This window comes from Haemorhous mexicanus, chromosome 6 (genome assembly GCF_027477595.1).
Source record: "Haemorhous mexicanus isolate bHaeMex1 chromosome 6, bHaeMex1.pri, whole genome shotgun sequence".
Classification (NCBI taxonomy): Eukaryota; Metazoa; Chordata; class Aves; order Passeriformes; family Fringillidae; genus Haemorhous; species Haemorhous mexicanus.
Genome location: NC_082346.1, coordinates 59152746 through 59431788, shown reverse-complemented (window position 1 = coordinate 59431788; position 279043 = coordinate 59152746). Strand labels below are relative to the sequence as shown.

General features: G+C 42.0%; 3 protein-coding genes across 5 annotated transcripts; 1 reads left to right on the top strand and 2 right to left on the bottom strand.

Moving 5' to 3' along the window:
- Positions 1 to 1642: 1642 nt before the first annotated feature.
- SGPP1 (sphingosine-1-phosphate phosphatase 1) lies at positions 1643 to 21120 on the bottom strand. Its single transcript, XM_059850507.1, has 3 exons — positions 20295 to 21120; positions 10007 to 10096; positions 1643 to 7757 (listed from the first exon to the last, which is right to left on the bottom strand). The coding sequence occupies exons 1-3, from the start codon at positions 20886 to 20888 to the stop codon at positions 7206 to 7208; spliced, it is 1236 nt and encodes a 411-aa protein (XP_059706490.1). The 5' UTR covers positions 20889 to 21120; the 3' UTR covers positions 1643 to 7205.
- Positions 21121 to 56640: 35520 nt separating this feature from the next.
- Positions 56641 to 234015, top strand: SYNE2 (spectrin repeat containing nuclear envelope protein 2). 3 transcript variants are annotated; one of them, XM_059850505.1, is made up of 118 exons: positions 56641 to 56735; positions 74211 to 74326; positions 84088 to 84149; positions 85084 to 85179; positions 85450 to 85527; positions 85620 to 85712; positions 86851 to 87032; positions 88653 to 88849; positions 89293 to 89393; positions 90115 to 90216; positions 90954 to 91091; positions 91929 to 92093; positions 93973 to 94085; positions 94783 to 94939; positions 96472 to 96562; positions 96722 to 96909; positions 97075 to 97239; positions 98492 to 98665; positions 100882 to 101040; positions 101292 to 101465; positions 102383 to 102508; positions 102667 to 102822; positions 103460 to 103671; positions 103916 to 103991; positions 104589 to 104707; positions 105300 to 105423; positions 106263 to 106423; positions 106869 to 107019; positions 108169 to 108767; positions 109426 to 109605; positions 110531 to 110681; positions 112464 to 112622; positions 113327 to 113488; positions 115853 to 115954; positions 117191 to 117391; positions 118342 to 118507; positions 119220 to 119332; positions 120082 to 120284; positions 120699 to 120818; positions 120925 to 121213; positions 121569 to 121738; positions 123065 to 123374; positions 124060 to 124224; positions 125034 to 125393; positions 125894 to 126028; positions 126972 to 127133; positions 128155 to 128301; positions 131051 to 131206; positions 131573 to 131829; positions 132895 to 135004; positions 135682 to 136004; positions 136700 to 136844; positions 137248 to 137463; positions 137809 to 138074; positions 138815 to 138971; positions 140833 to 140988; positions 143697 to 143837; positions 144171 to 144353; positions 144867 to 145004; positions 146053 to 146238; positions 147236 to 147358; positions 148916 to 149098; positions 152771 to 152896; positions 155229 to 155423; positions 155966 to 156040; positions 157122 to 157241; positions 158011 to 158118; positions 159704 to 159916; positions 161649 to 161816; positions 162777 to 162896; positions 164219 to 164331; positions 164957 to 165098; positions 166320 to 166451; positions 167017 to 167169; positions 167422 to 167631; positions 169468 to 169569; positions 170591 to 170710; positions 170868 to 171068; positions 171425 to 171598; positions 172183 to 172314; positions 174016 to 174212; positions 174427 to 174559; positions 175201 to 175383; positions 175813 to 175959; positions 177559 to 177735; positions 178944 to 179099; positions 180469 to 180618; positions 183018 to 183194; positions 184355 to 184488; positions 184946 to 185150; positions 187082 to 187261; positions 188650 to 188775; positions 189263 to 189417; positions 189830 to 189977; positions 190691 to 190785; positions 192059 to 192293; positions 193688 to 193882; positions 194604 to 194729; positions 196659 to 196814; positions 200344 to 200502; positions 201433 to 201599; positions 213855 to 214017; positions 217486 to 217673; positions 217825 to 217975; positions 218427 to 218609; positions 220411 to 220548; positions 221437 to 221631; positions 222444 to 222726; positions 223073 to 223141; positions 223952 to 224088; positions 224934 to 225060; positions 226692 to 226903; positions 229432 to 229632; positions 229943 to 230071; positions 230552 to 230740; positions 231973 to 232062; positions 232276 to 232322; positions 232918 to 234015. In XM_059850505.1, the coding sequence occupies exons 2-118, from the start codon at positions 74248 to 74250 to the stop codon at positions 233141 to 233143; spliced, it is 21006 nt and encodes a 7001-aa protein (XP_059706488.1). In that variant the 5' UTR covers positions 56641 to 56735; positions 74211 to 74247; the 3' UTR covers positions 233144 to 234015. The 3 variants fall into 3 exon arrangements, with proteins under 3 accessions (XP_059706488.1, XP_059706486.1, XP_059706487.1); XM_059850503.1 differs by lacking the exons at positions 56641 to 56735; positions 74211 to 74326; positions 84088 to 84149; ... (21 more) ...; positions 104589 to 104707; positions 105300 to 105423 and having other exon boundaries at positions 106251 to 106423; positions 162708 to 162896; XM_059850504.1 differs by lacking the exons at positions 56641 to 56735; positions 74211 to 74326; positions 84088 to 84149; ... (22 more) ...; positions 105300 to 105423; positions 223073 to 223141 and having other exon boundaries at positions 106251 to 106423; positions 162708 to 162896.
- Positions 234016 to 238649: 4634 nt separating this feature from the next.
- ESR2 (estrogen receptor 2) lies at positions 238650 to 273019 on the bottom strand. The gene is made up of 9 exons (XM_059850506.1): positions 272886 to 273019; positions 269087 to 269559; positions 264781 to 264956; positions 261850 to 261966; positions 253207 to 253506; positions 247905 to 248043; positions 245195 to 245328; positions 242765 to 242939; positions 238650 to 240769 (listed from the first exon to the last, which is right to left on the bottom strand). Exons 1-9 carry the CDS (start codon positions 272886 to 272888, stop codon positions 240580 to 240582), a joined length of 1707 nt encoding a protein of 568 aa, XP_059706489.1. The 5' UTR covers positions 272889 to 273019; the 3' UTR covers positions 238650 to 240579.
- Positions 273020 to 279043: the final 6024 nt, after the last annotated feature.

Sequence of the window (279043 nt, the reverse complement as noted above, 5' to 3'; positions counted from 1 at the left end):
AAGTTCAAGCTGGGCACCAAAGCAGGAGCCTTCCTTCCACCTGAGAGGTAGCAGAGGGAACACCCAAAAGTACACAGTTCACCCAGTGCATGCTCAGTTTTTTCTGTACTTGTACAGAGGCAAAACAGTGGAGCCAAGCTTGAGCCATTGCCTTCCTGCTGGCTTTTCCCAAGAACCTCAGTCAATCCTCCAACGTGTGAGATTCCTGAATGCAAAAGGCATGCATTATAAAGCAGCTCAGAGCTGCTGCTTACTGCCTTTTGGGAGGGGCAATTTATTGAGAAGGAAGATCTATCAGATTCCTCAGGCTGTACAGGTTTTTGGTGGGAGGGTACCATCTTTATTTTTGATTCAGCATCTGATCTCCTTACCCCAGCTGAGACAGGTTGGGGTGACACCAAGATCCCTTACAGAAGGCTGGTCCCCAAAAGCCCAAGCTCAGCACTAGGCCACTGTATCAGATGTGCATTCCAGAACTCTTGATCCTAGAACAGGGTGCTTGCATAACTGCTGAAGTGCCTTGTATATAAATTATAAAATAGTCTTTTTTTTTTCATTGACAAGAAAGAAAACCTGGCAACCAGAGGTTTAACAAAGGTGCCTAAACAGGCCACTAAGTGTAAAGAGCCAACCTGGCACGAAGCATTTATTATTTTTCTCTCAACTGTACATTAGTGAGGTTAGTCAGCCTGAAGTCTAGACACAATACCAACACTGACACACGGCCAGTGCATCAGGAAAGAACTGAATCTGCTGCTGCAAGGCAAGCACAGTGCAGTGCTAATTACCATGCTGGGAAATCACTCTGAGTGCCAGAGCTGTTGACTCTGTGCTTTTACCACTGTCTTAAAGAGATTAGCAACTTTTCCACCTCCAAACCATATTAAAAATGATCAGAGAAAGCATTATGTCTCATAAACATCATGTCAGATAAAATATTCTCACTCTTAAAGCTGGAAGTATCAATTTGAGTAAAAGCTTTATTTAATTTAGAGTTTCAGCATCTACAGCTGATGTACTGCAGTCCACAGCAATAACCACTAAGCAATCAGGAGTCATTACAGCATGAATAATGCTGCAAACAGTAAATCACCAAAACCAAATTAATGAAGTACCTGCTGCACACAGTGAAGCATGGGAAACAGCATTCCTGAATTTCCAGTTCAAAAATTTTTACAAGTTAGTAGAAATCTGGGTCATCATGTTCTGAAATTTAATCATTCTATACGAGGCAAACATGATTACATCCCTTTGCCTAACAGCATGAGGTAAGCAATTGCAAAGGAATTCTTCATTACAGGCATTATTTTGGCAATCTTCCCAAGGCAGCTGCAGATTTGATTAGCCACCAGGACTGAACTCTCTACAGCAGGAATTCCCACCCACATATGGCTACTGGCATACCAGGAGAGATGAAAAAACATGCTGGGTTAAATATTCCAAGGTAATTTTTCAACTGACACGGAAGCAGAATGTATTTTCTGCTTATGTTTGCTAAGCTACTGCATCAAATCAGCCTTAACACATATAAGGGGAAAAGAACTTTCAGAAACAAACTTTGGGGTTGTTTTGGGGTTTGAATCCGTCCACAAACTCAGACCTTGTCCCTGAGCACTGGAAGGAATAAAGACAGTAACACAACTGAATCCAACAGGAGTTTATTACCCACACATTGCAGGTAAAGTTAGACACTTCAGTTACCAGTCAATATAAGCTAAATTGACAACTCAGAAAGTGTGCAATGAGTACCAAATCATTAACAAAACAAAGTGCTGATGTATTAATTTTTAAAACATCAGTTGTACAGTATTATACAGCAAACATTTTTGATCCTCAACTTATTCAGGGCTTGCATCTCCATTGTTTGGGTTTTTTTTTTAAATCAAGTTCTCCAAGAGGTTGAGAGACTTTTACAACTGCATTATTTCCCAAAAGGCTAACTTACAGCCTTACCTTAGAGACAACACAGGTTTGTATTTTATCAGCTTCCTTTTATCAGGGAATGCAGTAAACAAAACAAAAAAATCTATACATAAAAACAATTAAGCTCCAATGCACAATATTTTTATATATATATATCTATATATTGTACTACAGATTTCATATAAATCAAGTGTAGGCCAAATTTTGGCATATTTTTAAGTGCATTAAGTTTAATACAAAATCCCCTTCAAGACTCTACTCTTACTGTTCCCATTACTTGCTCCTGAATTAATCTTTTTCAGTTTTGATACTTTAGTCATCTAGAATTGTCTTAAGAGCTAATTTCCATTTCAGTAAGATCACTCTTATCTTTCATTACACTTTCTAACGAAAATAAACTTGTGGAAAAACTTAGTGACTGATTTAGTCAAAGTTAAGTGACTAATAAAATTCTCCAACTTGACGGGATTTACATTTACTATTCAGTATATCTTTAAGGTACTGTTATCCCATGTACCCTCTCTTCTCCTCTGATCCTACAGGAACAAGTTACTGATCATGCACTGCAAGCACACCCTGCTTTCCTTTCTTTTCTTACAAGGCCTCTTACCAACATGCAAATAATTTCTGGTACAGAATGGAGTGCAAAGAAATTTTTCTAATGCGTGGCTAAATTTGCTTTAAAACCAGCATGTGATAATATGTGCTTTTTAGAGAACACCTAAATTGCTTTATCCTCTCTGCCACACAATATCACATTTTGTTTCCAAATTCAGCTTTCATTGCCTTTGTTCAGTATTGCAAGAAAAAGAATGTTAGTGACCCAATTAATCTATCAATTTGACAAATATATCATTTGCAGTAAATTTTAAAACAGGCTCATATATTTTTTTCTGAAACAAAAGGCCACTTAAGCTTTCCTGCAGAATGAAGTCTGGCAAGAAGTCATTCAACTTCCTCCCACAAAAAAGTTAAGTTTCCTCAAAGTTCTTTGTACAATACAGAAATAAATTCTATAACCAACAGACATTCTACTTCAGACCAAAGTACCATTCAAGAACCAATTACAATAAGTTGAGTCACAATACCCCAAGAAATCAATTCTCCTCTCATTTTATCTACTGACTTTATTCTGGGATCACTTCATTCACAGAATTATGGTACAGAGTGAGAATGTTAGAAATGTGCAGCCAGTTCCACCTATAGAGAATGGACTTCCAAGTTGAGCCCTTAAGCAATCTCATAAAAACAGGGCTAAGTGTGGTTTTAGCAAGGAAAATCACCCAAAAGCAAGGCTATCACTTTTAGAGCTGAGTCACTTCACACTCACTGAGCCTGCTCACAGGTCAGCACAGACTTGCCCTTCAGGCTTCATTCCCAGGGTTGTGTGGAAGGAACCAAGTGCAGAACTCCCAGTAAAGTTAGCAGGAGTTTGACAGCAATACCATTGGATTATTAAATATCTTCTGTACTGTGTGTGAAAACTGGATTTTTTTATTGAGAAAGCAAATACTGAAACAGAAACAACTTTTAGCACAACAGATGTATTTACTTACAGCATGCAAGGATTTGTTTTTATATATTTTTGAAGCTAACAACCCTTAATTATTTACAAGTTCAAAATTACAGTCTTCACATAAGTAGCAATTGCTTACAGACGTTCTGGACACTCTCTCAGAAATAAGCAAAAATGGAGTAAAAAATACTGAGAGCAGTAATTAAAAAAAAAAAAAAAAAAAAAAAAAAAAACAAAGGAAAACATAGTAGCTTCTAATATCCAGACAATTTAACACTGTTCTGGTAAAAAAAAAAAAAAACACAAAAGCCACATATCACATTTGGAGATGCCATTTTAAAAGAAATGCATCTTTCTGCTTGGTTTTTCGTTCCAGGAGAAATGCTGTACATAACCTTAAAAAAACTCCAAATAAATACACAAAACCCAACTCCCTTTGGTTTGCCAATTTACCTGCAAGTCGCTCCTCCACCTCCTGCTCAGAGACCCAACAGCTTCACAGGTGATCACACAGGAGAAAGCAAAAGCAATGCTTTTTTATAAACATGAAACTTTTTTCCAAAATAACAGATTCTGAAACTCACCCAAGATGCACATGTCAGTTCTGAGTGAGGGCCAGGCCAGAAAAAATCCTGCTCCTATGTTTAAGGCAGTCTCAGACTAATTTGCATCTCTTCAGCCTCTTGGAAAACAGCAATTTGTGTCAAATTGCTCTCTACCTACCTGTTGGTTTAAAGGTTTATTTCATACAATAATTAAAAAAGGCAAATTTAGCCTGCAACTTTTTGTAATAAATGTGCATTTATACCTGGTTCTATGAAGTATATTTCTCTCTGGGACTGAGGGAGTTCACTAGCAGGACGATTTTGCACCATGTCATAAAGGTTTTCAAGCATTTTTCCTTGTGGAAAGACATTTGACTACCTCTTAAAGCTACATTAACTTTATTTATAAAGAATTTGGTACCAGCTGGTGCTCACACTAGAAACATTTTTCATATTCAACTCTTAAGAATAGATTAGGGCAAAGAAAGTGCTCCAGTTTTACCTGCTGCTTTGTTATGCCCAATTCCAAGGAATCTTAGCTTATCAGTAAACAAAATTATACGACAATACAAATACTTTACTTGGATTTTTAAGCATTTGCATGTCTGTAATTCTTTATCCTCTAAAGGTATTCATATTGCATGACATTTTGTGCTAACTGCCCTCTCGAGCCTAACCCCTTATAAAACATGAAAATAGAACAGTAGAACTTTTTCTCATGTAAACATCAGTAAAGTAGTTACTGAAGGTGCTGTATAGACATTCTGATGGACATTTCCTGGATAGTGGAACATGACATTTTGAACTTACTCAATGTACTGTATAAAAATAAAAATTTATGACAGTAGAATAAGGTACAGTGCGATTTTCCTTAGCCTGTTGAAAGCTCTGTGTGATCTTTTTCACCCCTTCCAGATCCTCCACAGTACATCTCATGTTCCATTAATACTACAGGAGAGCAAGCACAGCTAGAAAATACAGCTTTAATTACGCTCTTTATGATGTAAACTTGAAGTTTCTATAAGTCCAATATGTACCTTAAAAAACTAGTTTTGCTCACTTACCTTTTCTGTGCTAGAATTTAAACATTTTTTGCTATAAACTGTAAAGCTAGGATATTTAAGGAGAATATGCTCTAAATTTCAGAGAAAGTTATCCTATTATTTTTAACAGTCCTCAGACTAATTAAATATAATTGAAACTACACCACTTGCTTAGGGCTTTAAGCATAAGGCATTTTGTGTACATTCCCCCAGCTATGTATTTAATGGCTATCTTGGTGTGTGAAGCCAGATCAGTGGAAATCCCACTCTCAAAACCCCAGAAACCAATCTACCTTTTACTGCACATTTTGCATTGAACTGCAAAATAGGAACAGACACAAAAATCAAATCCAGAAATACACACTGAAACAAGCTAACCATTTTTTACTGGGTGAGGTCTTTTCAGCTGTGGAAGTTGTTTAACACACTCAGTTTTGGATACCTCAGTTTGAATACATTCATAGCAGTGCATTCAGAATGCACAGCAGAAATGCACCAGAAAAGTGGAGTTTTTCACATCATCCAGTGCCAGTGTGCCATAAACCTCGTCTGCTTCAAAGAAAGTGAAGTTAATTTTGTCAATCTCCATATTAACAGCTTGGAGATATCATCTCCAACACAAAAAACCTTCTAAAACCAAATACTGCTTAGAATACAAAGTCTACATTTTTTGTATCTAATCACCATATTTGCCAACCAAATGATGCTTTTCCTGAAAAACAAGTACAATACAAAATTAAATCATTTGTGTCTGCTCAGACACTAAGACAGCGCTTCCTGCAGTGTTCCTGACATGGAAAGAACAGATCAGGCAACACATGAACAAGACAAAATGAAACAGAAAAAAGGCACATGAAATTACACCTGAAGGGAAAAGGATCATGAAAAGCTCAAAAGCACATAATAAAATCCTGCCAAATTTAGACATCACAAACCGTTCATGCATTGACCATGCTGTCTTGACTCCTCACAATCTGTCAATCAGAATGATTACAAATTTACTTTAATTGTTACAATGTCTTATAACTATCTAAATTGGGAAAAAGTGATTATAACATTTAAATATAGTAGGTTAATGCATAAAAATACAGATTTTTCTAGAATAATATTTTCTAACCAAATACCTAAAAGCAGTGGTCCTTCTAGTTTAGTTTGGAATAATAAATGAAGCCCATTTCTTTGCAGAATGGGGTGCTTTTATTGTTTATATGTTTAAATAATTAATTTTGAATATCCATCCACTGTATAAACAATCTCCAGAAAAATATATCCTCTTGCAGTAACTTACAATACACGTTAAAAATACTTACAAAAGGGACTATTGTTCATTTACAATATCTTGAGCTCAAGGACACAATTCCTGGGTCATTTCATTTATGCAATTTTGATCAGTAAAAACTGGACATTCTGGTTAACCTGGACCATGTCAGCAACATGGACAACTAACATTTTTTAATATGTGCCTAATTATGTAGGATTTTCCATAAAATTAGGCATTTTTACATCACAGTATATATGGCATTTCTTAATTTAGCAACAGAAAGGCACAGTTATTAAACCATATAATACAGTACCTGAATTATATATACTTTAGTGATATCTACCAATGCTAATCCAGACATTTTTCTCTGCAAAGGGGGCTAAAGAAAAAGCCTTTTGCTTGTTTATTTAGAAAAATTCAACCTCATTACAAGTTTGGTCCGTTAAAAATACCTATTAATTGAAGCAGGACTTCAGGAAAAGAATAGAAGAAAGCACATGAACAGTTTATGGTCCAACAACTTGAATTAATTACCGTGAAATGGCAAACAGATCATGAATGGAGTCTTCTGACCAGCTGTCAGACACACCTGCTGAAGTGTCAGTGTACACAGGTACAGCCTGCCAGCCATCCCAGATACGTTCACTGCATCACACACACACAGACTTGGTTACAGCAACAAGTCCAAAAAACAGCATTTACAGAGGTCAGCACTTCTCCTGGACTGATGCTTGACTTCTGGCCCTAAACCATCCCCAGAGATGTGCAAAGCCCTTTAAATGCTTTGTTTGCTCTGTATTGCTGTTAATAGGAAGGCCCTGCTAAAGCCAAGCTGGCTGGCCTTCCCTTAGCAAACTAGTGCACCTCTTTAAAAAGCAACTAGCTCAGTTCTCCCTACCCAAAGTGATCAAACTGCATCAGGAAAGACCGATGAAATGGAAGAGGCAAGGAACAATGAACATGAGGGAGAAGCCCACCATGCCGTAGGTGATGTAGCGATAGGGCAGCTCCACCTCCATGCGCTGCCGGGCTCTCCGCACGTCGCCCTGCGGGATGCGGAATATTTTACACGCCAGAGGAATCGTGGCTTTCTTCATGGCCACTTTTGTTAACAGCAGAACGATGACCCCGATCAACAAGCGCAGTATGGCCTTTCCAAACACAGTCACGGTGAGGGAGGACAGGGACAAGGGCAGGGTGTGGGGAGGAGGGTCCAGCTGCAGACCCAGGATGTAGTTGACGTGAGAGCCACAGGCCACGCCGGCACCGCAGCCCAGGATCTGAGCTGTGTCTCCTCGCGACGTGCTCCACGTGTCCAGGGTGAAAGAGAAGATGCCCAGGGCCAAGTGGAGACTGATGATAATTAAGGGTGCATATTTGTAAGTTAAGTTGAAATTGTCAATCAGGTCCACAACTGGATGGAAGAGAACCAGGATAAGAATAGCATACAGAAATCCAGCAATAACGTCCTGTTGAAGAGAAAGATATGGTTTCAGAGTAGTCACTATTTTTTAAAAAAGCTCTCAAGTTACATTAACAAGAATTCAATCCTAGCTGCTGTGGTGTTAAAAGCAACTTGTGGATTCCCATCTTTTACCTTTTACAGAATGAAATCTTTCTTATGTTAAACATAAGGTAAGGAATTGCATTTGCTCACCTATTAACAAATCACCTGCATCCTGACCAGATCATGAATGAAGTTATGATCAAAGGATCCTTCACTGTAGTGGCAGGTCTGGACTTTCTAGTAAGGCCTGCTGCAACAGGGCAAGGGGTGATGGTTTTAAAATAAATAAGGGGAGATTCAGACTGGATATAAGGAAGATATCTGTTTTCCAATGAGCATGATGATGCACTGGTACAGGTTGTTCAGAGAGGTGGTGGCTGCCTTGTCTCTGGAAACATACAAGGTCAGGTTGGACAAGGCTCTGAGCAGCCTGTTCTGGTTGAAGACGTCCCTGCTTATTGCAGGGGGCTAGGACTAGATAATCTTTACAGGTCTCTTCCAACCCAAAACTATTCTGTGATTCTTCTGTGATTTTTCTACTGGCAACACTGGTCCCTGTCCAGGGCCAGGGCATTCTAACCTACAGTCAGCACAAATCCAGCTCAGCTAAATATGTTTTGCCAACTTAAGTTTGCTGAAACAGCTCAACAGTGGCTCTGAGGGCCTGGGTGCCAACACACCCAACACTGGCGGCAGCAGCAGCTGGTGCAGCAGTCAAGGAGCACTGCAGTCAGGCACTAGAGCAGCTTCAACTTTCCACTCCAGCTTCAGAATTAATAATGCTGGAAGGATGGGAACTGTTTCCAAATATTAAAGAGAGGAAGAGATAACCTCTGTGGCTTCCTAACTGATTTTCAGTTTTTAAAGTTCTTTTCTTAATGAAAAGGTTACCCAATGATTTTTTATTTCAGCATTAAATTTCAGTTAACTGTTGACTGATCACTCAGTTGCATGGAACTCTCTGCTACTTTTGTCATCTTTGATTGTTAAAGAATTTGTGCAATCCAAGCACTACAAAGTGGCTTGCCTTCATTTTCATGCTTATCAGCTCTTCCACATGAGCCAGGAGGTGGGACTTCAATTAGCAGAGTTTGTATTGCTCCAGCTTCAATGAATCATTCTTATTTGCTTCCACTAATTGAAAGCCTGATAAAAGCTCTACTAAAATTGACTGATATAAACATCAGACTTGCTCATTTCAGAAGCAACAAAAAAAACTTTCTGCTCTGTTTGCCACCTACTCCCCCCAAACTCAGGCACAGTGGTTGATGTACATGGCAGGCACCACATGATGAACTGTATTCCCTCAAACTCTGCAGAGGATTCAGATGTGAAACTGCAAAATAGCTCTGTCTGCTTGCTCACTATTTGTGGCATGACTTTGTTCTATGACATTTTGTGTCAACTGAACTATCAGTCCATCACATCATCCTTGACAGAGTGGTTTTAGATTGGAAACTCCTAACTACTGATGCAAAAATGTCATTTAGTTTTTCTGAGCTGCATTATTTTCCCATGCTCCTTTTCCACTGTGTTCATCTACCAGCTTTTCTACTCCCTAGCAGGTGTTAGCTTTTCTTCCAGCACGTGATGCTCAAAAACATCCTTAACCACCCTCATAAGTGATCTTGCACTGCAATTACCACTTTGTAGTGTTCTTGTTTTCTCATTTCTACATTGCATACATTTGTGTTTCAGTTTGGGGAGTTTTAATCTGTTCAATAAATGAGTTTGTTTTCCAAGATGACAACTTTGTCACCTGGTTTTAGAAACTCTGGTAAATGAAACTCTAGCATGTAGAGTGGCACTCCAAAATGCACATGCTTTGAACAGCTGATGTGGAATGAACTTTAACAGCCACTTCCTCATTCTGCAAAATATTTCTACTCTGTAGAGGAAAATTTACTCTACACTTTAGAGCAGTCATCAATTTCTGCACTAAAAAATGACATTAAACACCTGTTAAGTTTCAACCATGGACTGAGTTTAATAAAAGACAAGTATAAGTTTAGCATAAGAGCCACTTGTAGCTATTTTATCAATTTCTATGCTGAAGAAATGTAAGTCCTCTGTTTCTGTATGGTAGGACATTACAAAAAAATACATCTGTATATAATTATTGCACTGTAAAACCTTCAATGTGATGGAAGTTTAATAAATCAGAACAAGATTAAAGCAGAAGTTCAATAGTAGATTAGATTATTTTCTTACCAAAATTGAATGCATTCCCATATAAATTCGACTACAGCAAACCAAAGAACACCAGCAGAATGCCAGGATCAGTCCAAACATAAGGGGATACTGGTAGAGGAGAAAAATGCAGGAACCACATTAGTATTTGAAAACAAAAACAAATTACTCTATGAATATTCTACAATTAATTCCAATTAATGCCACTGATGTTTACCCTTTTCCTTGCCCTAGATCCCACAGACCTAGCAGAGCATCTTTTCATAAATTGTTAAGTCAAACTTTCAATCTTGCCCATTTTCTTTGCATTCAGATATATGAATTTCTGTGCTTTGATCAGACTTTTTCAAAGCAGTAAGAAATGTATCAATCTCTGTAGCAGTTGTCTTGCCATGCTCTGATATCCCAAACTGACCACATGGGCAGAAACAAGTGTGTTAAACTGTGCAACAGTTTTACACTGGGTGCAGCAGCTCCATCACACTCATTTGTATTGTCGGCAATTGAGGCTTCACTTTTTTTCCTGAAAAGAAGGAACTCATAACATTATAAAGAAATTCAATTCCTTCCTCAATTCTTTGTTTTAGGGCTTCTGCAGTTGTTGACTCAATATTTGTGCATCAGCATGAAACTCATAAACCAGTAATCTTTTTTGTTATTTCCAAACCCCCATAAATCTCCTCCTACAAGCCACATTTGTTAAACACAAATCATAATAATTACTTCCAATTATTTTTGCCTTTTCACATTTTTTAATTAATAAGGACTGTTTACCAGGAAGAAATTAAAAACTTTGCTTTAATAAGCACATATCATGTAGAAAAACATAGTTTTCTTAACTTTCTCAGGTTTTGGATAAAACTATGCTAATTTACATATTACAGCACAGTAAGAAATACTTTCCCCACTATTGCAAAATGTCATACAAGACAGGATACTGCTTCCTTTTTTGCCACTGTTCTATAAAAGACGCAGTCACAAGATAAAATGGCAAGTTTCCAAAATTGCTTCTCTTCCTACGATAAACATGTTCAATATAAACAGGCAGCCTAGATGTACTCAAACCTAGGAACAACATCTACAGGCAGTTTTCTTGCCCTTTCCCTTGTTCCTTTCATAGGTAACCTGAAGGTGGAATATCCAACAAATTTGAGAAATATTTTTAAAATTACTGGAGGAAGTTCTGTCCTCTGTGAAGGCCACTTTACAGATTGTAAAGTTCCAAAAATCAGTCTTTCTGTAAAAGGTTTGAGATAGATAGGATATCACTCTTCTGCATTTTTCCAACCTTCACTGAATTCTCAACTCCACGTCAGCATGACAAAACTAAAATAACATTCTCAAACTAAGAGAAAATCAGGAAGCTTATGTTTCATAAGAAGCAGATTTCACATTAAAATAAATACTAAACACCCAGCTCATAGTTGTATTCCATCTAGACTAAACTCTATTTCCTGTAGCAACATTTGTCTTTGCTTCTATCACATTTATCTCGAAACTGGATCTAAACAGAACTGTGTATTTGTGACTCATTTCTGACTGCAATGATGAAGGAACAAACTCAGTTTCCTGCCTTTCAGAACTCTGTTACTCCCGGGCAATGCACCAGTAACCTGTCACACTCACACATGATGGCAGCTATCAGACACCAACATTGCTACAGCAGCCACAAAAGCAACCCTTTTAGTACAAGTGCAGCCACATCCCTCTGCCCTGCTGTGCTTCTCCCTTTGCCACTGCTCTCAGGGTAGGAGGAATGCTGCCTGCGGCTGCCACACACCCACCCTGCACGGCGCTGCTCCACTCGCCCTCCCTCACACAGAAGTGCTGCATGTGCAGGGACAGCTGTACCCTGGGGCCTCTGAAGCAAGAGCAGCTTCGAGTTTCAAACTCCTTGGCCATCACTTGACACCCTATGTCCATCCTTGTCTCCTGACACACATCTTTTGTGCTTTCAGAGCCCAATCAGGGGTAAGGCTTTTCTTTATTAAAGACTTGTCCTGTTTCTGCAGTACCTGACAGAAAGAGAGGCTGGAGCTTTAGCAGGAAGATGAATGAAGTGCCAGGTTCAGCAGGGCTCAGCAGCTGCTCATGACACTGTGGTAAGAGACTAGGATTGGGGCAGGGAAGAGGTTAAGCTAAACAGCAAAATCCTGAGAACAAGGAGTATGAAGGAAATAGTTAGGTGAGAAGTCTGGTTTCAAGAGTCCTGAGCAGGTGATTGTAAACAGTAGGCAGACTACAATAATTCTAAAAATGAAAGAAGAAATGCTTGCTGTCAGGGAATTCACGGGGGAGGGGTGTTTGAGTAAGAAAGAAAGAAAGAGAAACTCCAGCTCTGAAGAATGTTTTGGAAAGATTACTTGGCTCTGTCATATCTCACTCTAATTCTGAATAAAGAGCCCTTAAACCATCTGAAAACACAGGCTAGTTTAGTTTCTCTGTAGCAAAACATAGTAGAATAGCTTGAACACCCTCAACTAGTACAGGTTGCTCAGAGCCCCACCCAACCAGTCCCTGAATGTTTCCAAGGATGGGGCATCCACCTCCTCTCTGGGCAATCTGTGCCAGTGTTTCACCAGCAGAAGTACAAAACTTCTTCCCTGCATCTGATCAAAATTAAACCCTCATTCAGTTTAGAACCAACACGTCCTTCTCCTATCACAAGAGGCCCACAGGAGCTGGCTCCCATCTTTCTTACAGGCACCTTTTAAGTCCTGATCACAAATGAAGCACAACACCCTGGGTCCTCCTCAGCCTGTTTTAACTCCTACCTTTTCAAGCAGCTACTGGGTTTGAGAATTCCCAGAACACCAAACTGGTAGCACCTGCTTCAAATCTGCCCTGAGGTGGTGAGACAAGCGTGTATTTGGTCCTCACACACTGGGCTAAGTGCACAAGGTGACTAAAGGAGAATATCAGCACTCCCACACACCTCTGAACTCAGCAGTATGCCGAGTCACACCACCAACAGGGACATCACCTGGATCCTTGTAAAAAAAGCTGATGCCATAAACTTACTTCCAAATTGTTGCCTGCAAGGCTGAGGTACCAGCAAGTCTTGAATTAATACTGTTTTATGATAAGGGATTTCAAAAACCTCTTCTCCAAATCATAAATGAATATTCAAAGAAAAAAAAAAACAACTTTTATTAGGTTTTCTACTTAAAAACAGGCATACTGTATGAAAGACTAATGTGAAAATTTGAATATAAACTTATATCAAGTGCTCAGGGAAGAAAGTCATAAGCACTTTTTATTGTGTTGACTTGGGTCTCTACTTAAATGTGAAATATTAAGCAAGACAGCTGAATTCCAGCAGTTTTAGTCCTATGGTTCCTGGCATGCCAGATCAGACCTGCAGAGGCACAAAGGACAAAAGATTACAAGTTTACTGCTACCCTCTTCCCCGATTCACAGCTGGTTTTGCTCATTTGGGCATCAGAAGGCAGACTGGCATCACATGTCCTTCTAGATGAGTGTGGAAGCTTGTCAAAGATCACAGCTGGGAGAGGCAGACATAGAACCAGGTTTCATTCTCTCAGCTTGCTATTTCTGACAAAAGAATTGATGTATCATCGATCTGGACCACACCTGGGATCACTTTCAGTCAGACACTCAGGAGCAGCCCATTTTGGACACAACCATCACAAACCCTGTCTCCATGCCCTCATTTAAGACCATCTCATGTATATCCTCAAAAACTCCTTATGCCTCCCCAGAGCAAACATGCCACCTCAACGATTCTGATAGTTTTTTTTGTTTTTTTAATGCATACTGCTTTCTTTTTTACAAGTTAAAAAAACCTCAAACCAATAAGCATGTTATTAAAAAAAATTTTAAAGTGTATTGATTTCTTAACTTCACCTATTAAGGTAAAGCTAGGGATAAAGCTGACTGAATAAACTACCCATTGTGTTTCAGACCCCAATTTTGTTCCCATACCCAGAATCTTGTTTTGATCAAAGAAATGGAATTAAATTCATATTTGTAAAACAGCAGTGAAAATACTCTCAGTAAGTATTTGAGAACTTTATATCCTATGTTTTTAAAAGAAAACTCCCATCCTATACAAAATTCCACTACATCCTCCAAAACAAGATTGCAAACTTCTGACTGGACTGCACACAAAACCCTCCCCTATCCTCCTCCTGCTCCTTGATCTTTTTGCCAAGAGTCTTAATAACATAACCATTGTTTAAAAATGCTTATAAGGAAACAATCTGTCCTAAAAGCTTTGACCTAGGTCAAAAAATTCCTTCTTTCATTAAGGGAACACTATTAAAAGACACTAAATGCTCACTTCTTTACCTTTCTAAAGCACAGTCTGCACAGGAGAAGTTGCCAGCACCCACAAATGATTCCAAAGTAACTTTCTAATATTTTCCACGTTCTACAGTATTCAGTGATCTTTATTTAATCATATCAAAACTCAGAAGTTCAACTTGAGTTTGAGACAATTATTTTGGGCTAAAGTTCACAGAAAGAATCCAAGCAGCACTTGCAGCACCAGGCTTTTCATGAGGTACCTGGGCCATGTACTGGCAACAGTCATACGAAAAGCCATAATCGATGCTTATGGGAATGACTCCAGCACCCTGGCTGGACAGATGATTTCAAAAAGCACATCATAAAAATTATTTGGTGAAGGGAGCAGAAGAAAAGGGAGAAGAGGATTGTTAGAAAAGAGAGACCACCAATCAGTCATTTTAGGTAATATAAACAAACTTTTTTTTTCAAAATGGGCCAGGTGGTAAATACCACTGGTTAAGCTACATTTATCAATGATTTTCTCCTTTCTTGCACTGACCAACATTAACACAAAGAGACATAAAAACCTCAGTGTTACATGTCACTACAAGAACCTCTTTTTAAAATTCCAAGATAAACTTTTCAATGCCAGTCCTGAAGGAAGTTAAAACAATTAATTTTCTGCTACACCTAACCTGAAAAGAAACTGAAGAGTAACAATAGGAATTAGCTTGTTATTTCTTTTCATTGCAGTCATTAAAAAAATAATCCCTCTCTGAACACAGCTAGCAAGAATCACTTTTGGTTTGCTCTGTTTATGCCCCAGTACCTAAAACTACATTTTTTCTGCAAAACAATGTTTTCTCAGTTTAAGCAGCACACCCTATTTAAAGAACAAGGAGTGCTTTTACATGTGTACAATGCACCAAGAAAAACAAATTGCTTGAGAAGCATTTCCTTTGAATACCTTTTCATCAAAAACTCTGTATCCAACCTTAGAGCATTTGTTTTTACATGTTTTCCCCCAAGACCCTTTACATTAATTAAAGATTTGCTTAGGCAAAACTGAAAAATACATTTAATGACAATCAACACAGTCTAATGAGACAGGCTGTTGTATTCCTCTGGCAGAGATTCCCAGTGACATTTGTCAGAACTGGCTGTGCTCTTTTTAAACTTTTAACACCTGCAAAAAACAACTTTTTTCAGTTTCGTTTACAAACAAACTACAGGCATTAATATGGCCCATGGAAGACCTTACATCTCACACACACAAGACAAGGCCAGGGCTGACCCTCCAAATTCCCATCTCCCTCTCAAATCACTGTGTGGGTAATTCTGTGTTTTCAGATCATCCCTTCAGCTGTGCTTCCCATGTCAGAAGAGTTTTTGTTTGACTGTTTAGGAAACATGTACAAGAAGACCAATTAGACAAGCATGGACACATCTCTTTGCCAACATTTCTTCTCAACATTTTAGTATTTTAGCCAAAGGGCCATTTGGGCTTCTCTGAGGGGTGATGTGTCTCTTTCTGAAGGGACTGCACTTGCTTCTGCACACAGACTTTGTATGTAAGAGATGGCTGTGTGTAGCTTCCAGTTTATCACTACATCAATCTTACTGAAAATGCAAGCCTTTCACCAAAGACAGACTTTTAAAACAAGGGTGTGCCCCTTTCTGCAAAATTCTCACTACAGCACTGTTGTGATTAGACCAATTATTCCCTATTTCCAGTGGGGATCAGAGAGTTTAGCCTTTTGAAATGAAAGAGCAGGCAGACAATTCTAGAGGTAATCTTCAATAGGGGTCAGTCAGAACCACAGAGCAATGCAGATCTCCCTGAAATCCCAACACAGATCCTGTCAAACCCATCTCATTTAATTACATTCACCAGCCTTGGCTGATAAAAGTCACAGTGCAGATGAAAGATTTCTGGAAGGGAGTTTCACGTGGTACCACAGAAGAGTCTTACACAACCAGTACCACAAAGAGTCAAAAGAGCACTGAATAAATGAAACCTGTAAATGAAAACTGCATCAGAGAGGCCACTGGAGAACAGATGCACCTACTGCAGGTTCAGCAGTGGTGTTTATCCAGGTCACCATTAGCAGCAGCAGGGTGGAAAGGCAGTAACTGATGACAGGCTTTGCATATCAAACACTGCCAGACAGGTACCCAGGGAGGACAAGGCTGTCATATTCAGCACCACAAGCTGCTTCAGAAGGTAAATCAGCACTGGTTAATATAGTTAAAGGCCTGCTACTCATCAACCCAGGCTCTGGGCTCCTGCTGAATACCAACTGAAGTTTGCTCGGTGGCTACAGTGAGAGTCAGCAGTTCCTCACTGAGCTCACTAACGCAGAGCTCAGGAAGGAGTGCAAACCCATCATTTCCTAATGCACACAGCCACTGCTACAGCCAGGCTGCAGACTGGAGGAACTCTGGGAGAGAAGCAAATTTTCTGTATCCATCCCCTGGCTGATATTTATTTATTTCTCCTCAAAATAAGCCATCAGAGTTCTGACACATTCAGGTACCATCCCAACTCAAGGACCATTTCTAATAAAATACATCTTGCTGTCTATTTGAAATCAGCAGTTCAACACAATCAAACAAAATATAAAAAATACTTGTTCCAGCAGTCTCAGCCTGAGCCTTTGAAGATTTTGTGGATAATAAGCAGTTCACACTATCTCTTCCTCACCCCATCTGGGACATGATATAAGCCAGCCTGGGTCAAACTATCATGACTTCCAAGAAAGCAAGTTTTCCCCAATTAGATAAAGGCTGCTTTTTCCTACATCATATCAAGATCTATAACCTCACTGTCTTTTAAAAGCTTGCCCTCAGGGTATCAGCACTTCAAAGATTGGGAGGTGGGAAAATCAACATTTATAACACTCCCAAATTCTCATGAGTCTTTGACGTGAGCTTTATATTTCATGGTTACTGAAGTGTCGTTGAAAGAAATGGTTTTCCCTGCAGAAATGTAACATATTAAATAAATAAATGAAATAAATGAACATGGATTATGCAAGTAGAATGGAAAGTTTCAGGCAAGCTCTCATAATACAAGAAGAAACTGAAAAATTGGATACAATGGACAGAACAGTTAGCTACTATGAAAGTTATCCTAATATGTAACTTGCTCCTGTCTGAAAGACAGTTTCATTGAATATTCCCTATGCCCAAAGTCTCTAATTGTGATAATTTCCCAAAACCATCTTTAAAATACATTATCTCTGACAATATTTTACGTGATCAGTAGAACTATTGCATTTTTAGAAAGTATTTTCGTTTTACAGTCAAAAATCCTTTTTAATACTATTTTAAAATAATTGTAACAGAATTGCTTAAAGGGATTGAAAAACTGAAAAGCACAAAGTCAACAGGCTGAAAAAAAACCTTACTGCAATCCAAACATTTTTAAATGGACAATCTGAGCCACACCTAGAAAAATAGGAGAACATTTTCTCTGTTCTCTATTTTCTTCAAGAAAAAGACTCAAATAGATTGTCTTTGATAGAAAAGAACTATCACACAATAGGAGGAAGTCATAGATCACTGAAAGCAAACTGCAAATAAGCCACACAAGAAAGAGATTCCCTCCTGACTGGTGCAACATCTTTTAGAGCAAGAAGAGCTTTCTTTGGTTTAGTATAAACTTCAAAGTGACAAACTCAAAGCTGCCTGTATTCCAGAATAAAATCCCTGCAGAGAGTTACACCTGTATCTGCCTCAATTCATCCTCAGCCTCATTCCACTATGATCTGCTGAACCAACAGTCCCAAGATACTGTCACATCACAATCAGGCTCTGATTTATTAAAATAAATTCTAAATGCCCAGCTCATAGTTGTGTCCTTTATACTAAATATAAGTATATATAAGTATTTGTTATACTAAATATATACAGAAAGAGGTTAAACCAACAGGTTTAACTCCAGCAACCTGCACCTAACAGTAAATTTGTAGAATTTAATAAAAATAATACTAAAAACCTCTTTATCTTTAAAAGCTTTCCAAGAAGTTCTGAGGTTAGTCTTTATTAACACAATTTCCAGAAAACCACCATTTTCCATGACAAAAAGATGCCACATAGGTTCTACTCCCTTTCAACAGAAGTAAAACAGGGAGAACAGAAGAAGTGTCAGATGAAAGGTTAATGAAAAGACTCTTGACATGCCACTGGTTAATTATTGATTAATTTATGGAAACAAATTAAAAATCAGAAGTGATTTTTTTACATGAGTATTTTGAAATGACAGAAGTTGGTTTCAGTGAGGTCTTTTATTCATACTTGTTTTCTAAGAAAAAGGAACTGAAATCAAGATTCAAACACTTTGCTTCTGCATTTCTTAAGCACAGTCCTACATGAATAACAAGGATGAATGTTTATGATTTCTTACCATGCATTCATGGTAAATATGTTTAGTCAATCAGCAGTGTTTCACTGACTGCAGCGGCAGGGTTGGCAAACCACAGATCGAACTCTGTTCATTGGCAAAAACACCATTTCACACCCTGTTTGCTGCTCCTATAAAGGCCATCGAGACGGGCTCTCCTCTGCACGCATGACATCAGTCTGAGCAAAGCTGATCGACTGGTACTGCTAAATGAGCTTTCCCACACGCAAAGTAGTACAAATCCAGTTTGTGCTTCCAACTGACACCAGCCCTACACATCTAACAACCAGTAATCAAACATACAGATTTTAGCCATTTAATAAAAACAACTTTGAGATGAAACATCTCAGGGGCAAAACTTCAAATATTTATTTCAAACACTCAAAAAACATTATATATATATATATATGTAATTATTATGCCTGCATAACTCCAGCAGATAATACTTCACCTTTTCCTAGCAAATATGAATGCCTAAGAGCTTCCTTCTGGGCACATGCATTCACCTCGCAGAAACAGATAAATAATCTTTGGTTAGAGAGGCCAAATAAAATCTCTAACCCTTAATCATCTCACTCCTTTCAGTCATCCATTCTAGATGCTGAGATAGAGGCACAAAGTGTCAGGCAGCGCCAGCAGACAACTGGTGATTGCTACCAGTAACTGGGAAGACAAGAGTTAAGCCCGTGCACGAAGCTTAGGATCAGAGTTAGTTTCATCTTAAGACATGACTTATATCCAACTTAAACCAGGCAGGTATTACAGTAAGGATTAGTAAACATTAACAACTTAAGAGTCTAATTACTGCCTGACTTCTTAAAACGCTGCACTGGACATTTACCTGGGAAAGCCTTCCCTCAGCTACTGCTTAAAGTGGATTTAGAGAGCTGGATGTGCTTTCTCTGGAGCTGCTGCTGTTGCCGTACTTCCAGCAGCCAGCGCACATGCCACTGCTTGCGTAAACCAGACGATTAACAGTGTTATTTTAACTTATCTATTGACCCCAAGTGCAACAGCCAGATTTTAGAGATTCTGCTGAATGAAGGTGATGAAAATATCACAGATTATCAGTTCCTGCTAATTATGAACGCACTGATAGACTGTAGAACCTCCTGAAAGTACAAATACCAGAACCATTTCCAGGTTGTGGTTAATGAAAATAAAATCGTTAAACAAAAGGCTAAAGCTACAACTCAGTGACGCTACAAAGCGACTCGAAGCAAAGAAGGATCATCAACAAGAAGCTCTTTAGTTACTGGCTCTCCACTAAATTCTCACTCTGTAAAACCAAATGCCTGTAAAAACACTGGATATTTATCCAAACTGCGCAAATGGACAAGCTGGGAAAAAACCCTCATCGGAACAAAACGCAGATTGTTACCGCGAACTTTTCATGCGTGCTGAGCTAATCCCCAAAACCAGCACAACTTCCATTCACAAGACAGAATTACTAGAACACTTCTCGTTACCGGAGCACTCGCTTAAATCACAGGAAAAAATAAAAAAATGAGGCAAGGAAAAAAGGTACGAATCTCACGTTTTCCCAACCAAACTCAGCCACCTTCCCGCCTGAGGAGAAATCAGGTCTGCCACATGGTTACACCTCGGGGCTGGAAAGCGCCACGGATGAGGACGCGGAGGTGTGAGCATTACCTGCCAGCGGCCGTAGCTGAGCAGCAGGAGCGCCAGGGGGATGGCGGTGCCCGACATGGCGTGGGTGGAGGGCATGCTGTACTCGGAGTTGTAGAAGACCTCCAGCTTCACCACGGGCGGCGAGGCAGGACGCGGCCAGCGGATCACATCCTTGGTGCACTGCCCCAGGTACATCACCCACACCCAGATGATGATGAGCCTCCGGCCCAGCCAGGCGTCCACATTCCAGATGCAGAAAGGGAAAAAGAGGATGTAGAAGAGCTCGTTGCCCAGCTCCGTGCCCAGGCTGAAGAGATAGTAGAGGAATCGGCTGCGAGTGGCGAACTCCTGACTGCCGTCCTCCTCCTCCGTCAGCGAGTTTCGGCGCGGCCTCCTCCTCCAGCGCCGCGGGGTTCCCGCCGCGCCGGGCACGGCCCCGTTCCCAGTGGGATGCTCCTGCCCGCCCGCGGGGCCACCGTTCGCCACCGGCCCCCGCTGCTCCGCGCCGGCCCAGCCCGAAGGCCCCTCCACCCCGCAGAGCCGCTGGAACGCGGCCACTTTCCGCGGGTCCTGCAAGTGAGCGGCCAGCCGGGCCAGGCGCTGGCCGAGAGACATAGCGGCGGGACCGGGGGCGGGCTGAGGGCGGCGGGGGACTTCGTCTGAGGGGCAGAGGGGGGACGGGGGCTCCGCGGAAAAGGAAAGCCGCTGCCCGAAGAGAAACCCGCTGGAAGGCGAGGCTCCGCGGATACCGCGGGAATACCCTCGCCTCACCCGCTCCCTCCCGCCGCTCGCTCCTCACGCCCTCCCCGCTCGCTCCCTCCCTCACGCCCGCGCCGACCCCGCCCCGCCGCGCCTGCGTGCAGCCCCCACCCCTCGGGAAACGTCCTTCGCGGCGCGGATTGGCAGCGACTCTCTCTCGGTCCCGCCCCCACGGGCGGCGCAGCCAATCGGAGCTCGGCACTGGGCGAGCGTTAGGCGGCCTCGAGCGTGAGGGGCAGAGGCGTCTCAGGGCGGCCCGTGGGGTGGGTAGGGGTGCTGCGGCGGAGCCTCCTTCTCCTCCTTCTCCTCCTCCTTCTCCTCCTTCGTTGTAGAAACACCGAATCAATTGCGGTGGAAGAGACCTCTGAGATCATGGAATCCAGCTTGTCACTGATCACCACCTTGTCCACTAAACCATGGCACTGATTGCCCCATCCAGTCTTTCCTTAAATACCTCCAGGGACAGTGACTCCACCAGCTCCCTGGGCAGCTCATTCCCAGTCACCCTTTCCGTGAAGAAATTCTTCCTAATGTCCAACCTAAACCTCCCGTGGTGCTGCTTAAGGTTTCTCGGAGCCTAAATCGGGAGGTGTAAACACGAGAGGGAAAGCGGAGTGGTCGCAGCCCCGGCGGCCAGGCCGGTTCAGCCGCGGCGGCAGGCCCTGACCACAGGGCTGCGGAGCCGCCCGGGGAGGTTCTGCAGTGCCTGAGGCAAGCAGTCGTGTCTTATCCCGTCTCCGTAGTCGGGAGGAGACTCCACATCTCCTGAGAGTGTGTGTGTGTGTGTGTGTGCAGGGCAGGGAGTTCAGCAGGACCAGGAGATTTGTGAGCAGGTACTTTGCAAGTCCGCAGTTCCTGCGGTTTCCACGCTGGAAATGCTGCGTCTTCTCTGCTTTCTGTAGCTTCTGCCTGTACTACAGATACTGCTCCTGAGTATCTGTATCTTGCCTTAAAATAAGGAGGTTTAAAGAAGTGATAAACTGTTGCTTTCTGCCGTTTTTAAAAGGATGAGCAATATGACCCAAGCAATTGGTTAGCTTAATAATTATCCTAAGCAAAATAGAAAACATGATGTGGAATTCAAATAATAAAAGTTGAAACCAAGGAATATGATGCAGATCTAGAGTGTTTTAGTTGAAATAACTATCAATACTGTTTTGAGGAGGTACTTGATTTGGTGCTGTGGGATATTCTCATTATACACTGCCAACAAACCAGACAAATGGAATTTGCTGCCATATCTCAAGAAGAAATCTGTATGGCGACTTAGTTGAAAGAGATGGCATCTAAAAAGCTCCTCGTAGCAGGTTCCATGTCCTGCTACATTTTTAGCAATGATCTGGAAGCAGATCCAAACCTGCTGCTGCAAAAAATTCAGCTCCAGGATTAATGGAATTGTAAATAATGACAAGGATGGGGCACTGATCAGTACAGTTCGTACAAGCAGCTTGTTCAAACCTAGCGAATTTTCATTCATCAAACCATATAGCTGTATATCTTAAAATCCAAGTGTGGAGACCATAACTGGAAAATGGAAGACTGTGAAGGTAATGACTTTGAGAAGGATTTTAGGGTCAGATAAGTAAGCAGTCAGATAAGGGCTTTCCTGTATGCTGCTATGGCAGAAAAGGATTAATCAATGTATAAACAAAGGTATTAAATAGTGTTTGTTTTACCTCTCATGTTTGACCTCAATAATATCATCACAGGGTAGTGCATACAGTGCTGCTTTTCAGATTTTAAGAAGCATATTGGAAAATAAGAGAGAGGAAAAGAATGAAGCAAAATGTTCTGGTGGTTGGAGAAAATGCCTTATCCTGGGATGTTTTAAGAGCTCAGGCTGTTAAAGTTATCTGGAAGAGAATTGGGAGGTGACTTGATTGTAGTGTACAGGAACATTCCTAAGGGGAAATACAGGATATTAAAGGGTTCTTTAATCTATTGAAGAAAGGCATAATAAGAAGTAATGCCCAGAAGCAAAAGCCAGACAAATTCAAATAGGAAATAGGACACACATTTTTCCATGGTTAACCACCAGAACATATTCCAAAGAGAAGCTGAGGATTTGCCATCATTTCATGTCTTCTGTTGAAGATCAGATGTATTTCTGAAAATTAGTTTTCAGCCGAGCAGAAGTTATGTTTTATTTTATTGGATGAATGCAGGTTGAAATCTGATGGGCCATGATAAGCACAGCATCAAGTTGATCTACTGGGACCATTGTGTTTCAAATTCTAAGTGCCAGAAGCAGACATTTCATTTATTATCATGAACATTAGAATCAATTCTTTTTTTGGCCTTGAAATACCTACACATCATAAAAAAGCTGATCTGAATTAAGCCTTTGGCTGCAGAATATATTTACTAAGAAAATATCTAAAGGTTTTGGCCTTTTCCCTCCTAAATTTACACTCCTGGGATTACTTGGGAAAATTCTTTGCATTTTAATTTAAATCTCTGAAGGAGTAGATCCTTACAAGAAAATTCATTTAGTGCATTCTGGTTCTCTTGGCCTTGAGGCAATTTTACCTATTTGATGTTCACATTGTGAAATATTTCTTGTGGGATTATTATGCAGAGTGCTCAGGTAACTGCACCAAATGAATCCTGATAGATTTGCTATATTGTACATTATGTATATTTGTACGTGACATATGTTTTCATCATACAGCCTTAACCTCACTTGAGGCATCATAATATGAACAATTATATACCAACAGAGGAGCTGCTGTTACTGAAAGAAGGATGAATGAAATAAAAATAAGATTTCAGATCAGTAGCTTGGCAGAGAAACATGAAAAATCCACCCCCAAAATGGTAGATGATCAATTTTTCTGTCTTGAGACTGGAAGGTGTGCTGTCATTTCTCTGTCTTCTGAGAAATGCTAATCCTGCAAGATACATGTGCCTCCTAATTTACATGCTTCCCTGGCTCTTGGGCAGAAAATGCAAAGACAGGAGCTGAAAAACAAGCTGCTGCCTCGTTTGTGCATTTTCCCAGAGTCAGGCCACAAACAATCTCCCTTAAACACTGAACAAACTGAAATCTGTTAATTAACCAGATGACGAGTTCTGGAATGAGATCTGAATAACTGTACAGGGGGGAAAAGTCAGCGATTACAAAGCAAGACTTGTCTTTATGGTATGTGCTTGGTAACTTAAAAAAGCAGAAAGTGTTTGTGTGTGTGGCTGGAACTTGTTTACTTTGACTTTGAGCTGTTAGTGTGAAAATGGCATGACATTAATACTGAGGGAGCTTTTAAATTACCTCTGAGCATTTTAAGGCAAGTAAGGATTGCAGTGGGCACACAGGAGGAGGGTGGGGTGTGCCCTAACACTGAACTTGGACAGAAATTGTGTTTCTTTGTAGTATCTGCTGAAGATGGCCCCAAGGCTGTTCTGGATCCATTTCAGCTCAGCACACAAGGGCTGCCTGAGCTGACACCCATAGCATACATTTCCAAGGATGCCTGGCAAAGCCATGCACTCGCAGCATGCTCTGCAGGCTGGCAGGATTTGACAAGACAGCTGTGGAACTCGATGGCATATGAGGTGCAGATCACATCCCACTTACAGCTGCTGCTGTCACTGCCCTGCCCTGGTGATAGGAACAGCACCAGGAGTTCCTTTTTGAAGCAGAACATCTCGCTTGGCACCCACTTAGATGAGCACTGGTATTTAACACACCAGTTCTGCCTTGTAAAGCTTTGAACAATTGCAGACCTGTTTATCCCAGACAGCAGAACCACTTGTTTATCTGTCCTAATAAAACTGAAGGAGCAGGTGTCAGGATGTTCTCCAGGATTGGGGGATTCTTTTCTGTCATCACCAGAAATAGCTTGAATCCAGTCATCTTTTTGTGCCAAAGGCATGTAGGATGGCATTTTGTCAGGAGAATTAAGATTATTTCCCAGCATGAGGAAGGATTGAAAGGAGTATCCATAGAGGTCTTGAAGGACTGCCTTCCCATTGAAACAATTACTCTAATGCTGCTAGGGCTGTGTTATATTATTAATGATGTTAAAGTGCCTAGAGTCAGAGGAAAGCTTCATTTTAGATGATTTTTGAATGTCAATGAATAAAATGTGCTAACCATATCGGGTTCATTATTAATTTTTAAAGAAATTGGTCAGTTGAGTGCCCAGATTTGAGAAGGCAAGAATATATTTATTATAAGGTTTATAATAAGTCTTGAAAAATACATGAGAATATAAGGGAAAATGGATTTTATTCCTAATTAATGCTTATTGCTCTAAGCAAAAAAAAGCCTCAGAGGGTTTTGATTTGTTCTTGAGTATGAGCTATTGCAATAGCTCAGTGAAGGAGCTGGACAAGTGCTAATGTACCATTACAGGAGTGGGAGAAAGAACAGACTGAAGGGTTTTCAGCTCACTTAGGCTGTGGTGCTTGGTTGTTGCTGAGTCCTGCACAGTTCTTTTCTTCGTAAGCAATTTAAGGTATCAAAATATTGCTTATCTCTGTAAAAGTTACTGCTCATGAATCTCAGTGATGGCTTTTTCAATGGAACTTCAAGGAATTTAGCTGTCTTTAGTAAAAATATATGTAATGAGCCAATGTAGCACTTCACTTAGATAAGGTCTAACAACTCTGTCATTCTACATGGGGAAAAAAACCCCAAAATCCTCAGTTTGGAAAGAATAAGGTTTAGTTCTTATGGGTTTTTGTTTTGTTTTGGTTAGGTTATTTGGTGGTGTTCTAATTGCTGTGTTAAAAATTTTACCATTGCAATAAAAAAAAAAATTCAATGACTAGCTGCAATCTTCTGCTTTCAATTTTGCCTGGTTCTGCATTTATTTCTGCAGGATAATGTTTTAAGTTCTGTATGCAAGAGAACCTTTTTTGTTGATGGTGGTGATTTATAATATACTTTGCCTGTATTATTTACTTTGTTAATCTGTTAAATTGTGCACACACAGGGCTTTGGCATTTGGGTATGACAGGGAAAGGTCACTGGGTACCTCAGAAATCTGATCCTTTGGCAGCCTGGATAAATTGCAAGATGAAGGCCCAAATTACATTACCTTGGCAATAGGACCATGAGCACCAAAAGCAGAAAGCACAGGCTTTGTTTGAATGGTGAATGTTTTGCTTCAGAGTTACAAGCTTGGATTTTGCAGGGAGTGGAATCAGCTGGCTTTGGTGTGTTGCTATTTTAGCCCAGGGTGGCACAGCAGCACATGTCCTCGTGTCACAAGATGCATTTCTCATTATGCTGCTGCCTCATTTAGGTGAGAGCCAAGTGTGCCCATCATTCCAGGGTCTGCCCAGCTGCTTGGGTTGGTTTATCTTTTTTTAATCTGCATGTCTGTGTGGGCACATCATCTGGGAAAGGCACAGAATTTTAGTGACAGTGAGGCTGTATGCAGATGCCAGGTGTGCACTGCTGTGATTCATTACACCAAATAAGAATAAAAAAAGTGAAAATAAGTAATAAAAGGGACTGCAGTGATGGAGTCTCCTCTCTAAAGTTGTTCTAGGAATGCAGTTGTTATTGTCCTTCCTTTCTTCTGTGAACTTAAATCCATGGATTTAACCCTGTAACATGCCATCTCAAACACAATTCAGATAAGGTGTCATTCTTTAAGCAGCATTTCTGTTGTGTTAAAAATGAGATTATTCCATTTTCAACATTATCTTAAAATACATTTATCTCAGTGTCTTACATAGTTCCTAATTGGCAATACATCCAAACAACTCTGTGAGGGAGTGGAACATGTGATTACCACCCCCTTAATTTTACTACTGGGAAAAAGATACTGATTTGGTAACAGTTTCATTCTTCCATTTTCCCATGTTCCTGTAATTTAAAATTTTTAATTCAGTGATGTGCTGACTGTGTGGTGAGAAAATGGAGATTGTTTTATTTTCCCCTGTGGTTTCTCAAAGAGACTAACAAATCCTAAAGCAACAATAAGCCCTTGGTCTTTTTGCCTCCTCATCCCAGGATTTGGAATTGAAAATAATTAAATCTGGGGAGGCAGGGGAGACATTGGTTGCTTTGTAGGTGGGCAGAGTGGGTTTGCTCTTTTTCAGAAACACAAAATGATAAAAAAAAATTAGAAAAAGAGGAGGAGGTTTAGGTTCCTGCTTTTTCTGAAGTTTGAACTAATAATACCTAGTTGTGGGTGTAAACTCTCTTTTCTGCAAGTTGTTTCTGTACTCTGGCTAGCAGGGATTAAATTGTAGAATTGCTTGTTTTCACTTAGAATAACTGACTATGCTCTCATTCCCATGCTTTCCTTTATTATCCACAACATTTTTCCATGGAAGAGGCAAGTTGCTAACTTGTGCCTGCACGTGTTTGGGTGCCATCACTGTGCTATTTTATAGCTATGTTTTATTACTAGCAAGACAGCAGAGGAAGGGTAGAATTAAAAAACCCCAAGCAACCAAAACTTGTGCACAGCCCTTCATCAACCTGGAGCCCAGAATTAGAGGGTTCCCTCTTCCACAACTCATCTGGTGGTTATACCATACTTTCAGCCTTTTTATCCCGGGAACTTCTGCAGATCCCTCAGATACTTGTCCTTTAAGAAAGGAGTAAGTACTTTCATGCTGACTCACATCAATTGCAATTCCTGCACATTGGGCTGAATTTTGTGTGCAGGTGTGGCAGCCACATCCGTGTCTGAAAGCCAACTGTGCTGCAGGGGCAAACAGCTGCTGGGAGTTCCTGGGAGCAGGAGGATTCTGGTTGGAGCATGGTGAGAGCAGCAGGAATCCTTCTCCTGGTTCCCCAGGAGCAGAACCTGCTCATTGATGGGACAGTTCAATTGTCCCCAGGCCAAGGATGAAAACAACCCTCTTCTCAGGGCATCACAGAGTTGGAAGGGCACCTAGGAAGGTGATCACATCCTAGGAATTACAGCTTTGTGGGAAAAAAAACAACAAAAAACTCCTTTTCAAGAAACTAGAGCCTTTCTGATTCTTCAGATTCATCAAAGGGATGTGCACCACACCACAAGAATGGGAAGGAATTCATGGGAATCAGCCTGAAGAGCAGGAGCAGAAAGTTCACCACGTGGCATCCCATGACATGAAAGGGAGGAGCATGTTCAAGTCTTCCCATCAGTCTCAAAAGTTCATGTGTGGGTAACTAGGCAAGGCTTAGATGTGCCAAATAAATCCCTAGGGAAGAGGGATTTGATATGCTGAGAGAATCAGGATGCAAAGTATAAGATGTACAGCTGAGGGGAATTTGCCTTTGCATTCAGAGATGTGTGTTTTAGTCAGTTCTGGACTCTTTTTCTTGGAAGATTGCAAATTGCCAAGATTATGAAATGGAGCAGATTAAAGTTCAAGGGTGTGTCAACTTACTCATCCTTGAGTAGGAGGAGTGAAAGCTTCCCTGGGGTCCTTTCTGACAACATTTATTCATTTTCTATTCAGAGGGGGAAAGGAAGCCACAGTTTGGGAAATGTGTTCGTCATTCTTGGAATCATTCACTGGAAAAGGCAGATACCTTGACAGACAGACAGACAGACCAGGAGATCTACAGGCGGATGAGAGAGTTGTTTGGAGTTGGCTGATAACAAGCCAAGTGTGGGGATGGCTCTGAAACTCCATCCCACACCTCAGGCAGGACTAAAAGAGAGATACCTTGAGTTGAGTGCAATACAGGATCCACTGATGGTAGTCAGTTGTGATTACTTTTATAAATAATTAGGTAGATGCCACTTTTTACACAGTAGGATTCCCACTTTTTATATCAATGCCAAGTGGTCAGAGCTCTTGCCAGGGAAGGACATTTCTAAGCCCTTTTAACAATGTGATAGCCAATATTAATTCCCTCTCATTGTGGTCCTGTTTGTTGCAGGTGAATTGAGAATATCCAGCATTGCCAAGAGCCATTTTTTTTCAATCTGCTGAAAATGCCAGCAATCCATCTCCATCAGTCTTGGAGTGTTACGTACTCCCAGTCCTGAGGAGGTTCTCAGGAAAAGGCCAGGTGTGCTGAACACACATGGTGATACTCAGAACAACTTGCCTGCCTTACTGCTGCACCCTTTTTCAGGTAATGCAACCTGTGCATCCCAGGGCGATTCAGAACCTGTAGGACAAGTATTTGGGATGGAGCCCGTGGTTCTGCCAGCTCTCGTTCTCAGGGTAACATTTGCTGCTCTTTTTAATTACACAGAAAGTGCTCAGAATTATGTGTGTGTCTGTGATATTTCACAGAGTATCCTGAGTTGGAAGGGACCCACAAGGATCATCAAAGTCCAGCTCCTGGCCCTGCACAGGACACCCCACACAAGGTACCCTTGAGCATTGTTCAAATACTTCTTGAACTCCAGCAGGTTTGGTGCTGTAGCCATTTCCCTGGGGACCCTTAGCCATTTCCTCAAATGTAAATTAATCCTTAAAATATCATGATGAAGTAAGTAATTAGATGTTTGGGGTGGTGAGTTAAAATACATAGGGTTATGTGACTTGCCCTCAAACATCCAAGTCATTAAATAAATGCATTGTCATGATGGAGAGGTTCTACAAAGTCTGCATTGGGCACCAGAGATGGGACTCAGGTGGATTCTTCTGACCAGGTTCAAGAACACTTCCTATCTTCTCAATACCTATCAGGGAAACTATTTTCTGCTGTAGCAGCTGAGCCCAGAGGTGTGTCAAAATTCCTACCACCAACTGTCCTGGCAGTTCCCTAGGTGACTGAACTGGGCTGCACAGGTGTCAGTGACCAGTAGGGCCAGGCCCTCAGCCTGATTCAGGGACACAGCAAAGGCATGACTGTTCCACCTGGATCCCTGGAGAAGCCCACTCTGCTGTGCACACTCAGAGCCTTGTGGCACTGAGCCAGTGCCATTCACAGAAAAACCACAGGCTTCTGTGAAAAAGGTAAGGGAAGAGAAGCAGCAGAACTTTCTTCCATGTATCTTAATAAATGTAGTCAGCTAGGGAGTGGGAAATCTCAGTTCAGTTTCATCTTGGCCTGATGGGATGCAGCCCACTCATGACTCAGAAGGCTGCTGTAGCCACCAGGTTATGGCATAATCCAGGGCATTGTGTCTTCCATCCCTCCTCCTGATTTTAAGACCTCTGCCAGAGGAATGGAAAGAGATTTGGCATTGCAAGTAGTGCTGTGATTGGGAAGTTGGAGAGCCACATTTGGTGGAGCTTCACTGCTTTGGCTGAGGAGGGAGCAGAGACTCCTGATTAGGTGTTATCTCCCACAGGTACTGGGAGCTGCAGTTGGAGGCCCCCGAAGTCCTGCCCTTGGAGTTCAGTGAAATTAGTCATGCAAACAAGTCATGCAGCTGTAGGTTTGGAGTCAGGATATGTAAATGGTAGAATTTGGCCAGAAACACAAGACTGCTGATTCACAGAGTTGTGGAGCAACCATGCTTGAAGCATAACTTGAGGATGCAGCAGCTCTGTGTTTGTTTGCCTGGATGTCTTCTGATACTGCCCCTGTGGTCTGCTGTGGCCCCTGAAAAGAAACCAAGAAAAAATGATGTATAGTAGGAAAAGCATTTTTAAAAGTTCCTAATTTTGGAGGCAGCAGGAGACTCTATAACTTTTTTGATCACTCTATTTTAGAAAAAAAAAAGGTGTTTGTAACATGGCTGGAGGAACTTGCAATGTAGGTTCATCAGTTAAGGACCTAAGCATTCTCAGGATTGTGTAGTTTTGCACCTCTGTTGTGCTAGAAATGACATCCTGCTGATGAAGGGGCTTTTCAAACCAGCTTAGCTAGACAACAAAGGAAGATAAAACACTATTCATGAAGAGGCTGAAGTTGTCACGCTCACTTTGTCATAAAATTTGCAGGTTCCCTGGCTAATCTGATGGTTTTATGCTATCTCTTCTAGGCTGGAAGTGCTCATTTTTTTTAATCTGATTTTGCCTTATGGCTGTGGTGCTGTCCCCTTCTGTATGATGTATATGTGTGCCCATACACCTTTTTTATTATGCCTTGTTCTCACTAGCTCTGTCTGCCCTCTCCCCTGCATTTGTTTGGTTGATACTTCACCCACATGTGCAGTCAGGACAACTCTTCAAAGTCGCTTTGGCTTTTTGAACATAGGGTGTCTGGCAAGGCTTCTGCAGCCACAAGCTCTACAACCACTTCTGTCCTACTCTTTAATCCTACCAGCACCAGTGGAGTGCTCACACTTCTGGTCATATGGCAGTACCAGGGTCATGTTACTATAGTTCATATTTTTTTCACCCTTTAAGTGCCAGCTGCAGAAAAGCACAGACAGACTCCTCCTGCAATGCCAATAACAAGAGCATAACTGGATTTGTTATGGAAGAAAATAAACACCAGACAGAATCACTCTCTTAGTAGAGTAATTTCTTTCTTGGATATGGCTTGTAAGTCCTACATAGGACAGGACTTCCTCATTTTTCCTTAAGAACTTGGACTTCATTAACAAACTGGAGACACAGGGTGACACAGTTGCTGGAGAACACATCATATGTCCTTGGATGAGTAGACAATAATAATCCCATATCATTTACAAAACCAAATCATAAACAAAGCATAAGTAAAGTCAAAGCTTCCTAGATACAATCACAGGCTTCTGCATATTATCCAGTGTGTAAATAGAGCTTACCCTTCTGTCCTAGAGAAATTTCCAGCCTCTGAGTCTGCAAGATTTGGCATTCATGCCAATAGCAGCATATCCAAAGAATAATGTGGAGAACAAGGCAAACATGGTGTAGCAATGACTAACAGACATATTTCAGGTGTAATAAGGACACCTTCTTTGCCTAACAAAATCACCACTCTCCAACAAAGCCCTCACTAAAATGGCATCAGGACTTCCGTGTCCAGAAGGAAATCACATCTAAATGATGCAAGAGATTGGTCATCATCATCATGCTGCTGTTGCATGCCATGTCCAGTGAAATCCTGGCAAACAGGACTTCACTCAAGTGTCAGACCATATTGTTTAACTGGAAGACAACTGCCTGCAAGAGTTTTAATGAGGACATGGCAAGATTTTTCTCTGTAATTTAACAAGCTGGTTTCATTTTTGAAACAAGTGCTTGGAAAAGCCCCATGTGAGACTCTCAGTGTCTGTTGGGTCACAGTCTTGCAGCAGCCCAGCAAGGGGAGCAGAGCAGCCCTGGTGACAGCAGCTGGAATCAGCTGCAGCCCAGCGAAGGCTGTGCAAAGCCACAGCAGGGAGGAAGGGCAATGCCCAAGCCAGGAAGGCAAGTCAGGGAGGTCAGGGCAGATCAGACACAAGGCCATGCAAATTCCAGCCTGGAGGAGACTTCTCACAGCTCTTTTCCCTTCAGTCTCATCCCAGGTTACAGCTCTGGCCCCAAACATGGGCACTAAACCCCTTGGAGCAGGGTTGAAGGGTGTGTTGGTGCTCAAACACCCCTGACACTGTAAAAACTAAAATGCAGTTGTATTTGTTAGGGCATGCAAAATACTTGCAAGAAAACCTCAAACCAGCATAAATTACAAATCTGAAACTCAGATCAGGTTCTGTGTAAGCCTGTCTAAATTTTATGATCTGTCTCACTGAACCTGAGCCATGCCTTCAGCAAGTCTGGCTTGAGTTATAGATTTTGGCTTAAATGGTTTAAAAACTGAAGTTTAAAAGGTTTGTGTAAATAGTCATTTATAGCCTTCTGGTTTCAGAAGCTTTTTTGGCCACATACATTTACTAATATAACTGCTCTTTTCACACAGAGGTGGAGGAGCCCTGCATGCAAGAACCTGGGAGGCACTTAAACAAAGACCTTAGAAAATGGCACCTTTTACTGTAAGAGGTATTTCTTACAAAGCGGTCTGTGCAGGTTTGCAGCATGAAGTGATCTCCAAATTAAAGGCAGTCACGCTATTCTCCCAAGTGTGCCATTACAAAATAATACCTCTTTGTAATATCCCCCCATGAAAGGTTTAATTTACAGTAAAGATACTGACCAGTGCTGTGATTCTGCAAGGGATTATCTTTATGCTCACACATTCCTTTGAAGTCACAGGGAAGGCACTCAGTGCTGGAAGTTGAACATGTTTGAATCTTGACAAGGTCATAAAATGTTTGGAATTAATTTTGAGAAGCCTGTGGGCTTACTGCTAATAGAATTAAGATGCAGCTTCCTTTCTCAGTGTTGAAATACTCCCTGTAAAGATAATAAGTAGATTGAAATATAAAGAAATTATTTAGGTGAACATTGATAGTTTTTTAATAGGCCCCTAAGGCTCTCTTAACTCCAAATAAAGTTGAGAGGAGCCAGAAGTGTTTAAGACCTCTGCAAGCAATCTTGTTGTTAGGAAGAATAAACCTTATCAACTCCTTTTTCTCCCTGTGCTTCTGTACCAGTAACAGTGAAATAAGGACACTGATTTCCTTTGTAAATCAACCAGTGAAAAGTACAAAAAAAATTGTTATCAATGCAATGAAAACCTGCTTTTGTGAAAAATTTCCAAGTACCTTTTCAGATGCATGATCTTTGGCACTCATGTAGAAAAATATTATTACATTGAATCCACTGAAGTTTCCTTACCACAAGCAATAAAAATATAAGGTATAAACTGCCCATACAGTCCTTGAAAAAATAAAATTGATACTTTGAAAGAGCTGTTTTCCCATTCTTTCCTGTGTGGTCTAACTACAGTCATAATAACTGAGAATATTGGATTATAGCAATATTTCTTTGTTGTGCTGGAAAATGGATGTCAAAGTATAGCAAAACAGTAAAATCAGTGACAGCACAGCACACATTTGTCCCATGATTAGCACAGAACTAACAAAGGCCTAAAAACAAAGATGATGATCCTGACAATGGTCAGAGAAAAGCTTTGAAGAAGAAGACCTGACAGAAATACCAGCCCTGTGGAAGGCATATCACATCCTCCCGTGACCTGTGGGTTTGCAGTGGGTATTTCCAAGGACTGGAAGAAAGGCAGGACCCTTGTGGGAAGGAGGTGGCCCTGCATGCTGGGCACAACTGGGAGAGGTGTCCAGCTGCCTCCCAGAGCAGCCCTGGGCTGTCACTTTGATATCCCCACCTGGCTGCTGCCTCCTCTGCCAGTGCTTGTGCTCACTGGGAGCCACCCTGCTGAAATCCCTTTGTGCATCCACACCTGCAGCACACCAGGAAACAGCTCTGGCACAGAGACCTCACCTCTTGCTGCTCATCCCCACAGCTGTCTGCTCCAGCTTGTGGGCACAGGGAGATAAGAAGAGGTGACAGAAATTCATGGAGAGGAGAGTTTGAAAGCAGTGCAGAGCTGGGATCAGAGCTTGCTTCCACAAGGACTCTTCAGCCACATGAATAATCCCCATGAGGTGGAGAGGAGGAAAGAGAGCATTTCACCTGTAAAATGTTCTGTATAAAGAGCAGAGTTGACAGAGGAGTGAAGAGTTTGATTAGGAAAAATAAAGTCACAGGACAAAATTTACAGACTGTTGGCACAAAGAGGAGAGGCTGCAAAATGCTTAGCTGGACAAAGCTAAGGAAAAGACATGGAACTGTGGTTTAATTACTCTGTCTGGGAGAAGATTATATAGAGATTGAGGGAAGTGCAGAGATAATACAGCTTGAGGGACAGCCAAGAGATCAGAGGTTGTTCAGAGGTTTACCACTTGTCCAGTGCCTTTCAGCAAGTGAAGCCACAAATTGAGGCACTCGCTGGCCAGGAAGCACTGCCAGCACTCACAGGTTCAAACTGTGCCAGGCCAAAGCAAAAGCACAGATTGCAATGCATCTGTCTGAGCATGAAAAATCAAACTTTCATTTTGATTAGGATAATTCTAACCTAAAGATCAGCTTAGACATGCACCTACACTGAGATAACACAGATGGCTTTTGCCTATGCTCTGTGCTCATCAAAAGCTGTGTTCCTGCATCCATGAGGTGCCAAGCTCCAGCAAAAAAGCCCCTGGGAGCACAGTATATTGCCTTTGAATCAGCACCAGGCTACTGTGATAACACAGCTTTTAGATGGAATATGCCATGGACACTTATGCTGTATAAACATGGCTTCAAAGGTGTTTGTATAATGAAAAAGAACATCCCATATTCCTATTTGCTTTATTTATTCAGGTATATTACTGCAGAATCACAGATTCATTTAGGGTATAAAAGACCTCTAAGATCATTGAGCCCAATCTTTGGCCAAACTCCACTTTGTCAACCAAACCATGGCTCTAAGTGCCACGTCCAGTTGTTTCTTGAACACCTCCAGGGATGGAAACTCCACCGTTTCCTCAGGCAGCCCATTCCAATGCTTAACAACCCTTGCTGTGAAGAAATTCCTCCTGATATCCACCTCACACCTCCCCTGGTGCAGCTTTTACCGAGCATCAGTTTTCTCCAATAAATTTAACTTCAATCTTCCTCTTCCCTCAGCAATCCCAGACCTCTGGGAAAGCTTTGTATTGAAAACCAGCTGCTGTAAAAAGCTGCAGTCAGTGCAGAGACTTGGATCCAAGCAGCACAAATCAGGACATGGTAACCAAGAGCACACCCTGCTGCAGCAGTGCAGAGCAGCTCCACGTGTGTTTTTCTCAACCTCTTGCCCAGCTGTGTCCATCTTTGCTGAACATCTGGAGATAGGAACCAGCTTTACACAGGTATTCCAAATTAGACTCTCTGCTGTTTTCTAAAGCAGGAGCCTTCTCCAGCCTTTTCATCAATAGCTGACTTTCCTCTTTCAGATCTTACCTCCCGTGTGTTAAATTAGTTGCAGGATTAGCCCCCCCACTAAATTTTACATGTAAATTCCGTGCATTCTACCTGAAAGAGCTGTTGATGCAATTTTCACAGCACTGAAGGGCACTTGTCAGGAGACATCTCCATGATCTCTCTCCAGCGAATATATGACCATTTTTGTAACAGGAGTTCAGGAAAGTCTGAAATGAATGAAAAATGCAAATTTTGAGTTCATCTACCAAATTTCTAGCATCTCTTAGGTCTGTCTCTGCCCAACTCAGCTCTTTTGTGCTTCAAATAAAACACATTCTACTCAACATGGCCAAACTTAAACAAAAATTCAGGGGAGAGGGCTGAGAATTTATATTTTTTTTATCACTGCTGTGGATTTGCAACCCTCATTCTTCTGCCCCTACTGTTGTGTACAGTCAACGAGCCCCTCGGGGCTTTTCTTTTTGGAGGAAACTTCAGACACTGAGTGCTACTTGAAAACGATACTATCCATAGCCAGATATTTGCAGTGTTTAGGTGTGAGCAAAGATCTGTAATTAAAATGGGTAAGTGAAAAAAAGGAGTAAAACATCCGAGAAGACAAAGCTGGATTTACTCTTCCTGAGAACACGGTGAGGCAATGCTTTCCATTAACAAATACACATCCTGATTCTGTGTCACTGGTTGGTTTCTGCTAATGAATTACAAAAAGGACTGTTATAAAATTCGATACATGCACTATTTTGCAAAGTTCCACAGCTACACAGAAATGTATCTGAGCAGATACCTTCTGATACCCAGAATCTGGGAATAAGGCAGCTGTAACAAAGTCAAAACAAAGCATTAGCAGGACAGATAAAGGATTGATAAAGATTTCACTGTAAAACTATGGGAATTTAAGAGCTCATTTGCTAAAGGATGCCTTAGCTTTGTTCTCTATTTTCCACCGGTTTGATGGCTGCACTGGGACCAGATTTCCCATACTTGTAATGACTTCGGAGAACGAGGTACAAGCTATGGGGTGGAAAAGCCACCTAGTGGTACAGGGACACGGTGCCAGGCAGGAGCAGGTACCTCTGAATTCCAAGCTTTGTTCTCATGCTGGGACATCATGCCCTGGCATGTTATAAAGAGTATTTGCTATTATTCATGGAAGTCTGGAATGTGTATTGTGGGTGCATGAAACCCACATGCAAATTAGAAAAATATTCCAAAGGACAGGACCATGAAACTTTGTGTTGGATCATTGCCTGTTTTATATGTGCTGTGTAGACAATAACATCTCATTAAGAGCTATTTCAGAGAATTAAGAGGATAAATGAGTTTGCCTCATTTTCTTTCCACCTCTCCAAATAAATGTAGGAGTTGCTATAAGTCCAGCTGCCCAGAGCACAAAAAGAGAAGAAAGGTTATAGAGACAACACCCATCTGTACTTTTAATTTAATTTTCATTGTGTCATAGCTTTGAGGCAAGACAAGTCAGTGCATTTGCAGAGCTAAGGACTGGTTATCCATATCTCTGCTCTGGATCCACTGGTGATTTTTCTGAGAATAATTTCTACATGTGCTGAGAAAAGATGGGAAAGCCATCCAATCTGGGGAAACAAAAATTCACCCTCTGGCAAAAGGCTGCTGGGTAGGGTTGATCAGGACACTGCATGATCAACATGTGAAAGTCTGTCTCCTCTGGAAGGCTGAGAGTGCTGGGGGATGGTTACAACAGCTCCATTCCTTCAGGACCCTTCAGCTCAGCACAAGCAGCACAGAGTTATTGCAAGAATGAAGGCATGTCTCCCTTTGGCACACCAGTGATTAAACCTGAGCCCGTGTAAAGAGTAACAGAAAGGCAGCATGTTCTTATCTAAATAGTCAAAATGCAAAGTCAAACCCGTGTGCTGAGGTTTGGGGTTTATAATGCTAAGGTGATTGCAGCTTTGTGCTCAAAGCAGAGTGTTCTCTCATTTGCAGATTCATCTGGGAGCACACAGAGCAGGGAGCTCTGCAGGCACAAGGGATTACACACCTTGCCCAGCCAGGCCTCACAGGGTTTTTCAGCCTGGGCTGGCTGTTGAGTGGAAGGAGAGAGAGGGGGATGACCCTGCAGGGCTACAGCTGGGTTAAATACCTGCTGGAAATTGTGGGGCTGTATGAGCAAACACACCAGAACACTCCTGACTGCAGCCCCTCTGTAACATCCAGCTGTGAGGATCAAGCAGCCCTTGGTCACTGCCCACCTGCAACACCAGGGAAAGGGAATATGGCAAAGCCCTCAGGTGAATAAGGGACAGAGAGGTATGAAGGGGACTGTGAAAATGAAGCCTGTTGAGGTAAATGAATTTCATCTTCAGAATCAGAGGCTTAACAAGTCAAGCTAGGAAATTAGAGTAATTACCCCTAAATGTTTAATTACATAAATGCATCTGCAAATACATGGCAGACCTGAGCTTTCCAGCCTGTAGTAAATGCAGGAATGTGCCAATATGTGCATCAAATAAATCACAGCACTTAGGAATATAAACTGACAGAACTGCATCTGTTGAGCTAGAAGAGGAGGGAAGACATGTAGGAAAATGCCTGCAAGCACCAGCATTGCCACAGTGGACATGGACCTTGGCAGCCAGGGAGGTCAGTGGGAGTAGAAGGGACATGGACCAAAGCTTGCTCAGTTCATCCAAACTGAAATCACAAGATTTCGATTCCCTGCCTGAAAGGAAATGAAATTTCCATTCAGGCAGGGAAACAAAATCTTGTGAAACATAAGACAAAGACTTACAAACACTCTGGAAAGGAGATATGATCCAATGAAATGCAGTTGAAAAATCCCAAAAAAACCAGAAAATTGGGACATTTAGTGACTAAAAGAAAATGGTCTGGGAGGAAATGAGGTTCAGCAACTGCAGGGACACAGACCAAAGCTTACATACTGATCCCCATTGAAATAGCAAGATTTGGTTTCCCTTCCTGAAAGGAAATTTCCTTGTCCCTGCACTTGATGGCATCCCATGCCTTTTAATTGTTTTCAATTTGGTAAAGTTTGGGGTTTTTTGTTTTTTGGGGTTTTTTTTAAGTATCCATGCCATCTCCCTCATATCTTCCTCTCAAAGTTGTGTCTTCCTCCTTGATTTTTTCCCCTACTTTTGCAACATCTGCCTGGATAGTTTTGTCATGTTTAGGTCCTTTGCACTGCACCTGATTTCCTCCTAGAGCATTTTCTTGTAGTCACTAAATCTCCCAATTTTCTGATTTTTTGGGGTTTTTTCAATTTGATTTCATTTGATCATATCTCCTTTCCAGAGTGTTTCTAAGTTCTTCTTTTCTCTTTCTGGGATTCTGATGGATCAGTTTTGGCAAGCTTTGGTCCATGTCCCTGCCATGCCTTTTGATGGCTTCCACTTTGGCCCAGATTTTTTCTTTTTTCTTTTTTTTTTTATTTTTTTCAGTATCCATACAATGTCCCTGATATCTTGCCCTCAAAGTTGTCTTCCTCCTTGATTTTTTTCCTGGCTTTTGCAACCTTGGAGAGGTTAGTTTTGGCATGTTTTGGCATGTTTTGGTCCCTTGCACTGCACCTGATTTCCTCCCAGAGCATTTTCTTGTAGTCACTAAATCTGCCAATTTTTTTAATTTTTGGGTTTTTTTCAATTTGATTTCATTTGATCATATCTCCTTTCCAGAGTGTTTGTAAGTCTTTGTTTTCTGTTTCGCAAGATTTTGTTTCCTTTCCTGAAATGGAATGAAATATTGAAAAAAAAAAACTTTGCTAAATGAAAGCCATCTGAAGGCATGGCATGCCATCAAATGCAGGGACATGGACCAAAGCTTGCCCAATTCATCCCTATTCAAATCACAAGATTTCGTTTCCCTTGTGAAACAGATAAAAGGTCTTTAGAACATTCTGGAAAGGCATTATAATCCAATGATACGCACTTGAAAAATCCCCAAAAACCCAGAGAACTGGGACATTTAGTGACTGCAAGAAATTATCAAGTACAACCAACCTAATATCTACCATGTGAGGTTTGGTTTAAGCTCTGGGGTCTTGTTTCTGAAGACTCCAATTTTTTATTTTTGCATTACTTGGCCACCATAAACCTTTTAGGCATCCTTGATGCAGGCACAGTGTGGGTGAAGAGAAAACCTAAACCAGGGGTATAGAAACCTGGAGCAAAAGGTAAAAAGGATCTGGGAAGGGAATTTTGGAAATGTTCCCCATGTGTAGGGTTGTGAGGAGCAGCATTCCCAGACTGCACAAAGATTACACATAGCTTGGAGTAAAGTCAGCTTTCCAGATGAAGGTAAAGAGAAACCCATGTGTGGGAAGGCACATGCAGGCCTCCCAGGACTCTCATATTGGGCTCTCCATGCTCATTAAAGCCAACAGGGGCTAATTAGAGTGGTTGGGTGTGGGGATTATGCCAGAATGCCTGAAAGTGCTGGAATTTATAGGTGGACTCAAGGCTGCCACATATGCCCTGGTTTTCTGTGGTTAAATCCTTTCTGTTTGATAAAGGTTTCCAGAGGTGCAGCAGCTGAAATATGGATGGACTCTCTCCATGAGCACTTCCCACAGGTCAGGACAGCCTGCACAACTGTACAACCTGCATGCTGCGCTGCACACAGGTGCAGCAGGTCCTCTGCTCCCCTGAAAGCCTCAGCCACTGCGGGCACATTCAGTCCCACTGCTTGAGACCCTTCCCAAAATTGTGGGATTCATAAGTCTCGCCCACATGAACACCCCAGTCACAAAGGAAGACTCACCCAATGCTGATAGCCTCAAGTAGGACTGTTTCCAGGCAGGGCAGTCTCACCTGTCCCTCATTTCCAAGGTTTAGTGAAGACTTTTGAAAGACTTTGGGAAGTCTCTCTGGTTTGCACTGCATTCTCTTCGGTGACAGTAAAGAGAAATGTGTAAATCTCATGAGCAAATGTTCTCTGATGAAATTGCTGCAGTAGCTTTTCCTGGTATGCCCAGATTCCTGAATCTCCCGTAGCTCAGATAATTCCTTTAAATGCATTGTCTTCATCTATCACCAAAAATGTAATCAGTAGAAATCTGACAGCCTTCTATATAATTCAAGATGTGGGAGAAATGACCCAAAACTTCTTATGCCAAGCTGTTACAGTCCCACTGTCTGTTTTTTTCAGGGAAGTTTCTTTGCTGCCCTTCCACAGTCCAAGTGTTCTGACTGTTATTTAATGCATCAGGTAATTTCAATTTTATTGAAAGTGTAAGTTCTGCCTATCTGCAAATTTCCCATGCTATTTCTGCATTGCATCCCTCAACTTTTAAAAGGTCACATAGGAGCCTGTTCAAATCAATGGTATCACCAGTTGTAGTCAACATCCCTGGAAGTGTTCAAAAAGTGTGTGGATATGGCACTTGAGGACATGGTGGTGTGCTGGGCTTACAGTTGGACTTGATAATCTTAAAGGTCCTTTCCAACCTTAGATTCTATGATTCTAATTTTGTTGTAAAGTGCTGCTTACTAAGGATACCAAGAACACAGGCATGTCTTCTCTTTCCCTACTTGGGCAGAGGACCAGCTGACTCAGTATGGTCCCTTCCAACCTTAACCATTCCATGATTCTGTGAACCTAGAAGCTACAAATCCATAATAAACTACTGCAAGCCTTGAGAAAGGGTAGATTAAAGGGGGATGAACCTTGGGAGCTGCACATCAGCCCTTCTCTCTACAGCCCTGACTACACAGCTGGGAAATGAACCCTTCTGCTTCCATTGCCTTCTGCTTCTTCTGCACAGACTTGTGATTTATGGGTGCATGGCGGGCACCCATAACTAAACCAAATAAATTAAATAAACCACCATTGGTAAATAAGTAAATAAGGAGCACTGCTGCTTCATCACCTTGATTGGTGACTGGAGGAGGTTTCCTGAGTCTCAGTAGCGAGTTCAGACATCTCTGTGGGTGTTAACAGCAAAGAGTTGTGGCACAGGGAGGCAGTGGCTCAGTAACATTCAAGGTTCCCAGGAAGCTGTGACATGAGCTGGCACATGTAAGGTGACAGCAGCTTTGCCACCTCCATGTCCACATTAGCCAGAGCACAGCGTTGCTGTCCAAGCCCTCGGGTTGGGGCTGGTGTGTCTTGTCTGGGTGTTTCAAAAGAGAAAGGAAATACACAAGCATGTATGGTGGGTCTGTAATACTGATACTGTCTGGCCAAAGAGGCACTGCTGGGAATTGATTTTCAGTCTCCAGATCTGGCTTTGGAGGCTGGAAGAGAATCCTGCCAGGCAGCCAAGTGCAGCCGTGATTGCCTGCTCAATAGAGATCGCTGTTTCCATGCAGGCCACTCCACTGAGCAAACACAGCTCCGTGCTGGCAGGGATTTCTGTTTGCTCTCTCCAGCTGCAGCTTTGCTTTGTCTCTGAGTAGCTTTGCTGAGATTCAATTTGGGGTCCCAAAAAAGCTTTAACAAAGCTCCAAACTGCAAAGGCAAACAAAAGAGAGAAAAAGAAAAGGTAATGAAATGTAATGAGTAAAATACTGCTGTATGACCACAATAACTTGGGATACTGGGAATTTTGCTTTAACAGAAGCTGCCACAGTGGAAATCACTTCAGAAAAGCACTCCTGCTCTCCAGTGTTTCATCTGTGCTGTGTGGATGAGAGATTCAGCATCCCTCTGCATCCAAGGCCTGCTATTCCAGCCTTGCAGGGTCTGTGAGATTTCTGCAGCAGCTGAAAGGGATGCTGTGTGACACAAGACCCTTTACTTGGGGAGCAGCTCTATTGCCTCTTTAATACACTCCCAGAGGAGAAAACACGAGTCAAGTATTTACCCTGAGATTTAGGCTGAGCCCTGCAGTGATCCTGAGCAATAGAGTTCCCTTTTAGTTCTAGGTTTTAGTGAACAAGCCTAAACTAAGGAATGCTTTAGCTCTCTGTGTAACCAACCTCATGGTTTAAGGTCCTGATTACATTTTTACCTTAACAAAACAGGTCATGTTTTGTAAATTTTCTTTGCAGCCATAAGAATCCCTTCTTTTTATGGAATTTCTTCAAATCAATGAAGATGAGACATTCTCTTCTACCTATTGCCTGAGAATGTGCCCTGTTTGATTACAGGTCTTATAATTCAAAACTGTGAAAGCAAAGTTTTCATATGTTTCTCGTTCATGTTCAAAACTCTGGTTTGTGGGAGTGTGCAACCCTGCCAATACTGCCTTGCTCCCCCTCTCCTGGGGAAGCTCCTGGAAGCTGCTTCTATCTCCATGTTTCCTGTAGGAAAGTTAGCTCTTTACAAATTTAACCTTTACAGTCTAAAGGATTTGTCCTGACATGCAGTAGCATTTTCCAAACAGAGTGCATATGGGTAGACCTCGTCCACTTTGAGTTTAAAAAGCAAAGTAAACCTTAAAATCACAGCTCCCCTGCTGGTTCAGCCTCTCCTTGCTGGCTCTTGCAGTAGCAGCTTTTTCAGGCAGTCCATCATGGTCTCTCCCACCTTCATCTCACAATCTTTTAGTTGTTTCTAAAACATGGGAGGCTTATCATTCCCTTCAATATCCTTGTTCTTATCAATCAGGGCTATGAAACTGCCTATTGCCTGTTCAGGTTTCTAGGGAAACCCCTCCCCCTTTAACGTCTCTTCTAATCCACCTTGTTGGCAAAATTGTCCTTTAGAAGCAGAGGGAGAGGCACGGACTACAGACATAAAAATTTTGATTTCTCTTGTTTCCATAGGCATTGTCAGATATGATTGTGGAGCAGCAACATCCAGCACATGCCCCTGTTCAGTGCTTATGTAAGCAGGCACAGCATTGATCTCTGTACTGCAAAACAAGTTGTAACACAAAACAAAGTTAAGCTGCACAGCAAGATCCCTTCCTTCTGCTGCTTTAACCCTTCAGTGTTAAGGTTGGTTTGAGAAGGTTTGACTTAAAACAGACTGGAAAACAAAGCTGATACCCACTGCTGGGTATCAGCTCTGCCCCAGCAACTGGGGAGACACGTAAGTCACTGATGTTGACTTTCAGCCCGGTCATTACCGGCGCCTTTCCAGCCGTGGTGGTGATTCCTGCCGGCACAAATCCCTCCCAAAGGCTCTGCCGGCTGCCCGAGGAACGCGGACTCCCCGCTAGATGTCAGCGTCCCTCCTGCAAATCACTGCGGCTTAATTAAAGGCCTCTAATGAGGCTCCCTCATTTAGCCAGGCTTCCAGCGGGCCGGTGGGGACCCCCTGCATCACACACTCTCCGGAGGAGATTTGCACCGAAACGCTTTTGGCATCATTGGGAGGATCTGTCCGCCCGTGGGAGCCCACGCCTGCGCCTGGCACTGCCCTCCAAACAGCCACTCTGGTCATGGAGGTGTTTAATTGCATTTATTCTGCCAGAAATATTTACATTTATAATTAAATGTATTTATATTTATGTAAATATATTTTATCTTTATATATTTATCTTGATATATAAAATATAAAATTATATCTTTATAATCAATTGATAATAAATTTCTTGTTTATATGAAAATATATATTGTCTAAGTATATATTTATACATATATATTTTATATTGAATTTTATATTTATAATTAAATACATTTATAAATTAATAATTATTTATAATTAAATATGACCTGCAGTTACTCTGCCAGGTCCAAGGATCCAGCAGCCAGTTCTGAGTTCTGGATCTGATGAGAGCCTGGTCTGCTGGGGCAGAGAGAGTATTCCTATTTCCAGTTTATTTGGTTGCCTGCCTAAGGACAGCTCAAGAAGCTCACTGACTACTGAAAACTTGTTCTCTTCCTCTTGCCTAGGAAGGGAAGATGGCTGAGGATGAGAGCTAGCACTTCTTGAAATCCAGAAAAAACTTCAAATCTCATTACAGGAAAAGGTCCTCTATTTAATGAATCAGTTGGCTTTATTTTTTTTAAAAAGAGTAAGTTATGTGTCGTTTCCTGTATATATTCAGTTACTTTGTTGAGTAAAATCAAATTTTAAAGCACTTGTAAACTAATTTTTAACTGCAACCCAACATGACCTAAGAGAAAAATAATCATGTTTTAAAAAAAAAAGCATTATACACCATTTCTAACAGTTTTATTGAAATATAATTAGGAATCTGAATAAATGCATATAAGATACAGACTCACTGGAATAAGTAAAAGCCACAGGTGCCTTCGTGGTTAGTCACATCTAATTAATTCCCACGGCCTCTAAACTTAATCTTCCTTTAAAAATTGAAATGACTGCAAAGAACCATTGCAAAGAGAAACTTAAAATAGCAGAGAGAGATTTTAAATTAAGATTTCCCGATTGTTGAACTTTGTCAAATTCATCACTTCAATCCATCCCTGAAATGTACAGTTAATCACTTCCTCTAAATACAAAGCACAGGAGGAGATTTCCTTTCTGCAGCTACATCTCTGGATTCAGCTTTTTCATTACGTTGTAATTACAATGGATCTTCAAGGTTGTCATGAAAATAAAGGATTAGTAGAACTGAAAATGAAAGTTTAATGGCACAGACTAAACATCAGCTATGAGCAACTTCAGCTCTGGCCTCTTACCCTGATCCCATTTCATTTTTGGACTTGTCTGAGGTGAATAAAGAGCACAGAGCAAAAATTATGCAGTGAACTTTGTTATTGAAATAGCATGGAGTAACACTTTGAGCTTGAGAGGGATTGACATTTTGGTTTAGTCCATGGTGGTAGTGGAATAACAGCACTTTTGTGTCACACAGAGCTTTCTTGGGGGCTCATCAGGCACTTGGAGATGAATTGTTTCATTGCTTCAGCAAGCACACACTCTCTCACACCCAGCTTACCTCCCCTTGCCCTAGCAAGAGCTGAGTTTTGTCCCACAAGTCATGGCTTTTTATGGAAATGCAGTCTGCTCATGCACATCTGCCTGCAGCTTGGTTTGAATCTCCTGGAGACCTTGACCTGGCTTTTTCTTGGGGTTGGTGAAACATCTGGAGGCCTGTGCTGGACCTTGCTGTGTAAGGCCATACTGGGACAGTTCACTGCACATCTGGTGGAGAGCAGCAGCTCCTGCTGCAAGGTCACACTGGAGGGTGGCTTGGGGGAGCAGCTCTGTGCATCAAACACCAGCACATCCAGTTCCCCCATCCCTTGCTCTGGTGCTCCCAGCACAGCCTGCCAGGGCAATCAACCAGCCCAGCCTGAAGCTATTTTTATGTCTTGAAATGAGCTGTTGGTTGGTTCAGGTCCCTGAAGGACAAGCTGGCTGCATGGTCAGTGGGTACCAGGGGCAGCACCACAGTCCTGCCCAGCCAGAGTGTGGTGGGGAGGGGACCAGGGACAGAGCACACACCTCAGGGGCTGGGCACAGGTGAATGGGCTCAGCCACATCACAAAATGCTTAAGATTGCTCCCTTTGCATTGTATCTAGTGCTGACATGTCCACGGGATGCATTTGCTCAGTAAGCTGATCTGATTGATCAGAAAGTGCCTCCATGGAAGAGGAGAAAGGAACAGAATGTCTCACTTGGGACAGATCTACAATGAACATTTCATCCAACTGCCTGACCAAAAGTTACAGCTTGTTATTAAGGGCATTGTCCAAATGCCTCTGAGACACTGTCAGACTGGGGGCATCGACAGCCTCTCTAGGAAGCCTGTTCCAGTCTTTGACCACACTCACTGTAAAGAAGCAGCTTTCTGTTGGATCTGCTGGCTGAGCTGACTCACTCTGGTGACCTCTCATCACCAAACCTGGAAGGAGAGAGTGCAGCTGAGGCAGCTCAGGATGGGACCACCCTACTGTGACAGCCCCTCTTAGATCAGCTCAAACAAAACACTGGCTGATGCTCACCCATGTGGGCAGAGTTTCCAGAAGCTGCAGCCTGTGCCCTGCCAGCTCTCCCCTTCCCTGATCCATCAGCCGTGGCTCTCCGTGCTGGCTCCAGGCAGCCCACTGACAACCAGTTACACACCTTTTTCCAGACTGCTCTGCAGTTCCCTCAGCTCACTGAAACTGGGATTTATGTTTCCCACAAGTGCCAGTCTGATGCAGAGATGTGAAGGCCACCTGGCTAGAGGTGGTAGGGAAAAGACAGAAATGCATCTTGGAGCAGCAGCTTGGCCCTGCATCAGCCCCTCCACCTGAACCATGGCACTGCCAGGACTTCATTGCTCTTCACACTCACATTTCCCCCCTCTTTGTCCTTGTCCCCCTCTGCATGAGCATCAGCTCTGCCAGGTTCTCCTCAGCTCCAGCCTCCCTCCAGATGCTCACCCAAACCCCGAGGAGCAAGCACCACTTTGGACCAGCTTAGGTTTGAACAGGTCCAGCCTCTGCCTTCTCCACCAGGAATGAGGTCCTGCACAGCAACTGCATTACCTCTGATACCTCCAGGGCTGTGCACAGGCTCTTCTTACCCTTTTTCTGCTGGTGGCACTGATATGTCACTTTGCCACGGGAGACTCCTGGATTTTAGGCACTGCAAACCCTAAAAATAATTCCTGGAAGAATTGCCATCATCACAAAATTTCTGCCATGTCTTGTTCTCCTTTGACCTCGTTTCTTCAAATGCAAGCAGTACATGATACACGCTAATGCATTACATTAGGCTACGTATCACTAGATATTCTCTAGAAGTTTAAATTTGGAAAAAGCTTTTAGCTTATTTCTGCAGAATAAAAGCCAGGGATTCACTGTATGGCACAGGGGAGATACCCAGCATCTTTGGATGCTGCATGTTCAGCACCTTCCTCTGGTGTCCAAAACTGGCAGGAGCAGCTCAGCTTCCTGCTCACCCAAAGCCCCTGTCTCTAGTGTGTATCTGAGCAAGATCTGGGACTTGCCCAGAACAAGCCCATATCAGGAGTAATTTAGGAGTGATAATGAAAGGAGAAGTTCTGATTGGCAGAGGGAACAAGGGGCTATTTCTGCCCTCTGAGGCTGAGCCCAAATCCAGCTGTAAGAGGTGTGACCAGCTGTCTCTGAGCCAGGCTTGTCTCCAGCCCTAATGCTCGGTGAGTTCACCCCAACAAGGGGTGCAACATCCCCATGATGGGGATGGAGGATTGCAAGGGTGTGGGGAGGTGTGGGGAGACCAGGGGGTCATGGGGTCCCACCTGTAGGGCCCTGCAGAGTCTGGGGGATGAAATCACAGCAATGCTGCACCAATCCTGGTGATTTAAACCCAGCTTTCTGCTGGCATGGACTCTTCCTGTGGTCATTTCCTTCCCTTTCCTTAAGGGAATGGGAGGGTGACTGCTGATATTTGGGCTACATACAAAATAATATGAGGGGTTTTTTTCTCCTGCAAATTCAGTCAAGGTGTTGCTCTGTGGTTAGAGGATGAACAAGCCAACCTGTGGCGGGGACTAACACTAGTGGCTGCCTGCATGGAACGGGATTGATGGAACACGTGCTTCTGTGGAGCAGAAGATTCCCCTGACAGCGCCTGACACCAGGGCCTTGGTGGCCAAAAATAGCTGGGTCTGTCACAGGAGGATGATACCCCTGGGAGGCTGAGGCCACACCTCAAGGGACAGCATGTCACACAGTCAGAAACTCGAGTGGCTCATTTAGCATGCATTTCCCTGGGTTTCAGGAAAACTGCTTGTAAATAAATATCAGATTGTTTGCTTAGGAGAAGAGGACTTGGCTAAAAACCTGCTGTGTTGTGCATGAGCATTTGGGAGTTCAGGGTCCTCACGGTGGGATAAGGGAGAGGATGTGTCCACTAACACTCTTTTAAAATAGACCAGTGTGCAAATGACAGAGCAATTTATGGACTCCAGGCAATGCAGGACAGTGAACGTCTCTCAAAATATGGGATCTGTCCCCACACGAGTTATAACAGATGACAGTTTACTAAATATATCTGCAATGCCAAAACAAACAGCACTGCATTCCAAAGCAAGAGGTCACTGCAGTCTGTCTTCACAGGCCACTTCTCCTTCTGATCTGCAAGAGACTTTGACCAGGAGGACTGAAAGATGAAGCAGAGAGTTTGAGTGTGTGAATGTGAGGGTTTGCCAGGGAGATGGATTCCCATTTTGGCAAATGCCATCAGTTGTGCTTTCAAGGGTCAGAGTGGTATCTCATTATAGTCCCTACCTATCCCCTGTGACCAAAATAGTCTCAGTCACCCAGAAAATCTTACACAACAGCAACTTGACACAGATAAGGACTGAATGAATGAGACCTTCCAGCTAGAGATAAATTGGATAAATGTTGAAGGTAATGAAAAATTAATTGTATCTCCTGCCCTGAATAACATCTTAAATATCATCTGCTTTTCAGGCTTGTGCATAAATACGCATAATTCTGCATCTTTAATTGAAATAGGTATTCAGCTCAGCTGTTTTTCAGCTGACAGCTCAATGGAGTTACTCTGCTAGTGATCATTACAATTATTTAGTGGTACTGAGATCTTGCTAAGAGGTCTGAGCCATCCTCTGAGACTATAGAAACCTGGAACCAAAATATATGCCCAGCCCAAGAGCTGAAATGCAATAATAAATTGTGTAGTAAAGAAAACCTTTTGTATGAAATTATCAGCCCAAGTGAGTGAGGAACCCACAACAAACTAAAATTTTTTAGAAACCGTAAATATGATTCTCTCAGTCCTCCATGCAAATCTCAGCCAACTGAGTAATAAGTAAAGAAATAAACATTTTAGTGGAATTCCTGCAGTCCGACATGGCCCCCTACACATCTCATCCCAAGAGGGAGCAGTACAGGGCAGTGTTCAGGCAGGCTGTTGTTTGCCTGAGCTTTAATCCCCTAGCAGACAAAATCCTGAACTTGAATGCATGAAAAATTGCTGTTGATAATCTTATTTTGAGGAAAAAAATGATGTACTTCAACCAGCATCTGGCAAGGTACAGGCCTTTAGCTTCTGCCTTAGAAAAACCCTTGTCTGCATTTGCTCTTCCCTGGCTGGTAAAGTTTCTGGAATTACATTTTTTTCCTTTAAAATTCTGAAGACACAGTAGCAGCTTGAATTCTCCTTTTCTGTGTTATGTATCTCTGCACAGTGGCAGAAGGGCAAGAGACATTTCATAGGCCATAAAACCAGAATGGGCTTAATCCTCTTCTCACAGTAGATTTACATTTGTGTGACTGTTAGTAAAGTTGGCAGTAAAGATGTTGACAGAGCTGGGGGCTGGCTGGGGCCCAAGGGCACTGATTTTTAAAGGTGGCAACTGGGATTACTAAATCCTACTTCCAAAGAAGCCTTAGCCCCACTTCCTACCCTTGAGAGCTTTTTTGTTCTCCACTGAATCATGGTTGAAAATGGGCTGTAGCCACCCAAGATATGTCTGTGCTGCAGGGGAAGCAGAAGCAAAGCAAACTGCTGCTGCCTGAGAGCTGCTCCAGGGAGCTTTGCTCTGACCATGCAGGGGTGAGAGGGGTGCCTCATTCAGTATTTCCATGTCCTGATGTGGTTTGTGCAGTCCTCAGGCCAGCTGTATCCTAGAACTATCAATACCTGCAACAACCAAGGAAGGTTTTTTTCCTCATTTCCTTTCCAATCTTGGAGGTGGCAAGGAAAGGAAAAGCTGTCAGGGGATTAAAACACTGCTCAAAGAGAAACTACTGCAGGTCATGTCTGAGCCTCAGTGAAAGTGCTTCAGGGGTGAGAGGAGGCCAGCAAGAGGAAAATGCCCAAGCCCTTGCTTGCCTTCTGCTGCTCAGTTTTGTTTTACAAGCACCTGAGCCGGCAGCTGCTGTTGGAGCTCTTTCACAAAGCTGCTTGTCCAGCTGCTGTTATTTCCTTATCCATGCTGTGGGGTCCAGAATCCAGACCTGGAATTTGACCACTACACTGTGTTTCTCAAACTTCTGCTTTGGCCAGCTGAGCAGTGTTTCTTGGCAGGTTTCTCTCACACAACTTCTAAGAAATACAGCCAGAAGTGAGATGCCAAGCTGCTGGTGAGATACAGAGTGTGTGGGAGGCACCAGCCAGCCTTGGAGCACAGGGCAAAGCTGACAAGACTGGTGTGGTTTTGACTGCAGGCTCATTACAGTGCTCTTATAAATACAAGGCCTGCAGCTGTGACAGTCCAAGGATAGAAGGGGTATTATTTTTGTTAGACTGACTAATGTAAGTTAAAAAATTGATAAATGTTTGGGTTTAAGATAAGGGGATTCTGAATCCAAAACCTTGCCTGAATTTACTGATGAGATTGGGTCAGGGTGTCATGGGCTCCTAAAAGTCTGCAAAAGCTTCACCCGATCTTACTAGGAGTCCAACAGACTCCTAAAACACAGTCTGCTACGCTCACTAAGTCAATCAGGAATGCAAGGGTTCAAGTAGGACCCAAAAAGGCACTTCAGTACCTGAAGCAGGACTTAGGTCAGAGGCAAATACCCTCAGTAAGTACCTGAGGGTACTTGGTTTGAAAAGACTGGTAGCTGCTAAGGAAGGCAGGAGCCTCCATTGAAATTACTATAATTTTGAAATTAAGGGGCTGTCAGGCAAAGATATGGGAAAAGGAATAATAGTTCTTAACTGGGAAAATTAAAATAAAAATGCAATAATACAAAAAAAAAATACTGAGTCAGAATACAACCTGACAACCTGTTGGTCAGGGGGGTGGTGGCAGTCCCATTCAGTGGTGGCCTCCTGCAGTGACAAGTGTGGTTCTGTTGGAGCAGGATCCTGTAGAAAAGTGGAGTTTTCCTCTGGAGGTGCAGTGGTGGTGCTGATGGGCCTGGTCCTCCTCTGGGAATACAATGGAAACCAACTCTCCTAGTGTTCCAAATCTCAAATTTTTATCCTGATAGGAATACTTGGCTCCTCCCCCTGGGCGGAGCATCTCCCAGTGGGATGATGTAATTTTATCAGTGACTCTTAATGGCCTATTAAGAGAAGATATCTCCTGGAGGGAGGATGGGTCCTGGAAGAGAGCAAACTGCCCCACCTGCTTTTAACAGCTGGCCCATTAACAGAGGATATCCCCCCCTGGAGTTTTGAGGGATGGGTCATGGAAGAGATAAAGAACACTGCTCCACCTGGTTTCAACAGATGGTGACAGAATACATAGTCCTGGTTACATCTTGCATTGCAACCTAAGACAACCTGTGCAATCCAAAAAACCCCACTAAGATGGAATTGAGGGTTAGGGATGATCACCTTTGAATTTTAATTTTCGGTTTTGTGTAACAAACCCTCCTCACCTGTAACTGAGGAACTGGTGCACTTTGGGAGGTGGGAAAACAGAGTGGAAACCTTTATTCATGCATGATACCTGTGTTACAAATGGAACAAAATGAGCCCTGCACAGTTCAGATTGCAGGTGTCCTCAGGAGACTAACCTGGGATGTGCCTCTGTATGAGCAGAATCCAGTGCTTTAGTTCTGAAAAATTTGAGTTCACAACAGCACTGTTCACTTTAAGACAGTAAACACCTCCCTAATGCAATCCTGTATAGGAAGATGTAAGTGCATGGTTCTAGCTCCTGGATGCTGCCATAAGGTTCAGGTACTAATCTCTAAGTGTAGAAATCTTCAATTCATCCTGTTTTAGCCACAGGAACTACAATCCATAGGCAAAATCAAGGGGAAAAGGGAACTGAAGGAAAGATGAGGATTTCTTCTTTGAGAAATGTAGATTTGCTAATTACAGACCTATTCCAGGAGATTTCCTACAGATTTGCAGCAACTTAAGTGTTATTAACCTGTTTTTCTCTTTTGGAACAGTGCTCCTCCATCCTAAAATTAGCTGGTGACCTAACAGAGCATCTAGGCATGGGCACCTTTAACCATCAAAGTGTTTCCACTGACTTCAGCAGAAACAGCCGGGTGTTGGAGGCAGCGTTGGCGCCCCGGCAATCGGCTGGAGCCGTCTTACATGCCAGGGACGGTGTCATACACAGAGCTTAGATCAAATGGGAGGGGAACAGGGAGCATTTCTAACATGATTACTGTCAGATTTCCTTTTATGTTTTCCAGAGGAAAATAGTATGCAAATGTCACACGTGCCTGCATGGATTCAACCTTCCTTTCTTCTTTTTTGATCTCTCTAATTCTGACAAACAAGCTGGCTGTGACTGCTGAAGGGAAACTCTCCCCAAGGTGTTGGGCCACGGGCATTTTTTGAGGGGCACAGTGGGTTTAGGCAGAGCCCTGTTTTACTGCTTCTGGCTACACTTTCCCACTCCAGCACTCTTCCTCCAGTTGCACCTCAGTGGAGACAAGGTGAATTGTGTCTGGGAACTGAGCCAGGGTAAAAATAACTGAGGAGGGGAGGGTGCTGCTTTTTTAAAGCAGTTTCCTGGTCTGTTTGACAACACAACAGCACAAAGAGCTGCACCAGCACAACAGAGGGAGCATAACCTGACTGGTCCATCAAATTGCTGCCACCAAAAATGGTGCCTGCAAAACTGCAGCTGTATTTCCTTGGTGTTGTTCCACCAGCACAGTGGAAGGTCTTTTGGAAAATCCAAAGGTGAGTTTGTACTCTCACCCCTTCTTCCCCTTTCCCAGTTGTCTCTCCTGCAAGGGATGGGGTGAGCAGAGAGCACCTGGGCACAGAGGCTGGTGTTTCTGGCACAGTGCTGATCCCTTGTTTTCTTGCCTAGAGTCCTGTTCCCAGCTCCAGCTTCTGCTGTGCATTCCTGTCCCTGTGCTAGATCCTGCTGCCCCCTCTGTTGTGCTGACATACCTCTTTGTGTGTCCACACCACAACCAAACCCTGGGAGCAATCCAGATCAAAACAAAGTATTCTTCTTCAGGGCTAACTTTCATCTGGTTTCCAGCTCCAGCATGCACACTGTGCCAGCACAGCACAGGGGGTTGCACACAGGGGAAAGAGGAGGGTCACTAAGCCAAAGGTTTCTCCTGGCAGACTGCAGAGCAAACATAACTTGGAGTATCCAAACAAAATTTGTTTACACAGCCATCACAATCATTCAGAGTTAACACTTTATCCAGACTGGGGCTGGGATTTGGGGACATTTGATCTCCCTCCAATGCTGGAATCTAGACATGCAAATTCTCCATTATGGAAGGAATATCCTACCATGAAGCTCATGCTGTTGATCCCTGTGGGATCTATGGACCAACCTTCCAATTATGATTGGAAAAGACTTCTGAGATCATTGAGTCCAACTGCTAACACAGCACCATGTCATTCACCACTAAACCAAGTCCCCAGGTGCCACATCCACACCTCTTTTGAACTCTTCAGGGATGGAGATTCCACCACTTCCCTGGGCATCCTGTTCCAATGCTTCACAGCCCTTTCAGTACAGAAATAATTCCTAATATCCAATGTAAACTTCCCCTGGTACAACGCCGGGCGGTTTTCTCTCGTCCTACTGCTTGTTCCCTGGGAGCAGAGCCTGATCCCCAGCTGGCTACAGCCTCCTGTCAGGGACCTGTAGAGAGTGGTAAGGCCTCCTGAGTCTCCTTTTCTCCAGGCTAAACACCCCCAGATCCCTCAGCTGCTCCTCATCAGACTTGTGCTCCAGCCCCTCAATGTCTTTCATGTAGTGAGGGGCCCAAAACTGAACCCAGGATCTGAGGTGTGGCCTCACCAGTGCCCAGCACAGGGGGACAATCACTGCCTGGATGCCTTGTACAGGAAACATTCAGCTCTGTGGCTCTGCCATTCTGGGTGGTGTGGGAAGGTGGTGAGGCAAGCATCACTGCTGAAATGATCAAACCCTCTTCCAGGAAGGAATTTCATGGGAATTGTGAGGGCTCCTTATCCCCACTGCAGTTATATTCATCACTGCCTGACAGTGCTGCTCTGTAGGGCTCTTCCCCAGTGCTCTGTGCATCCATCCAGACAGGTCATTTTGGACAGCCGTAGACAGCAGGCAAGAGCCCTGCTCTCACAGCTTCCAGACCTTCACCTTCCACAGAGCCTGATCCGTGTCAGCCACTTGCTATCCTTGCTGGCAGCACCCATGTACCTGTCAAAGCAGTTATAGTCTGAGCACAGGGCCTTAGCAGTTCCTAGCTGGAAGGCTGTGTGGAAAAAAGAGATGAAAGCTTATTTTCAGTGTCAGTCCAAGTAATCAACAGCCTGAAGATTTGGATACAAAGTAGGCATATATGACTTAATTCTACCTTTGTGTCTCGCACCTATTTTATGGAATTACTGTTTAATTGCTCATGTTAAACCTGTCCAACAATACCTTTTTGTGTTAGCAACACTTAGTGTCATATCTTCAAAGTGCTTTACAAGCAAGTTATGAAATGTGTAATTTGAGTGAAAACAAGCACCTTGGGCTGGGACCTGTGCTGTGTTTGACACAGCCTGGCATGCCTGCAGTGCTGTGTATGCTGGGATGAGGAGCCCTGTGATTCATAGCAAGAAGTCAGTGAGAAGAACATGGAGAGATATTGTGGGATGGTGTTCTCCAAGGCATAAAAGATCAAGGATCCATGAGACTTCTTCTGGTGAATTTCATAGCATGTGCAAAAGCCTCAAGTGATCAACAGGGGACTTGAAATAACTCAAGTATTGCAATAACTGAGTACTGCATCTTCTTCTCTCTTTTCTCTAGCACAAGAAAACTGGCAGTCAAGAGTCATAAATCAGTCTGAAATGTTTCACTTTGAGGATATGCATTACAGTAGCCATAACACAGGAATTAGGAAACCACAGCATAGCCCAAAGGCCCTTGCCTTCAGCTGTGTCCATGGACTACCAGATAGCTGTGTCACTATACAAACACTAATTAATCCTCAATAAAACAAGTAAAAAAAGTACACAAAGAACCATCACGGGTTGGTTTGTTGCCAGGATGGCAACAAAGCATGAATTGGACCAGGTGTTTGCAGAGGCAGGGCAGTCAAGTAGTAGCCAGCTTTGACTGTTGCTTCTGCAAGTCAATGCATTCTCAGGCTCCAGCTGAAATGACACTGAAAGGTGCAGGATTCACTTTTGCCTGGAAAACTTTCCTTGCAGAAAATCAGAGCTCCAAATCTTGCAAATTTCTTTAGGCAGATCTGTGGATATAAAGAGAAGCTGTAGAGTAAGAGAAGCTTGAGTAAGCAGGTACATTTGGTTTTGTAGCCTTCAAATACAGGACCTCACTTGCTTCCCTCTTTTAAGGTGGTTGATGTTTTACCAGCACAGACTGAGGAGAAGCCCAATTTATTGACACTGGCAGGAAGTGGCTTTTGTAAAGTTACATTTCCTTTGAATAGCTGGCTGACCTCTGGGTGTGTAAAGCACAGCTTAATCCCAATATTTCTATCTTCTCACTTTGTGAAGCCTACAGCCGAAAGATATTCAGTGTCAGATGGGACAAATCTAAGGAATTCCTTCCTTTTCCTCCTCCACAAACCCTTCTCTGAGTTCTAAAAGAAGACCCCCAACTTATGTTCACATAACTGAACCCCATCTGCCTTCCAGAGTTCTGGCTGGGCATGGCCAGATGATGCTGTCCCTAAACTGGAGGAAAGTCTGAATCTGGAAGAGACGGGTAGATGGCTCATGCCTGGGGTCTGTGCCTGAGGTGAGGAGAGCTCAGCTTGGGGAAGGCTGTGGAGGCTGTGCAGAAACTGGAGAGGTCTCCAGTGATCTTCTAAATTTGATTTGGGGGTGCTGCACATCTGTGACGAAGTATTTTATTTTTGCCTATCACCTGTAACCCCAAATGTTCCCAGACCAGAAAACAGTTCCTACAGCACACAGGTTTTCTTACTTCCAGCACACGTCCTTACTCTGAAGCACATGGACACAGAGCGCCTGTGGCCCTGCCCGGCTGCTCACGAGGGGCGGGATGAACAGCGCCGTCCCGGTAAGCGCCGAGAGGGAAAACACCGGGAAACCCCGCACGCCGAAGCCAAGGCTGGTGAGGACGGGCGGGCACGGGGACCGGGGCTGTCCCCTCCTCTGGCCACGACCCGCGGCCGTGCCAAGGGTGTCCCGCGGGCGGGGGGCGCTCCCGGCGGGGGAGGCGGGGCCGGCCGGACCGGGCTGGGCTGCGGGGGCCGCGGCCGCGCCGCCCTCCGGCCCGCGGGCGGGGAGCGCGCTCGTTCGCTGGCAGCGGCCGGGGCGGGGAGCGGCCGGTCCGTCCTTCCTCCTCCTCCTCCCTCCCGCCCTTGGCGCCGCCACCCGCGCCCGTCGCCGATGCCGGGACTGCGCCCGCGGTGAGTCTGCCCCGCCGGGACCCGCCCGCGGGAAGTTGCGGCGCGGCCCCGGCTGCGCCTTTGTGCGGGAGCGGCGGCGCTGCCCGCCCGGTCCGGCCCCTGCCCCGGCTCGCCGGTGCAGCCGCCCCGCTCCGCTGCCCGCGCCCTCCGCCGCGCCGGTACCTGCCGCTCTTTGTTCCCCGCCGCCGCCGCCTTTGTTCCCTCGGTGCCGGCTGCACCTTCGGCACCGCCCGCGCCCCCCGCGGGACATCGCTGCGCGGGGGGGCGCGGATGGAGAGACCGCGCTCCCGGAGCGCGTCCCCCCCTTTCCCAGCGCTGCGAAAGCCGGGGAAAAGGAGAAAGCAATGCGGCGGGGCAGCGGCGGGAGTTCGCCGGGCTGCGCGGGGGGAGCGAGGCGGGCTCGGCCGGCGGCGGGAGCGAGCTTGGAGCAGGCTTGGAGCGAGCTCCCGCCCCCGCGGTCCTGCCCTTCCCTCCCCGAGCGGGGGCCGCGCTGCCGGAGGAGCTCCGGCCGGAGCCGGCTTGTCCCGGGGCCGGCTTGTCCCGCGGCGGGGGAGCGCGGGCAGGTGACCGGCGCTTCCTCGGGGAACCGGGGGTACCGGTGGGAACGTCGCTATCTCTAGGGTTGTGTGTTTGGGAACTGATCGTGCAAAGTTAGGCAAAGTTATCGGGAAAAGGGAGGGACTGCTCTTCTGGGAGGGCCGCAGGAGGCAGGGGCATCTTCTCTGCGCTGTGTTTTATTGCCGGTGCTGCTGCCTCGGGTGAAGCGCTGCCCGCTGAGGAATCGAGCACTCTGTGCTTTCCGCTGCACATGGGCTCCTTTCTCTTTCCCGCCTCGCTGCCAGCCTCCCTCCTGCTTTCCCTCCCCTCCTCCCGTCTTTCCAGGGCTCCTGGCAGCCGCCTGCTCCCTCTCGGAGCAGTTTTTAGGCATGTGTGTTATTCTAGCCCATGGGATGCCGCACGTGGGGCTTCCTGTCTGTAACTTGGTGCTGATTTAGTGTCAGGTGCTCTGTGTCTATTTGTGGATTTAAGGGAAGGCTCCTTGTCTTCCTTTCACCTCCAGAAGTAAACCTGGGCTCAAGTCGGAATCGTTCTGAATCAAACTGAATCGGTCTTTTCTGTTTCTCCTGAGAGCTGCTGCAGGCATTAGGAAGTAGAGCAGGTGCACCCTCCTCAAGTTACTGGGAATCTACCAGAGGGAATACTTTGAGCAAGTTTTAGAGTTTCTCGCAGCCTTTGTCATGTCTGGGACTGTGTCCTCCCCATGCCTCTGCTTTTCTCTTTCCCTGTGTCCCGCCTGTCCTCTCCCCCTCGTTCTGTCGTTCCTGAGTTCTCCACCCTCTCAGCTCACAGGGTGATCTGCACTTGCAGGACAGATAGACAGACAAAGACGTAAGTGCCACGTGCAGCCTCCTGGCTCGTTATTGTGACTCTTGGCCAAGTGAGCAGAGCCGTAGCTTGGCGGGCACTTCTGTTTACATCTCTGTGTGAAATGCAATTCCTGCAGAAGCAACACGCGGCTGCTGGCGCCTGGTTAGCTGTGTCATGGTCTTCAGCCGCTTCTGGGGTGGCTCCATCGCTCTGAGAAGGAGCGGGGTGGCAGCTGCTAACTCTGCTCACAATAACAGTGTCTGCACACACAGCCACCTCTCACTGAAATCAGGGCAGCCTAAATAATTGATTTCCAAGGCAGAAGGCAGCGTGTCACAGCAAGAGAGGATGGGGTGGTGTGAAGTGAGCAGGAGGTGACAAGGGAGAGGAAGCCCTGGCATCTGCAGGTGGTGACAGTGGGGATGAATTGAAGAGAGGGATGGGTGGTGGCGCTGGAATTTGGAGGTGAAACACCATCAGTGACCACAATAACGTTGTCACCATGTACTGATGTGTGCAGTGGCAATGTTTGGGCCCCCCTCATGTGAAATGCTGTACAAACCTATTCAGAAGTGTATAAATTAATGTTCATTCTTCCCTTTCTTCCTAATGAATTGTAATGAGTGATAATTACCTTTTTACCTGAGTTTTCTATAAAAACATGTATTAAAGTTCCTTTATTTAAACAATTCCTTACAAATACCCTCAGGAAACTCTATGTTAAGTGCTGCTGATATCATACAGGGCTAAGATTTAAGCATGGTGGTTTAAGAGGGGCAAAGGACCTGTACTGTAATGCTCCTTGGGGGTTCCTTCCAACTCAGGATGTTACATGATTCTGGATATTCTAAGAAAGGAACTAATCTTTCTCCTATTAAATCTGGCTAAAAGTTCAGTAAAGTAACTCAGAATTTTGTTGGTGTCAGTAGCACTTGACCAGTCCTGTAGTGTGCCAGCTATTTTTTATTTAATTGTCAGGCAAAGATTTTAAGCAGAGACACAATGAAGTAATTCAAGGAGCAGCGTGCATTGCTGGCTAATGAGCTAATAGCTTGAAAATGTTTTATCTCCCTAGCTGCTAATTTTAAGTTTTATGTTGAAAGAGAAAGTAAGAAAAAAACCCCCAACCAGTTACTGTTTGTTTCTTCGCAGTTTTTATCTGTATGTTTTGTGTTACTCCTTGTGATATGTTTTGGGAAAGATTGCATGCATGCTTCGGGAGAAAGTTACATTGTTTTAGGGGAGAAATGGACCACAATTTAGCCCATTTATTGAGTTAATCATGCATGTTGTAAAACCCCTTTACTAGTAATTATTCCACAAACAGTGAGTTCAGCTCTGCTCCATTTCCTCAACATCTGAATATAGAAAGGAGCTAAAGAAAAAGTCCCAAAGCTGGTATGAAGATGGCCAGCTTGGGAGATCAGGTATAAAGAGTCTCATTCATTTTGGTTTATCTGTAGTACAGGGATATGCCCTTGCTCCATGAATCATCTCCTGACATCTGTTTGCAGCGCTGTTTTCTTAGCAACTGCAGTTCTGTTTTAGATCCGGGCTCTCAATGGCTGGGTTTGTGCTGAAAGATGCAAAGAGACAATCCAAGCTCTTCCTAGTGAAGCTGTGCCTTTCAGCCCATTTAGCCAATTTATTTTCTTCCCTGAGGCACAATAAATACCGGTTTTAAAAGTCTACCAGCTGAGATGCTTTTTCTGTGTTGATGCAGAGATGCTTATCTGTTGCTTACCACAACTGAAGTGTTTCCCCAACACGATCTGGCAGCATGGGAGAGGATGGCCATGGGCTGTGTCCTGTTAAAGGGATGAGCTGTGTGTGCACCACACTTGGTCTACCTTTCCTGCAGGTTTTTTTGAGCTGTCGTGGTACTTCTAGATGTGGGAGAGGATGTGGTCTTGAAGGAATGCTCCCAGTGATGGCAAGGACCCACTCCTAGCAACGTGCCTGTTTGAACAAGTAGTTGGATTAGGCAGTGGGATTATACACAATGTGGAGTGTGGAGCACTGCATGAGTAATGCTTTGGATGGATCCATAAGCTGTGATTAAAGGGAAGGTGACATTTCATACACCTCTCACCTAATCTTTCCTTGCTTTAATTTCATCCCTGGACGGTTTGGGTGGGGGACTCCTGTAACTGAGGCAGAGGTGGCCACATAGACACTGGCAGAGCAGGTTGAGCTGATTTTGCTATTTTTGGTCTCTAGAGGAGGAATCAAGACCTGACTTGGGTCAGAGGGAGTTTTTTACTTCAGCTGATGTGGATGAATTGGTCAGGAATGTAAATGTAAGGGAGTACAACTGGTATATTCATGTTAAGGGACAGGCAATGTTCACCCCACTGTCTTTGTGCCAGCATGCAGTTCCTGCAGGAGGAGCAGGAGTTTATACCTGTGGTAGAACATATAGTTGCTAGACTATGAATCATAAAATACAGCTTATGTTATCCCATAGGACATGAATTTGACTGCCTTACACTTCCTGGCCTGACTTGCATCCTGCAGAGCATGAAGGGTGCCAGTAGCAAGCAGTCACTGTGAAGGATGAATGTATTTTGGCTAGAGATAATGCTGAGAAGGGAGAGACCCCTCTTGTTTGGAGCATTTTCTTTGCAGAAGGATTGTAGACTAAATACTGTTGCTGAATACTGGCCAGCTTCCTGCCACCTTCATGGATCACACGCAGCTCCTGGTGTTGGTGAGGGTACCAAGAAGACAACCTCTGTAGATCACCTAAGTGACAGTACTCACAGCGGGAGATGGAACAATCTGCTCCTGTGGAGATGCAGAGGGATCAGGACAGGGACAGAAGAGGGAGTGGGGCTGAAACTGCTGGTTAGCCCAGCTTGTGTGCCCAGGAGAAAGCTATGTGAGGGACAGAACTGGTGTAGATCAGTCTGTTATCTCCCCACAGGAGGGGAAATGGGACGGGGCATTGACTCCAGGCATAACTTTGGTCTCGTAGGGAGGCATGTTTGCTTTCTAACCTTCCTGCAGCCTGCTGATAACTCCCTGCACAATGCAACTGCGCAGATTGGCTGGAGAAGTTTTTAAGGAGCTGCTGATGCTGGTACAAACAATACTGTTTGTGACCAGGGATGAGGAAGAAGAGAAAAGAATGGCATTAGTTATCTGAGCTTTAAGACTTAGGCTGCAAGGTCTATCAAAGGAAATGGCAATTAAGATGGAAAACAAAGCCCTTGTAATTACTTTTGTGGAAGTGCAGGGAGGAGGCAGAAATGTGGGGTTTGCAGGAAAAAGTTATGTTTTCTGAATCTTTTGGGTTGTTGGTTGCCAGGAGAAAGACCAGGAGTTGGTGAATGGTGAAACAAAACGTTTAAGCAGAGAGGGGAAGGAATACACTGGGTACCCCTTGGTCTGTGACTCACAGCTTGTACATGCATCCATGAAGTGGTTGTAGAGACACCTGAGAAACTCTGTTCAATTTCCATTAGAGAACTCTGTGTTGCATGGGCTTATGTTGTTAATAACCAGCTAAATGATGCAGGGAAAGGAGCAAAAGCTGACTCGCAAGAAGCTTGTCCAGCTTCTTGGAGGCTCTTGAATCGTGAGCAATGTGCAGCTCTGCTTGCAGGAATTTTTGGTGAAATATGCAAGTTCAGTAACTCAATGAAATTCTTCCAGCAAAGCCAGGCCCAAGGGTGAAGGTGGTTGTGTATCATCTAGTTACAAGGTGTTTCTGGGGGAGGGAGGCACAGAGCACTTGGAGGGTAACCTGAGGGGGTGCTGCTTTGTTTCCTTCCTTTCCCCCATCTTTAAAAGTCCACAGTTCATCATGCCAAACTCTATAACATAACTATCTGCACGAAAGACAGTTCTCCAGACTCCTTTCATAGTCACTGGAAAGGAGCACACGCTTTTGAGCCATGATTCATCCACGCTGGGTTGGACATCTAAAAATACATTGGACAAACTGCCCTAAAAGTGCCTGTTCCTCTCCATTGTTTCTGCTGAGCTCAAACAAAGAGCACTTACAGAGGTACTGCTCCTGTGGCTGTTTAGCGTCAGGAGAGCTGAATCTCGGCCAAAGTGTCTCATGTCCCAGCAGAGCATCTAGGAGGACTCTGAGTGTCCTCATTTCCACCAGACTCAGTGTTGGTTGTGCAGTGTAAGGCATTTGGCTGTACCTGAGAATGGGGAGCAGGCAGCAACTTCCAGTTTAAATCCACCCTTCACCTCTGGTCAGTCCCTGGACTCAGACAAGCTTCAGGCTGGACCTGACAATCTGCTATAAGTAAGAGGCCGAAGGGGATTTGCAGAGTGGCGTTTTCAAGGTCACACATCAGGTTAGTGGCAGAGGTGGAAGCAGTGAGGACACTGTGGGCTCCCAGGGGTGTGCTCCTTCCCCTGCCCGAGCTCCTTGCAGCTGCCTTGCAATCTGCTGCACTCCTGGGGGGGGAGGCTGGCACTGGCTCTCAGTGGTGGACAGCACCTGGTAGGTACTCACTTCATTTGGCTGGAAACCTTTTGCAAAATTACATAGGCTCATCCTCCTTTCCCTGCCCTTTCACTTGCAAAAATCTGTAGTTGAGGCACAATGCTGAAGTATTGTGCACCCATGAGACTGCTGAGGGTGACTGTATGTGTGCTCTCAGTCACAAGCACTTGAACCTTGGAGTAAGTGTGCAACAGTTCAGTCTTGTCGTGGCCCAGTTCAGCAGGTGTGGCTGTTCCCTGGTGGTTGGGTGATGTGTGGAACCTCTTTAAACAGACACATCCACAGCATGCAATAGATAGATCTAAATGTAAAACTCGGGGAGCCAGACCCTGGTCACCTCGGAGGTGTTGCCATCATTGTGTTACTTAGCAGTCTGGAAAAGAAATCACCAGCTCTTGTAGCAAAAGCCTATCTGTGCTGGTAAACCAGGTAGGCTAAGGGTAAAATTCCTCCTGTGTGGAGAACTAGTTCACAATAGAAAGACTTCTTTTGCTAAATGAGCTAAATGTCGAGGGAGAGACTTTGCTGAAGAAATTTGCTTGTGTAGCAGAGATATGAAGCACAGGCAGGCACTGAGTGTTAAATGGATCCTGTGCATGTCTGATTCTAGACAAATACCAGACTATTATATCTTTCCTGATACCTGAGAAAGAATATGATAGCCATGAAATAGAAAGAATGTGTTGTCTGAGCCAGAATTTGATTCCTAAAGTTCTTTTTAGGGGGTCTGTGGGTGAACTCCAGGAGGTGAAACAGATTGCAATTTGACCCCGGAGAGAACAACTGGGGAGAGGAGGGAAAGAGCAAATTATTAAATAAGAGCTGGGAGAAAAGCCAGTCTCCAAAAATAAACTTTGAAGATCAATTCCAGGTATTTCCTGGCATTGTCATCCTGTTTCTTCAACTGCTCAGCCTGTAACAAGTGGTTTCACAGTTAAGGCTGACAGGTTTAGGGTTGTTTGGTAGGCTTTTTTTTTTTTTTTTTTTTTAAAGAAAGTGTATGATAAACAGTTTGCAGTGTTGTTTCTTATGCAAAACTGGGTGGAATGTTGATGACGAAATACCCCTGGGATGGAGAAAGCAGAGCTTGTTGTTGTAAGAGGGAATCAAGAGCAGGACTGGCTTTGTTTTGGGGAAGTGAAAAGTCTGGATTTTCTTCCCAATTACATGTCCAGGTCACCTCAGGGGGTGGAAGTGGGTATCTGTGCAATTTAGTGTGAGCAAACAGTGCTCCTGCAGAGCAGATGTGTCATCCTGGTGCTGTAGGTAGCCTTGGAATGCCTTACAGATAATGTAGGTGAGTGAAGGCATCACCTTTGCAAAGCTCAGAGGTGACTCTGAACGTGTTTCTTCTTGCAAAAATTCTGCGAGAAGCCAGTCCAGGAGTTCCCTGTACTGAAAGCCAGTGTGTGAATTGTGGGGAAATTGAAGCGTATCCTGTTCCAAGGGCTTGTGTTGGTGATCACACACCATCTCCCTGCTGGGGTTTCATTCTGGATGGTGACTGCCTGAGGTGTGTCCCTAAAAACTGTCCAGGGACACAGACACACCTCGGTGGGCTGGAGCTGGCTCGGGCTGGGGCTGGCTCATGTCTTACCTCACCTGCTTGGCCCGGGACAGGATGGAGCAGCAGCTCTGCTTACGCAACACGGCCTCTGGTGCTTGACTGGGCTTGTCTGTGAGTAACTTTGGTGTCAGTAATGCTGGTGCCTTTCAGCCAGGGAGATGCATGCGGTTCATGGGCATCTCTCCTGGTTTGTCTGCGTTGTAAGAAATAAGAAATCCTGATTCTCAAAGAAAGCAGCCGGGACACCCTGTGATTCAGACTTGGATGGGAAGACTGTTGTCACCCTGAGTGTGCAGAAGTGGAATGCATAAGTAAGGCATTATTTGATCTGGGCTGCTTCTAATTTGGAGTACTTGGCTTTGCAATTGCACCTGTATTTTATTTTTTTATTTTGTATAGCAAGAAGAGTTTATTCTAGCAGTTTACTGTGCAACACCAGGTTCTTTCTCTTGGGTTGTCTATGAGCCCTTTGGCTGTTTGGTCTTCTCTGGTATCAGCACTGTCAGGAGTAACAGTGTTTGGCCAGGTTTTCACTGCACACCAAAAGTTACTCCACAAGCTTGAAGCAATGCTATAAGTGAGAGATGTATGTTTGTGGGTTTCTTTTCTTTCCCCTAAAGAGCAATGCCTTAAAAGCAAAGGCAACGATATTTTATTTGTCATAAAAATGGACAAGAAAAGTGCTCTTCTTAGTGGAGGAAGTCCTGCACAGGCAGTGTGGGAGATGCCACTGTTGAGAGGCCCCTTTTGTATGTGCAGAACCAGCACAGGCATGCGAGCGTGCAGGCTGTGCTTGTAGAAAGGCTGCTCTGCCCACAGACCTTGAAGTATGTGGGACAGAAGGCATAAAACAAACAAACAAGACCCTGAACTAGCACTTTGAAGGGAATTTTCAGCTGGAAGAATTATAGGGACATGAAAAACTCATTCTTTGGAGAGGCAGCCCCTCCAAGTCAGAGGAGAGGTGTGCTGGGGAAGCATACTAGCTTGCATTGCTGTAGCCTTGATTGGACATGCTTGAGAGAGAAGCTGATGAATGCACAGCTGCCAGGCTAGGACCTATCATTTAAATTGTAATTTGCCCTTCAAATTTGGCAAGCTTCATTTTCCTTTTGCTTGACAAATCTCTTTTGTGTTTTTCTTCTGCCTGCGTAAAATAGTGAGCACTGCTGGAGAGAGCTACTTGCAGTAGATTCCTTTTCTCTGCTATATTTAGCAGTCACAACAAGTTTGTGATCCTTGCAAGAATACTGCCAAAAAGTAGATGGGTTTAGCTTGAGACATGCCCTTTCTCTTTAGGCTCCCAAATCCACTCTGCAGTTCACTTTCCTCGCCTTTCCCAGCTCTGTTGTGTAAAAAAATTGCTCTCCTGCTTCCAGGGATTCTGCTCAGTCAGAACAAGTCCCTGCTTTAGTGGAAATTCCTGTGCTCAGATTGCCACTATCCCTTGTGGCTTTCTCTTTTCCTAACTTCCTAAAAGAGATTACTGCTCTTCAGGAAGGTCTTTCTGATCAATGTTATGATTTAATTTAGATACTCCAGGCCTTTTATTGCTTAGGAGAGCTTCACTCAACAGAATAATGTGTTTGTTAACCATCTGACTGTTTCCTTTATTTGGGGAAAAAGGGAACTGGGAAGGCAGTGGGAAGGAAACATTTGTATTCCTTCAAAGGCAGAATATTACTATGAGCTTGTTTCTCATGACTATAATGCCATTAATGCCAAGCAGGTGTAGTTGTTATATATTGCTATTTTAAATATATTTACCATGTAAAGTGGTTCCAGTGTTCCTGCGAGTCTGTATTAAAACACTTTCAGTTGCCATCCAAGGGAGGGAAACACTTGTAAATAAGAATAACAACTTACTGCGATGCTTCTTGCTTGGTTAGCATGGGCAGTACAGTCCAGTTTGTCCCGATCAGGCGTGAGAGCTGTAACTCTCTGTGATTGCCGACCATTCCCGCCCCCTTCCCGTCCCTTCCCTACTGTACAGCCGGACCGGGGCCAGGAGGCCGAGGAGGGGCTGTGGGAGCGGAGCTGTGCGCTGGGAGCTGCCCAGCCCAAGGTCAGAGGCCTGTCTGAGGCCTGTCTGAGGCCTGTCTGGGCCCTGCGGCGCTGCCCGGCCGCGCTGCGCCCTTTCCCCTTCCCTCCGGAGGCCGGGCACGGTGCGGCTACTCCGTGGCGACAGCCTGAGCCCAGCTAGCCGGGGCAAGTGGCCAGTAGGGCTGTCTGTCGTGGGAAAAGGGGGAGAGGCTTGGAGGAGTGAAATGACAGCGATTGTTCTCTTGCTGCCTGTGGGAAATGACAGCGATTGTCCTCTTGCTGCCTGCGTTCCCAGTTAGCCCAGCCCGTGGGAGGAGGTGGTGCTGGTGCGCTGGGTGCAGTTCCCAGGTACAGCACGGACCTGGAGCCAGCCGTGGTTTTGTGTTGTTTTTGTGATAATCCTCCCCCACAGCCCTGTTTTCTGCAGGAAGTGGCCTTGGCGCTGCTCTGCCTGGCTGGGGAGTGCAAGACCAACCCCTGGTCTGGAAAACCTTTTCCATTCTGGCCTCACAGCAACAGATGAATGGCTTTTTGGATATAATTGGAGGCTTCTGGGCATTGCACAGGTAGTTTTGGGCTGGGGTGTGCTCATGGCTTTGTGTTTTGGAGCCCTTGATGGTGATGGAGGCATGAAGTCACCATGGTGTGTTTGGCTTCCTGCATAGCGGTGGACACTGGGGTGATGGAGGTGTATGGCATCAGCCTCCTGAGCTCCAGGCATTCAGCACTCCTTTTTTACCTTAACAGCTGTGATTTAAAGTCCTGAGCAGTTCTCGTGTTTATTAATAATATGGAAAATCTTGGAAACCAGTTGAAAACGGAATTGTTTCTGCAGTTCTAGTCGGTGTGCTTTGGCACTGCCTTCCCGCTTGGGAACAGATAAATGTGAGATAGGCTCTTATTCTGAGGGCAAGTAATTGCATCGTGCTCCTCTGTGGGTCAACCTTTGTGACTGTGTGAACAAGGCTTAGCTCTGTTAATAAAAGCGTTTCTCTGTGTGTGTTAACATCAGCATGGAGTTAGTGCAGTTTTCAAACTGTGTAATTGTACCAGGATGACTGATATATTACCACCCCCCCAAAAAGAGAAAAGGTCAAGAAAGACACTTAGCTAACAGTGTTTTAAAATTGATTAACACAATGAGGACATCCATTGTGCTTCTGTAACAAGAAGTGTTACTGATGTGTAAATCAAAGACAAACTAGCAACATTTGCTGGCCTTAAAAATGGTGTGGCTTTTGTATACTCATATGCTTCTCCTGGATGGTTTTCAAAAACTATAAATAGATCACTGGGAAGTCCCTGTATAACAAAAATGTACTGCTGCTGCTTGTCATAAACAAACTTATAAGAGCTGCCTTGGTCTTGCAACTCTTCTTCTTTGGAGGAGTCCTTACTTGTCTACTTGGTTCCAGAGCATCAGGTCACATGAGACAAGATCATTTCTTTGGCAGTGGGGTGCAACTTCATGTCCAGCTCTGAATCCCCTCAAGATCTTATGTTCTCCAGGCTTGGTGTCTTGCAGATCTATCTAATGCTCTCTTGGTTCTACCTGAGCAGAGTTGTTCAGTCTTTTCCAAGCTTTTCTCTTTTGGATTCCTTCATCTCCAGCTACTGATAGTGTAGGAGTACCCAAGGTCAGGCTTGTTTCACATTCATCCCAGGCAATGCAGAGTCTCTCTTGTGCCACATGCACTAATACCACTTATTAAAAGACTGGCTGATACCCATCTGATGCTCTTGGGTGTTTTGTAGTATCAGGAGGCTATAGCCTCTTTTCTGTATCACCCTCAAAGGGATGGAAACCTAATGGGTGCACTTTTCTTCCTCTAGGGAAGCACAGAGAAAATGTCATTATTGCATATTGGATGATGACAAATAATTATTTTTTTGCCAGACATAGAGAAGTTGTCAGTTCCTCAAGAGAGGACGTCAAGGCAGGTGTGTCAGTGATGCTGTCCTGATTTTTGCCATCCTGAGGTGTCTGGCTTTGAAGGGAGGGAAATCAGCATGTTTTTTGTGTGATCACATTCCAGTTGGGAGTGTGATACAATCTGAGATGGCCCAGAAGAATGATGTTGGCACACGCTTTAAAAGTGGATGGGATGAACTTCAGTTTGGAGTAGGATCTTAAAAAAAAAAAAAAAAAAAAAGTGTTTAAACACAAAGGTGATAGGTCTGTTTAAAGGATGCATTTTCTTTCTCCTCACCACTGAGTGAAAACGTGGTGAAACCTTTGTAAGTGAAGTCTTGAGGAGAAAGCAGAACCTTCAAACTGAAGTGCTGTATGAGCTTCTCAGGCTTAACAGAGCTGTGAGTACATGCGAAGTGATGGGAAAAGAAAATATTATGAAAAAGTGAAAACCAAACCAACTTCATGTGGGTTTCCTGTGATAATTACTTAGGTCATGGGGTCATGATTTGAATGCCAACAATTTGTCTTTAGGGAGGCTCTGTCAAAGTTACAGAAAGATAATTTACAAAAAAAATCTGGCTTTGACACTTTCAAAGTGTCTTGAGCACTTTGCAAGGTTCAAGACTCACACCTCCGAATTGCTTCTTCTTTCTGAATCTAAAATAAACAGAGATCTTTGTTAATTGCCAAAAAGGAAAGAGTCCTCAGTTGGTCAGCATTGTGGAGCTCTACTTCCTTTGGATTGGTTCACCAAAGATAAAAATCTGCCGTTTCTGTTCATGATGTTGGCTTGGCTCAGTGCATGAGTAATAATAATCTGTTGCTAGGAACAGACTTCAGTTTACATGGAGAGGCCTCTGTGGAGGGCAGGTCTTTGAGTCCCTGAGTGGGTCATAAATAATCAGTGGCACTTCAAAGGAGGAAAAGTAAAAACAAGCAGTTGGAGATGCCATGAAAAGATGTCTGCAATTCCTGTTGCAACACCAGTGGAAAGCATGTAACCAACATAATTGGGAAAGTATGGGGCATGGATCTCCGAAGGCAAAACCAAATGAAGCAGGGATTTACTCACAGTGGGTTATAATATTCACATCCCTCTAGCTGGGCTTGTTTGCAAGGTATCTGCTGCTTTCAGCTTTAAGGAGTGCAAAATTGAGCTAATTTCATGGCATATGATTTTTCAAGACTGGCTCCTGGGGAGGGCCTTGAGGGTGCATCTGTGCAGGGATGTGCACAGGTTAGCTGTGAACTCGGGGGCTAAAAAGGTTCTTACCTTGGACAGTGTGGAAAATCCTAATTTGCCTTGCTTTCCAAGTACTGTGCACAGCTGCTTTGTACAGGTGGCTTTAAATTAATTGATGAAATACCCGTTTCCTGTTTTAGCTGTAGTTACAGGCATTGTTTTTGAAGAGGGCAGTGGTTTAACTGCTGGGTTTTCCATGCCATGGAATCTTACCATCTTCAGTACTTGGAACAGCTGAAAGCCAAGGATTGCAAACCACCCTGGTCTGAACTAATGTTAAGGCTGTGAAATCCTTTCTAATGAATCCTCTAAATCCATCTGAAACTTTTTTCACCCTTTCTTCTGAGACAAGAATGTCCTTATAAAGACCCTGCTTAAGAAGAGCATCTCTTAGGTCTCATTAAGACTTAAGCCTCAGTGGAGACAAGGTATTTAAATCACTGTTGTCTATTCTTATGATAATGGAATGCAAAGCCTGGGTATGATTATTTTCAGGTTAGTTCCCTGAGATTTGCAGTCTGCTACTTGCTCTTGGGTTTCTCTCTCTTATTCAGTGTGCCTATGTGTGTATGTTAATGCCCAGGATTTTCTGCAATCTGCTGGCTAATATTAGCTGAATTTGGTAGAGGAAAGGAAATTACACTAGAATGGATGTGGTACAGCTGTGCTGATATAATTCCCACCAATATTTTTAGGAGCCTGTTGTGGAAATAGCTGGAGAGGTAGGGGAAGAAGGGTTTGAGTCTGAGGAGTGTCATCATCACAGGGAAACCTTTTGTTGATGGTTTAACCATTTGAGCTGCAGATTGAGCCCAGGTGGCCAGGAATTTGCCCCATGGTGAACACCATGGAAAACTTTCTTCTCCAGGAGGACATTGCTAATGGCACTTTTCTTGTGTGACTTACCTGCGTTGGAGAAAAGATGAGCTTGCACAAGAGCTCTGGTGCAATTCACATAAATGAACCCATTGGAAATAGGATCCCAGTGTGCCTGGAACTGCCTCTGACTCTGTGATCCTTCACAGGCTATCCCAAGGTGAAAGCAGTTAATGCTTTCCTACATTAATGCTAGGTTCTCCAGACAGAGGGAAGGACAAGGTCATTCTCCTCACCTTTGTTTTTATTCCCCAGTGAAAAAGTGTAGTTTGAAAGCATTTGATTTATTTTTCAACACTGTGGGTATATATTTCCTAGTTGTCCAGCATTTCTTGGAGGGGAAGGGATTAGTTTAGCTCTGCAGTTCATTGAGTTGATATGAAACAAAATAACTGACTTAAATATGAAGTAGAAAAGATGATCCTTCCTGCTGCCAATGACAACCATTGCTGGTTGGTTGTTTTAGACTCTTCAGAACTTGATTGTTTTAGACTCTTAAGAGGCTGTAATGATACAGTTACAGTTGACAGTGCTGTATATGAATGAAATTTGGGGCAGAGAGAAGGACAGAGCAGGCATATTGTCCCTGCATAATCCCTTCTCAGACAATCTGTACCTTGTACCTTTTAAAGAAGACTAATCCTTGCAGGTGTGTCCTCCAAGACTGTGTTTGTGTCTCCCCTTCAAAGCAGCTGTGGAGTCTTCTCTTGGGGCAGGGCAAAATGCATCTGCTGTGTTGGGTGGTGAATTGAGAGTTTGAGGGACATGAAAGCTTTAGCATAAATTTACCTGGTATTAGCTGTGTGTCTTCATAACCTGCACTGTGGATTCATTGAGTGGATGTCTCTAAAAGAAAACAGTTTAAAATTTCCCATCCTTTTGGGAAGGAGGCCATAAATTGATTTTAAAAGAATATAAGAGCATATGTTTTTCTTTACTTATGATCATGTGCTGTAATTTAAGTTAAATAATTAGTAAATTAAGTAACAATTTCTGCTTTAGACCTTAATATACTTTCTGCTTTGAAATCCTGGAAGTTTTATGAGCTTTAACTACTTTAGTGGTTAGAGATCTGAACTGAGATTGGGGTCCCATCACATGAAGTGCAGTGAAGCACATAAAAAGAGACACTATGTGCTGTGTTGTTGCTGTAGCTGGCAAGGGTTGGGCACAGAGGAGGAACAGTCACAGAAAGGTTAAAAATACACGTTGTGTTGTTTATGAAATGTCCATCAGTTATTCAGGCTCTTGCATACTTTCCTGTTATTATAATGGAATTTTAATGCCAAATCCTGCTCCTTTTCTCTGGACTGTAGTCCCAGTGCCTCTAGCATCATGCAAGTTAATTGAACATAAATTGGCTCTGCCCATCTCACCATCTCAAATGTGGGTGCTTTGAAATTGAACAGATATGTAAGTTTCCACTGTTGGGGAGTTTGCTTACATACTTCCCACCTGGGCCATTTGTCATCATCTTCAAGGTGGTGATCAAAAAACCAAATTAAAGACTTAGTCATAACCAAAAAATATTAAGGCCACCTGACATTTTTTGTTTTCAGACTTTGGGTTTTTATTGCTTAATCTTGAGAGAAAAAAGAAGGGAGTTTCCCAGGAAATATTGCCTTGGGCATAGCTGTGAGCACTGGATTCTTGCTCAGCCATTGCCCATCCTCAGTTTCTGTAAGAGCCCAGTATTTATTATAGAATTCCAGGTTGGAAGGGGCCTCAAGGACCATCTTGTCCAATAAAAGCCTGGTCCAGACAAGATGGCACAGCATTCTGCCCTGTCAAATCATAACAATGCCAATGTTGTGGAATCCACCACTTTCCTGGGGAGATTAATCCAATGAGTGGTTGTTCTATGAAAATTTTTCCTCTTGTGTTTAATCAAAATCTCCCCAGCAGTAACTTGTACCCACTACCCCTTGTGTTTTCCATGTGAGTCCTTGCAAAAAGGGAGTTTCAATCCTCTCTGTGGGCACCCTTCAAATACTGGAACATGGTAATAAGGTCTCTCCTTAGCCTTCTTTTCTGAAAGCTCACCAAACCCAGTTTTCTCAGCCATTTCCCCACACGGGCCTCCCAGTCATCTTTGTGCTCTTCTCTCACCAGCCTGTCCACATAATATTCTGTACAGCATGATCCCAGACTGCACCCAGTATTCCAGGTGTCCTGACAAGTGCTGAGCAGAGTGGGACAGTGATTTTTCCATCTCTGCTGGTGATGCCCTTGTTCATGCTGCCCAGCATTTTGTTGTCCTTCTTGGCTAATTTAGATACTTTATGATTTCCAGCATAACCTCAAGACTTGGCTTGTTTATATCACCGTGTTCTTGTGCCAGCCAAAGATCAAATCAGTTGTTCTCCTATTTTTGCTTGCTAAGCAAGCCAAACTCTTGTAAAATATGGGGTTTTTGATTATCCAGAGAGGTCTGACCTTTACCTGCCTCAGCTAGAACTCCCCTTGCTCAGATCTGGTGCCTTGAGTTGCAGTTGTAAATTGTTGGTGACTTGCAGAAGTGCTGCATGGTCACTGCAGCAGCTGGAATCAGTGCTTCAGCCATATCAGCTAATATCTGTTTCTCTAGGAATCCAGACACTTTTTTTGTTGCCATTTTTCTCTCTCTGTCTGGCCTTTGCTTGTCATCAGTAAAATGATGTCCCATAGCAGGGGGGTTGGACTGATGGTCACTTCTAGCCCAAAGCATGCTGTGATTCCAAATGTGGGCAATAACCCCTGGTCTTACCTAGGTGCTGTAAATGTGAATTGATTGATGTTTGTGAAGTGTTCAGATGCCAGGGTGGTGAGTGCCATAGAAAATCTTGTGGGTGACTCAATAATCCTGTCATCAGAGCAGCTCTTGGATAAAGCACAAGGACACACATTGTTCAGGGCGAGGAAAGTAAAATATTGAAGAGTTCCTCATGGAATGCATGTTCCCCTTTCTGCTCTGAAAGAGACAGTGAGGAAAAATAGTATAGAGTGGAGTAAACAAAGGCTGCCTCATGATTCATATGCACAAGGGAATGGATGTAAGAATTTCTCTGGCATTCCTTAATGTTGTAGTTCCTGACTCATCTATTCACACCCTTTATTTTGACATATACTTGGTGGATGAGTTATTAATATATGGTGTGGAAATCCTAGTGCTTCTGGTGAAAAGGTTACAGTTGTGTAGGTAACAAAGCTTGTTTAAGAGTAAGCCCTTAATTAAATTTCAGCTTAATTACTTTTAAATTTGTTTAACTTCTGGCCTTTTGGTAAAAATGAGTCTCTGTCTTAAGCATCCAGTTCTTCCTACAGTGGCAAATTGAACAGTACTGCAGAATGAGGATCTCTTGTAGTTTTTTTAAGGAAGATAGAGCATGTTGTTTTCTAAAGTTGCATAGGTATGAGGGAGATATCCAGGGAGAGGAAAATGGAGGAGTTGGAAAAAGAAACTCCTTCATGGGAGTTGAGGAGTAACGAAGGTACCAGACAGAGACAGCAGTTTTGTTGATTCTATACGATAACTGCTGCTTTTTCATTTCATCTTCATCTTTGTAGATTCTGCCTGAGTTGTTTCCATTCTGTAACAATTATCCAGGCAGGAAGGGAGGACTGAAAGGTACAAGGATTAAAACACTGATGTTGGGCAGCTACCAATCCGCAGAAGGCACTGTGAGCTTTTGTCAACTTGGCTTTCTCAAAGAAAGCAACGGGGTTTGAATTTTCCTAATCCTGGTGGTTTTGTTTTCATGGCAAGACCCACTGGGATCCTAGTTTGTACTCTGGAGTGCTGCTGTTAGAAAAGAGTCGACTGACCAAGACTTCTGTTCCTGCAATGGGAACAGTCACTTTATTCTGTATAAACTGAGGGAACAGCTGACCAAGGGAAGAAATCCCAAAACAAAATGTGTATCTCGGTGCCACATCATCATTGAACATCACCAATTTTTATGTAAAACTGTACTGATTTTCTTCTTCTCTTTTTTTTTGTAATATAATTTCAGTTTGGAAATTGATTGAAGAATTACCATAGAATTCAATATGGCATCACAGCAGTCATCTGCATCAACAGAGGAGCAGGCTTCCTCTGAAATAGATGATCTCCATCTAACGCTGCAAGGTAAGTCACTGAAGTTTTCTGTGCCTTTTTAATTTAGATCTTTGTCAAAAATCTGTGGCTGTGTGTACAAGTTGAAGGGAATTCTGAGAAACTTGTTTAAACTGGGGTTATGGTGAGTGTAGTTAGTTCATGTGTGTGCTTCTTTGCAGATTTTTCTGTGTTTTAGGAAAGACGCTTCAGCAGGGAAATGACAGATAAGCTCTTCTAGTACTTTATTGTGATATTTTCAGATCACTTGCCTTTTTTGGTACTGATGTGCTCACTGGTTCTTATGCTTTGTTACTCAGAATACATGTTGCTGTAAACTGTTTGGAAAGGAACCACCAGCCTGAAAACAAGCCAGTTCATTAGTTTCCTTTTTTCAGCTTGCTGACAATTAGGTGGTTGCATTGAGCTGTCTTCATGAAGCTATGGACTACACTACTATTTTATTTATTTGCTTTTCTGTTTTTAAGTACTACATCCCTGTGGGGATATAGTGGGAATAATTTTTGTGGCTTCCAAACAGATTTCTTATAGGTCAAGTCTTAGGTTCTTACTGGTCATGTGTTATAACTTGTTAAGGAAGCACTCAGTGCTGATTTTTAATTATTTCAGTTTAATGGCATCTACCTGGACAGTTAAATGATGATGACTGCATCCGACCTGGCCTGTCAGAACTTTTGGCTTTTCCTTACTCACATGCTGAATTTCCTTCTATAAGAATTTTCTGTGAAGGTTGACTGCTGTGAACATATTCATGGAGGCTATCAAGCAGGCCTGTCCAGGCAGCAGGACTAGCCCTGCTGAGAAGCTTGGCTTTGATGTGTTTCGAGCCTGGTCCATCCTAGAACGGATGGACTAACTCCTGTTTCCACAGAGCTATTTCCTTTTAACTCTCTTGCAATGAAATTTCCATGGTGCTTGGTAGAGAGCAAATATGTTGAAAACAGATGGTGCAAAAAAATATTCTGCCAAGTCCCTTGTGTGATCCATATTTGCACTAGTGCTGTTGTTCAAGCCATGTGTTTTGAGGAGTGAGTGTTAATAGCGGTCCAAAGCCAAGTGTCTTTAATATGAATTTTCTTCCGGTTTGCTTCAGTGTTGCATTTCCAGGAGAACAAGCAAAAACTTGTAACAGAAAGGAGCTAGTCTGACTTTTGCACCAAGCACAGCTTGTCAGACACACATTTGTTGTGCCAGTCAAACTCAGCCTTGGGTAGAAAGGCTGAGATGGCTGTTGTTGTGAAACAGATTTGGAAAACACTCTTCAGCTTGAAGGCAGATTTGAAGTTACATGCCATTTTTAGGGCAGGGATTTACTTTCAATTTTTTTTTTTTTTTTCTGAGAAGCTAGGTTGATGTTTGTGCTGAAAAACAATTGGTCAATGTCTCATTGAAGGAACCCTGCTTAGTAGAATTGAAATGACTGTATTTCTTTGCTGTAATAAATGGAGCTCTTAGATTGTGCTGAAATGAACACACTGCAAATCTTGTGCTGTTGTAAAACATCCAGAGATATCCCTTAGAAGTGACATGAGCAATTTTTTGTAATGATTGAAGACACAACAAATGGTACTGACACATTTTGTGTGTGGAGCTGTGGCGCTGCAGCGTCTGCTCAGGGTCAAACAAGCAAATGGCAATACAGCTGTGAGGAAGCACCAAAGACATGCTCCCTGACATGACATATAGGGACCATTAGCAGCTCTGCTCACAGATCTGTGGTAGCAAAGGTCAAATAAGAAGAATAGGGTCACTCAAGGAAACAGGCTTTTCCATTAATAGGAATCTTGAGATTTATGAAGCAGCCGGTGATATTGACTGCTTTAAATCAATGAGAGAAATTTCAGATTCAAGGAATAGTTGCTTATAACTATCAGAAAAGCAGCTTACATTTTGTGTGACTGCAGATGGATGTTAAACTTGCTATGATCTCCTTTCTCAAATTGCTGGGATATGGCTTCAAAGAGTATGTACAGCATTGTAATACACAGCATAACTGGAGATGTGCATAAGGAAGAAGCAGGAGTGAGAACTAGTCTGGATATAGTCTAGATATATTTTAATCTACTTTTTAATTCTTTGTGATCCAACCTTCCATTATTCCTGAAAGGCATCCCATGGGGATAGAGCATTTGTCTAGTCTGGTTAATTAGGGCAAGATCAACTTAATGTGTCAGTTGGTTTGGTCATATAACTTTGTGAAATTTATGCCTAAAAAAATGTAACAAAATCATTAGCTTTATTTTTTTTTCCTTCCCTCCCATGTGTAGGTACGTTATTTTAGGTATGTTTGACTGTTATTTAAGTTACAGTCTTCTGTGAGGACAGCACTTTTGGGAAGAAAAAGAAGCAAAAGAGAGGGCAAGAACAATCTTATTTAACTAATTAGTGGAGGGTTTAGTACTTATTAGTTCTAATCATTATATAATTCCTATTAATTTATGGCTAACTGGTTAATAATGTAAAAGCTTGTTTTAGTGGGTTTTTAGGCAAAGAGTGTTCAAGGGTGAACATTCACTTTCCTTAATAGTGTTTGGCCTAGAAGATGCCATGAAGAAATTCACTGGAAAATAGGTAATAATGTAACTTAGTTCTCAGTGCATCTTTCTTGTCAGTTAATTACTTTCAGGAGACTTAATGAAGCTTGAAAAACATGAAGAAAATAGGTGAAGAAATGAAAGCAGTATGTTTTCTACTGCCCCCATCTCCAGACAGTAAAGATAGTCATAAAATCGTGAGGCTGAAGTAAAAAGCTGCAAGAATATAAACCCTTATATATAGATCTTTTCAGATTTATTTATTGCTCTTTAACCTTTACCAGTTTTCAAGCTGATGTCCAGATGAGAGTAATAGTTCCCCCTTCCCTCCCTGCCAAGAAAATGGAAATTGCTATGAAAATGCATGATGTCAGGAATTGGCAGGCTTTTATTTTCTTTTTTCCCCCTTCCCCCCTTCCCTCTGTCCCAGATGTTATAATAAAATTTAATCAGATTAAGGTCAGCATTATCTGGACCTTCTCCTTCAGCACCTCTCTGCTTCTTCACAGTTTTCTGATGCAGCACATCTTGCAGCAGCTGCAGAATTGCTTTGTTGCAATCCTTGCATAGCCATGTAAAAGTACAGGTGCAGAACCTGGAGCTGGACCTATTAGTGCTATATCCAGTGGGGGAATACTTAAGGGAAGGGTTTCTCCTGCCAGGCAGTCTGCAAACATTTTGGTGAGCAGGGGATACTTGACAGGGGGATGCTTCATTGCACCACAGGCCATGTTTGAAACCTGAAGTCACTTTTGGTGTAGGATAGGGCAGGCAGGAGCTCAGGGCTTGGCTGGCAATGAGCATGGGAGGAATAAAGCAGGGTCCCTGTCCTGTGTCGTCTCCTCCTGTTTCCCTCCCCTCCCTGCATCATGGGCTGGCCCCAGAGAGGGGTCCAGCCTGCTGCTTATCCTTCTGTGAGTTGAAGAGACATAGTCAACATCCAAAATTGCCTTTGGCTGTTTGAGATGAGGAGGCATGTCAGCTGCTTGGTAAGAGAAGGGTTTCTGGCAGAGCTTTTGGAGCTGTTGGAGATGGAGCCAAGCTCTGCTGCTGAGCAGGAGTGTGGGATTGCAGCGAGGGGAATGCTGCAAACAAGGCTGCTCGGGGATGGGTGGCTGCAGCAGGAGCTCTGCAGGGTTTGTGCACCCTGGATCCAGGTTATTTCTTGCTTCTGGAATGTAAATCTCTACCTGTGGGAGGATTCAACTTCAGGTTTTTGTCCCATGCACAAATCCTTCCCCTATCTTCCCTGGGATAGCAAACAGACCCTTGTGTGTGGAGCTTCCCACCAAGCCTGTACAAAACTCTGTTTTCCCTTTTCTTTTTATGCTTGCTGAGCTAATTCAATCACAAGAGTGTGTTTTAGCTTTTGGAGTTTGGGACATGTACTTACTCTTTCACTGCTTAGTTAACTGCAGGGTTCCTAATTTTTGTCTCTGCTTATTAATATGTGTTACTGTTTATTACTGTAACCCAAAGCATGATAATGTAGGAATGTGGTTGCTACAGCTGAAGAGAATTTGAAGAGAATTGTTTTTGAGGAGAGGTTAGTGATAAGAAATGAGTGATACTATTTTCATGTAGTTATGTCTAATCCTTCATGAATGATTTCTCTTCAAGTGAAATTGAAAATATAGAGATGTGTATGGATAGGTTTTGTTGTGCAGCTTGTAGTAGATTGTACTCATCTCTGAGTAAAGGGGTATTTCTTTTTGAGACTCTCTTAATTCATCCAGAGGTAAGGTAAATTAATCATTCTTACCCAGCTTTTTTTTTGTTTTAACTGTGTATCTCATCTGATGGAGCTACTTGCTTATTGAAGATACACTTTTGTTTTCTTTACCAGAATGATTTTTAAAAGTCTGTTAAATGTTTATTACAATTTTACAAGAGTGACTTACAAAAAGCTCCCATAGGAGCTGCACAGAAATTTATTCCCAGTTTATGCTGTCTGGGTAAGGAGCTGCTCTGCAGTTCCTGTAACTGCACAGCTTCGTGGCATGTGACAGGGCTGATGGCACTGGAGAGGCAACTGACACATGACACTGCCTTGAAAAAATTCAGTCATGGGTATTTTTGTCTGCTTCACACGCCTAACATAAAAAATAGATTGTATAGTTGTGTCAAAGTGTTCCCTGCTAGGTAAATTGCAGTTTGTTAAATGCATTGACTGGTATGTAACTGGTTAAAAACTGGAATTAAAATGCCAAAGGAGTTGATGGCTCCTGAGTCACCTGTGAGGTCACTGCAGTCAGATCTCTGTTTCACTGTTCACTTTCTTTACAATGTTAGAAAAACCACTTGAACGTTTATCTTTAAAAGTATGTTGATATGTAGATGATGTGACTTGGTACCTTTTGAGAATTTAATCTCCATCTGCCTGTGCCCCTGAGTACTAGACATCACTTTGTGGTGGCAGTGAAGACTGGTGATTCAGAGCATCCTGACAGTGAGAACAGCTGAAGGGTTTAAGACAGCCAGGAGGGCAAAGCTTGGTGTGGACACACTTCCTGAGTTAGCAGCACTTGTGGTAAACTGGACAATTGGCTTGCAAAAGGAAAAGGAGGTTGAAAGGACTAGTGCAGAAAGTTTCCACTTGCTTCACTGATGTGGTACTAGTGATTTAGTTAATATTTATGTAATATTTGGATTTGAAAAGACCCATTCCTCCTGTAGAGGTATTTTCCTCATCTTCATTGGGTTTTGGGTAAACTTCTCAATCTTGACAAAGAATTCTGTGTTTGTTTTTAATTGCTTAACACCATGTTGCTGAACATAAATGCTGGAAATAACCCTTTTCCCTGCTTTCCTGTCTGCAGAACGTGAAACTGTTGCTTCAGGGAAGGGAAGGGACTTCACAAAGGGCTTGGGGTTAATTGCTCACTCTCTCCCTGGATTTGGGAGTACTTAATTGTTCTTCTCATGGTTCCAATCATTTAAAGAATGTACTTGCTTGGTGTATTAGTTCATCCCTGCAGTGCTGTCTTGAAGGTGCTCTCCTGCTTCCCATCCTTTGGTTCATTCTACTGCTCTGTCAGGGAGTGTGGAAATGGTTATTTTGAATGAAACTGAAATAAGGAAGGTGCTGTGGCTGTGTGGCATTGGGGCTGGAGTTAGCCCAGCACAGCCTTTGTCCCTGCACATTTGGTGGATACACTGTGTTGTGAACAGCAGCTCCCCTGATCTGTTCCTGATGAGCCCCCTGCACACTGCTGCAGACATAGCCTCAGCTGACCTCAGTGCTGAAAGGAAGATATAAAAATATCATACACAAGAGGTAGTTCCTCTTGGTGAAACAGAGATGAGAAGATGACAGGCTTGTGCTCATTAAAGTGATCGCTTATATATTTTTTTTTTTTTTTAAAGAAGACATACAGTTGTAAATTGTTCACTGCCAGTGATACACAAGTTGTTGTGATAGAAAAAAATCCTCTTTGCTGTTTGGTGAGAGTGTTTGATGAGTGTGGATGGACAGCCTACATCTGTTCTGCCATGATTTGCTTCCCCCAGCTCCCTGCTGAAGGAGGAGATGGTGCTTTCCTCAAAGCTGCCATTCCCCCACCTCAGGAAGGGAGGCATGAAAGGCAGAAAAGGAGAGTAGACTAATTTTAAGTCTTGTTATTTCTGCATCACAGTTTAAGGAAGGCTGAGAGTAAAACAATGGCTGGCAGTGCTGCTGCTCTCCTTTTCCCTCCTGGGAGAGTTCAGCACTCACATGGTCCCTGCCTGTCCTTGTGCTCCTAATGATCAGCCTGGCTTGTAGCACTTGTTGGTAGCTCATTACTGAATAAAACAGTCATTGTCCAACAGTGTGTATTGATTTTTGGCTATCCTACGTGACACATTGCTTGTATGTGTTATTCCTCCCTAAAGAGTTGTTAACACAGGGTGAAATGTGATAGATTTTGAGTATTTTCAGATTACCAGGTTCTTATTCTGTTCTCTCAGATACACTTTTTAACTTAGTGAGTTTTGACCTGAAGTAAAGAGGATGATCAGTGTTTGGGGGTTTTTATAGCTTTTTTATTCTAGGTCAGTGTCATTTTGAAAACTGGGGCAAGAGAAAACCAAGGTCAGAGTCCTACAAAAAGGCCTAACAAAGAATCCATTCACTCTCGTAAAAATAAAAATCTGTATTAATTAACCACATGGTAGAGATAAGAACTGGAGAGCTTGATTAAATCATTAGCGCCTCTGAGCAGCAGCACTGGGGGGGAACTGGGAGGGAAAACAGACTCAGCCTGAAAATTGTAATACAACTGCCTGCCACGGTGCCAGGAGCACATCTGTACTGAGTGTGTGTGGCGTGGAAACCCTGACTGTTGCACTACAAGCTGGGGGAATCATGGAGTTCTGTTATTAATTCAGGAGGAGATTCTATTATTATTATTATTTGTTTGGGTAGGGAAAAAAGGCACAATGCAGCAGAGGCAGCAGCTGCTTGGAAGGCAGCCCAGTGGGTTGTGTTTGGTAGCTTGTGGAGGGTTTAAGGTGCTCTTACATGTGGAGTAACCACCTTGTACTTTCACCAGGTGAAACATTTGCCTGAGAGCTGCCCATGTGAATCAACACTTGCAGTGTCTGGCCCCTATTGCATAATGAAGGATTTTGATAGGCATGTCAACCAAAACAAGGCCAAGTGTCTCATCCTAACCATCTGTAGCCAACCCCAAATTCAAGTTCTTCAAACCAGCAGTGATGTGTATTTGGCAAGAGCTGCAGCTGCAGGAGCCACTGGCGTCAGGCAGAGCAGTCAATATTTGCTCTCTGTCCCTTTTCAGATGCTAGCAATGCCAGCCTTGCCTGCCTGATAAAATTGAGCGCAGAGACTCAATAATTGCTGCTTGGGTAATTGGAATGGCTCCCACGTGGTGTTCAGCTGAAGGGTGTGGTTGGCTCCTGTGCTAACATGAAGCCAGTATCTCCCTGCTATTTTTGTCCTCCCTGTGAGCGTTGCAGCGTTGTTTGGTCTGTGTGCCATGTGCACACTTAATTTTCTGTTTTCCGAACAAAACCCAATTTTGTTGTGTTGTTTTGGTCTGTTAAGATTGCCCTTATGTAACCTTTTGAGGGCAATCTTGGTGATGCTTAGAAAGAATCCTAAAACAATCCAGCCAGCAGGGGAAACCGCCTGCTTCATGCTCCGACAGGATGGTGGTGTTGCAGATTAGTGGAGGGCTGATGAAAGATGCCTTCACTACAGCATGCAAACCAGTGCTCCACACCGGTAATGTGAATGGTTTTGTTGCTGCTCACCCGCCCAGTGAGGCAGAAGGCAGCCTGTGAGATGAGGAGCAGGAGTCTGGGTTATTCTCGAGTGAAATCCTGTGTTTCATGAGCCGATGAAACTTCACAGAAGCTCCTTTGGTCTGTCTCGGATCATGAAAAGACTGGGGTTTGTGGTTGCAGATTTCCAGAGTGTGGTAAAGTGTGGACATTTTCCTGTGAGTGGCATTTTCACTTTCATGGGCAGGACAGTCAACTTTTTTTTTTCCCCAAGGGCATGGTATTTTTGGTATGCTTCATCCTGCCCAGCCTACCAAAACATACATATCTATTGCTGAGAAGTCTTGCACATTCCTTACAATGTCAAGCTTGCCTTCAATTAATCTTAATCTTTGAGCAAGAAAATGCTTTCAGAGGCAGAAGAGATGGTCTGTTCCCACCCTGTCTCCCAGATTTCTTTCTCCATACATGCCTTTTCTGGGAAGCCAGCCCCAGTGCTTGCAGTGAAGGCTGCTATGGAAAAGGAGATAAAAAGGAGTCTGTGTTCAGGCTGGCTCTCAAAAGCCTTTGGGATGGCTGCTGGTGGCAGATGTCAGTCCATAATCTCAGGGGCCAGCACCTCTGTTTGTCACCTGAGACTTGTGTTCAGACTTCCAGGCCCTAGGGCTGTGTGGGTTTTGTGGTGTATCTTGGAAATGGAGTGGTATTTTGGGAGGGAGCATGAGCTGGCAAGTCAGGTAATACACTGCCCCTGGTGGGGCTGGGGATCTGCTCTGGTCCAACTCTGCTGCTCACCCTCTGCTTCACCTTCTGGGGCAACTGGATTTTCCTCCATCTCTGCTGCCCTCAGGCAAGTCTGAGAAGCTGTTCAAATACTCTGGTTTTTGAAACATTGGCTTAGCCAGCTCCCTGTCTCCCTGCAGAACTGCTGGTTGGTGGCTACTCGCTGTGTGGCACCACGAGGGCCCTGGATGCCTTGTGAAGAGGCTGGACAGAGTTAAAGAATAAAGTAGAGATTTATTAAAAGGGCTCAATGGATCCACCTTGGGCAGCACAAGAGCCCAGCCAGGGCTACACCCAGGATGAACCCGAAATGGTCACAAAATGAACAACTGGTCACTGGGTCTCACACTTTTATAAGTTCTGCTCCATTTGCATATTGGAGTTAATTGTTCACGTATAGCTTTAGCTTATGCAGTCCCATCCTTCTTGCTTTTCTCTCTTCAGTCCATGTTGTTTAAGCTCTTGGGCCTGAGATCTGGATGGGTTGTCCTTGGTCCCCAGCAAGAGAAGGAATTGTTTTGTCTCCCTACTCTGTGAAGAGAGCTCACCATCCCTTAATATACAGCTTAGAACTGCACACTAAAGCAACACAGAATCTGAAAAATACAAAAGCTAAAACCTAAAGCATCAGCTGGATTAATAATTTGTACATCCTAGGGAGGGCCCAGCAGTGGAAAGAATGCAGGTAGAGGCTGCATTTCCCCATGACAGCCTCCTAACTCTCTCCAACCCTTCAGTTAGCAAAGATATCTCATAGTGTAGCTTCACCCATAGATGTGCATTTATCACCTAACTCCAGCCTGCATCCAACTTAATGTGTGGCTTTTCCCAAATTCCAGGATCTATTTTATATTGATGATGGCCCTGAGTCCTTGAAGGAACATCTAGGAATGGACAGAGCTATTGCAGACATATTTCTCTGTAGAATTATGCTTTCACATCACTATTTGTATTTGCTGATCTTCTGAGAAAAACTTCATTAGTTGTTCTCTGCATCCTGTGGGTTATGCTTGATGGTTGTAGAGGTCTTTGCAGTACCAACTCAGCAACCAAGAAAATATCAGCTATGAAACAAGAGTTGAGAAAAACTGATATTAAATAGTAACTTAATATCTGGAAGAACAGACCTTGGGTTTGAGATGGATACCTTGTGTCTTTTTGGGAAAGAGGAATAAAACCTGATCATTTTTTCCCCTTAACTTTAGTTTCTCTTTTGTTTTTATTTTCTAGTCCAGCGAGAGTTTACACAGAAGAAAACCTTCACTAGTTGGATAAATTCAATATTGGCAAAGGTAAATGGGGTTTCTTTAACAATCACATGCCTTTTGACTTTTTCATTCAGATATGCTGGTTAGAGATTAAATTTTTTAGTTAAAATTACTACAAGTGTTTTTAGGCACTGGATGGGAAAAGTAGCCCCGAGAAACATTTGTTTAGTAAGTGCAGCAGCACTGTATTGGGGCACGTCCAAGGACATTTGTATGAGGTGGTTTGTGTGTAGATGTCACTCTCCTTACATGTGGTAAAACTTGTGGTGGATTGAGGTGCATGTCTCAGGGTTTTATGAGTTTCTGAGTTTACACTTGGTTTTACTGGGATTAGGTAAGTGTTATTCTATTATGCAATCCAAGAACATGAGTTTAATGAGATGACCTGAGTGACTGGTAAGTATTAAGACAAACCACATAGTGGTGGAAGTGCTCTTTAAGCTCTCAGAAAACAGCTCCTGCAGCATGTGCTGGGGCTCTGACTTGCTCAGGTAAAAACAAAATATGATTTTGTTTTGGTCCCTCCTTGAGCAGAAGCTGCTGAGCTCTTGATAAGTTTGTGTTGTGTGGGTGAAAAGAGGTTTAGTTATGCAGCTCTATACTCAATTTTATACTTAATATTGAGTAAGATCTCAATAAGAATTAACTGCCTAGTTTAGCTTTCCCTTTCTCAAATTTTTTTTTTTTTTGCCCCAGACCTCCTTGAAAAATGTGAGTGCTTGAAATGAGGCCTAAAATTACCCCTGTAAAACACAGGCAGGACAAGGAGGAGGCAATAAGACACAAATATAGTAAAGGGTTAGAAGAAGCAGGATGTGGCTGTTTAGATGCAGGATTTTTATTGCAGCTTAATGAAAAAAAATAAAGGATGCTAAAGATTATTTAACAGCAGAGTAATCTGTGGTGTTCTGTAGTGTGTTGAATTCAAAATGACAAAAGATTGAAATTTATCTTGCAGCATACCCCTCCTTATGTTGTCTCAGACCTGTATACAGACATACAGCAGGGACATTTGCTTCTAGATCTGTTGGAAGTGCTTTCAGGTCAACATCTGGTAAGACAGAGTAATAAAAATATTACCTCAGTCCTTTGTCAAGTCCAGCAAAGATTTCTGGATATGCTTAAGTGCAACCATATGAATCATCCCTCTGGGGTCATAGAGTTGGTTTCAAGTAACTTATTTTTATACCATTGACTCTGAAACATGCTGAAGTAAGTTGATCCAAAGTAATTTATGAATTTTTGCTGGACTTCCCTTTTCAAAATATAGAATAAAATTAATTTTTGCAGTTGAAGATATAACCTGTTTTTTTTTGCTTTGCAGCCACGGGAAAAAGGATTTAATACATTCCAGTGTAGAAGTAATATAGAAAATGCTTTGACATTTTTAAAGAGCAGATCAGTGAGTATTAACTTCAAAATTCACAACTAAAGCCAGTTTAGCTAGTGGAACATTTTCTTTGTTAACAATGATCCCTTTTTTCCCCTCCTTAGCTGAAGCTCATAAATATTCATGTAGCTGACATTATTGAAGGAAAACCTTCCATTGTGCTTGGCCTAATCTGGACCATTATATTTCATTTTCATGTAAGTATTTTAGCGATGTGAGAGACTTTTAGTAGAGGGGAAAAGCACAAAAATGTGTTGATTTATGTGATTGCTAAATAAGATGAATTAGTACTGAACAAAAGATTATTTTCTGACATGTGGAAGTGACATCTCAAGGAGGAGATGCAGCAGTGCAGGGCTGGCAGTGATAAACAGTATCTAGCTGCAAATGGTAGGAAAGAAAGATACTGAGATTTTTAATTTTTTAAAGTAACCAGTTAAAAAATGGGCTAAACTTAATTTGTCTAAGGTCTGTAATAATTAAGCTCCAAAAAGAGCAGATAGTGTGAAGTGGCTCATCCATTTCTCAGAGACAGCCTCACTCCTCAGTGCTGACTTTGCTCACAATCTGCAATTCTTGTATTATTTTTTCTCAGTAGTAGTGCATGAAATAACACAAAGGCTCTCAAAGTCAGGTTTCTTATACAATAAGAGTGTGCACCTTGCATGCCATGAGGTTATTAGGAGGTGTGAAAGCCCAGCAGGGCTGCAGAGGGTGCTGGGGGCAAGCTGGCTTCTAGGGAGAACCCAGCAGTGAAATAATGTAGGTGCCCTAGTGACTGGGGCTCAGGAGAGCAGTAAGAAACAAAGTTTTCTAGCAGTATTTAACCCATATTTTTTGTGGTAGAGGTACTTTGATGCCAAAGAGTCTTGTGCTGCTCGTGGCCTGTGCAATTACCTTTTAACCTAAACCAGCTTCTCTAACCAAATAGAGATCTCTGAGGTCTGTCAGGTAGGTTTTCCTGCACTTTGAATGAGCAGGCAAACTCTTACTGTGGCTGGTATTTGTCATTCCTGACAGTAAAAAACACAATCCTGTCACTGGTTAGAGTAGAAATTGAGTGAGAAAGTCCCTTGATGTCATTACTGGTACCCACAGCATAACACACAAGTCTTTGGGTGAATATATCCTGCCAAAAAAATTGCCTAAAGATGAGAATTCAGCATGAAATGGTTCAGATTGTGCAGATTAAAAAGCTTGGTTTGATTTTTGGGGCCAGGGAAGCTACTGTTACAGCTGTGATTGAGTCTTGTCTGGTTCTCTATGGTGTTCTGCCATTGATGCCTTGGGAATCTCTCACTGAAGCCTCATTGAGTCTCCCATCTTCTCTGATAGATTGAAGAACTGGCCAGGACACTTGCCTGTACCTACAATCAGCCTTCACCTGATTGTGCAGGTGCTGTTGACTCCTCTCCAAAGGCAAACAGATCAGCCAAAAAAAGTGCTAAAATTAAGGAACGGTGGAAGATGTCTGCTACAAAGGCTCTTTTGTTGTGGGCAAAAGAGCAGTGTTCACTGTAAGTTCCATCCAAGACTTATAATTAACATGCTTAGCTTTGTATGACTCCTTTCCTCTAAATGTGGTGATATTTCCCCCTGGTTTTTAAGATTACTTAGTGACACCTTAGCAGAAAATCCTTTAACTTTCAGTTGTGGTTACCAGTACTTTCGGCATCAGTCAGGCCCCAAATGTTTTGACATGAGCCCTTTAAATATAATAAAGTGAAACTCATCTTACTAATTAAACACAACAGTGTAATCTGAGTTGTTTAGCTTTTCCTTTTTAGGGGCTCCTGTGTGATAAGTCCAGTGAAATGTTTCCATGATTTACTTGTTTTAATCTTCATGGTTGGCACTGATTCACACAGTCTCAAGGATTTTGTAATGTTTTTTAATGGCAAAAGTAGGATTTCTGTAATCCTACAACTCATGCTTTTCTGTCAAAACACTGCATGATCCCAAAGGAGGATGCTAATCCTGGTGGTCCTAGTCCCTAATTCTAACAAGATTGTGCTTGATGTACAGATAGCATTGCTGCTTTCAGGGGAGGGGCTGTTCACAGCATACACTCTAGAGCAGATACAGATATTTACATTTTCTTCAAGGGCTGCTGCTTCACTCCAGGATCTCCCAAATATGCTTTACAGTAATGTCAGCTCTTTCTCCTCAGCTCTTTGGGTTGTTTTATTTTCTAACAAAACCCTACTAATATTCCATGTTATTAGTGGGAGATAAAGCACATCAGTGGAGAGATGAAGCACACTTCATCAACACATCAGACACTTTCTGCCAGTAGAATGGCACTGAGGTTTGCCTTCTAGCTGTCTTTTATCAGAAGATTAATTGGCACATCAAAACCAGCTCTTTATCCATGTAATCTTCCTCTTCCTTTTGCCTCTTTTTCAGCAATATTGCTGTCTGGTTTGGAGTCTCATTTCTGAACTGGCATTACGTTGAAATATTTTGTTACCAGTGAATCCTGTAGTTTTTGGTAAAGAAACAAATCTCGTAAGACTTGGGCATTTTTTTGTGACTGAATTTGATTGCCTGAAACCCCACATCTTTTCCATGCTGTAACACACTCATAACATACAGGCTGTTTTTGGAAAGTTGTCCCAGAATTCATTGTGGCCTGCATGGCTGGGCACCTCACAGCACTGTTCAGACTGATAACATTAAAAAAAGATGATTTAAGGACACTAAGCCAATGAAGAGAAAAAGAAGACTTTTTCCTGCACTAATACATTTGTTTTAAGCTTTGGGTTTTCTAAAATGCCCATTCTTGGTGTCCTTACAGACAAATACATGTTCTGCAGTGCTTTTCTTGTTGCTTTTCCACCCCATAGAATGCATAGATGTTGAGCACAAAGGTGATATTTAGAGAGGATTTGGATCAGCAAGGCTTTATCTTCAGAATGATGTAGAAGACAAAAAAAAAAACTCATCTTGTAAAATAAGTGAATTGTGTTTGGTAGTACTGGCTGTGTTGTTGTCTGACTTGCGAAGTTCATTGGTGAGGTGCTTTTGAATTTGGTTCATACTCCATTTTACTGAATTTTTATTATATTTCTAAATTGGTACTTAAATCCTGTTTCTTCAGATATCCTGACATTTTGTTTCCACTCATTTCGGGACAGGCATGGCTCTGTCAGTGTCACTGATTTCAAGTCCAGCTGGCGAAGTGGACTGGCCTTTTTAGCCATCATCCAAACCTTGAGGCCAGGTCTGGTTGATTTGGAGAAGGCAAAAGCCAGAAGCAATAAAGAAAACCTGAAAGAGGCTTTCAGAATTGCAGAACTGGAGCTGAATATCCCACGGCTTCTGGAGCCTGAAGGTAAATGATCAGCTTTTTAAAAACCTTTGTTATTAGTGAGATTAATGTGATCAATAAGACTGTGCTTAAGTTTGAAATGGAACATTGATGTTTGCTCTAATGCTCAAACCTGAGGTCCTTTATTTTATAACATCAGCTGTACTTAAGGACTGTAGGATTTTTGAATTGGCAACAATTGCAGGAGCAATATGCAGAAGAAAGGATATGAAACTTTACTGTTCATGGGAGAAACTTTTTCATTACTTAATCATGTTCTATTAAAATATTCCCAAGGAAAAAAATGTTCATGACATATTAATTTCTGTCAATGGTATGTTAAGTGAGCTGTTGCAAAATAAACATGTTTATGGTAATGTGTTTTAATAACTGCAGCATAGTGTGTAATTATGTGATCAGGCCTCGGAGGCTGCATAATTATGTAAATGCTGTATTGGCTCTCATAGATGTTGACACTGTGAATCCAGATGAAAAATCAATCATGACTTACGTGGCTCAGTTTCTACAATACTCCAAGAATTTGCCTGAGTCTGAAGAAGACATGCAGGTATGTTGTGTGGGTTATCACTGAGGCATTTTCAAATGAATGTGCTTTCTTTGCCCAGTTTATATCTGAGTCAGTGGCACATAGCAGATCCTCTGATTCTGCTACTGACAGGACTGAATTGGTTTGAGCCTTCTGATGCTCCTATGTGGTAGAAAAAACTCCATGTTTCAGATTTTTGGTTGGTCCTAGAAGTGGAATTGCTGTGCAGGTTGTTTTGTTTTCATTTAACTATTGCAGAGGACATTTTCAAGCTTGGTTGTCTTCATGTGTGCTCTGAAGTCTGTGTGAACATTGGAGGAAAGGCAGATTTGCAGATGTACAGAACAACCGGTTTTAAATTTAGTGGTTGACATGTAAAGTGGACAGAAGTTGTCTCTGACAGATAACACTGACCAGAAACCCACATTTTGTATTCTCTATAGTTTTTTATGAGAGTTTAATTCCTTATTCACATGCTGATAATCTCCTTTCAGTAGAACTGCAGTCAGGTCTTTTTTTGATGTCTTCATATATCCAGATGCCAAAGGTTTAAAACTTTGTCCCTGCAATGTAATAGTGCCTGACTCAAAACTCATCAGGGTCCCCAGGAATTATTATTTGTTTTTCAATAGCTTTGAATGGACTTCATCATATGCTCAATGAGTGTTGTTTTATGGCACAATGTAAATTAAAAACAATGCTTGCAAAATGGAAAAATGAAATTTTCTGCTCTAATTACCAGGAGAAAGTAAGAGAGGCTGTGGGCTGGTTGGCTGCACAGGAGGAGAAGTTAGCAAAACTACTGGTGGAAACAGAGAATGAAACATACTACCAGAAGTACAAAGTGAGTTGCATTTCATGTTCTGTGAAAAGAATCTGTTTCTGTGAATGTTTTTAATATTTTTCGTCTTCATTGCCTGAACTGAAGTGTTAAATAAGCTTTTAAAGAAAACTTGGAAATCTGACTATGTAATTTTTAAATCCCTCATATGATTGAAGGGAAAGGTAGGCTAAAATTCTGTCTGTTATGAGAAAGAGAGATGTTATTTCATTTTTGAGCAAAGGTTTTGGAAAGAGTAAAGTAGTGTCTTAATTAATTGACGTAGTTGAAGACTTGGACAAGATTCAAGCACGTAGGCCCTTCACAGAGTTACTTCTGCTATTTCTGTGCTAATTACAACAGTAGGTTTTACCCAGCTCATGTTGTAGAGGAGTGGCTGAATTGCTGGCTCTAGGTTGTGCTGCAGTAAAATTTATTTGGCTTTTATTGTAGCCGGAGTTTGTAATAAAGTGGCCCATGGGGAACTGTGAGAGGAGGAATTTTCCCTTTCTCTTGCTGGGAGGGGAGAACTGTGTTCTCACTGCACTGACATTATGTTAAATACAGACTTATGGAACAGCACCTATAATTTCAGACCCAAATATTGCCTGGAGACAAGAATGCCTCTTGCTGTCTTGCCTTTGCATGCATCACACCCTTTGAAGTTAATGGAACTCATACCAGTGTGTTCAAAGGCAGGACTTGGCTCCTTGAGCTTCCATCTGACATCTTCTGTGAATTACTCTCTGTTTTATCTCTAGGAAATGATGTCATTTATGGAAACATTTAACCAAGAGAAAATCCCCTTTCTGCCCGTGTTGTCATCAAAAAGGGGTGAAGCTGAGCTGAGTGAAGGCCAGCAACAGATGAGGGAAGAGTGGGATAAAGTCATCTCTCAGGTCAGAGGCATTTCTCTTTCACTCACCCCCACACCAGCATGAGCATGTCGGATGGATGAAGAAGCCTAAGTCTACCCCAGGAACTCACACTGGGAAAAGTGGGGACATGATGCTTTATTTGGGATGATAAAAGAAGTTTGACCCTGAACCTGAAGTCCAGTCAGTCTGAGTGGCATTCAGTGCCCAAGAGGTGGCAGAAGGTGACTTTTGTGTGTTACCCTTCTGCCTCCTGAGCCTCAAGACTCAAAAATCCCTGGAAAATGTATCTGGTTATCTCAAAACACTCTTCTGATCAAAGTTTTTGGCCTTTTATGCTTAAAAGGTTATTTTGGGACACAGTTATGGCTCAGAGCACAGATACTGATCTAGTGGGGCCTGGTTGGTCAGTGCTTTGCAGTGAGGTTGGCTGTGTTGGCTCAAATTGGGATATTTAGGGCCATGCTGGGAATTGTTGTTTGTGGAAGAGATGTTCCCCTGTCAGCCCCATGACAGACAGTAAGCTGTTCATCTCTATTTCCCCCCCCTACTTTTGCAACTAGTTCACTATAAATTTTCCTGTTTCTGGGCCTTGGGATGGTCACCAGCAAAGGATAGTCATGCCTCATTCTCTGTGGTGTTGCAGAGGTTATGGGCTGGGAGCAAACCTGGGTTTGAGGTAAATGGGGCTGATTTTAGCTGACTTCACTGGAAACTTTATTTTTTTTGAACAGTGGGAGGCATGAGGGAGTGGGTTCCTGGGATGTCTTGAGCACCAGCTTATGCAGCTTGTATCAGCATCTTGGAGATGGGGAAGAAAATAATAGTGAGAGATTTAATCCACTTGTTTTCCTTTTAAAGATTAACGAGTGGAAAGCAAAGCTGGACCAGATGTTGCCCTCCCCTCTGGATAGCATTGAGGCTTGGCTCCAGGAGGTGGAACGTCTGCAGGCAGAAGATTTGCCTGATTTACAGGACCCATTCAAAGCAATGTCTGTCTTCAGAGAAATAATTGTAATATTTAAGGTATGCTGATCACAAAGGAAATTGTGCTTCACTTTGACCTGGCAAAGCACTTGTTATGGAATTGCTGTTTGACATTTTGGGAAGTGGTGTGCATATGTTTGTCTTCTGAAGATGAAAAGCTCTTCTGAACATACCTTTGAAGAATTATGAGTTTAATTAAATAACTGCATGGGTCTATAAGGCAGGTTTCAGACTTCACTGGGGAGAGATTAAATTTGAGCACTGCCTGAATGAGTAAATTATGCTGTTCTTTTTAATGTGGTTCCTGCAACTTGTTTGTTTGTTAAGTAATAACACAGGATAATTGCATCTTTATCTTAAAATCTATACTTAATGCATACCTATTCAGAAAAGCACTTGAGCTTAAGGTTACATTCCAGGGTGTTCAAGAAGTTTGTGTGTTTAAAAGTTAAATAGTTCAAGAAGTTTGTGTGTTTAAAGTTAAATATTTGCTGAATCACTCTGTAGTTCCATTCAAGGCAAGGATATTTTGATACCTTTGTACCATGCAAGTTATTTATTCTGATCTTCAAATATTTGCAGAGATAATAGTTTAAACATCCTTTTGAATTTGAAAGTTCTGAAGGAGTATATGTGTTGATGCCTGGCTGGTGATCATAATGCCATACTTGGGTTTTTTATAAACAAATTTGCTCATTTTGTGCCATTGTCCTTAAAGAGGCTTTGAAAGAATGGGCTGGGGAGGTTCTTGCAAGTGGCTTAATAACACCACTCTGTTGTACTGTTTCTAGTCAGTTCCTGATAGGAGGGATGGCTTTTTAACTGGTAACAGCTTTGTCAGTTTTAGCCATTTGATAAATATTTTTGTTGTGCAACCTAAGTACTTAAAGCATTTTTAAGAATAAGATAGAGACTGAAATGATTTCTTAAGGCATTTTTTTCCCCATTAAATATATAGATAAAATGATGTCATTCTTTCAGAAGAAGAAACACATTAATGCTTAATTTCTGCCACATCCTCTTTTCTTGATGGGAAGACATCCTGCTAAAATTTTTTTCCCCTTTCAGTATGTTGTGTGTAGGGATCATATTGGCAAGGTGGTACCTTATAATGCAAATTTTACTTAAGGTCTAGGACATTATCCACCAATGCTCATAACTGTCTGACTGATACAGTGTTAAGATTACAAAATCCAGTGTTAAAAATCTGTGCACTATTTTTATGGTTGAGGGCTGTCCCAGGATTAGGCATTTCCATTAACATGCTTTGTGGCAGATTTTATAACATAGAAATGAACTTACAGCTTTTTTTTTATATGCCACTGAGAAATAGGCTTCTCTTCTGTGCAATGCATTTTATGTTTTATTTTCAGGTAGGGAATTTGGTGCTGAGACACATGCCTGTGAAATATTCCCTCAGTCATGGGACACTGGCCATTGAATGGTTAATTTGATACCCTGTCAGCCTGGTGTTAGACACACCTATAGAGCAGTCAAATGAACTATGGAGAAGGTGACATAATAGATTTATTCAACAGGTTTTGCTGTCAGTCTTTGCTAAGGGATAGCAAAGAACAGCTCAATACCCTGAAGTTGTTACAATGATGCTTTTTTCTCATAGGGATGATAGTGAAATTGTGAAAAAAACTGATAGCTGGAGTAGTGTAAGGTCTGTGGTCCTTATATTTAAGTAGATGCACAGTGATAAGAGAAATCAGGTCATATTGCACTTAATATGCACTTCAGAAGGTGATTAGGTAAATCCTTTTATTGCACTTTAATGAGTAAAGACACTGGGAGATTGTCTTGTGCTGACTAGTTCTTAATAGTTCTTTCCCTAACAGCAGGTGAGTTGGAGATTCCCAGATGAAATACTCTAGATCAAAATGAATGGCTTACTGTGTCTTGTTCTCCCCAGGGCTTGATGGATTGTTTTGATTCTCACTTGGACACCCTTCAGTCATTTAAGAATGAAGATGAGAAGAATATGCCACTAGTCTTGCCTGAAAAATTAGAGGAAATGAAAAGAAGGTTGTGATGCTCAAATTACCTCTACTTCATGTTGTATTCTAGCTCTGCTATTGACTGGCTCTGGTGTTCTGAACAAAGCACATAATTTATCCATGCCTTGCAAAAAAAAAGAGCATTTTTAACCTAAACACAGGCTGACTGTCAAGTGGAGCAGGCAGGGATCTCTCATTGGTCCAATGAATGTTTAATTGTGTGTACAGAGTAGAGCTCATTAACAGGACCTTTTCAGATGCCCTTTGCTAGTGGGGATATGAAACAACCACTAGGGATAGGAAACTCGAATATTTTCAATGTAAAAATTTCCCTGGTGGCAGGGATTCTCTAAATTTTTATTTCCACCATTAAAAATCACTGTAATCTATAGCTTGTACTACCCCAAATATCTGTTGGAGGATATTTAAAAAAATGACCAGTGAATCTGTATCCATAACCTGAGATGCTTTGACATACAGGTGGCAGATGTCCCTTTTTTTGGGCATTTAAGGTTTTTCATATATTGAGCAGATAACATTGACTGCTCAATTGTTGCTGCTTAAAAAATGAACTGTTGCTATCTTATCTATTAATTCCTGTCATAAGAAAAAAAAAGTTTACATAGATGTAATTTTGATTATTTTCAGGATAAAATCCTGATACATTAATGCCTTTTGTATCCAATGGTTTTGAATAAACTTTTGGAACTATTTTCTGTTTGCAGATTTAGCAATATTCGTTCTACAAACCCCAGCACTTTTCTTGAATACCACTATGGGCTGTGCTCAGCCATTGCCAATGAGGTGAAGTTAAAGCTCAATATCTGGGATGTGAAATATGGGGCAAAAGAGTCTGTGGAGTCACTGCTGGAAAATTGGAATGTAAGTTTCAAATATATGTATCACACCCTGATGGTAATTCTTTCCCAGCTCTCTTTGATTCAGTCTTATGTCATCTGAAGATATTATAGTTGGTAGAAGCATGGTGGACTGGTGAAATCTCAGATTTATTCAAAGAAGGGCAGGTAGACTTCCCTAGAAGTTTTCCTTGCCCCCAAAATCTTCCATTTTGCTTTGAATGAGATTTCTTTCTTCAGTTTGGAGAAGTAAGGCGAGCCATGACTGTGATTTTCTCTCTGCCCTCTTTTATTCTTTATTGTGAAGATTTCTTTCTTTCTAGATTATTTATAGAGCCAGCTGTAGTAGCCCTTCCCTAGCTCCAATCCACAGAACCCTCTCTGGGGTAGTTCAATAGTTGCTTCCTTCAAAACCAGCCATTATTCACACTGCTGCCTGTTCCTTTTCCCAGCCTCTTTACTTCCTTATGCTTTGTGGTGAATATGACTTGTCTTGTACTATTACACTTTATGCTTAGCTCAGTTTCTGGACACAAGTTATGAAACTGATGCCACATGTAGGCTTTTAGGAGGGCATGGATTGCCCAGCCCCAAATACTGACCAAGGCAGAGGTGAAGATGCTGATGCCTCCAGTTTTTCCCCATCTCTGGTTAATGGGATTCCTTGTGAATTCCATCTTAGTGGACTTTGTCAGAGGATTTTCAGACTGGCAAATGCACAGTTAAATTAGTGGGAATTTCACCAGCCTCAGTACTGTAGAAGGAGGCAACAATAGGTTGTATAAAATAGCAATTTCCTGAGCAGTGTCAGCCTCACCCTGTGGTGAGATGGTTGTGCAGAGTTAATCTGTGCTGAGTTTGTTGGTTCAGTTGGTTTCATAAATACTTATTATCATGTTGTTTCTACAGTTGTGGCTCATGGTCTTGCTCAGGCTGATAGAATGCAGAGCTTTGCCAGGGAGTTTAGGGCTTGTTTAAGGTTTAGGGCCCAGGCTTGTCACAGTCACAAGAGAGGTTGTTTTGTACCCTGCTGGGTAAGACATTTGTATAAGTGGGGAGTGTTGGAGTGAGATCAGCTCAGAGAGGGGCTGAGGATCAACCCTCACTCCCTGTGCACACACATCTCCTCCTCTGCTCCCATTTCCTCCTCTTTCACCCTCTCCATCCCCAGTTCATTTTGATCTGTCGGAAATGAGGCACCTCAATGTTTCTGTGCATGCAGGGAAGCCCACCTTCTGCTTTCATCACATATTGGTTTATGTGACTAAATTCTGCCTGACTTGTTCTAGATGCCATTTCTCAGTATTGCCCTGGGGCTGTAACTTTTTGAAGTAAGCAGTCCTGACTCATGCAGGGCTGTGGCTCAGGCAGTGGCATTCAGGTATTCATAGTTCTATTTACTTTACTCTCTGCACAAGCAGAGTAAAAGAACAAGTTTGTTTCAGACTAAAGGGTGCAGCTCAGTTGCTGGGTGGGCTTTGCTCAGTTTACATTTCACCTGTAGGTTGTAGGTTTATATTGCAAATACCCATATCAATTACTTTTCACTTTGGGCAGAATTTCATTGAAGAAAAGAAACTTGAAACACAACTAGACACTGCTACCCACATCTGTGAAGACTTGAAGAACATAAGTGGTCCTGACCTGGGTAAGCTCATGCACATAAGTTGATATGAAGATCTCTATTTTGAAGTAAAGTGCTGCCACCAGTTTTAATTCCATCTGCTGTTCCATATAAGCAGTGTTTCTGTTTAATTAACCTCTCTGTTCCCAAATATATAACAATAATCCCTATTCCACGTCCTAGCTGGAGATCCTCATGAAATCAGCAAACTTTTGAAGACAGTGGAGTCAAAGATTTCTACATGTAAAGAGTATATTTCCAATGTAAACACCACCCTACAGAAAGTCCTGTCCTCCTGGAGTAATTACACAGAAAACATCCACTTACTAAAGACATGGCTGGAAGAAAACAGAAATGAGGATCCAAAAGAGGTACATGGTTGGATTTCTCTTTGTTTGACAGAGATACTTCAAAGCCTTCTGGAAGAAAAACATTAAATCTCAACAGTGGCTGCTGTTGTTGCTTTTCTGCTTTTCATTTTGGAAATAAATGTTTGACAGGGTTCTGCTTAAAATTATTTCAATGCCTCTGTCTAGATCCCTGCTGAGGTCCTGGCAAAGAGGAATTCGATTCATGGTTCCTTAAATGAAGCTGGAAACCATCTCATTGAAGTCAGCAAAGAGCAAGTTGGATCAAATATTGCCAAAGAGCTGAAGAAACTGAACAGGAGATGGGCAAAGTTCATCAAGAGGACACACTTTGTGAGTTACAGGTTACTGTTACTCTTTGCCATGCAGCCTTCAAAGTAATCTTTTCTAGATTTACCAGTTTGCTAATCAGAGATTGATCAATCTTCCAGTCATCTCAAGGTTGCCAGTTTTAAAGCTTGAGGAACAGAGTACACAGCAGCATCCCATTCTTAATCTTTGTGGCTCAGTAAAATTCTCATTATAACAGGATGGAAAATGTTCAATTTTTAAATTGAAATCTCTAAGCCACTTACAAAAGGAAATCTTATTGCAGGCTGAAGCTCTTAATTCAGTGCTCGGGGTGGAAGTAATCAATTTACCTGTGTTAAATTTTACAGACTCTGTCTTAGCTGGTAGAAAGTAATTATTTCTGCATAGATATTTGTAAGGTTGTGTAACTTTTCACCACTCACTTGACAGGTTTTTAGGCTGCTGTAAATCCCTATACAACCTGCCTAATGTTATACATATTACAGTCCCTGGAGTGCTTTCACAAGAATGACATTTTCACTCTGCCTGGGAATATTAGAACTCTTAATTTTCTGAGTTGAGCCTTTCATTGACATTTATTAAAGCTACTGCTGTGACAGTAAATGGTGGCAAAAAATTACTGCTATGTTTTTGTAGGAGATGAGCTTAGTGAGAATGCAGTAAAATCAAAGGAAGCAATCAAAGGGTGAGGGAAATCCAGAGTTTGCTAGAAAAACCCTTAATAAGAGATGCTTCAAGGAAATATATTGAGGAATCAGATAAGTGAGGTGCAAGAAGCCTGTTTAAGGTCTTAAGGACTTCCCTAGTTATTTTTGTGGCATTGTTTGGACATTATGGCTATCATATATATAATATTTATTTTTTAATATAAAATGCAAGACCAAATACTTGAGCTCTGGCCTGTGACTGCCAGTTCCATTAATGTCAGCACACTTCCTGATCTTGATTTGACCAACACCAGCTGCTGTTCTTGAACAATTCCCTGCTGTGGGCTGGGGAATGCTGCAGCCCAGGAGTTTTCTCCATAGTAGGGTTGCTGCTAATAGGGGAGGGGACAAGGGGACAAGCCATGTGGACACAGGTTGTGCTGTCCCACCTGCCCTCAGGGCTGAGGAACTGAGCCTCACTTGGTTTATTTATCAATATGTTTAGCATTTATTTCCCCTTTGATCCCTGCTGAGTGCTAATGCTGGGAAATGACCCAAGTGGTGGCTGTGTTGGAGGAGTGGGAAGATGATGGGAGTGAACATCTTACCTTGCTCTTTGTTGATAGCTTGGAGAAGAGAGCACAAATGCTGCTGAAGAGACCCCAGAGCTTCTAGAGAGCCTGGAGAAAATTGAAGAGCTCCTTGGAGGCGTGGACAGCTGGGCAGCAGAGATGGGACATCTCTTTAGCAAGATCAGTCACGAGGAGCCTGTGGAACCTGAGCTGGAGGAACATTTGCAGGTGAAAATGTTGCTTAAAATACTTGATCCTCAGATTCTCATCTTGCAGCATGGATTTGTGGCTGGGGTAAAATGAGGCATCATCAGTGATGCAGAACTTAATGTGGATTTTGTGCTGTAATACTTGTAAAAAGTCAAGACAGTGCTTGTGCCTTGTTGTTATTTCTCAGGATCACTCCCAGATGAGCTGTGAGTGAATCTTCCACCATCAGTGTGTCCACATGACCAGCAGGTGCCAATGAAATTCTGTTGGTGCCACTGATCAGCAGCTTGTTCTTGAGTGCTATTAATTACTCCTGTCCAGCAGAGCACTTGGAGCAGACCAGAGCTCTGCAAGTTGCCAATTTGAGTAGTTCCCCTGGTCACACAGGACTTGTATCATCTACTCTCCAATGCAGGGAGGAGGTTTGGGACACCTTGGCTGTATTCAAGGCTTACCCATCAAAAATTGGGATACTTGAAGTATTTTCAGCAGCACATGGGGTAATTTGGGAATCTCATAGGTAGTTGTTAGAAATATCCTCAGAGAGCACAAATTAATTTCTAAGAATAAATTCCACTTGTCACTGTGTTTTCCCACGTCTCTCTGCCTGGGATTACCCCCAGCTCCCAGCAGATGGCAGGTGAAAATCTGTGTATATAACTCAGCTTCAATACAAAGTCTGATTTATTTTCTTCACTTGCTAATGAAGGTGAGACAGAATAAAGGTGCCAAGATTTACACTGAAAAAGCTGAAACACTTCTTATGTTGCCTTTACTACTGTCTTATGTTGCCTTTACTACTTCTACAACAGGGCCTGTGTAACCTAATGGTGTGGAGGTGACCACCAGGAGGTTTCATTGAAACTCCTTTGTGTAACTGCTATAAATAAACAGAAATACTCTTTATTTCATATAACTTATATGCAGTAACTGTGCACTAGAATCTGTGTTAGTTTTCTCGTGCTTTGTGCCTTCTTGCAGAGTGTTTAGCTGTTGCATATAGGTAATGCCTTACAAAAGAAAAGCCTTGTTAAAAAAAATAGTTTAAGCCCTACTACTCTAGCTAAGCTAGCAGCTAGCTTGTAAGTTCCCATGTGAAAAAATCATGAAAACGAGAATCAGTTGACACAAAAATCTATTCTGGTAAGAGAACTTTTCACACCTACAAAAACAAAGAGTCTGTCCCATGAGAATCCGTGAAGAAAATATGTAAACTAACCAAAAATAGAGAAGTTTGATAAACATACCCCCTAGCCATTTACCAACCAGTAAACTGAGTATCGGTTGACCAGTTAGATTGAACACAGTGACTTCTGATATTCTTATGAAAATATGAACTATACAATAAAAATTCAGCTTTTCTGCAGAAAGAATCAAAAGTCCTGTCTCTTTTTGCTGCAACATTTACCTGACAGATTTGGGAGTGTGAGAGATGAAAAGGATCAGTTGATCTTTTTGTAGTCACAGGTATATGTTTATGAAACAAGTCTCATTTTACCATGTGACTCTAGTTTGTAAAAAAACCCCATGAAATAACAAAGGACACCCTAAAATACAGCCTCCAAACACGTGGCTGGCATTGTCCCTCCATGTCTGGGGGCAGGAGAGATCAGGTCACTCGCTACCTGCAGTGCAATAGGTCAAGATCCAGAATAAAGCTCTGATTTTGATTAGGAGAATGGTAATTGACAACTTCAGACAGGAGAAACATGATGAATATTCATAGATAGAAACAGCTCTAATAAGGACTTTTCATGATATGTATTCAGACATGGCACACTACTCCTGCATGCAGGGCATCCAGCTGCTTTCCTGCCTTGCAGTGCTGAATACTACAAGGAGATCTGAGCCTTGGTGTGTGCTCACTGTGGATGACTTCATGATCAGATAGATGCTGCATATCCAAATGTGTGGTTTCATTTGGGAAACTGCTTGGATGGGAGAGCACGTTTTAAAAACACATCTGATTGGCTCTGTGGCAAAGACAGAGGAGGTGTTGCACTGACAGAAAGAAATTGCTTCAGCAAACAGAATCCCCTGTGGATGGCAGCAAATTTCTTTCTCTCCACACAGAGATTTTACAGTGCAGTACACTGACCATAACTGGAATGTAAGGCTTTCCTTTACCAAAGATCAGCCCTCCATGATCAAGGCTGGCTTTTTCACTCAGTTTGTTTAAACAAAAAGACAAATAAACACTTGTAAAGGCTTCTAATGCTTTTTGTTCAAACCAGAGTTTGGCTGCAAGAGGATCCTCGTGCCAAGACCAAGTTGTGGCAGCAGAAGAGATACTGCAATCCCTGAGGCAGAATGTTTCAAGTCAGGTGTTTCAGCAGCATTCTCACACCACTGGGCTGGAGGCACGAATTAAAGAAGCCAGAGACAAAGTAGAGGTACTTGTTTATAAACACACAGATGTCTCTAATTTTACCAATACAGAATATGGAAAACTCTTCGTCAGTCATGTGAAATAGAAAAGGTTCTGTACTATTGGAATCAGTCTCCCAGACTCTTGTCAGGGCAAAATCTAGAACATTTCCAAGATCAGTATCTCAACTTGAAAAACTTGAGTGATGTTATGGAGCAATAACTCTGTGTAATTACTGACACTCAGGTGTGTTCTGAAAAGTCTCTTTCTTCCAAGGCTGTCATGGGTGACCTGAACAACATCTTGTCCAAATCTGAGAAGAAACCCTCAGAGAAGGAGGCTTTGCTCAATTTTGAAGAATCCCAGAAAGAACTTGAGGCTTCCATTTCAAAGGCTGTGCAACTTGTCAGTCAAAAATTAAGTCCTGAAGAGTGTGTTTCAAGATATGAGGTGGGTTTGTGTTCTGAACCAGCTGAATTTGAGTACTTCTGAGGGCTCTATGGTCTCTAAAAGTCTGAAGTAAGAAAAATACTGACCTTTATTTTTTTTTGGTAGCTGTTAATACTTTGCTCAGTTCTCTGATTTAGCACTTACATTAACTTAGCAGAAAACTTGAATGAATAAACATAAATCTATATGGCAGTTTATTCAGTGCCCTGTCCTAAATTACTCCATCATTCCATCAGAACTCATAATTTTCAGAACTACAGCCTTTTTTTTTTTTTTTTTTCCTGGCCTGATCAATAATTAAGCTTCCCATCAAGAAGGACATGCCTGAATTCTTGGGCAGGCTATTATAAATACTGAACTCCTCTTTTCCCAGAGAGTAGTTGGTAAATCAAATATCCTGTTTCAAAATGTGGATCTCTTAAAGGGGTGCTGGAGATGGAAGTGCCCAAAATCTCTGTTCCCTGGTCTGGCAGAGAGAGCTGGGTGACCATGTACCAGCGGGGGCACAGAGCTCATTCCAGGCCATCCTGGGGGTGCCATGGTGCTGATGGAGACCTTTCACCCTTTCACTGCTCACAGCCATGGAACACAGCCTTGTGTGTTCCCTAGGGAAGAGGCACAGTTCCATCTTTTGTCTTTGGTACCAGATTTTCCCCTGACAGTTGTTACAAGAACAGTACCTGCTTTTCCCCTTAAATCATCCACTGATTCTGCAAGCTTTTGCAGGTAAACAGGGATGGAGAATGCCCTTGTACCCACCCCCAGCAGAACCACACACCCCATGTATGTGATGTATGCATTGATTTATTCACAGGTTTTACATGCTACCAATGCCATTTTATTAGTTAAGTAAGTTACATTCACTTCTGTTTGGTTTTCATTATGATGTCTGGGTTTTGTTTTGGTTTTTTTTTTAGGAAGCTTTTAATGCTCTGGACAATAAAGTTCTTGACAAATTTTTGAAAGCAGCTGAACTGCTGAAAAATATTTCATCTGACCATGAGAAGCTGGTGGTGGAAGATGATTTTCGTAGGAGATGGGAGGTGAGATAATGCAGGAATGAGAATTCACTGTCTGGTCTCATTAGGCCTGGCATCTTTGAAAGCAAATTTTTTCTTGTCACAGTGTGTTCTGGTGTTTTTACTTGCTGTGTAACACTGTCTCACCATCTCATGGGAACAACGTGCTTTGTATTTTGCAGGCAGTTCGTCAGGAAATTGTATCCTATGTCCAGCTCATCATAGAAAGGGAAAAAAAGAAATTTAATGCAACTTTAAAAAAAATCAATAAGCAGTTAGGCAAAGAGAAGAAACTGCTAAGTATGGATAAAACCAAAGGACTCATCAAGGAGCATGAGGTACCTGACACGCTCCTTTTCTGCCTCTCTTTGTGGATGCTTTGCTGTCCTTCTTCCTCCTTTTTTGGTTCATTTTCTGTGGAGCAGGGCCCTTGTTATGTAAACACAGAGCAAAGAGGCCACCAAAATTATTATTTCCCTTCTTTGACTGCAGATGTTAGTGTGCCTGCAGACTTTTAGAATTAACCCCTTGTTAAGTAGATGGTATCCTTTTTCCATTTTTCCCCCCAGATTTTTAGTGTATCTTGAATTCACCCTAAGAAGTATAATAATTGACAAGAAATATTTTAAATTGACTTCTTTTTCTGTAGTCAGTAGGACACTTCTGTCTGATGTCAAATTGAAGAAGACTTGGGACCAAAATTAAAAATTGTAGAACATAATGAATTCCAAATCAAGCAAGAGTCAGTGTAGTCTTGTGAATATAGTTGGGAACATGATGCCAGAAATCCTAATTTAATTTCTAGCTCTACTTTAGAAAGAACCAAGAGAAAATAAGTGTGTGTTCCTTGGTTTGACAGCTTAGACTTTTAAGAGCACTCAACCAAGATATTGGAAGTATTGAAAAATATATGAGAATAATTTCCTATCCTTGTGTTTTAACATGAGCTTATTATATTGTTTTTTCTTTGTTTAGGCCTTTTTTTCACATGAAGGCAGCATGAAGGAGCTTAATAAGTCTTTGGAAGGCCTTAAAACATTGGCAAGACTCTCAGGAGAAACTGTCCCAGGGATGCAGACACTCACTGCAGACTGTGAAAAAAGGCTAGAAAAGGTTCAGCAAATGGTGGCAGACACTTACACAGCACTGCTGGCTCGTGTTGGAAAAGAACAGCCCCCTCAGAAAGGGTGGGTGGCTGTGTCATGGGGTGTTGTAGCTTTATAGAAATCAGTTCTACACATAAATTTTGGGATACTCTAATGTGTTTTGGTAGTACATTACTGTGGCCAGCTGTGCATTTAAACACTTAAAGTATTAAGTTTCATAAACTGGCAAGTACAATGTTTGATTATCCTTCATCACAGCTGCACTGTTTTAAACCTTGAGCTAGGAGTTATTTTTCCCTTTGTATTTAATATTTTGTTCTTGTAGGAACTCCATTATGGCTTCTGAGAATGGAGAAGAGTCTGGTTCTTCTCAAGCAATTGACAGCCTTATGGTACAGGAGGTAAGATGTCCAGACTTACTGATGGAAAACAGTGCTCTGTCCAAGGCAGGTCATTGCCAGGAGGAAAAAGGGTTTCTTTTCTTACTGTTTTTATTGTGGTAAGACCTTGGGCCTCTGATCAGAAATCCAAACCCCATTGTGCTTGTGAATGTAGACTAAGTAAATAATAAAAATTACCATGCAAGCAGCAGTGCTGGGCATCCTGAGAAGATGTGAACCTCCAGCCTGGAATTATATTTTGCAAAAATGTCATTTTCAGGTGGGAAGGTTATGTGGGAAGCTGTGTTCAAGTGAAAATCCCCTGTAGTGTCCCAGTAATATGAACAATTTTCAGAGGACAGAGAGAGTCCTAGTGAAGAGTTGGAGGCATTTGTCTGTATATCTGTGAAAAGAATGAATGAGCTGGCTACAAGTATTCCAAAATTTGCTCGTGATTGAGTTCAAACACATCTTGAATTCATGAATGGCCTCTCTCATCTCCTCTGGGATACATCAAGCAATCCCTCCCTTCAGGAGCTCACAGATGATTGTTAGGCTTTGCTGTGTGTTACCCAGGATATTGTGGAGGTCACTGTCACCCTTTTTATTTTTACTCAGACCTCAAGACCTGCTGCAGATACAGTTTTGGAACCAGATGTGAAGCACCACAATGGGGAAAGCTGTGCAGACAAGTTTGAGGAAGATGGTGATTTGGCCATACCAGCTTTGTTAGAGAGGTAATTTTTAAAGGAGAAAATGCATGGTTGTTAAGGTATGATGCTGTGTTAGACAAATTAGCTCACAAATTCATTGAATGTACCAAACATAAGGTGCACTTTTGCTATGCAGAGCCCTGTTCTTTTTTCTACTACAGTTTACTGAATATTGATCTGTAATTCATAGGGAAGCTACAGTAACTAAATGCTTTGAGCATTAGGATTTTGTAGCAAGAACATTTTTAGCTATGAATGTTTTACTCATTTTCTTGGGCTAGGAAAGTCTGCATCTGCCTTACTAATAACTTCAAACATTGCAAAATAAAGAAATATGTCGAGTTTTTTGGAGAACTGACATTTTTACTTTTGTAAAACTGAATTTAGAGAATGCAGGCTGGCATTTAGATTTGAAGATAAGCCATATGAGCAATCTGTTTAATATGTTGCTCATTTATGCATTATTCATTCATTTTGGACTTAAATAAAATATGTATTTGCAATAGACTGTGCTTATTTTTTATGGTACTCTGTTGATCAGTGAGTCCCATACCCTGAGATGTTCCATTTAATTAAAAGTAATATTCTCTCTGAAAGTGTTTGCATCTTTCCTTAGCTTTAACACACAGAGAAGTAACCTGGAGGAGCTTCTACGACACAGCAGAGATAAAGTAGCATCTGACTTTACTGATGAAATAAAAGACACTTCATCCCTTAAGTTTAAGTTGTTTGAACTAGAGGCAAGTATTCATCTTTTAAAAATATACCTGGTGCCTAAATTGTTACTTTCTCATGTAGAGCACTCACTTCCCTGTTACATATATCCAAGGGAAAAGCAGCATCCTTGCAACCATATGTGTTAGAAGAAGGGAAATCAAGGATTTAGGATTTTCCAGAACTGCATTGCTGCCTAGCACTGGAGTTTTGCAGGTGTTGCTGAAAGAAGAAACTGGTGGCTCTGGGTTTGTTTTCTGCAGGCTGAAATCGGTGTAATGGGAAAAAACTGCAGAAAGGAGCTTTTTGTTTGTCAGCAGAGATGGCCAGGGCTGCAGGAGTCATCAGAGTTGAACCACCAAGTGGTGTTTGTGCAGAATGGAGCTGTTCCAGGAGACATAAAACTTGGTTAGCTTTGTGAGATCCTTAAGGCGACAGCAAAAGGCACAGAGTTAATGTTGAAAAGTTTATTACTGCAGTTTTTCATGGCATTTCTTGAAAGGACTACAAAGCCTTATCAAAAATCTCAGAACTTGGTTCAGTTCTACATTTGTTTTTCTTCTGAACATAGCTAGGTGGAGATATTTTCATTCTTGTGGTAAGAATGCCTGGCCCGTTATTTAGTGACCCTTTTATAAAATGTAGCCAAGGCATAGATCTGACATGGAAATTGTCACTGTAAAATGTTACTGGAAATTTGCAGGCAGCTAAAAGCTGGGTCTTGAAGGGGAAAAAAAGCAGTAGATACTCTTAGTTTCAGATGATGTTTTCCCTGTTTTTGTAGAGACTCTTGTGACTAGTTTTATGAAATGTCCAATGGGAAGTACAGGATCATATTAATGCATTAGAACTGCTTGTCTTCTAGACAATGATAGACATGGAATTCAGGTCTGGTTGGAAAGAATTGGAAAAGATCTCATCTACCTTAGAAAATCTTGTGTCTGAAGTGCAGCAGGCTGCTCTCTCTGAGGCAAGAAACAAGCTACAAAGCGAGTGGGAAGAACTTCAGGATATTATAAGTATCAGGTATAAAATAACACTTTATGGTATTAACTAAGGAATTGTAACTAATTGTGTACGTTGTGAAGAGAATAATGTGTGTTCCAGATAATAGTTGCACATTTTTAACCTTTTCTTCATTGCAAAAAATTAAGCTGTTCTTAATTTTTCTTTATTCATATACACATGGATGATAGTGTGAGTCTCCCCAAGAAGATCAGAGACAGATCTTTGTGACATAACTGTGCAATATTCCCATTTATTGCTGTTATTTTCTTTCATCTTTTGGTTAAATTCACAGTGATTCACATTGCTTTTCTCATTAATCAGAGAAAAACTCTTCTGACCTTGGAAGGGGGGGGAATAGATCTATTAGAAAGTTGCATTATTTTTGTGGCTTTTTGTTCTTAAAAATATTTAGTGTCTTTTCTAGCTTGCTTTCCCAGTTCATGTTTTGTTACCTTTCTTTCAGAGCAAATTCTTTAAGGGCTGCTGTGGAAATTGTTTTGGAAACAGAATATCAATCCATCTTTGTCTGTCGATTAGTAGATGAATGGCTGAAGAAAAAGTACACCCACCTGTTTACTCTGATGGACAGGGACCTTCCTGTTAGTGAACTGGAGGTAAGGGAAGATGCAGAGACCACACCCTAGCAGGGATAGGTTTTAATATCTAGGAAGCAGAGAACTTCATGGGGTTTTCACTCAGGAGGTTGGGGCTGCTGATAAGACTTCCCAAACCTTCTAAAATCTGTAATAGCAATTATTGGTCCTGTAGAGCAAGCCAGGGACCCTCAGTAGGTTCTGCTGTGAAAGCCATTGTTGTGAACATTTCATTGTAGGTTAGGATTTTTTTTTTTGATGCAGATTTGTGGTGTTCCCACCTGGCTTTATATCATTTTGTGGAGTCATGCACGTAATGCACTGTTTATTTATGAGCTCAGCCAAGCTACCTTGTGTCACATCTGCTGCAGGGTCTGAGCACGGCTCAGGATGGGTTTGGAAGCTCAGTGTGGGTGCAGTAATTGTTCACCTGCTATCAATATCTGATGCCCAGGCCCTGGTCCACTGGGCAGAGTGAATTCTCTTTTATTCTTGGCTTGTCCTCTGGGCTGAGCACTCTGACAGCCACCCAGAACTGAAAGTTTGCATTTGTCTGCCCTTGGCTCTCCAATGAAGTAGGGTTTAGGTCTCTCAAGCTGTAGGGCAGACAGCATGTGTGCTCTGTCTGACCAGTTTTGGCTGCAAGGGCCCAGAATTTTTGCCCAGCTCTCTGCACATCTGGGTTTTCACAGCCCTGACACGCTGCTCTTTGAGGGCTGCAGCCAGAGAGCCCTGCAGGCTGTACCAGGAGATTTTTAAATGCATGGAAGTCTGCTCCAAAAGTATAGCATGAAGAACTGAAAGATGGCAGAGTAATAAATATCTCTGTGGCTGCCTGTGCTCTGGCTGATGTCCTGCTGTGGGAGCCTGCTGCTTTCAGTCCCAGGACTATCATCATCTTCTTGTCTGATTGCAGGAAGGAGTCTTGAGCTTTCTGTAGTGTTGAACAAATTCCCTGTGTGTGGAATACTATTTTATTTGATTATTTTGATTATGTTCTTTTTTCTTTCCTCCACTAAAATCCAGAATAGGTTTTCTATCTTACCCATCCTGTTTAGCATACTTTTTTACTGCTATTATAATTTGTTTTTCAGCCATAGGTTCAGCTTGAATGCAGGATATATGTTTTCTTTCACTTGTTAACACTTTTGGTCATTTTCTAAATTTCAGATGCTGCAGAGATCCATATTAAGTCAGATTGAAGAGTGCAAACAATTGGAACACCTGGGCAGTTCAACAGGGGATGAAGTTAATCCATTAGACCTGCAAGCTGCAAGAAAAGTTGTAATTAACTGTCAAAAGCAGCTTGAAGAAATGCGCCATAAAATGCAGATCCGTGAGGCTGTCCTTAAAGATCTGGAAGCTTTTTTGGCCTCCCTGAGGAAGATCCAGACTTGCATCACATCTCTCCCAGATCCCCCTGATCAACCTGAAATGCAGGGAAAAGCTTTGAGGGAGGCTGCACAGGAAGTTTCTCATCTGGCAGAAGAGGCCAAATGTTTGGATGAGCGCCTGAAGAGTGTTCATATCTGTCTGGAAGATGATGATCATGGGAGAAAGACTTGGTGTGAAAAACTTGTTCGGGCTTTATCTAAAAAGCTAAATGCCATTTATGATCCCTCAAGTGAGCAGGTGCCTACAGAAGAAAAGGACTTATACAAGACTTTTTCCAGAAAAAACAGTGAGCTCCTTAAAACCATTCAGGATCTACAGGACAGAATCAACAAAATAGGCTTGAAGGATCCAACAATTCCAGCTATTCAGAAAAGGTGAATTATTTTTTAAAGCTCTTTAAATTTCATAATATCAGTGGAGTCAGCCTGGGTCCCCTCTGCAGGAGAGCACTGAAAATTGAAGTATTTGTAGAGCATTGACAGTAACTGTGAGTTTGTTTTATTTGTTCCATCACAGCCTAAAAAAGGAAGCCTTCTCCATTTTTTTTCTTTCAAACTCATGTATATGTACATATATATTTCTATGTATTTATGTATGTGTGTGTGTTTGAAGCAGCATTGAGGAAGAAAAAATAGTAGATGGGTTATTGTGATCTTAGTTTTCAGTAAGAAAACTGTCAGACAGGGAGATGGGTCCCCTAGCTGGGCACTGATGCACCTGATCTGAAGCTCTGCAGTGTAAGATAGGCTGCACTTGCCTTTTAATACAAATTAATTTCACTGTGTTCATACAGACCCAACTGCCCTTCAGAATTTGGATTATTTTCTCACAGTGTTGAGGTCAGCATAACTCATCTGAGGGCCTGTGTCAGATTACATGAATTGAAGACCAAATTAGACTTTTTATGATGTCATTTAATACAGTATGTGGAGCTCAGGATGAATTTCTAGGGAACTTAATAATTACATTGTGAACCAAATCAAAGGCTTACTTTAATATAAGACTGTATTTCATTTTTTTTTTCTAATAAAGGATAAAATCATTAACAGAATTGGAAAAGGAATTGGATCGTGCTGCTGCTGAAATGAAATCTATGCAAGAAATTGCTAATAAGCTCCCACAGATCAATGAGGAGAAAGCAGTGGAAGCAAATGAGCAGTGCAGAGTTACAGAGAGGTTATGGGAGGATACAAAGCTCTTGCTTGCTGAATGGTAAGGAGGGAAATTGCATTTTAAAGTAATACTGTTCAAGAAGTTTGCTTGTGAATTCAAACAGAAAAAAAGCCCTAGACTATACCTTAAAGGTACAGTGGAGACATAAGCTACCATTAAACCAAGAATTGCATGTGGAAGTTTGCAGCCAAAGCTCATGAATCTTGCATATTTTTAAAGCATCACAGTCCCATCATTTAGCAGGTATGCAGTGATGTGTTGGACTTAATTGGCATCCAGGAGAAAACCTGGCTGCTGCAGGGAATGCTGTGTCTTCTGTATTTGCTGTGAATTTCCTGCCAGCACACTGAAAAAGAAAAGACAAATTGAAACAAATGGAAAAGGACAGCTGGGAAAACAGTCTCTTATGCAGCAAAATAAAGGGAGCTTGGTTTGATAATTCTGTGAGAAAGGGGACTGGGAGAGGCTGTGGTTGATTGCCCAGGGTATCTGTGCTTCAAATGTGGTTTTTGAAGATGCCCAGAGGTTTTGCATGGAGTGGCACAGCTCTGGTTAATTCTCATGGCTTGCACAGGTGGGACTAACCTGTTTTCATACCCCACTGAAGGATGGGCTGATGTCCACCATCCAAGCTGCTGTGAGCTCTGCACATGATGCTTCAGTTACTGGTGACTGAGCTCACCTCTCAGGTGGAGAGGATCATATGAACACAGCTGCTCATCACAGCTAAATGTGGATCAGAGGCATATGATGGTGAAGGGTGTTTCTGGTTCCAGAAACTGTCTGGATAGCACACAGGTCTCACACATTATTGCAGGATTTAAGACTGGTACAGTTCATCACTCCTTTTCTCTCATCCAAACCTGGTTGTCAAACTTCCCACGTGTGTGAATACAGAAGGGAGCAGACAGGACGTTCAGGCTGCAGGTTTATGCTTACCCCCTAAATAATCTTTTTTTAATAGCCAGGAACAGTGTGCAAGGGTTCTGGAGCTCCTGAAGCAGTATCAAAGCTGCAAAACGAGTCTGACCAGCATCATCCAGAAACAGGAGATTGTGCTTTCCCAGCAAACTTCTTACATGGGGAAGGAGAATTTGAACAGACTAATAGCAAAGGTGAGTAACAAGAACTTAGTGGAAAGGAAAGAAAAGCCTTTCCTGGGAGCATTCAGATGCAGGGTTGCCCTTGTACCCTCAGCCTTCAGGGCAGATGTTAAGGCCGTGTTTTCACTTTGGCTTCCAAAATACCTTTAGGGACTCCATATTTTTGTTTTAAGTAGATTTAAGGCTGTTTTTTGTAGTGAATCAAAGTCTTGGTAATGGAGAGGGATTACAAAAACTAAACCAAACCCCATGGAAGAACTAGGATCTAGTATGAAGAAGAGATTAAGTCCTGTCTTTTTGCTCCAAGCTGTGACAGCAGTTAAACATTTGCAGTAGCTTTTACATTACTTGATGAGCTACTCATACTGAATGAGCAGGTACTGCTGGACACCTCTTCATTTAGCTTAAAGTTTTCTACCTTTTCTGTCAGAAATGTGACAGCCAGCTTCTTGGCTAAGTGAATACAGCTACTGGAATAGTTGTCCATGGTTAACAGATTAGTGAGCAGCAGCACGGCCATCATGACCATTTTACTGCACAGGTTTCATATATCCTGGATTATGTAACTGGTTCAGATCCTCTCTTTAGGCTTTCTGGTGAGACATCACCCATAGCACCCATAGGAGTGTTTGCTCTCAGGCAGTGCCTGGGCTGGTTAGATTTAAGAAGGAATGTAAGTGGTGTTTTCCTGAGGCAGTGGGATGGTGTCTGCTTGTGCCAGGCCCCTTTAGCTAAGGCAGGGTCTCTTCTTGGTCCCTCCAGTGAGACTTGGGCCACCTTGTATCACCTGGGCTCCTGCTGCAAGGGAGGGCATTGCCTGCACATCCCAGCCCCTGCTTTATGGAGACCCCTCTCTGGGAACAACCCTCCCTTCTCACCCTGAGCTCTGCAATTCCCACTCCCAGAGCTCTGGTCTGAAATTGCTGTGGCACAGTCCAGGCATGTCCTTGAGTGCTGATGATTTCTTATATAGAATAATACAAAATAATAGCAGGGAAAGTCCTCTTCTTTCTTCTGGTTTGTGAGAGCAGCTCTGCCATCCCACCCCTGAGCTCAGTGCCCAGTGGGGTTGGTATGAGAACAAGTAATTTCCCAGGATGTCTGTGGGAAATAAGGAGAGAGCTGTTAATATCAAGGTGCCTAGCACTAGAGGTCAGTGTTTCTTTTCCAGGAAGCTTCCATGTTGTTTGTAAACACTGACATTCCAATGAAACACAAAGAAGCAGCTTGGTGTTTAAATAGAAAGTAGGAGAAAGAGACATTTCACTTTCTGGCTGTGACAAATTTGACAGTGTCTGTGTTTAAATTGGATTTAAGCTTTTTTCTGTTAATAGTTCAAAACCTGGGGTTCAGAGTGCAGCTGTAATAGTAGCTCAGATTATTATCACACTCTACATTGTTTATCTCTGTAATCAAGGTTCTGTGTGTGGATGTACAGTCCCCTTGGATCTGGCACTTAGGACTTTAAAAGCAAACCGTGGTTTTGGCTCTCTTAGAAATAAATTGTCCATATTCCTACTCACTCAGCTGTTCTGCAGCCAATAACAGAATGATATTGATTTCTAACAGGGAAATATTCCTGTCAGCATGGCAGGGATAAAACAACACAGAATGCATTCCCAGTCTCATCATATTGTATAAAATAGATTATTTTGTGTAGTGCTGTTGTTTCTCTAAGCAAAAAAAAAAAAAAAAAAAACCAAAAAACCCAGCAAATCAGTTTAAAAATATTTTGCTGAATAAACAATCATAAGCAAATATGCTCACAAATATACATGTGGGTTTTTTTCACAGATTGAAGAGGCAAAAGAGGAATTTAACGATCACTCTGAAGATGTAGACAAAATAAATCAGATCTGCAAAAACCTGCAATTCCAGCTGAATAAAATGAGAAGCTTTGAGGAGCCTCTGTTTGAGAATGAGGCTAACATTATTGTGGACAGATGGCTGGATGTATGTAAAAAGTAAATTATCAGGGTGGTCTTATCTGTTATGCATTATAGTAATTGATTCTGATGTGGGTGTAATATTTCAAATAAATTAAGTGCAATATGGCAGGGATTCTTAAGACATAAATCCAAGTGTTTACCAGAGCAAAGCTTGCAGAGTATCTATGGATATAATGTTTCTGATCTCTCAAGTGATTTATATTGTCTGTACTCCTTGGCAGTAAATAATTCTAGAAAATGCAGAAAAGGAAATATTTGTGTTTTCTACATGAATCTCTAAGCTTCCATAACAACTTCTATGGATTTAGACTTTGGAGACAAATCTGGAAAATTATAGTGCTGATGCTTTTGGTGGGAAATGTTTGCCACTGTCGATCTAAGCAGTGCATCAATACTGAGATTAAATGGTATTTACTGGGAGTAGATAAACATTAATGAGCAAGGCTCCTTCCTAAACCTGCCTTAAAACTAGCAAGCTGCTGTTGTGATTGGTGTGTTTGGTGACATGTGTGGCAGGGATTTAAGTATCTTCTCCATGACCAGTTCACTGTGAAGACATGAGATTTTTTTTTTCCCCCCATTTTCCGCTCTTGTTTTTGTGGGTGGTTTCATCTCACTCTGATTTTCTTGTGTTGCTTTTGCTTTTGGAATATAACTCAACATTTTTTGAAATCTGTGTGTGTTTTCTGCCTATCAATCTCGTGGTAGATCAATGAAAAGACTGAAAATTACTGTGATAATCTGGGGAGAGCTCAGGCTTTGTGGGACAAACTCCTGAATTTATCTGACACAATTGAAGCTTGGGCAAATGAAGAACTCAAGAATGCAGAAGACCATTGCCTGACTGAGGAGGACCTCACCCAGTTGAAGGTAATTTAAATGGCAATTTTTTACCTTTCCTTTATACTATACTGATACAGGCTTTGGGCTATGAACATGCATGCTGCACAGACCAGCGTAGGAAGTTGTAACATTTGCAGTTGTATCTGCATGGGTGGTTGCACTAAGGATATTACTTTTATTTGGGGATACAGGTCTTGGAAAACTCAGGCACAGATAGTGTATGTGTGTAGTAAATGGTTGTCAATCAATGCAACACTGCGAGTGCTGTACAAAGATGGAGCAAAGAGAAGGCCTGGAAGGCTGTAGCCTGGAGTGCAGCAGTGCACAGAGAAGAAAGAAAAGAGTGTGTATAGGCTAATGATTAGTTTTCCACGTAGAAGTGGCCTGTCATTGAAGATACTGGAGCCTCTGGGACAGCTGGGCAAAGCACAGCTCAAGGAGAGGTTTCAGAGGTGGTTTATTTTCCCCCTGTCCCGCTGTGTTCCTCACTGTAACTTTTTGCAGCCTCAACAGAGAGTGGCTGCAGAGCATCTCCAGGGGCTGCACATGGGTAGGCAGCAGCAGAGCCTGGGCTGCCCATGCCCCTTTGGCACAGATTATATTAATTCACCAAGAATTAACTGTATATATTATACAGTTAATTCTTGGTGTCAGGGTGCAGCTGGGTGTAAAAACACATGCACTAGGTCTGTGCCATTGAAAGCTTCATATATGGGGGTGAATATTTTAATTTCTAACTTTAGGGCCAAAATGGACCAGCTGTGCTGCTTCATTGTGGTCATAACCAATGTCTCCTAAGCCAAAAATTATTTCCTGCTTTTGAAACGGAGTGATTGAGACATAAATACATCTCATATCCTCTTGTTTGAAAATTTGCAGGCAGTTTTTCCTCAGTGTTTACAAGCTACAAATGGCCTGGTTTTTATTATGGTTGTTTGCAGCTTTCCTCCTACTGTTAGCACTGCTCATTTGCTTTAGTTTGCAGAGAAGTGAAAGGCCAAGGTGCTCTTTGTGTATGGATCTTCACCAGGAAACAGTGGCATATCCACTGTGCAGCAGTGGATATTTTGCACATCATTGTTGTCTCTGCCGTTGTGTTGTCAGAATTTTCCTGGAGTAGTTTAGGTCCCTGGAGGCTCCAGTAAAAATGCACCAGCTGGAAAATGCATCTTTAGGGCAATTTTGTTACCTGGAAACTGCTCAAGTCCAGTGTGATGTGACTGTGCCCCCAGCGTGACTCTTCTCCCCCTTAGGAAGGGCTGTGCTGAAGGTGGCTACACTAAGGTTATTCTGCTGCGTTCTTGTGAGAGATAAGTCTCAAAAGAGGAGGGAGAAGAGGGCAAGAGATACAGAAACCAAGTTCCCCTGAGCAATTATTACAAAGCAGAACAGAAAGAGAGAAAACTGAAACCAATGCATTTGAATTTTTGTGAAACGATTCCAAGTGCAGAGGGCATCAGGTTCATTTATCACTTTATTATTGCTCTTTTTTTGTTGATGCTGAACCTTCTCTGCATTGATATTAACTCCAAAAAGATCCCCAGCTGTTGCAATGTGTATCACATTGCACAGGGTTGGAACCCAGGGTCCTTTGTGAGCACTGGTGCATGTGTTTTTAGGGAGCTTGTCACAAAAGAGCAGAGCAGTGGATTATTGGGCTGTGTATTTAAGGATAATTTCAGTATATATAAAAAATGTGAGAGAAGTTCTGCTTTCCTCTGTAGCCTGTATGCAAATGCAAACTCTTTTAAGGGCTGCAGTGCGTGAATGGGTTTTGATGATTGCTTTTACAGAGACTACAAAAGGAAGGCTTTGTCCTCAGAGAGCTTGGAATATCAATTTGGGAATATGAGACAATGTCATTATCCTGTTCATAAGCTGAATCTGGCTTTTTACCTTCACATCACTGACTTGTTCTAAAATACATTGAAATGAGTGGAGGTCTTTTCATATGCAAAGGATTTACATTTAAAAAGTGCTTATTGCCTGTGTTGTATTTTATCACTTCCATACCAAAGCACGTGCCATCAGGATGCCAATTCTTGACTTGAAATCTATGGCATCTGAGAATATCCCTTTTAGTAGAAGTAGCAAGACATAAATGCAAAATTAAAATTATTTTCCTGCAAATTTACTTGAAGCAAAATAATTAAGGTTCTTAAATATACGCTAATTTGCATTATCAGCTTCTTTGCCTGAGCAACAGGGTGTTTCTGTCTCGAATACAAAATTGCTTAATTACAAAAATAAAAATCAGGAAAATGAACAAATGGTGACACCTCTATGCACCAAAATGCATAATCAGAATATTTTAATATCATTTTCTAACGTAAACATAGAGCATTAATTTGGAGGGAAGCACAGTTACCAATGTGTTTTTTCCACCTTTAGGCATGCTTACGGGCCCAAGAACAGAAACTCCAAAAATTCGACACCACGGTGGCTGAGATAGAAGAACTTCTGAATAGTAATGAACCTCCATTGGAGCTACAGGTACAGAGGAGCTTTTACAGCTGATACACCAGTCCTCCTTACTATAGCCCTGCTTCTAGTATTGCCTTTGCCACAGTCAGATACTGGTTTCACTTATATCTGCTCAAGGACAGTTGGAGGTATTTTGTTGCCAGTGGGCAGTGGTATTTCATTTGTTGTACCTCTCAGGCTGCTAAATGTTGGTAGAACCAAACTTGTCATTTTAAACACAAAGGTCTTTCTCACTTCTGAGCCTTTTTAGGCCCTTGGCCCTGCCCAAAGAGGCTGATATCAGTGCTATCTGGTGTTTAGCTGTTGGTCGACACCAGGGCACAATGGACCTCATCACCCCTTTGGGGATCCCAGGAACTCAGCTTTACTGACTGTTGGTTTTAAACTCTGCTTTTGCCTTCACAATGTAGTTTGGTAATGTGGAGTTTCTTGCACAGAGTGAGGTTTTCCTTTGGGGTATCACAAGGAAATCTTCATCTTTCTGTGTTAGCTTCACACAGCAAAGAATAAATTCTTGTTTAAGACCGTGTTAGCTTCCATTGCTCCTAAAACAGTTTTGTAATCATCCTCTCACAGTGTCTGTCAGATGCACCTTGAGCTTGACCCTGTTCAGCTATTTCTGTGTTTATCCTCAGCAGGCAGTGAACTCTGAGCAGTTTCACTGGGTGAAGTGATCTAAGGAGCTTAGGGAAGGATTCAGCAACCTTGTGCTGTGCGTGCTGTGCTCCTCGAGAGCACCCTGAGTCCCTGGGGTGGGGTTCCCACGTGATCCCACCCAGCTGCTGCCTCATGCAAGTCCAGGATGCATGAGTTCAGCACCTGTTGCTCCTTAGTGAACAGTCTCAAGCCAGAGCTCCCAGCCTCTCTGCTGGCCTTTTTTTGAGTTATTGTGGGGAATTTTCCCCAGTGGAATCACTGTAGGGGGGTGTGTGTTACAGAGAGAGCTGCAACCCTCTTTTTCATGGCAGCTGAAGCTCAGAGTAGGCACTGGAGAGATTGATAAATAAAATAGAACAGCACCATAAAACTGCTAATAAAGATGAGCTGAGATCACTTCTCCTCAGAAAAGCAATACTTAAATATTTTTCAGTTTCTGGAGTGGGAGGGAAACAAATCAAAACAATCTGTAATTGAAACATCGGGACTTCAGATCACTTAATTTCTTTTTATGTCTATCATAGATTTTTGTAATGTTCTGGGAAATCAATCCAGTATAATTGATGTATGTTTATTTCCAATTTTAAGGTCATCAGATCATCTGTTGTGCAGAAAATGGAGCTAATAAAAGAGCTCTTGTCAGCCAAGCGAGGGACCAGTGAACTCACTGTGAATACAGCAGAGCTGAAAGGAGACCTTGATCTGGCCAAGACACAGATTGGAATGACTGAATCACTTCTCAAAGCTTTATCTCCTTCAGACACCTTAGAGATCTTTACTAAACTAGAGGTAACATGCCACAGATTTGTGTATATTTTATATATTTGTTCATAATTTCTCTCTTGGTCAAGTGTTCATAAGTGTTCATCCTGTGTAAATTGTAGACTGCTGGAATAACTCAAGTTAAGAGCCTGGCTTGAATATTTCCTTAAGCTGCTAGAAACATGGAAGAAAAGCCTCTTTTTCCTGGAATTATCAGATATATTTAACCCTTGCAGCTGTTGGAAATGGTTAATCCTAGGCACAGTAGTAATATTGCCACCCAGGATATGTTCAGGCAGTAGTGCTTGTTTGGACTGTCTGTTCTCCAAGCCTGGGTAATACACAGAGGATGCCTTTGTGCCACCTGAGCCTGGCTGCAAGGGGAGCTCCCAGTAGGCAATTTCAGCCTAGTATTTGCTGAAACCTGAGCTTGGAGGCTTAGACTGGCAAGATTTAAACCTCCTGTGGAGCAGCGAGTGGATTATGTGCATTGTGGGTGTCAGAGCTTTAGTGTTTGGGAAAGTGAAATCACAGCCATGGAGGAAAGACAGAGTTTTTAATTAATTCTCTAGCTGCCTCTAAGTTACCTTTGAGCCCACAGGGTCTTGACAGACAGAATAAGGAATTTTGGGGGTGGAATAATGCCTATGGCAGCTGAGACATTATAGTTTGTAAGTATTACATGCTCTGGAACATACAATGGCACTATTCACATATCTGTTCTGAGGGGTTAATTGTGCATACAGGTGTACACACACTGCTCAAGGAGAGTTTAGTGCTTATACCTACCAACTGATGGCCTTGCTAATGCCAGCATAATTAAAGAAATTGTTTTGACACACAGGAAGTGCTAAACACTTTTGCAAAACTCTAGTTTGTACTAAAGCAGCTCTGAACACTGAACCTCTGCTTGGCCTTCAAAACTTAGCTTTTAAAGCTGCTTCTGCTTTGTTGTTTGGGTTTTTTTTTAACCTTAGGAGATACACCAGAAAATTTTGCAACAGGAGCACCTTGTGGCATTACTCCAGGAAGAGACAGATTGTCCTGATGTGGATGAATTAAATAAGCAGCTTAAATGTGTCACTGATTTATTCAATAGCAAGAAACACGTGCTTCAAGATCACTTTATGGGTGTTTTGAATCGTAAGTGAACACATTTCAATTATTTACCTTTACAGGTTTGACCACCACAATTACTTAAAGGTTGTGCAATTAATTGTTTAGGTGTCTGAAACTGCTTTGATATCTCAGACTTCTTCAGGGTTCTGAGGAAGATAAAGATTTGCAGAAAAATGGATTTTGATCCCAGAAAACAACTCAGTCTGAATCAAAGTATTTGGTTTCTTATTTTTGCTTTTAAAAAATTAGATAAAAGAAGTGTAAAGCATAATTCAGGAACAAATATTAGAGTTTTTAATTTAAAAATATAGAAATCCAATGTTTTAATTTTTTCCAGTTGTTTTTTATTTAAAATTAGTTATGAGAATAAATGGTGCTATTACTCTTTGCTTTAAGCAGACAGAGGATTATGCAGGTGGGAAATTTGTCCCAAAGATAGTCTTGTGTTTTCAAATTTTTTTAAAATGGTATTAATCTGTGTGGAAATGAGAAAGGTTTCCACTAGGCTATTCCAGGTCTTGTTTACCCAAACTGCTGTGTGTGTTGGCTGATGTTAGCTAAAAAAAAAAAAAGAGCTGCAGCATTTTCAGTCACATGTTCTGTAGTAAAAAGCAACCTTTGACAGTAGCACTGATAAATGTAATTGTAAATTGTCTGAAATCTGCATGTTAAATAGGATTTTCTTTTACAGAATGCAGTTAATGAAAAAAAATGGAATGTACCTTTTTTTTTCCAGGTCAGTGCAAGAATTTTAATGACTGGTTCAGCAGCACTCAGCTGTCTCTGAAGGACTGCTTTGAGCCCTCAGAAACAAAAGCCATACTGGAAGAAAGACTACAGAGGCTAAAGGTAAAGTATTAAAATACTGTAATTTCTAAAGCTGATTGTTCTTGCAGTGTTGCTCTTTTCACCTATGAGGCTATTCTTGGGACTGAATTCACCTGCAGTAGTTTTATAACTGGAGGCTGAAGGAACGTCTCATGTAACTTAAAGCATTAGGAAAATAAGGGCAGTGAAAATAAAACTTAATTGAAACGAAGTGTCAGTGTTCAAGTTCAGACAGCTTGGGCAAATGAGAGGCAGTGGACCTTGACCAAATACTTCAGTGTGCAAGGTTGCAGAAAGTCAAGTATGTAGAGAGTAGCATGAAATTCTGACCCCAATGGACTCAAATGTGAAAAAAATTTGCGTTTAATTTGTTGTAGCAAGATTTTCTCTCCAAATCAGACAGAATGAACAGAAAACAGATGGAAAAGCCACAACATCTGCAAGAAGCAATCACAGTTAAGCAGCAGAAGGAGATAGAGTGATGTCAGTGCTAGATTTGGATGCTGCTTGCCTGTTTCTGTGTGTACCAGTGCTGTAGAGAAAACGAGTCATCAGTTCCACTTTCTCCTTATTTTACAAACAGCAGCTTTTCCATTTACATGTGCAATAGTCAGCAAACTGGGAATTAACATAAATTCTTTTTCTGGAGCTGAAATTGCTGGGAAAAAAATACTCATGGAGATAACAGGAGCTGAAAAGCTCTTGTAACATAAATATCTATTACACTGTAGCAAATCTAACAAATGGATCTTGTTTGTGTTCTTTTTCAGCACTTTCTAACATCTGAAGGCAGAGATAGAGACATCCAAGAGGTTAAAGCTTTACTGAATAAAGTGAAGCCTTACTTGCCCAAAGCCAGCATTAACCACCTCAGCAGTCGTGTGAGGGATCAGGAGGCAGAGCTGCAGAGGTTGATCTCCAAATGTCAGAAAAGGGAACAGGAGCTTGGTGCCTCTCTCCAGCAGCTCAGCAGGTAGGGAGCTATTCTTGTGTCTGACATTTTAATCACAAGTGGTATCAGATGATTCATTATTAAACAGCCATAGAGAGTGGCAAGCAACCCTTCTTTTTACAAGAGATGGTATTTTAATCAAATGTTTTGTTGTATGTTGCATATGGGTTGCTTTTTCAATTTCATAGCAGACCTGTATGGAAACTATGGACAATTTCAGTGACATGAAAAGAGATAGTTAAAATTAGGCTCATATTTAAAATTTTGCTTGATCAGACATATTTCTGTTATTTTTAATAACATATTTTATATTGTTTTTATTTTATTCTTAATAACATATTTCTGTTATTTTTTCAGCAAAACACTGCTGCCAGCAGGTTTTAGCCATATGATGCCTCTTATTTTGACCTGAGTCTCTATTTGTACCTCCTTTAGCCTTGAAGAAAGCAGCATGGCTTTGAAAGAATGGCTCTCTGCTCAGGAGGAAAAAGTAAAAGGGATCAATAAAGATGATAGCGACCTTGAAGATGTCTATAAAACACTGTTAATGCAGAGGTATTGGGGTTTTTGGTCTTTTTCTAAGAACTGTCTTCTAAACGAGATTGTTCCATGTTGTTGCAAGAAATAGATTGTTGATTAATTTTTTTTTTTTATTTTTCAGGAAACCATTTGACTCCCTGGCTCAGCTGTCAAATTCCTTGGGGGAGGCTGGGCTGACAGAATATGAAACCCTTTCAGAAGCCAGTAACCTTATCAGCAGGTACCATGCACTGATAACACGTGTCAGCGAAATGGCAGGGAATACTGAGAGACTTCCAGTGGAAAGACAGAATTTTGAAGACCTTGCCCAGGATGTTTCTTGCTGGATCAAAAAGCTTGAGGAGGCTCTTAATCAAATGAGTTCACAAGGAAGTGAGTTGCCATCAGATGAAAGGATTAATCAGATAAAGGTATTGTGGTAAATATATTCCTTTTTCACCTTCCACCTCAAGCTTAAGCTTGATGAGTCAGTACCTCCTGAAAGATACTGCCACTGCTTGTGGCCTGGAGTTTTGTCATTTGAGCTTTTTTTTAAGTTGTCAGCACAATATGAGTCTTCTTTGTAGAGAATAATTAATAAGTCAGTTTAATTGTCCCAGACTTTGAAAATTAGATATCTATCTCTTTATGTGTCAGCTATGTAATATATTAGAAGAAGACTTGAACAACAGTGTGAAAAGTATGAAAAAAATTTACAGTAATACCTTTTATTTTGTAACCAAAAAAAATTGTATATGCACTGCTTCTGCTTCTTGTTTAATATAGGAAATCACAAGTCTCAAAGATGAAGGTGAGGCCAAAATACAGAGCATGGTGGCTCTAGGAGACACTGTGTTGAGAAATGAGAAAAATAAGAAGCCAGAGGTTCAGCAGACTATTTCTGAGCTCCAGAAAAAGTGGGAAAACCTCTGTCAGCTGGTCACTGAATATAGCAGGTAATGTGGGATTTACCAAGAGGCATTGGAGATCACTTACTTCTATATTGATTTTTTTCCTCTTCTTCCTGCATCCATTCAATTTACTTACTGTTCCTTGGGGGCAGAACGAGATACCCACACAAACAGTTGTATTTCTGCAGAGTTGTGGAGGGGCAGGTGACAGTTTGGCCTGAATGGTCAGGTGGGGAATAGCCAGAGATACTTTCTGATGTGGTCATGAATAGCCAGAGAATCTTCTGTGTCCTCTTGTTACTATTGAGCTCTCAGTAAAACCAGCACAAGAGGCGCTCAGGAGGATGGAACATTGTGGCTGTGTTGGATCCAGCACAGCAGAATGAAGAGCTGTTCACCCTGTTAAAGACAGCAGAGGAGGTGCTCTGCATGCCTGAAGAGATGCTCAGGACCTTGCAGGATCAGGCTTGTGAACAGCAGATGCACCTCAGGAACAGCAGTGAGGGGCTGGAACAGGGAACTTGATGCAAGAGCACTTCATGTATGTGAGGCTGTGCTTTGTTTATTTGCCAAAAAATATGAATCTTGAGGGGCAGAACCCAGAACAATTAAGCTTTGCTTTTGTCCTCAATTATCCTGCTGTACTTAACAGAATTATATCCAGGCTGTTTATTTGGATTTGTTTGTGTGGGATCACATTTTCCAATGTTGGCATTTAAGTTCCATCTGGAAGATATCTGAGCTCCATCACTAAATGTGAACATACAAATGTTACTTCTGTCTCATTGCATACTTCCTGTGGACAAATGCAACCTGTTCACCTGCAGCAGATCAGCATGCTTATAAAGCACACAAAGAGAAATCCAATGTAAAGGTCAGGCAAGTAATCACTGGCTTGTACTCACATACCCCATATTGCGTGTGCTGGTTTTGTTGTCTGGATCTCTAAAACACTCCCCCGCCCAACTAAATGTGATGTGTTTCTTCTACAGAACATTCCCTTTCAGGAGGCTGTCATGGCAAGTCTAGGAAAGCAAATTCATAACCATATTGTAGTTTTTCTAACAGAATTTCTGCAGTGAAAAGCAGAAGAATACAGAGCATCACATCTCAGATGCTATAAACTGTGGGCTTATAGGTTAAGGTTTAAGAGAGTTATTCATTTGTCCTGCATTTAAGTCCAGTTCATCTACAATAACTTCTGTGTTTTTCATCACCTTGAAAATTCCAGTCTGATCAGTAATTTAAAATCTGGGGAAAAAAGTACACTAAAGTTTGTTCTAATGGTTGACTTGTTCACACTTTGACATTTTCTAGGTAATCAATACATTTGGTTTTTTGACTCTATTAAACACAGCATTTTTTTCTTAGCCCTCAAGAGCAACTTCAGAGCAACAGGGAGCAATATGAGCAAAGCAAAGAAGAGCTGAAACAGGCTCTAATGGAACTGGAGAAACAGCAACAGGAGATTTTTGCCCTTCAGCCTGGTTTGGAGGAGAAGCAAGCTCAGCTGGCAAACTATGCTGACCTCCTGCAGAAAACAGAAGCCTTGACTTCCCAATTTAGCAAATTGAAGAGCCAGAAGGAGCATCTGCAGGGCCACACTGTTGATCCCTGCTTCACAGAGGCAGAATGGTCAGAATTAAAGCACCAACATGAAAATCTGCTCAGCCAGCTCCAGGTTGGGACCTCACTCTCTTTCCTTTCCTGTTGGTTGTAGTTCTCACTGTTCAACTGTGGTGTCATTCAGGTGGGAAGGTTTTGGGTAAAGCTAGGAGGGGAGGAAGTTCCTCTGAAAAAGGGCAGGGAGTATCTCCCTCCCTTTCTCTCTGAGGGATAAATACTGAAACAAATGAGACCAAAGTAAATGTGAAGAACATTTTGTACCTGTATAAACAGATTTGGATAGCTATAATACAAAGCATTTGCTCTTACATTCTTCAAGCCACAGTAGCTTTTCTTCCTTTTGGAAGGATGAATTTGGAAAACATCTGAAAGATTCTTTTCCAGCATCTTGCTTGTTCTTGGTTTCACCCAAGGTAGTGCAAATTGCATTTGTACCCTGTGTGGCATTCTGTCTCCAATGTTTCATCCATTTTAAGAGAAAACATCCTTTTTACAAATACATTTCTTTGAAATTCCAACCCTTCTGCTTCCTGCTATTCATTAAAATTTTGTTCATGATGGAGCCCATGATATGCTGGGAAGACAGCAAGATGATTTTGTGTTTAACCTGTGGTTAGCCAGATATTCTATGGGAAATAAGCAAGTTTGTTGTGCTGGTGAGGTCCTGGAAAAGCTGTAACAGTCTGTGGATGATTGTTTGAGATAATGGTGGACTAATCCTAGAAACTCCTTGTTTCTAGGCCATCATGCAGACATTGGAAAGCCCTGCTCAAGGGCACCAGCAGGTTCAGGATATGACAACAGACCTGAGCACTGAGCTGAAAACTGCCTCTGAGGAGCTTGCTGAGTGTGATGGTCCAGCAATGGAAGAACCATCAGCTGAGCAAAATCAGTTGAAATCACAGGTATGTTGCAGTTTCTGCATTATGGAGCCCATCACATTTGTGAAAGAGAACTGCTCATGTTGTCAAACTGAAAGCTGTGAAACCTTTCTGAAATAAAAACTATGTAATGTTCCTTTATTGAGATTATTGTAGGACTCAAACCAGTCTTAATGCACTGGGGGGACTTTGACTATTGGCTGCACTGAAGGTTCAAGCATGCAGTTTGGTTGGTTAGGATTTTTGGTTTTTACCTCTCGTGACATAATGAGGAAAGAGATTATTAAATTTGGTATTAGTGTTTTTAATTTAGCCAGTGTGAAAAACTGAAAAAAAAGTCAGCCAAGTTCATTTTTAAGAAGCATCCTTAATGCATAAGTAGACATTCTTTTGCTCTTTGGTAGAGAGGAAATCAGTCTTGTAGCTGTGAGCATAGAGAGCTGCTGTAAGCTGCAATCATAGCTCAGATATGGATCACTGCAATTCCCTGTCCTTCAGAACTTGCTATATATCTAAGAAGGAAAAAGGGACAGGAGGTGAGGGGGGAATTACCTGTTCAGAACTTGGGTCATCATGTACCACCCTGTGTGCCATGGGATTATTTTATTACCATAATGCTTTTAGCTTCAGGTGTTGTGTGTGCATAAAAATGGCTGATGAAATTATTGGTTTGGTAATTGACTTTCTGCAGCAAGTAGGTCTGCATGTACCTTTCAACACGGTTTGTTGTTCAAAACAAGTATTTATGATTTTGGAGGTTGATTTTAGATCTTAACATTAGGTATATTGAGTGAAGATACTTTTCAACTAAAATGTTTTCTTCGTGTTTAAAGGAACAACAGGGACCTCTTAGCCGATGTGAAGACACGGCAAAGAAAAGTTTGGTTTTAGGAGAAACTGTTAAACAAAACACCTCTTCACCAGAGCAGGAGTTTATTGAGGATGAGATGGAAACACTTCAGAGTGAACACAAAGAAAGATTGGAAGAAAGACTTGAAAATGTCAAGCAAAAGAAGGAAAACATTTCCAGTGAAGCTCTTGAGTTAAAAGATGAGTTTGGTAATGAAATCCAAAAGGAAGATAAGGCAGATTCAATGCTGAAGAGAGGGACACAGATCACTTCTGATACTCAAATCTCTGCAGAGGAGACCCCCACAGCAGTGGAGCTGAAGGAGCCTTTGGAAATGAGTGATGTGAGTTTATTTGTTGACAGTAATAACAATGGAAAGCTGGCTAAAGAGACATCTCAAATGTCTTCTGTGTATTGCAACCTTAATTTCACTGAAGTTAAGCCTTCTGTAAATACAAGTGTATAAATCAAAGAAGTGGAAGGAACTCTCATAACTTTTTATGGCAAGTCTGTAACAAGCCAATAACATATTTAAAACAGCAGTTTTCCTTTTAAATACAATTCCAATTATATGCATGTCACTTTCTCTTGCCACTTAATAGAGCAGGTATCCTCAGTCAGGACATCAAAAGAAGTTGTAGAGATGGAAAAATTGCAGATGAAGCTCTCTGCCTAAGAGCTTTGAGAGCTTCTCTTAAACCAGAGAGGCTTGTTTAGAACTGCAGCACAGTGTTTGTCCTGTTTGTTTTCAGAGAGAATAATTTTTACCATTCAGAGATTCGATGTTAAAATACAATGTTTATGGCAACACAAGCAGATTTTCTTTTCTATCACTTCTCTTAGGGTCAAGATGTAAATGGAAATATGTCTGAGAAAGAGAGGCAGAATGCTCCAGTTGTGGAGGAAAGCAGTGTACTGTCAGGCAGCCCATTGCAGGATATCCATCACAGCAAGGACAGATTGGGGCAGGCTGCTCAGGTACCTGACAAATGTGTTTTAATATAAGTGTGTATATGTGTCTGTGTTCATTAGAAATCCATTTGTAATCCCTTAAAATTTCTTGGCTTACGGAGGCATGTTTTCCTTATCTGATGAAAGGAATGATAAATTATGTTTTCTCCAAATCATCCCCTCAGCCTTGCTCATGTGAAGAGTGCAAAGGATCAAAGTGATGGTCTTTGCAAACCCCCAGGGCTTGGACCCACTTTGTCCATGATGCCAAATCTACCTGTGATTTCATAAAATCCATCACAGAATGGTTCAGGGCAAAGGGTGCTAAAGTTCATCTAGTTCGAACACCCTGCCATGGGCAGGGATATCTTCCACTAGACCAAGGTCCTCAAAGCCTCATCCAGCCTGGCTTTGAACACTCCCAGGAATGAGGAATTTAAGAGGTTTCATCACTGCAGGTAATGAGAGGTCACTAATCTGGAACTGCTGATTTTTATGGGACCTCAAGACACTGACACTGTAAATTACTTGTAAAAATGTAAATGTAAATGTGTGCAAAGCTAAGGGAATGGTCTGGAGTACTCTGTCATTCACCTGACTGACCATAGAGAGATGACCATCAAAATATCACCATGGAAACTGTCCATACTGGGATTTCTGGAGAAGGTGCAAGATCAATAGTTACCAAATGTGTCAAATCAGAAACTTCTAGAACTGTATTAACAATCATGTGAGCACTTATTCCTGTTTACCCTGTCCTGAAACTGTTTCAGAGTGGGTAAGATCCCAGTATGGCAAACTGATCTAAGCAGGGGCTTCCAGTTCTCTGGGTTTGGGTTACCTGAGCCTCTTCCATCATTCATTAAGCTAAACTGAAGATACAGTAGACAGATTGTGGAGGGGGAAGTTTCTTAGGAAATTTGTACTGTGACTTTGACTGATTATAAACATTTTGCATTTCTCAAATCAGGAGGAGGCTGATAAGGAGAACCCAGATATGGACAGAGCTGACAGGTTCCAAGAGGATGTTCTGGACAGTGCAGTTCTGGGAGGTGAAGCAGAACTGGAAAGACATCAGGATGGTGTTGGTATTGAAAGTGATGAATCTAGGGAAAAAACCCATCCAGCACAGGTAACTGGACATGAGATTGCACCAGAGGGGTTGAATTTGAGGGTGTTTGTATCCAGTTCAGTTGCTGTGGGGATGATGCTACTAAGAAATAAGTGAGAAAAGCCTCAAAATAACACTGAGCTACTTTAGTCTGATGTGATAGTTAGGATGTGGTAACTCACTTCTTTCCTGTACATTCAAAATGAGTGTAGAGGGAGGTTTTTTCTTTAGTGGTTGGCTGAGGATCATTCCAAGGGATATTGCATTCCAGGTCACCTGAATGTATTGTGAAATCTGGTGACCATTTTGCTTGAATACTGTTGTGCTTGACTTGCTTTCTTGATTTCTTATTTACATATTTACTTTGCATGTGTGAGGCTGCATTTGAGATGCTGTGCCCTGTGTGGTGCACCGTGGTACAAGGGGAATTTTGACACCCAGAGCAGTGTTTTAGGAGTTGGAGCCAGAATGAGTGGGAAGAGGCCAAGTTCCTGTTGGAGATGAAAAGGCTGACAGGGGTGTTGTTGCTGTCATCCCCTCTCTGAAGAGGGGGAGGTGTTATAGAGCCAGACTCTTCTCAGAATTTCTGGTTTAGCAAACTCTGAGATACTAAAACCTCCATCCAGCAAATCTCCAGGTTACCCACAGGATTATCCTGCCTGGGTTTCTAAACAGACATTCTCTGTCTACAGTACAAGTCCTCAGGAAAAAGCTAAACCTTTAAAAAATGCATTCAAGACTGTGTCCAGGAGCATATAATTCAAGGTCCCTGCTTTAGAATAATGAAATATGAACAGTAGGTCAGAACACTTGCAATTTATTTTAAAAAATTATAGCATAATTACAGCGCTGCTTCTTGTAAGTGGTTTCCTTCTCAATAACCTTGCTCACAGTAAATTATGAGGTGCAATTATGGTTTTCCTCATCTACCTATAATTATGGGCTTCATAACTTTCTCATCTCAAGCCCTGTAATTACTACTCAGCAGGTTTGATTAGAGCTTTTTGATTACTGGTTGCTTTTGTTTTTCTTACGCCAAAAGGAGGAACCTACTGATGTTGAGAATCAATCATATAGAGAAGATGAGGGGCAGGTTCAAGAGAAGCTGTGCCAGAAGGGTCAAGTCCTGGAATCTGCAGCAGCTGAGAAGGATGGTCTGGGATCGAATCCCCCAGTTCCTGCACCTGAGGTAACCCACAGTCTGTTATTTCAAGTGAAATGTGCCAGTTGTTCAATTTTTGTTTCTACCTGGCCCTCAGCTGAAGTTGTTTTAAAAGAAGAAACAATTACTCACATCAAAATCAAGACCATTGCATATAGATCTTATTTATGGCCATGATAGTTTTGAACTTCATCCAAAGTGCTTGCTACATCATAATAATGGTTCTGTTCAAAAGAGAGTTCACCCTAGTTTTTCCAGCCATCATAATCAGTCTTTATGATATTTAGAGTTTCTCTTCAAACTGTTAATCAACACAAACTTTGTTCATGTTATTACAGTCAGTTATGATAGCTTTGCCACTGTAAGGAAAGCAGAGCAGAGAACTGAAATCCAAGGGTGATGCAGCATAAGAAAATAAATGAAATAGAGAAAGGATAAGGGATTCAAGTTGAATTAATGACAAGTTACATTACCGAATGACTTTACTAAGTCTACTCTTCTTTAAGAGTAAAGGAGTTACATCACAAGTGCTCTGTGACTGTTGCACACCACATTCTTAATTTGGAGGTTGGGCTAAATCTAATTCCTGGTGAATCTATGGGCAGGTCCACAGCTGGCCTGTTCATGGGCAGGTGTTACCTGGGACTTGCACATCTGCAAAATCTCCCAAGGGTCTTGGGACTTTGAAGAAGTCCCTGCTGACTGGAAGCTGGCAGTGATATTTTGATTTACAAAAAGGGTGTGAGGGAAGATCCAGTAAACTGCAGACTGTTAGACTAACCTCAGTTCCTGGGGAAATTATGGAGGTCATGCTGGGTACTACTGAAAGGCATTTAAGGAACAATGCAATCATCATAGAATCATTTAGGTAGAAAAAGACTTCAAAGACCATCAAGTCCAACCATTCACCCAGCACCAAGCTCACCTCTAAACCATGTCCCCAAGTGCCACAGGGACACGTCTTTTAAATCCCTCCAGGGATGGAGACCCACCACTGCCCTGGGCAGCCTGTTCCAGTGCCTGACCACCCTTTCAGTGAAGGAATCTTTCTTAAAATCTAGTTAAACCTCCACTGGCACAGCTTGAGGCCATTTCTTCCTCTCCTGTCACTTGTTACCCGGGAAAAGAGACCAATCCCACCTGGCTACACCCTCGTGTCAGGGAGTTGTTAAGAGTGATAAGGTCTCCTCTGAGCCTCCTTTTCTCCAGGCTAAACCCCAGACTTGTGCTCCAGACCCTTCCCCAGCTCCATTGCCCTTCTCTGGACACACTCTAACACCTCAAGGTCTTTCATGCTGTGAGGGGCCTGAAACTGGACACAGAGTTTGAGGTGCAGCCTCCCCTGTCTGTATCCATGGAGGCAGTGTGCAATGAGAACATCACACAAACAAGCAAAACAAGTACACAGCAAGGTTTTTCTAAAAGTCAGGACACTTCTCTGTGTCTTTTGATGTGTTGATATTTCAATCTGGTGAAGTGGATTTCCTCCTTTCTGTGTGATAGCTTAGCTGGGTTTTAATGCTTACTTCAGTTCTATGGCACTCCAAAGTCTCTTGAGATTAAGTCTTATGTCTGAATTGATACAACTGTTATGGTTATGTACACAGAGACATTTAAAAGTTCTCCAACTGACTACTTCATGAGTGGCCTCTTCAGTTTTGACTGAAAATAACCAAGAGTTCAAATGAAGAGAACTATTCTTCTCTGAGAATGTGTAATATTTGCTGTCTCTTTCCCACACTTGAAAGCAGATTTATTTTGCATAGCTCATGACCCATGAAGGGACAGATGACAGTGACAGCTCACAGTGATAACTGACTGTTTCTAGTAAAAGAGTGTCTAAAGTAGCAATACATGAAGTTTATCAGACAAGAATTTTTTTACTGTTGCTGATTTTAGATGTTAGTACCATGGAGAAGCTCACACTGCAGTAATAGCTGTGTATTTGTATACATTCACTCATATAAATTTTATACATGGAACAGATCATCAGATAGAGACAGGTACTGGGAGAAAGGAAATGCAGAAAGATTTTTAAGGGATCATCATGTGATCCAGCTAGCCTGTGACCTTTCATTTGTGATGCTGTCTGCAATAGCTGAAGGTGATGTTAAACCTGGCCCCAGCCCAGGTGACTTGTCCTTCTGTCATGGGAATCACAGGCAGTGCCAGGGACTGGCTCTGGAGCCTCCTGATCCCTCCCCACCCTGACTGAGACATGACTCCCTACTGCTCTCATCTTACCCCAGAGTTTGGATAGCACTTGTGACAGTGGCAGCCATGGCTTTGTGTCACAGCCAGGCAGCTTCATGCATGAGCTGCCCTGTGAAGAAGAGCTGAAGAGGTGTCCTGGTGAAGGTCACGGCAGTGTTGTCAGGGCAGGTGCTGAGCAGGAATGTGGGTGTGAAGAGAGGATAAAGTTCCATGAATATGTAAGGAAGAGAGGGAGAAAACACAACAGACCTGTGAATTTATCAGGAGTAGAGGTGGGTGTTGGGAGGATGTTGTTTGAAGGTGAGGATGCCAGATGTCTCTGATGGGCAGAGATTTCACAGCTACCTGAGCACTGCTGACAGGAGGGGGTGACTGCAGGGGTGGGGGACAGTGATGGAATTTCCAGTTTCTGGCTCCTGATTGATCCACAGAGGCTGTGGGGGAAAACCACAGCAGGATTTAACAACCCCAGCATGGCTTAAACATGTGAAGCAAAGTGCTGCAGTCAGAAAACTTACTGGTTTAGACCCTTCAGCAATAAGAATCTTGTTTTGTGTTGTAGGACACAGGTGCAGAAGTGGTTGTCCAGAAGGAACTATTTCCTGGAGTGCAAGTAAACAATGAATATTTTGAAGAGGAACAAAAGGTCAATGAGCTGAAAAATGAAGTGGCTGAACTGGACATGGTGCTTATAAATGAGCAACTAAAAGAGCTGGAGGTATGGAAACTGCAAACCATTCCTCATTTTTAAGGTAGTGATCCACTTGCAGAATTGTGATTTACTTGGGCAAAATAAAGCTGTTGCCCACAGCCTTATCTGAGTTTTTACTGCACAATTAGTCAGTTTGTCTGCAAACACCATGCCTTGTTGCATGTCCATGTAAATCCCATGGTTTGTACTGCTCTTCCAGAGTGCAGTGATACACCTAGGATTGCTTCCATGATGTGCTCTTTTGCTTGTGGATGAGCAGGAATATGTTTGTAGGTGAATCAGTATTTAGCTGTATTTTGTGTTGAAATCCAAGAGTCTTTAAGATCATCCTTTAATGCCCTCTCTCTCTCTCTGTGTTGGGCTTGATTGTAGAATTTAAAAACTGAGCTGGAAACATGGAAAGCAAAGTCTCTGTGCCATGGTGAAGAAGCAATTCCCAATGGAACAGGATCAAACAGAGCAGAGCTGCAAACCACAGAGCCCTGCTGGGACAGGCTGCTCCAGGAACTGGAAGCCGTTAAGGCAGTGAAGCAACAGCAGTGCTGTTTAATTAATGAATACCAGAAAAATCTTTCTGCTGCACAGTCCTCCATGAAAAATTTGTCAACAGAAAAAGATAACATAAAAATGTAAGTGCAGTGGAGGGGTTTGGTTAAGAGGTTGCACAACAAATATGGTTCTACACTGAATTTTGTGACATGCTTCAGTAATGCTCAGACAAGAGTATGGAGTTATATGCATTTCAAGAGAAGTCTTAGGGGTTTGTAAGTTTGTGAACAGAGTTAAGCAGAAGAATTTCTGGTGCCTCTCTGCTATCCTTAAACAACATCTACTCTCTTTATTCTTTAGGCAAAACAAAGAAGTAGTTGCTGGGCTAAAAACCTATAAAAATCCATCTTAAAATATTTTTTTAAAAATGTGGCAGATGTGAATTACTAATTTTTCTCTAGTTTTTTATTCTGAATGAAACATCTCTTTATTCTGAAAACTAACCTTACTTGATAGGAAAAATTCCATGGCAGTAAGTAAGTCTACATTACCAATTCAGTGGTAACCAAGGCAAAAATTATTTACTGTGTTTTGTGAATTAGTCTTCAAAACACAGAACTAGTTTGTCATGGTAATGTGCTAAATTAATTTGAAAACATTCAAAACTTATGAAATTGTTAATTTACAGCAGAGATTAAAAAAATGTAATAAAAATCCATCTGCTAAATGTATTTTAGGTGGGCATTTTAAAATACTCCTGGAAATAGAAGATAAGTAGATTTATTTGGAAGAGTTTATCTTGCATGAATGGAAATCTCTCAATGATTTATAACCATGTTTTATATTCATTGTCAACCAAAAATTACTATAAAATGTTGTTAATTCACTTAGAGATGATGTAACACTGTTGCTGATTTTTGAGATGAGGGTTACATTCTATATTAATAGACACTGCAATTTTAGAGAATATGCAGTAGAAAAAATTTTTTTTTTTGCACAATATCTTTGAATAGTGAGTGCTCAACAGGTAAGCAAGAAATAACAATACTGCAAGGGTGGTTAGGGAATTCCTAAGAGAACACTGAGAGATGTGTGATTAAGTGAATAATGTTAGTGAATTGTACTCTAAACAGTGAAATTTGTTTTAAAACGTCTCTGTAAAAGGAGAATTTATTATTTTTAAACACTGCTCATGTTTTTACCAGGGGTCCTATGAACAACACAGTTCTTCTGGAGAAAATTAAGGCATGCATAGAGTCCTTACGGAAAGAAAGAGATGTCTTAAACCAGTTGCAAAGTCAGCAAGAAGTTTTATCTCAGCATTTGACATGCATGGATAAAGTGTTGACAGAGAGCCAAATGAGGCAGCTGGAGCACTGGTGGCAGCACATGGAACAAGCAGTGCAAAAGAAACATGATCAGGTTGTGGCAGAAATTGATGAATTTAACCTGCTAATGAATAAAGCACGGGATATTCAGAGGCTGATACAGGAACAGTATTTGCAAGCAGAGTTACATTCCTCAGCTGCAGGAAAAGCCAAAGACCCTCTCATTTGGACCACAGAGCTACAGGACATTAAACATGGTCTTTCTCTATTAAAAAGGAAGATTGAGCTGCAGATGAAAAGAATTTGGAGTGATCAAGAGAAGGTGGCTTTGGAGAACTCTATACAAGATTTGCAGAGCAAACTGGAAGCATTATCAGCACAACAAGCTCCTCAAGAGGATATCCAGACCACTGGTCCTGCTCTCATGAAACATGAAATGATGAAGAGGCTGAAAGAAAATATTTCCTGGGTCAAAGACTCACTGTCCCACCTTGATCAGAAAGCAGCACTTTTCCCCAGTGATGTCAAATCACAGATCAGAAATTGTCAGCTTATGAACACAGACATCCTAAGCAGAGAACCTGTGATTGTATCCCTGGATTATGGGCTCCAGCACATCCTTCCCAGCTTGGAGCCAGAAGAAGTCTCTGATATGACCTTCCTTTTACAAACATTGAAGAATTCATACAAGGCTCTGGTTTTAAAATCTGCTCAAAGATTGCAGCACTTGGAGCTCCAGCTGGAGGAGAGGCAAAGACTCACTGCAGAAATAGACAAAGTTCACTCTCAGCTTTGCAAAGCTGAGCTGATGGCCAGGCCTGACCCAAACCAAAACAGCACCTGCTCAGAGCTGGTGAGCCAACAAGCCATTCTAAAGGAGATGCTAAAGGACATACAGGAAATAGAAGAGCTTATCTCATCCCACTGTAAAGAGAGTCAGGTCACAGCTGGGCAGCTGAGCCTGTCTGAACAACTCTTCTTGATTGATCAGTTAAGGAGTCTGAAGAATAGAGCAAGAAAAACACAGAGGCAAATTCAAAGTAAACTTCATGAAGTAGAACAAAAGACAGCTGTCTCCAGAGAGTTTGCTGAAGGAATAGCTTCATTGCAGCAGGATCTTGAAGACCTGCAGGATGGTGAAATGAACCTGAAAGATGATGAATTAGTAGGTGCCAAGCAGGCATTGAAGGACAAATGCAAAGCACTGAAAGAAAAAGTGTTAGCTTTTCAGTCAAGTTTGTCACAAGTAATGAAGTACAAGGAAATATTTGAATGTGTAGGTCTGAAATGGGACTCAGTGCAGCTGGATGAATTGCAAGCTAAATTTTCTAAAATTAAAACTAAAATTAAAGAGAAAATAATACACTTGGATAATCTTGTTAGGGAATGGGATAAGATTCAAGGATTGCTAGATGAAATCCAGACTGTGACAGCCTCTGTAAGAAAAGAAGCTAATATTCTAAATGATAGCTCCAGCTCTTCTCCTGCTGAGAATGTCATATCTGCACAGATTCTATTGCAGGCAGTTCAACAAATCTTGTACTTAGCCCAGGAGGCAGCAAATCAAATAAACAAAAATGAGGTCTTTGATACATCATTCAAAGAATCTAAGAGGAAAGAAATAAAGAGCCTGGAGAATAACGTTGAAGAATTAAAGCAGTTTCTTCAAAACTTGGTCTCTGGGCTACAGAGTGTAAACAAGGAAGGTAGCCAGGATGAAGTAGAAAATATATTCCACATAATAAGGCATATTCAGTTAGAACTCCAGCAGCCACTTGTGATAGACATAAATACAATGCAGGATGAAAAGCTGCGATGGGAAGCAATTCAGAATATGATGGAAGGAAAGTTTTCTGCTCTTAAATGTATAATGGAAAAAGAGAAGGAAAAACAAGAAGAGAGATCTCCTGCTGCTGCTATAGAAAAAAAGTTAGAGACACTGCAAGGCTGTGAAGCACAAGTGAAGGCAGACATTGCTGCCCGTGTTGTAAGTATATTTAATGAAAGTGAAGTATTGACATATGCCTTTCCCCAAGAATTAGATTAGGTGTCTGTGACTGTGGCATTTCTATTTTCATGACTCACATCCTCATTTATTCTAACACCTGAATTGGCCTGTGATCATCTCCACATTGGTGGATAGGATGGGAATCATGACAGAAACTAAGGATACAAAGAAAGTTGTGTTCACTTTGATTATAATCAATCAGTGGGGATTAGCACAGGAAAAGAATGGTAAAGAGGAGGAAGGAAAAGGCTGTGTTGAAATATTCAGCTGAAGAGAGACTGGGTGCAGTCATCTTGTGAGGCAACATTTTCAGTAGTGACAATGATAAAAAATCCAAGCACCTTGTTTCTACTAGAAAAAAGAAGCTTTACTGGTTGGGAGTGACCAAGAGGATTAAAGCACAGGTCAAACCAATGTGATCAGGAATGGTGAATGTAATTTCTCTTCTGAGGGCAATAAACACATGGGTTACAGCACTGCTCTGTGACTACACAAGTAGCAAATGTGTTTGCCACATGTCCTCCCTCACCTCCTCAGGCCAGTTCTGGGAGAGTTGCTGTCAAAAACGGCCGAGTGTAAAATTTTAAGACCATTGGTGATCCAGAGGAGCACAGCAGCATTATTTTATTGTTCCTTTCTCTTTTTAATGCTTTCAGAATGCTCTGGAGGAGGCCTGTAGGGCTGGTGAGCTTTACACCAAGGCTCTTCAGAGGGCTGCCAGGTTCCTGGAGGACTGTGAAACTCCAGCCCAGGCTGCTGCAGCAGAGCTCTGTGGCTCTGTGGAGATCTGTCAGTCTCCACACTGGAAAGAAGAAGAGTTCAACTCTGCAAAGGCTGACTTAGAAAACCTGCACTCCAAGCTGAAAAACCTAGTGAAGCCAGAAGACAAAGTATGTCTGGAAAATGCTGTAAGAGAACTGGTGGAAAGGAGTTTGGCATTAAAGAAGAAGGCTCAAAGAAAGGAAGCTGATGAGCAGAGGTGGGTTTAAGAGGTCTCCATAGGTCTTGTTCCTTATTGTGAGAAACTTGACCAAAAATAAATCCAGTGTTATTTCTGCTCTGATAGAAATTCAGGTAGTCAGAAATCCCAGCAGCAAGAAGGGTAAGCATTCCTGTTGTTCTCAGGTGTGGTTGTTAAGGAAGGAAAATTGCCAGACAAAAGCCATGTTGCTACTAATCTACAGTGCAGTCACTTCTTGTATATTCCAAAATGTGAGGTTTGAGTGGGGGTCATAGGGTGCCAGGATCAGAAGAAAGCACATTTCTAGTCTGTAGTGCAGTGCTGGTGGAGGTCAGAATAGTTTTCTGAGGGTCCCTAATTCATGTTTTCCATAGGCTGTTCTGGTGGCTTGGGAAGGTAAAACCCAAACAAGGCACAGGCTGTAGTTTCCTTCCTTCAGGTACAGAAGAAATGTGGAGGGCCTTCAGATACATGGGTAGAAAAAGTTTGGGAGAGAGAGTAAAGGATTTTTAAACTGCTTGATGATGTTCCAGTGATCAGTACTTCAGGTATCAAACCTGATGTGTTTACCAAATACTAACTGACTATAACTTGGAAACAGCCAGGACTAATAGTTCAAAGGGTTTTTTTTAAAACTTTTATTCTGTTGGGCATTGTGGTTGGAGAGAGGAGCAACAACAAATTTTAATTGATCCATTCATTGTTTCATGCAGGTATTTTGAAAAACACAAAAGCTACACAGAAACCAAAGATAAAGTATGTGATAATCTTAAGAAACTGGAAAAGATGCTTAGACAGTCTTTGTCTAAGATTCCAGTGTCTTATAAAGAGGCTTTGGAGCATTTGGAAGAAAGCAAGGTAAGAAAGACTCTGAAGAAGTTGAAAAGCTCATTCAAAACTAATGCAGCTATGCATACCATGTGACATCATAGTAGGGAGAAGTGGAATTCTTTATCCTACATTTATCTATATATAAACCCACAGAATATTTTAATATATTTATATACTTGTTAAAACACCAGGTATAATAGATCATGTGAAATGAGTATATCTTACTGCTCTAGAAATGTGACATTTTACTTACTCCATATTTCTCCACAGCCTTAGCCAACAGAACTCCCTCATTCTGACCATATTTTACCAGCTCAGTAGAGTGATTGATTGCCATTTTTCTAGAGGATTCTAGTCATGTTACTGAATGCTTCATTAGTACTCCTGACTGTAGCATTTTATTTATTGATGTGTTTGTTTTTCCTGTAAGATTTTAGTCTCCAGCATTGACTCTGCTGAAGAGGATCTGGTGAAGCTGAGGCAGATCTCTGGAGAAATGATGAAGTTATGCAGAGGAAGTGACAGGGCCCTGGGCAGGATTGTTACAGTGCTGTGGGAACACTGGCTGGCTTTGCTTGAGGCAGCCAAAGGGCTGGAAATTACCTGTGAAGAACTAAAGCAGGAATGGAAATTCATCAATGAAGAGGTGTGTTGCTCAATATCTATAATTCTGGGATGTGGAGATTGGACTGTGAGTAAAATGGCCTGTTAAGGGGTGAGATGAGGGCAGAACATCATTTCCCACCCTTTCTTGAACCAAGAGTCAGAAAAGGTGGGCATATTTATTCAGTCCTCTGAGCCCAGAGCAGCTCTGCACAGGATTATGTGCTTTGTTAAAGCAAACTCAGAGGTTTTGTCACTCTCCAAAGGTTCAAGTTCTGACTGTGTAATTCCCAGTAGTTAGTCACCCGTGTGAGTAAATGAACAATGTAACTTCAGGTGGTGGAACAAAAAGCACTTTATCTCATGCTCTGCCATGGTGTTTACTTAGCTGGAACGAGAAACAATCATTCTGGATAAGCTCCAGGAAGAGCAGCCAGAAAGCCTTAAAGAGAAGGAAAAGGCCACCAGAGAGGAGCTGGTGGAGTTACTCGATTTTGTGAGCTCATTTGAAGAAAACATCAACCAGCAACAGCTCCTCTTACTCTTGCTCCTTCACCGGATAAGAAACATCCTGAGTGCACCTGAAAATGCTGAGGGGGAAGCTGCCCTCCCTGCCTTGGCTGAGATAAAGGCAATGCAGGAGCGCTGTAAGAAGTAAGTGGGGAGAAACTTCTGTTGAAGGTATGAGATAGGACTGTTCACAAGCACAGGATTTTACTGGATAGCAAAGAATACATGAAAGCTGTAATGCAGTTCAAATGACAATAAATGCTCTCCTGGGTCAGACCAGTGCTCCATCTCACCCTTCTGCTGTCTCCAGTACTGGTGGATATTATTTAGGGAGGAGACCTGAGCCTGGCCATATCCTTTGTGGGCTGCAGTTTGTTTGCAAATGCAGTAGGAATTAAGGAGCAATAGTCAGTTTTAGAGGTTCCAAGTGCTTGTGAATTTTAAGATTTTCCGCTTTTAGGAAAATCAGACCTTGTGCATTTTGCAACCATGCAACTTTCATCTGAGTGCCACTGTCTTAAATTCTCCCCAAATGGTTTTTTACAAATCTGATGATTGTATTCACCCTTCTCTGGGTTTGCTTTTAGACATGGTAATCTTTGTGAACAATATCTGTTCTGCCAGCATTTTCAGACTGAGAACCTGACCTCTGCTATTTAAATATACCTGCTCTCTGGTTTGGTCTATCAAATAGCACTACCTGAGGACTCACTTTAAAAAAACTGGGATAAAATTAAATAAAACTCATAAATTTAATAGCAGAAAAAACTCCTAAATTACAGACAAATGTGGTTCTGAATATATACCTACATAATATCTGTAGCCTGCTCTTTGTTCCTACTTAGAGTCTAAAACAATGTATTCTCTCTGGTCATCTTGCATAGGTTGTACAAAAAAGCTCAAGACCATAAAGATTCTGTGAAAGCTGAGATTCAAGAGAGGAACAAGGTCACTGAAGAAATAAGTGCTGTGACAAATGCATTAGAGAATGCTGCATCTGTGTTACTGCAGGATGCTGATGGAAAGGCAGAACAGCTGGAGGTTGGTAACAGCTCTAAACCCTTGAGCCAGCATTGCTGTGGTGGGACCTTGGATTTGTCAAAATGGCTGTTTTTCTATTTAAAATTATTTAGAATTAGAATTTAGAGTTGTGTCTGCTTTTTCTACTGAGTTAGTTGTGTCCAGAAGGAAATTTTCCTACTGCAGGTGCTTTATGCCTTCTTTTCCCTCACATCCAAGCTTTGCTACTCCAAGCACCTAAAACTCACCCAAAAGTGAGTTAAGACCTTGTTCCTGTTTCTGACAGCAATGGAACAAGCAAATGCTAGCAGCAGTTCCATCAAATGATCTCTTCTTAGCAGTATGTCACAGCAGGCCTGTTCCTTTTGAGAGGACTGAACTGAAAGAATTGAAGAATTCATTAATTTTACATAGTCCAAACACCAGTGAGCCAAAATCTGCAGGGCAGTTTCATCCCTTCCAAAGAAAATCTAGTTCCTATGAAATTTATAGTATTAGTCAGGACTCCACTGCACCCATTGAGTGGAAATATCTATTTCATTTCGAGATGACAAACCTGATTTAGCTTGGCAAAGGTTTTAAATTCATCCACACAGATGAAAAGGGGGAAGTGTTATTATCTCATCCCTTAGGAAGAAATTGGGATGGTTTTGATAGGTATCTGCTTTCCAGCTAAATAATCTGTGAAATGTGAATGTGCAGCAAGACACAGAAACCAGTTTGCAGGGACATGCTTTGTTTTGGAGACAGGAGTTGTAACTGATTTTTTGCAGTTCAGGTCAGGGAATCTGTGAACTCCCATAAATATTGGCACAATCTTAATTGGGCCATTTGACAACAGCAGCCTTCTCCCTGAGAGAATGAGGCACACAGCTGTTTCATGGTTTTGAGGGTTTGGCTTTTTTTAGTATCAGACCCAGTTGTTGTAGGATGACAGGAAATTAATCAACCTCAGTGACTTACATATTTCTTCTGTCTGTTGCATTTGTATGAAGGAAAAGATTCCCAAGTGAAAACTATGAATTAGTGGATTACCATTACTCCTGATTGAAAAGGAAAGGCAGTTAATTTTGGTGTCTTTCATTGCCTGGTAGGAGGTTTGGATAATTTTTCCCAATAACTTGAGTTACCATTTCAGTTTCTCAAACAGCTGAGCATGGGGGAAAGGAACCATAAAACCAGCAAACAGAACATTCCAACTTGAAACTCTAGAAAACCTTCCAAACAAATGAATTTCTTCATTCTTCCTGCAGGAGGACTTAGCTTGGATTTTATTTCTAGGCCACAGGCTGTAGAGAGTTGTTCAAGTTTCTTTTATCTAATAAAACCTACATTCTTTGAGCAGAACTGGAAACTACTGTTTTGAGAGGAGCCTGCTGTGCTGCTCTGCATAATTGCCTGAAAGCAGACACTTCAGCCTGAAACCTGTTGCTTTTTGTGGCCTTTGTCTTGTTTATAATAATGAAGGGATGGACGTTGGCTATTAAACTCTTTGAAAGGGAAAAATGCACTTTTGGCAAAAGGGAGAGCACAAAGGTTAACATTTAATCATAGGAGCTCTTCAGATGGTCCCTTGGCTGTGGCTGTCAATGAACATCAGTGCGTCACTTCCCCAGCATGGAGCAGTATCAGGTTTAATTAATTCTTACAGATTGAAAAGCATCATTTGATTAAATGAGTCAGTATTGCTTAGAGTTTATCTGCTTGCAGAGGTAATCAAATCAGGTTTGATATCACAAACCCAATTTTTCCAAGCCATAATCATGGTAGGAAATATAAAACACATTACGTACGAGTGTGTGTACACAAATTTATGTAGATATACACACATGCACTCAGTAAAAACTGGGTAAAACTGCTGAAGTTACTCTTCATTTTGTAGGAGCTTCAGAGTGTGATTGACAGAGAGAGACAAGCTCTGGAGGATATCATGGAGAAACTTCGGATCAAGTATTCTGAAATGTACACCATAGTCCCTGCAGAGATTGAAACACAGCTGGAGGACTGCAAGAAAGTATTGCACGACCTGGAAGAGAAGGTAACTGTTGATGTGGTTTTCATATTCATCTATTTGCCATGTATAAATCATTCCTAATGCTTAGGTCTCTTTTTAGAATAATCTTATGGTCAGCAATGTCAATATAACATTTAATTTTTTTTATGAAAAATGGACGTGGCAGCATCTTTAGCAATAATTTTTAATATTATGTGGATGCTGCCTTCTATCCAATCTGACTCCTAAACTGGGAACTAGCAATCAAAGTTGATTGCAAAGTTTGCATAGCTTAAATGAGAAAATATTTTCAAAACTAGGTGAAGAAAGGACTTCGGAACAGGATTTTTTAAAATGTAATTTGCACACGTGGTAGGGTATCATGACAAGGTTCTTTTTGCCACCTCTGAGAACGTGGCTGCCTTCCTTTAAAATCAGGGAATTGAAATAACTGAATCTCATTGCATCAGATTTTTGCAATATATTCTGTCTACAACAGATATAAGCAGTTAGCTGAAAGCAAAATTAAACTAAATTGGAGTAATACTCTCAGTTTGGGGTCAGATTTTTAGCCTGATACAATTACCATCATTGTTACTTACTCATTCATGTTATTTTAAAAATGAAAAAAAACCCCTTTCAGTTCTCATGTTTCAGAAATAATAATGTTCAATCCTAATTTTTAAGGTTAAATCTCAGTTAATTTGATACAATTTGAAAGTTTAATAAAACAGTTTTGAAATTTAGTTACTTTTTAGTGTCTGTCAAATTACTCATTTTATCTTACATAAAGTGTTAAGCAGCATATTGACTGAAACTCATGAGCTTTAATTTTGTTAACTTTATGGTTTCTGTTTCAAAATGAGGCTAGTCTTTTCAGAACCAACAACTGGGAGGAGAGAAGGAAAGCAAAACAGTATTTATGCTTTGGGGTTTTTTTGTTGTTTACTGTTTCATTTACCAAGATATAAAAGGTTATCCCGAAGCACACATTACCTGTTGGAGTGAAAGAACTGGTCCTGGAAGCTAGATAACATTTGCTTTTCACATCTAGGTGTTAGAAAACATTATAACCTACCTTGGAATTTTTCAAAATGCATTTAGGAAACAAAAAAAACACCCATGGTGGAACTGGAGGTCAGTTCAGTTACATATTAGGAGATACTAGCATGTGTTAAATTGAGTGGTCATATTTTAATGTCATTCTGCTTTCTTTTAAATCTGCAAACCAAAAAATGAAAATAACTTGTACGTTTGATGCCATAAATAATAAATTTTTATCACAGTAAGAGTATTGAAATTAAAATCCTGCTTTGCTGATAACCAGAGCATTGACAGATGCAGTGGTTTTATCCTGAAGAAATAGGTGAAGTCAGAGCTTGATCTGTTTACTCATTTCCAGCTGTGTCACATCACTCATACATGATTGTCTTTCATTTTGGAAGCTGGCACTACAATTACAGACAATTTTCCATGTTTGGTATATTCCAGGATAGTGGTGATGGTCAAATGTTCAGTGATTACAGCCTGAATTCCTATTTCCAAGAAGTCTTAGGCATTAAGTGCAGAGGGACTTCATAGGTTTTGTGGTATAAGCAGGAATATTTCAGAGGAGCCCTCTAGTTCTTCCTGTATATATTTATTTTGATTAATGAAATTTTAACAATACAACATTGTACTGTGGGTCCTTTTTGAGAGGTTGGTTGGAATCTATAAATGATGTTAATAAAATTAAGAAATGAGTTGATAACTTATTAACTAAAATGGTCTTAGTTCCTCATCCCACAACAAGGATAAAGTATTTCAGTACTAGGAGCTTCAAACTAAAATAACTATTAAATAAAATCGTTATTAAAATTAAATTTAAAATAGTTATTAAAAATAACAGTTAAGTTAAAAATCTTTGACATCAAGGCAGCATGAAACTGTTCAGTGTGCATTTCCTCATAAATCCTAGGGCTGCAGCACACAAAGAATTTACCACAATTTTATGATTTCCTGGTACTTAGCTGACCCTGACAGCCAGCAGGGTTTAGTGAGAAAAGATGTCACTTTAGGGCAAGATGAAGGACTTTTTCACTCCCTGCACTTCATCTAGTCCCTAGTAACCTGGTAGCTTATGCTGTGCTGCTCAGTCCTGTGCTCAGGCAATTACTCAACTTCAAATTTAAGAGTTTTTATCTTTCCACAGAAAATCAGGCCCTCCAGTGCACCAATTTTTCATTTCTGTGGAGTCCCGCAGAGTGAAATTAAGTCCCTCTGACCTTTCTATTTTGGTGATAAATCTCCAAGTTTATATTGAGAAATTGGCTGTGCATTGATGCACTTGGATATTCCCTAATTTGTTACATGGAAGTCACTGCTGTCAGCTGAGACATAAAGGTGTCATTCTGGCTTTCTTACAGCATAAATCCAAATGTGACCCTTCCCACCATGCAGCATGAGCAGCCTCTGTCAGGGATGAGAGCAGGGTGAAGCAAAGCACCCAGGGAGCTGCAGTGCCTCAGTGCTTCTTTCCTCAGGGATTGCTTTTCTGAGCCAGACCTTTTTTAATGAGAAGAAATTAGTGAACAACGTGTAGATGTTGAACCTGCTCATGTTAATGCTTCTCCCTCTAAGTGTAGCTCCATTCCAGTGTTTTTAACTAACTTGTCAAGAGAGACAAAAAGAATTGGAATATTTTTAGTAAGGTGGTGCACAAAAACAAGCAGATCTTTGTAATCTCTCCCGTTGTTTTCTCTTTGCTCTGTCAGGTTAGCTCTGAAATCTTGCAGAACTCTCCTCAGTATGTGCTGAAAAGAAAAGCAGAAACTATTAACAATGGCCTTCAAGCTATTGAAAAGATGTTACAACAGAAGAGTGAAAACATTGCAAAAGCCAAAGAAGTTCAGAAGGTAATCTTGCCAAAAAATAATCTGTGGGTGTTAAAAGATTTTTTTATTGTTTTTACAGAGCCTAGTTTAGCATAAAGTGGTCTTCATTCATTTTATGTCTGTAAAAGGAGAAGTACAAGCAAGCATTTAACTGGTGAATATTTATCAGTTCTTTCTCACAGGAAAATCCATGCTTTTTTCAACTGTGAATCACACCAGTAGATGCAAAGTGTTCTCTTCCCGTCATGCCAGTTCTGAAACCTTTGCAATTCATGTCCCACATGCAGAACAAATAATGCTGCTGTTGTCTTTGAGCCTGACATTCTGTTCCATTTCCCTTCTCTCCACATGCAGCAAATTTGGGATATGCTGGACCTGTGGCATTACAAACTCAATGAGCTGGATGCAGAAGTGCAGGACATAGTGGAGCAGAATTCCTGCCATGCACAGGAGCTGATGGACATCCTGGTGGCCCCCCTGCAGCAGTACCAGCAGGTCTCCCAGCGTGCTGAGCGCAGAACTGCCATTCTCAACAAGGTACCTGCAAGTGGAACAGCTTTTCAAAAATCCACTCCTATCAAAAAACAGGCTGAGGGCTTTGCTTGGAACATCATCAGAGGCTGTCAAATGAGCAGTCCCCAGCCTGCTGGGGCAAGGCTGATTGTAGCTGGGGTTTCTGGAGGGCTACCCCAAAGGACTGGCGCAAGCCATGGCTGAGGGGTTTCAGATGGTGAATTCTTGCCCCTGGGTGGGTGTTTGGGTGGTTCTCTCAGACTCTCCTAATGGGCTATTAAAGTGCAAGTGCCTTATAAATTGTGCCAATGCCCCCATAAAATGTAAACATGCAAGTACCAAAATTATTTTTGTGAGAGGGGATAGCCTGAAATCATGAAACTGTTTCAGAAAAATGGTTTTTATTTCACCATGCTAATTGAACTGACCATGGTGCAAATGCATCTTGTTTTCTTTTAATCTTCTTCATAGATGCATTTATCTTATACAATGAAGCAGCTGACGTGTGACTTTCTGTAAAATTCTGTCATTTCCTAGGCCACCAACAAGATGGAAGAATATGAGGAGCTCTTGAAGAATGTGAAAAACTGGATAGAAAGCACCAACAGTTTGCTAAGAGCTGATGCTCAGCACGACTCTGCAAAAAGCTTACACAAGCATACTGATGAGCTCCAGGTAAGAGTTGATGCAGATAAATGCTCCTGTTGGCACTTGTTGCTCTGTACAGATGCAATTTTCTATTCTTAATTGTTACTGACATAAGTAATTTACCATTTTCAGTAAATCCTTTAAGTGAAAAGTAGTTATAGTTGAGACTCATGAAATACTGATGGTTTTTTTGTGCTGGACACGCCTATCTTGTGCAAGTGCTGAACTGTTGTACAACTTCCAGAAATGTGTGATTGTCTTCTGTAACCCTGCTGAGTGGCTAGGATCAGTTTTTACTGCCTGCATATATAGGATTCTTTCTATATTGTATGTGAGCCAAAAAGGCAGAGTGCTGGTTTATTGATGTCTGTGTGTAAGATGGAAACTTTGAAGTGAGTTGTGGTTTGGTAGGCTGTGCTCACTGTTTCTTGAAGGTAATTCTGATTGGTAATTTCAAAAATTGAATGTTTGTAATACTGCAGGGAAAATCAGGGCCAGTGCCAAAAAAAGAAATTCTTTGAATTGTCTACTAATTCGAGTTTTCTGTGCATCCACTCCTTGGCTTAGGCCAAGTGAGAAAGCTGGGGTTCTAAACATAGATTTTTGTAGTAAGATTAGTAAGAATTCTTGACAGGAAGTAGCTGCCCGTTCTGGGCTGATATGTTACAAAAGCATGTAGCCACAGTGGGGAGAATGTGATTTCCAAAACCCATGGACCTTTTTTGTGGCAAAAGCTTATTGTCTTCTGTGCTTGTGAAATGGAATGTTTTGTTTGTCCTGGGCTGTGAAACCAGTGGGTTTGGAAATGCACCCTGGGCTTGCATTAAAGTGGAAATGTGCATTCAGTCCTTTCCTTCACACACCACCCAGATAAATGGATTATTTCTTGCAGCCCTCACTGTTCTTCATGACAGTGTTCACTGCAGTTCATCCAGTTCATTGCAGGGGAAGGGACTTCACATCACACACAACTGGCGGGATATTTTTTGGAGCATTTTGTTCCTTCTAATCCTTACCTCTGTAACTTTAATGTTCAGCAGTAATGTATCAAACTTAACTCCTGTTTTGTCTCCAGATGGCTTTGGAAGACTCAGAGCAAAAGCAAAATCTTCTGCATGGTATCTTAATGGAGCTGGAGGAGCTGTCACCAGTGTTTGAAACTGACAGTGTAATGCAACAGCTGAATGAAATAGATGTTCAAGTAGCAGCTTTACAGCATGAGATAGCAGAGATTCTTCCACAAATCCTGCATGTGGCTGATGTAAGTCTGGGTGACCCATAAGTGCCTTTTATCAGAGCTTCATCATACATTAGGAAATGTAGATTATATCACCTGCATGGAAAACAGGGTGTAGTGCTGGTTCTTGTAGGTGTGCCAAGCAAGGAAATTAATTTTTTGTAAACAAACCATCAGAAAGCATTTGGTAACTAATTAAGCTGTAAAGTTCAGGATTAGCACAGGATGTAGGAGGAAAGGCTGGGATGGGAGCCTGGGTTGGTTCAGCCCAGAGAAGCTTGGGGGTGGGAGGTTGATATTGCTGCTGTTTGCTGCTCCATGATGGGAGATGACAGACAGGATTGGGCCAGGCTCTTCTTGGGGTGTTCAGTAACAGACCCCAAGTGTAACAAAGGTAATTACATCTTCACAGTAGGAAAGATTTTAATTTTTTTTCTTGCAGTGAGATTGATCAAACACTAGATCAGGGGCTCCAAGCAGGGGTAATATTCCCACCTCAAGAGATACCCGAATCTCAGCAGGATCAGACCCCACGTGCCCTGGTTTGATGGGTAGCAGAGACCTTTCAAGGTCTCTTCCAGCCTAATCTGCTCTGTGATTGTCTCTGTGAGAGTTCATAAACAGCTGTCTGTGGGTTCCTTTTCCATCTGACATAAGTCTCTTCCTACTGGAAGCTGCACCAGTGTAATTATAGCACTTTCCTATTCTGATAACTATCACCACTGGAAAAATGTCTTCTCATAACTGGTAATTTCTAATGTGACTTTTTAAAAAAATTTCAGTTCTATATTCAGGGTTTAAAGCAGAACAGATGATCTTGAATACTTAATTCCTTTAGAAGTTGTAACTAAAAGTAATTTATAACAACTAGCCTTTTGCTTGATAGCATCCATTAATATAGCCTGCATATGCTGCACTCATTTTTCAGTATTTCTTTTTAAATTTAAGTGAAAGACAGAAATGCAAGTTGGTTTTGGTGTTTGGGCTATCTACAAATATTCTCTTTGTTCCCAAAATCTAGGAGTTGGATGCCATTGAATCTCATGTGAAAGTGTTTGAGAAGGATGTTGCAGAAATGAAAACAATCCTGTCATCAGAAGATCTGTTAGAATTTTCTCCTAAAGACCAACTTAAACATGGACAGGTCTGTGAAAACTCCTATCTAGGCTTTTTTGCTGATCAATGTAAACCCTGAGGTGAGACTGTTGAGAGACCTTTTCAAGAATCACAGTCATGGTTTGAACACAAAACACTTGAAATTAAAGCACTATTTGAGAATATGTGCACAGAGGACTCGAGTGTGTAACTGAAGCACATGTCAGGCATAGCTGCCACATTTGAGGATCTCAACATTTTGGGAAGTTTATGGCCTGATTTTCAAGAGACACTTGCTGCACACTGCTCCACTTGGCACCAAATGGAAATTTGAAGTTAGAAAATTAGGCTTTGTTTTTCCAAAAATGGAGGCAAAATTTAGCAGATGATTCTTTTAATTCACACCAGTCCACAGTGTTATCTGCCTAAAATACAAAAAGCATGGGTTCAGTTTCAGGTGAGGAATAAAAATGTCATCATACCTCTCATAGCATTGTAACTGTCATAGCAAAGCTGTGCAGCTTGGTTACCCAGAGAACAATTTTGTAATAACTACATTACATAGAAAAATGAGAGTAATATTTGTTCTGGAAAATGGTGTTCACTTACTTCTTTACTATAAAGCAAAGCCTGGATGGTACAAAAAATTCCTGAGACAGTCTGCTTATGAATGAGAGAATAACCATCTCTATTTTCACTGGGGCATTTTAAAACAAAATCTCCTTGAGAGGGAGTTTTAACAAAAATGTTAGTAATTAAAAGTCCTGTAGGTGGTTTGTATTTATAATATTTTTTTTTTCTTCTGGAGTTCCCTGCTGAATGGGGTCCCAGAAGGATTTCATATTTCTTAAGGAAAACCAAGAAGTTTTGAGCTTCTATTGCCATTCTGTCTTTCATAAATTGATTACTGAGTCTTGCATAAAACATGTGTTGTGCTATGAAGCCACACATTTCTGTTCATCCCAGACTGATCAAGGTGGTTGTGAACTGTGCATTTACTCCAAGTATTGTGGTATGAAATGCTGTCCTTGACAGGAGAGCCATCTTCAGGGGTTTCTGCTGACTTCCATCTTGATTCATTTTCTCACCTCTGTTGATAAGACTGCTTTTAGGACCATCATAACATGACTGGTTGGCTGGACAAAAGACAAAAACCATAATTTGCCAAGAGTGACATCAAAGAATTTGCACCACTTTAACTCTCTTCATTGCCAGTGATGTTCTGCTTTGAAATGAGCTGCTTAGTAAATAGCAACTGATCTGAATGTGAGCCTTTTTTGTCACTGTGCACACTTTGTATATACAGAAAAAACAGAATTTTAAATATAACTTATATCTTTGTCTTGCTTTAGACAACCTCAATGTGGATTTTCATTTATTTGTTCCAAGAACAAGAATCACAGAATATTCTGAGTTGTGAGGGACTCACAAGGACTATAGAGTCCAGCTCTTAAATGAATGCCCCATATGGAGATTAAATTTTCTTACTTTTTAAATGGGAAACTCACCAAAAAGAGCTTTTGCTCATCATTAGTGTAGTATAAATTTGTGGTGTTGATTTTTCTAACTCAATATCACATCCATTATCTCTCTTCTATCCTGACAGGTTATACTTGAGCATGTTGGTCCCATGCAGAAAACTATTGTTCATATACAGTCCTATGAAGATGCTCTTCAGCTGCCAGGGCTGAAAATGCAACCTTTCTCAGTCTTCCAAAGAGCAAGACAACTCTTGAGAGAACTGAAGAAATTAGAAAAAATTACTAAGGAACAAAATGAGCTACTGGAGGTAATTGATTTTTTTTCCTGTGGTCACCTGTACCACCTTTTTTTTAAAGTAATTTTGATCTTTATATGCTATTGCTTTTGCAGCCATATAGTTATACCTACTGTGTCTTCTGTGTAATGGTTTTGGGAATTTTTTTGTTCTGCTTTTTTTTTCCCCCTATTTAATTTGATCCTGCAACAAAGCACACTGAATAGTCTTGACATGCATTTCAGTTTTCCAATTCAGTCACAGCTGACAACATACTAAGGAAGGAAGGCAGGCAGGCAGGCTCAGGTGTTGCACTGGTGATTGAAGTCCAGTGTCAGATGCAGGCACTCACCAACTCCTGAAACTCACCTTGACCATGGAAATTCTGGTTGACAGCCATTAGGGAGCAATTGCTAACATCAGAAAGTCTTCTACTAATCCAAATCAGTGAGCCAGGAAATTGGCCATTCCCTACAGCTGTGTTGGGGTTAATTCACTGTTTTGAGGCAGGCCAGCTTGTGTTGGGGTCTTGGAGATGCTGCCAGGTTTGGACACAGAAGGGAAGCAACAACAGGAGAAAGCAATGCTGGCAGGTCAGGGAGTGTTAACTCAGGGGCAGGGAGAGTTATGGAACAGCTCCAAACCTGAGGGAGTCTCTGTGCAGCACTTCACTGAGCAGTGTGGTTGTACCAGCTCAGGGAAGTTTTAGTTCAGGAGCTGGTCATGCTCCAGTGCCTGGGCTGGAGGAAGTCTGGAGTTCTGTACTTCAGGTTCCCACGGCAGCAAGGAATTAAAGTTCTCGTGTGACCCATTCATTTCTTGGCAGGATGCTGACAGCACCTAGAAAAATGTTACATTATCTTTGCTGATTTGGTTTTCCTAAGCTATTAGGGTAAAGCAGAATGCTTTAAAACATCTAACTGAGCATTTCAGAGGCCAGGCAGACAAGTGGCAGCTAAAACGGGAATGTCCATTTTTGATTTTCACTTTAAAAAATTAAGAGCAGAACACAAAGAGAGAAACTCTAACATGCCACATGACTTGTACATGCTTGGAGTCAGAAAAAAGCAGTTACTTTATTAGATCTGTATAATCCCTACAGTCTTCCTCTTTTTTTTTTTTTTAGTCCATACAATTTCTTAGGTCCAAAAAATGGATGTGGCTAAAATGTACCTTTTTCAGAGTTACCAGATCAAATAATGGATAATTTTCAAAACACTTTAAAAGCATCAGAAACAGGGTGCTTTCCATTTATCAATTGTTGTAATGACACTTGTAACTGGTTTTTGAGCAATATTAGGTCAAATTTTAGATTTTTCTCCTTTTTGTGAAGCTGTGACCCTTTTTTGCTCAGCATTTGCCTTTATCTTGTAGACACCCAACAATCTGTAGCTGAGTGAAATTTCTTTGTGAGAAAACAGATTGGAAAAATTGCAATTCTTGGCAACTAGTGTATCAAACTGTGCAGAAGAGATTTTTCCAGTGCAGTTGAATGGGTTGAAAGCAGCAGTACTACAATACAAATGTAGCCCCAGCTAAGCTGTTACAAAGGATAAAGCTATTAAACCATGGCATTTTGAGTGCTGCATTAAAAAGGTGGTGAGAATCCTGCTAGAGAGGAAAGCAAATGGGAGCCAAGCTTCCTGTACAAATATATACATTTTTTCCCCTCAGGGGATTAGTCTTTGGATGAGTTTGCCCATATTTTGCTATGGATGAGGCAATGGAATATTGCACCAGTAACTTCTGTGTAATTAAGTTGCATTGTAACACCTGAAACAGTAAATCAGAAACAAAGCCTGTCATAGATACTGAAAATACAGGAGTTTAAGTGACTTAGTTCTCTGTTGAATGTTGCCCTCTGTTTTTTTATTATGGTTTGTTAAGTTCCACACCTAAATAACGTCATCAGGAAGAAGATTTGGAAGCCACATCTGCTTCTACTGGTTTTCAATGCAAGAAAGTGGTATTATTTGCATATCTGATGATTTACTGGTCTCATTTTCACTAAGCTCTTCCAAAACAAATACACTGTGGGTAGGTGAGCCTTTTCCATGGGTAGGTCTTCTGGAGTTAGCACAATATGAAAAGTAAAGAGCAACTGTTAACCAGGAAATAAAAGAAAGGCAGCACTTGTAGGAAGAAATTCAGTCCCACATATATTGTATAATTGGTTCTGTTGGATAAAGGATAGAATCAGATTTTCTTTTCCCTGAGTAGAAGGCAGAAACGAATTAATTATCTTTAGGTAAGTGACTATATTCACATATTGGTCCATGACAGAAGACATTGGAGTCTGTATACAAAATATTCAGACTCTTGAGTTAGTCTAGGAAATTTGAGGTAGGGCTCAATTTATTACTAAACAGTCCTTTTCATATCAAATTAAAGGTGTGAGTAAGAGAATCTTCCTTTTAGGAGGTCGTCTTTTACTTTCTCATTAAAGCTGAGCAGAAGGCCTATTCCTTTTTCTTTCCTCTTTGATTCTTTGCCTGGGGCACTAAGATTATAGGCCACAAATATCTTCCCCTTCAAAATGGCTTTCTTTTTTCTAAGTGAGGAAAATAGTTTCTTCTCACTTTTAACACCTGTAAAATAATAATGGTTATTTGGAACCTTATTAGCCTGCATTTTCTTGAGAGGGAGTGCTGCTATGAAGAAGTGACTGAAGAAATGGCACTGTTGCTGTTGATAGCAGGAGACTCTTTGCTCTGTGAACACTTTGCAGTGAGGTCTTTGACCTGTTGGGTCATTCAGCTGCTGCTGACAGCACAGGAGGATCAAGCCTGTTGACTTCATGGTTTCTTTATTACCTTTTGCAGGCACCTGAGGAACAGCCCTTTGTTGCTATTTGGTTGTCAGCCTCTGGGTCCAGGAACACAGAGCCACCAAGTGCTGTGCATATTCAGTGTTTTCACAAGATATTCTGACTTGTAGATGTGACAGTTTCTTAATGACCTGAGACATCATGACAGGCTGTGGCTGACAAATATGAGTGTGTGGGGAGATTGCCCATTTCTGCATGGACAGCAGAGCCTGGGGGGGCAATAAGATTTTGCTGTCACTGTCAAATGACTAAAAGTGAATTTGGCTGTTTATTATGTATAATGTGTTTTCCTATAAGCCATGTAAACAGAAGAAGTTCACATGTTGGGAATGCTTATCATTTTTATTGGAAGTATTCAAATAATCAGGCAGTGTGGTTGGGTTATCCTCTGAGCTGCAGTGTTTGCCTGGTGTGCAGCACAGTTCATTTTGAGCAGTTTCATTTTTGGTTTTGCAGAACTAGCTGGCAGTAAAAACTTGAGCACCAATAAAAACCAGTCAGACTTTCTACTTGATATGAAACCCTTTTATTTCTCTCTTTTTCACAACCTTTTCTAAGTTGTAATGGATGTGGTGAAATCTGCTCCATTTCCATTCAATAGCCAAATTCATAGTTCTGCTCTGGAGCTCCTAGATGGAATACTCCACCATACTTCAACTTATGGGTAGAACAGCTTGTTTGTCTTTAGCAAGTGAATAATAAACTTAGTGAGGGATGGGGTTGTGCAAAGTTAGCAGAGCAAATACAGATTCTAGTACACAGAACTGCACGTACAAAGGAGGCTTCAGTACTCTTCAGTTCAACTTTGTTTCCTTACTGACTTGTTTGTTTATGCACTCCTTATTTCTAAATTATTTATGGAAATTGCTATTTCACAGGAAACTGTAAAGAAAACAGAAGAATGTGAGCAAGAAATTGAAAAGTTGAAACAACTCCTAAAGAACAATTTGGGTGAAATATCACATGAAGATCAACCAGAGGCTGAGAAGACTCCTTGTCCAGAGGTGGGTTTCATTCTTTTTATTCCTTATCCTGCCTAACACTAATCATGATGATGCAGGGCACTGAGAAATAGGGGTGTGCTTCCCTTCTCCACCACAATGAAGCAGGCAATTGAATGCCATAGTGTGACCATACAATTTATGACAATTAATATTACTTTGCAAGTTGGGTCTATGTTTCGTAGTATACTCCTTACTGATTTTGGTGTGTCATTTGTGCTATATCAACTTGGAAGAAAAATTGGGTGCTATTTTCACAACAGCTGTTTTGGTGAAACAATATGCAGCACTGAGAGCTTACCTGTGCTCAGCATCCTGCTAATTTTCCTGAGGTGGCAGCTTTGGATAGTGCCTAAGGAGAGAACCAAGCCCCTTTCTGATGACTGGTCATGCAATGCTATTTTTGGGGATTCTGGTTAGAGTTAGATTCATTAGACTCCTTTCTTTGTCCTCACTGCCCCACTGTGTTTTCTTCACTGTTAAACATGTGTTGCTTTTCTCTCTACAGTCAGCTGCTTTCTATAATGGATGAATTGATGTTTTTGATGCAAAAATAAGATGTGTTTTAAGGATAGCACTGCAGAAGCCAGGAAATTACTAATTAAATGTAATAACTATTTATAAAGTGCCTCTGAAATGCTCAGTTTTTTCCAGTCAGTCACAGTAAAGTTAATACACTTACATTGTACTTGCCTAATAACTATAATCACTCAGTAGGCTCCTAAGTACATAGCTGCTCTGCTGTCAGCTGGTTGGATGTTGGAGGCTTGATGTAGTGCTCAGCATGACTCATTTCCTGATTCTTCCTTGTTTTTGTCCCTGAGTGTAGGATTTTATGTTTAATAGTTCTTGTTTTAGCAGAAAACTTGGCAGATACAGCATTGCATGAATAGAAGTGGGCAGTGGAATTGCCCATCTTACTGGAGGATTTCAGAAAAAGAAGTGATTTTAAGAAAGTGTTGGTTTCTGAGGAGGTTATGGCTAATTAAGTTTGCAAAAGAGTAGCTGGCAAATCTATGCTGGCAAGTCTCCTGCAGTGAAATAAATAGATATCCTGTTCCTAGTGGACATTCATAAAACCATGCCAAATTGTCGTGGTTGTCTGTTTCTCCATTTCAGTGTTTTCTTTCCTTTACCTTTGGATGATTTTATCTTGTGGTTTTGAGTGTACAAAAGGAAGAAAGCATTATCAGAGCAGAGATCCCATGTCCTTTGAAAATTTGCTGGAGTTCTTCCCTCCACCTTTGCTGTCATGCTGCCACCCCAGAGCTATTAACAGAAGCTGTAGTGGAGGCAGGAGCAGCAGTCTCCCTGCTTTCATCTGCCACAGAGTATTACCTGCATAACATCACTAATGACAGAGCATGGTGTGGAGCCAGTGCTGTTCTCACTTCAGGCCTGGCATCAAAGCTTGCTGTGATCAGCTCAGCCCAGTGTGTGCAAAGGGATATTTAGCCAGGTTTCAGTCTTCTGAGCAGGTAGCAATGCTTCAAAGAGCTTTAGCACTTTCAGTAATGGAGGGAGTAGGGCAGTTCATTCCATGTCCTGTCTTACTCTGTTATTTGCTGGGGTTTCTTGGTTCACCTGGAGGCTGGGAGGTGAGGAAAGCCCTGGAGAAAACTCTAAGGGCAGAACACTGGCTGGAGGAGTAGTCATGGCCAGGAGTAGTCATGACCAAGACAGATTTATTACCCCCTGTTAGTGCAGTTACTTGGGTTATTGTTTAGTCTCTGCAGAACGTTAAGTTTTCCTTAAGCTTTGTTGGGGTCCATTTATTTCTCCCAGTATCACATTCAAAGAGATGGGATCATTTTGGCCCCAGCCACATCCCCAACACCCACCAAATGGTTTGTTTCCTTTGGGCCAGCTTCAGCAAAGACTGAGCCCTGAGCTACCCTCATTTGCTGGCTTTGCCCTCCTCAGGGCTTTCCCAAGTGTTCAGGCTGCCAGGGAAGGTGCTTGGAAGTAACATCACCTGCTGTGACACACAGAGCAATGTGACCCATCTGCATTCCCTTGGTCCTGGAGGAAGCTGCTGTTCTCATGGATATGCAGGACCTAGTTAGAATTTGTTCCAGCCTGCCACGTTTCCTTCCACACTGCCAACTTCTGCATCACAAGTGGCAAGGGCTGTCCTGAGCTGGATCTGTTGCTGTTGCTTTGCATGTAGCTGAACATCTCCTGCAGTGACAATGGGGAACTGTCCCAAAGCCCAGAAAAAGGAAAAAGGGGAAATAGCCCCAGTACCAGTAAGATGCATCCCTGGTGTCATCTGTTACATTGCTGGTTGTTTAAAAGGGAAAAATGGATGCTTACAGATGTTGTTGCTCCTTAGGGAGAAATGGAAGCTGTAAAAGAAGAAATCATAAAGCTGTGCCAAAGAAAGGAAGATTTCCTTACCAGGATGAAGAATTCCATGTCTGAGCTTCACCAGTGCCTACAGCAAGAAGTGCCTGAAGCAGCAGATGAACCTCCAGCCTCTGTATTAGCCCAGAGTGACCTGATTGGGACTGATGTTTCTCCTCAGCAGGTAAGTGATCACTCACTTGAGGACCAAAGAAGGGAGGTAAATAACCCTTCCTGCTCCTGGAGGAGTGGCATGTGGCAGAGGAGCACCCCTGTCCCTGTGAATCAATAGTGTCTCTCCTCCCCTTTGTGTTCAGAAGGACTGAGGCTGAGGAGAAGGTAGGAGAGGTGAGCCTCTGGTTATTTCTTTGCATCTTTCACTTTCAACATGAAGTTTGCATCAATCAACAGCAAAATGCTCCACATCTAGTTTTGTTGATAACCAGTTTTTCTGGGATTTTTAATAAATTATTTTCATGGGGCAGAAAGAAATTTATCCCTTTTGTAGCTGTGCTGTTGAAACCTAATACAATCAAATCCCAATTTTCAGAGGTGCTTAGAACCTGCAGCTTTCAGTCACTTTAATGTAGGTTGCCAGATGTTCAGTGCTTCTCCAAAAGTGGATCTCAAGTGGTAAATTTGTTTTGGTTTACAGGCAGAAGTGAAGAGGCTTTTGCTGCTCTTGTCATGATTAATTGGGTTGTCTCTCTGTGTGTGTTTTTGTAGTTGAAAAAAAGAGGAGTGATATCTCTTCTGCCTTCCTTAGATGAAGAATCAGAAGACTGTTCTTTACACAGCAAGGTGAGTCCAGTGTATTTTACATATATATATATATATATATATATATTAAAAAAATCTATATATGTATGTATGTGTATATATATAAATATGTATGTATATATATACACAGCTGTGTATGTAAGATAGAAGATTTTGGTAAAGCAGAAATTATGAAAAATGTGAAAATCTGGAATATTTCAGAACAATTTAAATTATCTATTATCACTCCAGTTTACAAAGGAATTGCTCTCAAGCCAATGGACCACTATTCCAGTGCCAGCATTACACAGCACCTTGTTCTGTGAGGTGTGATCCTGCTTTTGGTGGGATTGCCTATTTGCTAATGCCTCCTTTGTGGAAGTGTTAAAGGCAAAATATGGCCTTAAATATCAATGTTTCCGTGTGGAAGTGGATTTCAGAAAGAATTAGCCTCTGACATGCCAAAACATAAACAACAGAATTTATTTGTATGTTTGAACATAAGAAAGCAAGGGTGTGATTGGAGGATGGGGAGAGAAGTTTGGATAGAAGAGATTTCTGGTACATTGGGAGACACTGCCCTACAGGTTGCTCTGAATCTGAGGGGTCTGAATGCCCAGGTGAACTGTAGAGGGGCAAAGCTAATTGCTTTTGGAAAAGACTCCATGGCAAAGACAGAGCAAAGAAGTCCAAACAGCCTGGAGAGCTTGTGCCTCACTATTGATCCAAGCACTTCAGTTTTGGGATTTCTCACTCTGCACCTTCACTGGTGCAATTTTCTTTACATGTAGGACTTCTCTGGGGACAGGACAGGAGAAAGTGTCTTGTTGGTTTGGTGGTTGTTGATTTGTTTGGGGTTTTTTCCAGTTGTTTGGTTTTTTTTTTTTAATATTATAAAATATGAGAATATTCTGCAGTCTCTAGAGAACATTATCAGTGTCATCCAGCTGCCACTCATCTTGCAGCAGAGCTATAGAGCAAGAAGAGAGGTTGGATTTGGGAAACCCGAATATGGATAGATAAGGCAGAAATAGAGCCAAGTGTTATTAGAAGTTTGCAGTGCTTTACATGGCCTGGAGCTTCCTGGTCACAAGCTAAAGCTGAGCTGTTACTTCTTTCAAAGGGAAGTACAGCCACAGAGAAAGATGCAAGCCTTTGGCCTTCAGAAGGAGATGATGAAAGGCTCAAGGAAGACAGTGCAACCTCCTGGTCTTCTGGTACCTTGTCAGATGGCATTGTTCAGGTAATACACTTGGGTTTCTCTCTGTGGGGGTGGGAACTCACCTTTGTGAAAAAGACCTACACAAGTCCTAAGTATTGCTGAAGCTGCACTGCAAGAGAAGAGTAGGAATGCAGGACAAGGTGGCATATCTTCAATATGAATCAATATTCATATCTTCCATCTCGCCCTAAATCTTGCCATTTAGAATCTCTTTTTATGTTGTACATACTGGTTGGACTCAGTGACCTTAAGCATTTTTTCCAATCTAAATGATTCAATGATTCTAATTCCTTTTAGCTTCACAAAACCCCCAAGGGCAGAAATGCACATTTAGTAGCAGCAACTTGTTTCACTGATTCCTGGAAAGGCTCTAAAAATGTGGGGGATGATTTGTGGAAGAGGTTCTCTTTGTACATGAGAAAATCAGTGTCTGGGACACCCAATCAGGTACAGCTTTGGTGCCATTCTTCACGGTGCCTCAGTAATGCAATTGTTTGTGTCTGTACATCAGTGCCACAGGCATAACAAAACTGCTCTCTGTGAATATTCTTGGGCCAGGACCACAGTAGGTTGAGTGCTTCCTGCTCTTTGAGGCTTCTCTAGCACAACAAAGCAGTGGAACATAGAATCAAAAAGTCATTTAGGTTGGAAAAGACCTTTAAGATGGAGTCCAAGCATAAACCAAGCACTGCAGGTCCACCACTAAACCATGTCCCAAAGTGCCACATCTCCACTACTGCACATCTGTATGGAAGATAGGAAATATTTCCACTATTGCCTCTCTTTCCAGGATGAGGATGTTTTAACTGAATCACACAGCAAACATGATGAGGAAACATCTCTGCCAACTTTGGAGGGCCCTGAAGGTCCTGGCACAGGTGATGGCAGTCTGGCTATGGTGAGTTTGAAGGCCTGACCCAGGTGACCTCCTGAGTGAGTTGTGTGACCTACCTAGTGGGCAGAGGCCCTGGTCCATTTGGTTTTGCTATGAGAGTTTGCTGCAGTATGATATGGTAGGATACCTGCAACCCTTTGTGGGCCTCTTCCTGTTGGCTCTGGGTGATAAATTTTCATTTCCCCCTTGAAAATGCAATTTTCTAGGGAAAAAAATGGAGCATTTTCAGCAAGGAAGCTGCTGTCATTCATGCAGGCATGAATGGAGGAGTTTGAGTGGTGTAAACATACATCAGCCATGGAATTTTTAAATGGCAGTTACAGGAGGAATTGAGGAGCTTGACATGTGTTGCTGCTTTGTGGAAGACATGCAAAGGCTCAGAGAAGAGTGGGCAGCAGGTTAAATACAAAAGAGTGTCTGCAGACATGAGTGCTCCAGGAAGGCCAGGAGCAGCAGTCTGGTGGCAGAGCAGCTTCAGGTTTTAGGATCAGAGTCCTGGAGTTGTTAAAATTGGAAGAGACCTCCAGGATCACAGAGTCCAACCATTAACCCAGCACCATGGTGCTAAGCACTACACCATATCTCTAAGTCCCACATTTCTTGAACACTTCAGGGATGCTGATTCCATCACTTCCCTGGGCAGCCTGTTCCAATTCCTGATAACCCTTTCAGTAAAGAATTTTTTTTCCCGTATCCTGTGGCAGGGGGATTGGAATTAGATGGCCATTAAAGGCTCCTTCCTAGCCAAACTGTTTTGTCATTCTGTGATGGCACTGATAGTTGAAACAATGCATTTTGGCTTTTTTTTTTATTCTGCCAAATTTCATTTTAATATGAAGCTTGTGCACTTTGCACTGGCCATCTCAGTTGCCTGAATGTGTGCTCTGGAGCCAGGGGAGCATTCTGTTCTTGTAATATTGCTTCATTTAAGTACTGACTACCAACATTTGCATGTGTGGAGGCTTCCAAGTCACTGCTCTTTATCTCCAAGTACTTTGGACTTTTGTTATGGACATGTGCAATGCAATATTGCTTCTTCAAGGAGTGTGTTTAAGAAGAATTGCACAAGACACCCTTAAAATACACAATTTTTTTATTGTATGATCTAGAGCCTAAGTAAAGCATATTTAATTGCTGGAACTGAACACACACAAGTAGCTTGTAAGCGCTGTCCAAGAGCTTGTTTTGCAGCTTCCAACTGCGTTGCTTTTGTGTGTAACTCCCACAGAAAAACATCTCTCCTCAGGGGAGAACAGGTTAATGGTGAGTCATCACTCCCTGGGTGCTCAGGTATAGCTGCTGTGCTCAGGTAGATCCCTGCAGATGCAAATTGCTGCCTGGAAACCTGTTACACCAGATCTTGGATCACCTGCCTGCTGAGTTTCCCTTCTTTCCTTCTTGGTTTGTGGTTCCCCCCCCACCCCCACTATCCCGCAAGGCTGGGAACGCGGCGACGGAGTTGTTTTGGGGTTTGTTGTTTCCACACTCTGTGAGTGTGGAAGTTAATCATCTCTCACTGCTAAGGGGAGGGGAGGGAGATTACAAAACCAGGTGGCTCACCAGGCTGCTTTGATGTGCTTTCCTCCAGAGCCAGCAGCCGCCTCCAGTGCCCAGCGCCGCCCTGGGCTCGCAGACAGCGCTGGATGGAGGGAGGCCTGAGCCAGAATCCATCCTCCTGGTGTGCCAGGCCCAGGTGGCAGAGCTGGAACAATGGCTAGCCAAAACTAAAATGTCCCTGGGCTCAGCCCCTCAGACCCCCCAAAGGCAGCAGATGGTGGAGCCACAGCTTGCTGATTGCCAGGTAAGGAGGTGACACTGCGGCTGCCATCCCCTTCCCTGGGCTGTGTCTGCAGACACTGTGCCTGCTCCTCTCTCCTGCTTCAGCAGCTCCCTCACCCTCTGCACAGAGCAGGTGACTGACTGCTTGGCTTCAGCTTTGCCAGGGTTTGGATAAATACCTGGTTTTAGAGTTGGGATCTGTATGCATCCAGGAGATTTAGGTAGAATTCTGGAGTATATGTAAAGCTTTGGTTTGATTTGGATTATTTTCAAAACCATGGCTGAGTATAGTTTGAATCCTGTATTAAAAGGCAGTTTTTCATTGGTCCTGATCATAATAAATCATAAAAAAAAAAAGTTGTTTTTTTTTCTTTTGACATTTCCACTTTCTGCTTGTCAGAATGATTTAAAAGACTGGTCTAAGAAACCTTCCACACTGTTTTTTTTTTTTTTTCATTTTTTTCCATAAACTATCAGCATGGAAAAATAGTGGCTTTCCCCCTGCCCTCAATGAGCAGTGGTGATATTTGTACCCACTGCTGTGCACCTAGGGCAGCCTCTTGCCCTCATGGCAGCAGAACAAAAGGAGTGGGTGGTACCTGTTGGTGAAAATGGGAGGAGGAAAACAGGATGGCACAAGGGGCTGGGTGGGAAGGAGTCCTGGCATGCAGCATGTGCAGATTAAAACAGAGCTGAGGCTCCCTGTGGTGCCAGTCTGCTGTGTGCCAGTTGGCTTCAGGCATTGAGCCTACCTAGAGCAACAAATTTCACTCACAATACCAAAATGTCCCCATTTTAAATTACTGGGAGACATCACCAGCTGTTTTGTTGTTGTTTTGGGTGGTTGTTTTTAATTGGAGTGCCTCTGGGTTTAGGCTGTGATTCAGCCAAGTGCTCAGGTGCTGAACTCGGTGGGAATTAGAATCCTGAGTGCTTTTAAGCAGCTGGTTGTGTCTGGATCCCATTCAGGGTTCCTGTCAGTATAGGCTTCACCAGGGCAGCTCCAGCTGGTGAAAACAAGCAGGCTGAATTCCTGTCAGCTTCAAACAATCTGGCTCAGTGTTAGGACATGAGCTTGGGCAGGGGAAGAAGGTTCTCTAGTCAAGATCTACAGAGAGAAATACACACAGAATAGAAGAGAAACAGTCTCTAGATAAGAGTGTATGATGTAAAGCAATTAATTTATTGCAGTTGATTGCTTTGCAGTTGAGTCATGGTACCTTTCCCCATGCTCATCTTAAGAATGTGAGTTTAAAGTATGCAGGGATGCACTTTGATTCACAGCAGCTTGGATCAAAAATCAGATCCCAAGAGTTTACAATGGCCTGGCTGTCACATGGAAACATTCCTATGTGTTGGTAGTTCAGCATCATTCCTCCCAAAGAGTGATGTGAGCTGTGTGTGCATTGCCTCTTTCACCCCTACTGAGGTGTGTTGTCTTCTTGGTTGCATTCAAATGGAGTCTGTCATTTCTGCTGTCCTTATTTATTACTTGATACCCGAGTTTAGATAACCTACTGCAGATACTCTTGTTTGAAACAGTTTTAAGACTAACTCTGTATAAAATTCATGTAATTGTCCAGGATAAAAAGACTACATTGAAGAAAATCTAGGGGGATTGCAGCTATTTCTCTTTTTCCCTGAGTGTTTCTCTTCTCTTCAGACAGGGGAGGTGTGAGCATTGACTTGAGAATGTTGTCAGGAAAGGAGGGTTGCACTTCTGAGAATGAGTAATTATCTGCTGTCCCTTTTAGGTGAGGTTATCAGAGATTGAACAAAAGGTCCTTTCTTTACTGGAAGATTGTGGAGATAGTGCAGACTACCAACAAAAGACAGAGGCTCTTTCCTTGAAGCTGAAGGAGGTGAAACGCAATTTGGAAAATGTCCAGATGATGCTTCAAGACAAGCACAGTGAAGAGCAGGTAAAGCATGTGAATGTTGTGCAGGGCAACAGTTGAGTCCTGGTGCTTTATTGGTCTGTGGTTGCAGGAGAACAGTTAGAGCTCACCATATGAAGCAATGAAGGGAGAAATGTCAGAGTTGCCATTATTCTACTTTACAGTGCTGTATAATTACTTGTAGTTTGCAACAAGTAGTGGATTTTTAATGAGTCTCTGAACAGCATCTTTTCTCCTCTAAGTGCTTGGTGACAGAGGTCAGCATTCTGCTAAGAGCACAGGAAAAGGACTTAGGGTTTGGTTTGGTTTTAAATGACTCAAAAAGTCCATGATGTTTATCTGTGACAGTATCAAAGCAAAGAGACTTTTTAGTAATTTTCTCTTTGAAGAATGTTTAAATACAGTGATTCTGTCAGCTCTCCTGCACCACAGCTGCACAGTCTTTGCTGAGTTTTCCAGTGGGTGAGATAACTCCTGGCTTCAGAGCTCATTCCTTCTGTTGTGTGAGGGATCAGAGAATCCCACCTGATGTGTTTGCTTAAGAGCAGCCACAGTCCCTCTGTTATGAATTAGCACTGGTAAAGCCTTGTGTTGAAATTCTTCTGTGAGCACAGACAGATTGAAAATCCAGGTGTGTGACCAGATTTATAAGAATAAATTGCACATGACTGTATTTTGGCCAAACAAAAAGAAGGGAGGGTTAGTATCACCTAATCTTCTAGCGGGAAAAGCAAAGAAAGCAAAGTAGTTGTTGGGGGAGACATGTGAGGACCTTGGCAGAAGGTTAGAATGGTTAGGATATTAAAACTTTCAGTAAATTCAAGTGGACAAAAATCTTTGCAAAAGCAGCAGTTGTGTTTCATGTGCTGCTGATTCTGTGTGGTAACTCCAAGGCAGTTTTTGCCCTCTCCCCAGGCTGCACCTGTGGAGTTCTGCTCTCTTGTCAAGTCCAGAAGCCTTCCCACAATGGGTGTCTCTTCACAGGTTCCCAGCAGGGAGAGGATGGACCCAGAGCCCCTGGAGATCCTGCACTCTGATGGTTTCAGCACATCTCAGCTGCCCCTTGCCCAACAGCCTTGGCAAAATGGGCTCCAGCAGCCACAGGTAATGAATTCTTCTCCAGGCCAGGCTGTTCCACATCCCCTGTGGGCTGGGGTGTGACGGTGTTTGCAGGGGTGCCAGGATGAGGGAAGAGATGAGAATCTTGACTCCATGTTCAGAAGGCTTGATTTATTATTTTATGATATATAATATATTAAAACTATACTGAAAGAATAGAAGAAAGGATTTCAGCAGAAGGCTGGCTAAGAATAGAAAAGGAATGAATAACAAAGGTTTGTCGCTGACTGAGACAGTCTGGACAGCTGGACTGTGGTTGGCCATTAATTAGAAACAACCACATGAGACCAATCCCAGATCCACCTGCTGCATTCCACAGCAGCAGATAATCATTGTTTACATTTTGTTATTGAGGCCTCTCAGCTTCTCAGGAGGAAAAATCCTAAGGAAAGGATTTTTCATAAAACATGTTGGTGACAGGCTGGGGGACAGCTGCTCTTACAACTGCTGCAGTTTTCCCTGTGGGATCAACTCTGTAAGGGTTGGTTTCAGCTGCCCATCTCCTCCAGGATTTGGGGAGTTTGTCAGGATGGAGAAAGGCCTCACCTCTAAAATCCCCTGTCCAAAAGTTTTAGTAATGCCATAAGCTAGGAGATTGGAGGGGTGGGTGATGCCATCTGAATCATTGTGAAACAAGGCAAGAGTCCTAGCTTTAAAACACTGATGTATTATGAAATCTGAATCTAGACATCCATACTGTTTTTGAAGGTAAGTTTAAAACTAAAGTTTTGTGAACATATTGCCATGGGCTAACTCACTATGACTTTGAAGGTTGTTGTTAACACAATGTAAGAATCTTGTAATGTTCTGTAATTTGCTCTGCAAATTACTTCTATTTTGCTAACTGTAAATTAACTTTTGCCTTTTTCATGCTTTTGGAAAAGAGCTGGAGAAAGTGGTCCAGCTTGAGCTGCTAGAATTGCTCACTTTTCACTCAACACTCTCCTTTTAATTAATGGAACTCCAACTCCTATTTGAGCAAATCCCCATTTTTCCTTGCCTGTTTCTTTATGTAAGGATTGCAGTCAGTGGTGTTTAAATTTCTATATGTAATTTGTTTCTGGTTGGGCTTAACTTTTAAAACTTCAACTCAGGTAGAAATATATTCCATAAAAATCCATGTTTGCAGAAAATGGTTTGTTCTGTTGATTCATGTTCATACATAAACTGCATTTTATTCTGACAGACGTAGTCTTTTTTTTTTTTCTTTGTTAAATGATTTCACATAAAATGTGATTGGAAAAGCACAATCATCCCTTCAGATTATTACAGGTCACATAACTGTTCATGCTGCTCTCTCTGCACAGGACCTGAAATTAAAAGCAGCTGAGCAGAAAAGCCTCATTGACTTTATTGAGTCGTGTGTGGAAAAAATGCAGCCACAGCTTGAGGACAGCGTGACTCCAAAATCAGAATCCAGGTACAGAATAACACAATCAGTTACCAGATTCAGTGATGTAAAACTGCCTAAACTTGCTGAAGTGGCACTCTGGTTCTGTTTTTTGGTTCTGTGTGCCTTTAGAAGAAAAATGGCAAAAGCTTGGGGCTTAACAGTCCAGAGAAATGGGGAAATGTCATTTATGTGACAGCCTCTGTGATACTGAGCTGACTCCGGAGTTCAGATCTTGCTAGCAGACATGACTGACACCTGCCATGAGCTAAATCAGGCCTCTCTGTAGGCAGGTTGGGTCCCTCTCTTCACAGCCATGGCTCTACAAATGCACAGACACACCCAATCAGTGTAAAGGCAGCAGCTTTGAAAAAGGGGACATGGGGATCTGGCACCTTCCAGCACAGAACCAGGACTTCCTACAGGACTCTGCTCCCCGGGTTGTCATTTCAGAGGTGGAGGCTGCCAGCAGGCCTCTGGCATATTTCATGCAGAGAGGAAAGTCCAAGTTTATCAAAGCTTGGATTAATAATCATACATGCACTTGGTTTCACTTTGCTTTTGAGGCAGGAGCAAGAGAAACTAATCTTATACAAGAAGCCTAGTTTTACTCTGCTTCAGTAATTGGCATTCTAACAATGTTTTCTCAATACAGCAATGGAGAAGCTGACTCAAAGAGCAAGCAGGCTGATGCCACCTTAGCTCCAAAGGATCAAATGGGTAATAAATGGCAATATTTACAACAGGAACTCTCATCAAAGATGAAATCTCCTCTCTGCCAGCTTGTGGAACCTCAGGTTTGTTTAAGTTCTATAAAACAGTCTGATAGTGTAGATAGCAATTAGTGTATCTTTCTGTCTCATAGTAGCATGGCTCTCCATCAGATAACTGAAATCTGTGCAAGGGTGGAGATTGTTACTGCACAGTGTTTTCATAATTGTCTTTTAATTTTACTTTGAGGTAATCATGTCTCTGAAGTAGTGACTGCTCAGCACAGTGTGGGAGCACTTAGGTGAATCCCTGTGGTTAATTTTCAGAGTAGATGTTATCTGCTTACTGTGGGAATCCACAAAATCAGAGGGTTTTGGGAAAGCTGCAAAAGGCAGGCCTCAGAGACAGCAGAACTGTGATTAGAGCTAAGCAGTAGCCATGAGATTGGTCAGCAGAAAAATTATTTAAAAAAACAGAAAAGCAAGGACATACAGAACAATGGTCTGTGTATTAACGCTTGTCTAGAATAACTTCCTAAGCTGCAGAAAAGTTTATCTAGCAAGATATTAGGAAGTTTGAAGCTTAATAATGGAGCTCTGTGCATTGTGTTTTAAGGCTTACAAGAAGGCTTTGTATTTGAAATAAGCAAGCATTGTTTTAACCAAAGGTACGTGTGCTTATAGCAGTTGGATGCTTACTTCTTCCAGGAGCACTAAGGTAGTTATCCAGCAAGTTCACAGCTGGTTCCCGTGGATGTGGGTGAAATCTCAGTTCCCACAAGTAAATCTCTGGCTTAAATTTTGTTCTGCCATTCACCATTGTGTTCTCTCACTCTCACGCATCAAAAAACAGAGTTTGAGCTGTGTGTTCTGAACAGACTTTTACTGCTTGGATAAAACTATTAATTCCTGTTATTAACAGTTTTGTTCATACTAAATTAGAATTATTATATTTTCTGTCCTCTGAAATTGCTGCAATACATGGAAGAATATTAGACATGTAAAAGGATGAGTGTGAGCTCTTCTTCAGGCAAGACTTGCCCTGCAGTGGGCAGTAGGGTTGCCATAACCCAAACTTCAGCTGTAGCCAATAGAGCTGGAATCAGAGGCTCATTTTTTAGTCAAGCTCCCATTAAGGCATAGCCTGCCCAGCTTCTGCCAGTGAAAAGGGAACCCTGCTGCCCAGGTGCTTTGTATCAGTGCCTTGAATCTTTTAATGCTTTTTGACAGGAGTGTTATTGTGTTGCCCATAGCCTCTCTTCCTTTGAGCTGTCCTTCTAATTGCAATGTTCTTTTTCCAAATGTTAGATCACAACAAAGATGAACATGCTGCCTCGAGGCACATTCTCAGGTGCAGGAACCCCAACTGTGGAAGAGCTGAAAACTTACACTGTCCAGCTGGGAGACCTAAGCCAGGAAGCAAATGTGGTGCATGCCCAGGTAAAAATGGCATGTCCTAAGCATTGCAAAAAACCCCAGAGATTCTAGACATAAGACATTGTTTGGACACTGGGAAACAGTCAGTAATCCTATTATTGCACATTGCATTCACTGCAGTGAGCTTTTGTGTTGGGTATGGACTGTAATGTACAAGTAGGTTGAGGATTTTGAAAGGAAACATTCCAAGTTCTCCACTATGATACTTCTATCTGAGTCCAAAAGTTTGCTAGTGTGGGTAAAAATCCTCAAACTGTATAAAGCAAGGAGCCTTTGAATGATTTCAGTAAATGTGCAGGATGGGAGCTGACAAGACAAACTTCTTGTCCTCATGCCTGAGATTAGAGACCTGTAAGAGCACAGCCACTGTCCAATACATAAAGGGTCATTGTCTCAGCTTTGGCCTCGACAGCTCTGAGTGTTACATGGATGTATCTAAGTCTGTCCCTCAGTATTTCATTAATTCCATTTTAGTATTAGCTGAGCAAAACCTCTAACCTTATTTGAGTGAATGAATCTTAGCCATGTCTTGGGTGAAAGTACTGAAAACTGGCTTGCATTTACCCAGGATAATGTGGCAGAGGAAGTCTCTTCCAATTTGGACAGAAAGTTGTTTGAGCTGCTTCTGGCAATCAGCCGGTGTTTGAATAACATGGAGGAGATGCTGAACACCTCTGTGCTCTCCACTGAAGAGGCAGCTGTGCAGCAGGCTCTCTATGAGGTAACTGTCCCAAATCCTCCAGGGAAGGAGAAACCCCAGTGGATTTCTTTTACAGCAGATTATATGTGGCCTGGTATTTCCTCTCTGTTCTTCTGGCTTTATTCAGGAATAAGGCTGCCAAACAATTTTGTATTGCTCAGATTTGGGCCTGATGCTTTTAACAATTATCAACTCTAGTCCTGCTGCCTCTTACAGGCAAGAGTCCTTGCATGGACCATTTTCACTCATTTTGTTTTTCTTTCAACCCTTTAGACTCTGTCTGTGGAGCTGCAAAAACTTCATGCTGATCTGAGTGACAAAAAGGATGATCTTCTGAAGTCCATCAGCTGCGCTGGTGGGAGCACAGATGTGTTCTGCGAGTGCTTTAACAACCTGCAGGCACGGCTGGAACAAACCCAAGCTGCCACTGCTTCAAGGAGCAGCTCCATGAAAGCTGGCCTGGATCATAATAGCAATTACCTGGTACTCCACTGCCAAATGCACATCTTGTTTCACAGCATCTGCTAGCCTTGTCAGTGTTAATGCATTTGGGTTACAGATGAGCAATCTCTAATGGGCTTTCTTTTTTTCTTCTTTTTTTTCTTCTTTTTTTTCTTCTTTTTTTGTTTTTTCTTCTTTTTTTGTTTTTTCTTCTTTTTTTGTTTTTTCTTCTTTTTTTGTTTTTTCTTCTTTTTTTGTTTTTTCTTCTTTTTTTGTTTTTTCTTCTTTTTTTGTTTTTTCTTCTTTTTTTTTCTCTCTCTTCTCTCTCCTCTCTTCTCTCTCCTCTCTTCTCTCTCCTCTCTTCTCTCTCCTCTCTTCTCTCTCCTCTCTTCTCTCTCCTCTCTTCTCTCTCCTCTCTTCTCTCCTCTCTTCTCTCCTCTCTTCTCTCCTCTCTTCTCTCCTCTCTTCTCTCCTCTCTTCTCTCCTCTCTTCTCTCCTCTCTTCTCTCCTCTCTTCTCTCCTCTCTTCTCTCCTCTCTTCTCTCCTCTCTCTTCTCTCTTCTCGTTTTTCTCATTTTTCTCTCTCTTCTTGTTTTTCTCTCTCTTCTCTCTCTTCTCTCTCTTCTCGTTTTTCTCTCCTCGTTTTTCTCTCTTCTAGTTTTTCTTTTTTTTTTCTCATTTTCTCTTTTTTCTCTTCTCATTCTCTCTTTTTTCTTTTTTCTCTTCTCATTCTCTCTCTTTTCTCTTCTCATTCTCTCTTTTTTCTCTTCTCATTCTCTCCTTTTTTCCCCTTTTCTTTTTTCCCCTTTTCTTTTTTCCCCTTTTCTTTTTTCCCCACTCAAAACACTTGTTTTGGCCTCTCAAGAAGCAGATTAATTTTGCTGGATACAGTGCTGTTGGCAATGCTGACTGCCACAGAGGCCTGGATCACAGTAGAAAATTTGCATGCAGAAGGTGTGGAAGTAACCTGGGATCCCCTGCAGGCTGAGCTGCAGGCTAAAGCAGTTTCTGTGTGTAGGGACTAGGCCAAGGGGGGTTTCTATATTCTTTCAGGTGCTGTGTCCTCAGGAGAGGCAGGCTTCCTCCCTTGTGGTGCCATGTCTGACACTGGGCTATTTTTAGCAATGTATTGGAGGCTGATTTGACCCCACTGCATTTACTGTTCCTTTAGATTTTGTGCCACAGAAACATAAGCTAAAGTTGCAAAATTTTCCTTCTTTTGTTCTTTGTTGGAAAAGTAGATCATGAGAAGCTTTTCTTTATATTCTTGTGATGTGTTAAATCTAAAACTATTGCTGGAAAATATTCAGATCAGGTCTTTAGTCTGAACTAAGGAAGGAAGAGTCTGATCTTTGAAATACAATTTGCAGTGTCCAGCAAAACTCCAGTGTGCTCATCATCTGCAAGTCATCCTGGCCCTTTACTGCTGAATGGTAAAGCAGCCCTTTTGAGGAACACTGGGATGTTGTCTCCAAACAGGCACAGAACTGGTCTTGCAATGTTTATGTATGCAGAATCCATAGAGCTCCATCAGTCCCCGGTAATGGGCTCATTTTCCCATTTTCAGAAGAGAATAATTTGATTCTCTTACCAGTTTCTCAGATTTTTACAGTCACAGAGGATCATTGTGACAAAGTAATCTGCTTCTTATATATTACACAGACTCAGAATTCCCTTGTCCAAGTACTGCTTTAAGCCCATAATGTATATGCTTTATTTTGGTGGGGTTTTTTTGTTCGTTTGTTTAAGAGAAAAAAAATGCATTTGCTTAGAGAGGTAATAATTTTGTTTGCTGTGTAATGTTACCTGGTCATTACTGTATTCCTGTTAATGAATATTCCTGTTAGTGATATATTTCTGATGTTTGTTTCTTTTGCAGAATCAAACCAGGCTGCTCTATGATCAGTTAACTGAGAAAAAAGCTGCTCTGCAACAATGCTTGAATGAACTACATGGACATAATGTTTCTGAACAGCTTCAGGTAATTTTATTTGAAGGAAATGAGAGGTTTTACTGCATTAGCTATTATTTCTAGCCTTCTGCAATTAGTGAAGTTTCCTAATTTCTAAAGTTTGAGTCTAACTTAGGTTTTTAAAATGGGAAAAGGAGAGAGTTCAGTATTTGCCATACCACCACCCCTTTTGCTTTTTTTTTTTTATTTTTAACTACACCCAATCCATACTCAGACCTAATTCCAGACATTTTAGTGGTTGGAGTGGAGGAACCAGTCTCTCAACCTCCTAGAGCAAATACCCCCCCATGCTATGACAGGGAAGAAAAAGAGCTACACATGTTACACCTTTACTTATGCCTAACTACCTTTTCTTTGTGGGACTCTGATGTTTCCATCTTCTCCTGCAGCATTTATGAGCACTTTATCATATGGAATTTGACCAGTTAAGCTATTTTCTTTGATCTTTATTGGGATTAGCAGAAAATTAAAAATTAACAGACTGTCCTCCCCAGAATGGTTATTGGCCATTTACCAAAGCAGGGAGGGTATTCTGAAGCTTTCTTGTTACAGGTTCATAACCTTGCTTAGAGGCATTATTTTCTGCCAGACTGAGAGCTGTGTTCCCTGCTCAATTCCCTAGCAGGGACTGGCTATATTCTGTTAGGTAACCACTCCTGGAAAAGGAATGCCAGAAGTACCTAGCTTTCCTTCACTCAGAGGGATCCTGTCTCAATCCCTGAGTGTTTCTGATACATAAGAAAAACCTGTTTTCTGACTCCATGATTCCTTTTAATGGCTGCTCTTGAATTAGTAAATGGAAAGGCATGTTGAATGTTCTGAGACACAAGACCTGAATCCTTTCCTGGCTGTGCTGTGTGAACACAGTAAATTATGCCATGTTTTGTCCATTTAGTTTATAAACTCACTGGATTTTCTAAAGTGCTAGCACAGGAGAGATCCAGCCAGTGGATTCACTGCACCACCTGTGATAATGGAAAGTTTATTGGAATGGAACTCTTCCCAACAGTTAATTTTGTCCTTTGTCCAGAAAATTGGTGACTTTGCTGTGGAGCTACAAAACTTTGAAAACCAAGTATCAAAATTGAGAGGCCATGGAGAAAGATTGCAGCTACCTATCACCTTAATCCAAGAAGCTTATAAATTAGAGGTAAGAGCACAGTACAGTTCCCACTTACTCAGCAAGGTTTGATTCTTCTAAGCTATGCACTTGCAGCATCAAAAGGCTGATGGTTATTTTGTATTCTGTGAGTTTGTGGAATTAATTTCTGTCCATCATGGATCAGTGCACAGTGTTTGCATTGCAGGATGTTCTGGATGACATGTGGGGGATTCTGAAAGCAAAGTATGTGGAGCTGAACTCCCCTGCCATCAGTGAAAGCCAGTATGAGGACTTGCTTCGTGGGTTTGCAGAGCTGGTAGCTATTGGAAGAGAGAAGATGGCACAAGATCCAAAGCACCTAACAAAGAACAGAGCAGCTCTGCAGTCTCACCTGAAAAATCACAAGGTATGAGGTGTTGTTCACAGCACTGCTCAGGTCAGCATAGCAAGGAGCACTATTTTCTGGGACTGGTTTCTCTCCAGTGTAGTGGAGGAGAGTGACTGGTTCATAGCAAAGGGGAGGGACTGGTGTATGTGCAGAAAACAGAGACAAATTTTTCAGCAGACCAAAACAGTACCAGTTTTGGTGATCAATTGCTATTTCTGCTTACCTCAGAACACATAGCTGTGTAAGGAAAACACATCTTTCTTATAGTTACCCAAAGGATTTCTGTGTCCTGCCTACTACTTAAGCCTTAGAACTCCTCCTGTGGGAGTGTGATCTCTCTTAGAGAGCAAGCTGTAACTGGGGGTTTTTTCCAGGATTTTTTCCACAACCTCATGACACGTATGGCTTACATGGAAGCATTTTCCAAGAGAGTGAGTCCTTCTGTCCTGCAAAAGAGAGAGGAATTCTGGAGAGAGCTGGTGAATGAGGTCAAATTGCTGGAGCAGAAGGCCTGCCAGTATGGTATACACTTAGAGAGCCTGCTAAAGGTAATAAATCAAAAGACAGCCAAGAGTAAAACCTGGAGGGAAGGAGAAAAGTTGCATCTGGGGCAGCTCTTGCCCTAGCAGTGATTCTTTGGCTAGTAGTTGTCCTTTCTTGATTCCACTGGACAGCAACAGTCAATTTATTACTTACTCTGTGTGTGTCAATAAAACAACTTTCTTCTTGAAAACCTCTGGAAGTGGACATTTCAACAAATCACACTTTGACTTCTTGCTGTAATTTCTGAGTGTCTGGACTGACAGAAGAGACCTTTAAGGCAAAAAAATACCAGCATCGCTTTTAAATAAACTTAAAACATTTAACCAGTAATCTCAGAACATCCCTAGAGAATAAAAAATTGCATACACCACTTGAAAATAAGAATCCCTAAAGATTTTGAAGAGTGCATAATTAATTCTTCTGTAGTGAAATAATGTCTCTCTTTGATATTTACATATTATTCACTTATTTTTGTGTTGTTTCATTAAAGCAAGAGCTGGTGATGTTTTAGAAGGCATTAAGGCCTGAGTCTGGTGTATTAAAATGCAAATGGATGTGTGCTGTGTTAACAATTCAATGTATTTTTTAGGACTGGGTGGTATTTGATGAGGAATGCCTGGTTTTTAATAAGGAGTTAGAAGCACTTGCCTCTGTGTTGCCTTCTGTCAGTTTGGTTGAAGAAACTGAAGAAAGGTTAATGGAAAGGATTGCACTTCTAGAGGTATTTATGTGTTTGTCACTGCTTTTCTTTATGCATCAGTAGAACTGACAGAAAATATTAGTTAGCATATGAGGAGATGATTTGCAGGGCACTGCCTCATCTCCTCAGCTGTGTGTGGATGCAAGCTCAAAACTGACTTTTAAAAGTAGGAGAAGATTGGGCTGCTAATTTCAGCCAGGGGGCTACAAGTCCATTTTAGTGGGAGTAATGGCCATGACTACTTTGTAACTCAGTCTTCAAAGGAAAGTATTTGGGGTAAGATGGATGTTGTGCAGGCTCCATGGATCCCAAGGACAGCAAGAGCCTTGGAGTGAACATAATGTCACTTCTCTGTAATGCAGAAATTGTTTTCATGCCACAGTGTAAAACTGTGGAAAAGGAGAATCAACCTAGTGCTTTCAAATATCTGAAAATACCAAATATTTGAGCTCTTACTGTAACACTGGTTGCAGCTGCATCTCTGATGACAGAGCTACATCTTTATTTACAATCTCAGCTCCAGCTGGAAATATTTTATCAATGTTTTAAGCACATTTAAATATAAGGATATGAAAGCAGCGTTTATGGTTGTTTTACAAAATTAAGAAGAAAGCTTTTCAGTAGCCTTAGTAATGTATTTTCAGAGAGGGCTCTGCATTCCTCACAGGTGTGACCTTTCTCAGTCTTCAGAGGACACTCTTACAATTTTTTGAATTAATAAGTGTTTAATAAAAGCAAATTAAGGAGTGTTTAATCAATGATTAATGAGTTTAATAAAGGAAAAAATGTACTATAATAATTTAATCTAGTTGACTGCAGGAAAGATATCACAGGACATTCCCAGGAAAATCTGAGCTACAGTGAAGCCTTTGTAATAAATCAGCTGTAGATGTTTAGTCATAGTGGCCCTCTGGTGCTTTTGATTCCTGTTGCACTGAGACAAGAGACATGCAAAATTTGCACAGCCATTGATGTGAAGTTGCCTGGTTTTCCTTGGCTTTTTGAGTTCTTCATTAGCTTTTCACTCTTAAGTCTTTATTTGTTTTTAAAGACTTCAGAAACAAAGCCATAAAGCTTTAGAAGATGTTTGGTGCAGGGTGAAAATGTGGAGCTTCACAGTTTCAAAAACAGAGCCGAATAAAATTCTCTAGGGCTTAATTCCTGTGACAGAAATACCCTCAGACCTTTGTTTTTTACTTAATTACTTCACTGTCTACTCTTCATTTCTCCCTGCCACCATTATTTAATAATTATCCCAGCTGTTTCCTTCAAAACAGTGGTAACTTTTTTTCAAAATAGGATAGAGCCTGAAGGAGGAACAGGAACTTTCAGGAGCATGGGAAGATGACAATTTCATGGTGGGAGCAGTCATATGTTTGGACAGTGCAGCCAGATCTGATAGAGAGTGTTTGTCCATTGCATGAGGTCTTCAGGTGTCAGAAAAGCCCATCAAACCATAACACAGTCATTCTGATAATGTATATAAGTATGTTGAGATTTGTCTTGACCTCCCCAGAGGAAACAAACAAACAAAAGATAAACAAACCCACAAAAACCTATGTCCCTTTTGCATGTAATGAATTACAGATTCCTGGCATTTGGAAAATAAAATACATTACAGAGGAGATGATTAAGAGGTTAGAACAAGTGATATGTGTTTTTCTAGTTGTGTTTTCTGTCTTTAAAGTGTTACTGCTTTGCAAACTTCCCATATTCTGACAGAAAATCAAAAGCAGTGTTGATGAAAAGCATGCCAGGCTGTACCAGATGGTGAAGGAAGGGAAGAAATTGCTGACTGCTGTGAACTGTCCAGAAATAAGAAGCCAGATTGGGAAGCTGGAAGAGCAGTGGTTGTCTTTAACCAAAAAAGTTGGCCATGAGCTACACCGACTTCAAACATTACTGAAACTCCTGGTCAGGTGGGTCCAACACAAAAAAACAGTTTGAAGTATCAGCTAGACATTAGTTTGTGATTTTTTTTATAGATGACAGCTGAAGCTGTGCTTCTGCAGGGTTGTGCAGCAGCAGAGGTGCCAGAATAGCACGTGTCTTCTCACAGAGAAGACAGCTTGGGTGAGAAATGTATCCCAGCCTCAGCTAGAAATGTGTTTCTGTGTTTTGTTTCTCCTGTAGCTACAACAGAGACTCAGAGGAATTGATGAAATGGTTGGATTCTGCTCAGCAGAGAATGAATTTTTGGAAGGAGCAGTCTCTCAATGTGTCACAAGATCTTGCCACCATCAGGGACAGCATCAGCAGTTTGTTTGTAAGTCATTTCTGCTGCCAGCTTTAGATAAGACATTGTGAATTCTGGTGAAAATGACCCTTTTGAGAGTTTTTTTTTGTTTGCCATGCCTTTGAGCCACCCACATAATAGAGCACTTGAATGGCTGTGTGCCCCAAAGCCACTCAACAGCTGACCCTGGGGTATGGGCTCAGGGTACAGGAGTGAAGGTGGTCACCCAAAGTCAGGAAAGAGAAACATGCTGAATTACATTTCATGTCTTTGCCTGCTCCCCTTGGATGGCTACCCAGGAGGTTCAGCCCCAGTGTGAGGCCAGACAGAAGCAACAGTGCACAGGGGGAAAGAAAAGGCTCATGAAGGTTGACTGGTAGATATGAGCTGGCCAGAGGTCTGAGGACTGGGTTTGCTCCCTGCACCTCTGTGTGAAGTGGGGATCAGGATATTCCCAGTCTCTGTGGGAGCAAAAGGTGGCATTCAGCACTGTATGTCAAGGTGGGCAAAAAAATTATCTATTTGCCAGAACATGTTTAGGTTTTCTGAACTTTGCCATCTTGATAAAATCTGTTTGTTGAGACATTTCATCCTGTGAAGATATGGCTTGTCTTCATTTCAATAGGTACATAAATATTTACTCCCTCTTAAATTTCTCTTGTCCACCCCAGACATTTTCTAAGGAAGTTGATGAAAAATCTTCCCTGAAGTCATCAGTGGTGAGCACTGCCAGCCAGCTCCTCCACGTGAAGCAAGCTGATACTGCAGCACTTAGGTCATCCTTGGCAAAGTTTGAGCAAAAATGGGGAGAACTGATTACACAGCTCCCAGCCATCCAAGAAAAGCTTCACCAGGTGAGTGAGAAACTCTGCTGCCATCTCTCAGTTCAAGCTAAATAATTATGTTAAAATGCTGCTGCTGGAATTCAGGTGACTTTTTCTGAATTAGCTGTGCCATGCTTTCAGAATAACCCCAATATTGTACTGCAGTTAAAATATAACTGTGTTCTTCCTGAGCTGTTTTATATATATTCCTTATCTTTATGATTTTGCATGGAAGTCTGTTACTTAAAATTAGCAAGAATTACTCAAAATTAGAAAGAATTTTATTTCAGATTGATGAATTCTAGAACTGAAGTCACTCTGGAGCACAGGGCTCACTTTCAAGTTCATGCCCCAATAATGCGATTATAGTGCCTGAGCCTTTCTAAAAATAGAAATGCCATTTTCCTTGGTATTTCTGACAAGTAGAGTGTAGAGGATTCATTACATGCTTTACCTCAGCTTCAGATGGAAAAGCTTTCATCACGGGAAGCTATTGCTGAACTAATGGCCTGGCTGGACCATGTGGAACAGCAGCAGGAACGTGAGGAGCCAGTAAATTCACAACACAGTGCTGCCCAGGTCAAGACCCTCCTTCAGAAGTACAAGGTAAATGGGAAACTGTGAGTCCAGGCCTGCTGTGAAAAGGATGGAAGCAGCCTACAGGCACTGTCATACCTCTTGCTCTCAAGAGGGTTCCTCAGTCTGAAACATGCTGTAACATCCTCCTTTATAAAACCTTGTGCTTCCATAACACACAAACCACTGTTCTGCAATACAGCCTCTGCCTGCTGGGCTGTAATCTCCTTTTCTCATGCTGTCCCATCTGTCTCATCTGTTCTATCTCTTGCATTTAGGTTATAGAATGTAACAAGCAGGAAAGCTTTCCTTCCTTAGGAGGACAGACTCTGTGTTTGTGCTGTGTTCTAGTCTGTCTTTTAACAAGGAATACCCTAATGGAGCTCCATAACTTGAATCCATTTAACTAGGGAACCAGGGGGTTTGAATATTATGTGTCATCAAAAGAAATGACCTGCTAGGAAAGAGGGACAAGATGAACATCCCTGCAGAGAGAGAGAGAGAGGCTGCAGCAGACTCTTGGCACTGTTCAGATGGAGCACGAGTGGCAGAGGCTGATTGCTCCAGCCACAGGGAGGATTCACATTGTGTACTCCAGGGATGCCAGGGAGCCCAGCCTCAGGGCATGAATCCCCACAGAGCCCTGATTAGCTCTGCCCCTGCTCAGGGCTCTGACAGGCTGACAGTTCTCAGTCTGCAGCTGCAGCTCCCAGCCACTTTGGTGCTGCATGTAAGGCAAGTGCCAATGCAAACATTTCTTTCCAAGTACCTTGGTGTAGTATATATATAACATTTTGGTCTGTATCAGTTGGGTTTGGCAGTTGGGACATGTAGGTGAGGTGCTGTTCTTAACACTTTGGCTATTTAGAGGTGGGTTTGTAGGTGTATCTTTTGCACTTGTCAGCAAGGTGGGCTTGTGTGTGCTGAGAAGAAAGCTGGGATGACAGTCTCAAATTCCTAGAGGGAAGCAGCTGTGGCTACTGTGATATTCCCTGGTGACTTTTCTGGGCACTACTGGATAAATATGGAGCCCTTTCCTACTCTCTTCTAATACCCTCTGAAATAAAAAGACATTCCCTTATGTTTTCACTTTGCATGTAGTTTCTCACTTCTCTCTCTGCACAAGAGATGCTGATGCTGGAGGACACTTTTTCCTCCCAGATATTCTGATATTTTATTCTGATACCAGATGTTTTGTTAAAAAGAGTAGAAGCTCATGCTTCATTTTCCTGTGAGTTGCAGGAGTGTGGGAAGGCCTTGGTCTTGGTCTAATCTGGGCCCATGGCAGTGTGATGGTTTTGTCCAATGGATGAAGTACAGGGTCTGGTACCCCTGGGTTTTATTCCCTGCTCCATCTCTAGCCTGTTTTTACCTTGAACTACCCACGTAATGATAGAGATTTTCTGCAGAAATTTCAGTGGATGGAAACAGCTGCACAAATACAGAATGGTAAAATTTGAGAATTATTCCTACAGACAAGTCTCTTTCAGAAGAATATTTGAGGTCATGATTCAAACAAAGCAGTCAACGTCCCATTGCCACACCTTGAAGCATCATTGGAAACATTGTGATTAAAACTACAGAACGGATTGGTTTATGTTTTTGTTCTTTCTCTTTTTTCCCCTGCAGGAATACATGATGGAAATGAACTTTAAGCAGTGGATGGTAGATTTTGTTAACCAGTCCCTGCTGCAGATGAGCACCTGTGACGTGGAGAGCAAGCGCTACGAAAGGACAGAGTTTGCTGAGTGCCTGGGTGAGATGAACCTGCGGTGGCACCGGCTGCAGGCATCCCTCAACAGAAAGGTTGGATTGAATTCCCATGGCTTTCTCTCTTAGAGCTCTGATTTTGCCTGTGCCACTGCTCTGTATTGGGGATATATCAAGCTAGCAGCAGTTTTCCTGTTATAGCAGTTGGATTTGGGCAAGCAGTGATTATTAACTAAGCAGTGTTGACAGCCATGTTCAGATGGGGACATATGAGCCTCCTGGACAAGGCACAGCAGGGATCAGTTCCCAGCCCTGCTCCAGCTCTCCTGGGTCACTGGAAATGGGCTCCTCTGTCAGTGTCCTCCTCCTGCAGTAGTTAAATATGCTTTTCCAATGCAGTGCTTTGAAGGTCAGCAGCTGATAGAGGCAGTCTACATGCAGAATTTTCCTATCAGCACATACTCTTGTTTCTCTGGAGAAAATCTGTTTCAGAATTGCCTTAGAAATGCCTCAGAATTATTCTATTCTAGTGAGGCTGGAAATAATCCATGCATCCAGAATTAGATGCTGCTGCTTGTGTGCCCCAATGCCCAGAAAAGCTGGTGTGACTCATGATATGGAAAAAACATGGGGGAGCTTAGAATCCCAAAATGCAACCATGAGGCTGCTGGAATAAATCCCCCTACCAGCACATTTCTCTTTCATCTCTGTGTCTCAAGTTATGCAGCTTTGGGAGAAGCTGGTCATTCTGAATCCAGATACAAAGACTTCTGGTCAGATGGAAAATTGCCAAAGTTTTTTAGTTCAGAAAGTCTTCCAGAAACATTTTTAAGTGGAAATTTCATTTCCCCTACAATTGAAAATTCCCATGATGAAATTTCAGTTTTGTTGGGGAAAAGGTTATCTTCTCTATCATTTTCATGAAATTCAGTTCTAGGATTTAATGGATCCTCAGGGCCAAGACTGAAGATAGGAAACTTGAGGTCCCTTTCTTATTAGTAGCCTTGTTGGTGGGTTTTAGTAAGAATGAGATTTTTCAGACTCCATATGAATGTGTCCACATAGCCCAGTGTCCCCCAACTTGTCAGGTCTCCCAGCCCCAGAACACACACTGCCTTGTTTCTTCCAAAGGAAAAGGTCAGATCCTAAAAAGCCTGCAAAACTTTTTAGGTTTTCCTTTCAAAATATTTTCTCTAGAGAGTATTTTTAGTATGGATTTTGTCATGTCTAATTTTGTCATGGAAGGCAAAGCCCTGTTTCTGCCCACTTGTATGTTTAAGTTACATTTCTTATGTAACTTTCAGATACAAGACCTGGAACACGTTTTGGAGGATATTACTGAGAATGAGAACAAAGCCCAGACTCTACACAGCTGGCTGGAAGCTCAGAGTGATCGACTGAGATCCTTACAGACCCCAGCAAGTCTGATCTCTGCACAGAACACCTTAGATGATTGCAAGGTAAAGCATTACATGAATGGTATTACTGTAAAAGCCCTATTTAGCACACTTTGCTGAATCCAGACTAAGGAACTGCACAGATTTTAACAGAAAAAAAATGTAAAGGAAGTTGCCATTTCCCAGAAGAATTCTCCAGTGCCATTTTAATTAAAGCATGTTGCATTCAGGTAATAAAGAGCCAGAACCACTTTTAATGTGAGTGGCTATTTTGTGGTTTTTTCCACCAACTGAAGATGCGTCTGCTGTTGCTTCATGGTATTTGGAGTGTTGTGCAGCAATATTGTATTCTGAGATAATTCCAATAGAAGTAGTTCTCAGTTCAGCACAGTCGTGGCAGAAATTACCAATTCCATTAGTTTGAAGAGCTCTGTGATGGAAGTGTCATGGAAACTACTCAGTCCCATTTGGAGAAATAGCAACCCTCTCTACTTCTGCCCTAGACTGTAGTGTAGTCTCTCTGCATCAGCCTCAGGGATCTGGGTGTCCTTTGTTATGTTTTTCTCGGCATCAGATCCCTCAAAATTAATACAAGTGGCAGCCAGCTAATAATTGGTTCCTGTTACTCTGACAGTCTGCTGTTTTCATTCAGTACAGTGTTCCCTCTCTATTTTTTAACATGGAATATTTGTTCTTTCATTGCCATGGTTACATCTCTCTCTTGTAGTAGGCTGCTTTTATTGTCTGGAGTGCTCTGTTACACACTGAGTTACTTGAATCTCTGAAAGTGTGGAGGAGCCAGACTGGAAGAAAGGCACAAGGGTAGCTTGGTCTAAACACTCATCTGCTCTAAGCAACACACAGTGCTAGGATACAGGTGGCTAAAATGTTTCATTAAAATTCATTTGGTCAATAAAAATGAGGTCCAAATTTAAAAATATTTTGAAGATGATCAGTGAGAGGTGAAAAAAGGTCATGGCTTTAAGTGTAGCATTATAGAAAAACCTTGTGGCCCATTGTGGGTAGGGGATAGTTCCTCACATTGTAAAGAACTCCCTGCTGAGCTTTCCCCAGCATGTCAAGACTTTTATAATCTTGCTGGTTGTGCTAGGGAAGGAGTCCCAGGTATCTCCATTCATTGGAGAGTGTTCTCACTTGATTTCACTGGAGTTGATTTCAGTGGAATTTCTGCCGTGGAGGTCCCTCTGAGTAAAGGGACAAACTGAAAATAATTTTCTAGAAGTTGTTAGGATGTCAGGGACTCACTCATTGCAAAACCAGTTCCTGTCTTACCTTTGCATAACTGAAGAATTGCACAAAATTTGGTTTAAAGTAGGAATGTATACCTAAGCTCCTCACACAGAAGTTTTTTCCTATGGGCTCATTAAAATATCCTATTTATGTTTTTTTTTTTTTCCTCCACATTATTTAGGAGCTAGAAAATCAACTCGTGGCTAAATCCAAAACTCTTGATGAGCTCAAAGAGAGTTTGGTTTCGGATGGTAGTGCAGAGCAAACCCCAGAAGCTCAGTCTCTGAGGGTAGCTGAGCTGTGTGAAATGAAGGACAGCATTGTAAACCAGGTAAAAGCCTTGCTTGTGTTCAGGTTTCCTGCACTGCATGTTCTGACCACCAATGTCATTAATCTTCTTCATGGGATGGCAGGAGCTGGTACAAAAAAGATGCAAAGTATTCCTTTCTCCTTACCTTCCTAAGAATTCCATTTTAAGTCTTAACTGTAAAGTAAAATAATGTATTTCCAAAGTTGAGAGAGGAAAATTAGTCTGATCTTGAAGCAGTTTGGGTACAAGGGGAGGAGGAACAGATCCCCATCTGCAGTTCAAGAAAATAAAGAGCTCTGCTCTTTTTCGATCACGCTGCAAATGGAAACCTTAAACTCTCTTATTTGATCTCCTTCTCTTTCATACCCTGTTCTTTCTCCCTTATAGTGCAACTGGTGGAAGCTGCCTACTCTGGCCCTGTTCTCACAGCAGCTTTTCCTCCTCCCACTTACTCTTTCATCCACACACCAGGGTGGCTTTTGCCATCCTCAAAGCCTGTGTAGTTTCCAGTTGCTTTAAGGAGAGTCTGGCAGATTGGTTTCCCATGCAAACTGACTCCCCAGCAGTTTGTATTTATAGTCGTGATATCTTTGTAATTGGAGCTGATCTTTTTTTTTAATGTGGATGTAATTCACAGGTGCAGGAGAGATACTAATGACTGCATTTATAGAGTTAAATTTGTGATAATAAACAACCATGTGGAATTATAGAGAACCATGTAGAACCATAAAGAATTATACATGATGGAGTGGTTGTGTTTCTAGTTAAGAATGCTTTCCACTTTTTATTATAGATTCCTTGCCTTTTTTCCTCAGAACTTTGTGAAACCTGAACCCTTTTGCTTGAACTCTTCCACAGGAGATGTCGATCCAGTATTGATCTGCTGTTTCTTGATTTAGGTTTCAGCAGAAAGGATGTGACTGTTTCTTACCAAGAAAGAAGGAAAACTTATGTTTATGTACATGATGAAAGTTTTTCCTTCTGATATATAGCTGGGGATAGAAATTGGCAGGATTGACAGCCTGGTGCTCTTTTTTTCTCCTTACAATCACCGTGGGTCATGTTAATTTTAGGGATTTTGTGACTCAAGTACCAAAGTTGCAAACTGCAGGATGTTCTTGGGGCTGAGCTGTCTGTGTGTGCAGTGAAACAGCGAGTGCAGGTTCCTTCCCACGGGTGACTGCTCACATCAGAGCCAGGCAGAGATTTCTAATACAGGGCTAAGGAGATGGAATACCTTGATTAAATTGTCCGTGGGTTGAGCTCAAGCCTGTGAGTCTGTGGCCCTGAGACACTTCCCGGGAACGATGTCTTTCCATCTTCCTGTGTGGGCAGTAATTAGCTACAGGCTACAAAAAGCAATTAGAGATTCCTCCCACTTCTACCATGATTCAAAAGAGAATAGGGATGATTAATCCACCAGCCTGTATGTGCCTGAAACTCGGGTACTAGGATAAAATTATCTTTGCAGTGTATTTAGGGTGAACTACTGCGTGGACATTTTTTCATCTTCCATTTTGTGCCTGCATCGTCAGAACCAAAGTCTGGCATCTGGCTTTTGTCAGGTCTCGTGGAGATGTGGTTGTTTGTCTGCTTGGTTTTCATGCTTTTCTTCCAAGCATGACTGAAAATAGGTATTGAACTAGGTGAATGTTCTGTCTAACCCAGGACATGCCTTATGTACTTCCTTGAAACAGAAGGATGAAAGTGATTGAAGGAGGACTGTGGTTTTGTGTTGGCAGAGTCTAGGAGACTGTGGCAAATGGAAGCCATGCCTGCCCCTTGTAGATTAGACAGCTGTAATAATGAAAGAGAAAATAAAGGAGTTATCCATCATCAATGAAAGGGACAGAAGATAAAGGGAATATCAATCATTTAATTTTGTATGAAAATCCTGAACTTGCTAGCCTGGGGTCCAGGTGGGCCTGCGTTGTTAGAGCACAATGGCATAAGAGGGATGACAGCTCTCAGAGTATTGCAGTAGTGGCTTCTTCCATGCAAACCAATTTCTGTTCAAATTGTCCATGAAAGGAAACTTGATCTCTGGATCAAACTATCTGCTTCCTAAAAAGATTAAGGCTTTCAACTTCCTCCCACTTCAGGTTGATTTTGGCAGGAAGAAATAAGCAGTTCATTATTTCAGTACTTCCTGGGGTGTTCTGGCAGAATAATGCCACCTTGACCTCCAGTGAAATTTTGATTTCCAGCAAATTCTTATACTTAAACCTCTAGATATGGTTTACTGCTTTTTTTGAAGCCTGCATAATTCCTTACCAAAAGTATAGTAGAAAACTCCAACTTGGCAAATTCTTGTGAATTGTCATGGATTGAGCATTGAGTTTAGATTTCTAAGTCAATTTAAAGATGATTTATATGTCAGGGCTACCCAAGAAATACTGACACAAATGGTTTATCTGCAGGTTGCACAGCTGAAGGCCTCAATGGAGTCAATACTGGAGCAGTGGAGAGCATATGATGAAATTTATGCAGAAGTCAGCTTGATGACAACAAGATATTTGTATTGCATAGACCAGTGCAAACCTTCTGAGGAAGAAGCTTCATTGGAAGCTTTGAAAAAACAGGTCAAAACTCTCCAGGTAAAGTTGTCTTATTTTTCTGTACTTTCTTCTTTCCCTTTAGGCAAACAAACACCACTGAAAAAAGACAGAAAAAATTATCTGGGCAACTTTTTCTTTATTATAATGACACTGAAGTTAGTGCAATATTACTGGGTTTTTTATCTCCAGAGGAACTTAGACTTCTTATTTTATGTAGTGCATAAGTTCAACTTGAGTGCAGTTTAGGTACAAGAAAAAAGCCACCAAGTCCTCATGCTCCCTTGCACCTTGTATCGATGCTGAGCCTGGCATTTCTGCTTGCTCCAGCACCAGTGCCACTATTCTGACCCCTTCCAGAGAGCTGGAGTCCCCTGCACAGCCTCTAAAGGAGTCAGAATGCCAGACATAAATGCTCTGGATCCTCCTGCTGCTCTGCTTGGTTGTTACAGAGTCCAAGTGGAGCATCTGGATTAGGCAGTTAGGCTGGCCCTGGGTCTGGGCACTTCACAGCTCTGGCTAAAATCCCCTTTCCTGACTCTAAATGAGTGTTGAAAGGCTGTGCAAGCACTCCCTGTTTTCCTGTAAATAAGGCTTGAATTTGAGTTTTTTTGAGTTGTATCAGAAGTGGTGCAGGACAGACTGAGGCTGTGAATGCTGGATGTGGGACTCTTGGCAGTAAACCCTGCTCAAGCTCTTGCCACCCTCACCTGGGCTCATGTTATAAATAAAAAGAACTGGCACCTTCTCATCTCCTTCCTTCAATCCCCCTGTTTACTTTTAACCTGGAGCAGTTCACAGATATGCTGTAATGGCCTATATCAGGAGGGGGAGCTTGCAGCTGAGAGCAGGAGATAACAAGCCAACTTTACTGCCAGTAGAAACAGTTGCTTAAAATAAATTACTTTTGGTTTCTAGCAAATTCATTTATTCAGTTCAGAGGTGTGGGTTTGCTAAATGAGCTTTTTCTTTAACAGCCAATAAATTATCTCAGTTTAAAACTGGTCTCCTGATTTTTTTTTTCCTATTTCACCTCTCTTAGCTTCCTGATTTTTAGGAATTGGTGTTACATTTTCTGCAAACATTTTAATCTGTGCTGCAGAAATATGGCATTATTGCTGTCCTATCCCTCCTAATCTATAGGGGAAGTTACACTTAGGTCATTTATCCTCCACAATTAATTGCAATAATCCATTCTGCAGATTCTTCAAGATGAATCAGAGAACAGTGAAGAAAGTTGGGCCAAGCTCCAGGCTGCTGCCAGTAACCTGAAGAAGAGCTGCTCCCCCTCCTTTGCAGAGATTATTGACCAGAAGTGCATGGAGGCACACACTAGGTAAGCCTGCAAAATCAGACCCCAGTTATTAGTATTTAAAAAACCCAAGCTGTTGAGGCAGGACTCAAACATCTGTCAGATTTTCAAATCTGTACTAATGCATCTCACCCATCTAAGAGCATCTGTGTGAGGAGTAGAATCACAGAATCATGGATTGGTTTGGGTTGGAAGGGACCTTAAAGATCATCCAGTTTCAGGCCCCCTGCCATGAAGAGGGACACCCTCCACCAGACCAGGTTTCTCCAAGCCCCATCCACCCTTGAACACTTCCAGGGATGGGGAACTTCTTGTACCTTTTACCTGCATGCTTTTCATGTGATGGGCATGCAGCACAAACTGTGGCTTTCAGGAACAAGGGTGTGGATGCAAAGCAACTCCCTCAGGAATCCTGTGCCAAATCAAATTCTGCAGGAGAACCTACTGGGAAAACACTCTTAATCTTTTGATATTTTGGCAGGTGGAACTCAGTAAATGAAGACATCACAGATCAGCTGAGGGCAGCACAGGCAGCTCTGCAGCTCTGGGAGCCCTTTGATGCTCTGTGCTCTGAGACAGCAGCCAAGTTACAGCAGTACAGCCAGCAGTGTGCTCAGCTCTTGGATGCTCACGTGCCTGAGGAGAACTCCATAGAAACCCTGGAGCAGAGGATACAGGAGATGAAGGTACATGAATAAGTTTCTGCTGCTGGGTACAAACCAAGATTTATTTTTGAGAAATAAGGCAAAAGAATACCAACAATCCAGTCAGTGGAAAAGATAAAATCTGTGGGTTTCTCCCATGAACAGGCACCTTTGTATTTCCTTTAAGCACTTTGACCAGAGACCAGACCAGAGCTAGTGTATGGGGAGAAAAGAGCAGAAGGGAGTCATATTCCATCTCTGCCCTTTTCTGCTCTACACAAAAGATCAGGCCTGTATTGGAAGGAATCACTGAAAGAAAAATTAGTTACTTTCTGGGGCATTGCTTGGGAGGAGGAATAATATCTACAGGAACAATAGCTGAGGGGAAAAAAGAGCAGTTTTCCCAAGCACATCTTCATCCTGAACTCTTCCACAGCCTTCAAATGGTGCTGTGTTTTGGTCTGGTGTGATGAGTTCACAGATTCTTGAGCTCATTAGATTACTCTAAATGCTTTTGACTTTAGGCAAATGAGATCTCATGCTGAAACCACACGGCACATTGGACTGTCAGGCAGCAAAGCTGTCATTAGGTTCTGACATTTTTGGTTTCTTCAGACTGTGATAAAGAAATATAATAATCCTATGTCAGGACAGAGCAGTTATTCATTGTGCTTTATGAATCTCTAGCCATGAATTGGAAGAAGTCCAGAGTATTCCATTTTGCATGTGGCCTTAAATAAGAAACTTTACATTACAGGGAAGAGAACTCTTGTATCTTTCTTTGTCAGAAAAAAACTGACAGCAGCAATGCCTAGACCAAAATTTTTTTTTACTTTTTTCTGATATACTAATGGCTGTGACAGAAATTCACCAATTTGTCAGCAAAAAGGGGATTGCATTTTCTGGAAATTTTTGGGAAGAGTGTTACACCTACTAAGCAAGGCATGACCACCTGAATGCCATTAGCACTGTAGATCTTGTCCTGGTGTGTGTGGGTAGAACACATGGAATTAATTGTGGGTTTTTTAAAGTGGTGAGTTAAAAGAATGGGGATCAATGAAATGGTATATAAGTTCTGTGTATTTGAATATAGATGTGCACAACAAAATTTTATTTTAATCCTTCTCATCTTTTCCTCTCTATATATTAGGAAAATTTATGGGTTTATGGATTTTTGCCACCACAAAAAATAAAAACTAAATTCTTATAAACAGAAGAAGAAATCAAAATGGGTTCTTTATTAAATGGCTGGAGTGGTATTTTATAACATAATCCTTTCAAATTAAGGGGTCAGGAAGCAAGGACCATTTTGCTTTTTAAGGAAATGTGTGTGTTCTTTGCTATTGATCAGAAGACTTGGCTCATTATTCTCAGAAAAGACAACACATAGAGGCAAATTTCAGGGGGGTTCATGGCTAAAAATATATTTCACTTGTCAAAAAAAAAAATCAAGTATATTGAGTAAGTGTGAAATTACTCCCTTTGTTCTTGTACTGCCTTTAGAGTATAATTTTATAGGATCTTTCTTAGTAAAGGGAAGCAAATAAAACCAAACCCATAGTCCTTAGTCCCTGAGGGATCCAAAGTACTGGTATGGCTGTAACTAAATAGCATTCCTCATCTGCAGCATGGGCCAGTTCCTCCATCTTCTAGTGTACACACATATTGTAGATTGGCTATCCCAATTTCCCTCCCTGATTTCCTCTGGAGCTGCAGTATCCCACTGCCTGAAGTCACTGGTGTTCCATTGAACTTTGAACTGTGCCTTTCCCAGCACTGCACTCAATGGATGCAGTTCCCATTATCCTCCAAGTAAAAGACTGAACAGTAAACCACAGCTGAGCTTGGCTCCCAGATGGGCTCAACAAAAAGAGTTTAGTTACAGCAACAAAAGATATCAAATGAAAGTGGCACATGAATGATGATCTGATTCATTTACTGACTTTTTTTTCTCTTTCCCCTTCTCTCATCAGAATTTACAGCACGGCCTTCAAAACCTTGCAGGATGCCGAACCCAGATTTATTTGCAGGCTGACAGGATAAAACAGCAGGCTGGGACAGCTGCTGAGGCCATTCTGATGGAGAAGCTGCAGCCATTGCAGAGAGCAACCTATTTGGAAAAGATGTTGCAGAGGAAGTTGGATGAACTTCAGGTAGTTTTTTCTTTTAAAATTAAATCACTGTTAGTGTGGGGTAACTTCACTAGAGTCCTGTGTGAGCCACATTCCTCATTAGAGCACTCTAGTTCTTGAATTGAAATTTCAATTTGTTAAAACTCAGCAGGATGATAAACTATATAAAGAAATAATACCTGAAGCCAGAGGGACAGGTGAAGGATTTCACCCTTACCTGCTTGTGTTGCTCTGACAGCCTCTGTCACTGGGTCCATTATCCCCAGGACCCTCAGATGATTAAAGGTTAGGAAATGTATTTTTATTTTTTTGAACATTGAAGTAAGTTGTGAACTTTCTTGGCTCTGCCTTGAAAAAAAATCATGGGCCTCAGTTTTCCTTGGGAAGAGTTCATGTAGTGAACCTAAAAGCAAACAGAGAACTGTGACCATTTGATGTAATTCTGAGGACCAGATTCACATTCCTGTTCAGGCCAGGTGGGGAGAGACCTGGATCTAGGAGCTCTGCTCAGAGTAGTGGAGGATTGACTTTTCTTTTTCACAGGTATTCTTGAGAAAGTTTCCAAGCAAATGTACTGCTGGACATTTACTGATGTAGATTTAATCTGTTCCTATGGAAAAAGTCTGATTTCAATGAATTGTTCTGTTTTAAAGTAAACCCAAATTCATCAAGATATTTGAAGCCAGCTCTATTTATGACTCCATCTACCAGCACAGTTAATGGCTGGAAGCCAGAAATCTTAGTGAAGATAGCAGGTTTCTCATATTCCCTGTGAACTTCTCACTGCATGAAAAAATGCATTTCTGGGTAATCATTTTCTCTGCTTTAACCCTGTGGTATTACCACAGCAATCTCTCTCCATACACCAGTTTTTGCCATTCATCCCTTACAAAACTGTTGTTGTGTAAGTGCTCTCAGAGATGTGGAAAGAAAGAAAAAGTTTTCCCAGTGCTGTTCTGCTAAAGGAAAGTTGAATTTCAGCCCTACTGATTTCTCCACAGAGCTCATGTAAGCTGCACAGCTTTGGTTGTGCAGGCTTTGTGTGTACCTCAAAGGAAGCTCATTTTCACAAGTTTCCTCCCTCTGATAAGCTGAGTTTTCACTTTCCAATCTCACAATAAGTTAAATAGCACAAAGCTACAAAAGGTATCACAGAAACCCCTATTCCCTTCACATAGTTACAGCTGTCTCAGAATTTGGAGATTCTTTTTCTTGGTCTCTGCTTTGGGTTAAATTTTCCCCTTGTCCCATTGAAAAATGGAAAAAAAATTCCATAGAGAGTTATAAATACATTAGAATTTAGGTTTAATAACTGTTTGCTTTCCTAAAATATTGCTTATTGCCCTTTTTTGTCTACTGAATAAGTTTTATAAATAGTAACTAATGTAAATTTTCAATATTCACCCCAGTTCAATCTTTTACAACTGGAGGATTTCAACAACTGCCTGGAAACACTGGAGGATCGTGTCAAGAATTGCACAGACACCTTTGATAGCCTCTGTCTAGAGGAAGGAGACAACTCAGAATTGCTCCTGGTATGTTTGCATTCCCAAATACAAAAAGATACTGCTCAGCTCTTGCCCACTTCAAAATGCTCTTTGTGTCCTAAATGTCACAGTTGCAGCACTTCCATCGGAGTAACTATAATTCAGCCAAAACACAAAAAGCAATGATTAAAGTTCAGAAACTCTAGATCTGCATTTTCAGTGCCTGCATGGAAGGGAGGAAAATCACCAGATTTGGGGTTGATGGGAGATCTTGTTCCCCAGCTTTGCCCTGGAGCTGTCCTGTTTCCCTCAATGAAGTAAATGTGGAGGTACCAGGTCTTGAGCATCTGTTCAGTGCTGTTGGAAAAGTGAGCCCTATGTAAAAGAGTTATTGCCTTTTATTCCCCTGTATTTTTTGAAGTTAACACAGAAATGTTGGGTGTTTTCAAGTAGTGGAGAATAAGCTTTTATATTTATTTGACATGAAAGAAAGGCAGTACTTTTTTGCAATAATTTATTTTTTCTTTATTTCCAGAACCAGACACTGGAGCTTGCTGCACTTTCTCCTAGCATAGAGAGTTTGAATGAAGCAAGCATAAAGCTGCCACTCAGTGACTTCACCCTGAAGAAAATGCAGAGCCTGACTCGGCAGTGGAGTCAGAAAACAGCAGCTGCTCTGGAATGTTGCAGGTCTGAAATGCAAACAAAAAAAAAAAATCACTAGTAACAATTCCCTTTTCTGTGACTAAAATGAAAACCAAGTTAAAGCATAGAACATCTTGCAATCTGTTCTCAGCTTTCTCAGGAGCTTGCCAGGTAGAATTCTGCCCTTGTATTTTACTTGATTTTTCAGTGGCTATTTGTATTCCAAGTCACTTGAAGAAAAAACTGGATGCTTTCAGGGGAAGATGGGAGCAAAGTGCCAAATGAAACCCCCATAGGTTAATTTTAAAATAAATAAAAATATTTAAAATAAATATTAAAAATACATTTCAAAATAAATCCATAATAATTTTATTAACCACCACATTAGAGCACCTGTAAACATACCCAGAAAAACATCCGCCAACAGAAGTTTGTGGTTATTCGTTTTGTTTTACAGTATGCTTGAGGGAACCCAAAATGATGAGAAGAAATTCTTTCAGAAATGTGAAAAGTGGATGAAATTCCTAGAAAAAATGAAAGAAGCCTTAAAAACAGATATTCCAGGACAGTTTGAAGAACTGCAAGAGCAACAGAGAGTATATGAGGTAAAGCTAACTCTAAAAATGGAAGCATGAAGGCAGGGGGAAATCACTAGAAAATGCTGTGCCTTTTGAAATTAGATCTGGACAGGATTTTACAGAGCATTTCATTTTTGAAATGCCTATTAAGGTAAAAACTCTGAAACGTGAAAATCCTTTTCCAAAGGGACAGATCCCTTTCTGCAAGGATCAGACCTTCAGGAGTACATCTTCAGGTGCTGTGTCATGAAAGTCCTAAATTTCTCCACCCCTGAGGTGTACTTGTCTGCCTGTCCTAGAACACTGAAGTCTGTGGCAACTAACTGGATAGTTTGCTGGAGATCTAGCAGCAATTTTAACAATTTCTGGAAGAAATGCATTTAAAATAGTGTTTTCACAGCATATTTCTGGTTTGACCAGTTGTTAGATTTTAGTGAAAAGCTGTTTTCTCTGCCATTTTTCCAGACAGTTGCTATTTGTTACAGAGAAATAGTCAAAAAACTATAGGTATCAGATCTGTATATCCAGCTCCTGGTGGGGTCCACTATCACATATGTGCAAATTCCTCCTGGTATCCAAAAACTGTGGACTCTTAGGGTGCATTTGACACTAGCAATTGAAAATAATAGTTTTCAGCTTTTACAATTAAATAAATGCTGTCACTCTGGAGGAGCAGAAGCAGCTTTCATAGCAAAGGTTGTTCACTGAATAGTTAAAATTTGTTCTCTTGGTATTTTCAGATGCTGCAGACTGAGATTTCCATAAATCAGCAGACATTTAATTCTATCATAGAAAAAGTTCTACTCTCCTTGGAATCCGGAGAAGCAGAGAAAAGGTACTTTATTTGGTTTTCTCCTTAAGATCTTGGTCATTTAGTGAATGTGCTGCCTTCCTTGGAATTGGTATTGAATCTTTGCTCTTATGAGGACATAAATCCAAATTCTTAGCTGGGTTCACTCTTTGAATGATCACCTGTCACATTTTGCAAAAGCACAAGAAGGTGCAGTGAGAAAGAAACACAGGTGCCCTGGCCAGACTGCATCTGGGATAGTAACAGGCTGGGCTGAAAACAAAAATAATTGCTCCTGAAGAGGAATCTTTTATTCTGTCCCTGTGGTTGAGAAGCTGCCTGCCCACAGAGCATAATGAGGATGCTGCATATGAAGGATGCTCTCCCTCCTCCTGGACCTCTCTGCTTCTCAGAGTGCAAAGGTGTGCAGTATCCACGTAGCTCCTGGCACACATGGCAGGGCATTGAGTCACTGGCCATGAAACCCCAAACATATGGTCCCTAAACCTGTTTTTTATCAATATGATCTTACACCTTTCTCTTAATCCATGTAGCCTGAGAAACAGCAGGTAATGTTTGTGAGCAGGGGTTCAGCTGCCTCAGGTGTTTGGGGTGAACACATTTCCCTCTCTGCCAGGTCTTGCTGCTTCCAGAGACTTGGCAGGACAGTGTGTGTGCTCCCCTCAGACATGCCAGTATGGAATCCATAGCTTGGCTTAAAACTGCCAGGGAAGGTAGGGCTACACTAAGCTGAGCTGCTGGATTTTTGTGTTTGGAACTACCCACACAAAGGCAGAGGTTTGTCTAAGAGTGAATCAGGGATGATGGCCTCCTGCAGAGAAGCAGAGTTGATATATGGGGTTGCCTTAACCAACCAGCCAGATCTGCTGGATCATCTGACCATGTTGAAGAAGAGGACAGAGTAACTGCTTAAATGGGTTCAATAACTACACAATTTTCCATTGTGCAGATCAATTTTGTGTAATCAGCGACCTTGTCTCACTTGGATTGACCTTTTGGTTCTTCAGAGAAGTGTTTAGTGCATATTGTGTCTGATTGCTGTACTGTGTATGCTGCTATACCACAATTGCAAGATTGACTTGCCTTAACCCTCTTTTTTATCATGTAAAAGGTTGTTTGGATTGCTTAAAAGATGGAATACAGAGAGCAGGGCTGAGCTTAGGGCTGCAAAGAGCTTTCTAGGATTGCTGGGTAGTATAATTGAAAAACAACTTTGCAAATGGAGCTCCATCACAATTACTGTAATATGCAGCCTTGAGATCAAAAGAAATTAACACTCAGCCCTTGTAATTTTCAGGACAGAGTTTATTTCCAAGCTGACACTGCTGAAAGAGCAGTGGCAGAATGTTATCCGGATGGTTCAGCAGAGGAAGAAAGACATTGATGGACTCGTGAGCCAGTGGCAGCTCTTCAGGAGTTCCCTGCAGGGCCTCAGCAGATTCCTTGATGATACAAACAGCTTCCTTGCAGCTGTGAAGAGCCAGGACTGTTACAGCCTTTACCAGCTTAGAAATGTAATTCATGATTTCAAGGTACTGTGTTTATTTCTCATAAATCTAAAATAGGTGGGCTTTTCCCCTCAGACTGAAACAGCTTCTGTCCAGTCAGGAAAAAGCTTTAAAATCCCACACTTTCTTGGGAGAGAAATGATTGGTGATACTTTTTCCTTAGAGCTGAGCACAGGTAAGAAATCAGTGGCATTGCAAAAGGCTCATTATATTCAGAAACTTCTTGATCAGCATGGCCATTTAGTAGCCTTGCATGCTTTAAAAATTTTATGGATATGAAGATGGAAATTCAGGGTGCCAGATGAGACAGACACACTAGTTAGCAGGTAACCTCTATGTCTGTGTACATCTTACTGACATGACTGCTGACTTCAGGACTTTTATTTTGCCTGAAGAAAGGTAGTTATGTGGCAAAACAGGCCAAATAGGTCCTGTGTGTGCAGGGATGGGCAGGAGAGGCCAGAAACAAAGAAAAAGCAAGGGAGTCTCTTCAAGATATACAAACCTTATGAGCAGTTCTTCAGAACAGTGAGTTCTGCATTTTACATGCAGTGGAAAAAAATATTTTCCTTTGTTAATTTTGGATGTTTTGATTTTGCATTTAACTGTGGACCTCTTTGTTTTATAGGAAGGTAGAAACAAGCAGTGAACTTGATGGTTGTGTAAGGCAATCTAAAACCTTTTAAAATCCTACTATTGAATGCTATTTGCACAGTCCAAGATTTATATTGTGTCCCCACACACCTAGTGGTGATGGATTAACACATTACCAGTATTCCATTTGGTGCTTGCCCTTTTTATTTCATCTGTATTTCTACCTGCTGTGTAAAGGTGATTTTCACTAGATTTTACAACTTAGTGCTCTTGCTTTTTTTCTTAGTAAGAAAAGCCAGAAACTCTTCTCCTTCCTACTCCAAATTGCCTTTTTCCTCCTGCTGCTGTTCTACATAAAGAAACTCTGATTATACCTCCTTGTGTTAGGGATCAATTTGTTGTGGGCAAATTATTATTGATGGCTTACTTCACTTGGAGTACATCATGATTAACAGGGCTGTTATCTCTGAAAAAATGAGCCTAAGATGTTGATGTTAGAGGTGGTCACAGAACTCAGTTTGTATTTTTTGTTCTGAGTAACTCACACAACTGAATTTCCATCTTTTTTTGACTGCTGCACTTTCAGTCTGGCACTATAGATTTGGTCTGGGGAAAGCTTTTGTAGAGTTTTATAAATCAAAATATCAGAGAAAACATGATTTTTCTGAAATTAAAGAAGCACATAGGAGATCTATTGATTCCTCTTTCACGACTGTGAACAAAGCTGTACCTTGTGAGTCATCTTCCCAAGTGAAATACCAAGAAAGCACTTCTGGAACTTTCTAATAACAGCTTAGAAAGTTAACTTTTTTTTCCTTTTCAAGAGTAAGGCAGTGATCCTTCAGAGGTGGCAAGCCATGTACACCTTGGTCATCGATGTCGGGGAGAAGCTGCGCACTGTCTCTGATCCCAGCACCAGCGTTGCTCTCCAGGAGGAGCTCAGCCAGTTACAGCAGCGCTGGGGGAAAACCCAGGCCCTGCTGGAGAAGAAGAAGATGCAGTTCAGTGGCACCCTGCAGGTAGGTGATGCCCTCCCCACCTGCTGCTCTGGCCTTGGGTCTCAGGAGCTTCACTGTCCCACCATCTCCAGGCTGAGCTGCTGCTCGCTGCAGGGGCTCTCTGAGGGAAGTGCTGTCATGTGTCATCAGGGCTTGGGGAATGCTAAAACTGTGGTCCCCTGATTCTCCAAAGGAAATTGAGTTGGATTCCATTTGTTGCTACAATGGATGTTTCTGCTCTGATTGTTCCAAAGCTCCCCATGGCCTGGAGCTCACTCCTGCTTTGAGCTGTAAAGCTAAAATGTAGCTTAGAGTCAACATGACTTGTTCCTCCTCATGTTTTTCAGCATATAAATAGAAGGGCTGGTCATATTTATTTCCTTACAGCAATGAGCTTGCTTTCACGGTTAGGTAGAACATTAGGTATGTCTTAAAATTTAATTCTGGCACTGATACAGTCCAAAAACCATGCTTAAAGCCTCTTGGGTTGAACAAAACAAAGTGAGCAGAAATGCTCGCTAAAGCAAGGCTTAAATAAGAGAGGCTTGAAGTTCTGTAAATCCAAGCACCAAAATCTTGTGGGCGGCACTATGTATCAAAAAAGAAAATTCAAAAAAAACAGAGCACCAGATAGATTATTTCAGTGGGTTGAAGATGCTATTTTGTAACATATCCATGTGGTTCATATGTTTTTGATAAAATTTCCTCACCTTTTATATTTCTTTTTGTCTCCCTGAGCCAGACTTTTGACCGCTTTGAAAAGCAAACCAAGGAACTGGAAAGCAGACTGCAGGAGCTAAAGGAGAAAGTAAAAGATCCACTCCCTGTTGAGCATGAAGAGCTCCACAAAGCCAAGGAACATATTAAGGTATGAACAGTTATATTATATTTAAATTGATGTAGTCTTTGCACAACACCTCATACCTGTAAAATCAGTTTTCCTTCTTACATGCTCTTCAGAGACACTGAATTTCTCTCCTCTACACCATCCTGATTCCTGCCCATCTGATCAAGAAGATTGAGTAGTAGTAGTAGTGTTTGGAATTTCTTTTCCTGCTTCTGCTCCCTTTACAGTCTGCATTTATAAAATAAGTAGTTTCTCAAACAAAAGGGAAAAAGCTCCCTTCTGTCAGCTCAATTGGCTGCTGTCCCATGACTGAATCTCCCTTTTTGTTTCCCAATCCATTTTGCACATGGAGCTCCTCAGGCAAGAGACCTTGTAATTCTGCAAAGCACCCTACATACCTGCAGGATCTGGGAATAATTAAAGAGAAGGAAAATTAAGAGTAAGGGAGTGGCAAAAATTCCTTGCAGCCCATAGTGCACCATGAAAATTAAATGGCAAGAAAAGCATTTCCAAGGGATAGGAGACATTTTGTCTGGAGTGGTCAGTCTTTCATCATCCTTTTATGAAGTGAATTGTTGACCTATGTAGTGGGAACAAATAAGCTTATTAACAAGCCAAGGCTTTGAACTCATTATCAGCTGTCTGAAATCTTCTTTATGAGTGCTGGCTGCCTTTCCCACGGCAGCAGCCTTGCTGTAGCCCTGACTTATCTGTGAGATGGAAGCACACAGCTTCTGCCTCTTATCCCAGCAAGAGAAATTCAGCTGCAGAGGCAGCAGGGTCAGGCAGTGCCAGTGCAAGTGCTGCTAGTAGGTGTTGTAGTACAATAAAGGACTAAAATGGCATGACATGCTCTTCCTGCTTTGTACTTCTATCTGGAATAAAGCTATTTTTCTTTCAGTCCTGGACCTTACATGAGGCTAGCAAAGTCCCATGAAATTCCACAGTTAGCTCTGTAATTGCTCTGGATTTGCCCCTTTTTAGGAGACCTAAATGCATGTGTGCACATGTATAGGAGTACTGTGATCTCAGGTAAATTTTAGAGTCAGGTTTGTGTGGTCTTTTCCTCTAGTGTTGAAGCTGGGTCCAAGACCTGTGAAAATCCTCACAGGGTTTAGACCCAGCACACTTCTGACACGAACACTCACAAGTTTTTTTCCCCCTTCAAAATGAGACAAACTGGATTCCCTCTAAGAGTTGTTTTTTTTTTTTTTTTTTTTGGTTGGATGAGCCAGTGACCCTTCCCAGCAGCTTTTTTTGCAAAGTGGGACCTAGGACCTTGTGTGTGGAGACTATCAATATTCAATATTCCCCAGCTGTATGCAGTGGTACCTCTGCCTTTTAGGTGACAATTTTAACAGTGTTAAGGAGAATGTGTAACTTAGAATAAAGAGAAAAGGGAGTTGAGGGAGCAAAGCAGAAAAGAGAACCTGTTTTCTGTGAACAAGCAGTTTAAAAGCTCCACATTCCTCATAAATCTGAGGAAGTGCCTATGACATCATGAGAGAAGGCAACTGATTTAATCTTTGTGTTTAGAAAAATAACCTGAAACTGGAGCAAATGCAGGTGGAAAGCAACTTGTCCAAAACAATTATAGCAGGAATAAAGGAAACCCTGAAGAAGCAGGCATGTGCTGGCCTGGATGTGAGAGCCCAGATGCTGCCCTGGAGCGTGGGGAGCTGCCGGGGCCAGGCTGTGTCCCAGCGCTTTGGGATGCAGGGATGGTCCTGGTGGGTCAGCTGGGGCACTGCCGTGGGCTCCGGTGCCTTCCAGTGGGGTTCCAGTGATCTCCCGGGGATCCTGGCCAGCCCAGCCCCAGCAGAGAGTGCGGCACAGGCGGCTGCACACTCCCTGCTCTCCTCCCCCACAGGCCGGGCAGGGGATTAGCCAGCAGGTTTGGAAAGCCGAGGAGCTTAGTGCCAAGGCTTGTGCGGGTGCGTTTCCATGCAGGAGCTGGAGCAGTCGCTGGCAGACTGGGCCCACGACATGAAGGAGCTGCAGGCCATGAAGGCGGAGCTGGCACACCTCATCCTCACCGAGGACATGATGGTGCTCAAGGAGCAAGTGGAGCATTTGCACAGGCAGTGGGAAGAGCTCTGCTTGCGGGTAAGTGCATGAACACCTCCTCCAGGGTGTTCCTAGCGGGCTGGTATCCGTGGGAGCAGGGCAGGACTGAGGTTCCTCCTGGGCTCGGCCCCTCTGGCAGTTTTGGGTGGGAATGGGGCTGCTCCTGGCACAGCCGGCCCGGTGGAGTTCACCCTTTGTGTCCTGGACAGGCTGCCCAGGGTTTTGTTGCAAACCCTTTGTAAGAAGTGACTGTGGCACTGCACAGAGCCAGATGCAGCTGGTTTCTGGAATAGGTGCCTTTGTTCCAGGCTGCCAAAGGCAGGGAGGGATAAGCACAGGAACTGCCTGAAGGCACGGACCAGGGAAAGGAAGAGGGAAGTTGAAACAAAATGCCAGCAGAAAGGAAACTTAAATGTGTTTAAATACTAACTCCTTGGGTTTGAACACATTGAGAACTGACTTGTCTTTGTAGCAGGAAAATGCTGGAAACATTTGCATTCTCTGTGGCTTGCTGCTGTATTACACTTAATTTAGTGCTGCTTGTAAAATTGCTGGGAAATATTTACAGCAAAGTCACATGGACTCGATTCATTAGGTTATTGTGCAGTTGGAATGTGTGTTTACTTTGTCCTGTTAACAGGATTGGAAGAGGTAAAATACTTCAGGGTCTTAAGTTGTTTGGGGGGCTCTACACATCAGCAAGCCAAACTCTTGCATCCCTTTACTTGACAAGTAAATAGCTTTTATTTTACAGTCTGTAAGGAACTATTGAAGCCAGTTAGTATTTTGTTTCTAACCCTTCCACAGGCAAAGGTCAAGCAGTCTTGGTGGGGATGTTGCCAGAGTAATGAACAGCTGTGCTTATTTCACAAACTGTGTTGTGATGAAATAGTTATTTGGTTTGATTGGAAGAATTAATTTTTTTTTTTTTTTTGCATTGCAATGAGAAAGAAGAATTTAATTTCTTAAACTGGACAGCTGTTCTACAACCAGTTTTTCGGTGTTATTTTTCTGAACTCTGAAAATAATTCCAGAGACATCCTCTCCCCTTCTGAGAAATACAAGCCATTATTTTTTAAATTAAAATGCCTGAACCATTTTCCTAATGGAAATCTGGAGTTAAGCCTATAACTGAGAGAACTTTGTTGTTTTTCATTTTTTTGGTGAGCTGCTGAAGCCTGCTGTCCCCACTGTGTCAAATAGCCCTGAAAATTAAAATTTTATATATATGCTCCACTACAGTCTATCCAAGTAGTAATTTCCTGTAGTAATTTAAGATCAGATTTTATTCAAAATTTCCATTTTAATTTCCTGAGGGAGCAGCATTGATTTCAGTCTGTCTTGGAGGCAGGAAAGAGGTGACAGTAACGTAACTGTGTTAGGCACACAAAATCTGTAGTGGGAGGAATCTCTTGAGTGCTGTAGTGGAGGGAGATTCTGAATGTTTGCACAGCCCTAATGAGCCTCAGGACAGCCCACGGTGTTCCTCAGTGCTGGACACAGGCTAGGAGAGCAGACTTTATCAGCTCTGCTCTTGGCATGACTGCTTCATTTTGGATAACAAAGTAGAGTCAAGATGTATTGTGTGGAGGAAAGTGTGCAGAATAAAAGCAGGGAGGTGAAAGAGCTGCAGCTGTCACAGCCCTGGGGCAGCCAGATGCCTGTGCTCAACTGGGCAGGGGCAGGCAGGCAGAGTGAGCAGATGCACTCAAGGGATTAGCATTTATAGAGCTGCCCTTGCAAGGTGCATGTAGGTCACAGATTTAACCATTCATCCCAGCCAGCATCCAGTGGGGATGTTATTTTAGCCTCCCTTTGGAATGCACACAATGCTCACACGGTGGGTGCAAAATTGGGGTGGTACCAGGGCAGCTGGGCAGAGGAGAAAGTGCTGGAAGCAATGGCTTCAAGGGTTCATGTTCCTTGAAGCTTGTCTGGGATTTTTTGGGTTGTTCCTGTTTTTTACTCTCAACCTGGGTTGGTTGGCCAGCTAAAATGTGCTTCTTGCTCTTAAAATCCTGCCTTGCCCTGTTCTGAGCAGGCAAACATGGAGTCAGAATCACATCAGCATTTAGAGCTTGTTTTGCTGACAAGCAGAGCCTGTTCTTCCACTGACCAAGTAAACTCATCTCCGTGCATGGGAGATGGTGCAAGTGGTAAGGAAGGATGAAGGGTTCACCCTCCAAACCTCTGAGGTTGAGGGTACACAGGAGCATCCCGGAGCAGAGACACTCTTAGAAAGTCTTTGAGGTCCCTGGCACCTCCAGGCTTTTTCCTATGGAGGACTTGGGAGATTGATTGCCTGTGTCTCAAGACAATGCTTTTGTCTTCATCTCTTTGCTTAGATTGTCATCAAGGATTCAGAAATCCCTTTCAGCTCTCCATCCCTTCCTTGAAAACAAGTCAGAATTTAAGGGACAAAAGCAATGTGGTAGGAGATGGCTTGGTGCCTTCTGTTTTGATCCTGGTGTTACATGGAGCTGACCTTGCTTCCACACATTTAAACTTCACTCTGGGGTACGAAAGTGTGTTAGATACTAGTCTAGAAGAATCAATAATGGAATTTTGAGGAGTCATATGCTGTATAAAGTGCGTGTGAGATGTGAAGAGGGAGTGTTTCCTGCCATGGGCATTCATTTAGAGTGGCCATTTACAGCCAAGACAAGCAAAATGTTGTGCACAGTCTTTAGACAGAATTTATTGGTGAGAATGAGGGGTTACTTGTATCTCTTGATTCAGTCGAGCTTGAACTATTTTTCACTTCCTTTGTCCCATATATCCTGGTGCAGGAATCCATCAAGGTTAATAAATAAATACATATTTAAGAGCCCTAGGCTAGAGACAGGTGCTATTAGCTAGTTAGAAGTGTGACCCTGCTTATTTCTGAGATATTGGAGCAATGATAATAACTCTGCTTTTTCAGGCAGTCTCAGACCTTCATTGCTATGGCTAGACAATTTGTTTATCCATCCTGGAAAATGTATTTTTGATAGGGGAAAAAAATTCCATGGTTTTCAATGAAAGGGATAGATTCCTGATGCTCATTTTTTTGGAAGTTCTCCAGTTACCGCTGGGCAAATGAAAAGAAATCAGGGAGGCTTTTATAGAGATAAAATAATTGCAGTCAGTAGTTACAAAGTTTCTCTTAGGGTGGCATTAAAAATAAGAATTTACCTAGGTGTTATTTCTCTTGTGTTATATATGGGGCCATACTAAACAGTATGTAGTAATTGTCTTTTATATTCCTTCTGTGTTTGACATTTTCAGCTTTTCACTGAGTAACATTTAAGTTATTATATTAGCACACTATTTATAAAGTTGTCACTCAGTTTCCTTCTTCTGAGGGAGAGAATCTGGTATTTGCTAATCAACTTTTTGCTCTGCTATCCAAAATAAGATGTAATAACAATCTGCTTGATGGCTTTGGAAAGAAAAGTAGGATACTTGATAACAGCTCTTGCAAAATGGAGTAAGATCAAATGCAGACTAGACATTAGAAGGTTCATAACTGCTGGTTTCCTTCCTGAAAAAGCTGTTGCTAGAATTTCTTGTGTGTGCTTTTCCACAGGTGTCCCTGCGGAAGCAGGAGATCGAGGACAGGCTCAATGCCTGGATCGTGTTCAATGAGAAGAATAAGGAGCTGTGCTCCTGGCTGGTCCAAATGGAAAGCAAAGTGTTGCAGACTGCAGATGTTAGCATTGAAGACATGATAGACAAATTGCAGAAGGTAAGTACTAATGCCACTTTTCTTCAGTTGCAGTCAGATAACTTTTTACAGAGGCACCATTCCTCATGCATTCCTTGCTTCTTGGAAGTGATACATGATGTAAAACCAGCACACAGAGGCTTTTGTGAGATGAGCTTTTCTGTCATTAGCTCTTCTTGATGTTCAGATTTGGAGCTTAAAGCAGAGCAGAAATGCCACTGGACTGCATTTAGTCAGTGTGAGCTGTGGTGGTGGGGTCTGGGCTGTTGGGGTTTTGGGGCACACACGCACACCCAGCACTGCTCAGAGTGGTGTCCTGGGAGCAGCTCACTGCTCTCACCACCTCCATCATCCACACAACTGGTAAGCAGAGGGCAAAGAAAAGACTGAAGGATGGGATAGGTCTTATACCAGGCAAACAAGAAGTTACCACAACCAAAAATAAAACCTAATTTTGTCCCTTCCCCATTGGTGATTTCTAATACTTCTGTATTAGCTTGATTTTAAAGAAGACTGTTATTGTTCTGCTGTTCTTCCCCATGGCTAAAATGTCTCAGTATCTAATCCCAGATCTCCTCTGGATAAGAATGCCAGCAAAATAAAGCCACCCTAAACTCGAATTTGGGTTCTTTCGAGGTAGCTTCATTGAAAAATGATGTTAAATCAGGAAAACAACAGATACAATTAGAACATTTAATTGCTATTTTTAGGAGTACTTACTCCTGGCACTTGCAAGTCTTTAAGCTGCTTATTTTTTCATAGATTGTGAGAGGGCTTCTTCATTGAGGTTTTCTTTTTGTTTTCAGTGATGTTTTCTATGTGCTAATGTAGAAACCTCAGCCAAACCTGACTTTGCATCACACACGTGGGAAAAGAAACTCATATTTTTGTTTTGGTATCATTGTTTTGTTTTGCCCTGTAATTAAAGCTATGTTTGTGTATGTTTATCAGGACTGCATGGAAGAAATAAACCTGTTCAGTGAAAATAAGCTTCACTTGAAACAAATGGGTGATCAGCTAATCAAGGCTAGCAACAAGAGCCGAGTTGCAGAAGTAGATGATAAACTCAACAAAATCAATGATCGCTGGCAGCACCTCTTCGATGTCATTGGAGCACGGTAAGAAAATTATTTTCAATGTTTTATGTGAGATAAAAGTCAGAGGCTCGTGTCCTTGGCCATCAGAAACAGAGTGACATGACTTTGCAGTTAAGTTGGAATTTATTACTGAGAGTCAAGCTGAAGGGAATGCTTTTCTTTTGTAACATACTGCTGTATTATGACATCAAATGTCTTAATTTATCCAGTGGTAGAGGGCAGGGTGTAAGAATTCATATAAAATAAAATTTTAATGATGGGAGCTTTGTAAAAGGAAGAGTCAAAGTGATCTCTTCCTTCCATGTGTTGAATTGCAACCTAATTTTAAGGCAGCATGGTAGGAGTTCATTTGGGCTTTTTAGGAGACCCTCCTATTTTAACACAAGCCTCTCTTTCACTCTGTGTCTGAATGCACAGAATTTAGGATTAGACTCTATTCTGTCTCTGCAGATAGATTTATATGATAATGTTCCTTTTTTACATTCACGAGTGTTTGAAATTTCATTTAATACCAGTGCTATTTCTTTACTCAGTCTCCCTCCTAAAAACAACTGAAAGACCATATGAGTTCCTTTTAAATTCAGGATTTTCTGTACAATGGTGAAGTGAAAAATTCTGTCAGTTGAAATGAAAACCAAAACCTGCACAGTCTAGGCAACAACCTCTTCTTAATGGATTAAGCATCTTTATTATACTTGACAGAGTTAAGAACATCATGATCATTTCAGTATTAGCCTTACTGAGACGATCCCATTTCATTATTATCTCTGAGTTTCTGCCACAGCTTGGGAGGAGGGTGCTGTGCTGGTCTTGTCTCCTGCTGAGTTTGGTGGTAATCCAGAAATAATAAAGCTAACACCAAATTAGTATTGGTCTCAACGACTCTCCCAAGGTTTTGTCTTGCCTGTGATCCCCTACTCTGGGCTCTGAGCAGCTCTGTTGCTCAGTTAAATTTGGGACAGATAATGCAGGTGGTTATGCTGTGACAATGTAGTGCTAAGTGTGCTGGGCCTTAATCAGGAATGAGATCTGAATTAAAGGTGACACAGGAGCTGTGAATGATTAAGCAGAAGCTGCCTTCTTAAGATCTGACACTGCAGATAGACTTGCAATGGTTGTCTCAAGGTGTCTTTGTTTTTATCTGGTGTAGGAAAGCAAGCTTCACTTTAGTAGTATCACTTTTTCTGTTCTCATCTGATAGTAATGTGTCACTTTTAATGCTCTTTTATGATCTTATTTTGTTCTGCTGTGTGTTCATTTTGAATTGTAGCATTTTTTAAATGCAGATTAAAATGCACTGTTTTAAAAGTGAGGTAAGCATGGCACATTTCTGATAATCTTTAGGAAAACATGCTGAAGAACTGATGGGGCATTTAGAGAGAGATCTGGCAACTGTATTCCAGTACTCTGTAACAAGGACTTCTCTACCTGGTGTCTCTTAAATATTTACCTTCAGGCAAGTGTGCAGTGGTGCTTTGGGGCACATTATTGTGGATTTGTCTAGAGCATCAACAAGGCTCCCAGTATTTGGTTTCTAAGTGAATATTGCAGCTACTGGGGAATTGGTGTGATGCTTTATGAGTGTTCCTGTGTAATTAATTCCAAAATGTCTGTAATATGCCAGCTTCTACTTGTGATTTCCATCAATTTGATGCTCAGGACCAAGGTAATGAACTGGAAGGACCTGGAAAAATGTGATTTTAAGCAGCTCCCTTGGTGGCCCAAGATTATCAGCCAGCCCTGTGGGCTCTGCTGGTCCCCTCTGAGTTAATACTAAAAGAGGTTCAGCATATGGCAGTGTTTGCCAGCACCTCTCCTCCCTCACCTAATCCACCTTGCTGGGGCAGGCTCTCAGCTGCTCAGTCATAAGTAACCACCAGGCCAGACACAACAGACTCTGAGTACACTCCTAAGAGTTCATTTTGCCCTGTTATTATAACCTTCCAACTTTCTGCTTTGAGTTTGCTGCTATGGTGTTGGCTTGCCACTGAGATTTGATGTCTGAAGGAATTAAATTAGGCATCAATTGACTGAAATGTTCACCTCACTGAGGTGTGCTTTGGGGCACTGAAGATGAGGTTCCTCCATGCTTTTGAGTAGCCTCTCTCAAGCTCAAGGGATGGTGGGGAGGCAGCAGCTCGACCCATCACCAGTGTGACACAAGTTGGGCATCTTTGAGGGAGAGTAGAGTGGAGCAAAGAGCCTTGGGCTGAAGGTGAGGTGACCTGTGAGTGTGGGTTGTGATGCCCTGTGCTGACAGACTGTCTCCTTCCTTCTCAGTTTGCTTTTGCAAAAACTGTTAAAAAAATTTGTATTGAGGCTGTGATGAAAGAATACATGTAAAGGATAGTGGCAGAATTTTGTTGTCCCTGCTGGATTAAGCCATTAAAGTCCAGAGATCCTCTCACAGTGTGTGGAGGCTGGAGGGAATGGCACAGGGGCTGTGCATCCACTGCAGCCCTGCAGAAGAGACTGGAGCACTGCACAAGTCCTGCCACAGCTGCAGACCTGTGCAAAGCCCTTTTTATTGGGCACTGCTTCATTACTTCAGGAAAATAAGAGGAATGGAGGAGATGCCTCTAGGAAGGATTGCCAGAGGGCTTGGAGGGTTTGAGGGTAGGGGAATGCTCCTGGAGAGAAGTGACAAATTTTGACTGTGATGCAGAGAAAATCTTGTCTTTCTCCTGAAAAAAAGTTGCTTGTAGGAACTTATTTTCACCTCACATCCATGAAATGAGGAGGTGGGTTTGCTCCTGTCTTTTTAAATTTGTAGCTGTGGCGAGTAAAATTGAATTGAAAATTTTCTGATGTTTCGGGTGCCAAATCTGTGACCACTTGAAGCTCTTTTTTTGACAACTATTTCAACTCCCAACAATTTCTGTTAAACACACAATGAGCTGCTACCTTTATTTGTACTTGCACCTGTCTCCCAGTGGCCCACCCACCATCACAGGAGCAAGGACCAAATTTCAGTATGTCTTCATGGCAGGCCAAGATTTGGGAAGAGGTGAACTACAGAGCCAGGCACTGAGTAGGAGGAGAAAATGTATATTGAATAGCTGTGTGTTCAAAGCCAGTTCTTCAGTTTTGGGCATTGAATCTGTCTCGTAGATGGGCACTTTTTGATCCTGTGGTTCAAGAATGAAAAATAACCTGTATCCACAAAGGAATCTAATTGAGATATATTGCCAGCTTCAGTTCTGTGGTTGCTGATGCCCCCATGGCTGTCCCTGTGGCCTGTGTAGGATTTTATCTTCTTTGCAATGCAGTGTATGGCTGTGTGATACCAACATGAAACCAAACCAGCCTGGAAGCCCATATATCAATGCAGAGCATTCCTCCTGATAGCTTATTTCACCTTTTTAAACCAATAAACGTCCTGGGACAGATGGGCAAATTAGGTGAGCTCCCCATTTAGTCCTTGAAGTGATTCTCTTAGTTCATGGTGACAAGCTCAGATTTGCCATATGGCTGCACTTGCAGGACTTAACACTTTCATTATCTGTCTGTGCTCAGCCTGTGTGGTGACAAAAGCTTTGCCTCGTGTGTTGCACCAAGCCGCCGTGTGGCTGCAAACTTGGAAGAGTCTCAAAATGTTAATTTTCATGGGATAAAGTAACCATCAAGGCATTAGTATGCCAGAAAAGGAGAACAAATAAATTCTGTTCAGCTCAGAAGATACTCTTACCACGGGAGGTTTGTGCTGACTCTCTGTTGAGGGATGGGGAGTAGAAACATACTAACAGGAGGGAGCATTGTGCTGACTGTAAAGATGGGCACAGGAAATGTCTTGCTTTTGTTACTGAAGCAGTAGGAGGAGGAGTGCACAGGCTGCCTGAGGGTGGTAGACAACCAAAAACCCATGGAGTGGGATTTGCATCCTCAGTATGCTCTGGGACAGCACTCCTGGGCCAAGCACCTACAGGCAAGGACTAGCAAAGAACTGTGTTATGCATGGCCATGTTCCCTTTCCTGGGCCATCCAGCACTGATTCTAACTCCTCACTTTGCTTCCCAGCCCAGTGAAAAGGAAAATGCAGAAGTTTTCCTTCTGCATTGCTGTTTGTTTAGTGCCTGCAGTCAGGCTGGAGGAGCACCCCTGTGTCCCTGGAGGGTGTCTGCACTGCCTGGGGCTGTGCAAAGCTTTGGATGATGCTTGAGCCTTCATTAAAGCCACCAGCTTCATCAGGGGCTGCCTCCAGGAATTTTGGGTCTGCAGACCAGTCTCTGCAGTAGCTGATGTTGCATTTCTGTACCTCTGGGCATCCTGCAGCTCTTGCCACTTGTTGCCAAGCTGTGAAAAGGGAGAGCCATTTCTCAGCTGCTCTGGCTACAGGCACATTCATGTGTTTTCTTACTTGTCCATGTCTTCAGCTTTGTGAAGAAAAGCAAAGTTTTTGTGTATGTAGCAGGAATGGGTTCAAATGACTGTGACCTTTAAAGCAAGCATGAAAATTCAGGGAAGCAAGCAAGGTCAAATGTGCCTTCTCATTCTTTTAAATGCAGCTGTCCTTGGCAACTGGGTCTTTACTTTACCCTGTGTTTGCAAGCTGCCAGCATCATTGCATTGTCCAGAAATCTTAAACTGCCACATTCAAGTCAGCCCTTACCTTTCTTAAGAGAACTTGGAAGATTGAAGGTGTTTTCAGCTCATTTCCTGCATACCCTGGGGGGGCTGAAATTCCCAAATAGACTGAAACTTCTCAGGTTGCAAAAAAAAAAAAAAAAAAAAAAAAGGAAGGAGTTGAAGGTCTCCAGTGACATCACCTTGTGCTGTGCTGGGGGTCCAAGGAGGCTTTATGGGGAGTGCAGTGAGATGCCAATTCCCACTCCTCTCTTGTACCCTCACTGTGGCTGGGTTGCCCCAAAAGTCACTCCAGCAGCAGCAGGCCCTGGATTATGGGTTTGGGGAGCAAGTGAGTTCACAGCACACCCTTCAGCTGGTCTCTATTTATTTTCCACCACATTGGTTACCCATTGGCAGGGCAGACAATCAGGCACCATGTGCTGGTGTGCTGTCCTACCCTTTGGCAGCCCACAATCAGTGTGGGTGCACTCTGTGTTCAAAGGTCTTTTTAAATTGCTGCAGATCAATATTGCATGGCAAGGGAACCAAAATATGCTGCAGGGAGGCCTCCCCAGGTAAACAAGAAGGCAGCAATGTCCAGCAGAATTGTGCTGGCTTGTGGCAATAACACTGTAAAATCTCATTCTTGGGTTTGGGGTTTTTTTTGTATACAAAATATGTGGATGGTTGAAATCTCACTCACAAAGTGCTTGCTTTCTTTCCATGTTCTCTTTGTCCTTTGAGGATTACACTTCTCTTCAGTGTAAAAGCTGTGACAGAATTCATTATTGTCTCAGGCATGATGGTTGGGCTTATTTTGGTTATGCAATGTGTGCAGGGAGCAGGGGCAGCTGGCAGTGCAAGGGGAGTCCTTGTCTTCTGCACACCATCTTCACTCCCAGTGTCTGCCTGCAAAGCTGGGGGTCATTTCCCCATTTACTCAGGGCAACCATTTCAAATGTGGTTTTGAACCACTCTGGACAATAAACTGTGAAGGTGACTGGGCAAGATTTACCTGTGCAAATGCCCAAAGCCCTCTCACAGTGTGCTGTGTCCTCACAGGCACTGTGTGTTCTGCCATGTGAGCCATCAGCAAGTCAGTACAGGTCTGTGGAAAATTACCTGAATACTGAAAAACCTTTGATTTCAAAATCATTCTTTGCATTTTTGGTGGGATTATCACAACTTCTTTTTTTTTTTTCTGATCTTGGCTGGGTGGGGAGTGACTTGTAACCCAAGGTTCTCCGACTTCCGCCTTTTTTTTCCCACCCTGTGATCTCTGGCAATCATAACACACAGAAATCATGACAGTGTGTTTTTCCACAAACGAATGATATCATAAATGAAGATTAGGGGTTATTTTGCCCTCTGGCATAACAGGCTATTTGCAGTGGAGGCCTTCTGCCTGGTCTGGAAGGTTAAAGAGAGGACAGGTTAGTGTGTGGGAGATTTAATTCGTACTTAAATACCTGGGATATAATGGTAAAGGCGAGAGAGCAGAACGCAGGGGAAAGTAAGGATACATCTTTGTGCGTGGTGCCTGTGCGTGGATGTACGTGTGCTCGTTTTTTTGGGTTCGCTTCAGACTGACTCTGCTGCAAATCATCCGGGTCTGAGGCTCCAATAATCCCTCTTTCTCCCAAGAAATGAGCACCGCATCCACCTTTCTCGGTGCCGGAGGCTCCAACCCGCAACCTTTCTGTCGCCAGCCGCGGGCAGCCGCCCGGCGTGCGCTTCCTCCCGTGCTAACAATTCTCTCGTGTCAGAATAAAGCTCTGGTGGTTTTGTTCTGAGGAGGGATGCGGCCGTTCGCCAGGTAAAATCCCAACGCAAAGCGTAAGGGTTAAAATAGGGGGGGGAGAGAGAGAGCTCCGGTGTCTCCCCAGCTCGGGGTCGGGGAGGAGGAGGACGGACGAGCCTCCCCCCCACACCCGAGATGCTAAAGCGGCGAATAAATAGGGCATCTGTGGAGGAGGGGTTTCCTCTGCCATGCCTGCCTGGTCGCACAGACGGTCCCCCCTTGCAGCTTGGGATTTGCAGGCTGAGGAATGGTTTTCCCTTGCGAACCGTAAGTGCCGTGTTGGGTGCGCGGTGCCGGTGGGTTCTGGCGGAGCAGCGGGAGCCGGCGGCCGCGGGGGGGGAGCGATGGATGCGCTGCGCCAGCGCCCCGCTGCAGCTCGCCTTGGGCGAGTGGGAAGTGCGGCACGTTAGCAGCAGGAATTGAGCTCACGGGCCTCTGGCTTGCGATCAGCTGTGTTTGGGGCTGGCACCCGAGGCGGCGGAGAGCCTTGGCAAGAACCTTGGGGCTCGCCGGCGGGGAGAAAAGCCTCCCCCAAAGGCTCCTGCGCTTCTCCGTGCGCGCACACAGCCCGGGGCACGGGGCGGCTGGCACGGCCCCGGCACGGACCCAGAATGGCCTCGCCTTCCATGAGAAAGGCCTGAGATTTGCCTTTGGCATCACCTCTCCTGAGCGCCTCTTTGTCCCTCACAGGGTTACGCTCCCCCTGCGACTCACTGAACAAAGGTTTCCTGGGCTGTGCATCTCATTTGCTTTGCCGCTGGTAAACAATCCTGTCAGCTGGCAGGGCCATTTCAGCCCCTCCTCCTCCTCCAAAAGACATGCACGGAGTCGCTTTTTCTGGTGACATTTGCCTTTGTGAAGGAGAGTTTGGAATAGATGTTAGGATGTTTTTCGTTCTTTCAGACACTAAAATTTGAATGCTGCTATTTACCTTATTTGAGCTTCCCCCTACCTTTTCCTGCAGCATTTTGACAGCTAAAACAATGCAATAGGACATGCATATTGTAATTCTTTTTGTTTGTATGAATACATTTCGATCAACCTGGAAGCTCCTCCTACTGCTAGGTAATTCCTCGTAGTTACTACAAATATACTGTGTATTTCTGAAGCTGTGCAAAGATTCAGCCCCAGACAGTTTAATGCTTTTCTCTTGTAACCCAATACTGGCAACTTGGGTACTGTGGGTATTAAGACCCAAATCCAATCTCGAGTCAAGTCAGTTAGTCCTTCTGTTCACTTTTGCAGCCAGCTTGTAGTTATAATCTCCTACTTTTGTTCTTTTTCTGCCACTTCTGTTGTGGTGTAAAGATTAAAATATTTTAAAACTGGCTTTGTTTGGCTTATTCCAGGCAATTTAAGCATGTGTCTGAGTGCTAATCAGGATGGATTTTTTAGCTTGGCCCATTGCAAAAGACAAGATAAATCTGAATTTGTCGGGTTTTTTTAAGATTAGTGGTGATTTTTTAATTGTATTTTTTGTAGTATTACTTTTTTTTTTTCTTTCTGGAAGTATGTTGAATTGTGGCAGGTGAGTTCTCAGTGGGAAGTGAACAATGGATAAGGAGTTTTTCCTGTAAACAGAAAATTTTTCCTGTTTGACCAATCTCAATTAACTTGAGAATCACGCTTCATAGAGGAAGAATTCAATCAACAGTGGTGGCACCTTCCACCCTCTGGAAGAAGCTGGTTTTCTTTGCTGCACTTGAACTTTTAGTGCTGTTAATTCACTGTGTGTTGGGTGATTGATACCTGGATCTGGCAGGAATCTTTCGCCCCCAGGCTTGGAGGCTTGCCCTGTGCACTCCCACCCAGCTTCCAGAAGGTCTGTCTTTCCCCAGAAATGGTCAGGATACATCTCAAAAGAGTTCATGAAGTTTCTTTCATGCAAAGATCAGGTGATTTGTAAGAATATTTTCAGATATTCTCAGATGCATATTTGCAGATAGGCATCTGAGAATGGTGGTTGCAAATGAAGACTTTTGTTGATGTAATCAATTAGTCTGTTTCACTCTTTTCTTCGTGCTGTAGCCAGGGAAATGGCAGTTACCTGTGACTTCTGTGCAAACTGAGGATGCTCATGTTTTTCATCAGTTTGCCTCTTGTTTCATGTAGAACCCTGCCCTTTTCCTTGGGCTCTGTGTCTGCTGACAGGAGCAGATCAGCCAGTGTGAATGTCTGGACAAGGCTGCCTTCCCATTTATTCACTGCACTGGTGTGAACTTAGGTTTTTGTTCTTCTTTGGCTGCTTAGCTCAAGTTTGAGATGAATGGCTTGGAGCATTAAGGGTGTTTAAATGACTGGCAAATGCCAAATTCTATTGAGAATAAATAACAGAGTAAATGACTTAATTACAATGGTGTTTCTAATGGCAATTGCTAGAAAGTAAATACAAGCTCTCAGTTCCACAGTGATGCTGTCTTTGAGACTATTGCTTCTGGTAACACTAGAAGATAAAGATCCTCATGGTGACATTCATAACTTGAAAATCAGAGTGATTTCTAAGCCAAAATAATATTGGAGTGGTGGTGCAAAAATCCACACTTGGATTCTAAAACTGTTGCTTTTTAAATTTATCTAATGTACTTTCAGTCATAAATATATTTATTTATAGTCTAATATCCTTTGGTTTTGCTTTGGACTTCCTTGACTGTGTTCATCTATCCACTCTGCAGACTGAAGAAAGATGTTTAGCACCTTGTGAATTTTTCTGTCATGCAGCCTAGGGATGGGAAGCAGGTGGATAGAGGCAGAGAAGGGAGCCCAGGGAGGCAGAGATGATCTGAGCAGCACAGTAAGCTGTGGTCTCAGCAGGTCAGCCGTGCCATCAGATGGTCCCTACATGTGCCTGTCTCCAGAGCAGTTGTGGGAAGCATCACAGGATCTGCAGGAAGAGAATTGCCACAGAATACAATCAGGGACAGGGCAGAGATCGAGCCTTGCTTTCCTCCTGACTGGCCAGAAGTCATGCAGAGTTAATAATGCTACAGTGTAGATGTTTAGCTCAGACTCTTCCATTCTGGGCTCAGCACAGAGCCTGTATTGTCCATCTCTCCAGGGAAAAGGGTTCCTGAGTCACCTGCCTTTGGAGGGCCACATGCCTTGAGAGTCACTGGCCCTGCTGAGCATTGCAACCAGCCAAAATAACTGATGGGAACAGGGCAGAGGAAGAATTATTAGTTCTCCTGGGTAAAATAACTTCCAGCCCATGACAGCACAAGAAAATGATGCAATGACGTGTTCATTGAGTACCACTTGTTATAAGCAAAATCAAAAGCAGCAAGACTTATACAGCAGCTGTTTGCTTGGGAGCCAGATGCTGTCTGCATACAGGGTTGAACTTGGGACCAGAGTTCTGAAAAAAAGCTTGCTAAGAAAAGTAAGAGCAGCTAAATGCTTTTGTCATCCCTTGGTTTCCTCTCAATCAACTGCAGCAGTGGAAGACAGAGTCTGTGTAGAGGGGCAGAGGCAGGTGCTCTGCACAAGAGTCAACAGCTTTGTGGGTGCAAGGCAGGAACAAGGTGGACCAAGGACTTGGGCCAAATCCTTCAGGCTGGCTTGCAGACTTAAATCAGTCAGACAATACTAATTTTACTTTTAGAGAGTGCAGAGTTGCTAAATACCTGCCAGTGTAGGACTGTGTTCTTCTCACCCTCCTTGTCAAACAACTGAAAGTGCTGCCTGGTGCTTCTGGGTGGGACAAGAGGTAGGGGAAACTTTCCATGCTGCTAATCCATATGAGACCCTAAATTTTCTGGCCTTACTCTGTAAACAGTAGGACTGAAATCCAGCAGGATCATTCCCATATCTCCTCCATAGTGCTTTACCTTAAATCAAGTGTCTGGCTGACGTGTGTATCCTCTTTGGTTACCTTAAGGTTGTTAATAAGATCAGATGTTGCTTGCAGAGTGGCATATTCATTATGGATTAGGTGGCCTGCATATCTTCTGTCACTGAATCATCAGGCAGTTGCAAAAGCCATTCATTACAGACAGTTTGGACCACTCTCCTCTAAGACTTGCCAGGCTAGTTTGGCAGCAGGCAGGACAGTGGGCCAGGAAACTGTCCAGGTGCCCTGTGTGGGCACTTCGGCCTTGGAGCAATCTGTCCCTGCCTGCATTACATGAGATCACATCCCTCACCCTTCCTCAGTCCCAGCTTGCACAAGACCTGTGTTGCCAAGTACATCAGGGCTCAACTCAGACCTCTCAACAGTCTCCTCTATTTGGGGACATGCAGTGAACCCCTTGTACAAGCTGTCCTTGCAGTCCCACTGCTGGTTTTGTTTATATGGTGACATTTCCCAGCCTCTCTGGACAATGAATGGGAAATGTTTCAGCCTTTTCACAATACAGACTTAACTTTTTGTGCTGCACTTGACTTAAATAATTGAGGCTCATCTTGATAGTTGCAGTATCTAAATGTTTCATTTGTAAGTTTGCATTTTAGAAATCACATGCAAGGTTCAAAAATGCATCCTAAGGCACAAGGACATAACTAGAGATCAGGAGAGCAGCACAGGGAAGCAGTGCTGGCTAAGAAATGGGCTCTCCCTAGGACATGGGTGGAATGATTTCATCTGACTTCAGAGTCTGCAGTATTGATATTTATAGTACTGCAGGGTAGACCATTGCAGTTCATGGGGAGAAGTATGTGCTTTTTGGTACAGTTCAGCTCTTCTTGTGATCTGGATGTTTAAGACAAGTCTGATACAAGTAATGATTTTTTTTTTTTTTTTTTTTCTCCATTATCTACCAAGGTCTAGATGACAAGCTCTGAAATAAGTCTGAAGCAATAAGTGTCACCCTGGTGTTGTCTTTCTGGTAATTTTTGTTGGGAATTGCAGTAAATGAGAATTTCAAGACAAATTTGTGACCAGTGAGGTAGTTCACCAGATACTCCTCCAACACATGGAGACAAATTTGCCAAAATATAAAAGCATGCTATGTGGGTAATTTGAGGGTCTGATATGGGGGTTTGACATGGGAATGTGCTGCTTAGGCTGGAAGTAAAAAAAAGTTTGCCTGCAGTTTGAGAGCTGTGCTACAAACAGCTGTAAGAAAAGTAAATGGTCTCAATGGCTCATTTGCTTGTCCACTGCACAAGTCTCCCTCCCCATCAGGATTGGTTTTTTTTAATTTCTCACCTGTGTAGAGAGTCTGGCATATCTCTGCATGTTTGTGTGGTGTTTAGATGAGCTTTAACGTTGTGGTGCTACAAGTTCTATTAGTAGCTGTTGTTCAGGCCTTCTCTCCTGTCAGCATCCAGAGGATGCTGAGGCCCTGACACAGGTTGCCTGGAGAATCTGTGCATGCCCCATCCCTGGAAGTGTTCAGGACTGGGTTGGATAGGGCTTGGAGCAACCTGGAATAGTGGAAGGTGTCCCTGCCCATGGCAGGTTAGAGCAAGGGGATCTTTCAGGCCCTTCCAACCCAAACCATTCTGTGCTTCTGTGATTTTGCCAGGGTGTTGGACTGGTGGTTTGTGCAGATTCTGCTTCTCTTGGCAGTGTGGTACCTTGTTGATTAGTGTGAGCTTGTTGGTTGCTAAAGATGACACTGAGCAAAATTCACAGCAGGAACATCAAACCATAGATACCCATTTTAGTTTAACTGTGGCAAATTATGGTACAAATTTCCACTTAGATGAATGTCCAGTGCTCCCTAGCAGATGAAAATTCACCTTGCTTATACAGTTCCATTAAAGCCTTCACCCAAGTCCTGCTTGCAGCTGTAGAGCAGGGGCCTGCTGAGCCAGTTTAGGTAGATTTTGACTAAAACACAGCTCTGATTTACAGGCAGCAGCTTGATGCGACATGGCTTCATAAAGCCATGCCTGTCATCACCTCCTGCCAGCATCTTTTCCACTGATTGACCATCTTTGTAACAAAATGTTCTTCCTGGTTTACTTAGGGTGAAGAAACTGAAGGAAACATTTGCTTTTATACAACTATTGGACAAAAACATGAGTAACCTTCGCACCTGGTTGGCCCGGATTGAGTCTGAGCTTTCCAAGCCTGTTGTTTATGACATCTGTGATGACCAAGAAATCCAGAAGAGACTGGCAGAACAGCAGGTGGGAAATAGCAGCAGCCAGAGTAAATGAGCTAAGATGCTGCTGATTGGTCCTGGTATAAAATCACCTGTTTCTTTTCTTTAGCGAGCCCTTCTGACTGTTTGCTTTGCATGGCGTGTTCCTGCCAAGATGCGTTACATGGAAAATTTTTATTTGCTTGCTGTTATTTCAGTAGTGTGTTGAGTTACCCTCACATCTCCCTGCCCCCCTTTACCCAAGGAAAACATGTAAAATACAAACAAAAGGAAATTTGCTCACTTCAGTGCAGCAGACTTCCTGAGGACTAGGCAGGGCACAGACAGTGTGCAGAGTACATGAGGATGACTGCGACTGACAAGGCGTGAATGCTGCTCTCTGCAAAGAGATGGGATTCGATGTGTTTCCCTCACTGGCTCCAGTCCTTTCCACTGGCTTCTTGTCCTTTCCTTGCAGACAGCAGAGCAAGCTTGGCAGAGCAGGATGCTTGGGCTTTGGAAGGTGGATTTGTGCAGATACACCTTTGGCTGAGGTTTGATCAGAGGCAGGCTCTGAAGATCCCTCAGGGCTGGGGGAGCTGGCACGTGAATCCTGCTGAGGCAACAAGTGTGAACCAACCTCACATTGCTGGGTGTTTGTGGGCATTTATCCAAGGCAGTGGCTTACCAGAGGATCTTAGGAGAGGAGTTGGATAGTCCTGCAGTAAATTTTGTCTAGCCAGCAGCCAGGCAAGGAAAAGGAACTTCTCCAAAGCACAGACTTGCAGGTGGAGTCATCCTTCACTCAGGGCTGTGCTGTAAGTCTGGCCAGGTTCTAAGTGCTTGGCTGTCATCTGGCCTTTGTGTTAAATAGCAAAACTTGCCCAAAAACCAAAGATCAAGAATAAATCTGTCAAGTTTAGAAGGTTGGAAGTTTTATGGCATCTGCCTTTAGGAACACTTATTGGTATCCTTCCCATCCTTTCCATCCTTTCTCTCTGATTTCTGCTTTTGTGTCTAAGGATTCCTGAGTGACCCAGACCTGGGGACTCTGTTCTCTGCTCGTTGGTGTGACTGTCCTTGTGCTCATGTCCCAAATGTCACAGGAAGGGCCAGTTCCTCTGTGGCAGGAAGGGAAGGTGGCTCCCACTGACTGCACTGCAGGAGCTGGTCAAACACCAGACGCCTTGGCCCAGCACCTCTGATGGTTTCATCTGGATTGTGAATGGTCATGTAAACAACAAAGAAATATTTTCTTCTCATTCAAACCTTTTCCATTCTCAAAGGCCATGATAAATTTCCAGGCAGAGCAGAGCATAGAGCACAAAGGAATTGTGTCCAAACTAATTTATTTTTATTATGAGCATTCAAGCTTCAGCTGGCTATAAGAGCCATCATTTGCTGCTCAGAGCTACTACCTACCTAATTTTTTTGGATGCTGTTTTAAATACAGACCTCTAGGCACCTCTAGACTGTCTACAGTAGCTTTTTAGCAGGCTGAGTATGAGAAGGCTATGCTGACTAAAAAGACCACAGTAAAAAGAAAACCTGCTTTTGTTCTGCATTAGTGAAAAATTTGTCTCAATGAGTCAAATAAAAAGATCTTTCCTGGTTTTAACTGAACAATTATTTCAGCAAGAGCAGAGCAATGGTGAGAAATGTGCCCTACAGGCTTCTTTTATTTGACATCCATGACTGGAAAAGCTTTACCTGTGCAGTCTTGAATAATGAAATTGAAAAGCCTTGTGTATCCACAGAGGTGTTTTATGGCATGTTTGTTAAATTCAAGGATGACGATTGCAACATGAATAATAATAATAATTTTAAGATTGCAAAGGTGTTTCACTAATGCAAAAATACAGCAGTGTGTAGTCTGTCAAAGCTCTCTGGGCAATGCAGTGCAGAGTTGAGGGAGTGGTACTTCTTGGGGCTCCATGTATGTTCCCTTAGTTAGTTATGTTTGTCTCACTTCATGCAGTCAGGTCGTTTGGAAAACAGCAAGGATTGTCTAGGCTCTTCCATGAACCCAGTCATAGCTTGAAGTAATGAGATCATGTCAGCAACATTCCTGTAGTGCAAGGTAGAATTAATTTGTAATCTGCGATCAGAATTCTCATTTTCACTAATACACCTGTAAATCCAGTGAAATGTAATGAATTCAGAAGACACTCTCCAGGTACCAATAGTGAGACAGAGCCTGCACCCAGCTGTGGAGCCTGTGTTTAAAAGACACTGATGCATCTTGCTCAGTAAATAGCTGTGAATCCTTAGTAACCTGTAAAAAATTCTGTTGGGTCTCCTTCTGGCAGTCTCATCCATGTAATGAATTTCACTTCTACATTCCATAAAGCTGTTCATTACTACAAATCCCAGAAGCCATATTTTGACCATTTATGGCTCAGCCCTTGATTCAGGTACCCATGTAACCACTGAGAGCTACCACTGAGTGATTCTCAACTCCTTGCAGCTTGTTGACTTCTGGGAAAAATCTTCCTTCTATTCATTTTGTATTTACTACAAGCTGTGTCTGTTTTGGTGGGGTGTATTTATTTTATTTTGTTTGGGGGTTTTTTTGAAGTCTAGAGCAAAACCAATTCTGCTTCATCTGTTGACTGAAATCAGTAAATACCATTTAATGGGAACTCTAGTTCACTTTTGTCAGGAGAATACTCATTTGTTTGTTGCTCTGGTGTTATTCAAGCAAAAGTCTCTGTATCCTTCATTAGAAAAGCCAGAAATAGGTTGAAAAATGGCATTGTAGTGGCTATTGTCATTTTATTAATACCTAAAGTTGGTAGCATAGTGCAAATCTACCTTTTCAATAAGAAATACTTAGATAAGGCTTTTTTTTTTCTGTCTTTCAATTACACTGACTTTAGGAGTAGTGATGGGTACAGGATGAAAGGCCAGACTATCATGGAGGTGCAGGCTCTGGAAAAGAAACCCATAGTGTAGATTAGACAAAAGGTCTTTGCCAGACCCTTTGAAACAGTCTGTCAGAAGAGAAGCCATGCAAGAGGATTAAGAAAGGTAGTGTAACACCAGGCAATTGTGTTCTGTGTTTGTGTTTCATGCTGCAGCCTGTGATCAGTCAATAAAATGCAAGTACTGCTCTAGGAGTTCTCTGATGAGCCTTTCAGTGTAGTAACCTGATGTGAGACAGTCATCTTGTGCTGTCAAAATTAATAAGAATTTATTTTTTGTATAGGTAAGGTTTGCATTTTGAATGCACATTAAAATTGTCCAGACTGTTAGAAGATTGAGTTTAGACTGAGACACCAAAGGTGGACAGCCCTTTTTTCACATGTTGGCTCTCCCCTGGCCTTTGTCATCTGCACAGCTCATCCTGCAAGTCTTTTTTAAAGCCAAATCAGTTTTTCCTGACACGGGAGCTGCTCTTTCCCCATCCTCTGGAGCATTTTGAAAGGGCATGGGTGGGATGTAGCCATGCATGTTTCCTTCCACTGACACTGTACGTTTCCTCCCACTGACGCTGTTCTTTTGCCGATGGCAGGACCTGCAGAGAGACATAGAGCAGCACACGGCGGGCGTGGAGTCCGTGTTCAACATCTGTGAAGTCCTGCTGCACGACTCAGATGCGTGTGCTAATGAGACAGAGTGTGACTCCATCCAGCAAACCACCAGGAGCTTGGACAGACGGTGGAGAAACATCTGTGCCATGTCCATGGAAAGGCGAATGAAGTACGTCTCCTATTCCTACCCTGCAGAAACCTGTGGCAGCATTGTGAGAAAACGCTGTAGCTTTTGCCACAAACTGAGTTTTGAGGAGGAAAAAAGAATCCAGAGTTGATAGTTAGCTTGTGATAAAACCTTTCTGTTTTTGCTCTCTCAGAATCGAGGAAACCTGGCGTCTGTGGCAGAGGTTTTTGGATGACTATTCTCGCTTTGAAGATTGGCTAAAAGCATCTGAAAATATAGCAGCTAGGCCTAACTCTTCAGAGGTCTTGTACACACATGCAAAAGAGGAGCTGAAAAAATTTGAGGTGAATTTTTTAACTGCCTTTTTTGTGCTCAGCATCAGGCTGCTGAATACTTACTGTCTGTGCAAAATGCCTTAGTCTCTGGAAAACACTGGTTTGGCATTGGTAGTGTAGGGAACATAAATAATTTGGTTAGTGTGCAGCTGCTAGATGTCTGTTTGTTTCCAGAATTTTTTTTAATGTGGAGAATACAATACTCTGAATAGGCACTTAAAAGTTTAAAGCCTTGCTTTTTATACGCAAGAGACTTTTGTATTGTGATATTTATTCTTTTCTTTTCTTCTCCTAGTGAGCTAAGTTTGAGCATATGGTTTAAAAGACGGGTCTATAAAATGTGGATTTAGTTTTGCAGTTGGAAGGTCTGTTTTTAAGGGGGAGGGCACCATCTTTCTTGATGGATAATATCCACATCCTGACTGTTACCAGGCAGTGAGCTCCTGGCTTTGCCTTGCAGGCGTTCCAGCGGCAGATCCACGAGCGCCTGACGCAGCTGGAGCTGATCAATAAGCAGTACCGGCGCCTGGCCCGCGAGAACCGCACCGACTCGGCCAGCAAGCTCAAACAGATGGTGCACGAGGGCAACCAGCGCTGGGATAACCTCCAGAAACGAGTGGCTTCCATTCTCAGGAGGCTCAAGGTAGTGGCACAGTGGGGTGAGGGAGTGAGGAGCACTCGCTGGGGGCCAGTTTTTGGCTTCTTCTTTTTGCTTCTGTCAAGGTCAGGATTGAAGCTCTAGAGACAGTGTTTTGTGTTCAGACTTAGATGTTTATTATTTCTTATTTATATTACAAGTGGTGGGTTTTACAGCATTCTACTTACAAGCTACAAAATGGCTAACTATCTTTCCTTATAAGGTCTTTTAAAGCTAGACTATCTAATTAAGAAATGACACCTGAATTATTTCTACTTTCAACTCAATAACTTATCACTCGAAGTCTGCAATATGGACTTTTCTGTCCTATTACAAATACTACCCAAACTCACGAAGAAGAAGGACTAGCCTCCACTCTAAAACTTCTGTCTTGCTCTGTATATATATTACTACATTCTAAAACTTTTAACTCTAAGTTTTCTACTTAATGATATTACACACTACTTCTAATCAAACTACACACCCCTAATCCCAGTTAATCAATTTTGGAAGCCTTCTCCAGGTCAAATGTAGTATTCTCTTGTGGGTCTGTGCCTTTCAGCATAGAAAGTTTAAAATTCTCATCATCCAGGGTTCTGCAGGAATTACCCATGAGCAAAGCCTACATCAGAGCAACTCTCTCTGTCCCAAGCTACTGGCAAAGCAGTGGAGCTCTGGAAGGGTCACTGAGTACATGGCATAAACCTCACCTTGGTAGATTGGTTTTTGGTAGCTGAAGAAAAGCTTAAAGGAAGAAAGAGTGCAAATTTTGAGAGGTCAATTGCAATACTCACTGCTCCTATCACACTTTCCTTTTGCCCACTTGTAATGGGTGGATGTGTCCATGCACTTGCACCTTTCCACAGATAAGAGACAGAGAGACAAAAGGGCCCCAAGTGCAGATATGGTTTGGAGTTTCCAACTCAGCTCTACTTCGAGCCAAGTTGTGATTCACCAAGAAGGCATTAAAGATGGAGATGTGATAGAAAGCAGCTCCTGCTGTGCTGCCTGCCTGATGAGGAATGTTGTTGGAGTGTATTTCAAAGAAGTATCCTGCTCATCAATTAAACTGATCTCTGGGCAGATACTCTGTGCTGTGCCCTGGAGGAAACTTGTCACTGCCAGATTTTTAAATATAGCAGTGCTGTAAGCAACTGATAGGGAAAACTGTTAGCTCCCCAAAGTCAGTGGATGAGACAGTGAGAGCAGTGATGGGGTTTGATCTGTGCAGCTACAAACTGTTATATTTGGGATGTTACGTGATCCCCCTTCTGAAAAGTAAATCCACCCACAAGAACAGGCAAGCTGCATGTCTGTTAGCTTCTGTGGGACATACCATGCCAAACAGTGCATTAATTACACTGGTATGGTCATACAGATCCAGCCTCTCCATTGTAAAATCAGTAAAATCTGATTTCAATCTCGCAGTTTTAATTACTTTTATTAGAGATGAGGGTTACTTCCTTTGTTTATCTCTGTTTTAAGTTTAGAACAAATTATGTTAAGCCTCAGTCCAAGTTGCTGGTATAATGATGTGGGAGAAGGAATGTGTGGAATCAATAATGTAATTTTATAGAAGCATCTTGAACTGCTAAAATTTTACTCCCTCTTTAGTACAAATAGTGTACTAGTAGAGGGCACTCTTCTAGCATCCCTACAGGAGGAGGACAGGTTTTATACATGGCATGCTGCTGTCAGTGTCCTGATGGCCTTGTTTTGAAATAAAACACAGATTTCAGAGAGCTCCTGTGACCTGTCTCTTTTAGTAGCTGAAGTCATGTAACACTGGTTCCTTTTTTCCATCCAGCACTTCACCAATCGGAGAGATGAGTTTGAGGGAACGAGGGAAAGCATCCTTGTCTGGCTCACAGAAATGGACCTACAGCTGACAAACGTGGAACACTTCTCAAAAAGTAACTTTGATGACAAAATGCGCCAGTTAAATGTACGTATCCTTCTGAAGCAGTTGTTTACTATAGCCCAGTGATCCTGTTGGGCTGCCCTTGCCTGACAGAATCATCCCTTTTCTGTAACTTCACAATAGCCACCACATCTCTGTAGGACTATATTTGTTTGATGACAGCAGTAAATTTTAAAGACATACTGTCTGAATCAAGATTAAGCTGTGCATTATTCAATTCAGATTCAATGTTCAGGCTCAGTTCTGTCCTGCCATTTTCTCCTGACAGTATGTGTCAGTGACAGTGGTGCCTGGCCTGGAAAGCAGCAGGTGCTGCTTAACAGTAAGAGCTACCTTCCTAAATTCAGGCATTATATTCTGGTGCAAATCTTTTTCGAATTGGCATTATTGTACAATCTCTCCTCAGAGCTCATGTTTGTAGCTGGGAATTTCAGCAGAAATTAGACATCAGAAATGTGCAGTGATTGTAAGGAATATTCTAGTTCTTTCCTATTATATGCTCATTTCTCCTTTCTCCCTGACTGACTTGGGATGTAGATTTACTGTTGTGTAGGCTGGAGGCCCAAGCAACCAAACTAACTTCTTGGCTACTGAGAAAAAGATTGTGTGTACCAACAGAAGAATAATCTCTGATTAGCTGAACTCTTGTATCATGATCCCCTGCAAGCTCAGGACACTGCACTCATAGTGATGTACACATGGGTGGAAAATGCCACTGCATTTAGAACTGTAATTCTGCTCATAAAACGAATCTTTGGACCTCTTGAGTAAAAAGATATTTGCCAAATTAAATTAGACAACAATGTCAATTGTTGCTTGTGTTTCACTGCTGTGAGCTAGCAAACAGGGAGAAACCTTGGGCTAGAAAGAGCCAATGGAGGAGTAATTATTTTTCTTGTGTGTTCCAAACAGGGTTTCCAACAGGAAATAACATTAAACACCAATAAGATTGATCAGCTAATTGTTTTTGGGGAGCAGTTGATTCAGAAGAGCGAGCCTTTGGATGCCATCCTGATTGAAGATGAATTGGAAGAGCTTCATCGATATTGTCAGGAGGTGTTTGGGCGAGTTGCCCGGTTCCATCAAAGACTGACTTCAAGGGATCCTGTAAGAAGCAACAGTTGTTTCAATGCTTTGACAAGATTTTGGTGTTTGAATTGCAATGCTTGTTTTGGTTTTTGAATTGCAATTGCTTATTCCTAGCAGCTTGACTGAGTGGTTTACTCTCCAGTGGCTCAGGAGCTCTGCAGTACATGTGCCAGCCTTGCTAAATCTTTGTTGCCAATCCTTTCATGCCTCTCCATCTGCAGAATCTGGATAATAGCATGGAGGTTGTTCATAAGGTTCAGAACTATATAGGTGTGGCTTGAAGGCTTCAAACCCTTTTTGGTGTTTTTAATATCACTTTGTTTTCCTTACCATCAATAATGTGCTTAGAATATCTCTTCATGTATTTGTTTGTCCACTTTGTTGTGAGAGCCCTGAATGGGGAACAGCATGCACTTTGCTTTTCCCTGGGAACTTTCAGATGACTCTCAGTTTGCTTGGCCCCAAAAAGAAAGAACATCTGTTAGAAAGCTGGGTAAAGGAAGGAACATGAACAAGCAGCTGTTCACTCATGCCTGAGCATCATTTCCTGACTGACCTTTTTAATTCTATTTGGAACTGGGTACTTCTGCAAACTGGACAGATGCTGTGGTGGTGGTTGGGTGCCTTGAAAGAGGAGAGGTAGCTGCTGATGTGAGGATTGAATTTGGCAAAAGAGGAAGAAGGCAGAAATTATGTTTCCCTTTAATTTTAGGCACATTGTTGCTGCAGCTGACCACAAAACTGTCTTCAGTAGTACTGTGTGGTTCAATCATTATTTCATTAAGAACTCTTGTAAATCTTATTAATATGCAGTAATTACTTACTTGTAGGGATTGGACGATGAAAAAGACAACTCTGAAAATGAGACAGATCAAGAAGACTCCAGAGAAATCCAGAACGATCCCTGGCATAAGAAAGCCATCACTGAGGGGCCCTCATCAACACAGTCCCTTTGCCACCTTGTGCCCCCGACTCAGGGCCATGAGAGATCAGGCTGTGAGACCCCTGTCAGCGTTGACTCCATCCCACTTGAGTGGGATCACACAGGTGATGTGGGAGGTTCTTCCTCTCATGAAGATGATGAAGAAGCAACATATTACAGTGCTCTGTCAGGTGAGAACCAATGTCCAGCACTTTGGTTTGACATGACCAGCTGGAGGATGTCCCTGTGTGGGAAGGGAGGGGGATTGAAGTCTTGCTCCCACATTGTTGGTTGGTTTTGAAGTACCATTAATAGATGTGAGCAGGCTCGTCTCTTATATGAAGGAAATGGTACTGTCTAAACCAAGCTTTTGTTTTTAGAAACATAAGAAGGTTTTACAAGTCTTAGTGTTTAAGAATGTTTGGAAATGGTACCAAGCACTTTGTTCTTTGTCTCTGCTGTCCTTCATTGTTTCAGTTGTTTTTAATAGTTGGAAGATACTGAATAGTGAGGAAAATGACATTATTCTTTTTTCAGATGTAGAAATCACTGAAAACCCTGAGGCATATCTTAAAATGACCACAAAAACTTTGAAAGCATCTTCTGGTAGGCACCTGCTAATGCATGTGTCTGAACATGGCAATCTCCCTGTGCTGCACGCTATATTCCTCAACCTCTCTCATACGTAATGTCTGACTTCCTGCCTTGTGTGGACACCATGTCTCATCCTGTCATGGTGTTCTTAAGCTGCAGTATCCACATGGACATTAAAAGCAGTCAAGAACACACCATTTAGATCTGCCTGGTAAATGCCAAGGTGGTTAACGTGCATTTCATTGTACTGATCCAAAGTCTTTTGGTTCTTTCTCGGTGGTTTGCTCTGGGTAGTATCAATTTTTGGTTGTTTCTAATTTTGGTTGCATAACTACTGAAGGCAGTAGCTCCAATTCTGAGAATATTTTTTTGTGGTTTGTGCATGACAGAACTATGTGTGTCCTGTCTGTTAAATCCAGAACAAACATTCTCCAAACCAGGACATGTCTAACTTGTTCCTCTGACATGTTGCAGATGTGTGATAGTTATTGTTGGGATGCAAACTTTACAAAACCATGGTGCAGCCTTGTCTTTTGGTTTGTTGGTTTTTTTTTTGAATACTCTAACCTGTATTCAAGCATTTTCCCGAAGAAAACAGAATGTCCCATAACTGCATGGCTCTCATCTCATTACCTTTGAAACACTGTTGATGTTTTGCAAATGTGCATGCTTTGCAAGGAAAGCTGCAAAACTGTCATTTTTATGCCATAACTTGATGCCATTTTATTCGAAGCGCTTTCTAACTTAATACAAAGCAACAGCTTCCTTGTGGAGGTAGGATCTTGCACTCATGGTGTGTGGTTTTGATTTTATTTGTTTCAGGAAAGTCCGTTTCAGAAGCTCGTCCTTGGCATTCTCCAGGTAGCCCAGTCTGCAGGAAACACAGATACAACCAGGCAGAGATGGTTGGAAATGTGTTGTCTGGACCAGAGACAAGTACTCCCTTTAAACCAGACTATGTGAGTTGGAGGCTCTGTGGGCACTGAACCCTGTACTACTGAGTCTGTTTGTTGTTCTGTGTAACTCCACTTTCTTCCCTTCTCCAGCATCAAGGAAAAGAATAGTTGAGGTGGGAATTTTCATTTCACACCAACTTAGATATTATTTCTGGTGACTCAGGTTGAACTCCTGGTCAGTCAAGGCCTGGAGGAGCTTCCTTCCTCTATTGTCATAGGACAAGTCTAGAATTTAACCCCCACAAAGGACAGGGTGTGAATCTCTTGATACTTACTGACATATTTCCCTTTCCTAAGCAAATTTGAAGAGTCTTAATATGCAACACACCATTTAATCTGCTTCTAGGCACTGAAAAATGTGCCAGAATGGCTTATTGTCCATTAGTGCCTCAGCCTTGGTGGCTGTTTGCCAGCCATGGCTTCACCAGCAGCTGCCAGGCTCAGTAGATCTGGACCCATTGTCAGCACTCTTCCAGGCAGGGTGGTACTGGTATCTGGCTGCTTTTGTCATCAATAACCCATTCTCAGAGCCTTAGAGTCAATATTACCAAGACCCACAATCCAACAAAGAACACCAGCAATTGTGCATTGTCTGGAACACGTAGTGCAAAGGCAATTAATTTGCCATGTCCACTCTTGTAGCCATTGGCATCACCATGGTGTGTGTTTGTTTACTGGAAAGGCACAGAGAGCCAGTGTAAACTGGTAGCAAAGCTGCAGAAGCCCAGTGCTAAATCTGATGTGCAAGAGCTCAGCAGCAGCCCAGCCACCCCAGAGTAGCACAAATTAGGCTGGACCTTTGACATCCCTTTAACCTGCTGGGCTCACCCACCAAAATGTCATTCCAGGTGAAGCAGCTCAGCTCTGCAAGCAGCAGCAGCAGCAAGGAGAAGATTCCATCTGCCAACATGAGTGATGAGGAGCCCCAAGACGATCAAGAATTTGTGAATCTAGCAGCAACAGAGAAGCAGTCAGGTACAGAGCATTAGGAGTGGCTTTGGGGCTGTGATGTTTGTCCTGTGACTCTGAGAAGACAAAGCAGACATGGCACAAAGGCAGCATATTTGGGAACAAAAAAAAAAAAACAAAAACCAAAAAAACCAGTACTTTGCCAAATTTCCAAGTCACTGGCTCCCTTCTCATCTGGTTCTGTCCAGCCCATGTGTGCTGTTCAAAGCTTTCACATCTTCTGCCAGAATTGAGATTTTTCTTTCATAACATACTTCTGTCTCTTTGCTGCTTGTAGTGAATGGGAACAATTTCACTTTTGTCTGATACTGAACACTTCAGGGACTTCTAATCAGGTTTCAAACCAAAGGTTCTGTCTAAAACAAGATTGCTATGTGGAGTTACTGGTACTCCATATAACAAGATGCTACAGCTCCCATTTACAGAAGTTTGTTCAAAGCTGGTAATGCATTCTGTTCTTCAGTATCTTTACAGTGGTCCTTTAATGCAAACAGAGCAGCAGGCTGGTTCTCTTGGCCTTTTAGGACCTCATTCCTGGTTTCACATGCTTGAGATTGTAACAACACATTGTACTGCAGTCACAAAAGCAAATCATGTGATGAAAAGAAGGCTGCAGCTACATGCACCAGCTCATTTACTTTGTTTCTCTGGTCTCACAAATAGTCCAGGGCTGTGTCTCACATGTGGGATGAGTAGGAATAACCTGAGAATGGTTTAGATGTGTTTTCAGAAAGTGTCACTGATCACACAGGTCGCATCTCCATGTCCTTTAGCACTGAATTGATGAAACAATCATTAAGAGTTATTAGAATGGTTTGTGTTGGAAGAGACCTTAAAGTTATCTAGATCCAACCCCCCTCCCATGAGCAGGGACACCTCCCAGCAGACCAGCTTGCTCAGAGCCCCATCCAGCCTGGCCTTGAATGCTCCCAGGGATGGGGCAGCCACAGCTGCTCTGGGCAACCTGAGACAGTGTCTCACCACCCTCACAGTAGGGAATTTCTTCCTAATCTCTAATCTAAACCTGCCCTCCAGTTTAAAGCCACTGTCCCTTGTCCTATCACTCCATGTTTTTGTCAAAAGTCCCTCTCCAGCTCTCTTGGAGCCCCTAGAGGCATTGGAAGGAGCTCTAAGGTCTCCCTAGAGCCTTCTCTTCTCCAGGCTGAACAGCCCCAATTCTCTCAGCCTGTCTTTACACGAGAGATGCTCCAGCCCTTTCATCATCTTTGTGGCTTCCTCTGGGCTCTCTCCAGCAGCTCCACAAAGACATAAAACACAAACCCAAGTCCTAACTGCTGGATTGTATTTGTCCTGTGCTGGATTTTGATGTTCACCAAATTGCAGCTAGGCTCATTGAATGCTGTGTCCTTAGTTTTCTTCCAAATGAATTAAAACATGTCCAATTAATGCCATTAAAATTCTTTGTCGCGTTGCTATGTGGGTAACTTGACCAGCAAGATGAAATTTAGACACTGCAGAATCTCAAGAAAATGTGGTTGAATGACAGCAATACATTAGAGCAGTTTATTGATCTCAAGTAGCATGGGAAATAATTTTCTTGCAAAACTTCTTGCATCTTTTTTACACACTCCTTCCTCTACTGAAGTTTTAATTATTTTTTTTCCTGTGATTTGCAGGCATTATTGATAGGTGGGAGCTCATCCAAGCTCAAGACCTCAGAAATAAACTTAGGATGAAACAGAAATTGCAGCAGTGGCAGCAGCTGGACTCAGACCTCAGTGACATCTCTGCTTGGCTTGATAAAACTGAGCAAGAGCTGGAAGAGCTGCAAAAGGTGAAGCTTCCAACCAGCATGCAGGCATTGGAACAAAAGGTCAAGAAATTGAAAGTAAGTTATGGCTTACTGAGAAGAGGGATTTCAAGATGCAATGTTTTTTAATCACTGTGTTCTCCTGGGATCAGTTGGCAGCATGGATGCCAATAGCAATTCCTGTGCCACAGAGGAACTGAACTGCTCTCAGCAACGAGGGCCTTAGGCAAGGTGCTTCTGTCTTCATATACAGAGATTGGCAGGCAGAAGTAAAAGCCTTTCCCCTTCTCCCTTTCTGTTTTCTTGCACAGTGATATCAACATCTTTTCCTTGTGCTTTTCTTCTCTATGCAAACCAGAAACAGATTGAAAATTAGCCAGGTCAACAGGCTGCAAAGTCTAGGCTGCCTTTTTTTTTTAATTGAATTAAGGGTGGGGTGTAATTCCAGCAGGAGACTGACAAAGATCTGCTCTAAAGCTGTGGTTTCTGCAACATGAGCCAGCAGGTTACCTGGGCACATGGAAGTGGGACTCAGGCAATGAAATGCCTCAGGTTGAAGTCTGAGAGAGCAAGTGTTCCTAAAATCTGTGGAAGTGCAAAATCCTTGTGTGCTCACCCCTCACCAGCTGCCCCCTGTGGAGTCACCCTGAGGCTACTGGTCAGTCTGGTAGTCACCCTTGGGGTGATGCTCACAAACAGGACACTGCAGGACAGAGGAGGGATTCCTTAGGCATGCTGAGAGTATGTTTGAGCCTCCATGTCCTGGAGTAGGTATTAGGCCAGGGACAATGACTCTGCACTCCAGTAAGATCAACTCTGACTCCTTCAGCCAGTCTGGATTAGGCACCAAGCCCCAGGAAGGGTTTGATGGTGCCTCCCAAGTGAAGGGATTTGTTTCCCTTCAGCCTGGAGTTGGGTGTCTGACCTCCTCAAGGAGCAGAGCTTCCCTTCTCTCTTCTGCATCTGCTTAAGAGGAGTCCAGCTGGCTGTAAATCCTGTTTTCAGACAGTTTGGCTTTAGAGGGGTGTTAAAAGAGCCAGTGTGCTCTAAGAAGTGAATTTCATGAGGTGTCAGGACATCCCAATTGCCTGGGAGAAGGATAAAGCCAGACTGCCTGCAGAGTGGCTTACTGGTGTTCAGAAGTCTGTTTGCTTTGTCTGATATTAAGAGAAACTTTATTGCCTGGAGGAGAGGGGGACAGGATCCTTTGATGGGTGAAAAAAAGTAATTTAGACCAGCAGTTTTCTACAAGTGGAAGTCAGATCTTGAGATTGACTCTCTTGGATGGAAAGGCTGCTGAGAAAAGCAGTCTGAGCTTTGTGGCTTGTAGGATTCATCCTGCAGCTCTAACCTCCCTCTACTGCAGGAGCAGCTTGGAAAAGATGAGTACCCTTGATTCAAACTGTAAACTGGAGGGTACAAGGAAGGTATTGTTTGGCACTTTTTTCCTAAAAAACTTCAGAAATACAGGGTCAGACTTAACATAAAGGTGGTTAGATGAGATGACCATGACTGCAAATTCCATATTATTCCCTCTGCAATTCTAAGGGAGAGGAGGAAAGCAGGCAGGACTGCCTTCTGAGGGGACCTTGAGAAGTTAGAGAAATGGGCTGACAGAAACTGAGACCAGAGAGAAGAAAAATAATTTCTTACAATGGGGTAGTCTGGTGTGGGAAATAGTAAAGGTAAGAAGATTTTTCAGAAAACTGGGAAAAGCAAGCCTTAGAAGGAGCAGAGGAAACTCAAAGCTAGCTGCAGCTGCAGTCAGAAAGTAGAAAAAGTTATAATGACTTTTTATAAGAGAAACAAGCATTGTGTGAAGAGGTATACATGTACTTTTAGTAATTGGCTAGAACAACTGTCTGTAAGCTTTAACAATATACTATTAACTAAAAGTTTTTAAAATGTTCTGTAGCAAAGAGGTCTGTGGCTGCTTCTGGCTGTACATGAGCTTGGCCATCTTTCTGTTGTCTCAGCCATGTAATGAGGCTGATGCTGCAAATAAAAGCTCAGGGAAAGTACCCCAACAGTCCTGTCCTGTGTGAAAAAAACAAACCTCCAAACAGTCTGGTGTGGGACCAGGGGCCCAGAGAGGGGTGGGGAATCTCCATCCTGTGAAATACTGAAAATTTAAATTAATGGGGACCCTGAGCACACTCCTTGGAGTTTGAAGTTGGTCCTGTGTGAAACAGGAGAATGGAGTACAGACCTCCAGATGTCCCTGACAGGATTATTCTAGGATTCTGGGGTGGCAAAACCTTTATTAATTAGGAGAAAATACCATGTGGTGATCAATGTGAGTATTTGTCAAAATGTCAGGCAAAGAGCTCAGAGGAATTGAAAGGCAGATGTGGATTAAGCCATAATGCCTGTGACTTAGGGAGAAGCACAAGCCCAGTCACACTTATTTTCTTCAAAGTGAAGGTTTTGGCTTTAAAAACCCCCAAACATAAACCTGCCTCAATATGTTCCTTAGCAGTATGGAAAAGCCACCAGATTCAAACATCCTTCCCCAACACCTGTGATACTTTTGAGTGTGTGGTTTTAATGTAAATAAACATACTTCTCATCATTCATAAAAACTCCTAATCTTCTTTTTCTACCAGGACGTGCTTAAAGCATTTGACAGCTACAAAGCAGTGTTGCTTTCTGCCAACCTGAGCAGCAAAGAATTCCAGAAAGCAGACAGCACAGAGTTCAAGGAGCTGCAGAACAGGCTTCGGAAGGTCAACTTGCACTGGGAGAAGGCAAATCGTGCACTGGACAACTGGAGGAAGGGTTTGCAGCAAGCCTTACTGCAGTGCCAGGTGCATACCACATGCCAGCTTGTAAGGGAAAACTCTTTGGGATTCTGTTGAGGAAAGGGCAGAGGGGGAATTCCTGCACATCAGTGGAATGGTCACTCACAATCCAAGACACTTTGTTTCCTGATAAAGTTGCCGCTGATGGATTGAAACGGTTTGGTAAAAATATCTTTGAAGTGGATAATGCCCTTTACTACATAGATGGAATGCTTTAACAAAGTTTCTGTACCCTCACTAATTGTGAATTTGTTTGTAGGTGAAGGCAGTACAAAGGTGTTTTTCCTCTTATGGGCCAATCTTTTTGTTTCTCTAGGATTTCCATGACCAGAGCCAAAAGCTAATCCTGTGGTTAGCAAGTGCTGAAAGCCGGAGGAATGAAGCACAAATCACAGATCCCAATGCTGATCTCAATACAATACTGGAATGCCAGAAGGAGCTGATGGTGAGTATAGTCTTAACTGCAGCACCTCAGCTCTCAGCACACACTGAAGAGCAGGATGTTTGTGTCTCACAGTGTCTGCAGCCTGTCCTCAGATCTGCTGTGCTCAGGCATGTGGGTGGTTTTTGAAAAGAATCAAGACATTGCATCTACAAGGCACTTCTCCATAATTACACATCCTAATAAAGTTGCTTATGAGCAGTCTTTATGCTGGAGCAAGACTTCCAATTTTCAAAATCTAATGTCTTCTCTATATGAATTACCTGCTGCCAGAACTATTTTTAAATGTTAGTTCAAACAGGTACAACCAGTCTCTTCAAGAGAACTTCATTTCCTATATAGCTGTAATAACCATTTCTGTGCCTTGTTGCTTCTCAGGCAGGTTGTGTTGTTCTTTAAAACCTTCCAGAGTTCCTCCTTTTGGGAGAACATCCATAAAGTTGAGGGTAACAGTCTGTTGTGCTGTTTTTTGTTTATTCTCAGCAACTGGAGAAAGAGCTGCTGGAGCAACAGCTTAATGTGAACTCCCTCCAAGAGCTCACTGCTTACCTGCTGTTGAAATCAGATAGTGATTACATTGAAGAGGAGGAGAAGGTCCATGTAATTGGAACAAAACTGAAACAGCTGATTGAACAAGTCTCTCATGACTTAAAAACAATACAAGGGAATCTGGTGAGTTGGAATTTAAATACTTGTTTGTGGCTCTTCCTTACTGGAAAGAAATTACATATTAGACATATTAAGAGTGAAGGTATTTATAAAAAACTAACTTAAAGCTTAAGTACTTCCACCCTGACAAGCTGAAAAAAGAACAGTTCTGGCTGTAGGAGCAACTCCAGCACCCCAAGGCTAGTACAGTATTATAACAGAAGGGTTGTGCTGCCTCTGTCCTCAAGGGGCTTGAAGAGCAGAGAGCATACAGCTCTGAGTGAGGCTTTTGGTCGGGTCTTTTGGATGGATGAACTTCCTGAAGTCCCTTCCAACCTGAATTTGTGTGATCCAAACCAGGTATCAGGCTAGGAGTGTGTAATGAACATGTAGGAGTTGAAGGTCTTAGCAATTGGTTGCTTGTCCTGAGGCCTGTCAGAGATATTTCCAAGTTAATTCCTGTATGCACCCATAATTCCTGTATGCAATTCCTTCATGCTGGGCACTGTAAAACATTTTTTTATTCTATATACAGTATTATAACAGAAGGGTTGTGCTGCCTCTGTCCTCAAGGGGCTTGAAGAGCAGAGAGCATACAGCTCTGAGTAAGGCTTTTGGTCGGGTCTTTTGGATGGATGAACTTCCTGAAGTCCCTTCCAACCTGAATTTGTGTGATCCAAACCAGGTATCAGGCTAGGAGTGTGTAATGAACATGTAGGAGTTGAAGGTCTTAGCAATTGGTTGCTTGTCCTGAGGCCTGTCAGAGATATTTCCAAGTTAATTCCTGTATGCACCCATAATTCCTGTATGCAATTCCTTCATGCTGGGCACTGTAAAACATTTTTTTATTCTATATACAGTATTATAACAGAAGGGTTGTGCTGCCTCTGTCCTCAAGGGGCTTGAAGAGCAGAGAGCATACAGCTCTGAGTAAGGCTTTTGGTCGGGTCTTTTGGATGGATGAACTTCCTGAAGTCCCTTCCAACCTGAATTTGTGTGATCCAAACCAGGTATCAGGCTAGGAGTGTGTAATGAACATGTAGGAGTTGAAGGTCTTAGCAACTGGTTGCTTGTCCTGAGGCCTGTCAGAGATATTTCCAAGTTAATTCCTGTATGCACCCATAATTCCTGTATGCAATTCCTTCATGCTGGGCACTGTAAAACATTTCTTTATTCTGGGGAACTGGTTATGCTCATGTGAAGGGGCAGTGGGCTGTGCACCTACAGAGGCAGTGAAAGGTGGTGTTGTCTTTCAGGACACCAAAACATTCCTGCTAGTTCCAGATGACTTGGACTCAGGAGTCTATAATCCAGAAGAAGAGATATCCAGCCCTGCTGTGAAGAAGGCAAGTATTTTTTCCCTAATATTTTGCTATCAGCATATAATGTATTTTGACATACTTAGTCTGGAAGTTCCTCAAATATAATCATTTTACCTTTTAGGTCCATGTACCTTATTATAATATTTACAATCAGACCTTAAAGTCTACAACTGTCTTTTTAGAGAAATTCCTTGTAGTTGCTGAAACCTGGATACTAAAAGCTATTTCTCTCAACAGATGGCCCTTAGGAGAACAGCTGATGGCAGAAATGGCAGCAGCACAAGGTAATATTTTATATATGCCTGATCTCTTGATAAACAGTGAATATGGCAGAGATGAGCTGTGTAACAGCAGAACCCTGGGCAGTTGTTCCTTGTAGGTTGACACATGGGTGGAGGTGATTTCTGCCTACTTGTGGAGTCCCCTCTACCTACCAGCTCTGGGCTGCTCCTTAGGGAATGGTTTTCTTCAGCACTCCTGCTCCAGGACCTCTGCAGTGATGTGCAACCCTGGCTTAAGAAAATATTTTTTCTGCCAAGTGGAGGATTTTTTAGGTTTAAATCTTCCTTTAATTCCACCAGCATGCCTGGAAAAAGAAACTTGCCCCTGAGAGCCACTTGGTACAAACAGACCATGAAGGACAGAGGGAGAACTTGACCCCCAGTCCACTGGGGTCTTTTCAAAGGGTAGATCTCAGTAGCCAGGGCAGAGAACAACTTCATCAGTGTGGATGATGTCTTTCCTTTGTGCTTCAACACCTATTTGGAATGGTCTGTTTGCCTCCTGGGAAAAGTTAAGTTTGCATCTGAAAACAGGGTAAAACCAACTTGTTTAACTCAAACCCTGAAGTGCCCGTTGTTCTTTGTTTCTCCTTTTCAGGAGTGAAAGCCATTCAGAACCTGTGCAGACAGCCCCTCGGTCTCCCTCTTTCTTCTACCGAGTGTTGAGAGCAGCTTTACCTCTGCAGTTGTTCTTCCTGCTGCTTTTGCTCCTGGCTTGCATGATCCCCTCCTCTGAGGAAGACTACAGCTGCACCCAGGCCAACAACTTCGCCCGCTCCTTCTACCCCATGCTGCGCTACACCAACGGGCCCCCCCCCACCTAGGACAGCCTGCACTCACACAAAACACTCTTGGCTGGTGCTTTTTTCTCCCATGCTGCTCTAGCATCAATCAGGCAGTGAGTTTCACATCTCAAAATGTATATCTTGACAGAATTTCAGCGTTTTTGTACGGGAAACAAAACTTTTTCTATAGATTTTTTTTTTAACTGTAAGCCACACACTTTATACTTTGATGCAATAGATACACTATTTTATAGAGGCAGTGCTCTTAAGCTTGCAAGGTGTTTGGATACTGAGTTCTTAGATGCAGAAACAACATCACAGTAATCTTAAACATAGCAGTCTGTCTTGGGTGAGCATGACAAACAAGCAGGTGAAGAGGGACTTCATTTAATATGATTTCTGCACACACACTTCACGTTACTTGTATCTTTTGGTACTGTAGTCACTTGGTGGAAGCAAAAAAATTGCATATTTTTGAATCTTTGTTGTTGTATTTTATTCATCTAACACGTTCAATATCATGATGCACATTTGTTTTGTTTGACATAAAGTGTTCTAGTAGTTAGGACTGCTGTGTTGTCTTTTTATACCACCTTTGAAATAAGGAATTGCTGCATTGCATGGACATGGTTTATAATGTACATATTTTCTAGATGGACATGATTATGTAGACTATCCCTGATGTATACAAATAGTGCAATGACTTTTTTAATGAAAGTTTTTTTTTTCAGTTTTTAACCTGCTGAATAGTGTACAGTACCTTGGGAGAGAATTGTGCATTTTTATAAGCTTTGTTTTTAAAATGAAACCAGTGTGTGGGCGGTGGCTGGAGAAACACTGTGTACAGTCAGCATTGCCACTGCCCCTCTGTTGTACAGTTTGAGTACTGTCATTAAAATTTTGCCAATGTCTGCAGGACTGTGGGTGTGTCTAGTGGGGGGAGACCAGCTTCATGTTCCAGCAGTGCTGCCCCTTCCACTCCTGGAAGAGTCAATTTCTTTGCCTGCTAAAGGAGTGGTGCTGGAAGAAGCACAACCACTCTCTTGCTTGTCAGAGCAAGAGATCACAAATCCAGGAGTGGGACCTGTGTTCCTGGCACAGATCCTTCCCTTTGGAACTGCTTTCCTGGAGGAAGAACACAAACTTGAACCAATTCATGCTTGTTACTAGTTCGAAATGCTGAACTATTTCCCACTCTGGAACTGACTTTCTATAGTGGGAGTCCTGGAGTGGGGAAATGCATGTGGGGGAGAGCTCAGTGCAGTAGTAAGGGCTTTGGTCAGCAGCTTTTTGTGTGTGGCAGTGAAGGGACCCAGGAATTAGCCTCTTTCTGCAGTGCTTACCCATAGAAAATAAGGTCTCTGATTGGCCTCTGAGAGTTCTCCCACCCCTTCTGCACTTGTCCCCACTGGTGGTTGCTGACTCCCCCCTGGCAGGGGCCTTTACTGCTTTGTCCTCATGTTCAGAGAATGGCCAAACCAGCAGCTTTTTCCCAGCCAGGGTGGCAAACCCACTGTGGTTTATTTCCAGGACATTAAACTAAACTCATAAGGCTGTGTTGAGGTGCCAGACTTGTGCTCCAGCACCAACAGCTCTCACAGTGGGGCTGTATCCAGAGATGGATCCCCCTCACTGCACACAGCCACACACACTGTCCTCTCTCCCTCTGCAATCATTATTTGATATTTTCAAAGCAATTACTTTAAGATGGAGCTCATTGAAGTTTCTTCCTCTGTAGAAGTGAGCCAACTCTAACCATTATTTCATTGCCAGGTTGCCACAAATGCCCATGCAGACCTTTCTGCCAAGAGTAATAGGCAGTTGCTGACGTGATATTCAGTTCTTCTTCCATTAAAGAACCTATGCAGGGGAAAAAATTGAACAATGTTAAAAGGTCTAAGGAAAATTTCATAGCCTACAATTTCCTTTCATTATGAACAGTTATATCAAATTGTTGAGCTGATGTAATATATAAAAAGAGGAGCTTTCAAGAAATTATCTCAAAATGTCACTAAAAAACAATGTCTGGGAAATAGCGTAAATCTTTTTTCTTCCACACTATTTTAAATAGTTTTATTTCCTATTGATTATAATCACTGCACTGTAGGCTGACACTGAAGTCTGCTTTAAACAAGTCATTTTATATCCCCAATAATTTCTTTGTGTCATCATCTCTCTCAGGACTGGGTTGTTAGTGTCCAGGGAAGGAAAAAAAAAATATTTTCAAGAGAGGACAGATGCAGTAGTGAGAGCAACCCATTATGATTGTGCACAAGCATTGAGAAATCAAGCCAAGCCAAAACTAGTTTTGAATTGAAGTCTTATTTTTTTGGCAGTGAGATGAGGCCTTGGTCTGTTTTCAGCTATACCCACCCCCCTCCAGCACAGTCAGCAGCAATGAGAAGGCTCCAGGGAGACTTGGGAACAACTCCTGGTACCTGAAGGGGCCCTGCTAGAGAGCTGCAGGTGGGCTTCTTACAAGGGGATCGAGTGGCAGGACAAAGGGTGGTGGCTCTCAACTGCCAAAGGACAGCTTTACTTTAGGTGTTAGGGGAAATTCAGTGCTGTGAGGGTGCTGAGGTGCTGGGATAAGTCGTGCAGAGAGGATGTGGCTGCTCCATCCCTGGAAGTGTTCAGGGCCAGGTTGGATGGGGCTTGGAGCAGCCTGGTCTGATGGAAGGTGTCCCTCAGTCACTGAGCACACACATTTTGTGCTCATGAGAGCAGACTGAGCTCAGCTGCAGGAGAGAAATGAACAAAAAGCAATATATTTACATTGTGTGATGCCTGCTTAGTCAGCTGCACCAATCCATAACAATGAAACACAGCAACAGACAAATGCCAGCACTTCACAGAACTAAAGACAGCTGGAGGAAAGGGAGGGGCTGGGGAGTTGTGGGGTTATTTTCACATTACCATAACATACATCAAGTGCTTTAAAAGGCACCACTTTCAGTCAGGAACCTGATTCCATTACAAACTCGCAGAGTGAAATGTTGAAACCAAAGTGACAGGAATGAGAACAAAACCTTTTGTGGAAAACAGGCATAGGAGATGTGGAGTAAGCACTGTAATGGCTATGCCAACTCCTCTGTGACACTGATGAGTGAAGAAGGTTTTGTTGAGGCAGTAGCAGCAGATGTTGGCACTTTTATAGCAAAGCAGTCTCTTCAAATCAAAATTGTTAACACTCAGCAATACATGAGGAGTATAGGTGACTCTTAAATGTAAAGATGGAGTTAAATAATACACAGATCATAAATAAAATGAAGCCTTAGCTATGAAAGTGCCATTTAACACATCCCACTTCACTTTAGCAGCAAAATACTGTGAAAAATTAATGGAAATAATGCTTATGTTCCACATTGTAGCACTTGCTGCCATTTGCAGCAGTCTCTTTAGAACTGGTGTGGACACTGGGTCAGCACAACAGATCACATTGTACCTGCTTTGCTGACCCATTATCTCACAGGACCTAAGTGTCAAACCATATTTTCCGAGATGGATGGTGATGATAGCAAAGGTGTTTCCATGGCTTCTAGGTCTGTCTGTTTGGAAGTGTGAAAGGATGGCCTGGGGTAAACTTAGAGGAAGCTGAGAAGTTATGTTTGCATCCCAGCAGTACAGAAATTGAGGGTAAAATGCAGTTGCTACTCCCTGGCTGGAACAAGATTGGCACCTTCAAAACCATTCCACAGTGAGTCTCCACACCCACAATCTGCAGCCAGAACCTCCTCAGAGGGGGTGGAATGGAGGGTGGGTGGGAGACATCTGGCCAGGCTCTGTAGAAATTCTTGCAGGGAAGGGAGACTTGGAGCAGCTTCCAGTACCTTAAGGGGCTGCAACAGAGCTGGAGAGGGAGTTCTGACACTGGCATGGAGTGACAGGACACTCTGAGGGTGCTGAGACAGTGAAACAGTCACCCAAAGAAGTTGTGGGTGCTCCTTTCCTGGAAATCTTTAAGGCCAGGCAGGATGGAGCTCTGAGTAGCTGGGTCTGGTGGAAGGTGTCCCTGCCCATGCCAGGGGAGATGGTCCCTTCCAACCCAAACCATTCCATGATTCTTTGATAAAAGTCCAAACACAACAAAAATTCTTACCTCAGAAGAGAAGAGGAAGATCACTGGTGACAGCTCAAACAGGATCAACAGGCAATGTTCTGGGCCTCACTGCACTTTTAGGCTCTGCTAAACCACTGTAATGAGCAAATACAACAAATATCTTTCATACTCCCTAGCTCATCAAGACTAAAATTAAAAATTCCAGCACTTAAAACACCTAAAAGGATGCTCTCCTTTCACCATGATGATCCCTGTATAGATCTATAATTAAGTCAGCAAGGAATTAACATAATATCACTATGGAAATATCCATATTTATTAAAAAAATCCTAAAGTGTTTAGTTTGCTAATCTGTCTTAGTGTGCTGTTTTGTAGGAGCACTTACCCTGTTGGGCACTATCTCAAGTGAGAATGTTTCAACACATCTACATATCTTTCCCCACACTCTCCTCTCTGACTGAAAACATTACAGCACTAAAAATGGGTTATTTGAAGGAAGGCAGAGGTGTGGAAAAGGTGTCATATTCCTGGAGACAAAGCATTTCACCTGTCTGATACCACATTTCTTTTTAAAAAAAAAGAAGAAAAACATCTGAGATTGTTTTACCATCTGGTTCCAGTTCCAGACTTGAGAGAGGAAGCTCAGCATGTTTTCCTTATGTGTGCTGTTAAAAAATTTGACCTTCCTTCCTGTTTTCTTTCCATTTTTTTTTTTAAACTCATGACAATTGTCCCTCTTGCCCTAGCCATGTTTGCTCACCCCTGTGAACATCCCAGAACTGCAGCACCATCTCTCCAAGCAGCAGCAGCAGCAGCACCCCTGCCAGGTCCCAGCAGAAGCTGAGTCACAGCCAAGCAGTGAAGGAAAGCAGTAAAACAGCCCCTCCTCAGAGCCCCTGTAGATCCTGAGGACTCCCCTCATCCACACTGAGACTGGAACAGCCCCAGTATCCCAATGGAAGCACAGCTCTGCTCCAGGCTGGCAGGGACAGGGATGTCCACAGCAGGACTGCAGCATCTGAGGCAGTCTGGGGGATCCAGACCCCAGACAAACCCAACATCTCTCTCAAGAGAGCCAGGCACCCTCCTTCAGCCACTGCCACACCCCTCCCTGTGCTGTTGGAAATGAGCATCTTCTCACCCCAGAATGAGCACAGCTACATTAATCCAGACTCCAGAGCTGATGACTTTCACCCATTTTAAAACATCGTTAGTAACTTTTAATAAAATCATGTTCAACAAGACAAAAAGTGGGTTAAAATCACATCATTTTCCTATTTGCACTGTACTAATAGCAACATATATGAACACCACCACGTAGCACAAAACTGCAGCAGATCCCTTTTACAGAGTCAGTCCACAGCAAATTTCCATCTAGAAGATAATTTCATGATTTAAACCCAGTCTTTCCCATTTTCTCTTCAAAAGGTTTGTTCCAAGATTTTACACAAATTTAGCACTTTTAAAGCAAAACAAACAAATCACTTAAACATTTCTTTGACAAACTGTATTAAACCAAAAGATTACACAGGATAAGGAAAATCAGAGAAAGAGCAACACAACAGGCAATGAGGCCAGAACACAATCAAGCCCAAGAAATACTGAGACAGGTTTGTTTCACAGCAAAACATCTCTCAACATGAAAGTACCAATAAAGTCCAGACTGTACTCACATTTTTTTTCCTTTTTTTCACTGTAAATATTACACATCTTTAGAAGGACACAGCTATATTACAGTTTCTTAAAAACAATAAAAAGGCAAAGAGTAAAAATTTAGATCAGCAGCAGCATCTGGTATAGTTAGTACAAGATCAAAACAGACAATAGATGTGTAACTCACTGAAAACCTCCTATAAAAAATACTGTCCTTGGCTTTAAAAAACCACCAAGATTAATGGTTTGACTAATATTCAAAATATGCAAATGGCATACTAATCAAAGTCCCTAATGCAAAAGACTTAGGGGCTCAAAATAGACTCTTGGTGCTATCCCAATTCATTTCACCATAATGCCCAGAACATGCATGTGCCATATTTAAATGTTTCCAGGTAGAGAGACAGTTACCAGAATGAATGATGCCACCCTGCTGATCTCTGAGGTCAGCCAGGCCATTTAATCAGTTTTTTTTTTTTTTTTTTACTCAGTGCAGCTTAAACACATGCAGAAATCAGCACAAAAAGGAAGTTTAAACCACTACATCTTCAGTGTAATTCAAACAAGTCATCACACTTGCAAAGCAAAGCAGTGCTTTACATTATCCCCATCTTCACATTGTCTTCACCATTATCCCCATCCTCGCTCTTTGAGGGCTCCTATAAAGATATGAAGACCACAGCACAAGGTGCCATGCATGCTGAGAACAAGCAAGCAGCAAACCTCAGGGCAGCAGACAAAAACAGATCCCCATCCATGTTCCCATCCAGTGCCTCACCCGCTGCAAGAGGGTTTGGGTGGGCAGGACGTAATTCCACACACCAGACAAAGGGGTGGGAAGATTTTTTTTTTTTTCCCCTAGCTGGTTTCACAAGGCCTGATCAGCAGATCATATACAAATACAAACAGTTAATATTCACAGAGCAACTTCTCGTACCTAATTATTAGAATAGATTTAACATCATTAATAAATATATAAAACAACATGATAAACTCACAGACAAAACACATCTCAAAGGTCAGCAGTGACTGAGATATTCAGACGATTTGGTCGTTGCTTAAAGCACTGAAGAATTATAAGCAGATAACAATGTGAGTGTTGAGAACAGGCTCACAAAATACAAACTTAAGATCAATTTAAACTTTCTGCAAAGGCTCTGAACTGACCCTAGAAGCTATTTCTAATGACCTTCAAATGAAGGCTCTTGCAGCCATTGCATATTTGAGAATAAGCTCCTTTACGCTGTCTGTATCTCGGCACTTTATCTAGATCAGCTGCAGAGCAGGCATTCCCCAGGGACCAGCACACAGAGGTAAACATCTGTCCCAAATGATGCTGTCCTGCATTTCACACCATCCCGTGCTGAAAGAGGACATTGTTCAGTCAGTTCTTAAAAGTCTTGCTCTGGGAGACAGAGCAACGTGCTCTCTCCAAGCTTCTCAAACCTGTCCCTTTACCTCTCCCTCTCAGTTCTGCCTCTGAGAAGGAGAGGCAGCAATCCCCTGTCCCACAGTGCTGTTCTGAGGCTTGATTTCATAAGGTGCTTTTGCAGAGTCTCAGAAAAGGCACTACAGCAGTGCAGCTGTTGCAATGTCAGAAACACAGGCAGAGGTGAGCGCCCCGCGGCCTCTCCCAGACCCAGATGTGCAAATCCAGAAGGGATGAGAGCTCACGCCAGGTCACACTTCTGCAGCCCCATCACAGCAGCTCTGTTTTCCCCCATAGCTCTGAAAAAGCCTCACATTTCCAGGTCTTGCACAATTACTGGGGTGCCCCATTCCTCAGGCTGTCTGCAGGCTCCACTTGCTCCAGGGGGCCAAACTCAGGGTGTGTGGCCAGGGATTTCCTCTGCCCTCGGAGGGTGTGAGCATTCAACATCTCCAGCAGCAAGTCATACACTGGCACCACGTTTTTACACTTCATGCTCAGGAGATGCTCCATTCCCTTGTTACTGTGCAGGAGAACAGAAAATAACTCAGCAGTCTGGTCCCAACAGTGCAGAAAAGAAAACCACACTCATGGTTTCAGGAGAGTCCCTTTTTTAATTTGGATTTAAGAGGATTTAGCTGCTGTGGTCCCTGAGATCACTTACCACTACCAACAGTCACAACATCCCAATATTTAAGGCTCAATGTTCTACTGTTTTGAGAAGCAGATTTTGTTTTACCCCACACAAACCCTTCCAGGAAATAATTCAGATGTATTGGCCCTACTGAAATGAAAGGAAAACCTCTTGGATGCTGTAAATGTGGGAGGCCCCATACTGAAGCTTTATGCAATAGAGTGATTTACTACATGCAGTTTACTAAACACTACCTACTTCTCCTACCTGAGTAGGAAGACCAAATTACTCAGCCAATTTCAAGTACTTTGTTTACTCTCTGCGTGTCCAGTGAGAGGATCTTGCAGGTGGCTGCAGATTTTAAAGTAATCTTTCTGTTATGCAGTAACATCCAATGACACCTTGCTAGCTTGAACACTCAGTGCTGTGTCATGGTTTGGACCAAAAATGTCTACTGCCATTGCAGCCACACATATTTATACTCCAGATACACTCAGGGGTTTGGGCTTGAGATGGAAGGGTGCTTGCTCAACACCAAATCTACCCCAGTGGACCTAGCAGCAAACAGCCAGCAGGCAGCTGAGCTGCTGAGTTGGGCTGGGTGGGGGGCAATGCTCCCAGATAAACGAGGTTCTGCTGCACTTCAAGAGTTACATGTTAATGGACAAGGAGGAATTGCAGCCCTTCTCCCACACCCAGCTCTCAGTTATTTCCAGAACAAAGTCTAATTGACTGACCAGCACCAAGCAACCTAAAGGAGACAGGACACAGCAAGCAGCCTACAGACTTTGGCTCAGGGAGACACAGCATAAAGGATCTTGGCTTAATGAGAAAATGTAAAAATTTCACAGAGATTTGTGACGTCTGTTCACAGTCACAGAATGCCAAAACAGCTTCTGCAAAGCTGTGGGGTCACATCACAGAGCACAATCCAGGTGGTGGCAGAGATCAGAGCCATGAGACAGGTTCAGCTCTGGCTGGTGCTGGAGCCAGGCCAGTTCTCAAACTCACCCCCAGCCCACAAACTCACTGTTAAAGCTGTCTGTCAGCACCATCAGGTCCCTGCTGCTGCCCTTTGCCCTCCCAGGGAGCTTATTGCAAAGGTGGCCATCCCCTTTTCAGTGTCCCTATAGATGTGCCCAGCTCTGCTTTGTGTGTTCCAGCCTGGTCCCAGGACATCTTCCCTGGACACACAGTCCAAAGTCAAGCCATGAGACAGCTTAGTCAACAGCTGGCCTCTGGGTAATAATTTCAAAGGACAGATTGAAAATCAAAGCCTCTCTTTGTAGGAGAGAAGCATTTCAGTTTCTGCATTTCAGTCTGCTGTACCACAAGAAGAGATGGACTTCTCAAGGAGGTCCAGGAATTGGACCACTTTCCATTTCCCACGGAAAAACAGGAGCCTAACACTGCTGTGGCATGAGCCATTTGGTAAAAACTCTGGCTCCATGTAAAAGACAACAGATTTGGTGTGGGAAAAACACGGTCTCCAAAATCCACTTTGCTCTACCAAAGCCCACACTGCAGATCAGTTTTGGAAGAGATTCTCATTTTGAATGGGAGGGTTTTGATGGCTGGATGGAAGGCCATCTAAAAGGCTTGATTTGTGTTATTGTTAAACACTTCAGGCAGACACATAATGAATAATTTAATGTAATAAGGCTAAGGCAACATTTTCATATCATCACATCCTTGAGTGCCAGCAAGCACTTGAGTTTCCTGCCTGTTTTGTTGTGCTGGGAGGGAAAGCCTCACAGTGACAGAGGTGCAGAGCAGCACCAGGATTCCCTCAGGAGTGCTCTGGAGTTCCAGCCACCTCTATTTTTGCTGTAATAACCAAAGAGTCACATAACACAAGTGTTACACACACTCTGCCAAGCCTACCTGGCGTGCCTGACGTGGGAGAGCAGCATCAGCAAATTGGCCAGGCGAGTGGTCTGCTGCTGGGAGGGGATCCCACTCTTGGCAATGACCCACACCAAAGCCTCTGTGACCACGTTGAGCAGGTGGTGCAGCTTCCTATTGCTTTCAGGCTCCTCTGCTGACAAGGGGAACATGCCTAACCAGAGAAGAGGAAGAAATATTTGCTGCTAGTGAGGAAGAAAAAAAAGCTGCGACTGTAGATTTTTTTAATGTGTAATATTTCTACAAAATTAGAGAAGATACATGCCCTGACATCCCCCTCAAGACTGTACACATGATGATCTATATGCCCCATGAAGCTTGAATTTGATGGCTCCATCATTTGCAAAGTGAGAAGTTCTTCCAAATCCTCCCTGGACTTGTGGCACATAGACCCTTCAGTCAGGTCATGACCTGCTCTCCATTCTCCAGGGCTTTTTTCCCCTGTACCTTGTTTTTTGTATTATTATGAACTATAATATTATGCTTGTTCTAATCCCTTCTTGTTGAAAAAAATCCCTTCTTTTCCTGTATATGTAGAAGGAAGGGAGGAGAACATGTCAGTGACACTGCTCAGAGTGACCCAGCTGGTCATGGTCTCCCTACAGATCACTAAGGGTGTCATAATAACAGCAAATGTCTGCAGTGAGCAACCTTGAAAGTCAGCAAAACCAAAAAAAAAAAAAAAACCACAAAAAAAAACCCAAACCACACCAAACCAACCAAACAAACAAAAAAAACCCCAAAAAGCCCCAAAACAAACAAACAAAACAAAAATCAAAACATAACAGCAACAACAAAAACTCCACAAAAATAAAATTTAAAAAAAATGAAGGAAGGATAAAGAAGGGGTTTGAGGATATGGACAAGGAAAAAAAGAAATCATCACTAAGAATGTCTGGAATAACACAATAACATTATTGATAAAGCAAAAGAGACTGGGGACAAGGGAAAGAAAAAATCTCAACAGTCCCTCCAGAGATACCTATGGAAGGACAGAGCTCCAAAACACCTTGAAAATTAGAGGCAAATTATTAATTTTGTCAAGAAAGGAGAGTATAAGAAGAGAATGGACAGATCTTTTGAGACATGAACTTTGAAGAAAATATGGGTGATGAATGTGGAGTTTGGTTGGGGTTTTTTGACTGGGTTTTTTTTCCTGTGGATATTTTGGGAAAATACAGAAAAAGAACAGCTTTTGTTGTCCATTGAAATAGTGGTATCCACAGAACCATAGAATCATCTAGACTGGAAAAACCTTTAAGGCCAAGTCCAACCTTTGACCCAGCACCACCAAGGCCATCACTAAACCACATCCCCAGGTGCCACATTTCCACAGCTTTTAAATCCCCCCAAGGATGGTGACTCCACCACTTGCCTGGGCAACCTGTTCCAAAGCCTGACCACTCCTTTGGTGAAGAAATTGCTCTTAATATCCAAACCACTCCTGGTGCAGCTTGAAGCCATTTCCTCTCATCATCATCATCATCATCAGGCCTTTCCAAGCACTGTTCCCCCAGCCTGTGTCACTGCAGGAGGATTTTGTGGCCAAAGTGCAGGGCCCAGCACTTGGTCCTGTTGGTTCCTGACCCATCAATGCAGCCTGTCCAGATCCCTCTGCAGAGCCTTCCTACCCTCCAGCAGATCAACACTCCAACTCAAACAAGGGGGCAGACAAGTGGGATTGCAGCTGGACTGTTCCCCTTCAGTACTGGACTAAGAATTATGCAGCAGCTTCTTGCTGAAAGCAGTAGGTGTAAATAGCTTAGCTGCTATTTTGTTGTGGGATTTTGTTTTTTTGTCAATATTGACTATGAAGTGTTCTGGGGAAAAAAATAATTTTTATTGCAGGCTACCCTAAACTAGCAAAACCACACCTAGTGTGAGAGGCTGCAAAGCAAAGCTCCCCTCCTGAAACTCATCCTGCAGAACTGCTGAGTACTTCCAATCATTTCTAACCAACTCATTACCATTAAATACATTTAAGCCCCATTAATCATCACTCAGTTGAGTAATTAGTATTACTAGAATTACTAGAATTAAGAAAAGGTTTGTAGGACTGTACAACTTCACACATGACCAGGATCCACAGAGATAGGAGCAAAATTTCCCATCCAAAAGGACAGATCCACAGCCTGAGCCATGAGCCCCACCTTGTGAGAAGCCATCAGAACTTGGGGTCTTCCATGCAGTTCTCAGAACAGGACACAGCCTCTGAATACAGCAAATTATAGAGCTTAGAAGTTTCCTGAGCAAAACTCTTTACAATCTATCAGAGACAAGTCCTTTCCTATTATTCTCTTCCAACAGTTTTTTATCATTTGACATTTTGGGTTTTTTGAGGCTGATTTCCCAGCCACCCTCAAAATGAAAGGTGCAGTTTGGTGAGTATTAGAGGCACCACATACTCACTGGAATTGAGGAGGATCATTGCCTTGACACACAGATACTCCTTGTGCTGCAGTTTCAGCTCTCGGAACCTTGAGGTCATGGCCAGGAGCATGTCAAAGATCTCCAAAATTCCCTCTACACATTTCCCCTCATCCCTATGGAAACACATTCAACACGTCACCAAAAAAGAAGAATTGAGGGACTCAGACAGATCAAAGTCAAAGCATGAAGGAGGCTGCAGAAGGCCTGGTTTATCTCACCTTTGGGACAATTTAAAAGGCTCTGTCATGAAATCTGGATTGAAATTACACTGGTGTGGAAGGTCAGCATTTCTAAGAAACTGATTTTCTCATTAAAGTGCAAGCAGGATTGGCCATAAGTGTGATCATATTTCTGTATCCTCTCAGCCTGTATAATTCTGATAATCAGTCTGAAATCCTGTAGTGCAGGGCACAATACCAGCCTGAATAATTTTCCAGATTTGTTTCATAAGGAGTTACCCACAACCAATAACAGTGTTTGTACTTAATGGAGGCCTCAGGACTTGGTAAAAAAGAAAGACTTCCTAAAGTAAATTGCTTGGAATAAGAAGACATTTTTAAAGAATAAAACAATTCTTGTCCCTATCTCCTGGCACTATTTTTTGGGAAGGTATTGAAAGGTATTTGGGGTTTTGGTGGTTTTGTGGTTTGGCTACTTTTATATTTGCAAGTGTTTACAGAATGCAACTTTCCCCATTTTGGACATGAGAAGTAGTCCTATTTTCAGATCTGAAAAACACCCCAAACAAGCCATTCCTATTTGTTTAAAATTCAGCAGTGGCAAATCTCAAGCTCCCGAAGTTGCTGTTCCAGGTTTTTGTTAGTTTTGTTTTATATGTACTGAACTAAAAAAGTGATTAAGCCCTACAACAACAGTATTCAAAGGGAGGCTCCTTATCCTCTTGGTCACAGGAGATTTTTTTTGTCTGTAACATTTTTAAGACAAGACAGATTTAAGAACAGCAGTGCAGGAGAATAAAAGAAATGTGCTGGATCCCAAGAGAAAGGTGCTGAGCCTTCAGGCTGGAGGCAGGAACTTGCAGATAACACCACCTAGGGCAGCAGGTTCTGCCTGAAAAAAGTATTTTTTATGGCCCAGTTTCCTGTGTTTCTCACAGCAAAGAAGAATATTAAGCTTTAGAGAAGGAGAGGCAGCTGCCAGATTCAAAACAAGGACAGAGGTTCCAGAGAAATATTGTCTGCAAAGAGTATGTATGAAACACATCTGAAGGCTCCAGGGAGACCTCAGAGCCCCTTCCAGTGCCTAAAAGGGCTCCAAGAGAGCTGGAGAAGGGCTTTGGACAAGGACCTGGAGGGACAGGACAAGGGGGAATGGCTTCACATGGAAAGAGAGTAGGTTTAGATTAGAGATCAGGAAGAAATTCATGACTGTGAGGGTGCTGAGGCCCTGGCACAGGCTGCCCAGAGCTGTGGCTGCCCCATCCCAGGGAAGGTTCAGGTTGGATGGGGCTCTGAGCAAGCTGGTCTGGTGGAAAGTGTCCCTGCCCATGGCAGGGGGTGGAATGAGATGATTATGAAGGTCCCTTCCAATATAAACCATTCTGGGATTCTAAGTTCAACTAAGATAATAACAATCAAGTTAGAGACCAGGTTCATACAGGAGTGTCCTGAATAAAATCACAGCATGCCCAGACACTTGTAAGCTCCCACTCTGACATGTCCTGAGGAAATGAAGAAATGCATCAAATATTCTCACTCTATTCAGCACATATTAACTCTTGAGCAATTAAATGTATTGTACATTTTCATCAATTTCTGATCATTGCACTGAACAGTACAGCATGTCCTTGCATTGAGTTTCATATGAGCAAATAATATTTATTTCCTCTGTTTTATAAATTATTTTTTAATAAGTCACTTTTACCTATCTGTATCTACAATGATAATTATTGATTGCAAGTCACAAAACAGGTGCAAATCTGAATTTCCCCAGGTTGAAAAGATATTTTAAAACTACCTAAGAGAGTAGATTGCTTCTCTGACTTTTTACCAATGTGAAGCACAGGTCAAATCCTTCTAAGGTTCTGTAAAAAACCACCTCTACTAATCCATAGTCTTCCTTCCTGGTACATGATGCTGCGGAGAAATAATCTTTAAAATTGAAAACATCCTGCTGTAGCTTGAAAAAATATTCTTAGTATCCAACAGCAAGCTAGGGGTCTTTAAATCCCTCTCAGCTAGTGCTCCAATGCTTACTGTTATAGCCAGCTATAAAGTCTGCTGTAGTGGCAGGAAGAAAACAGGCAGGAAACCTATTTAAAATAATTAAAATATTGCCTGACACTGCATCTTCTTTTAAAATGAGGGACGTAGGGACAAATGGACAATGCAGTGCCTTGTGTTGCTGCATTGACAGTTCCAGCATCTAGAGACCTGGAACAGAGGGAACAAAGCCACCCAAAGATGGGAAAAAATGAGAGAAGAAAAATGTGAAGAGAAACTTCACACTCAGTGCTAGAGGAGTGCAGGAATTTGCAAGTTCAAAAAGCTTTTACAGCTTAGCATTCCTTAACCCCTGAAAGGATGGGGAACCTAAGGGCATGATTGTTACAAGCACAAGTAAATTATATTGTTAGATGAAGTATTAGTAACATCTGCCATGTTTAATCCTCTTCCCCACCTTCAACCACACAAATATGAAGTGCTCTCAACTAATTTATTCCTCTTACCTGTCTAGTACAAGGTCTGGTGCAAAAATCAGTTTCCCAGGATGGTCAATGGATCTCCACATCAAACCAATCATTAGAACTTCCATCCAGCAGCTCTCCAAGAGCCTCACTTGGTCATAGAGGCTGAGATCAATGAAGCCTAAAGTGATGCAAAGAATATAAAATAAATCAACTTGTTAAATGTTTTGGTTTAATAAAGAAAAATGAGTCCATGAGAAACAAAAAAAGCCAGAAAGAACTATGGGTTGTGAAGATAAGGGAGCACTGACATCCAAAGTGGCAGGCTGCCACTTCAAACAGGAACCAAAATATTTGCAATTATCATCATCTACAAAACATTTGGAATAAAGCAGAGTGGTGTTTTAGTGCAATTAGTCCCATACAGCTGGTGAAAGTCAAATGACTGCAGAGTCACCTGCTTTATGTTCTTGTCCTAAAAGAGGAGAGATCTTAGAAGAAATATTGTGAGGGTGAGGCCCTGGCACAGGTTGCCCAGAGCAGCTGTGGGTGCCCCATCCCTGGGAGTGTTCAGGGCCAGGCTGGATGGGGCTCTGAGCATCCTGCTCTGGGGGAAGGTGCCCTGCACGTGGCAGGGGGCTGGAACCAGGTGATCTTTAAGGTCCCTTCCAACCCCACTCATTCCCTGATTCTAGGATTCATTTCTCTCCAGAACTTTTAGCAAGGCCTCAGATAACACTGCAGCACAGCCAGAAGGCAGAGACAGTCACAGCCCACCTTTTCTCTTCCCCTGCAAAAAAAACAAAAATAAAAAGACTGGGGAAAAAATAATGTCTAAAAGTCAAAAGAAAAAAATTGGAGATATAAAATTCATACACTCCAAACCAAAGGATCAGAAGTGTAAATTATCAAAACATGGATGGGAAAACAGACTGTTCAGTCAAGGAGGAAAGCACAGAGATGATGAAGAGCTGCTCAGTGATCAAAAACAAGATCAGGCCACAGTTTTCAAAGCTGAGCTTCTTCAGCTTGGGCCCTTGGCAAAGGTGTTCCATTTTCAGATGAGCTGGCATCTCTGACACTGCCTGGTGACAAACCCAGGTACAGCCTGGCCATGGCAGACTGGTTTCCTGAAGTTCTTCCTGTTTGTCCAAGCTGTTAAAACACACAGAGCATGTTTGGGCTGCCAGAGAATCTCTCTGTCAGTAATTTATACAAATGCTCCATGCATTTTAATCTTATTACATGACTCAGCTGGAGGACAGTCAGTGACAGCCAGGGCCTGACATGAACTGAGCAAAGCTCACTTCTATCATCACTGAACGTGCTGCTTTTCAAAGCTGGGGCAGCCTTGCCTCTGGTTTTACAGGAAGGATAAACAGGAGCCTAGGAGTGGTACCTTCCCTCCTGGGTTCCCCTGTCACAAAATTTACTACAGAGCACACAGCCAACAGCAGATTGTCTGCCACACACACTCATCACTTCAAACTGCTTTTAGGAAAATATGCAGGGAAGTGTGAAATGGTACAAAAACTGACAGTGCCAGTTTCCTGGGAAACAGCAGCCCAAAGACATTTCAGAGGATATTTAAATAAACATTTACACTGCCTTGTACTGATTTCTCTAGCATAAACAAGGAATTATCAGGTTTAAAAACTCTCTTAGTTGAGTGAAGTCAGAGCAAGTCCCAAGGTTCAATCTACAGGTTCTTGAAGATCCTGATTTATCACGGGTGTCCTCTGCTAAACTCACATTATCAGTGGCAGCAGTGGGAGCTATGGCCATTGAGCACAGCTGTTAGAAGGACTCTAACTCTCTTTTTCCTAACAATCTCATGCTCCAAAGGTGCAGGACATCAAAGAGCCATCACAGCTTTCACTGCAGCCTCAGGAGTCCCATTTAATTTCCTCCAGAATACATTAAACTAATAATTTTTTCCATGGTTGTGTTACACATCCTTTAGATTGTGGGCTCTATTTCTTATAATTTAATTATAAATTGCTAAGACAGAGAAGAGAAAAAACTTGTGCTGGATGTGTAAAAACTAGGAAAAGACACACTGCTCAGGTCAGCAACACACTGGGCTGCATAATGAATCCAAATGTTGATATTGTGACAGCATCTTATTGATTTGCAATACAGGTTCACCAATGAACCATGTAAACTCTTTTAGACTAGGTCAGCAAAGCAAAAGGCAATTACAGAAGCTGTGTTCTGCTGCCTGACAACTGAGAATTAAAATACTTAGAGTTCAGAAGGAAAAAAATCCAGATGTCAGCTTCTATTTGACAAAAAAATATACTCAATTAGGCTGAAAGACCAGAACAAAAATACAGCCACAGAGTAAAATTCATAGCAAAAGACTGTCATTAAATATTAAACATGAAAATCCCACACAATACAAACATGTTTTTGTTCCTATTTAGGCAAAATGTTACTGTTAAGACAATAAGAAATTTTTTTCACCTCCAATGAGTGTGAAATAAAATCCAATAATAACTTTGAGATGAAAATGGACTTCTAACCTGAGTACACAAAAGCAAATATTCAGCTTTTCAGAAAGTAAAATTACTGCTCACTGGGCCATTAGTCAAGAGCTCTCTATTTTTTCCCAAGACATTACCTCCAGGAACCAGGCAGGGATAGGCATGATCACCTTCAGGCAAGAGTTTTTGAAAAATAAAATTCCATGTCCTGAGCTTTAGTCATCACAGCTTATATATGAAAAACAAAAAAATCAATCCAGATTGAAGTTAATGGTCCCACTGCCATGTGATACAGCAGTGTCACTTATAATTGGCTGCATATTAAACATCTCATCAATTTTTGGCATTGCTCTAAAATGCTGTTTATTTCTGTTCTCTGTAACAGGAGTGATCAGAAGAAACAGAGACAACAAAGTGTCAGCATTCCCAAGAACTGTTTTTGAAGGGGTCTGATTACTTCAAGGGGTTTTCTTCATACAGTTCTCTTACTACCAAGAAAGTTTTTATTTCTGACTTACATTGAAAATAAACTAAAAGTGACCTGTGTCAAAATTGAAGTTGGTTTGAAAACTGATCTTGTGAAAAATACAAAGAATTAATCTTAACTGGCTGAAGGTTTGGGTTTGTGGATTTGTTTTTCAAAAGAAAAAAAGTCTCAGAGCCAAAAAAGAGAAATTAATAATACTCAGAAAATGGAAAAGGTTGGGTTGGGGTTTTTTCCCCCTGAAATATTGATTAAAATGAGGTCATTTTCTAAGACTGGTTTTCCTTCACAAGTCACTTCCTACCAGATAAACATAACTAAGTGTAGTCCTCTGTTTTAATCACATTTTTATGATTAGACAAGAAATTATAACAATAGATACCATTTAACCCCTTATGGCTACTTACTTCACAGGGGGTTTTTTGGGTTTTTTTTTTTTTGAGTTCCTTAAGCCACAAAAAATTAGTCTGAAGGATTTGAGCTCTCAGTTTTTAAACATCCCACACTGACAGCAAAACTATCATCAGCTGGCAGAGGTCCAGCGTGGTTTGAGATACTCTGGGGTGCAAACATCTCCTCCCCAGCAGTTCAGCAGCTGGCCTGGAATCTGCACACCCCAAAACCATCACACCTGGACCCTCCAACCCAGTGTCTGAGACTGCTCTGCCCTGGGAGATGTGCTTAGCTGGAGCTGGAAGCACATCAGCCACTCCGCCTAGACCTGAAAGAGGATGTGCTTCCCTGATGGCTAAATTCCTAATTTAAGGATTAACTGAGATATTCTCCTCCAAGTTTGCTTCCTACACTGTGCACACACTGTTTCTGGAGGGAAAGGTTCCTGTCATGTTTTCCCTGAGTGCTCTCCAGCAGCAGCAGCAGCTCTTTACAGTGCACACCATGCCAAGGGCAGGGCACACACCCCAGCACAGCCTGAATCCTTCAGCACAAAGCCCAGGAGAGGATCCATGGAGTGCTGGCCCCAGCAGTGCACTCTATCTGAAGCTCAGGATCAAGCCCCCTGCTGCTATGAGTCCACCAATATTCCAAGCTTTCAGCTCACTTTTAGTTTTCATTCTGCCTCTTTAAGTCATGGGTACTTCATGCAGAAGGAACTGCAAATGTTCACCATTTCTGGTTTGTGAGAAGCTAAATGGTTCATTGCCATGATGCCATGGAGACATTTGAGACATTCCAGGCACTGGCACAGGTAGTTGTACTGCAGTGCATGTTCTGGGTGTTGCCAATAGCCAAAAGAACCCTTACTGATTTTTGTTTTGAAGGAGTGCACATGATAAATCTGAAATCAATACTGAGCTCCACTGATGTTTTTCTGTAGCAGCTCTGTCAAATGAATCGATTGCAGACAGCCAGGACTTGGACACCCTTCAGTTCTCACCAACTACTAGAAGCCTTCTATCAGGACTCAAGGAGAAAATTTGGTGCTAAATGAACCTTCTAAATCAGCTTAATCAGGTATTTATAGCTGAGGCAGAAATTACCTGCAACACCACCTCTGCTTTGTAGCAAAATGAACAAGTATTTGAGTAAGAACAGACAGCAAGTTATGGGTTATATTGTATCTAAATTAAAAAACAACCAGGTTAATTACTGAGAGCAATAAACTCTTCATTACTTAGCAGGATAGAAAACTTGACTTCTATACTGTGAAAAATGTGTATCATATGATTGGCTTTTTGCAAATATTAAAATGAATATTATATGCGTTATGTTAGAAAGTTATGCTGTATTAATTTTCTTAAATAGTGTGTTAAATGCAGTTTTATGTTATAACATAATGTTAAAACAGAAACTATGCTATGTAAGATACTTTTTTTCTAAAGAAAGGACTCACACTGAGAAGAAACGAACTTCTTCCCATCTTGCTCAGCCATGAAGATGCCATTAGGATTAAGAGGAAGAAGTTGACACTGACCAGACAGAATCCTTTGTTTGAATGGAATTTATACATCATGTATGAGGTGTATGAATATGTAACAGGCTACTGCTTTTAAGGGTTAATCCTCTGTTAACGTGGGTCCTTTTTCGGGCTTATTTTGCGCAGTAAAAGGTACCCGGACCATCCATAAATCCTTGTTCTTATTGTCTCATATTGTCTTAAATCCTAATAGTTCAAATTTTTATTACTCTAATTATATTACTATTTTTCTAACCATTTTATTACTATTAAACTTTTAAAACTCTAAAAACAAGTGATTGGCATTTTTCAAATATACCACGCACTTACTGTGCTGCTCTGTCACGTCAGAGCAGAGAAGGACACATTTCTGGGTAAAACCATTGACCAAAACCAAACCAAACCACTGACCAAAACCAAACAAAAACCATTGACCAAAACCAAGCCTGAATTCCTCACCAGGAATCTTCTTGGCCCAGCCGATCATGTGCACCAGCTCTTTGTCCGCCAGCTTGGTCAGGGACATCATCATGGAGGCCTCGGTGAAGGGTTTGCTGGGCCGGCTGACCAGCACGTGGGGTGGCTCTGCCTCCAGCAGGGTCAGCACGAACTGCTCGGGGCTGAGGGCGCTCAGCAGGATCTCCTTCACCCTCGTGGCCGCCTCGTTGTATCTCCTGGCCCTGCCCAGGCAATGCGCGCGCTCCTCGGCGCTGCGGTGGCTCCGCAGGATCCGGTACCCGCAGCGTTCTCTCCTGGAGCCTGCCACGAGAACCACACGGTTGCATTGGAGAGTTTTTCCCCAGAGAATTTTCCTCCCTCGTGTAAACCCAAATGTCTTGGGTTTCTGTGGTTGAGATGAGCCCCAAGGTGTGAGAAAGTCTCTTTTTTCCCAGCCCCGCAACCAAAGAAGAAGTCAAGATTCCTTGGTTCTGCTTTTCAGGGTTGTTTATTTTCTCTTATCTGTTACATTCTTTCTCTGACCTGATGAGATCTGTCCAGCAGGTCAGGTTGGGGCACAACACCTGCCCTGGGGGTGGTGTTAACTTTTTATGCTAAGAACTGCATGTACTTTATTTACAATAATCTTCCAGTACCTATCACCTATGTTAGACAGTCTGTCTCTAAACCAATCCAAAAGTGTCACCATCACAGCAGAAGATGGAGGAAAAGAAGGAGAAGGAGGACAGGACAGGCCCAGATTCCTCCATCTTGCCTCTTGAACCCCCATTCTAAAACCCCAAAATTCTACTTTTTCACCCTGTGACAAATTAACGATCATTCTACTCAAACTCTTGTGGCTTGTAAATCCTCACACAAAGTTGGTCATTCTTTCCATGGGCTAAAATCAAAGGCACAGGTGTTTTTGACTCCATGCCAAGGTCTCTGAGCCCCCTGCCAGGGTCTAAAATCACCCAGGGCAGCCAGAGGAATGTCCTGGGTCCCATCACAAATGTTTGGAGAGAAGGAGGAAAACCCTTTAATATTGGATGTTGTGATATTGAACATTAAGTTTCTAGGACATTCAGCACGGACTTAACTTTGTCCCTGCTGACTTCAGCTGAGGGGTTTTGTTTATTCTGCTAAACAGAAATAAAGTTTAAAAATGTTTGGTTTTGAACCTCAGTTAACTCGGTTTAAAAAGTCCAGTGGAAAACTCCCATTGACATCAAAAAGATATAAATCAGATCTTTAAAGAGAAATAAAGATAGCTGATTGTAAATTTTGCTTTATATATATAATCTGGAGGAATAAAAAACTTGAGAGTCTGGGCCAGGTTACAGATTAAATGCCTCAGGAACAAGCACAGCTGGGCCTCAGAGTTAGCTGGATGGTCAGCCAGGGATTCACAAGATTCAACCCATTTTCTCCCCATGCCCCAAAAAGCCAGCAGGAGTTTCTCCAAAGGAAATTCAGGTATCTACAACTGAAACCAAACACCCTGTGTGGAGTTCTGCCTGCAGAAGGCTATTTCTGACTGCAAAGAGCAGTCCTTTACATTCCTAGATTTAATTAATTGTTTGTCCTGACAAATCTAAACATTGTCCAGTTCTTGGTCAATGTTAGTAGTAGCATCACTGTAGTAGCTATGTTTTGCATAGCTTCCAAGGAAAGAGTCTAAAAGTTTCTCCAACAACATGATATTAATAAAATAAATACTCAGCTATAGCTCTACTTCAGCTAGCAAAGAGTTCCAAACATTAGCCAAATTAAAAATAAGGGCTGTGAGGGCACAAAAAATTAATTTCAGATGCTGTTGACAGGGCTTTGTCTTGCTAAATAAGATGCTGGGTGACTCTTAGGCTTGGTGGCAGAGGAGCCTCAGGTGGAGGTGGCTTTCAGGTCACAGTCCTGTCACATCTTCAGCAGCTGTCAAACAGCATTTGGGCAGTCTGGGGGAGGGGTGGGTGCAAAGGCCACTCAGGAACAACCTGACTGAATAAGGACCAGCTGAGTCTTCCAGGACTTTTAGGATATGGGCCATGGCCCTCACGTGCTGCCTGTTCAGTAAATCACTTTGGGTGCAGGGAAAGTTAAGAAAGTTGTCTTTAAAGAAGTTCTCAGTATTGGAGAACATTCTTTCCCTGGGAATCCAAGAGATTGGAGAAGCCCAAGGGGCAAAGCTGGTTCAATGGACAGACCTCAGGCACAGAGCTCTCCCAGTGGGACAGGCCATTTGGAACTGGAAGTATTTTTCAGCTGCAATTCCAGCTTTAGGCCTGCACCTTTTGGAGAAAGGAAGGGTTTGCAACTTTGAAAGGGATATGGGTAGGATGGAATGGGCTGGATGCAGACAGGAAATTCACACAAATAACGGATTGAAGGAAATAAATAATTTGTAGAACCAAATGTTTAGCCAAATGACAACTAGCTAGAAGTTGCCAGAGCAGATGAATAGCAGCTAAGGGAAGATAACACACCAGCAGAGACAAGGCATGAGACATTATCTTATGTAGATTCATGGAATGAGACTTGATGAAAATACCCAAAAAATGGTTCCCTGCAGAACTACAGAAGTAACAAAGCAATTTCTTCCACCATCAAATCCTTCCTGAGGAGAGTCAAAGGCCAGCAAGGCATAGACTATTTTCTACAAAGACACCTGGATAATGTAGTGAACTCTGTGCTAAGCCTCGTTTTTGACTAATGCACAAGGGTCAAGAGGAAAATCTTGAAGTGGTTTGTAAGCTTCCAAAAAATACTAGAATGGCACAGTGGGCTGCAGACTGTTCTGAAATCATGTAATGCACAGAAAGCATGCATTTTCCATCAGGAAGGACAAAAAGTAAAGCTGAGAGGAAAGTAGGCAACTGGAATGAGACAGGTGAGGAGATGCCCAGGTACCAGGGTGCTCTGCCTACAGAGAAGGCTCTGGTCTCCACAGCGTGGGAGAAACCATAACCACAAAGAAAGAAAGCACATTGTTTTCACTGTTTAGAAACCTGAAGCACATTTCCCAGGGGTACCTTGAAACACAGAACAAGAAAAATAGAAAAGGGAATAAAAGCCATGGGTAGAATAGAGTGAAAATTTTCTTGGGCTATCCAAAAATACCAAATGCTCTGTGACATGTGTTATCTGAGTTATCCTTTCCAATTCACTGTTGTAAAGATTTTTAAATAACATTTTGGAGCCTATAAATATAAATTTAAGCTTATAGAAATATACAGAAAATATAAACATGGATAATTGAGCAGATACTTTAATGAATATCAAAGAAATCAATTTTAAAAGCAATTTAAAAAGAACTTCAGCATTCTGTTCTAATTGACAAAATCTTGAACAATTTCCATCTGCACAGCTGCACTCAGTGTTCCATCTAAAGATAATTCAATCAGGTTATGATTTTGAGAGTGTTAAAGGACTCAAGACTTGTGGAGGGTTCTTACTGGGAACTAGCAAACCCCTTTAAATTACTTTAGGTTATTTAACTGAATTGCGTTTCTTATATAACCAATTCATATTATATAAAATATGCTCAATTTAAAACATTTACCAAATTTCTCTAAAAACAGTACCAGTGCAGGAAGCCAGACCAAGAGTATTACATTTCTGCATAAAAAACTCGCTGCTAAAGAAAATATAACTGATGACAAAAACAAGGTGGGAAAAAACCCAACCAAAGCAGATTCTGAGTTATTTGTGGTGTTTTTTATTCACCATATATTGCCAAAGCAGTGTGCATAAAAGATACTAAAAAGAGATACCATTTATTTATACTTTCTATTTTTTTCTGCTTGCATTTAAAGTAAAAGAAAGCTATATTTAAACTTTCTAGTCAGCTGACACAGCAGAAAATACCAGTCTTTCCAGTTAAAACAACAGCTTTCAACAACATAAAGGAACTCCTTTTCTTTCTATTCAAATCCAAAGTTTAGGCAGGACCAAGAAATTTTACTTACATGTATATATTAGCATACAACAGACATGTATAACTGTTTATAAAACTATATGTTATAAATAATTATTGGCCAGCCTAATGTTTTAAGTAGATACAGAGATGTGAATCAATGTGTGTAAAGGCAGAGAAATAAAATACAGCTTTCCAGATTAGGGGCTATCTTTGATTTTACTACAAACTCCCTGTTCTTAAAATCTAATATTCATTTCTATAAAGGCAATTCAGGCAATTGCAGAAGTGCAAAATGATCAAATCCCTCATTCTTCCTACCACACTCTCCTTATTTAGAGCTATTTTGTGCAAGAAAATTGCTGTATTCAGCTGAGAATGCTGGGCCAAGGGCAAGACCTTGAGCTGCAGCACCACAGACCATGAGTAAATGGCCCCAAGATATAAGAAGCGAGGCACTTTGAAAAAAAGTCATTAAAATGAGCCTGTTGTTCACTCAGCCACAGCAGGTATTACTGGCAGTGAAACACACTATTTTTCAAGCTTTGCAAATCCTCTGAAAATCACAAATGCTGTCTGATCTGGTAGACAGTTACATGATATGTTGCCCTTCATACTGATTTTGGTCCCTGGCAATGGCTCACACAACCAACCAGCTCTGCAGCAACCACAGATTCTACCACTGGACATTTTATAGTCAGTTTTTGAAAGACTGAGTGTAAACCTGCTCCAGTACACTTCATTGGTAAATCATGATCACTCAGTCACCTTTCAAAGCAAATGCAAATGTTCTGGTGAGTACATACTCCAGAGCTGACTCTCAAATTGAATTCTCAAGAGTAGAGCCACTGACAAAGGAGCTGCTGTCTGCTGTGTGCACATGAGAACGTGAGCCGAAATTCTAGTGACTGCTATAAAAGCTGAAATTCAATTAATACATCTGATGGCCAGAGAATGCCTTGAAACATTTTGTCCCCACTTATTTTCTGTGTGAAAAGTACTTTACAGTATTTCAGCTGCACACAGTAGCCACACACAGGAGAAAGGGCCAAATCCTGAACCAGCCCACAGAGAAATCTGTTTTCCTTCCTGCAAACTTGTCAGATGATTCAAGAGCAGCATCTCCATCTCTTGAGTGTGGCCTCTCAGCCTCCTCACTCAGGGCTGAAAGGAGCTTTACCTTTGGAACAACTTCAACATGTTGAGAACAGACAAATGGGGAAAAAAGATACAGGAGCAGTGCAGAGGAGGGAAATAAAAGTCAGGGAAACTGAGAACTCCTTGTGAAAAAAGGTCTGTTTGAGCCTCAGGAAGCAAACCAAAAGCAAAGCAGGGGATAGCTGCTCCAAGAGTGAAAAGTGATGAAGCAACTCCCCTCTTCTTCACTGCCTTTGACAAAGAGTCCAAGTCCATTCCAGCTCCCCAGGTAAACACCAGAAGGTTCCAAGGGAAGATCAAGAGAAGTTTTTTCCTGGTCTGTTTTATTCAAGTTTTCTGGGCAGAGTTTACTGCAGTTTTTCTGTTTTCTTTGTTCCTAATGACAGTGCAATTTTTTTGTTAATTATTTTTCTAGCACTGTTAGGAGTCCTACTGCCAAACTTTAGCAGTGGCTTCCTTGTTGGGAACAGCAGGGAACATAGATTTCCTGCAGAGGAATTGGCAGATGCAATGTCTGTGACCTGTGCTTTTGGCAATGATATATGAATATTTTCATATGAGATATGAATATTTTCTATGTTTCATCAGAAAATCCAGTATCACCTTAATACAAGGCACCCCCAAGCTGGCCTCCACCAAAACACCTGTGGCTTGTTGGGCTGACTTCTTAACATTTCTGAAGGTGATGACATCCAAGAGAATTTCAGACCAAGAAGCTTTAGAGCAACACTTTTCTGCTTTCTCCTACTGTATGGAAGGTGGCCTGTCCTGCTCAATCAGATTTAGACACACAACCTTGTTTTAAACAAGTTCCTGAGTGTGTGTTTTCTCTCGAGTTGTCTATTGATAATATGCAAAGGGAGGATTTAAAGGTGTGATGGGAATGGTGCTGAGATTTTATGAAGAGCTCTCAAACTACAAAGTGGCAATTGAACTTCTTTCATCACTTCTGCTGGACACAAGTCTCCACTGAGCAAAAATGCATTCACAAACCATTCCAGCCCATCCAGGGCTTTAGCAGATGTGAACCAATCCTTTCACTAAGTGACCTCAGAAAGGAGCAGAGATGCAGAAAAGCCTTCATTAAAAACAAAGTGTTCTCTTTTATAGCTTTCTACAATAAAAAGTCTTTAAAGCCCAGTTCTTGTGAGAAAATGTCTGAGAGATAATCGCTCTGGTCTGCAGGAAATGGCATTTACATTTAATGCAAGAAATACTGTCTTAAAATCTGTCTGCTTTAAATGTCTGTCACCATGTGTCCATACACCAGCATTACTCACAGCTGCCACTTAACTCATCAGCTGACTCAGACAGTTCTGAGTAATTTTTATGTTCTTTTTTCTGAAAATCAATTGTTCAGATTCTCAAATTAAATTCTCAAGAGTTTCAAGTGTTAGTGCTACTATTTAAAAACTAATTATTTAAAAATACAGGGGTTTTTTTTCAGTTATAGTTTCAATCTCTCTTTTTTTTATTTTTTTATCATAGTCATCAATGTCCTGCAGACAATCATTATTATAGAAATACAGGTTTATGAATATGTGACAAGATTCAAGGGAACACAGGCTAGAACATAAGTGCATACTATAATTTATTACTTGTAATACCACAGTGCCTATCAGGTCTTATCACACACCAGGACTTTCTGGACAGCTAGAATAAAAAGATTAATTTAAGGCAAGCACCGTGGAGGTCTACCTTATAATATCATTATGGAATCAATCTTTACCAAACCTTTCCAACTCCAGAACTGGGGCTTTATAGAAACCTCCACTGGAAAAACTTTGAGCAAAATTCTGAGTCATAAAAATGACCTAAAGACAGTGGCACCATTCAGAAAGATTTTGAAAGGAATCTTATTTGCAGGCATAAGACTTTTCTTGCTGGAGGTAACACCAATAAAGTTGAGATGGACCATCACTGAAGGAAAAGACAGGAGCTTCACGTAGAAAGAAGCATCTGACTTGAGCAGAAGAAACTAAATGTACTTGAGGAGTACAAAAATAATACAAGGAACAGTTGAAATTTCAGTTCTGCTCTGGGAGTTGTCAGCTAGAAATGCACGGGTGACTGCAGTCATAACAGATCATGGAGTGATTATGAACTGCCAGCATGATGTTACCTTGAAAAGGGCAAATAGGATCCTGGGCTGTGAGCAGAGGAGAGCTCCTGCAGCAAGTGTCAGTGCTACTGCAGTGAGGAGAGTCCCCAGAATGCTGTCCATGATTCTGGGCATCCAAGTGCCAATTGGGTTAGCTCTGCCTGGAGCAGGTGGAGGGACAATCTGATGATTTCCAGATTCATCAACTTTCCTATTTTGCAAGAGAAGTTTTCTTACTTTGTTTAGCCAACTAAAACAAAGGTTGTGAGGGAATATGATGCAGCCCTTAAACAAATTCAGGCCATTAGCAACAAAGAGAAGAGGAGCCTCTACGCTAAAAGAATGCTGTTGCAAGAAAAAATGGACATTATTTGTTCATCAATAAATGCAGGCTGAAATTCTAAACAATGTTCCTAATGAAAGAAGTCATTTTGCAAACAGTTTTCAGATCAAAGCTGTGGGAGGATGAAAACAGTGTCTGGGTTTGAAACAGAAATAGCCCATGGGCTATGGGTTATTTTCACAGCCCCTGCTTCTATTACATTGGGGAATCTATAAGAAACAGCAAACCTGGACTGTAAACATACATTAGATTGAAATTTTTCTCAAAAAATTTTCTTCTTAAAAAGTAACCTTTAAAACATCCTCTATAAATTATCAACTGCATTGAAGTCACGTTGCCATAAGTACAAGACAGGAATAAAAGAAAAGGCTGGATAGTTCTAGTGGGGCAGTGACAAACACTGGTGGCTCTTTATTTCTTTTGGTGGAAGAGCTGTGGGGCATCATCTGAAGATGGCTTGTTCAAAAAAAGGAGCTGCCCTCCCAATGCCTTCCCCTCACTGTCCCACCAAAGCCCCCCACAAAAGCCTGGCCACCAGAGACCTGGTTCCTCCCAGGATGGGTGGCCAAGCTACTGAGGAATGTTGTAGATGCTAAGCCTTGATAGGATTAAAAAGAGAAAATGGAAAAATCTGTCATTCCATGAATGTCCCCCACCACTATATTTTGGAAGCTGAGAGCTGACAGCAGGAGATCCTCTCAGCTGCTGCTCTCATTCCTACTCTCCTCCTGAGGCACCCACTCTTGCCACCATCACAGGTGGAACGTTGGGTTGATTAACTACTGCTTTGATGTGACACTGCTGCTCCTGCAGTGCATCCAAGCAGCAGAGCACAGCACAGGCTCCTTTACCTCACATGAACAGAGGCTGGCTCTGGAAGGTTCTGGAAGCAGCAGCTCTTGATTTCCCATTCTGCATGGCATGCAAGTAACTTGCCTCCCCAAAGCTCTGCACAGGTTATATGGTTTTCACTCTTAACCTACAGGTCTGAAAATGACAAGTCTTCTTCCACTTCAAGAACCAGTTAATTCCTTCCTATAAAACCTTGCTTTTGTTGTGGTGCCTTCTTAGGATTCCAAGGGGAAAAAAGATACAGAATTGGCTGAAGGGAAGAAAAAGCCAAAACCAGCAAAGCAGCCATGCCAAACTCACCACATTTCATCATCCCCACTTCGTAGCACTTGCGCAGCCGGCACGCCTGGCAGCTCTTGCGCCGGTTTTTGTCGATCGTGCACTGGTTGGTGGCTGGGCAGATGTAATCATTGTGTCCTGCAGAGGGACAAGAAGGGAAAATTTAACATCTCCAACCGTCTTGGTCATTTCCCAAATCAGGAATGTTCTCAACTTTAAACAACTCAGCTTTTTTGTGTGCATGTATCTAAGCTCCATTAATTTAACTGATGCAAAAATGAATATTTGTTTGACATTTTAAATATCAGCCTGTGGCCTCAAAATTAACCAGACAGCATCACTCAGCTTTATAGTGGTGACTGTCAGATAACCAAGCACCTTCTAAAACCAACTAATTTTTTGAAAATGGAACACACACTTTTGTGGAAATTTGTTCCCAATCTCCAACTGTATATTGGGAGTCTATAGCTGGCAGATACCAGATTTTCTTTTTTTTTTTTTTCCCCTCAGCAGAATTGAAAAGAGCAGCTTCAGTCCTGCAAAGATTTAAGTAAACTACAGCTCTGTTTACTGAACTCTGACGTGATGAGTTCCAGGAATTAAGAAGCCTTTGGAGGATTGACCCTGGACCAAAGTTAACCAAAAAAAAAAAAAAAAAAAAAAAAAAAAAAAAAAAAAAAAAAAAAAGCCAAGGTAAAAGCAGACTGGTAGGAAATAATGCATCCTGTAACTACAGAGAAAAGCACAAGGAGAGGGTGTAAATTTTAGATATTCTGGACAAGTGTTTATCTTACTTGCATCAGTTTTTGCTGCAGCCTCTTTGTTCTCTTCTTATTCTTTCCCACATCACCTCGTTCCCACCCAGACCCCTTCAGGTTACCGCAGTTCATTAATCAATAATCTGGTCCAAAGGTTTATTACTGTAAACTGGACTTGGGTACACTCCTGGTGTAAATACAGTTGAATCATCTCCTGCCAAATCATGGAACTGTCTCCTGCAGCAATTACTAAAGGATGCAAAAAATATTCGCTCATTTACTTTTCTTAATATCTTTTCTCTCAGGCTGCTTTTTAAATTGGTTTGGGTTTGGTTTTTTCCCCCAACCAAGAATAAGATCAAACAAAAATACAGCTACTAGAGTGATTTTTTTTTTTTTTTCACTTGGTGAAAATCCAAGAGTTCATGTCCCCAGGAGTAATTATTTAACTGAACCATTGTGACTATTGCCGTGCAAAATTAGAATTATTTTAACCTTGAATTTTTGAATGGACAATTTTAAAAAGAAGAGATCACATTACAGTTTGTCCCATTTCTTGCTGGCAGATACAACTGAAAAACAAATTGCTGTTTATCACTCTTCACACAACATGAAGGGAGAGGAGGAAGAAACTTTCTGTTGCACACAGGACTATAAAGTGTTTTAAAACTCTTGTGGCCTTAGGATAATTTAATTTGCAGGCAGATGTTCAGTGGTGTGGGACAGACTACACTACAAACTCAGACAAGCCAAGGAGACCACACACAGTTGGTCAGTCACACTTCTAATTTTAATTTCATTAATAAGGCCAACATTTCGCTCCATGGCATGCCCAGAAGTCTTTTATTTTAATACACAATATCCTGCATAACAACCATTGCAACTGAGTGCTTGATAAGTGTTTTACGCCAAGAACTGGCTTTATTTTATGTTCCTTTTTTATTCTTCCATTTGAATTACAAACACCATTACCTGTCGGGGTACACTGAGGTGTACAAAAGACCACAGTGGGTAACTGGCTGGTGGCCCAAGTACATGTGAGCAACACAGAGCAGGCAAAGCATTGGCTTGGCAGAAAACACCTCGAGATCAAATTCAGTCTCCATTTGTGACAAACTGGACACAAAGGTCTCTTCAATTATTTTAGAAATCCACAGTACTTGCACCAGCTTGTAGAAATTGCTATTCACCTGTGCAGAATCTGCACAATGAATTGAAAAGGCAAAACAAGTTCTGAATTAAATTTGATTCTCCCAGTGGCACCATCTCTGCCATACTGAGCAAAAAGAAAATACCTGAAGATTCCTAAAGGCTCTGGAGGCAGAAGAGGAAGAGGAACAGAAAAGATCAAACAGCAGCAGGATTTTCTGCATTTGTATCCACATGTAGCAGCCAATGTCAATAGAAATGATTTTCACCAAATGGCCTGAGATGAGGCCAAAGATCAGGATAACAAGGCCAAGGTTAAAGAAACTGAGTGCCCCAAAGCTGCAGTACAGGGCATGAGTGACTTCCACTGGCTGTGGCAGCAAAGGTGGAGCCCCACACTTCATGCACACTGCAGCCATGCAGCAAACTTGAACTAAACACCAAATATTAATGAATTTAAACATGGCAGTGGAAGTCTTAGATAGAGAGGCCTGGCAGGGTAAGAGATGCTGCAGGGCAGGCTCTGAGGGGTGGAGGGCTGAGCATTAATGATAATCAGGTTAGTACCTGATATGTGCTAAAAATAGTTTTCCATCCTCCACAGTGTGTAGTTATTGTACACTGACTCAACAGCTCCAGGCAATAGACCCTTGTCAAGAAGAGCTCCCAGCAAGAAAAGTCTCCAGATAATTACCTACTCTTACTGTGCCTATGACAACTAACTCTCAATTACTGCAACCAAGCTGGGCCACAAACTCCCATCAGATTCCCAGGTCTGCAGTGCCATCCCAGTGCTGCAGGGCCTCACTGTGCTATGCATTCCACCTCTTCTCTAAAGAAATCAATTCCTCACTCTGTAGTATTTACAGATCTTGATAACATCAGAGCCAAGAGATAAAACAGCCAAATCATGTGTTACTCTATTTTCAGCATGGAGCACCAGACAGCAGGATTTCAGAGCAGCTCATTACTAGGTCAACTGCTGCAGCCCCTGGTCACATGAAACTATTTATTTAAGCAAATTATCAAAACCTGTTTGTCCTACCTTGAATGCTTCTTTTAAAAAATGCTTTGCAGCCTTCACAGGACCAGACCCCATAGTGGTATCCTGAAGCATAGTCACTGCAGACTGCACAGAAGTGGGCATCCTTTTTTGAGCCAGGATTATTTGCTATTGGGCTTGTACAGTCATTGCCATTTGTTTTTCTTTTTAATGTTTCTCTGGTAGAAGAGAAAAACATCTGTTATAAAAGAAGAAAAATTTAAACTGCACTGCAAAGAGTTTCATAATTTTCCATTGTCCTCTATTCTCTCTCTATAGAGTCTTTATGTTCCTGAACACAGGTTAGTGTGAAACACTGCTAAGCCTTTTCTGGCAAGATAAAGCATTTAAAGCATGTAGGAGGATTTAGGCATAAAACTGGACTGCTGCTGAACCAATCACATGAACCCTGGGAAAATCATATGGAATGCTGATGGGTCTTGAATTAATGGAAATATGCAAGTCCAGGAATTTGTGAACCAAATTGGATTTTGCCTCTTGGGAGCTTCACGTGGAAAAGGAGAACCCAGACAGCTCAGACTGACATTATAAATGCTACAATGAACTGAGCTGCAGTTGCTTTGTGCTGTTAGTAAGGCAGAATTACAACACACATCCATCCCAAGTGCTTCATCCTTTACATGAGGCTTAACTCATCCAATGACATTCAAATAAGTGAGGTGTGAATCTCAGCCTACAAGATCAGCTCATGATGGCAGGCAAAGTTTTCTGTTCCAGGTGACAGCCCACGTTGATCACCCCAATGCTAAACAAAAAGGAGTCTGAATACAAGAAGAATGATGAAACACAATTAATAAAATACTTCCATATGTTAAAGAAACTGCAGCTTTATATAAATCAGTAAGATATAGACATCCCTGAAGTGTTGCAGATAACTCCAACACACAGGAACTATTCTTCATGAAGAGATTAAAATTAAAACAGGAAAAACCATGAAAAAACAGCCAATTCCTGACACCAAGATCCTGTAAACAAACAAAAGAGGAAAGGAGCTTAGATCATCAGCAACATTTGGTTTAGGTGCAGGAAGTACATCCATTGTATCCTTTTTATCTGGACCTCATTTTCTTGGTGATTTTTGCACATTGTGCTTTCAGGGTCAGTAGAATTTCTAGACAGAGAGAAAAGTGCCATGTGCAAACTCTGAGCAGCTCAGAGTTTGAGAAAAGGAATGGTGTATAATCAACTTTCAAGTATAAACCTAAGCATAGAGGCAGAACTTAGGAACTCCAGAATTTTCCTCATCCAACCTTCCAGAAGGATTAGGGAGGAGAAGAAAAATCAGTTGGGATAAGACAGCAGGTAGCATGGCTTATGACTTCTACAGAACAAGGGCAAGGTAAACAGAATAGTGGCAACATGCTGAAAGTGCTGTCAAAGAGGCTTTAACTAATATATTAAAAGTAGATTTTGTGCTGGTTTCATGACAGGAGGTAAGGACAAACACACCCACATGCCAACTGAAAAGCATGAAGTTCATAAGTTTTTGAGGAGAACGTGCTCTAATTTCCTGGTAAAAAATTTGGAAAGGAGGAAAAGGTGCTTCTCAGAACAAATTTCAAATATTGTTTGAAATTAAGATATTTGTTGTACAATTAAGTTACTGAGAGATTTTTTTAAAATGGTAATTCATTCAGATAGAGCAGAGCAGAGGAGTGTTTAAGTATTTAACAAGCTGGGTCTTTGATTACACACACACACCTCATTAATGGGCTGGTGAATCACTGAATTATTTCCCTCTCTGCCACGCTGGGAACATCAGTGAGGGGGAACTCTCCCCAAGAGTAAAGGGGCTGTATCACACATGCCTAAATTGCTGCTAATGAAAGGAGGGAAGAACATTCCTATTCCTTCCTATTCCCCTGTATTTGGAAGCAAAAGTGATTTGGTGTTTGACATTAATAAAAGAGGTATATTTTTAAGCTTTACTTGGGAAATGTTACCCAATTGTGAGGGTCAAAAGAGGCTCAAAATCAGCTGGAGAGCCTCTCTGTGACTGACTGATATGCTGTGGAGATCAATGTTTATTGCCCTTGATAAAACACCGAGGTGATGGATGAAAATAAAGAAAAAACACACACCACAACACCTGGGTGAGGATTGTTGGTTTTTACCTCCCAGTCATGACAAATGTATTTTAAAAGCACTTTTTCTTTCCTTGCTTAAAAGTTTAACAACAGCCACCCCACACACAAGCAAGCTGCAATGCTTCCTCAGACTCCTGGCAAACAGTAGAACCATCTGGAACAAATTCCTGCTGCAGGCCAAGCAGCACCAGGGCCACTCATCTGTCAGAGCTGCAGCCTCACACCAGGAGGCTCAAACCCCATCAGTTTGTCAGGCTGTCTGGGAGGGCTTCAGAGCCTGCAGACAGTCAGGGCTTCCAGGTAACCATCCCATACCTGAGGCTCTGCTGCCCCAGCAGCATTTCCACACTCAGGACAAGCCAGAGAGGGGCAGAGCCCACGTGCCAGCTGCTGTGGGACTGGGCAGCCCAGGATGCTCAGCAGAGGAATGAGCTGCCAGGTCCTGCAGGAGGATGGATGCCCACCATGCTCCTGCACCAAAGGATGCAGGAAAACAGGGGATGTACCCTGGTGGCCACAGAGGAACCACATGGTGAAAGATTTATTGCTTCACACCTCCTAGTACTCCTCTCTATTTTATGATGGTGGGTTCTATATAGAAATACTACCTTTCTAAAATGAATTAAGACTTCACTTAAGTAATAAATCACTGATTTTCTCCTGGTCATCCTTGTGCTCTCAGCAACCTGGTCTAGAGGAAGAAGGTGTCCCTGTCCATGGCAGAGGGGTTGGAATCAGATGGTCTTCAAGACACCTTTCAGTTCAAACCATGCTGTGAAGAAGAGGTTATACTCCAGAATTTCTTGATTCTCTTTAACTTAGGTCATCATCAGCTGCATGAGCAATCGTCCTTATATAGCTATACAAATAGCTGATGACTTATTTATTTAAATAAGTCATTAAATATTTAAATATTAAATAATTAATAACCTGTCCAATGGGACAGGTTCAGCTTCCCTTCTGTCTGTTGTAGAGAGGGCTCTGCAGAGCATCAGGGTGCTCTTGCTCCTGGGTTATTCCAGCTGCTGTCCCAACATCTGGACAGCTTCAAGCCTTACCCTTCCCCTGTCAAAGTTTTGGAACCTTAACCAAAGTGGGAGGAGTTTGGATGTGCCCCCTGTTCCCATCAAAGCTGCTTGGGGAATTCTTCTGTATGCAAGTGCTACCCAGAGTCTTTCCCAATCCACACACCTACACTGAGAGCAAAATTGCACTCCATAGAGCCCACCCATTGCAGAAGGAGTGTGGGTAGTCTCAAAAATAGCACAAATCCTTTATCAACCATTGACTAAAACTGTTACCAGGACACACAATTTTTCATACTCCAAATGACTGCTGCAGTTAAATAAGGAGGCCTGTGAATAAACACACAGCTGCTGAAGCAGGAACAGCACCTGCAGACCCTGAGCTTTTATCCACCCCACAAGTGTGTGCCCAAGAATGGAGCAATTCCATCAGCTGATGATCCAGACCCTGGTTAGGGTTTGCAATATGAGTAAATGTGCAGAACAAGAACCTGGTTTTGCAAACAGAGTTTCTTGTCAGCTGAAAATTTAGCCTGTGACTCTGGTCATCACAACAACTTTACAAAGTCAGTTGGGAACAGCAGCAAGAAACAAAATCAGGCTTTTCCAGCAGCAGCCCCCTTTTAACGCCATGCATGCTGCTGTGTGACTGCTTACACTAAAGCCCAAAAGCAAAGAAAAACATTTCCCTTGAATTTCAAGTTAACAAAAAGCCTTCACATCTATTAGAAGCAGTAAAAAAAATAATCTGGGTAAAAATGAATTAAAACAATATTGTATGAAAAAGCAAAAGGAATGAACATTACCTCTTTGATCATTCAGAGGACTTAATCTGCCAGAGCAAAATTAATTTGTTACACACAATTGTACCTAGCAGTCTTGAACTTTTGTTTATGCAATGTAAACTGCTCCCACACTGAGGTATTTGTAATGCTCTGTGTTGGTGTATAGTACTCTAAGGAGGTACTGAAAAAACCCCTAATTTCAGAAGTTACATTAAAAACAAACAAACACCACACACACATACCCTGGCTGATTCAGTGTCTAGTTGAGGTTTTTTTGCATCATTTTTTTGGAGGGACCAACACTTAAATTCAAAAGTAAAAAGCAAAGGGGTGAGCTAAGGAAGCTGTAGATAACATTCAGCCAAGTTTTGAAGCAGCAAGCAGCACTGACCTGCTCCCGGGCAGCACGGGCTCCATCGGGCGCGCCTCGCACCACAGGCTCTTGGGCTGCTCTGCATACAGCAGGGAGGACTGGCAGTGCAGAGCCAGAGGGGACAGATGGCCAGGAGCAGACCACAGCCCGCTGGGGCTCGAGGTTTGCCTGGCAGTCACGCCCTCTGGGTCCCCAAAATTGCTGGCAATGTTGTAATTGACCATAGCAGGGCTGCAGAATGCCATTGTGGAATATTCGTGTCTGTTTTCCATGAAAGATGAGGGAATGTAGACTGGACTGTGCTCTGCTGCCAGCGTGGACTGATTGCAGCTGTAAGGAACTGGAGAGATGACACCAGCAGGTGAATTTTTAATTTCTGTTTTATTGCATCCAATATCCTGAAGTGGCAGCAACTGAGAGAAGTCCTTGTGAGAAGATGTGCACAGGGACATTTTGAAGCAAGATTGAAGAGGGCTGTTTAAATATTCATCCTAAGACAATAAAGAATTAAAAAAAGAAGAATTAAAAAATAAAAGAGCTCTGCATTAAGTCTTTTCTGTCAAAGAAAAAAGGAACCAGTAAACCAGAAAAACGTCTCGTTAAAGCAGATTCATACCAAATCAGAAAACATAAAAAGTCTCCTTAAAACAGATTGCATACCAAATGCACTTAAATAGTCAGAGTACAAATTTACTACCTTTAAGTTAAAGAAAGCTTTCTAGAATATCCTTAAAAATAAAGGCTAAAACAAACATTGAGTTTGGACTCCCTCAAAAAATAAAAATAAGAACAAAACTATTTGAGGCCTGCCTGAAACAAAGATAAAGGTGACAACTTACCAGGAGTTACAACCAGGGTAAATCTGCACTCTATCAGAGATAAAATTACCCCAAGGTTCACAGCTATGGAGGAGAAATCAATTCTCTTCCTAACAACTCACCATCTCCTGCTGTTAACTGCACCACAGCCTTCAGCCTTGTGCTCCAGGGTGCTTCCCTTTTCCATCACAAACATGTAACAGCAGGCAATTTGAAAGCAGACAAACACACACACATGCCTATCCCCTGCACCCTCCAAATCCACACCTCCCCTGCACATCCCTCTGCACAGAGGAGGAACACAGGTAGTGGATGGCAGCAAGGTGCAACTTCATCACTGAGAGGTCCCTGGGCACAGCAGCTCTGCACAGAGCCATTAGAAAAGCAGAAATCATAAAATGCAGGTATTTCCAAAGCTGACAATAAAACTCAAGTGATTTCATAGGGTCCAGAAGTTCTGTAATTCCCTGCAACTCTCCATCCCCATCCCAACTACCCCCTGTCCTTTCTCCCATCTCACTCAGCTATCAAAACAAGACCTTAAATTCCCCACAGTAAATACTCTTTACTAGATTTAGGCATATACAAAATATTTAAGAGAGAAAAGAATTTCAAAAAGAAAAAAAGTGCACCAAAATTATCCTCCTGATACAGACCCCTGTCTTAGAAGCATTATTTTACTGTAGCATTAAAAGCATTTTTTTTCCTTATTCTTCACTGAGAGTTTCATCTGCAATTCATTCCAGCTCTGGAAACAGACCTAGTTTGCAATTCAAAACATTTCTGTATCCAAAAGAGCAAGTTTCAGCCCCAGCACTGATATTGCAGTGTACTCTTACATATGGCAATAAGATCCTAACATGAGGAACCACAGGATAGCTAAGCATTCACCCACAGCTTTGCTGTTCCACAAGTGGCCAAGGTATAGATGCTAAATGTTCTTACCTTTTTTTTGCCTCACATAAAGCAAGATGAGGAAGATTCAAGCATGGGTTTGTTCAAGTACCAGCATCCTCCCTGTCCCCAGAGCTCTCAGGCCAATGGCAATTCTAGTGTGCCACCTTGGGGCACTGACACATTTTTCTCCTCTAGGGTGAGGATTGAGAGTAGAAACATTAAGAGAAAATGTAAGAAATAGTATTTTTGACTAAAATGGATAACTGGGAGTCTTTCCTTCCTCCTCGCTCTGCGCTCTGGCGATGGAACCGAAGATATGTGTAGAAATAACCAGAAACTCATTTAAATCAGCTCAGGCACTTTAGACCCAGCTGCTGTTTTTTCCTTTGTGGGAAACAGGAAAATGAGATCTCTCAGCAGCTGTTTGTGTCCAGCAGTTCTTGGACTGGCCCTCCAGAGCAGTCAAAGCAGGGGATTCTGACCTCGCCCCTCACACAACACACACACTTCATCTGCCCCCACCAGATGCTTCACAGCCTCCCCCAAGAAAAACCAGGCATTGTGCAAACTTCACTGCAAAAAAACCACTGATAAAACCAAAGGTGCTTTCACTCCCAGGTTCTGGGGTGGGTAATTTTTTAGAAGGAAATGATGGAACAAAAAAAATTAGGAGTATTTTCAGGGGTTACTAGGAGTGAGCCCAATGAACACACTGGATTCAAGACACATTTAAAGACTCAGTATAAGCCAAGCTGTATTCCCCCTGCACTCTCAGAGGCTGCAGGTATTCAGGATGAGTGTGGGCACTCTGCCAGAGGATCTGGCATGTCCAACAAAAGCTGTCTGTGCTTACTTTGTCCCTCTGCCTCCTTTGGAAGGACACACAGCACAGGGGAACCCCAAACCCTTTGGAGGGAAGGACCTGAGCAGCATCACAGCCACATCTCTGTTCCAATCAGCTGGAGACATTCTGCTGTGCCAGCTTTTGCAGCAGGCAAACTGGCTGTGTAGTTTCCCTCAGCATTTAGCAAATAAATGCCTGCACACTGTGGAAGCAGAGAGAGCACAGAGCTGCTACTACGGAATTTCATGAACAGAAACCAGCTGAGATTTGAGTCATGTTTTTCTGCAGAGGAAATCCACTAATGAGTGTGTGCTTAGCAGGAGGAGATATTGTCTCCAAAGGGCAACACACAGCATTTAGAAACACACTCAGAAGTTACCAGAAGCAAGAGTGAAGCTTGTTTTAGGGGAAGAGTTCACACAAGCATGAGAAGTCAGCACAGCCTTCCTGAAAAACGCACTGCTCATAACTTATTTACAAGAGAAGGAGACTCTGGGGTCCAGCAGGTTAAAGAAAACTGTACTCATGGTCTTCAGCAGGCTGTAATGTAGTGAAAAAATAACAGTATTGACCTGAGATTGTTAACTTGGGTAGCAGAAATAGTCTAGCCACAGTAAACTATGGATCTGCATGAGATCATGTTGATCACATTTCTTTACACCCAGAGAATTTAAAATGCAAGTCCCAGAGCCTCACAGATAAAGGGAAACTGCTGAAATTACGCATTATTGCTCAGAAGGTCCAAAAGATTGGCTGCTGAACTGTGAAGTTGTGTGTCTTAAAGAAGAACTGAAGACTGAGGGAAACAGATCTCAAGATCTGAGACTCAAGAAAAACTCCACAAACACCTCAGAAGGAAGCACAACCACATTTAATACAAGGATTACAATAAGCAGTGCAATAGGCTAATAAATTTGTTCAATACTGGTCTCATGTCCTTATATCTTAAACAGAAATGAACTATTTCCTAAAGTGAACTCCTGTCCCAACATGCCCTCTTCCTCTGAAAAAAGATTTTAAAAGCAAGATTCAATGATAAACGACATTATTTAGATGCAGTCTGTCAGCTCTGCACTAGATCTGTACCAGACACAGAAACAAAGCAGGTGTCTATTATCTTTATATTCCAGTCTCCTGGGAGCCTGCAAATGCTTCAATCCACTGAAGTCAGTTTAGCTTAGTGAGATATTCAACAACTGCAATGCCATTTATGAAGTAAATAACAGCCATGCTGGCCAGTTCCTTGAGTAACACTTACCATTCACAAATCTAAGACACTACAGGCAGGATTCACTTCTGACATAAAGCAGCTTCATTAGCTCCAGTACCCTGAGGATGACACCATTATCCATGAGGATGTAGGAAAAAAAAAATGAATGTTATTAATGTTCTCCACCAAAAAAAAAAAAAAAAAAAAAAAAAAAAAAAATTGGTTTCTTCTCTTTGAATAACTCTACAACAACTGAATGTATCTTGAGTCACCATGCAAGACATGCCAGATGAGGCACAAGGACTGGTTTGGATGTCATAGTCAAACAGACACAAGGGTAAATAATTAAACCATCTGACGTATTTCAACAAACTTGAAAGCCTCTTACTGCACATTACCTATACCAAGAACCTCTTTAAAAGCCTCGAGGGAAAAAAACTAATTAATTTTTTCCAGTTTTATGTTTGTTTTGGTTTTTTTTAGTTTTGGAAAGGGGAAAAATGGGTAGAGAGGGCAGGGTGCCTGCTTGGGAACATAGTACAATAGCTCTTCCTAGAAAAGTGAAACACTTCACAAAGCAAGGGAGTGATGGATGTTCTCAGGCACCCTTCCATCAACACACACTACAACTGCTTAGCATTTTATGTATATTTTGAGTAAAGATTTTTTGCAATAGAGAATCAAGATGACCTTTTTCTCTCTGCTAGGTTTAGACTAAAGTACAATCATTGTGCCTTTGGGTTTAATAGAGGTGATTCAGCAAGCGTGCATCCCACCACCCCACAGCCAAAGATCCTCAGTCATCTCACAGAACATTCTATTAATATTCTCTTCAGTTACATTTTACACAACTCCCTGCAACAATAAACTGAATCATCTTCTGGAAAAGTGATTACTAAAGGAAAGTCATTCCTGAGGCGTATGATACTTGTGCTTCAGGTTTTGTGACAAACTTATTACTCATTAAACACAGCAGTGCCAGATATTGCCAACAGAAGGCAGGCAAGTAAACAAGTTTATTATTACCTGAGAAGGACTGGATGCAACAAGTAGGGGAGAGATAGCTTGCATTTTGCTTCACTATGTGTCCGAACTTCAGATATTGTACTCATTCCTCCAAAATTAATAACCTGTCCTCAATGGCATCAAGACCTACTCTAAATAAAATAGTGCAGCTCAAAATCACACAGGAAAAAATACTTTGAAACAAGCAAAATGAGCACTCTTTAGCCTACATTAGCCTTCAATTACTCAGAACACTGACAACTCCTAGATTATTCTAAACATTCATAAATACATTTCAGAGTTCAATGGATATGACATGGGGGCACCAAAGGAACTGGAATTGTTTCACAACTTCAGTCTTCTTCCCCCTGAAGTGGAGTTACAAAGACAAGGACTCCAGACTCCTTTTACAGAAAGTGCACAAGTCTGGAGATCACAGTCACATGCCAGTGCAAGGAAAATCCCAGCAGAACATGGGAAAAATTCTCCACAGTGAGAATTAAGGGCAGGAACAGGGTACCCAGAAAGGCTGTGAAATCTGTCTTTGGAAAGGTTAAAAAAAGACTCACTTTGAGCAGGATGCTTGATTACTTGCTCTCTAGATTTCCCTTCCCACCTTCCCATTACAGAAAAAGTATTTTCAGATCTCAGTTCAAACTAGAGTTCAGGTTGACTTTACTAGTTTTTAGATTTTAAATTTGTGGATCATTAAAATGTTACCAGATCTGAGAGTGGATTTAAGCTTTCTGTGATTTGCATCTCTTAAATCTGTTTCATAGTCATGGGGTTTCAGACACCAGAAATGAAAAGCCACTGTCCCGCTCAAGAACACAAATGCAAACTGAGACACTTCAGCTCCTTTTCTCTCCATGTAATTATTTCAGTTATTTCGACTTTTTGGTCAAAAAGAAAATTTGAATTTCAGCGTGAAAATTTTAGTGTGTTCCATTAGAAAAGAAACATCTATTAAAATTATTACACAAGTTATCATTACAATGATCTATCTGAGGATTTTGTTATCATGCTCCAGTCTGCAGCAGTATCATGGCAGAAGCCAGCACAAAGAATAGCACTCTTTTCCAGTAAGAACTTCATTATTAAAAAAAAAAGCATCTCTGATGCAAGAAAGAGCAGGGAAGAGCAGCATGGGGATTTAGATTTTCATGGATCTGGGATGTGCATCTGCATCCAGCATCTCTGAAGCACACTTGGGTCTCCCAGCACATACCAATTAGAAAAGCTAATTCTAAAAATATTATTCTTGTTTTGATTGCCACACCATAGCTCTGTCCCAACAGCATGGAATGCACCTGTTCCTTGGATCCAGGAGGAATGAATTCCTTCAGTCAACATTTCTCTCTTACTGACAGCGTCCTAGAACAAATGTACATGGGCCTTCCTCCACTCCATTTCTTTCTGGTCATTTGCAAAAAGTGTTTTCATAGAATTATAACTGAATCCATGAATGGTTTGTGTTGGAAGGGACCTTGAAGATCACCTAATTTCAAACCCCTCAGCCATGGGCAGGGACACATTCCATGAGACCAGGCTGCTTAGAACTCAATCCAACCAGGCTTTGAACCCTTCCAGGGATGGGGCATCCTCAGTTTCTCTGGGAAACCTGTGCCAGTGCTCACCATCCTCACAGTAAAGAATTTCTTCCTAATATCCAATCTAAACCTGCTCTCTTTCAGTTGGAAGCCCTTCTATCTTGCTCTATCACTACACATCCTGGTAAAAAGTCCCTCTTCAGCTCTCTTGGAGCCCCTTTAGGCACTGGAAGTACCAGAGCTTTCTCTTCTCCAGTCTGAACAACCCCAGCTCTCTCAGCCTGGGCTCATTTGAGATGTGCTCCAGCCCTCTGATGAATTTCATGGCCTCCTCTGGACTCACTGAATCTTATTTTCTTTTTCTTATGTGGAGGGTCCCAGAGATGGGACCTCAGCACTCCAGGTGGGCTTTCACAAGGGCAGAGCAGAGACTGCACCACAGAGCAGGGAGTGCTCAGCAAACTTGGTGATCAACACCTAAATCCCACTGCCCACATCAGCATCAAAGATATTCCATCACTCTAGTCTGCTGAGGAGCAGAGTGCCATGCTCAATCCTCTGCCCTCAACAAGAGAAAAAGGATAAAATGCCTCATTTTGCCCAGCAGAACTTTTACACAGCTTGGGGGGTTTCTGAATAACTGTCTCTGTTATTGGCAGGGTATAGACATGAGCTGGCACAGGGGGCTGAGATTTTTTTTGACTCAAGTCAAGCTCCTTCTATTTACTCTTACAACAAATCAACAGCTCTTGTATTATAAATAAATTTGGGACTGAAAATTCCACCTCATTTATTCCCTTTTCCCCCAGCAGATTGCCCACTGAGGTCTGTGAGGATTTACAGCAGCATGAAGAGAGCAGAGCCTGCAGCAATGCACTCATGCCAGGCAGAAATTGGAGAGGAAAGAGATGGTGGCTAAAAGAGTCAATATGTGAAGAAAAACGAGTAAATCAGGTAATAGGGATAGGGCAGGAATTGAAAATTCCTACACTCTCAGGGGAGATACTATCTCATCTTTGATGAAAGCAAAGATGAGACTTTCCCTGGTAGCAGCTGTTCTTCACTAGGCATAAAGACCAGTGAAAAGATTACAAGTCCTTTTGCCAATGCACAAAAGAGAAAAGTCCTTACTGCCCTTAAAACCTGACCCCTGGCAATCTCTGGGGCCAGGCAGTAAGTCTGATGTTGGGCAGACAAGTGGGTGGGACACATCCCCAGATCATGGGAATTCATCTATTTCTGCAGTTCATGCTCTACCACCCTGGCACATCTGGCCTGCCAGAGCTCCAAAAGCCAGGGGGGGAGGTTCTGTTTGGCATGTATGTCAGAAATGCAGGATTCATTGCTCCTGGCTAAGCAGACATTGGCTTTCCCTTGAGCATGCCATGCCTCAGGCTCCTCAAATAACCCCCTGCTTTGTGAGGCTGAGAAGCAATGGTGATAACCAGAGCAGTCTTTGGCAAAAGAAAATCTTCCTTGTGGAAATATTGTCAGGGAATAATTTTTTTTCAGATCTCTGTGTCCTAAAGAGTGAAGAAAAAGCAGTGGACTTTTTTCCTGTCAGACCATTTTGCAATATGTCTTATTCTACTTTCTCCTCCCCCCAAATAAAATGGTGTTATTTATGGTGTTTTTTTGCAGATAGTCTCTTCACAATGCAAATGATTCATGCTATAGGATTAATTTAGGTAGCCAAAGAGTAAATAAAAAGTGTAAAACTTTTGTCTTTTTAGTCATAAAACTTGAATAAGCAATCTTTTCTACAATGGCATAAAAATGAAATCTATGTCTGAATATGTACAAAATGCAGAACTCCTCTGGCTGCTTATCTGGTTTTAGCTCTAGTAAATTGATTTTCTTACAGGGATTTCTGTAAAAGACTATTCCAATTGTATTAATTTTATTGTGCATTTTCACATTAACAGCAAATTCAAGACTAAATAGTTTCTCTCTGCAATTTTATTCTAACTTTTTAACATAAAGTTTTTTCAATGCAGTTTTTTGATACCTGATTTTTAATGAATTAAAAGACTTTAAAGCATCTCATAAATAAGTCATCATGCCTTTATTTTTTTCTCCACCATCACTAAATCACTGAAAGAGCACAGAAACCAAGGCATTGCTTATTCCTGCCTTTCATGCTGTGACACTCTCATAATGCTGCATGAAATCCCAGGTCTGATATGTTTAGCACCATCCACAGGTGACAAAAGTTTGTGCATATGTTTTAATCCCTTAAACAAAGCAAGCTGGTCTAGATTTGTCTCATCATTAACCCAGACATGAAAATCTGCCTTTCACTGAGAGTAAAAATCTGTCTCAGCTGAGTCTGTTGGAATTTTGTTGATCATTCTCACAGATGGACATTTGTCTAACATACTAATTAAGACAAAATTATAATGCCCTCCCAGTCTTATTAAAATGTAATCTGAGAAATTATTCTGGAATTTCTGCCTGCTGATCTTATGTCCTGTCTCTCAAGGAATGGAACCAGCAAACTCTTTTATGTGAATATTTCTTGCTGCTAGCAAAAGCATGCTGCAGATAGCTGAAGAAGGGCACAGTAAAAGAATGGATATAAAACCTGGTCAGCCCCCTGGATCACCATCCTTTGTCACTGTAAGCTCTTTGCTACTTTTATCTTTAAGCCAATATTCAAGAACCAGAACTAAAATGTAGGGCATTTAAAGAGATCATATACTAACTGGATTTAGAGTTGTTTTAATTAATATATTTTAATCCATTCTTGATCAGAACATCATTATAGACACTCACATTAGCTGACTTCTTGAAGACAATTCTGCAGTTTCAACAGTTTAAGAACACCTCTAAAACATGAGCATTTTGTTCCTGTGCTTTTTAAAGTTTTTCAGGTTATCAGCCAAAAAATTCTCAAGGATATAAAATAGTTTGGGTTTTTCCACTTCCTCCAGCAATACTTGGAGCTCCATTTACTGGTTCTCATTTACAGCACTGATGAGATAAACTGCAAAGAAGCACCAGATTTGTTCCATCCCTTCAGGTCCAAAATTTTTATTGTTATTTCTCCTTTGAAAGCCTGGGGAAGCTGAGCTGTTCACTTACACGCAGAGTTACCAGCCTGACAGGGAAGACACTACAGCTGTCTTCCACTAATGCTGTGTTACAGCCACTGTCTGCAAAATGCAAGATACATCTTATTTTAAAAGGTACAGGGAAGTTCAGAAAGGAAAGCAAAAAGGACAGCCACGGAGAAGTGAACCTTGTTCACAGACAGAAAAAAGAATTTTAATAAAGTTCTCAAATAACAAATAAAAGTTTTCAAGCTTTAAATCAGAAATACAACATGTATTTGCTGCTTCAGTAAAAGCACCAGTCTTAGAACTCCCCCTCTTGTGGGGACAACAGATGAGCAAGGAATTTCAAGGATATGGATGAGGAAACACATTGCTGGTAACACTGAGCACATCAGAAGCAAATGGTAAATGACTTTATGTTCAAAAGCAGTTTCTCATGCCACCCATAATCATATCAAAACTTTCTCTACACACAAATTGTATATGTGCATCATTCTCTGTATGACAAGGCTGAACCCTTTCCCAGAAAGAAATAGCACATTTACCAACCACTCCAAGGTATAAACTGCACAATTTGCTGTTTATCCCATCCTCT

Excerpts from the sequence above, each read along its gene's own strand:
- SGPP1 (XM_059850507.1), bottom strand. The coding sequence starts at position 20,888 with ATGTCTCTCGGCCAGCGCCTGGCCCGGCTGGCCGCTCACTTGCAGGAC. Across the intron at positions 10,097-20,294 it reads TCAGCTACGGCCGCTGGCAG|TATCCCCTTATGTTTGGACT; the intron begins GTAATGCTCACA and ends CTCCTCTACCAG. Across the intron at positions 7,758-10,006 it reads TGGGAATGCATTCAATTTTG|GACGTTATTGCTGGATTTCT; the intron begins GTAAGAAAATAA and ends TCTCTTCAACAG.
- SYNE2 (XM_059850505.1), top strand. The coding sequence starts at position 74,248 with ATGGCATCACAGCAGTCATCTGCATCAACAGAGGAGCAGGCTTCCTCT. Across the intron at positions 217,674-217,824 it reads TCCATGGAAAGGCGAATGAA|AATCGAGGAAACCTGGCGTC; the intron begins GTACGTCTCCTA and ends TTGCTCTCTCAG. Across the intron at positions 218,610-220,410 it reads CCATTCTCAGGAGGCTCAAG|CACTTCACCAATCGGAGAGA; the intron begins GTAGTGGCACAG and ends TTTTCCATCCAG.
- ESR2 (XM_059850506.1), bottom strand. Across the intron at positions 264,957-269,086 it reads CCCGTGCTGCCCGGGAGCAG|AGAAACATTAAAAAGAAAAA; the intron begins GTCAGTGCTGCT and ends CTCTTCTACCAG. Across the intron at positions 261,967-264,780 it reads TTTTAAAAGAAGCATTCAAG|GACACAATGATTACATCTGC; the intron begins GTAGGACAAACA and ends GTCCCTCTGCAG.